This window comes from Equus caballus, chromosome 10 (genome assembly GCF_041296265.1).
Source record: "Equus caballus isolate H_3958 breed thoroughbred chromosome 10, TB-T2T, whole genome shotgun sequence".
NCBI lineage: Eukaryota > Metazoa > Chordata > Mammalia > Perissodactyla > Equidae > Equus > Equus caballus.
In genome coordinates, this window is record NC_091693.1 from 14,850,229 (window position 1) to 15,126,253 (window position 276,025).

Sequence of the window (276,025 nt, forward strand, 5' to 3'; positions counted from 1 at the left end):
AAATTCCCTGGAAGCCACTTCAGCTGGAGGGAGAGGGACTTGCAACAAAGAGGGGAGGCACAGCAGCAATGGCTGCCCACCTCTTTCTCTGCACCTCTGTGACCAGAGGCAGCGATTAGTGATCAGAGCACAGATCCCCAATATTTTGGGGTACAGGGTCCTTATCACCCATGTTGGCTCCCACAAGATGCATGTAAGCTTCTCCAGGAACATACACACAGCTGTCTGCCATGTGGTAGCTACTTCTTAGCTGTGCTAAGAGCTGGAATTAACCACAATTTACTGTCCAAGCCTTCCCCTGGAAGTTTCAAGACTTCAACAGACTCCAGGGTTCCAAAATACTTATTTCAGACAGATTCTGCCAGTGCAATTGTTGTCGAGGTGGGGAGACAGATTCCTGGTGCTTCCTATTCTGCCATCTTCCTGTTGTTTGCCATATTTTTTAAGCTAAGTAGCTTGGATTGATAGTTCTAACTACTAAGTTAAAGGAAATTCATGGGACAAAGGAGCAAGTTAAATGACACCATGGGGATACAGTCAGCAAAATCCAGATGTGTCTTTACCAAAATTATTTTTAGAAAAAAAAAAGAGGGGAAGCCATAGTTTAAGAGAGACTTAAACACACAAAGTCAAGTGCAATGTGTGGCCCTCACTTGGATCCTGACTTGAAAAACCAGGGAAAATATTTTTATGAGACAAGCAAGGTTGTCTATTTAATTGGTTGGCTATTTAATCATATTAGGTATTTTAAATTCTATTAGATATGAGAACTGAGACTATGCATTTCAACAAGACTTAACTGTTCCATGAAATTCTTGCCTAGGAGAATGTCTGTAAAACAGTAAAGAATGCATTTGCTCCAGGAAATTACTGCAAACCAATTTATCTAGGCAAAGAGCTTGTTCACCTGGGCAAATAGCTCACCTATCAGACAATAGTTTTCTTACCAAGACTTACTTCAAGACCCCCATGTTATTGTGTTCACCAATGCCAAACTATTGTGTCATAATCCTTGCCCAATCCTAGCCAGTTACCTTCTTTGAAGAACCCACCTCAAATAGCCTTACTTAATTTTCCCCTTTGTGGCATTACTGAGACCCTGGTGGTCTTAGTAAGAAAGTCAATTGTTAACAGGTATAATAATAGTTTTGTGGCATGTTTATTTAAAAAGAGGGGGGGCCCGGCCCCGTGGCCAAGTGGTTAAGTTCGCCCACTCTGCTTCAGTGGCCCAGGGTTTCACTGATTCGGATCCTGGGCACGGACATGGCACCATTCATCAGGCCATGCCACATAGTGCAACCAGAGGCACTATCACAACTAGGATATACAACTATGCACTGAGGGGCTGTGAGAAGAAGAAGAGAAAAAAAGAAAAAGAAGATTGTCAACAGATGTCAGCTCAGGTGCCAATCTTTAATAAATAAATAAATAAAAAGAGGGAGCTTATCTTTTTGAAGAAAAATACTAAAGGATTTACAAATTAAATGAACTAAAGTCTGAGATTTGCTTCAATATAAAGTTGATGCAAATAATCCATAATCAATCTGTAAATCAAAACCGGGGTGAGTTTATTATGAGCCAGGTCTGAGGACTATAGCCCGGGGCCAAGGGCATCAAAGAAGTGGGGTGTACAGGGTGGTTGTAAACCATCTTGGAACAAAGAGCATGCATCACATATGATGGGGCCTTCCCTTTTACTACTGTCATGAGGTGCTTAGCTCGCACAGCAGGTAGGCAGTCAGCAGGTCAGTGGTCATGAGGTGAGCACAGCAGGTCGGTAATTAATCCTTAGTTTCCAGCAAGAGATGCTTATCCTTAAAGAAAGGCTGATGTGGCCAGCCCTGTGGCTGAGTGGTTAAGTTCATACACTCCACTTCTGCAGCCCAGGGTTTGCGGGTTTGCATCCTGGGCACAGACCTTCCTGAATGCAGACCTACACACTGCTCATCAAGCCATGCTGTGGGGTCATCCTACCTAGAAGAACTAGAATAACCCACAACTAGGATATACAACTATGTACTGAGACTTTGGGGAGGAAAAAAAAAGAAAGAAATGCCAATATTGGGGAGAAGCTACATCCCTATCTTTAAGGGCATCATTCTTGTCTTTGGGACGTTGTAAATGTTTAAAGCAGATGTACAATGCATGCTCAACAGGCCACGTCAGGCCCTTTTGGAAAAACAAGGTCAGGCCCAATTAGTTTTACACCAAATGGCTTCCTCATATACTCTGATATATCCTATTGCTTTTCATTTATTTATCAATAATATGGGATGGAGAGTGGGTGGGGGCTTAGAAGAAATGAAATCGACCACAGGGTGATAATTCTTGAAGTTCGTTGGGAGCTACATCGGGTTTCTTATACTATTTTTGTCTATTTATGTATGCATTTGAAATAGTCTGTAATCAAAGAGGTTTTTTAAGTGTGTTACTCAGACTACAGTAGTGACGTTATGCTTGATCTTCCTCTCTTCCTTTCCTACCCTAAATCCAATCTATTAGCATATCCCACCTTCAAAATTCTTCCAGAATCTGACCATTTCTCATTACCTCCACTGCTACTTCCCCAGTCCAAGCCACCGCCCTTTCCCACCTTGATTATTGCAGAAGCCAATGGTCTCTATGCATCAACCTTTGCCCTCCCTCAGCATCACTCTATTCTCAAAACAGCAGCCAGAGTGATCCTTTTTAAAAATAAGTCTAAACCCTCTTCTCGAAATCCTGCAATGCCTCTCCATCTCAGTGAGAGTCAAAGTCACAGTTCTTATGGTGGCCTCCAAGGTCCTACACTCTCTGTACCAACCCTTGATCTCTCTGACCTCATCTCCTAAGACATATCCCTTGGGTAACTCTACTCCAGCCCCACTGGCCTCCTTCCTATTCCACCAATGCACCAGGGACTCTCCCACCTCAGAACTTTTGCACCTGCTGTTTCTTCTGTTCTGGGGAGCACTCTCACCTCCTTCAGTGTCCCCTTCTCAATGAGACCTTCTCTGACCACCGTATTTATTTATTTTTTTTATTTTTTGTTTTTATAGCAGTAACATTGGATTATAGCACTATATAACTTTCAGATGTACGTCATAATATATTTCAAATTCTGTGTATATTACATCATGTTCACCATCCAAAGACTAACTACAACCCATCACCACACATGTGTGCCTAATCACCCCTTTCATCCTCCTCCCTCCCGCATTCCCCTCTGGTGACCACCAATCCGATCTCTGTTGCTATGCATTTATTTGTTGTTGTTTTTATCTTCTGCTTATGAGTGAGATCAGATGGTATTTAACTTTCTCCCTCTGACTTAACTCACTTAGCATAATCCCCTCAAGGTCCATCCAAGTTGTCACAAATGGCTGAATTTCATCATTTCTTATGGCTGAGTAGTATTCCATCGTGTATATATACCACATCTTCTTTATCCATTCTTCCCTTGATGGGTACCTAAGTTGCTTCCAAGTCTTGGCTATTGTGAATAAGGGTACAATGAACTTAGGGGTGCATGTATCTTTATGCATTTGTGTTTTCAAGTTCTTTGGATAAATACTCAGCAGTGGAGTAGCTGTATCATATGGTAGATCTATTCTTAATTTTCAGAGGAAACTCCATACTGTTTTCCATAGTGGCTGCACCAGTTTACATTCCCACCAGCAGTGTACGAGGGTTCCCTTCTCCCCACATCCTCTCCAACAATGGTTGTTTCCTCTCTTGTTAATTATAGCCATTCTGAGTGGAGTGAGGTGATATCTCATTGTAGTTTTGATTTGCATTTCCCTGATAGTTAAAGATGTTGAACATGTTTTCATGTACCTGTTGCCCATCCATATATCTTCTTTGGAGAAATATCTGTTCAGATCTTTTGCCCATCTTTTAATTGGGTTGTTGGTTTTTTTGTTATGAAACGTATGAGTTCTTTGTATATTTTGGATATTAATCCCTTATCCAATATATGGTTTGCAAATATCTCCTCACAATTGTTAGGTTGTCTTTTTGTTTTGTTAATGGTTTCCTTTGCTGTGCAGAAGCTTTTTAGTTTGAGGTAGTCCCATTTGTTTATTTTTTCTTTTGTTTCCCTTGCCTGGTCAGACGTGGTACTTGAAAATATGCTGCTAAGACCGATGTCAAGGAGCGTGCTGCCTATGTTTTCTTCTAGAAGTTCCATGGTATCAGGTCTTACCATCAAGTCTTTAATCCATTTTGAGTTGATATTTGTGTATGGTGTAAGATAATGGTCTACTGTCATTCCTTTGCATGTGGCTGTCCAGTTTTCCCAACACCATTTATTGAAGAGACTTTCCTTTCTCCATCGTATGCTCTTGGCTCCCTCGTCAAAAATTAGCTGTCCATATATGTGTGGGCTTATTTCTGGGCTCTCAATTCTGTTCCATTGATCTGTGTGTCTATTTTTGTGCCAGTACCACGCTGTTTCAGTTACTATGGCTTCATAGCATATTTTTAAATCAGGGAGTGTGATACCTCCAGCTTTGTTCTTTTTCTTCAGGATTCCTTTGGCAATTCAGAGTCTTTTGTTGTTCCATATAAATTTTAGGATTCTTTGTTCTATTTCTGTGAAAAATGTTGTTGGAACTTTGATCAGGATTGCATTGAATCTATAGATTGCTTTAGGAAGTATGGACATTTTAACTGTGTTAATTCTTCCAATCCAAGAGCATGGAATATCTTTCCATTTCTTTGTGTCTTCTTCAATTTGTTTCAACATTTTATAGTTTTCAGTATGCAGATCTTTCACCTCTTTGGTTAACTTTATTCCTATGTATTTTATTCTTTTTGTTGCAATTTTAAATGGGATTGTATTGTTAATTTCTCTTTCTGCTACTTCACTTTTAGTGTATAGAAATGCAACTGATTTTTGTATGTTGATTTTGTATCCTGCAACTTGACTGTATTCATTTATTGTTTCTAAAAGTTTTTTAGTGGATTATTTAGGTTTTCTATGTATAAAATCATGTCGTCTGCAAATAGCGACAGTTTCACTTCTTCTTTTCCAGTTTGGATCTCTTATTCTTTTTCTTGCTTGATTGCTCTGGCTGGGACTTCCAATACTATGTTAAATAAGAGTGGTGAAAATGGGCCTCCTTATCTGGTTCCTGTTCTTGGAGGGATAGCTTTCAGTTTTTCTCTATTGAGAATGATATTAGCTGTGGGTTTGTCATATATGGTCTTTATTATGTTGAGGTATTTTCCTTCTATACTCATTTTATTTAGAGTTTTTATCATAAATGGATGTTGAATCTTGTCAAACGCTTTCTCTGCATCTGTTGAGATGATCATGTGATTTTTATTCCTCATTTTGTTAATGTGGTGTATCACATTGATTGATTTGAGGATGTTGAACCATTCCTGCACCCCTGGAATAAAACCCACTTGATCATGATGTATGATCTGTTTAATGTATTGTTGTATTTGATTTGCTGGTATTTTGATGAGGGTTTTTGCATCGATGTTCATCAGTGATATTGGCTGTAATTTTCTTTTTTGTGTGTTGTCCTTGTCTGGTTTTGGTATGAGGATAATATTGGCTTTGTAGAATGAGTTAGGAAACCTCCCCTCCTCTTCAATTCTTTGGAACAGTTTGAGGATGATCACCCCATTTAAAACTGCAACCATCTCCCCAGCCCAAGCTCTCCCTCTCCCTGACCTTTTTTCTCCCCTTTGTACTTATTGCCATCACATACCATACTTGTTTTTAGTATTTATTGTCTCCCCACTTAGAAAACAAGCTCCACTGGAGCAGGGATTTCTGTCTGTCCTGTTCCCTGCCGTAGCCTCAGTGATTAGAACAGTGCCTGGAACAAAAAAGATGCTCAGTAAGTATTTATTCAATGACTGGTCACTAGTGTCTTCCATACGCTCTCCTCTGCCACTGCGCTATTCCTCCAGGGTTCATATTCAGGTGTTAGGTCCAGATGGGATAATTAGGAGAGAAAGTCTTGATTTTTTTTTTAATTCTCCTAAGGGAAAAGAGGTAGGACCCTAGCACAGCAGTCTACAAGTGGTCTGTGGAAATGGTGCCCTCTGAACCAGAATTCTGTGACGTGTGCCTCTGGGGTGGTGCCCCTCTCCCCCCAGTGGACCCAGGCCTTTAGACAATGGCATCACCCATAAATGATCTAATGTGCTGGGAGGCTGGAAAAGATGTTTGATTTCCCTCCCTAGGAAGCCATGAAATGCAAACTAAAACAACAATAAGTTATCTTGGCAGTTTTACAAACAAAGGAGAGAAATAGAAATGAGCAAACTGTTCAAGGTAGACTTTTTTTTTTATTGAGTTATTGATAGGTTACAATCTTGTGAAATTTCAATTGTACATTAATGTTTGTCAGTCATGTTGTAGGTGCACCACTTCACCCTTTGTGCCCACCCCCCACCCCACCTTTCCCCTGGTATCCACTAAACTGTTCTTAGTCCATAATTTTAAATTCCTCACATGAGTGGAGTTATACACAGATTATCCTTCTCTCACTGGCTTATTTCACTTAACATAATTCTCTCAAGGTCCATCCATGTTATTGCAAATGGAATGATTTTGTTCTGTTTTGCAGCTGAGTAGTATTCCATTGTATATATGTACCACATCTTCTTTATCCATTCGTCTGTTGCTGGACACTTAGGTTGCTTCCATGTCTTGGCTATTGTAAACAGTGCTGCAATAAACATTGGGGTGCATAGGACTTTTGGGATTGCTGACTTCAAGCTCTTTGGATAAATACCCAGTAGTGGGATGGCTGGATCGTATGGTAGTTCTATTTTTAATTTTTTTGAGGAATCTTGTTCAAGGTAGACTTTTAATGCAGTGCTTGCTTTGCTGGGCACATCTCAAGACAAATGACTCAGATTTCTGACTTCTGAAATACCAGAAGAATTACATCACAGAATCAAAACTACCAGTATGCACTTTGGAAAAAATGTTTGGCAGTACCTACTATAAGACTACCAATATGGACGTCCCATGACCCAGCAATTCCACATGGGGGTGTACATCCAAGAAAAATGATGGCATCTACCCATGGACAAGAATGCTCACGGGAGCTCCATTCATAACAACTAAAAACTGGAAACAGCCCAAATGTCCATCAACAACAGACTTGGGTAAATAAATGTGGGATATTCATAAAACAAAATGCTTCACAGCCATTTAAAAAAAAATAACAATACTGCTACATGCCACAACATGGTTGAATCTCATGACATAACATTCAATAAAAGAAGCCAGAGACAAAAGAATACATAATTGTACCATTCCTTTCATATAAATATTAGAAACAGGCAACTGTAACTCATGGTGAGAGAAATCAGAAAGCTGTTGCCTCTGGGTAGTACTGACTGGAAGGGGCACGAGGGAACCTTCTGGAAATACTAGAATGTTCTATATCTTGACCTAGGTGGTGGTGACATATATGTATATTCATTGAGCTGTACACTTCAGTTTTGTGCTCTAAGTTATACCCCAATAAAAAGTTAAATTCTTAAAAATTTTAAATAAATTCAGATTAAATGACTAGTATGGCAGTACTTTCAAGACATAAAATACCCGAATGCAGGACTACCCCAGGGGAGTGTACACCTGGAGAGCTGGGCCCAGGTGCTCAGATTCCTTCTCTCACCACAAGGTGGCTCTCTCCCCTCTCTCAAGTCTCTTTCCCAGTCCTCTGGGAAAACTCAGGCAAGACGCTGGAGGAGGAGAGCCCTGTGCTCCTGAAAGGAAGAGCTTGGGTCTGGGGTGAGAATGCTGTGTAAATGACACCGCCCTCATTACAGAAGAGCATAGCCCTTGCAAGGCAAAGGCTTGAAACCCAGCCCCACCATTTCCCAGCTGTGTGACTTTGGGAAGGTTCCTTAACTTCTCTGTGCATCAGTATCATTTGTACATTGGAAATAATAATAGTACATACCTTGAGGGGTGGTTGGTGGGGGTGGTACTGTTGTTGCTGTTAGTGTGAAATGAGTTAATCCTCATGAAACTCTTAAAACATCACCTGGCACAGAAGAACTCAATGTCATTACCTGAATTAATATCAAGAGATGAAATCTCAGTAACCAAAAGGGGGAGACGCGGCCTCCCACTTCTTCAAGGGCCAACTGGGTATTGGGAGGCTGGCTGAGCTAAAGATAAGAGATCCCTTTCTGGCTTCCATGTTCTTTGCCAGAACTTGATGGCCTGCTCACAGTGGCCACAGCCAGTGCTGGTCCACATCTGTGGACCAGTCTTTCTGTAGCTTTCAAAGTGTGTATCTCAATGCAGGAGATAGAATAATGACCCCGCCCCCCAGAGATTTCCACATCCTAATACCCAGGACCTGTGAATATGTTCCCTTCCGTGGCAAAAAGGACCTTAGAGGTGTCATTAAGGATCTTGAGATGCGGCGATTATCCTAGATTATCAGGAAAGGTCCAATGTAATCACCTGGGTCCTTATAAGAGAGAGGCGGGAGGAAAGGAGTCAGAGAAGGAGAAGTGACAACAGAAGCAGAAGTCAGAGTGATGTGACTAGGAGCCGAGGAAAGCGGGCAGCCTCTGGAAGCTGGAAAAGGCAAGGAGCGGATACTCTCCTAGAACCTTCAATAAGAAACAGAGCCTTTGATTTTAGCCCTGTAAGACCTAGTTAAGATTTCTGACCTCCAGAACTATGAGATAACAAACTGTGCTGTTTTAAGCCACTAAATTTGTGGTGCCTTTTACAGGCACAATTGGAAACTAATACACTCCACTTCAGGCAACGTCTGGGCAACTTGGCGATGTTCACAGTTGTACATCTTACTTTTCTTTCTTTATTTAAACAGGAAATGCAATCTCATGGTTCAAAATTCAGTAAGTATGTACAACCACATTGAAAACCTGTCTGTCAGAATTTAGCTGAACACGCGCACGCCCTCGGACCCTGCACTTGCATTCCTGCCTCGATGCTCAACAGAAACGCACAGGAATGTCTGCAAAGGACCTCTAAGGATTGCTCCTAGCGGCGCTATTTGTAATTGCCAAAAATTGGAAGCGATGCAAATGCCTGTCAACAGTAGAGAGGATAAATAAATGTGCTCATCATTTCACGCACAGCCACCTTGGGCCCGGAATCCTTCCATTTCTCAGTGCTCACAGCAGGAAGAGCGAGCGTCAACGGACCTGGAAGAGTCACACACACACACACACACACACACACAAATAGTGACGGGATTTTCACACACTGAGGTATACAGGGCAACTATTCGAGTTCAAAACTGATTTGGCTTGAACTGGAAAGCCTGACTTATGGCCTATCAAACATACATTCTACATCTGCTTATCCATTAAAGAATACACTGTCTTTTTTTTTTTTTTTTTTAAGATTTTATTTTTTCCTTTTTCTCCCCAAAGCCCCCCGGTACATAGTTGTATATTCTTCGTTGTGGGTCCTTCTAGTTCTGGCATGTGGGATGCTGCCTCAGCGTGGTTTGATGAGCAGTGCCATGTCCGCACCCAGGATTCGAACCAACGAAACACTGGGCCGCCTGCAGCGGAGCGCGCGAACTTAACCACTCAGCCACGGGGCCAGCCCCAAGAATACACTGTCTTAAGATAAGAATGCAGACTTCCCCTCCTACGCCCTGTCAGCAACGCCTCCACATTCGTCCCTGTCCCGACATCAGGGTCATGTTGACCTGCTAATTTGCAACTGAATACCTCTTTGAAATTTTGATGGAAATTTATCCTGGGTGTGTTTAACGTATGTTCTTTGTTCTAAAAAGATATGACTGTACTGAAACCCACACTTCTCCAGAAAGCCTTCTAAGGCCTTCCCAGGTTATAATCCTCGCTCTGGCTCATAATAAACTCACCCCAATTTTGATTTATAGGTTGGTTATGGATTATTTGTGTGGACAATAGTTATAATTTCAATGTCAGTATCTATAGAGTGCTGACCAGCGCAGCAGGATTGAAGGACTCTCCACGTGTCAACTCATTTCATCCTCACAACAACACAAGGAGGTCAGTGCTTTTATTACCCCCATTTTACAGACGGGGACACTGAGGTACAGAAAGTCTAAATAAGAAGCAAAAGCGTGCTTGCTCGTGCAGAAGGAGGATTTGAACCCCAGCAGTCTGGTTCTACTGTGAGAGCGGGAGGTGCAGAAAGCCGGGAGTGGGATGCAGCCTGGGAGTGGCTGGGAAATGTGCAACCCTCAGGACCAGCTGCAAGAGGCCAGCTGCCTCAGTGCCCTGTCTGGAAGCACTATCTCTTTTTTTTTTTTTTTTTTCTTTTTGCTAAGGAAGATTAGCCCTGAGCTAATATCCGTGCCCATCCACCTCTATTTTATATTTGGGACACCACCTCAGCATGGCTTGATAAGTGGTGTGTAGGTTCACGCCTGGACCCGAACCTGCAAACCCCAGTGCCAGCGAAGCTGAGCACATGAACTTAACCGCTGTGCCACCAGGGCGGCCCCTGGAAGCACTTTCTAATCCTCGGGCTGTCCCTACACATGGGCAGCCTTCTCAGGAGCTTGGTGGGCACAGGTTGGGGGTGTAAGGGTGTGGGGCTGATAACGCCCCTTCCAGCTCCAAGGTGGGTGATAGAACATTGATTCCTGGTGTGCGGACCTGAAATTGGCCACCCCAAGATATGTCTCTTTGGCATCAGGATTATTTGAGGCTGATTGCTTTTGATAAACTGGGACAGGGAAGGAGGCTCCGAGGAATGGAACTTGCCCTTTGTTAGGACACATTTACATTTATAAGGTAAATCTCTATCTGTTAAGGTGCCTCCCTCTCTGTACCAGGAAGAAGAAAGGACATGACCTTCTCTCTAGAAACTCTTAAGCAATACCAAAGGCAAGGACTTAAATCTGCATTTTATTGTGCTACTCTGGTAACCTCCTGTAACTGACTTCCCTCCCCCTCCCAACGTTGGCATTTCTTTAAGGATTAAGCATCTTTCCTTAGGGAAGGAACTGATTGCTGTGCTCACCTGTGGCCGCCCAGCTCCAGACAATCGACTTGCCTCCTGCTACGCCCTCTGAGACAGCAGACCCACTACCTGCTGTGTCCATCAAGTGCTGTGCCGACAGGGCAATCTTGTGACTATTGTGGGAGGGACATTTCAATCACATGTGAAACACCCCGTTTGGGGGTATATAACCGCTCTGTGCACCCCACTTCTTCAGTGCCCTTTCTTCCTTCGGGAAGAAAGGCCCCGGGCCATGGTTCCTCATAAAGCTTTGTTTAATTTTCTCTTGCTATTCTGTCTCATGTGAATTTAATTTGTTCTCCAGCCAGACAAACCCACATTTGGGAAGAGGAAACGTCTTCCTCCCCTACACTGGTCTGATGGTCAGTGCCGGCAAAGCCTGCAGGGCCGCAGTGATGGGCGTGGGGGGAGACAGGAGTAACCTCAATATTGCAAAAGCCCACCACTGGATCCAGGTTCTTTATTCTCAACCAGAATCTCTCTGAATGGCCAGGAGATACTGGTTGTCTCTGACGGTGCAAAATAACCAATAACCATTCTACAGATTAGAGAAATAAGCTGAGTTTTACTTGCGCCAGAGTGAGACTGATAACCCAGGAAGGCCTTAGAAAGCGCCCCAGGGGCCGGCCCCATGGCCGAGTGGTTAAGTTCGTGTGCTCTGCTGCAGCAGCCCAGGGTTTTGCTGGTTCGAGTCCTAGGCGTGAACATGCCACCGCTCATCAGGCCATGCTGAGGCGGCATCCCACACGCCACAACTAGAAGGACCCACAACTAAAAAAAACACACACACACACACAACTATGTACCGGGGGGCTTTGGGGAGAAAAAGGAAAAATAAAATCTTTAAAAAAAACAAAAAAGAAAAGGAAAGAAAGCATCCCAGAGAAGCATGGTTTTCAGTCCAGCCTTATGTTTTTCTAGAACAAAGAGCATACATTCAACACACCCAGGGCGCCGGCCTGGTGGTGCAGGGTTAAGTTCGCACCTTCCATTTTGGCAACCCAGGGTTCACCAGTTCGGATCCTGGGCTCGGGCCTACGCACTGCTTGGCAAGCCATGCTGTGGTAGGCGTCCCACGCATAAAGTAGAGGAAGATGGGCACGGATGTTAGCTCAGGGCCAGTCTTCCTGAGCAAAAAGAGGAGGATTGGTGGCAGATGTTAGCTCAGGGCTAATCCTCCTCCTCAAAAAAAATTTAAAAACCCAGGATACATTTTCAAAGTTTTAAAGAGGTATTTAGTTGCAAATTAGCAAGTCAACATGACCCTGAGGTCGGGAAAGGGACTGATGTGGAGGCGTTGCCAAAAGGGTGTTACCAATAGGGCGTAGGAGGGGAAGTCTGCATTCTTATCTTAAGAGAGTGCATTCTTTAATGGATAAGCAGATGTACAATGTATGTTTGACAGGCCATAAGTCAGCCTTCTTTAGTTCAAGCCAAATATGTTTTGAACCCGAATAGTTACCCCATCTCTCTCCATATGTGGAGCTCTCTTGGCATCTCCCTCTGCTTGGAAGCCAAGGACAAAAATAACTGAGTTCTGATGGGTAAAACACAGGGAAATTAACTAACACTCCAAATGCACGACACAGGGCAATAAATCTTCCAAATGTGGAAGACTGGGTTTGGGTTTGCCAGATTAACTGTAAAAACATGACTGCTGTGACAGAAGTGAGCCTCTCAAAGCCTGTGAGCCCTGAGGATAGGGAGGTTCCAGGAGACCAGAAACCAGGAAAACCCCACACCCACAGTTACTGTAAGAATGACAGCTACAGACAGACCAGTCCCTCCATCCTACATCCTGTGGTGCTGGAGAGATGGGAGCATGCCTGGATCCCTGCCTCAGGCCCCTGCACCAGGACAGCTGTCTCGAATCTGCCGGTGACAGCCCAGCCTCACTTCACCCAGGGGAATCCTAGAATCATCTGGGTCTGATTATTTTTACAAGCAGCAAAAGGCCTGGGAAACTGGCTTGTTCAAACCCCTCAATTTCCCTCATTTGTAAAATGGAAATCATCATTGTTCTGGTTTTAGAGAGCTGTCGTGATGATTAAGTGACTTCCATGTGTCACGTGCATGGAACCAGCCTGGATTGCAGGTTTGTGAGGCCCGAAGCTTAGGCAAGAACTACAAGGAAAGATCTCTGTGTGTGTGTGTGTGTGTGTGTGTGTGTGTGTGTCTGAGGAAGATTGGCCCTGAGCTAACATCTGTTGCCAATCTTCCTCTTTTTGCTTGAGGAAGATTGTTGCTGAGCTAACATCTGTGCCAATCTTCCTCTATGTTACGAGGAATGCCACGACAGCATGGCTTGATGAGCAGCGCTAGGTTCACACCTGGGATCCGAACCTGTGAAGCCTGGGCCCCCGAAGTGGAGCCTGTGAACTTAACCACTACGCCACCAGGCAGGTCCCATAAAGTTTTTCTTTTTTTTTTTTGTGAGGAAGATCAGCCCTGAGCTAACATCTGCTGCCAATCCTCCTCTTTTTGCTAAGGAAGACTGGTCCTGAGCTAACATCCGTGCCCATCTTCCTCTACTTTCTAGGTGGGACGCCTGCCACAGCATGGCTTGCCAAGCAGTGCCATGACCGCACCCGGGATCGGAACCGGGGAATCCCAGGGTGACGAGGTGGAAAGTGTGCACTTAACTGCTGTGCCACCAGGCCAGCCCCCTCAGTAAAGATTTTGAAGGGAACTCAAAATGATGCGGGGTCGGTGAGCCGAGAAGTCGAAAGAAAGATTTCTTAGACTCTCAAGATCTGGCAGTAGTGCTCTTTTATTTAGAGGATAGTGTGGAATAGCATGGGGACAGGGCCCATGGGCAGGCAGAGCAGCTGCTGCTGCCCCCGCTGGCATGGGGACAGGACCCATGGGCAGGCAGAGCTGGTGCGTGGGGACAGGACCCACGGGCGGTCAGAGCTCCTGCTGCTGCCCCGAGTTGAGGGTTAGGGCTAATTTTATAAGGCATGGGTACGTGACTTATTTTTACTGGAGAAAAGAAAAGATGATGTAAAAAGTCATTAAATGATTTCAGTGCAGATGGGGTCTGGTTATTGTGCGGTCATATAACTTTAGATATGAATCTAGCCATATAGATCGGCATGCAGGTGAGGATGCCCCGGGCTTCTCTCCCTGGGGCAGTCCTAATTCATACCATAAAAAAAGTCCACTGGGTCATATAGTTTGTCATGTAGGCCAGGTCACCTTGGGCTTCTCTAGCTGGGGCAGCCTTAATCCACATCAAAAAGATCTTGGGAGGCACAGAATCCTCATCTGCACCTTTATTGACAAAGCAATGCTCAATTGACTTAAAGGCAAAAATTAAGAAAAACATAGATCGATCGACGTATCATTGAAAGACAGGTCGATAGATCTAAATTAATCTATCTAGATTAAAAACCCCAAAAGAGCTAATGCAGTGGCTATGATCAAATACTGTCAGCATTCACTAATCAACCGGCAAATGGAGATGCTTCCCAAGCTCCCTGCCAGCCTCCTCTAGACAGCCACACCCAAACAAGAAATGCAGACACAGCGGCTTCTTTGCTGAGCTGCTCTCTACCACTTTGTTCCCTTCCCAGCACAAACGCCGTCCACCCTGAGCCTAAGAGCTTCCTTCCAGGAAGTGACACATGGGAGCTCCCTGGGGTCCTCTCCCAAATGACCTCTCCTGTCAGCCAGCAGAGCCCAAGAACTTTGAGCTGGTGGGGACCATGGTAGACTGTACATCTGGCCCCGATTCTTCGTCCCTCCGTGTATCCGTCCGTGATCTTTCCCATGTAACTTCATAGTTACACGACTCTGGTTTGGCCGTGTGACTTGCTTTCACCAACAGAATGAGGTGGAAGTGACAGAGTGCCAGTTTCAAGCTGTCGACGGAAGTAAAGAGTCTGGGTAAAGGTTAATTAAATGAGTCTATTTGATAATCAAGGGGAGGAATTGGAATCCTGGGAAACAGACCATCAGAGCAGCCTGATGGAACCGCTCCAGGGTGCGTGAGTGCAGGCGCAGCTCATCTCTCTTTCACAAAACAGTGCACGTGCAGGGAAGAGCAAAAAAACTTACAACTAGATTTCACATATGTCCAAAAAGGGAGAGAGTACATCTGGGCTTTTCTCTAGATTATACTTGATGGTAACATAAACAAGAATTCCTTGGTGATACATCAAACAAGTTCAGAGCTGCTGACGTCATCTATGTGTGGAGGGAGGCGAGGACCAGGGTTGTTACTTATTCCCTTAATCTCCAAGAAATGCAGCTGTGGGTGTAGGAGCTCGGGACCCCTTTATCTCTTCCTGTTGCTGATTTCTCTAGTTGGTGTCTTCGGTCACAAGGTGTAGAGTTGCAGCATCATTTTGACACAGGCTGCAGATGGGCAGCAAGGCTGCTTCACAGCACATCGCGGATGTTATTGTACTGACTCAAAGCCGACGCAATTTGCTTGCTAGACTTGCCTATCAGACCAGGGAGAGGGGTCCCAAAATCTGTCCACAAAAGCCTAGGTTTTAATTGAGAGGCCTTGCAACATTTCCACCTGTATGTTCCACCTCCGTGAGAACAAGCCCGGGCTAGCCTATTGGAATATGATGGACACGTGGAGCAAACCAAGCCTCCCGGCCATCCCAGCCAACAGCAGGCTAGATCAGCCGACCGCGGATCCCCAGACATCTGAGTAAGCACAGCAGAGCCCAGGAGAGCCAGCCCAGCCCAGCCCAGCCCAGCCCAAACGGCCCACCACGAGCTCATGAGATAAATCAGTGCTTTGAGTGCTGGCTTGTCACACAGCATTACAGGAGCAAAAGCTAAGTGATACCAGAAACCTACAGATCCCTGGTCAGAAATTAAGCTGGAATGCTCGGTGTTGAATCCCATCTCTGTCATTTGCCAGCTGAGTGACTTAACCTTCCTGTGGCTTAACTCCCCCATCTGTAAAATGGGATCAGAGTAGTTCTAACCCCAAAAGGACTGTTTCATCATTCAGGAGGCTAATGTTTCTGGAGCTCTTCTGCTGCATGTAAGGAGTGGCTCTCAGGGAGCAGACAGTCAAGTGTGAGCAGATGCATAAAAAAACAAATAGATCTACAGCAAAACGTCAGGTAGAGAGAACGGCTATGAAGAGAAGTAAAGCGGAGTAAATGGATGGAGGACCAGGGATGCAGGAGAGAGATGCTGCTTCTGATAAGGCAGCCAGGGAAGCCCACTCAGAAGAGATGAACTTCCAACAGACCTGGGAATGAAGAGGGAGAGAAGTCATCCAAAGACGGAGAGGAAGAGCTCTCCCAGCAGAGGTGACAGCCAGTGCAAAGGCCCAGAGGCAGACATGAGGTTGGTGTGTATGAAGAGTGGAAAGAAGGCGGACTGAAGAAGACAGGGAGGAGAGTGGCAGGAGGTGATGGCTGAGAGGTGGCCAGTGATGGGATCAAGAAGAGCAAGGAGTTGTGTTTTTTCATTGTGACAATTAAATGAGTCAATACGTGGAAAGAGCCCTGGACAGTGCCTAAATCACAGTGAGTGTTCAGTAAGTGTCAGCTTCCACTTTACTGTCACAAAATCCAGCGTCTCCCTATTCCAGGGTCCTAAGAGGAAATGCCTCGTGGGATGGTTGCCCCTCCTGGAACTAAGCAGAAACAGATTCACTGGGGGAATCTTGACAAGAGGAACTTTCACTTTTGACTTGACCTGAGTCAGTATCATTTTAATTTCTACAGCAAAATTGAGTCCATGTGTTATTTGCACAATAAAGAAATAATAGCATGAAACAACCCAAGTGCCCATCACTGGATGAATGGATAAACAAAATGTGGTATATCTATACAGTGGAATATTAGGCAGCCATAAAAAGGAATACAGTGCCAATCCATGCCACAACATGGATGAACCTTGAAAATATTATCCTACATGAAAGAAGCAAGTCACACAAGGTCACATAGTGTATGAAATATCCAGAATAGACAAATCCATCAAGACAGAAAGCAGATCGGTGGTTGTCAGGGGGTAGGGGAGCGGGGAATGGAGGGTGCCTGTTTAACAGATACAGAGTTTCCTTTCTAAGTGATGAAAATGTTCTGGAACTAGGTAGAGGTGGTAACTGCAAAACATCGTGAATGTACCAAATGCTACTGAGCTGTAGACTTTACAACAGTTAATTTTATTTTATGTGAATTTTATTTCAATTTTTTAAAAAACACAAAAATAATTGGAAATAAAGTATTCTGGGAAGAATCGCTCCCATCCTTTGTAAACTGGCAGGAAGTCTAAAATCTCACCGGGTCCCTAAAACAGTCACTTCGAGATTCATGTTAATTCCTCCCAGAAACCATTTACAGGCAGAGAAAAAGCCAGGTGGACCTCAACCCACCTCTCAGGGGCTGGGTGCTCCCAGGCCCCACGTGGTGCAGGAGGGAAAACGCCCTCCCTGCTCCACAGTCCCCTCAATGAGGGCAATGGCACATAGGTGGTTCAAATCCGTGTCTGCTCCGGAGCCAGATGGCCTAAGTGTGTACTGAAGCTCTGCTCCAAGCTGTGCCTCCTCAGGAAAGTGACTTCCCCTCTCAGAACCTCCGTTTTCCCATCTTAGAATGACCTCACGATAAGACCCTCTACTTCATAGAACGGATGTGAGGATTAAATGAGATGATTCATGGAAGGAAGAACGCCGTAAATTCGTTCCACAAACATTCCCAGAGCGCCTACTGTGTGCCAGGCATGTTCTAGGCTCAGGGGATACAACAGACGCAAACCTCCACCCTCAAGGATCTTACATTTAGTCGGGTGGGAGGAGGGGCAGGTAAGAGTCAAAGCGAAGATAAATAGATAATGTGTTAGTTGTAGAAACGCGTTAAAAACAAATTAAGGAGGGAAGGATAAGAGCGTCAAGGGGTATGTTGTGCGGGAAGTGAGGGGGAGGTCTAAACAGGCCCCAGGAAGACCTCACGGAGACCTCTGACCCATGGCCTCAATGAAGTGAGGACGCCATGAATGGAGCTAACGTTTCTAAATTGCTTAGAACTGTTCTTGGCACAAAGTAAGCCGTACAGACGTGCTGGTGACGCTGTTGTGGATAACGGCGCAGGCGGGCCCTCCAGGCAGAGGGAACAGCCAGTGCAAAGGCTCTGAGGAGGGAACCGGCCTTTGTGGTTGAGGATCACGAGGAGGCGCGCAGGGCTGGAGGGGAGCAGGCAAGCGGGCCAGGAGGGGAGGCCACGCAGGCAGCAGGGGCCGGACCTGGAGGGCCTTGGGGACCCCGTAAGAGTGAGGGCCTTTCCCATAAGGGAGAAGGAAAGCCACTGGCGTGTTTCAAGAGTCCGCTGTTATTACTAGTAATAGTCTGGGTGCGCTCGTGCCCCTCTCTCCTTTCCTTCCAGGGCCAGAGTCCTTCTGCCCCCCAGGGCTGTGTCCTGCCCACTCCACTTCCTCCTCGCCACATCGTGCCGTATTTCTTAACCTTTGATCAGATATTTCAGTATAATGCACATGCATTTCCAAAAATGGTAGTTTTCAGATATGGGGAATTGCATGCCTGAGAATTGACTTTCTTCTGAATTTTGATACCTGTTAGATTAAAACATGAGACTTCCATACAAATATGCTCTCAAACAAGTTATCCCAGTACATAGGAATGCCTGAAAGTCCATGATAACGCCACTGGGGGAACAAAAGAAAAGAAAAAGCACTGGCTGAGAAGAAAGATGAAATTCTTAGAAAAAGGTAATTTAAACAGGAAATTTAAACAGGAGGGAAATGGGGAAGGGCTGGAGCCAGTCTGCCCAGAATTCAAAGCCTGACTTTGCAACTCCCCATCTGAGGGGCCATGAGTGAGCTCCTCCATCCCTGGAAGGAGGCCGCCAAGGGGATCTGAGAAGGACAGAAGGCCTGTGTCCCAATACAGACAGAGACATTTGCATAATGTTTTTTCCAGAATTGGGTATTTCTGTCGTACCATCCCCACCTCAAATACCCAGAATATAGGAAATAGCCATATTTAACGATGACTTATTTTTTAAACTAATAATAATATAAAGATGGAAGACTCCCAACTTTATTCCCTTCTATCTCCAAACCCATCTCCAAACCCACATCCCTCCTCGACCTCATTCCCAGAAGCTATTCCTGCACTGACCTCGCCCTGGCAATCATCTCGAATTTCATTCATTCCTTCTATTAGGGGCTTTCCAGGACTCTGGACGCTGAGGGCACAACGGCGGACAAAACAGAGTCAGACCCTGCCCCAGAACATCCCCTAATACGTACACAGGAGGCGCTCAATAAGATCTTTTAGAATGAATACAAATGGTCTCTTTTTGTGTTAAGTCCGTACTGGCAGAATTAAAAATGGGCAACCCTGTGTCTGACCCTCCAATTTCGCCTTTGGAATTGGCTGGTTCACAAGCTGTAAACTGGGTTACTGAGCACCCACCCAGGGCCAAGGTTCTTTCCTAAATGGGCCCGACCCATTTCCGCAGCCTCCCCGCCCGACTGCCTCCCACACAAAGCTGCACCCTCTTCCCAGAACAAGGCGGGGTCTCTCAGGCCTTTGCACGTGCTGCTTGTTCTTTAAGGCCGGGCTCCAGCGTCACCTCCTCCGAGAAGACATCCTGGGACCCAGGCAGAGTCCACTTGTCCTGGTCCCGGCGGCAGGATTTCTGTGAACGTTGCACCTGCAGAGCCCGGACGGGGGCCGATGCTAACTCAGCGGACAGTGCTCCTCCCGGCCGCCAGGGGGCGCCTCCAAAAACGCCGACCTGACCGCTTACAACCCCCGCAGGGGAGGGGCTCCCGGTTGCTCTAAGGTTAACAGTGAAGACGCCTCTGGGTTCAAATCCTGGGTGGGCCACTTACTCATCCTGAAACTCTGAGCTAGTGACATCACCTCTCCAGGCCTGTGTTTCTGGGTAGGGTCGTCAGGTGGATTAAACAATTTCTATAAAGCGCTTGGAACAGTGTCAGATACTTAGGACATTCAGTACGCAGGGTCTCAGCAGGAAACAGCACATTCAAACTGAGTGATGGGGGAGAGTATAATAAAGAGACTGTTTACAAGGGTGGAGGCAGAAAGTAGGGAGACCACAAAGGGTGGTGGTTCTCTCCAGGGCTAGAAAGATGGGAGTGAATTCACTCCCCCAGGACTGAAAGGCAGCCACAGAACCCAGATGTGTGTGAAGAGGAACTCCTCTCTTTTTTTTTTTTAATTACTGTATTTTTTTTTTTTTTTTTTTTTTTTGGTGAGTAAGATTGGCCCTGAGCTAACATCTGTGCCAGTCTTCCTCTATCTTGTATGTGGGACACTGCCACAGCATGGCTTGAGGAGTGATGTGTAGATTCACAACCAGGATCCAAACCCTCGAACCCCTGCCACTGAAGCACAGCCCGGGAACTTAACCACTACGCCACCAGGCCGGCCCCTGAAGAGGGCCTCCTGAAAAGAGCTGTGGCCTTGGGTGGAAAGACACAGGCAGCCCAGGCAACCCCCACATCAAGAAGGGAGCTGGAGAAATAAATTCCCTTCCCTCCAATTTCTTGCCAAGTGTCCCCATTGGCCAAAGGGAACAGGAAGCCAGAGGTTAAGAAAGCCCATAGTAGTCCATACTGATCAGCCTCCCAAGGGCTGATCATATTCCCAAGAGTATGGCTGGAAATGTCTCCACCTTTCCAGATCAGAAGACATAAGAAAAAATATCCAGCATAGTATTGTTATTATTATCGATAGTATTATCTTATCATTAAATTCCTCATCACGGCCTAAGAGGTCCTTCAAGGTCCGGCCCCCGTCTTTCCACTTCATTACTCCTACCAACCCTACTCCTCTCTGAAACCCAGAGATCGACTGGGAAACGGTGCCATGGAACCTTCTGGAGTGATGGTAAGGCTCTGATTTGTTATAGATTTGGCTGGCACAGGGCTCCACACTTATCATAACTCTCTAACAGTGCACTGAAGATGCGTGCATTTCAGCTGAAGATGCGTGCATTTCGGTGTATGTAAACTTTACCTGAAAAGTAAAGACCAAATAAATAAGAATGAACTGTAAATAAATATTGAACTCTTGTTAATTTTGCACATGCAATAGCATTAAGAGGGAAGTGTATTGGTGACGGCAACTTCGAAATGCATCAGGAAAACAACAGGCAGCGATGGATGGACAGAGGGATGGAAAGATGGGTGGATGTGTGATAAAGCAAGTAGAATAGAATGTTCGTTGTGGAATCCAAGGGACGGGCACGTGAGTGTTCACTGTCAAATTATTTCAACTTTTCTCTATGTTTGAAACTTTCCATTAAAAATGTTTGGGAAGGGTCGGCCTGGTGGCACCACGGTTAAGTGCGCACGTTCCGTTTTGGCGGCCCGGGGTTCGCTGGTTCAGATCTCAGGTGTGGACATGGCACCACTTGGCAAGCCATGCTGTGGTAGGCGTCCCACATAGAAAGTAGAGGAAGATGGGCACGGATGTTAGCTCAGGGCCAGTCTTCCTCAGCAAAGAGAGGAGGATTGGCAGCAGTTAGCTCAGGGCTAATCTTCCTCAAAAAAAAAAAATTAATTAAATAAAATAAAAAATAAAAAAATAAAAATGTTTGGGAAAATGTAAAATAAAACTTGGTGAGGGTGTTGAGTCAGCAAAGAAATTTGGACTGAATTGGTCAGAGGAGCCAAGAAAAAAAGAATTTTCCTGGGACTTTCCATAGAAACCACAGCCATTTCCCTCCAGCATTCAGGAATGAATTATGCTGACAACAATCATGTCTCTGCTGTGGAGGAAGCCTATCAGTAGAAAAAATGCAGAGACAGCACCACCACTCCTCAGAATCCTGGGAGGAAGAGATCTGTTTAACATCTGAACTCATTTATTATGCAGTCAACAAACTTTTTTTTTTTTTAAGATTGGCCCTGAGCTAACATCTGTTGCCAATCCTTGTTTTTGTCTTCTTCTTTACTCCAAAGCCTCACTACATAGTTGTATATCCTAGTTGCAGGTCCTTCTAGTTCTTCTATGTGGGACACCACCTCAGCATGGCTTGATGAGTGGTGCTAGGTCCATGCCCAGGATCTGAGCTGGCGAAACTCCGGGCCACCAAAGCAGAGGGCATGAACTTAACCACTCAGCCACGGGGCCGGCCCCTCAACAAACATTAATTGAAACCCGTCTCTGTGCCTGGTCCTGAGCTGGGCAGTGCTGAAAACACAGCCGGGCCCTGCCCTCTGAGGACTCAGGGACCAATGACAGACAAACTTGTTCCCCAGACAGAGATATTCCAGGGTGTCCGAGCAATTCTGGGAGAAGCCCAGGGCTGTGGGAGGCCCAAAGGAGGCACCGGATCCAGACTGGAGATCAGGGAGGACTTCCTGCTGGAGAGGGTATCAGAGCTGAGCCTGGAAGAAGGAGTTGGTGTCAGCCGGTAGAGAGAGAGGGCAGGACAAGGGAAAAGCATTCCAGGCAGAAGGAACAGCATGTGGAAAGGCCAGGAAGAGAGCAGAAGAGTATGATGCTTACAGTAAGCTGAAAGTTCAGCACAACTGGAATACGAATGTAAACGAAGGGTGAGGAGAGGCTGAATATGAGTGTGAAGCCATCAGCATGATGCCGAAGGGCAGGGGTGGCCTCGTAAGCCACAGTAAAGCCACTGTTGCACCTCATCCCAACAGTGCTGGGGAGTCATGAAAGGGTTCTGGGCAGCAGCAGGACTTGGCCAGATTTGCAAACGATTCCAAACACAGAGCAAGTGAAGGGGGTGGGAACGCGTCGGTCAGGATAGGCTAAGCTACGCTGCAGTGACAACCAACTCCAGAATTCAGTGGCTCAGAACAAGGAAGGTTTATTCCTGACTCATGTGACCATGGTCATGGATCTACAAGGACTCTGTTCCACGTCATTTTCACTCTACGACCTTGGCTGACAAAAGCTCCACCATTTGGAAAGCTGGTGGTCAAGTCAACAAGTGCACGGAGAGTCACACACATCAGCTCAAACGCTTCCACCTGGAAGCGCCACTCACTTCTGCTCACTTCTTGGACCACAGCAAGTCACATGGCCGTGTGGTTCTTCAAGGCATGGGAAAGGGTGATCCTTCCATAAGCCCCAAGGTAGAAGGGAACTGGCTCTTGGTGTCCAGGAGCAATGGCCACCACAAGACATGCGCATGGAAGCTGCGAGAACAACACAGAGCAGACAAGAGTTGAGCCCGAACTCAGGCATTAAACAATTTTTATTTGTCAATTGTCAATTGCACCTCAATAAAGCTGGAAATAAGACAATCAAGTGGCTGTTGGAACAAAAATAGGCTCTTGTGGGCGGCTTGTATTAGCAGCTAAAATTCGTGTGCCCAGAACTTTCCTTAACCAGCACCATTGAATAGAAATATAACACGAGGCACATATGTTATTTTAACGTTTCTGGTAACCACATTAGAAATCACAAAAAGAAGCAGGTGAGATTAATCATATTTTAACCCAACATAAGCAAAATACTATCATTTTAGGATGCGATCGATACAAAAATGATTAATGAAGTATTTTACATTCTTTTCTTTTTCACACTAAGTCTTCAAAATGCAGCGTGTGTTTTACATTCACAGCACATCTCTCTTCAGACCAGCCACATGTCAAGGGCTCAGTAGTCCCGGGTGGCCAGTGGCTGCCATATCGGACAGAGCAGATATGGACATATTAGCTAATTAATATGTCTTCACAACAACCCTATGAAGTAGGTACCAGCATTGCTTCCATTTTATCGATGAGGAAACTGAGGCATGGAAAGACGAAGGGACTTACCAAAAGTCGCAGACTGGAGGAGGCGTGGGGCTTTGGACCCAAGCAATGGCGCCCCTGGCAAGTAGGACTGAGATGGACTCCTCCACTGGCCACATGTTAGGCCACCCCCACTCTCAGCAGACGTCTGTCAGAGAGAGAATGATGATGATTCTTGAGAATCCTGAAGGAGAAACCCTCAGTGGGACCGAAGCAAGAGGGTGTGGGTGGGAATGAAGAGATGAGGGGAAGGATTGCCGAGGAGTTAGGAAAATCCCCTCGTGCCTCTGGCTGCAGATGTGGCTGCAAAAGCTACTGACACTTTTTATGGTCGGGTGAAACAGGAGATTGGAGAGTTCCTGGTGAAGTCCCAGCCCAGGAGGGATGGGGAAGGATGAGCTCTCTGTAAGGGCCTCTCTGGCGTGCCAGCTCCAGAATGAGAACTCCAGTCTCTCGTTTAATGACGCTCCCTTTCCAGATGGGGAAACTGAGGCTCAGAGAAGACACGTGACTTGCCCAAGATCACACAGGAAGGATGGAAAGTTCTCCTTCCATCCCCATCCCATGGCCACCCAATTCCCTTTCCAGAGGCAAGGGTATTTATTGCCTTGTGGGTGTTTCCTGAAATATGTTGGGCATATACAAGCATTCACACATAGATTTATTTTTTTCTACACGATGGGGGCACACTGTTCTCCTAGTTTTTTGCCATCACAAACACTACTGAAATGAACATAATTTGGGCAGATCTCGCATCGGCCACATGAGTCCGTGCCCGTAGGATCAATCCCCAGGAGGAAAAGCGCCAAGTCGAAAGGGACGTGCATCTGTCATTTTGAAAAACATTGTGCTCCAGACTCCCCGCTCTACCCCTGGTGGACCGCCCACTTCTCCAAAGGGCTTCTTGTTCTCTCTGTGCTGTTGGAATGTTCTCTGGTGAGAAAGTATTCATCTACGACTTACGTAATTAAAATTAAATAAGCCCTTCGTTAAAGATGCACACCTGGAAGGAGAGAAACCAGCAAGGCCAGTTCAGGCAGAGCCTCCCTTCCTGGCCCCCGTCACACGTGGTCCCCAACAAGCCCCGCGTGATGTTGAAATCGTTCCTCAAGCACAAACATGGACCTCAAAGACCAAAGGGTGGAAACGGCACAGGCACGAGGCAACGGCGTTTCTTCCTCTGCTGCTTTTCCCGTGACTAGATTTTCCTTCTTTTCACATTCTTCCTCCTTCCCCTCCTCGCTCTTCTTTCTCTAACCTCGGTTCTGGTGAGCACCAAACTGAAAACATTTTTAAGTTGTGTCCAGTTCAATAAAAGAACACAAATTAGGCAGAATCTGGCATTTTTAACAAGAAAGATATGAGGACAGGGAAGCAGCGCTAGGAGCTTAGAAGCAGAAAGTGGGAGAGCAAAACAAGAATCTATAACACACCGAGCTCTTCCTGTCCCTCCCTTCCTGAACACGCGCAGGTAGGTGTCTGGAGGCAGGGTTGGAAGGGGTGGCGCAGGGCCCAGGTGTCAGAGTCCAAGTGGGGTGGGCAGGGCATCCACCCCAGGGGCCAGGGGTGGGTCGTGGCAGCCATCAGAGATCAGTTACTTTCAGGAGGATGGAGTAAATAAGTTAATATATTGAGAACACTGGCAGCCAGATTCTCACCGATGGAGAAATGAGCTCCAATGGTGCAAAGGGAGAAAACGAGAATGAATCTTGTAGTGTGGGGTTGGAATTGGGGATATCAGGGTAAACTCATGGCTTTCAATATATATAGAGAGATGTATAAATGAATACAGATGTAAATATGTGTGTATTTATAAATACACATATACTCCCTACCGCTGTCCACTGAGAGAGCCTGGGTGCAGCAGGAGCCCACAGCAATGACCACACGTGGGCGCCGAATCTCGGTTTCTAAATGTCATTCTCCAGTGAAATATACCAGGGCTTCTTGGAGAAAAGGCTAATTGCAGGACTGGGACAAGGAGAGTACAAGGTGAGCCTGGTACATCTACGCCAGGAAGCAAAGAAATGCTCAGGGACCAGCACAGTAGCACAGTGGTTAGGTTCGCACACTGTGTTTTGGCGGCCTAGGGTTCACGGGTTCGAATCCCAGGCATGGACCTTCACACCACTCATCAAGCCATGCTGTGGCAGGTTCCACATACAAAAATAGAGGAAGATTGGTACAGATGTTGGCTCAGGGATAATCTTCCTCACCAAAAAAAAAAAAAAAATGAAAGAAAGAAATGCTCAAGGAATGACAGGGACAGGCCAAAAGGACACAGAAGCCAGCTCGAAGGGGCTCCCACAGGCCAAATTGGGGACAAGTTGAACATCAAAATAAACAATGATTGTATCAGATTGTAATCCGTCGACGCTATGAGTCTATTCGGACATGATAAAATAAATGAGTAAATTGAAAGTTTGATGAGGAATGGGTATTTACATAGCGCCAAAATATCTCCCCAGAAAACAGATTAATTACAATGAGGAAAAGAGTAACTTTACAGCAGAGAAGCCTGGAAGACACAACCGCACTGAAGTGATCAGAGTTACATCCTGATGGACGTGAGACGATCCGAACACACTTGCGTGACACTCCTGCCGAAGACGCATAACCCGAATCTGATCACGAGAAGGAATCAGATGAATGAAATTAATGGACACCCTACCCCCCAAAAACCGGCCTGTAATGCTCACGATGTTCATTGAGGTCAAGGGAAGAATGAAGACTCTTCCTAGATGGAAGGCAGCTGAAGAGACAGGACCACAGAACGCAGTGCAGGAGTCGAGATTGGAACCTTCGCTATCACGGCCGCTATGGGGAGAACGGGCGGAAACTGAATGGAGTCTGAGGATCAGACGGTAGTAAGTCATCAACGCTCATACATTTTATTTTTGAGGTAGTACTTTGGTTATGTAGGAGAAGGTCCTTGTTCGTAAGAAACATACACTAAACATCTGTAGGTGACGGGGTATAATATTGGCAACTCACTATCTCCTGGTTTAAGAAAAATAATTTCTTGGTACTGTACTTGCAACTTTTCTGTAATTTTGAGGTCTTTCCAAATAAAAAAAAATATGAAAGCAGTGCTTTTAAAACTTGTTTGAGTACATGGGGAGTAAGAAATATATTTGACATCAAGGCCAGGATGCAACATATTTTTGAAACTCAAAAGCGTCAAAAAACAAAACATATCCTGGCTTAAAAAGATAATATCAGGGGCTGGCCCCGTGACTTAGTGGTTAAGTTTGGCAAGCTCCACTTCAGCAGCCCGGTTTCACAGGTTCGGATCCCAGGTGCAGACTTACATCACTTGTCAGCCGTGCTGTGGCAGTGACCCACATATAAAATAAAAGAAGATTGGCACAGATGTTAGCTCAGGGCCAATCTTCTTCAAGCAAAAAAAGAGGAAGATTGGCAACAGATGTTAGCTCAGGGCCAATCTTCTTCAAGCAAAATAAAAGATAATATCAAATATGGTTTTATAAATTATTAATATAACCCAGAGAAATAAATCTCAAGAGCAACAGTGAAGAAACAACCCCCAAAAACACTGGTAGAGACTGACTGAATTGATTCCATGACCTACAATTTTTGTCTGGTCTTTTCACAAGAACATCCTAATAAGAGCAAACGCATATACAGGTTGTATGATGCCTCGGGCTCTGTTCTAAGTACTTTTCAGATATTGCTTAATCTTCACACCAATCTTTTGAGGAAGGTAATTAATTCCCATCTTAAAGTTGATGAAACTGAGGCCAAGAAGTTTAAGTAATTTGCCCAAGGTCACACAGCTAGGAAATGGTGGAGTCAGCTTAGAATTTTAGGCTGACTTCACAACACCCTAGCAAAGAGATTTTATTGTCCCTCATCTGACAGATTGGAGGACCAAGGCTCAGAGAAACCAAATGGCCAGGCCATGGCCATGCTGATTTTGAAAAGCAGAGACTAGCCCCCAAGAATAGTCTTGCATAGTCATGGAGAAATGTCAATGCTTAGCTCCCACATCAGGAACCACTATTTGTTCATCAAACTCAATTACGAGAAGACACCTCTCCGGTTTCACCCACACTGAGATTCTCCATCTAGGGTGTCGCTGTCCAAAAGAGTAGCCACTAGCCACACGTGGCTGTTTAAATTTAAGTCAATTCAAATTAAATAAAATTGAAATTTCAGTGTCTCACCATCTCCACTTCCAACATGTGCTCGTGGCTACCACAGTGCACAGCACAGGCTACAGGACGTTTCCATCGTCACAGGAAGTTCTATCGGACAGGGTGGAATTGAGAAATCGCTTTGCAAGGGCTCGACAATTATTCTTTCTAAAGGGCAGCTGGGGTATCTGGATATTCTTTGATTAAATGACAAATGGAAGAGTACATTCTATATATAGCTTTGTTAAAAACCACATTTAACTGTGTTTTCATTCAAGTGGCATTATCAGAATTTTCATACAAACCAACATCAGGAAAAAAAAGCCTATTCACCCACAAACTTTAACTTGGGTTTCAATCCATGGTCTTGATACCTGATGGTACCTGTGAATGCTCACCTTGTAGATTTCTCATCCATTGGCTTGACACAGATCTTACCTCTGAATTTGGGACTCCGTGTCACTCAATGTATGTATCGCCCCGAAGAATTACAAGTGGAGAAAACAGAAAAAAATTTTCTGCAAATAACAGCAACTATCAATTCCTGAATGCTCTACCCAGCTAGGGCTGTTACAGACCTAATCTTCCTCACGCTCAGGCTACCCACGAAAGCAGGTGTGACTACGCCCATTTTACAAATGGGACACAGTGGCTCACAGAAGTGAAGTCACCTGCCCACAACCACGCAGGTAATAAATATAAAATATGAACTTGGATCTGTCCACCCCAAAGACACATCCGGCTTCTTCCTGTGAATGCATTTACCTAATCTAAAGCAAGCCGAGAGAGACACTGGTTCCAGCATGAAAATAATTCTGACTCGGCCCGCTGGAAAGTTCGTCACGATGTTTGTCAAAGCAATCAGGATTACAGGAGACTGACAACTGAATGTATGCTAATGATAGACAGGCAGAGATAGGGTGGAGCCCAGGAAAGAATAACAGATCTATGAGGGCAGATGAAAGGTTTTCTTAAAAAAATGAAAGATAAGAGTAGTGGGGGAGGAAATATCCAGCTGGCTAAACTTTTCCCCCATCTGTTGCCGGCATATTCTCTAAGCAGGCCCCAGAGCTCTCCATCACCCCCACTGCCATGTGGGTTGAAATCATATCTCTTCTCTGTCTTACCCACTAGTGCTGTGATCATGGAAATTTCTATATCAGCACCGTCCATACCGTGGCCCCATGTGGCCATTTAAACAATGGCCATAAGTGGCTATTTCATCACTTGGAAATGTGACTGAGGAACTGAACTTGAAATTTTATTTAATTTTACCGAATTTAAACTGAAATGTCTATAGCCTCATGGGGCTATCGGCCACCATATGGAACAGTGCGGCATGAAACGGTGAGCGGCAGAAGGATCGGGCAGTGCCTTCCCCACGCCCACCTAACATGTAAACCAGTTGTTCTGCGTTTCTAGGGTCAGTTCCCTGGGTCCAATCCCAGCTCTGGGAAACCTTGAGGAAGTGATTCAATTGCGTCTGTACCTCAGTATGTGCATCTCTAAAATGGAGCATCCTAAGTGGGCCTCGCAAAATGTTGGAAGTCATTAACTCTAAGAGGATGTGCATTGTAGGACCTTTCCAGCTCGTCTGTAGGTATGAAATTTTCTTAATAAAAGTTGGAGGGGCCGGCCCCCTGGCCGAGTGGTTAAGTTCTCGCACTCTGCTTCTGTGACCCAGGGTTTCACCAGTTCGAACCCTGGGCGCGGACATGGCACCGCTCATCAAGCCACACTGAGGCGGCATCCCACATGCCACAACTAGAAGGACCCACAACTAAAAGTACACAACTGTGTACCGAGGGGCTTTGGGAGAAAAAGGAAAAATAAAATCTTTAAAAAAAAAGTTGGAAAACAAAATGCTAATACTACTTTCCAAGACTGCTCTGAGTTTTCGATGGTGCATGGAAGGAGCTTACCATAGAGCCTGGCACACAGAAACAATGGGTGCTTTAAAATACTGAACAAGCGTTTACCTGGCAAGTATCTACTCTTTACAGGGTATCAGAGGCATAAAAATAAAATAAAGAACAATACCTAGTGAGTACTTCCTACATGCCAGCTACTGTCCTGTTTTATATATATTAACTCATTTTAATCCCCACAACCACTCTAAGAGGTAGGTATGTTATTATTTACTTTTAGTATGGTATTATTATTGTCTCTGTTATTTTTTCTTTTTTTTTTTTTTTGAGGAAGATTAGCCCTGAGGTAACATGGGCTGTCAATCCTCCTCTTTTTGCTGAGGAAGACTGGCCCTGAGCTAACATCCATGCCCATCTTCCTCTACTTTATATGTGGGACGCCACCACAGCATGGCTTGATAAGCAGTGCGTAGGTCCACACCTGGGATCCGAACTGGTGAACCCCGGGCCTGGCGAAGCAGAACGTGCAAACATAACCACTGCACCGCCGAAACGGCCCTGACTGTTATTTTTTCTTTTTTAAACTTTTGACATAATTTCAGACTTATAGAAAAGTTGTGAAAGTGACACCAAGAATTCCTATAACCCCTTTAGTCAGGTTCCCCAAAGTTAATGGTTTACCACATTTATTATATCATTTCTTCTGTCCCCAGATAAATATTTTTTCCTGAACAGTTTGACTGTAAGTGGCAGACATGTGTCCCCTTTACCTCTAAATATACATCAGTGTGTATTTCTTAAAAACAAGGACCTTCTCTTACATAATCATAGTACATTTATATTCTAAATCAACAAATTGACATCAAACATAAATTATCTCATTTGTGGACTTTCTTGAGATTTTGTCAGTTGCTTCAGTAACGTCTTTGTAGCAAAGAAAGATCCTGGCTCACACCCTGCATTCACTTTTCTAGTCTCTTCAATCTCCTTTTACCTGGAACGGGGCCTCCGTCATTTGTCTTTCATGACATGGATATTTTTGAAAAGCAGAAGTCAGCTATTTCGTAGAATGTCCCTCAGTTTGGGCTTATCGGATGTTTCCACATTAGATTTAGGTTGTGTGCATTTTATGCAAAACCGCGGAAGTCATGCTGTGTCCTTCCTCCGTGCACCCTACCAGGAGACCCGTGATGCCTGTCTGTCCCATTTCTAGCGATGCGAACTTTGATCACTTGGTTAAAGTGGTGGCTGCCAGGTTTTTCCTATTTATGTCACCATTTCCTCCTGTGTAACTAATAAGCATCTTGTGGGGAGAGAATTTGTGCCCATGTAAATATTCTCCTCCTCCTCAAACCTGAACCCACTAGTTTTAACATCTACAGTATGTGCGTTTTTTCTGACGCCAACAAGCAGTTAGCTCAGTTCGGACACTATTTGACGCTATCTCCTGGGCAGATCCCACAGGGGAAGGGCTCAGTCCCACAAGACTGCCCCTCCCCACCCCCACCTCGGTCACATCAGACGCCAATCACAAGTCAAGGTTGTCACCTGTGCTTCTCACCATCTGGCTATAGATTGGAGGTTCCAACAACCCCTTCCCTGGGTTCCGCTCATTTGCTGGAGCGGCTCACAGAACCCACAGAAACAGTTTACTTACTAGATTACTGGTTTACCATAAAAAGACGTAACTCAGGAGCAGCCAGATGGAAGAGAGGCATAGGGCAAAGGATGGGGAGGGGGCTTGGAGTGTCCACGCGCTCTTGAGCCACCACTCTCCCAGCGTCTCCCCGAGCTCACCCACCCCACAGCTCTCTGAACGGATCCTTTTGTGTTTTGTTTTTTTTTTTTTTAAGATTTTATTTTTTCCTTTTTCTCCCCAAAGCCCCCCAGTACATAGTTGTATATTCTTCGCTGTGGGTCCTTCTAGTTGTGGTATGTGGGACGCCGCCTCAGCGTGGCTTGATGAGCAGTGCCATGTCCGTGCCCAGGATTCGAACCAACGAAACACTGGGCCGCCTGCAGCGGAGTGCACAGACCCAACCACTCGGCCACGGGGCCAGCCCCTCCTTTTGTGTTTTTATGGCGGCTTCATGGCATAGGCATGCTTGATTAAATCATTGGCCATTGGGCACTGATTCAACATCCAGCCTCTCTCCCCATCCCAGGAGCTCAGAGGGGTGGGGCTGAAGGCTCCAACCCTCTAAACATTTGGTTGCTTCCCCTGGCAACCAGCGCCCATCCGTAGGGGCCTTCCAAAAGCCACCTCATTAACATCAATTCAAGTGTGGTTGAAAGGGGTTTGTTAGGAATATCAGGACACCTTTATCACTCTTAGCACTTAGGGAATTCCAGGGGTTTGAAGAGCTTCGGTGCCAGAAACCGGAAGAAAGACCAAATATATATTTCTTACAATAAATCACAATATCACAGCATCTATTATTGATTTTTTAGCCTGAATCAATTATTATGAGGGCTGCCAGATGATGTTCTGATTCTGTCATTCCTTCTACATTCTTTAGTTGACTTTTGGCTATAACAAAGGGCTTTCCCTTCTTTATTTGCTGACTTATTTATTATCAGTATGTAACCACGGATTCTTGTTTATTCCATGGGTTATACTCCTCTACTATCATCATTTAATTTCAGATGCTCAACTCGTCCCAGATTTGGTCACAGGGAGCCTCTTTAAGATGTCTTCCTGTGTCCTTTTGACACACCCCCATCATTCTTTGAATATTTCCTTACTTTCTAGATCATCTCTGTTTTAAAGATGAAGAAAGTGAGGCACAAAGAAGTTGAACAGGGGCCAGCTTCATGGTGGAGTGGTTAAAGTTCCTCATGCTCCATTTCTGTGGCCCGGGGTCCCAGGTTCGGATCCCGGGTGCAGACCTACTCCACTCATCAGCCAAGCTGTGGAGCATCCCACATACAAAGTAAAGGAGGATTGGCACAGATGTTAACTCAGGACTAATCTTCCTCAAGCGAAAAAAAACAATGAGGAAGATTGGCAACGGATGTTAGCTCAGGGTAAGTCTTCCTCACAAAAAAAACAAAAAAAAGAGGGCCAGCCCAGTGGCATAGTGGTTAAGTTTGTGTGCTCCAGCTGGGGTTCACTGGTTCGGATCCCAGACACAGACCTACAACAGTGCTCCTCAAGTCATGCTGTGGTGGCGTCCCACATACAAAATAGAACAAGACTGGCACAGATGTTAGCTCAGGGCCAATCTTCCTCACCAAAAAAAAGGAAAAGAAGAAGTTCAAGAACTTTCCCAAGTTACACTGATGGTAGCTGGCAGGACCAAGATTGGAACGCAGGCAGTGTGATTCAGAATCCAAGCTCTTAACCACACGACCATATCACCTCTTTACAGGGGCAAGAACTACGACTCCTTGTTCATGACCATATCCCCACCACTCAGCATGACGTGTGACCCATGGTGTATGTTAAATAAAAACATGTTGAGGGGCTGGCCCCAGGGCGGAGAGGTTTCATTCATGCGCTCTGCTTTGGCGGCCTGGGGTTTCACAGGTTCGAATCCTGGGGGCAGACATGACACCGTTCATCAAGCCATGCTGAGGCGGCATCCCACATGTCACAACTAGAAGGACCCACAACTAAAAATATACAATTATGTACCAGGGTGTTTGGGGAGAAAAAGGAAAAACAAAATCTTCCAAAAAAAAAAAGAAACACGTGTTGAATGAGTGAATGAATGAACTGTCACATCCCCCAGGTCCTAATTTTCCTCCTTTCCAACCTTAAATTCCACTCTTCATCATTCTAACGGGTCTTTTGCATACTCTCTCAAGTCCCTGGCTTTGCCCTATTTGCAAGGCCATCTGGAAACATCCAACCTCAGACCCACTCAATGCCTGTACCCACGTAAGTGACGGAAGCCGGAGAAAAATCACACAGTCCTGATGAAAGGCTTCAATTCATGATTCCCACCCTCCAATGCGCCTTTAACTCCGCCTAGAAATCAGCCTAGACTTTCATGGTCCACTCACGTGCCTACTCACCTATTTCATAGCCTCTTAACTCTCCACAAAGCTCCTCCCATTATCCCTCTGGATATCGCACAAGTGAGACCCCACTCAACACAGCTAGTCTTCAGGGAAATGCTTTCAGACGACGAGCGGATACCACAACCCACCTACCAGAATGGGGAAAATTTAAAAGGCCCACTGACAACACCGTATGTTGATGAGAATGCGGAACAACTGGAATTCTTATTTATATTAAGACTGTAAAATAGCATAACCGATTTTGAAGAGGACCTGCTAGTTTCTTATTAAACTAAGTGCACACCAATCCCTTGACACAGCAATCCTACTCCTGAGTATTTACGCAAGTGAAATGAAAGCATATGTTCATAAAAATCAGTGTACGAGAATATCCATAGCAGCTTTAGTCATAATATCCCGGAAGAGGAAAGAGCGCCGGGGTCCCTCAGTGGAAGAACGAGTAAACAAAGTGTGACACACCACGTCAGCTGAGTGAAAGAAGCCTTACACAAAAGAATATAGACAGTGAATTTCCATTTATACAAAGTTCTAAAGCTTTAGATATTGAACACGTGAAATGTGGTTAGTGCAAAATGAAATGTAAAATACACATAAGACTCCAAAACCTTAGTATAAAAAAATCCAAAATATCTCATTAATAATGCTCTTGCATTGATTACATATTTAAACAATAATATTTGCATATATGGGGTTAAAATATATTATTAAAATTAATTGCAACTTTTTCATTTTTGAACGCGGATCCTAGGAAATTTTAAATTACATTTGTGTCTTACAATATATTTCTTTGAGCAACGCTGACCTCAAACTTAGAAATAAGACAAAAGCGGAACCACGTGTACTTCCAATACGTCACTGGAGCATTGTCTTAGAGACCCATTCAGGGATGCTCTGATTCTTGGCAGGAATGCAGCTTTGTTTGTCTTACTATTTATTATTGAGTAGGGCTCAGATTCTACGATTTAGATATTAACTTGTAGAAGATTGATAAGTTGCAAATGATTTTTGTCTGGTAAAGATGCAAAGGATTTCTGGTGGAAATGATTTCTGTGCAGAAGAAAATACAACCCCAGACATTCAGATTTGATTGTCCTGGAGGACAAGAACTAATTTGTTGTTGTTTTTAATTCAATTTGGGGTTGCGTTTTTTTTTTTTTTTTTTTGGTGAGGAAGATTGGCCCTGAGCTAATGTCCGTGCCAATCTTCCTCTCTTTGGTATGTGGGGCACTGCCACAGCATGGCCTGAGGATGAGTGGTGTGTAGGTCTGAGCCCAGCATCAAATCAGCGAACCCTGGGCTGTCGAAGTGGAGCGTGTGAACTCAACCAGTATGCCACGGTGTTGGCCCAAAGAACTAGTTTTGAATCTCTCTTTGCAATCTGATTTCAGCACTCTTTCTTTCACTGACTAAATATACTTCCACCTTGCCTAAATGCTTGTGAGTCAACTTTACCATCTTGCTGATTCCCTATATTCTGAGCTCTTCCTATATGCCAGACACTGTACCTGACCCACATTATCAAGTTCAAGACTCATGAGTCCTAAAGGTAGGAACTATTATTATCCCCATTTAAGAGATGAGGAAACTGAGGCTTAGAGAGAATTCCCCAGCTCAACTTCAGCCTGAGTGGAACAGTAGTAGGGGTACCCGGCACAGAGTGGAAACAGAGCTGGGACTGAAATGGGTTATCTGACATAAGTCTGGCCCCTGAACCTCTATTCTACAGTGTTTGTTATGAGAAGAACTGTGTCCCACTAAAAAGATATGTTGACGTCCTAACCCCCAGGACCTGTGAATGTGACCTTATTTGGAAATAGGTTCTTTGCAGTTAAGATGAGGTCATTAGCGTGGCCAGTACCTAATATGACCGGGGTCCTTATAAGGAGGGGAAATTTGGACACAGACAGACAGGGGAAGTGCACTGCAACAGAGGAGACAGAGAGTGGAGTAATGTGCCCACAGGACAAGGAATGCCTGGGCCCACCAGAAGCTGGACAAAGCAAGGCAGGACCCTCCCCAGAGGCTCAAAGGGTGTTTGCCCCTACCAACACCTTTTTTTTTTTTTTGAGGAAGATTAGCCCTGAGCTAACTGCTGCCAATCCTCCTCTTTTTGCTGAGGAAGACTGGCCCTGAGCTAACATCCATGCCCATCTTCCTCTACTTTATATGTGGGACGCCTACCACAGTATGGCTTGCCAAGCGGTGCCATGTCTGCACCCAGGATCTGAACTGGTGAACCCCGGGCCGCCGAAGCGGAACATGCACACTTAACCGCTGCACCACCGGGCCGGCCCGCTACCAACACCTTGAAGTCGGTCTTCTAGCCTCCAGAACTGAGACAATAAATGTCTGTTGTTTTACCACCAGTCTGTGGACTTCGTTACAGCAGCCCTAGGAAAATAATACGGTCTCTGAAATGGACAGTGCTGGGTGGTCGCATAGTTGTGCAGGTGAGCAAGGTGTCACCCTCAATACGGGACCCACACCTGGAGGGCCTCTTCCCTGTGTCCCTCATCTGTGTGTACAAAATGCCCTACCCCACCTCTCACAGCACGCTGCCAGGACAGACTGTGTCTCGGCCTCCCTCACCACACCGGGGGCTTCGAGAGGTGAAAGCCTTTGTCCCGGGCAGAAAGGATTACCCGGTGACCTTCCAGCACACCCTTCTGGGTTGTCTCCACCTTTCGTTGTCTTAAAAAACTATGACACTAAACTGATAGGAACGCAGAAGATTCCTGCCTGGTGGAACACGGCTGATCATTTCCCTCTGGATAGTGACCAGTTTCACCTCCACTTATAAATTGATCTTACCCTTCCTGATCGCCTGTATGCATGTGTTCTCCAACTTCTCCTTTGAACTGGTTGTAACGTTTTACTGGTTTCCTTACTCCGGAACGAGCTAAATAAAATCATTGACGTGTTCATTTTATATCTGTGTGAAAGCCATGATTTTACCTTTTAAAAATACTACCCTTGGGCCAGCCCCAGAGGCCTAGTGGTTAAGTTCAGTGCGCTCTGCTTGGATGGCCCAGGTTTGGTTCCCAGGTGTGGACCTACACTGCTCTGTTAGTGGCTGTGCTGTGCTGGTGGCCCACATCCTTAAAAACAGAGGAAGATTGGCACAGATGTTGTTAGCTCAGGGCAAATCTTCCTCAGCAAAAAAAAGAAAAATATATCCATATATATTCCTTCAACATCTGCTTCAGCTTCACAACTGTGGCATCACCACTGACTTCAGGCCTCAGCAGGATGTGAGGTCTGAATCTGATGAACCCAAGTGCAGTTGCGGGTGAGGAGCTGGGGCAAGGGACAGATCGCGGGCCATCTGTGTTTTCATTAGCTTTGCCCAAAAGAGAGGGAAACTTGCTTTATCCTCCTGACAACTTGGAGAAAGGCACCCACGGGAGGCAGGCTCACACCCTCCCAGGGAAACTGGGAGACAGAAGTGCCATCTTTACGTTTCAAAGAGATGGTTCCCAGGTCCTTGAGAAAGACATTTCCCTGCTTGTAAAGGTGACAAGAGGCTTTTAAAGAGATTTACATCTATCTCAAAGGGGCAGAGAAGGAATTCGATGAGGACAAGTTTCCTAAAGTAAATGCTCTAAGAAAAGGGAGGTCTGGGGCCCCTGTGGTTAGGTCATCTGGATTCTGGAAGGGCTGGGGTGAGAGGAAGGTCACGGATTTGAGGCAGGAAGAAGCCTGTCTAAAATTTAGTCAAGCTGAGGGGAAAGTTATGACCAGTTTGGTCATGCTCCGTAAAGCCCAGCTAGCTGCCTGGGTACAAAAATGGGCTCCACTGTTTATTAGCTGGGTGACCCGGGGCAAGTTTCTCAACCTCTCTGGGCCTGATTTCTTCATCTTATAAAATGCAGATGATAAATACTTACCTCATAGGATCCAAGTACAGCACTTACCTAGGACATAGTAAATGTACTACTTGCTGTGGCTTAGGTTACCTTATCATTCTGAGCCTCAGTTTCCCCAATCATCCCACCCGAGAATATATATGGAAAATTAAATGACATCATGGATGTAAACACCCTAAGTACCAGCTGGGCATCTGGTAAGACTCTTTGATGACTAACATTCCTGTAACTATAGTTACTACGACTGATGTTTCCCCTTGTACGGTGGCTCATTCTCTTATTAATTCTCTATTTTGTTACTCTAATCATTATTTATTATTGTTTTGTTATTATTACATCTTATTACTCCCTATTAATAGTGATGTTGGGGGGCCGGCCCGGTGGTACAGCAGTTGAGTTTGCACATTCTGCTTCGGCGGCCCGGGGTTCACCAGTTCAGATCCCGGGTGCAGACATGGCACCACTTGGCAAGCCATGCTGTGGTAGGCGTCCCACGTATAAAGTAGAGAAAGATGGGCATGGGTGTTAGCTCAGGGCCAGTCTTCCTCAGCAAAAAAGAGGAGGATTGGCAGCAAATGTTAGCTCAGGGCTGATCTTCCTCAAAAAAAAAAAAAAAATAGTGATATTGGCACTATTACTATTACTATCTTACTGTTCCCCACACGTGGTCCCCTTCCATCAGGCAGTCCTGAAGCCTGCCAGCCTCTCTCATTCCCAAGCCAGGCTTTTCCTCCCTGGGGCCCCCAGGCCTTCATCTGATTGGAGGAGATGGAGTTGGGGCTCAGGCCCCAAGTCCCCAACACGAAGCAAAGACTGACAGTAGCACCCTCGAACCCTCTGGACAAGTGGGATGCAACTGAATGATTCTTAAGAAACCAGGTAGTTGGCAAGGTGGGTGGGGCCCGGGTACCATGTAGAAACCCATTAAACAGAGCTCCCCTCTGGTCCCAAGCATTGCTGGAAGTCTCATTCACCCCTGTGACACTGCTTAATGGTTTCACCCGGTCTCCCCCTCACCAGTGGGCTCACCCACAAGCTGGCTAAAACCCCAGGAGATGAAGGAGTTCCAACACTGACTCTCTCCAGCGCTGTGACTCTGGATTGGAGCTTCTCCATCTGTTAAAGGTCTTCGCATTCCTGCCCTAGCTCAGCTTCAGGAGGTTGTTATAAGAAATGAGGCAGAAATGACTCCTTTGAAACACTATACAAAGTAATTAAACTTTTATTGAGGCCTTTACGTGCCAGAAACGGGCCACACAGAGGCACAAGGCACGGTCCCTGCCCAGGAGGAGCTCACAGTCTAGTAAGGAAGACAGACAGTCGCTGAAACGATTCCCACAAGGACGGGGGCAGGGGCAGCAGCCATCAGAGGGGGACCCATGATCCCGCCCCGCCTCCCCCTCAGTGCAGGTTGGCCAAGAGAAAGCAAACAGGAAGCTTATCATGTCCCTCCCACCTTCCCTGTGACAGCTCTGACTGCTCTCTGTCCTAGGCACCACGAGGCGAGCAGGGAGAGACAAAGATGAGGGGGAAACACGGGCTGCCCTCAAGAAGCTAGAATACCCTGGCAGGATATATACAACGGTACCTTTATTTCCCAAAGCCGCAAACCAGTGCAGCAGAAGCTGGGGCCACGGCGGGAGATTGGAAGAACAGGGGCTGGGCCAGCCCAGTCCAGTCCAGTGGTGGGAAAGGGAAGGAATGGGAAGAGAGGAGGTTTCCAGGTGGAGAAGCTCAGAGCAGGGTGCCAGCAGCCACAGCCAACAGAAGAGCCGCCAACCCCGCCAAGGGAGTGGCAGAGCCATTATCATGGGCCCCACCTTCTGTGGGGTACTGCTGCTTGTTACTACGGTCCTGGTGGCCAGCAGCACCTCCAGGCAAGCTAGATTCCTCCTCCTCCTCGGAGGTCTCAGGTTCTCCTTCCCGTGGAGGAGTCTGGCTGGCTCGGGCTGACGTGGGTTTGGCGGTAGAGGTGGTGGTGGTGGTAGTGGTGGTGGTGGTTGGGGCTGGGGTGGAAGTGGTGACAGAGGTGGTTGGAGCCCGAGTGGTGGTCTTAGGAGCGGGCAGCAGGACAAGCGGCGGGAACTCAGGGGAGAAGTAGGTCTTATTGCGGAGGTCCGAGTTACAGCGGGAACCCTGGCAGCAGGAGCCGCTGAGCGTGAACCCTGGGCCTGTCACCCCATCCCGGGTACAGAACTCATCCTGGACGCAGCCCCGGACAGGCAAGGATACGGTCACATTAGCTGCAGGAGGGAGACACAGGTAGGTCCACGGTTGGAGGGAGGAGGGTAAGCGTAGGCAGAGTAAAACGTAGGGGCAAGACAAGAGCAAGAACCCCCAAAACAGGGGACAGAAGGGCTCTGTATTCATTAAGCCAAAAGTCTCAATTCAGTCTCCACTTTGAGAAACACTGTCCCACTGTCTTTGGGGGTAAATGTGGACCACATTTCCCATAGTACTTTGTAAGGAAGTGTGTGTAGGCTGAACTACAAGTCCCACAATGCCTTGGAAGAAAAGTCTGGACAGGAATCAACACCTCTCCCGTAACCAGAGAGCAGAACAAACCTCTCCTACATCCCTCCTGTCATTTTCCCCCTCCCTCTCGCTCACAACCCACCCCCATTAAAATTAGTCTTAGAGTCAGAACTACATCTCCCAGAATACACCTGGCAGAAGATGGAGTTTGAAGAACTTCATCTCCCATGGTTCCCTGAGGCAGAGGCCAGAAGGATGAACTACAGCTCTCCCAAGCGCTTAGGTGGGGACTCTAACCCCTCGAGTTTTAAGGAGTCAGAACTAGATCGCCTGCAATGCCTGGACAGACGCTTGGAGGCTGAAATACATTTCTCATAGCACATCCTCCCATTCTGCACCTGGCAGGGCTCTATAAAAATGTATTTCCCCAAAAAACTCCAGGACAAAAGCATCCGTATCCCCACGCTATAGTGGGGATAGGACAGCACTTCTCATGATGCTCTAGGCCAAGACAAGAACTGAGGCCTACAGTTCCCAGAAGGCGTTGGAGCTGGGGGACCCCTTTGGGTAAAGGGCTGCCTACCGCTCATGAGGCCTCAGAAAGGCCACCACAACTCCTGCAGGCCCCGTGCTCCCGGGCTCGCTCACCTGCCGTCAAGGTGACGTTGCCGTCGAAACAGCCCTTGTAGACGCGGTCGCTGGCATTGTAGCAGCTCACGACGGGCGGCGCCTTACCCTGGCAGGCCTGGCGGCTCAGCCCCACGCAGCTGTAGCACTCGGCGCCATTGGGCTCGTATGCGCTCTCATTGCCTGCGAGGGGAGCGGGGAGGAGGGAGGCGGTCGAGGGGGTCTGGGAAGCAAAGCTTGCACCGGGTCCCTCCAGTCGGGGTCTCTGCCCCTCGACGGACTCTCAGCCCAGCCCCTAGCCCCGCCCACTAGGTTGCCCCGCCCACCAGCCATAACCCCGCCCCCGCGTCCAACCACACGGCGCCAACAGCAAAGAAGCCCCGCCCACTGTCTCTTGGCCCCGCCCCCGCCCGGCCGAGTTCTCCCGCCTCCAGCCGCTCGGCCCGATGTGACTCCGCCCCTGAGCCTCGGGCCGCGCCCCCACCGACCTGCTGGGTTGAGCGCCCGCGAGGTGAGGTTGAGCTTGGCGTTGCAACGGTCCTGGGCGCACTGCTGCAGCTGGATGAAGGCCAGAAGCCCGTGAAGGTCCAGCCCGCGGTCATTCTTGCCGGGGAGTCCCGAACCGCAGCCCCGCACTGCCACCGAGAATTGCCCGTGAACTGCGGAGAGGGGAGGGGGCGGGGTCAGAGGAGGCGCGGCCTCGAATAGACCAGTACCGGAGGATGGACAGGCCAGGGTCGGACAGGGCGGGGCCTCAGAAAGAGCAGATCGGAGGGGAAATGACAGATGGAGGGGCGGGACCTCAAAAAGCTGAGTCCCAGGGGCTTGCAGGCTGACAGAAGCGGGACAGAATCGAGGAGGGCCGTAAAGGGGCGGAACCTGTATCTGCAGAAAGCAACATCGAAAGGAGCTGAGACCGATCCAAAAAAAAAGGCACAGGATCAGAGAGGAGTGGGGGCCTCAGATAGGGGCGGGGATCCACAGAGGGCGGGTCAGAAGGGCGGAGCCTCAGCCCGCGGAACCTAGGAGAAGACCTCTAGAGGGATCTCCATTACCAAGGGCCCGCCTGGAATAGGGGAGGCTGGGCTGGGGAGGAAAGGGTTCTAGAAGGGACAGAATTGGGTAGGGCGGTGTCAGTGTGGAGCGGAAATGGACATGGTGTGCCCAGAGCCGGGCTCTTCCAGCTCACCCCACCCGTTTCACAACTCTCAGCCCCTCGGCCCTCTGATCCCCGATGGCGTGGTGGTGGTGAAGGGACCAGGCCAGGCTGAAAGGGAGTCCAAGGGCTGCATTGAAGGGTGTGGCCGTGGTCAGAGGGAGGAGCGGGACTACAAGGAGGCGGGGCCTGGCTGGAGGAGCTTCGAGGGGTACGCATGGACCAGGGGGCCCCACTCACTGGTCTCCACCGCCCCCACCGCCTCTGTGCAGACGTCCACGCCGGCCGGGCACTTCACCGTCTTCATCTTGTGCGGTGAGCATCCGTCATCTGCTTTCTGCACGCAGCTGTAGCACTCCAGGGCCTGCGCTCCTGGGGGTGCAGGGCCGAGTAGAAATGAGCGATCCCTGCTGAGGCCTCCTCCCCGCAAGGAGACAGAGTCCTTCCTACGACCTCCGTCCCCGGAACGAGGCAACCCTATTGCACACTCCTTTTCCAGGACAGGAGTAAGGAAGACCTTTCCACAAATCGGGGGCCATGGGATACACTGTGTCCCTTTCCTTCAAGCCCCCTATGTCTGCAGTGAGAGCATCCTTCCCGCATCCCCTTATGCCCGGTGAGGAGTCCCTGCCGTGGAGCCCGGGGGAATTGCTGCCATGACTAGGGGGGATACCTGCCCACAGTTCTCCGATCAGGATGGCAGAACTTTTCCCACAGTCAAGTCGGCTCAGTGAGGGATCTCTTCCCACAGCCCCGCTCTGCTAGGGATGGAAGAATTTCCCCACAGCCCCCCTGGGCAGGAATCCTTTCCACAGTCCCCTCTGCCTAGGATGGGCACTCTTCCTATAGCCCCCTCTGCTCAGGATGGAAGAACTTTTCCCCAGTCCCCTGTGCCCATGATGGAGATCCTTCCCCCAGCCCGCTCTGTAGGGGGAGGGGGGACCCTCCTCCCTAGAGCCCCCACTCTGCCCCCTCTGCCCTCTCCTGGCAGCAGACCAACCTTCTTGAAGTAGCAGCGGCAGTAGCAGCCAGCCCAGAGTCCAGATCACAGCCCGGGCGCCTGCTTTCTCGGCGGAGTCCATGGCTCAGTCCTGCTCCCTCGGCGTCCCCCCTGGTTGTGCCACCTCCCAACCCGGGCCCTCTTACCTGAGCCCAGGATGAGTAACCTGCCCCCAGGCACCCCTGGCCTTGCCCAACCAGGCCAAATCAGCGTCCGCCGTGGGGCGGGGCACCCACCCCTGGGTGCGTCACTCACAGCTGCCAGGGAGGGAAAGGGCGGGAGTCAGGGTTCCCCAGTGGCTCCCAGGAGAAAGTCTGTGTGTTTGGGAGGTAGAGGGGAGAATACTGAGGCTCACAGAGAGGGTCTACTCAACACTCAGCACTCAGTAAATATTTAATGAGCACCTACCATGTGCTGGGCTGTGGTCTGGGTGATAGAGATTAAGACAGAACCAGTGCCTGACCACACAGAGCTCATAGTCTGATGGGGGAGACAGATGTTAATCAAATAACCATACAGACTGTTTTTTACAAGGAGGACAGTGAAGAAGTGTGGGGAGCTACAAGGAGGTGTGGGGTCCAGAAGTGGCACTGATCAGTGAAGCTTCCCCAAGGATGTAAAGGGAGTTGTGATCTCAAAGACCTAGAGGTGGGAAGTAACGTGGACCATTCAAACTCAGAGGGGAGAGCAGTGTGCCTGGAGCTCAGAGGGCAAGGGGAGAAGGGTAGAAACTGAGGCAGAAGAACCAGGCAGGGGCTGGACAATTCAGGGTATTACAAGCCCTGAGGGGAGATGTGAATTAATTCTGAAAAAAGTAGAAAACCTTTGAGAGGCTCTAAATCAGCTGGGGGACATGATCAGATTTGCTTTTAAAAACAATCAATCTGGGAAATAAGGCAAATATCCATCAAGAAGTGAATGGAGAAAGAAGGAGTGGTTCAGGAGTCCTGTGGAATACTACACAGCCATGAAAACGCACCAACTGCTGGTGACGGCAGCAACGTGGAGGAATGCCCCAAACTTTGTGTTGAGCTCAAGAAGCTTTAGACAAATAAAACATACTGCACGGCTTCCTTTATATGAAGTTCTAGAACAAACTAATCAGTGGTGATAGATAGCAGAACAGGGGTTCCTCTGGGGAGGGCAATGCAATACAATACATCGTATACTACAGTACATTCTAATTGTAGTTACACGTGTGTGCCGATAATGTAAAGAATCGCTGAGCTGTAAACATAATGCACTTCACTCAGTGTACATTATACTTCAAAAAAGAAAGGAAAAATGTCACTCTGTGTAAAAAAGGAAAAGACTCTAGAAGAAGCGAGAGAGAAGGCCAGGAGACACTGAGGGGCTGGACAGTCTTCCAGGTAAGAAAGAAAAAAGCAGCCCCTGACGGCTGACACCACAGCGAGGCCGTGGTGTTCTGTTTCACGGAGACAATGTCACAGAACGCCAGCATCAGATGGGGCCACACTGTAACCGGGATGGGGCGGGACACAATCAGGACCCTGTATTTCCATGTGTGAACACACAAACAAGAACACTTTACAAACCACAAATGACTGAGCATCCCCACGTCCCGGTTCATATAAGCAACTGCTTACATTACATTACATTACATTATATTATTTGTGTTATGTATTATATTATTATATGTTACAGCTCAGACCTTGCTTTGTTTCTCCTGGCTCATAGATAAGATTTCTCTCTGGCAGGAAAAATAGCGGCTGTGTTCATAAAGACATTATCTGCTCCCAGACCCCGTTGGGCACCCCCATTCGCCACAGTGACTAGCACCTCAGTCACTAGGTGAGGTCACTTGGCATCAGGCTGAGGCTCAGAGAGAGAAAGTGAATGACTCCTTGTGAGGTCATCCAGCAGTAGCCCCTGCCTCCCAGGTTGGAGTCCCAGCCCCACTTAGGGTTTGCTGGGTGACCCTGCGTAAGTGTCTTCACCTCTCTGAGTCTCTGAGGTGTCCGTTTTATAATCAAGGAAGGAGCGTCTTTCATGCTGGAGTGAGGCAGTGGGCAAAGTATCAAGGCTAGAAGCAGACAGACTGAAATTTTCATCCTGCCTCTGCCATCCTCTTGCTGGGTGACTTCAAACAACTTGATCTCCCTCTCTGAACTTCAGCCGCCTCCTTTGCCAAATGGGTCTGAAAACCCCTATCTCCTGAGGGACGGAGGGAGGCAGGGTGACAATACTATTATTATTCTGTGCTCGGGAGCAGGAGGCCCCGGGGGCCCCAGCTGCGTGGGAGAGTTTCAGGGAGGAACCCCAACTGGCCAGACCGGAAGAACTAGCATCTCGGGAGGGAGTGGGACCCAGGGTGGGGAGTCTCCTCCTGCTCAGGCCTGCCCGGATTCTGGGCGCTGACCCTGGCCTGGCCCAGGACCAGAGAGCGGAGGGAGGTTTGAATGCGGGCCCTGTACTCAGGCCAGCTCCATGACTCTTCCCAGATCCTCTCTGCAGAGGTCGCTGCAAAGAGATTTAGAATCTGGTTCTGCAGACAGATGAACAGAGGGGTCCGGGCAGAGGCGGTCCCCGGCCCTGGAGGTCATGCCAGGGCCTCAGACAAGCTTGGGGCCATATCCACTGTGGGTTTCCTGTCCCCCGGGGCAGAGCAGGCTCTGAGCCCAGTGATGCTCCCAGCCGGTCTCAGACCCACTCCCTCCGGGATGCACTGTCTGGGATGCGTCAGAGAAGGGGTGGGGGCAGGGGCAGGGCTGGCTACATAATTTGCAGGGCTCAGTGCAAAATGAGAATATGGGAACCTGGTTCAAAAGGCAGGAAAGAGTGCCGTGGAAGGTACTAAATGGAAAGAAAACACTCTTTTCCTTTCTCCCGCCATCTCTCTCAGCCCCTCACCGGGTTTAACGTCACATTCCCTTGGGCACAGGGACACTCAAGGTGTGAGCACAGACCCTCACAGGAGTCTAGAGACCCTGCCCACAACTAAAGCAGCCTCGTTGCTGGGTTTCCCTTCCATCAGCTGGGCACAGCCATGCCCCACCTGGAGATGCCATAAGGCACAAGCGCCTGACACCGAACTTCCCGTGGGCACCCAGGCTCTGCCGGGCTGGAGGGTGGCAGTGGTCACAGGGCACGGGCAAAGAGGGGAAGGCAGACAGAAGCTATCCCGGGGAGGTGGGAGGTGGCAGGCGGTGGGACCTTGTGTGAGCCGAGGCCCCAAGGCCCCAGCTCATGTCCCGTCAGACTTCACTTACAAAACACAGACGCAAATACAAAGTAAGAATTTCCAGACAGCAACCCCAGAGCACCAGACCCAAGAGGGCTCTTCTGAGCGGGAAGACCTGTCGACTACACTGGGCACACACCCGTGATGCCCGTGAAGCTGACCCCAGTCAGGGCCTAGTTTGCAAGGGGCTGGGGGCTGAATTGATCCAAGAATCCAGATGTCTCACGCCTGGAGGTGGAGGCCAAGGGACACTTGGGGCCCCTGAGGGCCTGGGGATTGGGGTGTTTGCAAGGCCAGGACTCAGGAGCACCACATCTGGATCCTCAAGGAATCCTGGGACAGGACATCCAGGTCCTGAGGAGACGGGGACCAGAGGGACTGAACGCCGAGTTCCAGAGAGGACTGAAGGGGGAAAGCCCTGTCTCCACAGTGACAGCCGGGAGTGGGCGGGGCTGTTGTGTGGAGTCCCAGAATAGGCACCTGACGCAGATTAGGGATCAAGGAGAGCTTCTCAAAGGAGGGGACACCTTGGGTGAGACCTTGAGGATGCAGAGTTCTGTCTGCCTCGTTCACCACTCTCCCCACTCCTCTGCTTCTTTTTCTCATCAATTTACTCAACCATCGGATGCACCCTCAATACCCACTTTGCACTAGGCCCTCTGCTGTGGGCCAGGGATCAGACAGTGATGGAAACAGCCCCGATCCCTGCCTCCTGGGGCTCCCATCCAGCAGGGAGATACACTCATCAGCAGTGATGGCCCAGAGTAGTCAAGGCCATGATGGGGGCAGCACAGGCAGAGTGATCAGGGCAGGGATGGGAAGCCCTGAGCAAGCATCTGACTCCGCCACGAGAATCAGGGAGGGCTTCCTGGAGAAGGAAACATCTGAGCTATGACCTAAATGATGAGTAGGAGTTGGGTGGAGTGGGGAAAGGAAGAGTATGTACGAAGACTGAGGGGTGAAAGGGAAGCTTTTTTTCCATGGAATGAAATGTGCCCTACGGTGCTGAGGACACGGCAGTGACCAGGACAGGCCTGGCTCCTCCCTCATGGAGCTCCCAGTCCATAAGGACACAGATCCATCACCAGTGATGACCCAGGGTGTTCAGGGCTAGGACAGGGGAGCTCTAAGGGGGTGGAGGTGCCTGACCCAGCAAGGAGAGTCAGGAAGGGCTTCCTGAAGGAGGCGACATCGCAACTAAGACCTGAAGAATCAGGAGCCAGCTGGTTAGGGTAAGGCCACAGGGAGTACATGTGCCAAGACCTGGAAGGCAGGAGCCTAGGAGTTCCCAGAAATTGCCAATAGCCAGGTCAAGTCAAAAAGGGTGGAAACCCACAAACTAAAAAAACAAAATTGCCCAAGACTAAGGGCGCATGCGTCCCCATCTCCCTCCCCCAGCCTTGACCTTAGAGTCAAAGGCCTCCATTCCTAAGAGGGGAGAACAGGCTGTGGGACGCTTGGCTCTGAGGTCCCCATAACTCAGATTCCTGCCTGGCCCCAGACGCCTGGGCTGGAAACCACAGCAGCAACCACTGTTTTTCCTCCATGTTTAATTCGGTATCACAGGAGCACCAATAAATAGTTCCTTCCCGCCCCGTCAATCCTCCTCCCGGCCCAGGGCACGGCCCCAGGTGCTGGCTTCCCGTCACGGGAAGGCGCCTGCAGCCCTGAACGCCGCGGCTCAGGCCAGCCCGGCCGCAGCGCCCGCACAATTCCCGGGAGAGTTCCAAAGGGGCGGGGCCTCGCCGGGACGTCCCCCCAGGGGGCGGGGCCGCTCAGGGGGCGTGGTTCTCGTCGGCTGCGGTCACGATGACGTCCATCCAGATGCGCATGGCCTCGGGGCTCGGCGCCACCATGTAGAAAAGGCGTTCGTAGGTTTTGACGCAGAACGTCAGGCGAGGGTTGGGGCTCTGGAACAAGTAGCGGAGTGGAGGTGGTTAAGACAACACGTGGGTTCGAATCCCAGCCTTGCTAATTACAGGCTGTGTGGCGTTGGATAAGTTACTTAGACTCTCTGAATCTGTTTCCTCATCTGTCTTCCTAAATAATGCCACCTATCTCATTGGGTTATGAGGATTACATGAACTAACACAAGACCGGGCTTAGAATTTTAGGAGCAACAGGAAGTTAAAAGGAGGCGCCAGGTCCTCTTGTCCCAGCCTACCTTCTCCTATATTAGAAATATGAGCATTCAAATTTCCCCTCCCCAAAATCTAGGTCCCCCTAGCGGAAAGCTGGTGTCTACAGTCCATTTATTGAGAACCTATTTGCCAATCCCAAATTAAGTAAATCCCTTACATCCATTATCTGTTCTTAACCTTCTCAACTCTGAGGAAATGGGTTGAAGTGGCCCATTCTGCAGGTGAGAAAACTGAGGCCGGCAAAGGGAAGTCATTTTCCTGAGGTCCCACAGCTGGGATTCCAACTTACTCTCTAAAAAGCCATAGTTGGCTGCTCTCCTTCTAAACACTGAGCCAGCTGCCAACATTTAAATTCCTGGCACCCCACTTTTATAAAGTTTCCAATTCCTGAGCTCTCTAGGGAAAAGCGTATGATGTGACACCATGGGGCACATTCCCACTTGGCAGCTGTGGGCAGAAGCCGAGAAGGGATCGCCTCCTTTAGATGCTCCTGGGCCGCCAGGGTCCTCGCCCTGCTCTCTCCAGGCATTTATCCCCAGCGTGGCATCTGAGTTTGCCAAATTTTTGCTCTAAACATTTTGCTCCAAGAACAGTAACCGTGGCTGAGAGCCAGAGACTGAGCTCTTCATCTTTGGTCACTGCAGTGAAATGACCTGTTGGTCCCCCGTGCTGGATGGAGAACCCTGAGACTGGGGGCTGTGGGTGGCCTTTCCCGGGGACAAACCGCAGCTTGACGGCAGGGGCTCAGACCAGGAGGGCAGGGCGGCCCCCAGCAGGGCTTCACCTTGAAGGCGCAGCGTAAGTGGTCATAATAGACCTCCTCGATGGCTTGGAAGTAGATGACGCCTTTCAGCTTGGTCTCTTCCTTGTCTGACAGAGGGAGAGAGAAGGAAACAGAGTCAGTGAGAGGGGTCTGTCTGTGTGTCAGGGCGGGGGTCACTGGGCCCAGGCCCCGAGACTGGTGTTGGGGTGAGGAACATGGTGACGGAGTCTGAAGGCCCCAAAAGTACTGCGGTTGCAGGGTGAGTGAATGTTGATGGCACATGGGAGACGGGTGTGGAGACTGGACAAGACTGGGGAAGGAGGTCCGGGGACCTGGGATCCTCGGTCCTGGAGTTCCTTGGTCCCAGAGAAGGCAAGGGACTCAAGGAGAGGGTCAGAATAGGAGGAGGGGCCTGGACTTCTGGGTGTTGGGAGGGAGGATGGGGCTGGCGATGCAGCTGCAGACCCTCCTGAGGGCACCCAGGTACCCTCCTGGGTATCTTAGGAAGATGGGGTCTGCGAGCCAGAATTGTACAACACATCTGTTACCCAGGACGGCTGGGTCGATCAAGGAGGAAGGGGCTGGGCATCTGGACTCTTGGGTCCTGGGAGAAGAGGGGGCTGGGGATCCAGACCCGTGGGCCTAAGGGGGAGGAGGGGCGGGACTCCTAGGTGTCCGGGGGGAAAGCCTCCGAGCGGACTCCTCCCGGGTCCTGGGGCCCACGGCGGCCGGCCGGGCTCACCTGCGTAGTAGGCCAGGCGGCGGGCCTGGCGGTCAAAGCAGAACCAGCGCTTCCTCCAGGTCTTGATGCGGCCGCCCATCTTGACAAGGGGTCCGCGGCAGCAGCCCCCCGACACCCCCACGTGCGGGCAGTTTTCCGGGTTGTGGCCCCATCGTTCCAAGTGCTGCCGGAGATCCAAGACCCTGGGGCCTGGAGGGTGGGGTGGGGTCGTGGGTGGGGCCTGGGGGGTGGGGGGAGAGAAGGGGGCAGCTGACCGCCTAGGGTCAGGAGGGGGTCCTGCCTCCTGGAGTCCCGGGGGGAGCCAGCAGGGCTCCTGCGCAAGGTCTGCCACAGCCTTTAAGCAGTAATATTAACAAGGGCGGTCACGATAATGACTCTGGCAGCTACATTTATGGGTTATGACACACTGCCCAGGGCCTTCCCAGCATCAACTCCGTGACTCCCCACGGCCACCCTTAGCACAGGGCTATTAGGAGCTTCATAAATAACCCACCTGAGGTCACAGAGAGCTTCTAGGTGGCAGAGCTGGGATGTGAACCCAGGTCTTCCTGACCCTAGAGCTCACCCTGAAACGCCAGAAGCATGTCAGAAAAGTGAGGGACCCATGGGCCACAGTCCCCAAAGTGGGACCCTCATATACGGCCTCTGTAAAACAGGGACCATATTTGGTCAAGCAACCAAAACATGAGAGCACTGTTTCCATTATTATTATTGTTGTTGATGTTATTGTTCTTGTGATGAAATTAGTGATTATTCCCTGTGCTGAGCACTTTATAGGTATAATCCCTCTGCCCCCCAAACTCTCTTGGGGGGGTAAGTACTTATTAGCCCCATTTTACAGATGTGGAAACCAAGACTCAGAGAGGTTAAGTCACTAGGCCCAAGTCACACAGCCAGAGCTGACCGAGCCAGGACTCAGCGGGCAGAGCCGGTCATCTCAGGTGGCCACAAAGGGAAGAAGAATTAACGCAGTGAAAGGTCTACTGTTCCGACGCCCAGCCTCATCGTCCCTGTGCTTCCCACAGGACCCCTGCAAAGAGGGGTGTGATGGCCGTGGTCACACTGAGGCTCAGGGCGCGACACCTCAGGCTTCAGCACACAGACAGACCCCCCTGGGGATTGTGGGAAAATGCAGACTGGGATTCAGTCACTCGGCGGTGGGGGTGAGGCTCTGCACACCTATCGAGCTCCCAGGGATGTGGATGCTGCCGGTCCACGGACCACACTCTGGGTTCAACTGAGAAAACCGACGCAAGGCCAGAGCAAGCAGGGAGGAGAAAGAGATGAGGCTCCTTGGATGGAGGTGGGGAGAACGAGGAGGAGGGGAATCAGGAAAAGCCGGGGGGATGCACAGGAGGGGAAGGGGCGGTGAAAAAGGCCCCCAGTGGGGCCTGGAATCTTCTATAGGTCACCTCGCCAAATCCATACAGTAACACTATCACCACGTGTATGGAGGCTGCCACCATGTGTCCGGCATGGTGCCAAGCAATCACTTCATTTCCTCTCCAAAACAACCCACGACTGTCCCCAGTTGACAGAGGGGGGAAACTGAGGCTTCTAGAAGGAAGTGACTCACCAAGGTCACCCAGGGAGGATGTGGCAGAGTGGGGCTCCGATCTAGGAGAGCACAGATGAGCTTGGGACCCTCAGCTCTACCACTGCCCACCTGTGTCACATCCACAGAAGCCCTGCCCCTCTCGGGGCCTCAGTTTCCCTGTGCTGAAACCTGGGCTTCTCACAGCGCCCTCCTCACGGGGCCATTTTAGGGCTGGGCTCACTGCTGCCCGGCTCGCCACCCTGGGATTCCCAGAGAAATGCCTGCTCCCATGCACGAGAAGGCAGCTCGGGGTGTGAGCGGGGGTGGCGGGACAATGCAGACAGCGGGGGGCTGTTTAATAAATGATGATGCCAGCAAGCAGGAGAGCTTCATTTTTAATGAGGCAGAGCTTATGCCCGACAATGGGAAGGCTCCACCACCCTTCCTGCTGTATTGCACGGCCCGGCTCTTATCAGCACCTGGCCTGCTAGGTGTTTCACTTATTGATGCTGCTTTTTGTCTCTCTGCTCTGGAAACATCAGCTTCCCTGAGCGCAGGGACTGTCACTTGGGTCCCTGCTGCCCCCCCAGGACCTCCCCCACAGCAGGCCCTCCATAAATACTGGTTGAGATGAATAAGGAAAGGACACACGGTGGAGAAACAAAAAACAGGTTGAGAACAACGTGCCCGTTAACGGGGAAATGAATTCACAAAGCATGGTTTGATCAGGGTATGTGGAAAAGCATAAAAAAGATTCAAAGGCCCCTCAACAGAAAACACCAGTGCCCGAGGTGTGGTGGGGACACCTTCTTTTCTCTACGCTGTCATGTTCTTATGACAAACATATTCGTGCTATTCGCCTGGGTAAAAATAAAACTTTAATAAGGAACCGGCAGCTAAATGTAGAATGTGAGAAACTCGACATGATAAATGACTCGATTTTTTTCCACAAATAAGTGGCATTATTTTAAACAAGTGGAGGGGGAGGAAGACTCTTAAAGATTAGAGATTTAAGAGACATTTTAATCAAATGCATTATGGGTGCCTTGTTTGGATCCAGATTCAAATAACCAGCTATAAAAAGACATTTCGGAGGGGCCAGGCCTGTGGCATAGTGGTTAAGTTGGGCGCACTCTGCTTCAGTGGCCCAGGTTCGCAGGTCTAGATCCCAGGCATGGATCTACACCACTCATCAGCCATGCTGTGGCTGCGACCCACATATAAAGTGGAGGAAGACTGGCACAGATGTTAACTCAGGGCTAATCTTCTTCAAGCAAAAAAAGAGGAAGATTGGCAAGAGATGTTAGCTGGGGCTAATCTTCCTCAGCAAAAAAAAAAAAGAGAGAGAGACATTTTGGAGATAATTAGGGAAATGTGAATATGGACCATGTGTTAGGATAATACAGAATTATTAATAATCTCATAAACTTATCTATTGGATGAAATGATAGAACATCTGGAGTTTGCTGTAGAATATTCTACTGCAGAGTGGCAAGTAGGCGAGGAATCAGTAAGTCAAAGTTGGCAAGTAAAACAAGATTCAATCCTGACCATCACTGAAGCTGCCCGGGGTCCATGGGGGTTGATTAATCCGTTCTCTCTACCTTTGCCTATGCTTGAACATCTCTATAATAAAAAGGGTTTTATAGAAGAAACCAAAATAAATAAATACAACACAATTTTAAGTGACTTTTTTTAAAAGTCCCCAGCCTGTAGTTGCCTTCACTCTACAGTAACTGCTGACATCGTCACCCACTTACAGAAGAGGAAACTGAGGCAGAGAGAAGTAGAGCCTGTTACCCGAGGACAGACATGACCATAATGGGAACAGAAACTAGGTCTTTTGAGTTCCCCTTCCCTTGCCAAGCCCAGAACACTTTCCTGTGTCATTGGAGGAGAGAAAAGGGTGAGATGAGAAAGGACAGAGGCCAGGGGGCGAAACAGTGCAGAGACAGGTAGGGGTGAGGGCAGGGGGGCACTGACCATGATGGCAGGTATAGCAGGGCCTGAGGAACCTTCTGTGCTCTTTCTCATCCCCTCCTGTGGGTCAGGATGAAGGAGTCAATGAGGATGCTAACCAGTAAGAAGTGGGGAAAAATGTACTGGGTTCCTGAGTCTGAGGGAGGAGGGGCTGGGGGCCTGGACCCTTGGGTCTGAGGGAGGAGGGGCTGGGGGCCTGGACTCCTGGTCTGAGGGAGGAGGGGCTGGGGGCCTGGACCCTTGGGTCTGAGGGAGGAGGGGCTGGGGGCCTGGACCCCTGGGTCAGAGGGAGGAGGGGCTGGGGGCCTGGACCCCTGGGTCTGAGGGAGGAGGGGCTGGGGGCCTGGACCCCTGGGTCTGAGGGAGGAGGGGCTGGGGGCCTGGACCCCTGGGTCTGAGGGAGGAGGGGCTGGGGGCCTGGACCCCTGGGTCTGAGGGAGGAGGGGCTGGGGGCCTGGACCCCTGGGTCTGAGGGAGGAGGGGCTGGGGGCCTGGACCCCTGGGTCTGAGGGAGGAGTGGCTGGGGGCCTGGACCCCTGGGTCTGAGGGAGGAGGGGCTGGGGGCCTGGACCCCTGGGTCTGAGGGAGGAGGGGCTGGGGGCCTGGACCCCTGGGTCTGAGGGAGGAGGGGCTGGGGGCCTGGACCCCTGGGTCTGAGGGAGGAGGGGCTGGGGGCCTGGACCCCTGGGTCTGAGGGAGGAGTGGCTGGGGGCCTGGACCCCTGGGTCTGAGGGAGGAGGGGCTGGGGGCCTGGACCCCTGGGTCTGAGGGAGGAGGGGCTGGGGGCCTGGACCCCTGGGTCTGAGGGAGGAGGGGCTGGGGGCCGGGACTCCTGGGTCTGAGGGAGGAGGGGCTGGGGGATAGACCCCTGGGTCTGAGGGAGGAGGGGCTGGGGGCCTGGACCCCTGGGTCAGAGGGAGGAGGGACTGGGGGCCTGGACTCCTGGGTCTGAGGGAGGAGGGGCTGGGGGCCTGGACCCCTGGGTCTGAGGGAGGAGGGGCTGGGGGATGGACTCCTGGGTCTGAGGGAGGAGGGGCTGGGGGCCTGGGCTCCTGGGTCTGAGGGAGGAAGGGGCTGGATCTCCAGACCCTAAGGAGGAGGGTGGGGTCTCACCCTGGCCTTGAGCAGCCGCTCCCTCTCCGCCATGGCCTGCTGCAGGAGCCGCTCCATGCGGGCGATGTCTGGGTGGACGGCCCCACAGCTGGAGGAGGGAACAGAGACCACGGCAGTCACAGCCGGCCCGGCCTCTTCCCCCCATCCCCCTACTTTCCCTGTGACGTCTCACCTATTCCCGGGGCCGCAGTTCAGCAGCTGATAGAGGGGGTGTCTCCGGGAGTCTGCGGCTGCTGGCGGGAGGGCCGAGGCCTCCAGGGGTCCTGGAGGAGAAAGGATGGGCCCAGGAGGCTGGGATTCTCCCTAGTCCAAACCCCTCCACCTCTCCCCACAACAGGCGTCTAGGTTCCTCCATCCTGCGCTGCAGGAAGGGTGGTGACGGGGGAGGAGGGTGGGCAGTGGGAGGGGTTCTCACCAGTACAATGGAAGGACAGAGGTCGGGGGGATCCCCTCTGGCTCGCCCTGTCTCCCCTCTTCCGGGGCAGGCTTCCAGTCCTCTGGAGGCCGATGGAGCCCTGAAAACACACAAGGCCCGTGCACACAGGATAGGATGCTCAGTGTCAACTGTGAGTCGGAGGTCTGCCAAGTAACACCACCGTCTAACTGGCGCCGATCAAAAAGCTACTGTAAACGTGATGCTGAGTGAAAGGAGCCATCACAAAGGACCACACAGTGTCCCGTCAGAGTGGGCAAGTCCACAGAGCAGGAACTTAAGTGCTCGCCAGGGGCTGGGGCCAGAGAGGGATGAGGGGTGACAGCTAAAGGGTGCAGGGTTTCTTCTGGGGGTGATGAGTATGCTCCAAAATTGACGGAGATGGGCTGCACAACTCTGTGCATACACTAAAACCCACCGAACTGTGCACTTTCAATGGGCGAATTGTGTGGTATGTGAATTACATCTTGATAGTGAACTGAAGGTATGTGAATTACATCTCGATAAAACTGTGAAAAAACCAACCAAACAACCCGCGTTGGTAGGGATGTGGGAAACCCAGATGCTTTCCCACACACTGCGGGGTCGGCGGGGGGGGTTCAATGGGAACAACCTAAATGGAGGCCAACTTGGCTTTTTTTTTTCCATGACAAATACATCAACTTTTGAGCCCTGATTCCACTTCTAGGACTGGATCCTATGGATACACTCATACGTGTGCAAAATAGCCTGAGTTCAAGGTCATCTCCCGCAAAGCCGCGAGACCACCTAAGTGCTCATCAGCATGGGGCGGTAAATAAACCAAGGATTGTCCGCACCCAGAGAACTCCGCAGCATATAAAAAGGAGAAGGACGCTCTTTTCTTTATATCCAGATAGAAACTAATCTCAAGATGAAAGCAAGCACAGAACAGTGTAAAGAATATACATAATGCACAAAAAGAGGGGGAAGGATACACAGGACCGACTGTGTCACCGCAGAAGATCCCCAGGAAGACATGCAAAATGGGGAACCCTGGCCGCCCCGGGAAACAGCGGCGGGAGAGTCGTTTCTCTGAATGTACCCCGGTGCACTTTGAACCTTGAATGAGGGGAATGTTAGCTTTTAAAAAAAAATAAATCTGATGCCTAAACTCAACCTGTGTTCTTGCACCAGAAAAATTTTTTTTGTTTTTCTAGAAAAAACATTAGTGGGACAACTGACAAAACATAATAAGATCTGTGGATGTTAACAGTATGGTCTCGATGTTAGTTTCCTGAATTTGATCCCCGGGCTGTGGTTATGTAAAAGAACAGCCTTGACCTTGGGTAATAAATGTAGAAGTATTTAGGGGTAAAGGGGAGTCATGCTCCAGAAAAGAATCATAAATTGAGTGTGTGTGTGTGTGCGCGCGCACAGAGAGAGAAAGAATAATAAAGCAAATGTCACATGTGGTAAAATGCTAATTACAGAATCTGGGTGACAGGTACACAGGAATTCTTTCTACTATTTCTGTGATTTTTCATGTCTTAAATTATTTCAAAATTAAAAAATTACCAAAAACTGAAAATAAACTTATTTGAGAGAAATAAATAAAGATATAAAAACTGAAATCATTTTTTTAAAGAAAAAACAGCAACAGCTCTGCATGGATAATAAAGAATAATGAAAATAATAACTTGTAGGATTTGAGTACCAAGAAGGATACTCATGGCTATAGATCATAACTCATCAAACATATTTAATCCGTGAGTTCATAACAGTAAAGGAAAAATCAAGTTGGCTACCTTGAGAGGATGCAAGAGAACCAACTCTTAAAATTTTTAAAAATTTTTTTTGCTGAGGAAGACTGGCCCTGAGCTAACATCCGTGCCCATCTTCCTCTACTTTATATGTGGGACTCCTGCCACAGCATGGCTTGCCAAGTGGTGCATAGGTCCACAGCCAGGATCCGAACAGGCAAATCCCAGGCCGCCAAAGCGGATCGTGCAAACTTAACCACTATGCCACCAGGCCAGCACCCAACCAACTCTTAATTTTGAAGACAGGTGAATAAAGTGAAACCATCCAGCATTCTTCCTGCCTTTCCTACAAAAACCATACCCCTGGGTAACCAAATATTAAAGGAAGACAAGTCTGTCTCTCTTTTTTCTTTTTTTTGAGGAAGATTAGCCCTGAGCTAACAGCTGCCGCCAATTCTCCTCTTTTTGCTGAGGAAGACTGGCCCTGAGCTAACATCCGTGCCCATCTTCCTCTACTTTATATGTGGGACGCCTACCACAGCATGGCTTGCCAAGTGGTGCCATATCCGCACACAGGATCTGGGCTGGCGAACAGTGGGCCGCCGAAGCGGAACGTGAGCAGTAAAGAGAGCAAGGGGACAGTGCCCCCCACGGTCGCAGTCAGCAAACCATGCCTGGGAAACTCTACAGAACAGCCATTTGGTTTCTTCACCAAATAAATCGCAAGGGGACAAAAAAAGAAATGGAGGGGGGATCTATGGATTAAAGGAAACTTAAAAGAGAGATCCACCAAAAAGTATGACAAAACTATAGTGTTTAGCGATAGACACCTAATGGACAGAACTTTAAAGAAATGTAAGACAGATACTACTAGAAATGTGGTTATTCTAAGGAGGCAGCTGAGGGTTGTCATTGAGGGGGCAAGCAGTGGCCTTCTGGAGTGGCTGCCACTTGTATCCCCTGACACAGGTGGCAGTTACTGAGTGTTCTTATATAATAATTAAGCTGTGTGTGTGTTTGATGTGATTTTCTATATGTGTGTTATTTTTCATAATAAGGTTTGGTATTTTTTTGGTGAGGAAGATTGGTCCTGAGCTAACATCTGTGCCAATCTTCCTCTATTTTGTATGTGGGACCCTGCCACAGCATAGCCTGATGAGTGGTGTGTAGGTCCACACCCGGGATCTGAACCCTCGAACTCCAGGCCACCAAAGTGGAGCATGTGAACTTAACCACTATGCCACCGGGCGACACCCTATAATAAAGTTTTTAAAAACAGTAACAGCTGGGGCTGGCCCGGTGGTACCGCGGTTAAGTGAGCACATTCTGCTTTGGCGGCCCGGGGTTTGCCGGTTTGGATCCTGGGTGTGGACGTGGCACTGCGTGGCAAGCCATGCTGTGGTAGGCATCCCATATAAAGTAGAAGAAGATGGGCACGGATGTTAGCTCAGGGCCAGTCTTCCTCAGAAAAAAAGAGGAGGATTGGCAGATGTTAGCTCAGGGCTGATCTTCCTCGGAAAAAAACAAAAAACAAACAAAATAAAAACAGTAACAGCCAATATGTATCAAGTGCTCCTTATGTGCCCAACAGCGTACCTGGAACTCTGCAGAGCCACCTAAGCTTCTAAAAGCCCTGGGAGTCAGGATGGTTCGAGCCCCTTGACAGAGAGGAAGGCCAGTCCTGAGTTCCTCTGCACTCTCTCCTTCCTTCAACCCATATTCCCAGCACTTTCTGGCTGAGAGAACTCAGAATCTTGGCACTGAGGAAACAGGTGAGTAAGATGGACCCAGGCCTTGTCTGCATGCCATTGACGCTGTAGGAACTGAACAAGCCATCACACAGAATGTGTCATCAGAAATGCTGTGAGTGAAAAGAATAGGGTGTTATAAAAGAGGACCTTCCAGACGCTGACCCTAAGGCCCAAAGGATAAGAGTTGACCAGAGAAGACTGAGAGGAAGTGTTCCAGGTGGGAGGATCAGCAAGTGCAAAGGTCCTGAGGCAGGAACAAGGATGGGATATTGGCAGGTCAGCACTCCTGCAGCTGCACAGAGTGAGTATGGGGAGAGTGGTGAGAGGTGGGCAGGGGCCAGATCATGTAGAGACTTGTGGGCCATGGTGAGGAGGCTCGGGGGCCCGCTGAAGGCTTTTGGTGGGGAGGACTGAGGACGAGGGATGAAGACGGAGACATCAGGGAGGAGGTGGGTATAAGATCACAAGAACCAGAGTTGAGGGTGGGAGTGGGTGGAAGAAGGATAATACATATAATAATACTAGTCATTATAATTATAATCAGAGTAACAGCAGCCCACCGACTGTGTGTCAGGCACCCACTAAGCACTTTAAAGCATTAACCAATGCATGCTGTTATTATTCCCATTTTGCAGCTAAGTAAAGTGAGGCACAGAGACGTGTCTAGGTTCAGCCAGCTAGGCTGTGGCAGAACAGGTATTTGATCCCAAGCAGTCAGTACTCTTCGCCATCCCGTGATGCGGGAAGTCAGGGGTGAAATTGAGAAGGGGTGAATAGGCCTCAGAGGAGAGAGAGGAGGGGCAAGGAGGAGTAACGGGTTCATTCATGCACTCATGCATCCGCTTGTTCATGCTGCTCTGGCTGAGTCAATAATACTCCCTGGTTCTCACATGCTTTGAGGTCCCCAGTGCTCCCTCTGGAGGAGTGCTAAGCAGGGTGCCCAGTCGGATTCTGACGGGTTCCTGGGGACCCTCATCTCCCGAAAGGCACAGCCTGGGGAGGCAGGCAGACTTGGCTCCTGCCTAGCTCTGACCCTTACTGCATGTGACTTTGCGATCATTGCCCTTCTCAGGCTGGATTCCCCTCAGTGAAGGGAGGACCGTCCCGCTGCCCTGCGCACCTGGTGCCAGGGGGAGAGGAGATCCACGTCGGTGGGGACAGGGGCCCCCGGGCCTTAGAAGACCCGTGTCCACAGGAGCCAATAACTCAGGCAATGACTCCACAGGAATGGACACGGCTGCCCACCAAGGATTTACAGATCTGTGATTGACTTATAAGGGTCACCTTCACTGTAGGTCATGTTGCCTGGCAACACAGCTGGCGCCCCACCTTATCAGGCTTCCGCGGAACCAGCTAGAAAGTTACAGATCTGCTAACCATTTACTCAAACAATAACAGGACCCACTTCTGCAGGTTCTTCTGAGTGAAAAATGGAATGATAGATTATTTATACACACACATACATATTATACATATAATCTCAGGAACATATATATATTAGGTTGAACCATCTCAAAATGTCAATATTTGACTGTTTCTCACCTTTAAAGAATAGCAATTCCATATGGTTCGAAATGACAAAATGGGCTTCGAGCAGACCCTAGCCTACTTTAAGCTCTCAAAAATGATTATTTTATTATTATATATTATTATAATAATACATAATAATATAATAGTATATATTATAATAATAAATAATATATTATTATATTAATATATTAAATAAATATATATTTATATTTATATATTATACTTACATAATATATAAATATATTATAAATAAATATATAAATAAAATAATATAATTATAATATAATATAATAATATATTAAATAATAAATAATATATTGCATATGATACAATATAATCGACAACTATATGTTATAACAGACAATATAATTAATTAGACAATAATTAATGTTACTGTTCTTGAGTGTACAAAGCCACACATGCACACACAGGGGTATTCGTGACAGCACTGCTTAAACTGTAAAAGCCTCAAGTCACAATCACCATGCGCAGAGGAGGGCGGGCTCAATGCCCTACGTAGAACCGTGTGCCACGTGGACGCCCAGAGTGGGGAGACCATAGGCTCTGAACACAGAGTCCCGGGTTCAAATCCCGGCTCTGCCACATAAATAATTCGTAAATGTATTAATTAAGTAACGTCACCTCTTCCTCAGTTTCTTTCCCTATAAAATGGAGATAAGAACCTAGCTGGGAGAGTTGCTGCAGAGACGGAATGAGTGAATCCGTATGAAGCATTTAAGCAGCGCCGGGCACACTACCAGGACTCAGCGGATATTAGCTGTCATTATTACTGTTATTGTTTATATTGTTATTATTACAGAGTCATTAAAAATGATGAAGCAGGGCTGACCCTGTGGTCAAGTGCTTAAGTTCTCTTGCTCTGCTTCGGCAGCCCAGGGTTTCAAGGGTTCGGATCCTGGGTGTGGACCTAGTGCCGCCCATCAGGCCACGCTGAGGCAGCGTCCCACGTGCCACAACTAGAAGGACCTACAACTAGAATATACAACTATGTACCGGGCGGCTTTGAGGAGAAAAAAAAAAAGAAGATTGGCAACAGATGTTAGCTCAGGGCCAATCTTTAAAAAACAAATGACGAAGCAGCTCTCAATATATCAATAGAAAACAGTCTCCTTAAGAGAGTGTTAAGTTAGAAAATAAAAGCAACTAGTTAATATACACATTTTTGAAAAAGACATTTACAGGCTGTCACAAAAGCCACCAATCTAAGCGCTCCCCCCAAACCCACACAACTGAAACAAAATCTTCTTCCTCTGATCGTCCCTCCCACCTCATGCAGGGCCTCTGACACTGTCTACTCTGTTGCATTTTAAGAAGTTAGTAACGACCCATTCATGGAATGTTTTCACCCATTAATAAGGTGGGGCACCCGGTTTCAAGACGATTTGGAAGGCAGGACCCTGGGGAGGAGCTGTGGGGGAGCTGGGGGTGGGGGGTAGAATTTCTTATCAATCCGCCCCGTTGGGTCGCTTTTAAAATTCCCTCTTGGGAGCATAAGTTCCCACTTTGCCAGGGGAGGAGTGGGGTGTGAGTCAGAAGAAAGAAAAATAACAATAAAGCTGGAGGCTGATAAAAATAAAAATCCCCTTTGATCATCTTTCCCTGTCCCCCATGCCCCATGCAGAGGAAGCCACAGTGGAAGTTCTGCAGACGCAGTGACCAGACGGACAGGTGGGGAAACAGAGGCAGTGGGGGGGCACCTGCAGGGAGCTGTGAACCGAGAGGAGGCAGGAAGAGGCGGCGGTGGCAGTGTGGGTGGTGGGGTCCTGGAGCACCAGCAACCGGCGGTCTGTCTTCTGGGTGAACAGGAGCTGCGTGAGGGGTGGAGGCTAATGGGAGCTGGAAGGATCTCATGGGACCCACCAGTTCCCGGATGCTCGGGCCCATGCCTCTAAGGCCAGCTCATTTCTCAGATGGAAAAACGAAGGCTCAAGGTCACAAGAGCTGGAACATGGTCTTAGTGAGCCGGGCTGTGGGCAGACTGCTGGCTCCCTGAGGAGGAGGGGCTGCGCCAGGATTCCTGGTCCCAAGGGTAAAAGGGATTAGGGGCTGGGAATCTTGGATCTCAGGGGAGGAGGGGCTGGAGGATGGACTCCTGGGTCTGAGGGAGGAGGGGCTGGGGGATGGACTCCTGGGTCTGAGGGAGGAGGGGCTGGGGGATGGACTCCTGGGTCTGAGGGAGGAGGGGCTGGGGAATGGACTCCTGGGTCTGAGGGAGGAGGGGCTGGGGGATGGACCCTGGGTCTGAGGGAGGAGGGTCTCAGGGCCTGGACTCCAGGGTCTGAGGGACGAGGGTCTCAGGGCCTGGACTCCAGGGTCTGAGGGACGAGGGTCTCAGGGCCTGGACTCCAGGGTCTGAGGGAGGAGGGGCTGGGGGCCTGGACTCTTGGGTCTGAGGGAGGAGGGGCTGGGGCCTGGGACCCCTGGGTCTGAGGGAGGAGAGACTGAGGGCTTGGACTCCTGGTCTGAGGGACGAGGGTCTCAGGGCTGGACTCCTTGTCTGAGGGAGGAGGCACTGACAGGCACACGAAATCCCCGTACCTTAGTGAGGGCCTGGTTGGGCTCAGAGAAGTCCCCGCCCGGGATTCCCTGAAGGTGATTCAGCTCGAGCAGTCGGCTCCGTTCCTAGGGGAGGGCAAGACATCGCCGGTGACCACACCTCAGAGTCAGGACAGCCATCCCAGCATCTTTCCCTGATGCCAGGAGACACTTGGGGACAGGAAGGGATGGGATGCCGCAGGCAGCAGTGAGGACAGGCGGCCAGGTCTCACACAGGCAGCTTACCTGCGTCAGGGCCTGAAGGGCCTCCTCCTTCTTCCGGCTCAGCCCCCGGCTCTCAGCAGCCATCTGCTCCCCCAGCGACTTGAGCTGCTCCTCCAAGACCTGGATCCGGCGCTGCAGGGCACCCCCAGAGCCCCGGTTACTCAGGGTCCCAGGGTCCCGGGGTCCCCGGGTGGCTCCCACAGAACCAGGTCCTCCTTGAGAGCCTGGGGTGTGCTCCACCCCAGAACAGAGACTCTGGGATCTGGGTGCCTGGGAAGGGGTGGGGGACTCAGAGTCAAGCTCCCTGGTAGCTTCTTCCCTCTTAGGACCTAGATGAGACCTGGGGTGGGCTGGAGGGGATGGAAGATCAGACACACAGACAGAGACCGAGGGAGACAGAGACCCAGAGAGAGTCGTCGAGAACAGAGAGTGAGAGAAAGGGACAGACGGAGAGACAAACCAGAACAGATACAGAAAACAAGGACCAAGACAGACACCAAGAGACAGAGAAAGGAGACAAGAAAGAAACAGAACAGAGACAGACAGAAGCTGTGTGCGACAGAGGAAGGGGAAAGAGAGAGAGACAGGAAAAGATCCAGAAACAGGTGGGGAAAGGAGACCCATATCAGAACGGTCTAATCCAAAACTCTGTGTTAAATACAGTCAGATGTGTCGGCTTTTCCAGCAGGACTTGTCAGACCCTCGAATGTGAAGCTCCCAGAAGGACTTGTGGGAATGTCCTTTGGGACGAGGGTTGAGAGACACAGAGTGTAGTGGAGAAGACTGAGCAGGTTCAGATCCCAGCTCTGTCCTTCCCAAACAAGGTGACCTTGGACAAGATCATTTGAGCACCTTGACCTTCAGTTTCTTCATTTACAAAAGGGAAAAAATACGACTTGCCTCGTAGGATGGTTGTAAGGATTCAATGAGCAAATACTCATGAAACCTTTAAGACCATGCCTGGCACACGGTCATTGCTCGATAAATGTCAGCGGTGTTGTTACTGCTCCGAAGAACATGACACAGGTAGGAAATGAGGACAGAGACAGGGTCACATACAGAGTGGAGGAGACAGAGGGGAACAGCGAGGGAGGCAGGGCCAGGCCTGCCTGACTCACCCTGTGCTGCGCCACACTGGCCTGAAGTTCCCGGGCCTCAGGGTCCAGCGCCCGGGTCCCAGGGCTGTCCCGGTCCTCCTCCTCCCGCCGGCTCTCCCGCTCCAGTTGCTGGAACTCCAGGTCCTCGTAGGCACGCTGGGCCACATCCAGCTGCTCCCTCATCTGTGGGTGGGAACCCCAAAGGGCTGGAGGCCTGGAGTCAGGGGTCCTGAGGGGTAGGGGGCTCGGGGCCTGAACTCTTAGGTGGGGGAGGAGGGGACTGAGGGCCTGGGCGTCTGGGTCCTGGGAGAGGAGTGGCCTGGACAGCAGGTCCCTGAGCGAGTCCGGGGGGCCCTCACCTCATGCACCCCCTGCATAAGCCGCTCCCGCTGGTCCTCTGGCTGTGACTCGAGCTGTCCCTGGGCCTCCTGGAGTTTCCGGCGCAGACCCTCCACACGAGCCCGCTCCTGGCTCAGCCGCCTCTGCTCCTGAAAGGACAGCCAGCCTCTGAGCACAGAAAGGGAAATAGAGGCCCCAAGGGCCAGGGCAGCCGGCTCACAGACCTCTGCCTGGGGTGTTGGCTCCAGGAGGGCAGGGACCCCGTCTGTCTCAGTCACTCTTGTACAGGCCTGTCCCAGAGTAGGCGCCAAGTAAACGGTTATTTAAGAAATGAATGAAAGAATGAATGCAAAACGTATCCATGCTGGGTGATTGAGACTGGGGCCCAGAGCAGGGTCGCTCCAGGTGGGGACACAGCCAGTTACAGCCTGGGACAATCAGCACAGTGAAACACAGAGACTACAGGAACCCTGAAGGGGGAGCAGTTTCTACTGGGGTAATCCAAGGCTTCCTGGATGGGAGGATTTGAAGGTGAGCCTCAAAAATCAGGGAGCATTCAGACCTGGGGACAAAGAGGGAGCTGGAAGGGCATTTTGGACTGAGGGAACAGCATGTCACAAATGCACCATGAAGTTGAAAAGTACAGGAAGTTTAGAGGGCAAACTCGGGTCAGAGAAGAAGATGTGGTGGAGGGAAGACATGGGGAGCTGGTGGGAGACAGCAGTGGAAAGGTGGGTACCACACAGCTCACATCGGGTTTCGTCAACCAGGCGGAGGAGCCCCTATCCTGGGGCAATGGGGAGCCAAGGAAGGATTGAAAGGCTAGAGTAGGATCTGGGTGTGGAACGATTCCTCTGGGAGATGGATTCAAGGGGGTGAGACCAGCTCTTTCATGAGTCCTCCAAACAATGAGGATGAGACCTAAACCGGGTCTGGGCAGCGAGGATGCAAAGGAGACGGACCAGAGAGAGAGGTTCAGGGAGCAGAGAGACAGGACATGTTGACTGACAGGCTTGGGGTCAGTGAGAGGGAGGTGTGAGGAGAAGGGCCAGGACGGCGGCCTGGTGACCAAAGGGACAGTGAGATAGAGACAATGTGGAAAAGGGAGTTGCTGAGGTCAGTTTTCTATCCAAAATACAATGATAAGGTGAATGATAAGGGGTCAGATGGAAGAGGGGCTGTGAGATGGACTCCTGGGTCTGAAGGAGGAGAGGCTGGGGGCCTGGACTCCTGGGTCTGAGGGAGGAGGGGCTGGGGGCCTGGACTCCTGCGTCTGAGGGAGGAGGGGCTGGGGGCCTGGACCCCTGGGTCTGAGGGAGGAGGGGCTGGGGGCCTGGACCCCTGGGTCTGAGGGAGGAGAGACTGGGGGCCTGGACTCCTGGGTCTGAGGGAGGAGGGGCTGGGACCTGGACCCCTGGGTCCTTGGGGAGGAAGGAGCATCTAGGACCCAGTATCCTAGGAAGCAGCACACACAGGAGGGAATTTCAGGAGGGAATCAGGGCTGGGAGAAATATAGGTTCTCTGAGCGTCAGTGAAGACCCAGACCCAGCCACAGGAAATTGCCATGTATATGATAAAGGCAAAGAAAAAGACTGATAGAATTACAGCACCCATTTTCCAACCTATAACGATAACCAATCTAAGCAATGACCACCGAGAGATCTTAAAGCTTTAGGTAAACGATTCTTATGAAGGGATCAGAGCGAGCTCGCTGAGGTCTGGACAGCCAGAGAGGATTTCCCCCGACTCGGCGTGCGGGAAGTACTAACGCGCATCTGACTCTGATCCAGCCTCGACATGCAACCAACACCTGCTCGCACAAGAGGAACACAGTAAAGGACATCACAGGCACACAGACAGCCCCTCCTTGACTGAGAAACAGAAGACTTGGTTTCTCCAACAAATCGTATGGGGAGCAAACCATACAGTGAGCAGGAACCATCAAGGTGAAACAAGACATACGAGACATTTCAACCAATTACAACACACTCACCTTTTGGGGGCCTGATTCAAACAGCCAGTGGCTAACTGGCCTTTTTGAGACAATCTAGGAAACCTGAAAACCGACTGGAAATGAGACGACATGAAGAACTTAATTTTTAAGGGGTGATGACGATATCGTGATAATCTTTCTAAAAAGGAGTTCTTATCTATAAGATAAGAACTAAAGGATTTACAGGCAAGATGATGTCTGGGACTGGCTTTTAAAATTAGGGACCTAGGCACAGGGAATCAAATTGAGGGATATGAAACAAGAACAGAAGATTAATCACAGCTGAAGCTGGTGAGCACCCCACACCGCAGCCCCCTGACTATTCTATTTTCGTTGGTTTGACGTTTTTCACAACATGACATTTAAAGAGCAAAGAGAGATTGACAAAGGAAGAGGCCCCAGTGAGTCAGGCCCCAGAATCATGGTGGGGAGAGAGGGGGAAAACAAGGAGAGGCATCTACCACACACACCCCTCCCCCCCCACCCAAGTATCCATATTTGGGGAATGGGGTCACCCCATGGGCCCAGGTCCCAGGAGCACCACCAGGAAAATCCATCCGACAAGGAAGGAAACTGATGATGAAGACCACGCCGGCCAAACGGACCTGTTCCCGCTGCTCCTGGGCGCCCTGCTCCGTGTCCACCCGCTGCCCGAGCAGGTCCCGGAGCTTGTCCTCCTCCCGCCGAGCGGCCACTCGCTCCCCAGCCAGCTCGCCCCGCAGCAGGGCCACTTCCACCTCCATCTGCGGAGAGAATGCGAGGGCTGGTGCCCAGAGGCCTGGGTCCAAGGACGGAGGGGGCTGGGGGCTGAGACTCCTGGGTCTGAGGGCGTCCTGGGAGCCTGGCCTTGCAGGTGCCCAGGAGTTGGGCCAGACTTCCCCAAGGTCCGCAGCCTCACCTCGATCCTCAGCTCCTTCCTCTGGCGCTGTAGCTCCTTCACTCTTTGCTCCATCAGGGCCACGCGAGTCAGTGCCTCCAGCTGCTGCGCTCGAAGCCGCCGCGCCGCCCCTCGCACCCCTTCCCAAGACTGGGAGGATGAGGGGGGCGTGGCCGGGAGCTGCACGGGAGGTGGAGCCTCCGCCTGAGGTTGAAGAGGGCGTGGTCAAGTGGAGAGGCCTCGCCCCCCGGAGTCACCAAGTAGGTCTGTTCCCCACCACACATGACCCTCAGGGGGTCTGAGTCGGCCTGACTCAACCACCGCGCTCTTATACTCAGTTGGGGGAGGGTGCAGGTCCGGGGCCACCCGGCCCCAGGAGCAGGCCCAGGGGCTCGCCGTCCAGGGAAGCATAAGAAACCCACTCAAGGAAGGCTTTTTTCTCCATCCAGGTCCCCTTCTCTGGGCGTCCCGTCCTCCTAGGCCCTGGACCTCTCGCTCTCTCTCCCGAATCTCTCTGAGTCTTTCCTCCTGTTTCCCTGGACTTGGTCCCTCCAGCCCAGTATCTGTCTTCTGTCTCTGCATCGCTAGGTCTCTCTCCCCCTCGGAGTATCGCCCTCTCTCAAGGTCTCTCTGTCTCTGTTTCTGTCTCTCTGAGCATCTCTGCCCTTTGTTTCTGCGTTTCTGTTTGCGTCGCTATTCCCATCTCTCTGAGTCCCCGTCTCTCGATCTCTCTCTCTCTGGTCTGTCTGTGTCTCTGTCTCTTTTGGGTCTCTTTGGGTCTTTGTCTCTCAGTCTCCCTGTCTCCGGGTCTCTGTCTATCAGGGGGTATAGCTGTCTCTCGATGTCTCTGAGTCTCTCTGGCTCCGTCTCTGACTCTCAGGAGTCTCCATATCTCTGAGGCTCTCTCTCTGTCTCCGGGTCTCTGTCTGTCTGGTCTCTCTATACCTGTCTCTCTGTGTCTGTCATCCGCTTGGGTCTGTGTGTCTTTCTGGGTCCCCCCGTGGCCCTCGCCCTCCAGGTCCCTCACCGCGTCGCGGCTGCTCTCCGTGCTGCTGCCTTCTCCCACTTCTTCCTCTTCCTCCGCCTGCTGCTCGGCTCCTCGGCCGCTCGGACGCTCCGCCGGGGCCTCGGGCGCCTCCTGCTCGCGGGGGTCCTCGGGGTGCTCCCGGGACTGGGCAGCCCCTTGGGGCCGGACCTCCGCGTCGCATTCCGGGACCGACGGCGGCTGGGTCCCCTTTTCGGGGCTGCTCGGCGTCCCCATGGCCGCTCGGTGCTCCTGCGGAGTGGGCGGGGCCCGAGGCTCCGGGGGCGTGGCCTGGCGGCGAGGGGCGGGGCCCGAGGCCAGAGCGCGCACCCGACGGCTCTGCTCCAGGAGGCGGGGCCTAAGGGTTCAAAGGCTGGAGCTGAGCATCCCGGGGGCGTGACCTGGAGTTCCCAGGGGCGGGGTTCGGGGGGGGCGGGGCGCTCCTAGGGCGCCACGCCCCCGGAGGCGGGACCGGAATTTGAGTCCCGGGTCCTAGCCCGCCCCCTACCGGCCTCTTCCTGCTATCCAGGTGTTCAGCCCTGTACGCTCCCGGCAGCCCCGCGCAACCCTTGGACCACCTTGGAGCGACCCCGTCTCCTTCTCCCTCGGGGACTCAGGAGTCCCAGCTCCCGCCCCCTCCTCCCCGGGGCCAGGTAATCTTGGCTCCGACCCCAATGTAAGGGAGCAGCGCCCATGCCATCTCACCCAGGGGTCCGGGAATCGGGGCTCCTAGTCTCCCCGTCTCTGGACCAACCAGGGGTCTGAGTCCTCTGCTCCTCCCGGGAGCGAGATTCCTGAACTCCCGCCTCCTCCTCTCCCGCAGACCCAGGCGGCCGAATCTCCGGCCCCCGCCGCCCCGGCAGCCCCGGCCCCCTCACCTGCTCCGGCGCGCTCCTCTGCGCTCTGGGCGCCGCAGTGTCTGCCTACGAGACAGGTGGCTGGGGAAGAGGGAGGAGAGACAGGCTGCTCGGTCCCCCTCCCCAGCAGCCCGGAAGTGGAGGGGGGGACAACAGGTCCAACAGCTCCCAAGGGAGGAGGGAGCGACCAGCTTGCCCCACCCGTGGCGGCCGCGGCCGGCCGTGGCAGGCGGCCCCACCAGCCCCACCCTCGGGAAACCCAGCATCACGACCCCCCTCTGCCTCCAGCTTCGCAATTCCTGCCCCCTGGAGGGCCAGGCGTTCTGATCACCTATGTATCAGCGCCTCCCTAATGCCCAGACCCTGGGAATCCTGAAAGGAAGAGGGGAACAGAAATAGGGGCCTCTCCCCTCTAATAAGCCCTTTAGAAGGGCCCCGACCGGTTTGGGGAGCTGGGCAAGGGGAGGGGGTGCCCTGAGCTGAGTCAGAGACCCGCCCAGAGACAGGGGGAAGTGTGGCCCCCCCACTTTGCTATGGGGTGAAGGGCAGAGGTTAAAGGTCTCAGCCAGACCCTTTCCTCCTCTCTGGGCAAAAACAGGAAAATAACTAGCATGTGAGAAGGGACTATTGGATGTTAGGAGCTGTGCTAAACACTTTATACACGTTAATTTAATTTTGTCCTCACAGCGCACGAGAAAGGGATTTCCATCTCCATTTTATAGTTGGGGAAACTGAAGCTGATGGGGGAAAGTGTGCCCAAAGTCTACACGTTGTTAATAATGTTAACTCCAGATTTGTTCTCTGGAAAATCCATGTTCTTAATCATTAGGCATTCCGTCACGCCAAGCCAGGAAGTGCCTGGAAGATCATCCCAAATGACAGTAACAATAATAATTAACACGGATGGGAAGTGCGCCCTGCAGGGAGTGTGCCAAACAACTCATACGTATGGACTCTCTGATCGCCCCAACACCCTGTGATTAGTGTTATTACTGGCATTTTACAGATGAGAAAACTGAGGCCTGGAGAAGGGAAGTACCTCATCCTGGGTCTCGCAGGGGCAAGTGGCTCAAAGTCAAGATGGAGTTCTAACCCAAGGAGCTGAGAAGCCCTGCGCCAGATAGCTGTTGGCTTCTGATCTTATGAGTCAGAAAATCTCCTCCTTCCGGGCTCCCTGGACCTTCACCCTGCCCCACTCCCTGGCCTCTGCAGGGACCCAAACTAACCACCTCAGCCCAGAAACCCAACTGGTTCCCCCAGGAAACGGAGAGAAGGCAGATTCAGAGCAAAACGAAAAAAGATTTTTATTTAAGAAGTTCGAGGGGCTGGTGAGGGAGGGGAAGAGGAGAGAGACTGCCGTGATGACACCTCTCCCCACCCCTCTCCTAGTGCATTCTTAACGGATCTGAGCACCTGACAGAGACCTGGTCACGAAGGGGCTGTCTGGATCCCACAGCGCAAGTTCGCTGGGACAGCAAAGTCTGAAAGGGAGAAGCCAAGGGTGAAGCTAAGGGGCCAGGCAGAGCCTCCAGGCTGGGGACCCAGAAATCTTAAGAGCCCTTCTCTTTGGGGAAACTAGAATTCTGACCCTGAGGCCCCTCCTCCCTCAGACTCAGGGGTCCAGGCCCCAGCCCCTCCTCCCTCAGACCTTGACTCCAGGCCCCAGCCCCTCCTCCCTCAAACCTTGACTCCAGGACCCAGCCCCTCCTTCCTTAGACCCAGGAGTCCAAGCGTCAGCCCCTCCTCCCTCAGACCCAGGAGTCCAGGCCCCCGGCCCCTCCTCCCTCAGACCCAGGAGTCCAGGTCCCAGCCCCTCCTCCCTCAGACCCAGGAGTCCAGGCCCCCAACTGCTCACCTATTTGCTGAGGCTTGGGCAAGTTCAGGTTGTCCATGACCTTGACAAACTCTTCACAGCTGAGGGTAAGCCTAGGGTTCAGAGTCCGCTCCTCCTCCACAGTGGACACTGTGAGCCCTAGTGGCCAAGGGAGGGGGAGCAATGTTGACTGGTCCAGTGTCTCAGGCCTCCCAGAACTACATTTCCCAGGAAGCCTCAGGATGCCTCTCCTGACTGGGACTCACAGGCTCTTCCCAATATGTTCCTGAGACCTCTTTCCCTCCTCAACAGGCACTATGGGAAATGTAGTTTCCCACAGTTCCCTACGATCTTTAGTGAAGTCCCAGGAAAACTCATGCCCTCTGCAATTCTAGGAGTCGTAGTGTCTACAGCCACACTCAGTACACCTAAAAGCACTTGATCTGTTTGGCCAGAGCACTCTGGGAATGGTAGTCTCCACGCCCCATGAGGATTATAGCAGTTGGGTGCTCGTTCTAAAACAGTTAAGCCCCACTCCTCCTCCAGGAAGCCCTCACCGTGGTAATCATGAGCAGGGTAGATCAGACAGTCTCCTGGAAGTGTGAAGATCTTTTCGTGAACCGAGTGGTACAAGGTCTTAGCACAGCCTGGGGACGGAAAGCTCAGAGGTCAGTGTGGATCAAGGGGAGGAGAGAAGCCCCCTAACCCCTTCCCTCAGGAAAAGGGTGGGAGGATACACTCACTGTTGGCTAAAGCCTCTCCCTCATTTCCTGCCAGTACCCCACTGTCTAGGTAGAGAAGGAGAGGGAAGGGCATTCTGGGCAGGTGGAACAGCAAATACAAAGAACTGGGAACGGTGAGAAATTCAGCATGGCTGTAAATAAGGTTGGAAAGAGACCCTGAAGCACCAAGGAGCTGTGCCCTCACTCTGGGCAGGGAAGCAGGACTAGAAGGTGAGAAACTGAAGACACGAGGCCAAGGAGGAGAATGGAGCCATGGTGCCGACCAGAAGCTCTGAGTCCTGAGCTGGAGCAGGGGCAAACCTCTCTGGAATGTTCTTCAACCTTTCACTTCAGCCTAAATCCTTCCATTTCATGACTGTGTTACGGAATGGATAAAGGGAGGTTAGGAGCCGCAGAGAGAAAAAGACAGAGACCAAGATGGAGAGAGAATGAGACACGGAAGAGGAAGCCAGAGGCAGCCTGGGGATCTGGTTACCCACGGGGCTCATTGTGGTTCCATCCTTCCTCTCTCATCCAGCCTCACTCTCCTCCCGCAAGGCAACTACGTCCTTCCCATCTAGTGCCAACCCCACATTCACACACACACACTCAAAGGGCAGCTACGCCCTGAGATTCTGAAACCAAACTTCCTTCCCACAGCGAAATTCTGGAATCTAACCGCCCCCAGCAGCTAAACCCCACATGTAACACTGCCCACATGCAATTAAACCGCTGAATCTAGCAACTTCCTAGAAGCTAAACTCCTGAATCCTCCACATCCTCCCCCTGCCACACCTCCAGCAGCTAACCCCCTTACGGGCTTTTAAAATAGGTCCACGAGGGGCTGACCCCGTGGCCGAGTGGTTAAGTTCGCGCGCTCCACTGCAGGCGGCCCAGTGTTTCGTTGGTTTGAATCCTGGGCGTGGACGTGGCACTGCTCATCAGACCACGCTGAGGCAGCGTCCCACATGCCACAACTAAAAGGACCCACAACGAAGAATATACAACTATGTACTGGGGGGCTTTGGGGAGAAAAAGGAAAAATAAAATCTTAAATAAATAAATTAATTAATTAATTAAATTAAATAAAATAGGTCCACGAACTCTGTGACACTGTTCTCTTCAAAATGTGACTCTTTATTCCCCTCACTCACACTTAGTGGTCTGGACTAAGTGACTTGCATCTAATAAATAGGATATTACAGAAATGACGGAGTTTAACTTCTGAGACTAGGTCATTTCAAAAAATGTTAGCGCTCTGTCAGTCGGTCTCTCTCTCTCTCTCTCTGATCATTCCTTCTAGGAGGATCCAGCTGCCATGTCATGAAGACACTCGAGCAGCCCCATGGAGAGGTCCACGGGATGAGGAACTGAGGCTCCTGCCAGCAACCAGTGCCAGCTTGCTGGCCATGCGAGGGGGCCGCCTTGGAAGCAGACCCTGTAGCCCCGGTCAAGCTTTCAGATGACTGCAGCCCAGGCCAGCAGCTTGAGAGATCCTGAGCAATCTCATGAGAGACCCTGAGCAAGAACCAGCCGGCTAAGCTGCTCCCAGAATCCTGACTCTCAGAAACTGTGTGATATAACAAACACTAATCATAGTTTTTTTGTTTTTTTTTTTGAGGAAGATTAGCCCTGAGCTAACATCTGCCGCCAATCCTCCTCTTTTTGCTGAGGAAGACTGGTCCTGAGCTAACATCTATGCCCATCTTCCTCTACTTTATATGTGGGGCGCCTACCACAGCATGGCATGCCAAGTGGTGCCATATCCGCACCCAGGATCTGAACCGGCGAACCCCGGGCCGCCAAAGCGGAATGTGCGCACTTAACCGCTGCGCCACCGGGCCGGCCCCTAATCATTGTTTTAAGTCACTATGTTCTGGGGTAATTTGTTTCACACTAATAGATAATTAACACACCCCTGAACCTAACTGTCCCCTAACCCCTCAATCTAACTGTCCCTCATCAGCTCACCCCTGAATGAACTCTCCTCCAACTCCAGCAGGTAAACTTCTTCAATCTACTCCTGACCCCCTAAAAGTCTAACACGCATTCATTAATTCTTGCAACTGCTACCTAAGACCCTGGCACGCACATAAGTATACTAAGATCTGGAGCTTGACCTTGCTGGAAGTCCGTCCGCCCACACCCCCGGATGAGCAGGGCATCTCCAGTGAAGGCCATGCTGTGGTCATTCAGGACGAAGGTGACACAGCCTGGGGTGTGGCCGGGGCTGGCCCGGGTCTCCAAGGCCTGGCAGAGAGAGAGAGACAGACAGTCACCAACAAAACAATGGCTCTGCCCTCATGGTGCAATTGTCCCCAGAAGAGCCCACCCCAGGGTCACATCTAGATTATCTTTTTTTCTTTTTTTTAAACGTTCCTATTTTTTTTTTTTTAAGATTTTATTTTTTTCCTTTTTCTCCCCAAAGCCCCCGGGTACATAGTTGTATATTCTTCATTGTGGGTCCCTCTAGTTGTGGCATGTGGGACGCTGCCTCAGCGTGGTTTGATGAGCAGTGCCATGTCCGCACCCAGGACTCGAACCAACGATACACTGGGCCGCCTGCAGTGAAGCGCGTGAACTTAACCACTTGGCCACGGGGCCAGCCCCTTCATATTTTTTTTTTAAGATTTTATTTTTTTCCTTAGATTATCTTTTTTTTTTTTTTTTAAAGATTTTATTTTTTCCTTTTTCTCCCCAAAGCCCCACCCGGTACATAGTTGTATATTCTTCGTTGTGGGTCCTTCTAGTTGTGGTATGTGGGACGCCGCCTCAGCGTGGTTTGATAAGCAGTGTCATGTCCGCGCCCAGGATTCGAACCAACGAAACACTGGGCCGCCTGCAGCGAAGCGCGCGAACTTAACCACTTGGCCACGGGGCCAGCCCCTAGATTATCTTTTTTTGATTAAAAAATTAAGTTAGATTCCCAGAATGAAACCTCCCACCAAACTCCCAATGAATTAAAAACTTAAAGCAAGAAAATAAAATCATAAAACTGTGACGACAACAAAAATACAAATGAATATGTGATCTCTGGTTAGAGAAGAATGTTCAAATGCGATCCCAAAAGTCATACACTGTTAAGTAAAAGGTCAGTGGTTTGACTTTAAATAAATTTGAAGTTTCTGAATGGCAACAACATCATGAACAAAATTGAAAGGGAACTAAAAGGGCCAATGCCCGTGGCCTAGTGGTTAAGTTCAGTGCACTCTGCTTCAGCGGCCCAGGTTTGCAGGTTCAGATCCTGGGCGCGGACCTACATCACTCGTCAGCCATGCTGTGGCGGCGACCCACATATAAAATAGAGGAAGATTGGCACAGATGTAAGCTCAGGGATAATCTTCCACAGCAAAAAAAAAAGTATTATAAACTGTGAATAGCCATAATATATAAACAGCTCCTAAGCATCAATAAGAATCCTCAAAAGAAAAATGGGCAAAAGGAAAAAATAAGCAATTCATGGAAGAGCAAATACACAGTCAAAAAACGTGAAAAGATATTTAAGCTCCCTTAAAAAGAAAGAAGAAAGAGACTTAAATTTAAAAACCCTTATTTTTTACCCACCAGATTGGCAACTGTCAGAACTGTTTAGGATGTTTGAAGCAAGCCCCTACATTTCCTGGGATGTGGGTGCAGCTCAGCATTGCCATTTTAGAGCAGCTTAGCACTGTCTATCAACATCTCAAATGTGCACACTGTCTGACCCCTCAAAGCCACTTCTAAGACTCTGCCATTATGAATCCCGGACGCACTGCGCAAAGCTGCCCACCCGGGGATTCCTTGTTATCAAAAGCCCCACACCCAGTTCCGGGAAGCAATTGTCAGAAGACATTATTACCCTAATGATCTAACAACCACCTACAAGATTAGTTCCCACTCACACATGACTCCTCCCTTCTTCATAGAGGCCCCTCCCACTAATCAGCATCCTTGTCCAGGTCAGTCATCTGCTGATTACTGAAGGACACCATTTGCAGACCCTGTTCCCACACCCATTATCCATTCTGCTCTTCCCCGCCTACGGGTCTCCAGTTTGGTTTGGGGCATCAGAGTGCTCAGCCAAGCACTTCCCCAGCCTCCCTGGCACCTTGGGTGGTCTCTGACACAGTTCTCTGGCCAATGAGATGTCAGTCAGTCTCCTGAGGATTTCTGGGAAAACTTTTCCTGATAAAAAGGACTGGCACCTCCTCTTTCCACTTTATGTGGTTCTGAGCACAAGGTGTGATGGCTGCAGCTGTAGCAGCCACTTTGCAACCATGAAGGAAAAGCCAAGAAAATCCCACAAATGAGAGTGCTGCTGAATCAAAAAGAGTAACTGCCATCTTCCAAATTTCTTGTTATAGGGGGAAATTAAACTCCTATTTATTTAAGCTAGTGTATGAGGTTTTCCAGTTACTTCCAGCCAAACACCCTCCTAGTTCATATACAATAGCATATCTGTACAATGCAAAACAAGTGCAAAGCAAAATCAGAAATCTCGCAAAATCATGTGGGAAAAATCACACCCCTCAAAAATTAGCATCACCTTTTGGTGGTAGGAGGGGTGATCTTTCACTTTTTATTTTGTATACTCTGATTTTTTCTCTCTTTTTTGGAGGAAGATTAGCCCTGAGCTAACATCTGTGCCCATCTTCCTCTATTTTACATGTGGGACGCCTGCCACAGCATAGCTTGATAAGCAAAGTGCAGATCCGTGCCCAGGATCTGGACCCACGAACCCCAGGCCACTGAAGCAGAGCACCCAAACTTAACCGCTAAGCCACCAGGCCAGCCCCATGATTTTTTTTTAAACAAAAGCACCAATGTCTTTTGAACTGAAAATATGGACGAATATTCAGGAGTAATGCTCAAAATATTTAACTGCAGTTATAACGTGGGTAGCAGCCAACCAGCAGGACACCAGCTGTAAACAACAGGTGCAGTTAGACAGAGTACACATGTGGTACCTACATGTAGGATACAGCTAAGTATACATATACGACATACATGTGTGTATGTCTATAAACTGCACAAAATTTTCATATCAGTTGAACAAAATCCTGCTTGCCACATGGATCGAGATTTCCTAGGCCCTTGGTGACGGAGCCTGTGTCGCAAGTGGCTTTGCTGACCATCAGCCTCCCTGTTTATCTGACCTTTCCCTTCTCTGGAATATCTAGAATCCATCCCCCCTCTCTCCACCCCCACAACCCTGCCCATCTCAGGCCTCATCCTCTCGTGCTTGGACCAACCACTGGCCTCCTTCCTGGCCTGCCAGCCTCCAATCCATCCCCCCATGACCCCGAGGGGGTGTCCTACTGCCCAGATCCAAACCTGCCCTGCTCTGCTCAAAACTCTTCCTTTGCTCCCATTGTCCCCAGGGCAGAGTTCTCGCTCCTCGGCCTGATTTTTGAAACACTCCAGCTCTGGTGCCCACCCACCTTTCCAGCCCGATGTCCTATAACATCCTCCTTTCCCCAACACGCCCAGCTACTATGAACCCCGGGGTTGTTTCCAGAAAGCACTGGGCTTTTCCACACCTCTTTGCCCACGCAGTTCCCTCTGCCAGGGACGCCATTCCTGCTTCTCCCATCAATCAGGTCTACTCGTTCTCGAAGAGCCCTAACCTGACTGATCCCTTCTCCTGTGCCAGGTGCTCTTCCAAGTGCTTGACATGACTGACCTCACTCAGCCCACACACCTCCTTATGAGGTACGTGCCATTCCTGTCCCCATTCGACACATGAGGAAACTGAGGCACAGAATGAGAAGGAGAATGAACAAACTATAAACCATACATGACAATATAGATGAATCTCACAGCCATAAGGATGAGCAAAAAAAGTGGGCTATGCGCAAGAGTGGAGTGGCGTGGAATGGAACAGAACGGAAAGGAAAGGAATGCAGTGAGATATCTCAGAGCTCCTGAGACACAGTAAGGGTGAATGGTATTTCATGAAGCTGAGGTTTCAGTCCTGAATCCAGATGTAAAATACTGACCTCTTGGCGAGGGCGCATGGTTCAGAACAGTCTCTGGAGCCAGATGACAGGGATTTAAATTTGGCTCTGCTATTACTCGCTATGTGACTTTAGACAAGTTACTTCACCTCTCTGGGTTTCTCTGCTGATTTGTACGATGAGGATAATAATTGTGCCCACCTCATAGGACTATTATAAAGATTAAACTATTTCATGTATGTAACAGCACTTTAAAAAATGCCCCTGGGGCCAGCCCAGTGGCCTAGTAGTTGAGTTCACATGCTCCACTTGGGTCGCCCAGGTTCACTGGTTCAGATCCTGAGTGTGGACCTACACCACTCATCAGCCATGCTGTGGCGGTGACCCACATACAAAATAGAGGAAGACTGGCACAGATGTTAGCTCAAGGTGAATCTTCCTCAGCAAAAAAAATAAAATAAAATAAAGCCCAGGGCACAATAATTGCTATGTAAGAAAAATAATAGGAATGTTTTAAAATTCAAAAAACACTGATCTAGTGGAACTACAAGGCCTCCTGGGTTCAAATCCTGGTTCAGCCACTTTCTCAGTATAATTTTTGGGCAGGTCACTTTCCCTCTTCTGCACTTCCTTCTCTGTGAAAGGAGAAAAATAATTCTGATCTCACTATGCGGTTATGAAGGTTGAATGAGATCTACCTGTCAGTGAGGACATAGCGGAGGCCGAAGGGTCAGATCAGCCATAGATGGATTTTGTTTGGACTCCTCCGTAGTTATTATAAATCTGAATTTGTTGACTACCCTTAAAAAGTGGAAGATTTCTCAAATTACATATATTTGCAGCTTCTATTTTAAAAAAAGGAGGAGGAGGAGGAGGCCTGGCAGTAGACAGACTACATTCCTAAACATGAATAATCAACTTGAATTGCACAGTGGGTGTCCGCCATAAATGGGGCACCCACCCTAACATTTACCACAGACTCCACCACTCCCTGCTGCCTGGCAGCGATATTTGTTTCTGAAAATCCTGTGAGATAAATGCTGAGAAAATGCAATGACAGAGCTTAGCACACTGCCTGGTGAGAAGCAATCACTCTATGTTTGTTAACTATTGTTAAATTATTATTCTCATTAACCAACACAAAAATATCTACAATCTACTTCAGTTGAGAGCAAAGAGAAGTTTTAGATCAAGTTAAATGACAACATGAGGAAACAGACACATCCAGAATGTGGACGTTCTACAAGACAACAGGCTGGTGGCTTCAAAAGTCAATGTCATGGGGCTGAAAGGGTACAAAGCTGCTCTATTTCGAGAGACTAAACAGACAGAACAGCAAAGGCCATGTGTGAACCTCAACTGCATCCCAGTTCCCAAAAGCAGCTGTGAAAATGATTCCTGGGCAACTGGAGAAATTTGAACATGGGCTGGATTTAAGAATTATTGTGTACTTTGTTAGGTGTGACAAAGATTTTGTAAAGGAATGGGGCTCAAAGTGTAGTTGAGGGAACCCTGGGAGTCTGCAAGATCGAAACTACTTTCATAATAGTATGAAGAGGCCTTTTGCCCTTTCTCTTGCTCATTCTCCCATGACAGTGCAGTGGAGTTTTCCAGAAGCCCCATGACTTGTGATGACATCATTGCTCTGACAGGTGATGGAATGTGTACTAGTGTGTTCTTGTGTTTTTAAAAAGTCTCAGTTTTAAGTATTTTTTTGCATATCTGAATAGTTATAGTTTGGTTTTTTTTTTTAAGATTGGCACCTGAGCTAACATCTGTTGCCAAGCTTTTTTTTTTTTTTCCCTTCTTCTCCCAGAAGTCCCCCAGTACATAGCTGTGTATTCTAGTTCTTCTAGGTGGGACCCCGCCTCAGCATGGCCTGACAAGCGATGCCAGATCCGTGCCCAGGATCCGAACCAGCGAACCCAGGCCATGAAAGCTGAGCCCCGGAACTTCACCACTCAGCCATGGGCCGGCCCAGTTTTTTTTGTTTTTTGTTTTTTTTTTACTGAGATACAACTGACATATAACTAATACAGTAAATATTGATAGATAGCACCCACATAAACAAAAGCTTCTTGGGGCCCTCCATAATTTTTTTAAGACCAAAAAGTTTGAGTTTGAGAACCGCTGATACAGGAGAACATCTTTATTCTCAGAAGTCTTTAGAAGTGAAATATCCTCAATTTAGCTTTTGAGGGCTGAGGGAGGAAAAAAAGTGAGAAAGAAATAGGCAAATGTAAAAATGTCAGCAGCTCGTGCACATCAGGTGAAGGGCATGAGGATGTTAATGGCACTATTAATTCGATTTATTATAGATTTGAAAATATTAAAAATAAAAGGGGGCAGGGAACCTAACATCCTGACTTCAGGCAGCCTGAACCGTTCCTGAAACTTGTTGAGTGATCTTTCCAACATACTCACTCTCCCCTTCCACGACGCATCAAATACCAGAGACAGCTGCACAGCTGTTACTCCGTTTCCTGCGGCAGCGAAATTAGCGTCCGGAAACTAATCCATCAGCTAAATGCAACACACAGGCGATCAGCGCATGCGCGCAGCTCACTCGCCTTGCGGTTCCCACGGCCCACACTGCCCCCTGCTGGCAGGTAAGCTCTCAGCTCCTCTTCCCTTTGGTCCCCAAGTTTATGGTTTCGTTTCCTTATTCAAAAGTCCTTAATCCTGATATAACCATCCACAGTTTCTATACCTTTTAAAGTCGAAAACCTATAATGTCGCTTTCCATTGTAGCTAAATATTCTGAACCTCCACAAGCTACACTTTCTTCCTTTCTTTTGTGGAAAAAAAAAAAAAACAAAATTAAAATTATTTGCTCTGTTTAGGGGACAGTGTACCGATATCTATAACCTGAAGCATCAAAAAATAAGATGGAGTGATGGATGGATAGAGGTGTATGCTGCAGAGTTTTCTTTCAACTTTTCTGTATGCTTGAAAATTTTCACAACATGTTGGGGGAGAAAAGACATTCCACAGTTCAAATATTCAATTCCACATAGGAGGAAGCACTGAATACCTCACATGGCCACCTGAGGATCACCTGTGAGCTTTTAAAAGCTACGGATTCCCTGTGTCTGCCCTGAACAGTTAAATCTGAATCGCTAAAGTGTGTGGGGGAGGGGAGCGATCAATATCTTGAACAGCACCTCTCTCGACCAACATATTTAAGAGAAGGCTTTCTGCCGCCCATCCCAGGAGCTAAAATGTTCAAGTCTCAAACAGTGCTTATTAAAACAGAAAATTCCTTCTGCAAGGAAACCGTCCAAATTTGGCCCACTGTGAACGTACAACGTACAACTAGTTCAAAAACTCTTTCGGCAGTTTCTACCGAAGTTAAACCTATGTCAACTCAATGATTCAGCAAGTCCACGTCTTGGAAACGAGGGTAATGTCCACCAAGAGATTCGTACACGAATCTTCATAGCAGCATCATTCATAATTGCCAAAAACTGGAATCGGTTTTCAAAAAGATAATGGATACATTGTCACAAATTCACACAATGACATGCTCTCCATCCCAGCTTGGTAAACTATGGCCAGTGCCCCCGATTTGGCCTGCCGCCTGCTTTTGTAAGGCCTGAGAGCTAAGAATGGTTTTTACACTTTTTCACAGTTTTTCAAAAAATCAAAATAAGAATGCTATTTCAAGATACGTGAAAATTATTGAAATTAAAACTTCAGTGGCCATAAATGAAGTTTTATCGGAGCCCAGCCATGCTTATTCATTTGTGCATTGTATACAGCTGCTTTCACACCGACTGGAGAATTGAGTAGCTACGCAGAGCCCATATGGCCTGCAAAACAGAAAATATTTACTATCTGGTCCTTTGCAAAAAAAGTTTGCCAACCCCTGCGAAGTAGCAATGGAAGGAAAGAACTGTAAATATATACAATGTTATATAGAGCGAAAGAAGCCAGACACAAAGAGTACACATTGTATGCTTCTTGTTTACAAGTTCCAGAACAGGCAGAACCAACCTATGATCAAATGAGTCAGAAGAATGGTCCCGTAGCAGGGGCATCAATGGCCGGGAAGAGGAACAAGGAAGGCTTCTGGGGTGATGGGCATGTTCTGGATCCGGATCTGGGCGGTGGAGACTCAAGTGGACACATGTAAAAATCTACCGAGCTGCTTCTGTACAATATGTGCACTTTGTACCATATAATATGCATGTTACAATTCAGTTTTTAAAAGTGGGAAGATGAAAATGAGAGAAAGAAAAAAAACGTGCCCATCTCCAAAGGTGTATAGAGAACTCAAAAGAAAACTAAACAAAACACTGAGTAATCATAGAGACAGACAGTAACAAGCATTGGCAAGAAGGTGGAAGAAGTGGAACCCTCGTACACTGCTGGGGGGAACGTAAAATGGTGCAGCCACTCTGGAGAACGGTTTGCCAGTTCCTCAAAATGTTAAACAGAGAGTTATCATATGATCCAGCCATTCCATCCTAGATATACACCCAAGAGAAATGAAAACATACACCCACAGAGAAACTTAGACATGACATTCACAGCAGCATTATTGCTAATAGCCAAAAAGTGGAAACAACTCAAATGTCTATCAACTGATGAATGAATAAATAAAATGTAGTACATCCATATAATGGAATATTCTTCAGCAATAAAAAGAAATGAAACATTAATCCATGCTACCACAGAGATGAACCTTGAAAACCTTATGGTCGGTGACAGAAGCCAGTCACAAAAGACCACACACTGTATGATTCCATTTCTATGACATGTCCAGAATAGGAAAATCTACAGATACAGAAAGTAGATTAGTGGTTGCCTAAGGCTGTAGGGTGACAGGGGAGTGGGAGGGCTGGGGTGACGACTAAGGGGTAAGGGATTTCTTTTTGGACTGATGAAAATATTCTGAAATTAATTGTGGTGATGGATGCACAACTCTGTAGATATGCTAAGTCACTGAATTGTACACTTTAAACAAGTGAATTGGATGGTTTGTGAATGGTACCAATAAAGCTGTTTAAAAAAACAAACAGGGAAGCTAAATATGCCACAGCTAAACCCTTCAACATGCATTCACTGAAAACATCACTCATTCACTTTAACTAAGGGCTCATCCTGACACAAAACTCCAAGTATTTCTAGTTCTTCTAAAGCTTCTCAACCCAAGAAATGCTTGTCAGCAGTGACGATTATGTACAGTGTACATGAATGTACAATGCCTTTTTTTACCTGTTTCCAGAAAAAGGCTTAAAATAAAGAGGCTGGAACTATTGTAGCTAAACCCTCTGATCCCACACACAGCCGTCGTTTCCGCTAAACGCTCTGACTCACAGAAACTGTTCCCATTTAGCAAAACTCTAAGCTGGAGGCCGAGTCCTCACCGGTCACCTGACATTCTGTCCCCAAAGTGAGCCAAACTCTCTGCATCTTTAGCAACTCTGATCAGAATAAAACCCTGCCAGCTGTTTCCTGTCCCTCTGAGGGCACCTCCTCCTGGCACCCTCCCCACCACTGCCTCCCCACCACTCCATATTGCCCTGGGTTGAAATTCTGGCCAGAAACCTACTGATTTGCCTTTGGCAAACAAAGGAGAGGAAGTAGGAACCTTCAGACCAGACTGTGTGAGGCAATAGCGGGGTTGGGACTAGGGTGAGGTAACAGGAGCCTAGGGCACAACATTTAAGGTGGTGCCCCCTCAAAGATGCTGGCCTCGCCCTTACCCGACCCTGAGAGTGAGTGCCTCCTTAAATGGTGTACCATAGGTGCTGGCTGGCCTCACCCTAGTCCTGGCCCCAGGCAACAGATGCTCCATCCTGCACACTGGCTCTCAGAAGACAGGGCTGGGTCTCCCGGTCAGCCCTGGCCGGGGAATTCCAGCCCCCAGTCAACTTTGCCCGAGATGCCAGGCCAATGGAGCTGCCCCAAAGCAGTAGGAAACTCCATAAATGCTGTTGACTTAAGGGGCTCGGCCAGACACACCTACCCTGAGCCCCAGTGCCCCACCTGGGTTTATAGCACCCTCCTCCCAGAGATAGAAACTCAGGAATCAGGAACACAGCTCTGAGGCCCCTCTTACCCCAGGACTCAGGAGCCCAGGCCCCCAGCCCCCTCTTCCCTTAAAGTCCAAGAACTCCAGGCCACCACCCTCTCAGGGACCCAGCATCCAACTCACAAAGCGCCCGAAGTGGATGGAGTCTCCATCCTCAATGTGCAAGTCAGCCTGGGCCCCACTAAGGCGGGAGATGACAGACTGGCAGCCGGGGAGTAGGGACCGGAGCACCCCCGAGCCCGTAATGTGGTCCGCGTGGCAGTGGGTATTCACTGGGAGAGAGAGGAGGGCCAAGTCCAGGAGGGCACAGAGAGGACGCAGGATGCCCAGCCCCCACCCCCCTGCCCCACCTCCCTCAGGCCCAGGAGTTCGCCCCCAGACAGACCAGCATACAGCAGCCGCAGCCCCAGTTCCTTGACCAGCTTGGCGTCCCGAGCAGCTGTCTCCAGAACCGGGTCGATCAGAATGGCCTCTCGGGACTCTCTGTCCCCCAGGAGGTACGTGTAGGTGCAGCTCTTGGGCTCAAACATCTGGGAAGGGGGTGGGGGACGAGTGAGTGTCACTGGGGACCCAGGAGTCCAGGCCTCCATTCTATTCTCTTTCTGAGATCCAGAAGCAGAAACCCCAACCCTTTCTTTTCCCCCGGAGTCAGGAGTCTGAGGCCCCAGCCCCTTACTCCGTCTGAATCAATGAGTCTCAACTTTCAAACACCCCCAAATCAGAGTCCCCAGCACCCTCTTCTGTAAAGGACCCAGGAGCCAGGCCCCAAGCCTAGCAGCTCCCAGATCTCTCCCTTCCAGGGACCCAAGAGTCCATCTCCAAGCTCCTTTCTGCAAAGACCCAGGCGTCGAGGCCCCGGGATGCCTCCCGCATTAAGGACCCAGGAGTTCCGCCGCCGTCGCCGCCCGGGGCCCAGCAATCCCGCTCCCCGGTCCGGCCACGGCGCACCTGCCGGAGGAGGAGCGGGGCTCCAGAGCCGCTGTGCTGGCTGAGCTGCCGCCCGGCGACCGTCAGCAGCCGCCCGGCCATCGCGCCCGCGTCCGGGTCCCGACTGAGCGGAAGCCCAGCGCCCGCCGCGGCCGGTGCAGCGGGCCGACCGGGGAGGGGCGGGGCCCGCCTTAAAGGGGCCGCAAGCGCCCAGAGCCGACGGCGGGGCCGGCTGAGCGGGGCTGGGGCGGTGGGAAGACTTCAGACACCGACAAGTCAGCGAGGAACAGGGAGACCCTCAAAGGGTGAGGGAGAGACGCTGGGAGAAGCACAGACAGGCAGACAAGTAGAAACCCCACAAGGGGCCCCAATACACCCCGGTGCCCTTTTATAGGAAAAGCAAGTGGTCGGATTCTCCTTGTTAAAGAGAAAACAACGTTTGGTTCAATGTCACTAGTCTTGAGGGACTGTTGGGGGGTACCGGGCTCCCAGAACAACATTTGATCTCATTAAAGTTTACCCAAAGATGGCTAAGTGTTTTATCAGAAATCTTTTTCTTCCCAGGAAGAAATCTTTTTTTTTTAAGATTTTTTAATTTTTTTCCTTTTTCTCCCCAAAGCCCCCCAGTACATAGTGTATATTCTTCGTTGTGGGTCCTTCTAGTTGTGGCATGTGGGACACTGCCTCAGTGTGGTTTGATGAGCAGTGCCATGTCCGCGCCCACGATTCGAACCAACGAAACACTGGGCCGCCTGCAGCGGAGCGCGCGAACTTAACCACTCGGCCACGGAGCCAGCCCCAAGAAATCATTTTTTAAAACCAATTTTGGGGGCCAGCCCGGTGGCGCAGTGGTTAAGTGCGCATGTTCCGCTTCGGTGGCCCGGGGTTCCCCAATTAGGATCCCGGGTGCGGACATGGCACCGCTTGGCACGCCATGCTGTGGTAGGCATCCCACGTATAAAGTAGAGGAAGATGGGCAGGGATGTTAGCTCAGGGCCAGTCTTCCTTGACAAAAAGATGAGAATTGGCAGCAGATGTTAGCTCAGGGCTAATCTTCCTCAAAAAAAAAAAAAAAAAAAAAAAACACCTAATTTTGCATTGTATCTTGCAAAATCAGGTTGGCGCGATTGTTTGGCGTCTGTTGGAACTGAACCTCTGAAAACGGCTTCAGTTAATTTGCACAGAGGACCTAGAGTTGAGAAACTTGTCTAAAGTCATAGACTGTCAGAAAGCTGGCTCTCTGGAATCACACCAGAAATGAGAATAGGACACCCACTCTTGTCAATCAGTCACTTCGTCACCGAGAAGCAGCCTTGATGTCCACCCCAGGTGCAGGGCTTCTCAGGAGGGGCTGCCAGCTACAACATCCCACATTTATCTCAAGTCTGGAGCTTCCAGGGAACGGCCCTGCATGGCATTCTTGGACCAGGCCCTACAGGAGTCCCTTTCCGTGAGGCCTACTTTACCTTTAACCAATCAAACGCTGTTTCATTTAAATTTTATGTAAATACCACCTTTCCTAAAAATCCTATAATGACTCTTCTCTCCCCCTGTGTTTGGGGAGACAGTCCATGCTCCCTCTGCGGTCCCCCCTCCTTAGCCACCGCAAGTCCGTAAAACCCAACTTTGCCAGACTCCTAGTGTATTTCTGGCACTCTCTATCAGGGGAGAGACTCCGAGAGCCACTCAGGGACGAGGGAGATGCTCAGAGACTGGAAAGAGACACTCAGAGATACCAAAGAGAAAGACCTGGAGAGACTTTCAGAGACACGTGGGGAGATGTTGAGGCGAAATGAGATGTTGTGATGAGAAAACAACAATTTTGAGTTGCTGTCTAAGCATTTTACAGCGTGGCCCTGCTCACATCCAGAGTCTGGACAGTGAGATAAGGACCTGAGCTTGGAATTCCACCACCAGTTCCCGCTTTGCTTTTTTCCCAGGGCACCTTTTCAAGTAACCACTGAGAGTTGAGCCTGTGAAAAGTTAGTGACCTCCACCCCAACCACCTTATAAGAAATGGGTGCTTGCTACCCTGCTCTCTGTCTCCTGCCGCTTATGACCTGGGGCACTGGACCGCCCTTCCCCACCCCGGCTCCCTGTGCTCCGGCTCCCATGTTTCCGGTATCTGAAAGTAACAAATCTCATGACTCTACTTCCGTCGTGTGCGTGTACTGAAACTGTGCCTTCAATCAAAACGACCCCAGGTTTTCACTTCCCCAAGGTGGGAGCTCACATGCTGAGGGAGCTGCCTGCCGACCCCATGTGGGCCGCCTGTGCCTCCTCACTCAGCAGGTCATAATCTGCCGTAGGGCCTGGGCCTTGTTTGCTCAGCAGAAACCCCCAGGCCCATTGCAACCATGTGTCCTTCTGGCTCCCTGCTGGGCAGGCAGAGCAGCTAGTGGGATTTGCAATGATCCAGGCCTGGCCAGCCTGAATCCTCCCTTATCCCCCGTGAAGAACATCGCGTCTTACAGGGACACAGAGCCCCTCCATGTGAGCTACTGTTCCTGGGAACCCTGGTGGTACCAAGGACAGCCCTTTGGCCAGCATGCAGCCTTTGTTCCTCTGCCTACTTAAGCAAGCTTCTCTTATGGGGTGGTAGCGGGTGCACACTTCCGTCCAGCCAGCCACCACCGGACACTCTCCCTGTAAGTCAGTTCCAATAAAGCTATATGTCGCATTCGCAGTCTCCGCGTCGTTTCTTCAGTCTCTCGGTATGATACCCTGCCGCCCTAGCCCAGCTGGGCTTGCAGCCTTATATCTGCATATTCTTAATTTAATACACCAGCTACGGGCCCCCGATACAGATGTCCATCAAAGAAATCTGGTCACAAAGACACACTGGGAGATTCTCGAAGATTATGAAAGATGGGAAGAGATGTTGAGACGTGAGAGCAAGAGAGATGCGCAGAAAGGGGGAGAGACTCTCTCAAACCTGGGAGACACCCAGAGAGGAGAGAAATGGGCGGACAGAAAAGCTCCGAGTCAAGGAGAGAATCTGTCACCTACACCTCACGCAGAGGTCTCCTGCCTGCTTGGCCCACGCTGGGCAAAGTTGGCGACCCAAAGGTGGATCCTCAGTCTGGTTGGTGGGGGACAATGGGGCGGACATCAGGGCTGAAAGGAGGGGAGGTGCAGGGAATGCCAGGAGCCCAGGGGAGGGAGGAACCAGGACAACGGGGACCCTCAGGCACTGTTTACTCTGAGGGTCCCCCAAATCAGACGTCTTCCCGCTGGGACCCATTCCCATTGTTTTTGCAGGATCGCTAGACCGGTTACCTGGAACGTTCTCTGGGGTTTTTATAGCGTCAGCTGTGAGATGTCCTCAGAGATAGAAACCTTAGCATCATCTTTCCCGGCTGTGTGACCTCAGGCTCAAAACTTACCCTCTTCTGGGCTTTGGTTTCTTACCTGTAAAATGATGTTGAGAACAGTTCTATCCTCAATATGAAGATCCAGTGAGTTCACACATGTGACGAGTTTGGGCGACCACCTGGCACAGAACAAGCTGTCAATGGGAGCTGGCTACCGTTATTTCATCACCATCCCGGACTCCTTCCTCCTCTCACCACCTCCTCCCAAATCATCACTGGGCCCTGATGAGCTGACCTCTCCCATCCGGCCACTTTTCCAACAGACAACTTCCCCAAGGTGGGAGGCAACAGGCAGCAAAGCATAAATGCAAATTACGTGGATTCCAGGGCCAGGCTGCAGGGGTTCAAATCCAGGCCCTGCTACTTCCTGGCTGTGTGACCTTGGATAAGTGACCTCCTCACTCTGTGCCTCGTTTTCCTCTTCTATACAACAGGAATAATAGTAACGCCAACTCTTAAAAGCTTGCTGTCAGGATTAAATGCGTGGATACATATAAAGCACTCAGGACAGCTTCTGGTATATAATAAGTGCCAAATAAAAGGTGGTACTTAGTATTATAATATATAACAGCAGCCTCATTGGGCTTCTGGCTTCCACTCTGCCTCCGTACAATCCACTTTCCATGTAGCAACCAGAGTGACCCTTTTAAAAGGTCCATAGAAAAGAGACTGAAGAGTCACAGCAAACAAAAGCAACGTGTGGTTCTTGTGTAGATCCTGATTCAAACAGACCCAGAGTAATAAAAAGAAACTTATAGGATGTGATGTCTGGCATACAGCTTCAAAATCCTTTGGGAGGAGTGGGTGGGGGGAGGGAACAACACTGGCCACGACTGGGTAATTGTTTTGTCTTTTTTTCCAAAGATTTTATTTTTCCTTTTTCTCCCAAAGGCCCCCGGTACATAGTTGTGTATTTTTAGTTGTGGGTCCTTCTAGTGTGGCATGTGGGATGCCACCTCAGTGTGGCTTGATGAGTGGTGCCATGTCCGTGCCCAGGATTTGAACCGGTGAAACCCTGGGCCGCCAAAACCAAGCACGCAAACTTAACCACTTGGCCACGGGGCCGGCCCCTGGGTAATTATTGATGCTGGCCAATTCTACCATTAATGCAGAGAACGATTCTTTATTCTCTCGACTTTTCTGTATGTTTGAAATAAAATACAACATTGCGCTTGGAAAAGAAAAAAAAGATGTACATGGACCATTGGGGAAATTTGAACACTGATGAGATGTGTGATAACATGAAGAAATGAGTCTAAATTTGGAAACGTGTCATAATGATAGGTGGTTGTGTTCAAAAGAGAGAAAGAGAAACCTTATTTTTTTAGAGACACAGACTGAAGTGTTTCTGGATGAAATATCTGGAATTTGCTTCAAAATAATTCAAGGAGGGGTGTTGGGGGATGATGAAGCAAGATTGGCCATGTTGCACCCGGGTAATGGGTCTACAGGGGTTAGTTATAATCTTCCCCCTCCCTCTCCTTTAGTGTATGTTTGAATTTTCCCATAACCTAAGAAATAGTAAACAAAAAAGAAAAAAAAAAAAAAGACTACATGAAAACTTATCACTTCACATCACTTCCTGTGTGTGAAACCTTCCCTGGGTTTCCCACTCAGCATCAGCCTCTTTCCAACTCCCTGACCTCAAGTTCTGCATTCTTCCCATCCTTCTATCCTCCCATCACTGGGGCTTCTGGCTGTTAATTTTTCCAAGCATTTATTTCACACAAATTTATTGAACACCTTATTCTGTGCTAAGCTCTGTTCTGGATGCTGGGGACAGAGGGATGAAGAAGATAGACAAGTGGTCCATCTTAACAGAGGATGCATTCTAGAAGACACGTGTACAGGGTTAAGTGCATACAAGAGGGATGAGACGACAGTCATGGAGGGAAGGGGGCTCCATGAGCTCGGGTGGGCAGGGGAGGCCTCCTGCAGTGGTAATATTTGAGGGCGGAATCAGGAAAACAAATTGATGGAGGAAGGACCTTGGGGACAGAGGGAAAAGCTAGTGCAAAGGCCCTGAGGTAGGATTGACCACAGCATGTACAAGAACTGGAAGGAAGGTCAGGGAATCTCGAACACGGCATGACACAAGAGGAGAGATCCCTAAACACAGCATGCTCCTTCCCACCTTGAAGTCTGTGCATTTGCCGTTCCTGGGGCAACCGTGACCCCATGAAGGCCCAGTTGAATACACAATAAAAACAAAAACCAACACTGATAACATTTATTAAGCACTGTAGGCACTGCTCTAAACACTTTCCATTGATTATTGAATTTAATCCTAACAACCTTCCATTTTATAGATGAGGACACTGAGGCCCAGAAAGGTGAAGTGACTTGCCCAAGGTCACAGAGCTAGAAAATGGCAGAGCCAAGATTCCAAACCGGTTACCCAGACAGTCTGGCTCCAAAGCCTAAAAGAACCCCGCCACATAACTCCTACGACTCCCAGGGCTTGCCAGACCTGGCAGGTTATCAGGGTGAACGCCACCCATGCTGCGGATTTTTATGGGCACTGTAGGAGGGCAACCTCCTTGAGAGTTTCCAGGGTGTAATCTGAAACGGCCTCTCCCCCTTCCACAGAGGGCAGGGAGAGACCCAAGAAAGAGGCAGACAACTCCAGATGGGTAGGTGGCCGGTTTAATAAGTGAGGGAACTTACTTACGAGGTTCATCTTGGGCAGCCACAAGATGCGTAATTCTCCGCACCTGCATGCCAGAATCTTAAAAGTTTATATGGAGGCCTTACCTGGGTTCAGTCACGTACCCAGTCCAGATTGGGTCATCACCACGTTACTATTTAAAGGCTGAATTCTTGGAGCAGCTACTGGGAACCAGGAAGGCAAGTGGAATGCACAGTCCAAGGACAGGGGAGGGATGAGGAGCCTCCAATGGCCCCAGTCCAGCTCGCGGGTCAAGTGGCAGTCACGTCATCCTGATGACATCCTCCAACACTCCAGCTCTTACAATCTCACACCCCCCATCTTCCACAACGGGCCCTGAGCCATCAGCAAAGGACTTCACTAGCATAGATGTGGCTCCTTTGGAGAGTACCTGGCCGCACTGGGGACAGATGCCACAGCAACAGTCCAGGCACATGCAAGAGATAACACAGATTAAGACAATGATTCCCAAAGTGAGTGACAACTTTTTCCACCAAGATCCCCGGGATCCGAACCATTGATTTATTAAAGTCCCTCAGGCCGGGGGTCAGATCACTCAGGGCATTCACTTGTGACTTCATGTGATTTAATAAAGATTGTTACTGGCCCTGATCTCGCTTCCCCTACATTAAACCCAGCATATATGGGGTTAAAACCAAAAGCACCCATCCTCTTTCCCTCTTGAGTTACATTCATATGTTAATATCAGTTTCTTTAACCTTTGTATCCCTGAGCTTCACAACCAAATAGAAGTTACAGCTTGTTAAAGCCCAGGTGGCCTCTCCCAGAGCTCACACTAAAGTTTTGGTTAATTATAGGCCCTTGAAGTTTATTGCAGGGAAACTGATGTCCAGAGACTATCAAGAAACAGAAGCTTCCTAGGTCCCAACTCCTTGACTTTCTGGTGCCAGAATCCACCATCCAACACAGAGGGAGACAACCAAGAATGCTCACCTGCAGATTCCCTTATCTTGCCATCCCCCTTCCTACCAGCAGCCTCACAAGGCCAAACGCAGGCTGGTGGGAAGGTGTCAACCAGCAAGGTCACATGCTCCCCCTCCCCTACCTAAAACCCCAAATGAAAACTCCTACCTTTTTCCCCTTCCAGGAGGTGGATTTGAGTTGGAGCTCCCATCTCCTCATCTGGCCACCTTTCAATAGTAATAAAAGCCCCTTTCCTTGCCATAAGCCTGGCGATCCAGTTTTGCCTTTTTTGGCCCCTTTTGTGTGGCGGATAAAAGGACCCTCGTTTGTGTTTGGTAACAAGATGACACATTAGCAGACTCATCGGGTACAAATGTATAACATTCTGTTTGGATAATGGCGCAGGTGCCTCCTTGCAAGGCAGTAATAATGTCCAAGGCCATCCTATTTTGGAGGACAGCTTTTCTCACTAGAGACTTTTCAGTGTTCAGTAAGGACAGGCTTTGTAGGCTGTCATTTAAGGCTTGCTGGGTGAATTTAGTAAGGGCTATAACGTCCTCCAGGCCAAGGGAAGGAACAAAGATGGTGGCCAAATCATGCCCACCTGGCCTTGAGGAGAGGGAGGTTGGCAGCCTTAGGAACTTGACCTAGCTGTGCAAAATATACATGCCAGCCAGGGGAGGCAGCCCTGTCAGGCGTGAGAAGATGAACTGGGGGTAGGATATGCCAGACCAGGACCCCTGCCATCCCCCTCTCTCAATGCTGCATGTCCCATTCCAGGTAGAATGTGTTTCCATGGGCCTGGCTTGCAGTAGAACAAGGGGATCTGTAGTTTCCCCTCACCCAGGCATGCCAAGTAACTCACTCATCCTGGTGGGATGTCCCATTACAAATTCCAGTAGATAATGCCTCTCCCAGGCATGATGGGGCTTGGTGTTCTCCTCAGCATAGCACGTGGATCCACGGTGAGAGTTGGGGCAATGGCCATTTCCTGTGATTTCCAAACCTTACCCCGTTGGATGTCTCAGCAGGGGTCCCCAGTCTGGCATACGGGGCAACATATGGTCAATCATTCAAATGTATTAACCTAATGTATCAGTAATTTATTCTGTTTTCATATTCCATTTTTCCTTTCTAGCAACTGTGCTGCTTGCAGGTTATAGGGGAGATGGAACCTCCATCAATGTCATGTTCTTTTGCCCAGTCTTGCACATCATGACCTGTGAAGTGTGGCCATTGATCACTAGTTGATGAGAGCATCTGTACATGGTACTCAGTTTCTCTAATTCTCCAATGGAGGCAGCCTGGTTTGCACAACGACAAGGGAAATCTTGGGTTAAACCAGACTCGGGGTCCTCACAAACTAAGGCCTATTTAGAACCCTCACTCACAGGGAGGAGCCACCAGAATCAATCCGCCAATCCCTCACCACTTGGGAACTCCAGTGGATGGCCCTAGATTCCTTTGGCAGTTGCCTTGGGCATTGTTGAGAACACACAGGACATGCTGTGACTTCATTAACCAAGCCACTGTATTTCAAGGGCAATCTGGCATCTTTGGCAATATGCCGTTCCACCCAGGGAACTGTGGTGGCTGCTCTTTCTGTGCGCCCAAACCGCTCCATCCACTGAAGGGTTGGTTGCTAGGGCTTATATCTGGGTTAGGGCATCAGCTTCCTGATTGACAGGTGGTGTCAGCGCCATGTGAGCCAGGACACAGAAGACCGTGAGGGTTGCCTCAGGCTCTTGTAGGTGAACCCACATGTCCCTCCACGCATCCTGAGCCCACAAGGCCTTACTCACAATCGTCCACCCCTTGGCTTCCCATTGTCCATGCCATAGGGTTAATCCCTTTAGAAGAGCCCACTGTCAGTGCAAAGAGTTAACAGCCAGGGCTCCTGAGTGATCACCTGCGAGACAGTTGAGTTCAGTCCACTGGCTGCTGCCGTTTGTTCCTGTTTCCATCCAGATGGTGTCAGTGTTGGGCTGAATACCGACCGCAGTCCTTGTGGGCAGGTAGCCTGGACTGGAGCCATCTGTATACCAGGCGTCAGTGGGAATTTCCCCTGCTCCCTCTCTACAGGCCTCAGGGGCTGCTACAGGAACAGAGGCGGGGGGTCACTTGAAGTATCTACATACTTTACAGGGCCTAGGAGCACTGCATTTCCAGAGACGGTGGGCCAATGGACAGGGTGCTCCCCTGCTATAAACAGGCATGCCACTTCGTCAACGTAGGGGTTTGAGCCCTGGCAGAGGTGGGTCAATGAAACATCTTCTCAACCCCCCCTTGATAGGGAGGGAAGTTCTTACCATGAAATGCTGTTCCTTCCCGAGAGGCTCTAGCTGGAGGAGCGATCGCTAGGATCTGTTTCTCTGTAGCAGGGGTATGTTGGGTTTCTGTCCCCTTCTAGAGCAGGCACCAAAATCCTAGGACGCTGTCTCCTTCTCTTGTCTCTGCCACAGTGCCCGACCCAATCTTCGGGAGTCGCAGCCACTTCTAACTCAAATGGTAGCCCTGCTGGGGAGATGCCCAGAGCTTTAATCTGCTTCACTAGCATCTTTGTCTTCGGGGGCTGCTCTGATCCCCAGTCCCACACGTGCCCGCTCCTTACCAGGCAGTATAAGGGACGGAGGCACTGTGCCGGGGGGGGAATGAAAGTCCCCCAAGCCGCCCACATCCCTACAAAGGCTTGTCCCTCTTTCACCTTCTTAGCGGTTGCATAGGTTTGCCCCTTCTCAATCACAGCTTCTGGGAACAACGCGCATCTCACCTGACCAAACAACTCCCAAAAACTTTACAGAGGTGCCTGGGCCTTGAGTTTTCTGTGGGTTCACCCACCGCTCATCCTCTCCCTCGCCGATGTTCCAGCAAGGCCTGCAGTGCCCTGCAGCACAGGCCGGGCTTCACGTGTTAACATTATATCATCAACGCAATGGGCCCATTTCACTGATGTGGGGAAGGAGAACAGGGACGGGTCTCAGGCTACCATCCCACGACATACGGTGGGGCTGTGCAGGGAGCCTTGGGGAAGCACTTGGAAGGTCCATTGTTGCTCCTCCTGCGTGAAGGCAAACTGAACTCGTGACTCAGCAGCCAGGGGTATACTGAAAAAAAGCATTTGCTAAGTCCAGCATGGCATGGTATACTCCTAGGACCGTGGCCAAGACATCTAAGATGGCGGCAATGTTGGGCACAGCCGCATGGATGGGAGGCATTACCTTGTTCAATTCTCTGTAGTCCACGGTCATCTGCCCTGAGCCATCTGGCTTTTCTACCGGCCATACCTGGCTGCTGAAAACACTATGAGCAGGGTGTTCAATACCCACTCGGTGTGGCTCTTGGGTAGTTTCTCCTCTCCTCCTATGCCCCCCTGGGCAGTTTATATGAGTGACAGTTACCACTCTTCATGGGGGCGGTAGGCTTACTGGTTCCCCGTGGCGTTTCCCCTCAGCACTGATTCGATTACTCTAACTGGGAGGCAGAAACCACCAATAGAGGTTTGCTGAGTTGGACCTTGTAGGTCAGCAATGCCCAATATGTTCTCTGGTATTAGAGAGATAAAAACCTCATTTACTAGGAGGGGGTAGAGGGAATGACGACATCCAACTTGCAGGGTCCAAAGGACCTGCCTGACTATCACCGTTTGCCCCCCATAGCCATTGATGGTGGGGGGGCAGGGCAGGAAACTTTTGAGGGTTACCATATATTCGAGAACGTTCAGCTCCACTATCCACCAGAGCTGTCAGCTTGTATTTCTAGAGGACCAGTGAATAGTGAGCTCAGCATGAGGCCGTCGATCGCCCCCAGTGGCCCTCACCTGGAGGCCATCTTGGCCTGCATCCTACACCTGGGCCACGGGAGGCACCCACCCCAAATAGGACTCTATCCCTGTAGGCCTCTGCTGGAGCAGGCGGGGCCTCAGGGATGGCAGGGGCAGGTGGACCAGGTCTGAACTGTTGTTCAGGTTTTACGGCTTGCCTCAGGCCAACCAGCACGGTGTTGGGTTGCTGGTCTGTCTGTTCATGTGGGGTCCTGGCAGCACGAGGTCAAACCACATTTGCCTCCGGGTTACTTTCACGGGACCATTTCTAGCAACTGGGATAGCTCCTTGGCTTTTTGAGCTCCCTGTCCCGGGTCTTTCCCACAGCCTGTACCCATTTCCGGGATTCGTCAGTTTCCACCAGATCAGCAATGGACTGCCCAACATCATAAACGTCTTGTCCCACAACTGGGCTCGCATGGGTATCAGCGTCCCATACCAGCTGCGGGGGACAGACTGGAGTGTCTTGGCTTTCATTCCTGTAGTGAATGTGGCCCCAGCAGAGCCTTCAAAGACAGGGTCATGGATGGCCTGTCTCATTCCCAACTCCCTAAGAACTTGTACCTCTTCTATAGATTTCCAGTATCCCACATGCCCAAGGAGATCCCCTTCCTTGGGCCATGCCTCCCTGCAGGCTAGAATAATCCGGACTGTAAGAGAGTGAGTCCCTTGAACCCCTGAGGCCATGCAGGTGCTACCAGAGGGCAGGTGTGTGGTGATGTTGCTCATTTTCTCTGTCTCCAGACCTGTCAGGGAGATGCCGTCTCCCCTCCTATCCCAGAGCGGCCCTAACCACGCCTGGACACTTGCCGGGCCTTTTGCTGGATCTGGGCAGCTACATCTCAAAGCTCTGAGTGAGCATACTCTCTCATCATGAGTGTCTCCTCAATTAGGGGCTGCCTTTGTATGAGGGGCCCGACAGCACAGGACCTTTCGTCTGTTTCCTCATCAATCACCACAACATCCTCTTCTTCAATGTCATCGCTTTCCCAGGGGTTCCAGCTCTTAGTGTCCCAATCAGGCCTCATCGCAGCGCTCGGACCTCACTCTGTGGCATGTCGTGCCCTCCTACCCTGTCTGCCAGCCCCAAAGCTAGTAGACTGGTGGACCAACCGTGTGTTCTTCTCTAACTTCAGCTCTTCTTCCAACTCTCTGACTCCAACTTCAGCCTCTAGTTGGGCATTGGTGGCCAGCCAAACTGCCCGCAGCAGAGTTTAGCCCACTGCAGCAGTGTGCTACGCGCAATTCCTCAAACAAGCACATTAGACCAGCTGGCATTCTTGGGGCATCCCCATACTCACACAGCGATCCACAAGCATCTAACATACAGGCCACCCCTCCCCACTTAGAGCTCAAAAGCCGGCTTGGGAGTCCCACCGAGGATGCTTCTTTTCCAACATCCATTTCTTTGGTCTCCTGGCCGGCTCACCAATTTTTGGTTCGAAACCTCCTCAGGGAGCTTCTCTGGGTGTAATCTGAAATTGATCCCCCTACTTGGAGGGCAGGGAGAGACCCAAGAAAGAGGCAGACCACTCCAGATTGGTGGGTGGCAGGTTTAATAAGCAAGGGAACTGACCTGAAGCTCACCTTGGGCAGCTGCAAGACGCAGAGATCTCCACACCCACCCGCCAAGTCTTAAAAGTGTATATAGAGGCCTTAACTGGGTTCAGTCCAGGACCCAGTCCAGACAGACATCACCACATCGCTATCTCAAGACTGTATCCTTGGGGCTGCTTCTGGGAGCAGGGAAGGCAAGCAGAATGCACAGTCCAAGGACAGGGGATGGGTGAGGAACCTCCAATTGCCCGGGTCCAGCTCAAGGGTCAACCTGCAGTCACTTCCTCTTGACGACCTCCTCCTACGGGTACCTCATGGTCATTCTGTGCTGGGTGGGAAAGTGAACCGTCACTGCCCAGGGAAAGGTGCCAAGCATGCCACCCAGGGCTTGGCACCAGGAGCTCCAGCCCTCCGGGGGTGGGGGTGGGGGAACAAGGGCCTGGTCCCCTCAGGACTCCCCCTCCTGCCAGGGCCTTCGCATTGGGGTAGGAGAGGCTGAGAATCTTGAATCACCCAATAGCGAAGGGTGCTGGGGCGCTATGCAAATAACGGGCCTTTTGTTGGGCGACAGCTGGCTCTAGCCCTGCGTCCCGCCTCGGCCCTCTCTCGAAGAAATGGCCAGACTTTTTTGCAAACGCCTTGAGGGGTGAAATGGGCAGCTGGCTCTTGAAACTGACTTCGGAGCCGCAACTCAGGCCGCCAGTGGAATTCTCTAAAAGAAGCGGGACATAGAAAAGGGAAGGTGCATATGCCGGGCACTGTCTCGATGATCTCTAAGCGAAGTTTCCCCGTGTTAGGGCCTGCACGTGCTTGACTCCAGTCAGCCACCGTAGGCCCCACGAGCCGCTGAACATTTTTCCCCCGTTCTTCGGCCCATAGCTTGGCGCTTGCTCACCACCTTCCCTGCCTTGCGCACTCACCCCCTCCTTCCATTCCTTCTCCCCTGCAGCAGCCTCCGCTGGCTGCGACAGCGCATGCGTACTGACGCCCCCGCGGGCCCGGCGTGGGAGGAGGGGATGGAAATAAGGCTGGGCCTGGCAGCTCGCGCGCGCTCCCGCCCCTCCCCTCCCACCGCTGGGCGCGCGCCGGGCGGTGCAGCTCCGCCAGGTCCGAGGGCAGCGCCGCAGCTGCAGTGGCCGCCGCGGGAGGGGCTCGGAGCCCCGCCCCCGGGGAGGGGCCGCCCGCAGGTGAGCGAGGCAGGGGTCCGGGCCCAGACCCGTGGGTCTTCGAGAAGTGGACTGGGGACAGCACGCCAGGACCTGCTGAAGAGGGGTTGATTGGGGTCCTGATGCATAGGTTCCGGAGGGGCTGCCCTGGTGTCTGGGCCTTGGGAGGGTGCATTGAGGCCTGGACCCTTGGGACCCCGAGGGAGAAGTCCATTAGAGGTCTCTGATTCGCAACACACGCCACGTTCCTTCTGTCTTCCTCCAGGTCTCCCGTCTAGCCCTCACGGCCCCAGCCTCATGCCGGGGATGAAACTTAGCGACAAGAAGGAAGCAGTTGACGCGGCGTCAGTGGACTGAGACCAACCCAAGAGCCGGGTAAAGCTACCTTTCCGTGTGAAATCCCGCCCACTGAGCTCACAGGCCCCTCCTCCGGGACAGCGTTGGACAAGGCCCGCCCACTCCGCTCGAAGGCCCCGCCCCTGGGCCTGAGTTGCTAAGCAACCGATTTTGGGTCCTATTTGTATACGTCCGCCCACTCCTGTCCTGGGTTCCCCGGCCGCGTGGTTCTGGTGGGGGAGGTTCCGCCAGCTCGGCGCTCAGAACGGCCGCTGAGCTTAAGTTGTAGAGGCCCCGCCAAGTCAGCTAGAAGGATCCAAGTCTGGGTCTAAATTGCAAAAGGAGCTGCTTCTTGGTCAGATTTGTATAAGCCCCGCCCATGGTGCTCTAAGCTCCGCCTTCTCTCAAGCCCGCCCTCGCCTTAGGACGCCAGGCTTAAGTAGACCCCGCTCCGAATCAGACTGACCCCTGATTTTAGGTACTCCAGCCCCAGCCCCATCAGGCTGATAATCACCGGCGGCGTGGCCCCCTTCCCCGTCCTAGGCCCTCCTTCTAGGTTCCTGGGCCAGCAAGATGCTGGAGCGAGATGCAGAGTCCGCGGCCGGGGACACCGATCCTCGTCCCGCTGGTAAGGAACCAGTGACCAAGAGAGGAGGTAAGAGCGGCGCCACCTGTGGGTGGGTAGGGGGCATTCTCCAGGAATTGGGGCTAAAAGAATCACATTTTGAGGGGATCTCAGGGTGAAAGTTTGAAGGCTCTGGGTGATGACCTTTTGGGGTCCCCAAAACACGGCGTTCTGGGAAACCCACTTGGTTATCTTTGGGGATTCTCAGTGATCATTTATAGGGCTCAGAAAATTACAGGAGGGACGAGGGGACGACATGCGGGATTTTAGGGTGATTACTTGGGAAGATGCTAGAAGCAGACACCTTAGTGGCTTTGGGGTTCCAGTTAGGTAACCCTTTGGAGCCCTTTAGGATGATGCATGGGGGGAGTGGGGAGTAGGAACATGTCACTTGGGGAATCTCAGTATGACCCTTGAGGTGTCCACGTACACTCGAATATATCAAGCTTGCGGGCGGGGGCTGGCCTAGACTCAGGGCGTTGCTTCCTGGAGCCCACCAGCTCTCCTGTCCCCTAGCTCCCCACCAGGGCCCGCCGCAGACGCCCAGCCAGTCGGTTCCAGGGCCCGCTCTGTCCGCGGGGGCGCCTTCCCGACCCCGCCGGCGGCCCCCGCCCCAGCGCCCGCACCGCTGCCCCGACTGTGACAAGGCCTTCTCGTACCCGTCCAAGCTGGCCACGCACCGGCTGGCACACGGCGGCGCCCGCCCGCACCCGTGCCCCGACTGCCCCAAGGCCTTCTCCTACCCCTCCAAGCTGGCGGCCCACCGCCTCACGCACAGCGGCGCACGCCCGCACCCGTGTCCGCACTGCCCGAAGGCCTTCGGCCACCGCTCCAAGCTGGCGGCCCACCTCTGGACCCACGCGCCCGCCCGCCCCTACCCGTGCCCCGACTGCCCCAAGTCCTTCTGCTACCCCTCCAAGCTGGCGGCCCACCGCCACACGCACCATGCCACCGACGCCCGCCCCTACCCTTGCCCGCACTGCCCCAAGGCTTTTTCATTCCCTTCCAAACTGGCTGCCCATCGCCTCTGTCACGACCCCCCCACCGCGCCGGGCAGCCAGCCCGCGGCCCGGCATCACTGCTCCAGCTGCGGCCAGGCGTTTGGCCAAAAACGCCTCCTGCTCCTTCATCAACGCAGCCACCCCGCGGCTGAGAGCCAGGGGGAGCCAGAGTGAGCCCTCCCCTGGGCTCCCTGGCCCCCGCTGCCGCCAGCCCCGTCAATACAGAGGCGGTGTTTCTAAGCCAGGCTGTATGGGCTTGCTGCTCCCAGACGGCTGGCTGGCAGGGAGGTTGGCCCCTCATCCTGGGCTCAAGCTTAGAAGCTGGAGGAACTCTTTGCTCACCTGCTTGGGGGAGGGGAAGGCATCACCCAGAGAGAGTTAGCACTGGGCCCCAAACCATGAACCTGAAGGTATGGTTTGGGAGCCCTGGCTCTGGTTTTCCCTTCTTATGGCAAAGGTAAAAAGACGGCCCCTACAGCGGGCTCGTGAGGAGGGTGGGGAACAGGCCCTCTCCACATTGTTGTGAGCTTAAATGAGCGCCTCCACTCTGGCCATTTGCCTGTATCTATAAAAAATTGAAAATGCACACACGCTCATGACAGCTCTTCCACTTCCAAGAATTGATCCTGTAGATAAACTCGAGTACATGAAACAGGCACGAGAGGCAGGATGTTCACTGCAGCGGGATGGTTGGGGCCAATGATGGGAACCAACCAGGTGCCCATAGATAGGGGAGTGGCTGATGAATCAGAACACAGCCACAGAATGGAGTATGTAGCTGGAGGGAAAAAAGGCAGCTCTGTATGTACTCATGGAAAGATTCACGAGATATACTAAAGGATAAAAGCAAGAACAAATGTGGTACTACCGATAGTATGAAAACATTGTAAAGCCCAAGCTTTGGAGGCGGTCCTGACCCACTACTTAGGAACAGAGGGGCTTGGAGAAGCTGTCACTTCTCTGGCCCCAGAGGCCTTATCTATAAAATGGGAGTGTTGAAGGCCTCCATTAGGGCACAAGCCCCCTCTCGGGCAAAGTCAGCTCCCCTCTTGGAGCCTGTTTCTCCTGCTATGAAATAAGGATGGTCGAGCTAACAGTGGACTGCTCATCATTCTCCAGACATGAATTAAGCACCTACTGTGTGCTGGGCCCTGCACAGGGCATCAGGAACGCAGCAGTGAACAAGACAGACCTGGTCTAGGGAAGGAAGTGGACACGAATCAAGTGGAGGCAAAAAAATAAGTAAGGAAGTCAAGTCTGTTTTGAAGAATAAGGGGAGCCTTGCCCCCCGCCCCCCACCAGACACCAAGAATTATTACAAAGCTGTAGTGATGACACCTGTGGTTTTGACTTGGGGACAGGCCAGTGGAAGAGATCTGAGAGCTCAGAAACAGACCTGTGCTTATAGGAGGTCCTGACATGTGACAGTCCCCATGTGTAGATCAGAGATTGGCAAACAACTTCTGTAAAGGGCCAGACAGTATATATTTTTACGTTTTGCAGGCCACACTGTGTCTGCTACAACTACCCAACTCTGCCATTGTAGCACGAAAGCAGCCGTACACATTGATACATAAATGAATGAGTGTGGCGGTGTTCCAATAAAACTTTATTTACAAAAACAGTAGGTGGCCTGGATTTTGCCTCTGGGCTATAGTCTGCCGACCCCTGCTGTAGACGAGTGGGGAATGGATAGGCTGATCTGTGAGTGAGCTGAGAGATATGGAAAAAATTAAATGGGACCCTGTGGTAGGCAGAATAATGGTCCCCCACAGATATCCACATCCTAACCCCCAGAACCTGTATGTTAGCTTCCACATGGCAGAAAGAACTTTGTAGATGTGATTAAGGGTCTTATCTTGAGAGGAGATTGTTCTGATTGTTCGAGTGGGCCCAATGTCATCACAAGGGTCTTCATACTGGGAAGAGGAAAGTGAAAGAGTCAGAGGAGATGTGACAATGGAAGCAGAGATTGGAGTGCTGCAGGGCCAAGAGTCAAGGAAGGGCAGTCTCTCGAGATTAGAAAAGGCTAGGAAATGGATTCTCCTCTGGAGCCCCCAAAAGAAACACAGCCCTGCTAATAACACCATGATTTTAGCCCACAAAGATTGATTTTGGACTGCTGACCTCCAGAACAAAAGAAAATAAAGTCGTATTGTTTAAAGCCACTAAGCTTGTGGTAATTTGTCATAGCAGCAATAGGAAACTAATACAGACCCCTACCTCACATCATACACAAAAACAAATTTCTGATGATTTAAGATCTAAATTTGAGAAGCAAAACTCTAAAACATTTAGATGGAAATAAAGGAGAATATCTTAGTCATCTCAGAGGTAGAGAAAGTATCCTTAAGATACAAAAAGTGCAAATTGTAGAGGAAAAGACTGGTAAATCTGACCATAAACTAATCAAGTTACAACTATGACAGACACGCAGTATTGTAAGAGTGTATACCTGGCACATCCTGTTATATGGAGGTTAGGGAAGACCTTTTTGAGGAGGTGATGTTTGAGCTGAGATCTGAAAGGTGTGGAAGATGGACTGAGAGGTGCTTTGTGGAAGTACCCAGGGTAAGGGGGGGAAGCCAGCAGGCAGATGGAAATTAGCAGGCTGCTGGACTGCAGGCTGCTCAGAAAGGCCTTGGGGAGGGCCGGGGGAGGGTAAGGATTCCAGTCTCTCCTCCAAACCCAGCAGTATGGCTGGTATCCATGTTTATATATAGAGCTGTCCTGGAAACTTTCTTCCAAAGCAACCACACCACGGTCAAAGTTTCAAGGGCACGAACTCATTCGAGAGGTGTTGATCCGGTCCAACCTTACCATGTGCAAATGGGGAAACTGAGGCCAGGAGCGATGGGATTTGCCCGCAACCAAACAGTGGGACAGTGCTGAGTCAGGGTGGATCCCGAGGCCCTGCTGCTCCTTGCACATGCCTCAGGGCCTTTGCACTTGCTTCTGCTCTACTGGAATGGTTCCCCCAGATGCTCCCTTACTTCTCCCGGGTCTCTGCAGAGGGGTAAGGCCTGTGAGAGGCCTTCCCCGATGACCCAACTGAACTACCCCGCCCTGCCCCCTCACTCTGCTCACCGTGTGACACTGCCCTGCTCTATCTGTCTCACGGCATTGAGCACTGCCCAGCGCTGCAGGACACACTCACCGTCTCTCCCCCAGCAGAAGGTCAGCCCCATCAGAGTGGTGACTCACATCTCACATGTGGTGGGTGGCCTCTCAAAGATGTCCACATCCTAATCCCTGGAACCTATGGATAGGTTACGTGGCAAAGGAGAAGTGAGGTAACATCAGGAATTCAGGTGGCTAATTGGCTGACCTTAAAACGGGGAGATGACCTCAGATTATGCAGGTGGGCTCAGTGTAACCACCAGGACCTTTAACCGTGGGAGAATGAGACAAAAGGCTCAGTGTCAGAGTGACACAGTGTGAGGAAGACCCGACTGACCACTGCTGCCTTTGAACGTGGAAGGGGAATGGAATGTGGATTGTGGAAAAGACAAGAAAGCACACTGTCCCCTAGAGCCCCCGGAAGGAACACAGCCCAGCCGACACCTTGATTTTTGGCCCAGGAGGCCCATTTCAGACTTCTACCCTCCAGACCTGGAAGATCATAAATTTCTGTTGTTTTGAGACACTAAGTTTGGGGTAAGCTGTAACCCAGCTCTGCCCGTGCCCTTTGCCTTGCTCAAAGCCCTTTCTGACCCCCGCCCCCAGGATAACGTCTAGGCTTCTCGGCCTGGCATTCACAGCCCTCCAGGACAGCCCTGTCCTTTGTTTTTCTACAGTGATGGCAATGTTCCCTCTGTGCTGTCTAGTACAGCAGCCACTGAGCACTTGAAATGTGGCCAGTGTGACTGAGGAAGTGAGTTCTTTATTTCACTATAGTGAAATTTGAATAGCCACCTGTCCAGTGGCTCCTGCATTGGACAGCACAACTGCAAGGGCTATGTCCACCTTTCCAGCCACCTCGGCCCTAAAGCCTCTTCATCAAAGGTGGCAATGCTCTCTCAACTGCCCCAGGCACTGGGTTGGCCCCAGCTCCCGGCCTTTGCCCACGCCATGGCCCTGCCTTGAACACCATCCTGCTTCTGCCCTGATTCTCCAACACCCAGCTCAGTTCCCACTGGAAGTGTGGTGGAGCCTTGAAGGGGGTACAGCATTTGGGTGGGTTGATTCAAATGCCCCTTCCCCCCAGTGAACCTCCCAAGTGAGGTGATGTCAAACCACGCTGGCAGCAGTTATACAGGCCTTCTGAAACGCTCAGAGGAAGGGAGATGTCCCTGGCCTGGGGGGCTGAGACTTCAGGAGAGGCACACTTCCTGAGCATCCCAGCCTCTAGCCCAGGACCCACGGGGACAGCCACGTGCACGAATGGGCTGAGGGTCAGAACCAGCCAAGGCGGGGCGCTGAGTGTCAGATGCCCAGTTCCCTGCCACCTGCCACCATAGGGCTGAGGGGCCAGGGAGAGGTAGCAAAGAGCTCCTTCCCGACCAGACGCCTGAGAGGGGGCCCCTCATTCTCTCCAGGACCCCAGGACAGGAGTCTTAAGGCAGCCCAGAGACCTGGCGCTCAGAGGGGAAGCAAAAACCAAACATAAGACAGAAAACCATGGGCCTTCTGGAGGTTCTGGGAGAGTCCCAAGTGAGAGGGACAGCAGCTCCAAACCAAGTCACCTTTATTAAACGCATCCTGTGTGTGTGTGTGCATGTGTGCACGCACATGTGCGCAAACACATACTTCAGGCCTGGGGCACCACCCCATAGAGCTGGTGGGGAAGTAACTTCTGCTTCTCGTTGCAGCTGTAGATCCAGCGGGGGCGGACGAACACCAGGGAGGGGTTGTCCATCAAGGCCTGCAGCGTGGGGTGGGGTGCATATGGGAACCCGTTGAGTGAGGGGCGTTGGAGGGGAGGCATGGGGGTTTGGGTCCCCCTTTCCCTGCCCCTCTGGGACTCACCTCCTCAAAGCTGGGGTCCCAATCCTGTGCCGTGATCACAAACTGGACTCGGTCGCTCATATAGTCCTCAAGCTCCCTGGTGGGAAAAGAAAAGAGGCAGAGAATTGGCGTCCCCTCTTCTAGCATCCTGCTCCCCAGTGATTCTCAAAGGCTGTCCTCTCCAACCCCACTGTGTCCCCCAAGGCTGCCTGTGGACCCCCATCCTCCCACGTGCCAGTCTTGCCCAGCCACAACACCGATAGCTCCCTCATCCCTAATCCTTCAGGTGGGGAGCCTCACTTTGAGCAGGGAAAACTGAGGCGAAGCCGTGCATCCGTGGCTGCCCTGTGCCCATCCTGCAGGGTAGGCCCCTGCTCCATCCTCCCATTGCCTTCCTTCCCACAGCCTCCCACCCCCTCCCCTGGACTCAGCATCCCCTCCCCACCGCTGCCCACCCCTGGAGACTGACCCATTGAAGGCAGTGACATAGCGTCTGAGCTTCCGCCGCTCATCCCCAGGGAACTCCCCATACAGGAAGAAGTGCTTGCCCTGGAAGAAGTCTGCAGGGGAAACGGTGCAAGAGCCAAGTGTGAGACCCCTGGAGTTCCGGACACCAGCTGGAGCCACAGAACCCTTGGAGGCAAGACAGGAGGGCCAGTGCAGTGGCTGCACAGGGGCGTTCACACACACCCAGCGGGGTGACAGCGGTGGTTCTCGGCCAGGCCCACCAGAGCCTTCTGGGAGATTTTTCCCCCCTTTCTTTGCTTTAATGGTAAAAGACACAATTACTATTATTGCAACATATTTCTTACACAAATCTGCAAATTTTTTCTTAAATCACAGGTGGGCTGGAGCCCCTTCATTAGCTGGGCCTGGGGTAGGAACTTCAGAGCCTGCCCCTTCTTCCCGGGCTGGCTCAGGCCTTCTCAACCAGTGCTTTCTCTGGCTTTCTTCCTTCTCTCTCTTTTGACATGACTTTCCAGGCCATCAATTTGCTGATTGCCACTTATGGGGCTTTGGAGGATCAAGGGACTTCACTGCCCATCACCCATGAGGAACCAGGGGAAAATGGCTTCTTCCAGTGGCCGCTGAATCTGGCCTCCACTCAGACCCCGTGACTGCCTCCATCTGCGACCAGCAGTGGCTCTGACTCCGGCCACCATCCCATGCCCCCTGCATCCATGTCTGGGATGACAAACAACAATGCCACCACCACCTAGGTCCCAACAGAGATCACTGCCCAGTCACCTGTGTGCCCGGGCCCCACCCCACACCCACAAAACTGAACCTGGGGGTGGGCTCTGAGCATCTGCAGATTCTAAAAGCCCCCCAGGTGATCTGAGGCCTAGGGAGGGCGAAGCCCTGATGCAGGGCCAGTGAGGCAGGGCCATTCACAGTGGAGTGGAAAGGCAAGCTGGCACTGGACTGTGACAGGGGCAGTCACAGCAGGAAATCAGGAAGGGGACAGAGAGGAAAGTCATAAGAGGATGCCAAAGGGAAGGGAATAGGCCTAAGAGAGCAAAGAGGTGGCAAAGGCAGGTAGTGGGGTTCCGGGGCATCAGGGGACACAAGTCACAGGGGACAGCAGAGATCCCAAGGCTGCTGGGCTTAAGTTACAGCCAAGAACTGAGGGACAAATCCCTCTTCCAGAGGGAGGGAGGGATTTCCTACCTGGGAGTTCAGGAATGGGCAGGTCAGGAGACTCTGAGGGACCCTCGTTGTCTGTGTTCTCATCCGTGGATACTGCATATGGGTCCTCACCGTTCTCCCCCTGGCCAGGCGGCTGCTTTTGATCCCGCTGCTCAGCCACCCTGGAGGAGCCAAAAGGGGTTGGGGAAGAGCATGCAGACCAGATCCCCCTCCACCCAAGGCCAGGGCCACCCTGACCCCCAACCCCCACCCTACCTTCTCAGCTCATCCTCAGTATCCCCAGAATCATCCGCCCCATTGTCCTGGCCTGCGAGTGGAAGTTTAGTCAACGGGAGGGGCCGCCTTGTCTCCTGGGAAAACTGGTAAACCCCCCTCCCAGTCTCACACCCTAGCACAGAAGGAGGCATCCCAACCCCCAGCCTCAACTGCCCTCCAGATCCAGTTACAGAGCCTCTGCCTCCTCCTCCCCCACGTCCAGTGTCTGGGATCCAGCCCCTCCTCGCTCAGACTCAGGAGTCTAGGGCCCCAGCCCCTCCTCCCTCAGACCCAGGGGTCCAGGCCCCGAGCCCCTCTTCCCTCAGAGCCAAGAGTCCATTCTCCAGCCCCTCCTCCCTCAGACCCAGGAGTCCCGGCCCCCAGCCCCTCCTCCCACAGACCCAGGAGTCCAGGCCCCCAGCCCCTCCTCCCTCAGACCCAGGGATCCAGGCCCCCAGACCCTCCTCCCTCAGACCCAGGGGTCCAGGCCCCCAGCCCCTCCTCCCTCAGACCCAGGGGTCCGGGCCCCCACACCCTTCTCCCTCAGACCCAGGGGTCCGGGCCTCCAGCCACTCCTCCCTCAGACCCAGAGGTCTGGGCCCCCAGCCCCTCCTCCCTCAGACCCAGGGGTCCCGGCCTCCAGCCCCTCCTCCCTCAGACCCAGGGGTCTAGGCCCCCAGCCCCACCTCCCTCAGACTCAGGAGTCCAGGCCCCAGCCCCTCCTCCCACAGATCCAGGGATCTGGGCCCCCAGCCCCTCCTCCCTCAGACCCAGGAGTCCGGGCCTCCAGCCCCATCTCCCTCAGACCCAGGGGTCTAGGCCCCCAGCCCCTCCTCCCTCCGGCGCTGACCTGACTGCTCCCCATCAGTGTCGGTATCTTCCTGGGGCCCCCGTGAGGCTGGTTTGGTTTCTTCTGGGGCTGCAGGTCTCTTGGGTGAGCTGGGTCCTGCTGCCTGCGGGGGCTTGGTTTTGGTCTGGGGGCGCTGGGGAGGGAGGGTGGGTCAGTAAGAAGGGAAGGAACAGCGTGGGTGTGAGTGTGTTTGGGGTGTGTGCCCGAAGCAGGCAGGAGTGGAGGGTTTGGGGTACCACAACAGACCCACGTCCTCCTCCCACTACACCCTCCCACCCCCAGGCAGGGGGCATCAGACCTTTCGAGGAAGCTTGGGGGCTTCATCCCCGCTGCTGCCGCTGTGAGAGGCCTCCTCGTCCTCGCTGCTGGAGCCGGGCCCTGCCATGAGGTACCTAGGGGAGGAATCGGCCTCAGACAAAGAGCATATCGTGGCCTGTGGGGGAGGTAGGGAGGGTGCTCAGGAAGCAAGAGCCACTAGCATTTACTAAATATTCAGGGTCACGATCGTGGCCGCTCTCCCAGCCTGCCCCTCCTCCCAGCTCCGGAAGGGCCCCAGTGACCCTCAGCCACCCCAGCCACCCACACCAGGGACCTGAGACTCCCTGCCTTCCCCTCCCTCTTGGGGAAGAAATGCCCCATTGCAGAAAGGAAAAAAAATCAAATAATTTTCCCCTTTCAGAATTAAAGTCACTTTTTCATTAGGGGAATGTGTACCAATTAAGGGAAAATTCTCAAAAGCAAATACATTTGTAAAGATGTTGACACTATATTCATGGTTCCTTAAGCCGCTGACACTCCGGGAAAAGAATTCTCCTGGTTCCAATAATAACAGCAGCAGCTAACACTTACATGTGACTTCCTATGAGCCAGGCACTGTTCTGAACACGTACAACAAACGGAGTCACTGAGTCCTGGGGTAGGTACTATTTTCAGCCCCATTTTACAGATGAGGAGACTAAGGCCCAGAGAGATTAATCAACTGGCCCCTAATCACAGGGCAGCAGCATGCGGCAGAAGCAAATGAACAAGTTGGCTCCCCTCTCATGGTGCGCACGTTAAGACCCTTCTGAGCATTGGAGGGTTGTTTCAAAGCTGTTGAAACGCTCTTCAGGGAAGTCACACTTGCTGTAAAATGGTGGCTCATGGGAAACTCAGAGGATGTAAGTGGAGCCGCTGATTGAGGAATCAATGGTAGGTTTACTAAGCTTGTTCTTGAAAATGCTTTGAATTAAAAGATTTTCAAAGTCTCAATTTGGGATTCTTGTGAGGAGAGCCATCCCCCGGCGTCGTCCTTCTATCGTCAATTTTTAAAAATATAAAGTGCTTTCTGAATTTTTTTTTTTGTCGAAACCCAGTGGCAAATCCAACACTGTTTGTCTAGTTGCCTTTTCTTCCTTGCACACTTTCACCTCCCAGGCAGACAGTGATCCGAACCCAGTTCCTCTGTCCTTAAAGAAATCCCCATCCTATCCCTCCTTCCACACCCGAGGCCCCAGCCCCCTCTGGGGTCCCCACTTGAAGCCTCTCCTTGACCCTCCACCCCTCACAGCAGAGCCTGGCTCTGCTCCCCTCAAACCTTCTGTGGCTTCCCACTGCTCACAGAGGAAACCCCCTGGAGCCAGATGAGTTTCAGAATTTTGAATTTTTCAGACTTGACAGAGGCAAGTGGCAGGCGTATAGATTGTTACATAACACCCCTGAGTGGAGTATAAGGGAGTGCCCCGTAAATCCAATCCATTAATATTTCTGTAATAAATATGCTGATGCACTTAATGGGATAAATAAAGTCCATAAACAGCCCCACATCAGTTCAGGATGATCGTCCAGCCAAATGAGTTTGTGGTAAACCTAGAAAAGCACTTTTGTTTCCAGAGATGTCTGGATTCCCATATGACAGATGAGGTGTCTCTGGAGCTGGATGGAGCCCAGTTCTCAGCTGACCCCACCCGCCTCCCTGACTCCACCTCTCCCCAACGCAGACTGTCTCTGAAATATGCCAGGCGCAGGCCCAGTTCTGAACACACTCAGGTCTTGTCTTCTTTCACAGTTCAAGTCTCCCCTCCAATCCATAGGCCTTGGATCTGACCCTGCCCTCAGCTCAAAAGCCTTCCGTGGCTCCTGCTGCCCCCAGCTTCGTTTTCCTGCCACTTCCCGCTCCCACTGCAAGCTGAGCCCCACCTGCCACTCCTCGGGGCACACACCAGGCTGAGCCAACCTCAGCTCCTCCACCCAGCATGCTTTCTGCCTCTCTTCGGCTTGGAAAACCTCCTGTCCTGGAAGACGGCCCACCCCCTGTGGTCTCCACTTGGGCCTTCCTCCATACTGTTTTATAACAAGTCTGGTCCCCTCATCAAAGTCAGAGGGCTTCAAGGGCAGGACCTGACATCCGGGGGCCCAGCATCGTGCAGCCCAGCCTGGGACCAAGCAGGAGCTTCAGGGGCTTGCTTTGAATGAATCTAAACAGGCCCCAACACTCCATTCTCCCGCCTGAACCTCTGCGCATGCTGTTTGAACAGCCTGCAAAGTTCTTTTCCTCCTCCACTGAGCAGACTTCCCAGAGCCCCCGGAAGGGCCCCCCTCCTCTCAGAAGTCAGCTGACTCTGGGCTGGGCTGCAGTGTCCTCTACCGGCAGGCCCCAGTCTGATTTCTCTCCAGATTCCGGCACTGCCCAGCATGGGGATAAGGGGCAGGTTTGGTGTGTGTATGTGTGTGCGTGTGTACACATGTCTACCACACGCGTGCAGTGAGGCCTCACCTCCGGGAGGGCAGCCGTCGACGCATGCGGTAACAGTCCAGCACCCATTCCTTCCGCACGATGCGGCCTCCGAGGCCTAGGACCTGGCTGTACTTGGGGGTGTTGGCAAAGGCACAGCTATGGGGGAGCAGAATGGAGGGTGTCGGTCAGCTGTGATCTAAGGGGTGAAGGGGAAAGAGGAAGACAAGGGAGACAGAGCGAGGGAGAAAGAGACATGAGTGAGAGATAAAGAGACAGATACGGGACAAAGAAACAAGACACAGGGAGACTAAGGGAAAGATAGAAGAATCAGAGAGAAAAAGAGGCAGAGGATAAGAGAGCTGAAGAGACAAGGAGAGAGAGAGAAAGCAAGATGGAGGAGACGGAGGAGAAGCAGTGGGGAGCACGGGAGGAGGGCCCAGGCCTACATGAGGTGGGTGCTGTCTGGGGTCCAGTCCGGCCGATACTTGGCCCCCAGCTCTAGGGCCTTGTCCCGGAGCTCCGAGCGGAAGGGGTTCTGGAAGCCACTCAGCACCACCACCACACCCTGAAGGATCTTCCCCAGCTCCTGTGGGCCAGCTCGGGGTCCCCTGGGCTCGCTGCCTTCTCCTCGGGAATTCCCTGGCACTGCCCCCCGTGCTGCAGCAGGGACTGGGGCGGTGGCTGGGGATCGAGTGGGAGCTGGCACTGGAGAAGCCAAAGAGTAGATTCAGTCAGCACTACTGCAACAAAACCCCAGCCCCTCCTCCCTCAAACCCAGGGGTCCATCCCCCAGCCCCTCCTCCCTCAGACCCAGGGGTCCATCCCCCAGCCCCTCCTCCCTCAGACCTTGAGCCCAGGCCCCAGCCCCTCCTCCCTCAGACCCAGGGGTCCATCCCCCAGCCCCTCCTCCCTCAGACCCAGGGGTCCATCCCCCAGCCCCTCCTCCCTCAGACCCAGGAGTCCATCCCCCAGCCCCTCCTCCCTCAGACCTTGAGCCCAGACCCCAGCCCCTCCTCCCTCAGACCTTGAGCCCAGACCCCAGCCCCTCCTCCCTCAGACCCAGGAGTCCATCCCCCAGCCCCTCCTCCCTCAGACCTTGAGTCCAGGCCCCCAGCAACTCCTCCCCTAGGACACAGAGCACAGGACCCTATCGGAACAAGGAATCCAGTTTGCTCACATTTGGGTCTCTTGAGGGCGGGTGGTGAGGGCTGGGCTGATGGTTTGCTGGGGGTCTTTTTTTCTTCTTGGTTCAAATCCAACTTCCTCTTCCCTTTGGGGGACTCCTGAGGCTGGGCAGAGGGATAAGTTGAGCCTTCTAGCCTCTCTCCTCCTCCTCCACCCCACCAGGGTCTGATGATCTCACCTTGGAGGTGCTGCCTACTGCCCTGGAGACTGGAGACACTGAGGAGGCGGCACTGGAGGCCTGTAGTGTAGCAGCTGCATAACTGGGTCCTGCTGGGTCACTGGCTGTGGCTACAGAGGAACAAAGTAGATCCAGGATGAGAGAGATAGGCCCTCAGACCCATCAGCTCCTATCCATGGGACAGAGTGTTGTTCCCAAAACCCTGCAGTGACCCTGGAGTCCGAGCCCCCAGCCCCTCCTCCCTCAGACCCTGGAGTCCGGGCCCCCAGCCCCTCCTCCCTCAGACCCAGGAGTCCCGGCCCCCAGCCCCTCCTCCCTCAGACCCTGGAGTCCGGGCCCCCAGCCCCTCCTCCCTCAGACCCTGGAGTCCAGGCCCTTAGCCCCTCCTCCCTCAGACCCAGGAGTCCGGGCCCCCAGCCCCTCCTCCCTCAGACCCTGGAGTCCAGGCCCTTAGCCCCTCCTCCCTCTGACCCAGGAGTCTAGGCCCCAGCCCTATACTCACTCAGGACTCAATGTTCCGCACTCACCTGTGGAAGTCTTATTGTTCCGGCTGAAGAAGAGGGCCCCAGGTCTCAGGGAGGTGGCGCCCTCATCCTCCTCCTTCACGCGGAACTGGCCAAGCTTGGTCACCTTCTAAGGTCCCGCAAGGTCAGTGCAGTGGTCAGGGGTGAAGAGGTAGGGAGAAGGCTCTGGGGGTGGCAGGTGGAGCTTACCTGGGGTGAGGGCTCTGCCTCATCTTTGTCTGGGGGACTGTGAAACCGTACGAAACTCAGGCCATAGGGAGAGTCCTGGGAAAGGAGGGCTGGGAGTCAGGGAGTCTGGCCAAGGACAAAGGCCTGCTCCCCAAGCCCCTTTCACTTAGGGAAACCCCTTTCTGGCTCTTTCCCTCTTATGGACACACATGTCTACGGAGGTGTCCAGATGACAGTGACGACTCTACTAACATCAAGCTGTTATTGAGCCCTAACTCTGGCTCGGGCTCGGCACTAAGCCCTTCCTGTGCATTAGCTCCTCCAGTCTCACAGCAACAGGCAAAGGCTGCTGGGTGTCCAAGCGAATCCATCCCGCGTGCTCCAATTCCTGCCTGTGGAATGGCGGGGGGCGGGGACGCCATGTGCCTCTTTTGGAACACAGAAATGCTCCAGGTTCTTTCCCCCTCCAATAGCTGGATGCAGAGCCATGAGATGGAAGCCAGGGTCCCTGGATGACCGGCTGAACACTCCCAGGGCAGTTCCATGGGTAAGAAGTATACTTCTATCGTGTGTTGTCATGACATACTCAGTGTCACTGTTACCATAGCTTAGCATCCCTAACTTACGCCAACCCTATAAGGATCTGTAAACTGAGGCCAGAAAGGTTAAGTCACCAGCCCAAGGTCACACAGCTGAGAAGTGGTACAGCCAGGTTTTGAACCCAGTCACCTGACTCCAGATCTCGTGATGTTAATTCCCAGGCCCACTCTACCAGACCCCCTAACAAGTCAGCTGCCCCTCCTCCACTTCCCCTGGGAGGTCCTGCAGTTCACCCTCCCTGTACTCCCTCCAGGAAACAACGCCTCCCATTATGGGGGGATCTCAAACCCACTTCGGGGACGGCAGGACCCAGCTTCCTCACAGTCCCATGGGGAGACCAGCTTCCCCATCCTCCCAGCCCTCTGCAACTCAACACTGGCCCCTCAGCTCTCTCCTTGCCCAGGACCAAGGACCCCACGCCCCTAGCCCGCACCCTAGGTACCTTGCTGTAGGGCTGGCTGCAAACAATTTTGACGCGGTCCCAGCGCTTCTCGGCCGCTGCCCGGACCAACTTGTCAGGCCCGAAAATGCGAACGCGGTTGGGGTTTGAGCCACTGCGGCTCTCGGAAGGGGACATGAAAGATGAGGTGACCAGAAGGACCTGGGAGAAGGCACAGTGAATGAGAACCGGGGCTGGCTGGTTTAAATGACACCTCCTAGGGGCTAGGAAGGGGGCAGGGGGGCCTGAGTGAGGGCCAGGTAGTCGCCAGATCCAGCTCGCGCTGCGATGTGCCTCAAGGTCTCTAGACTCTTCTCTTGTTTCTGGGCCTCTGGCCAGTCCTCCCCTGACACAGGCCCCAGAGGGAGCCCTCTACTTCCAGATCTGATCGATCCTTTCTCAATTCTTCCAAAGAGTCTCCCTTATCTGGCCAAATGGTAGGCTACAGGGCCTCAGGAACCCTCCCAGCAGAGAATATTCACAACGACAGGCGCAATGGTCCAACACCTTTGGGAAAAGCACGGCTGAGTCAGCAGAAAGGCCAGGGGCATTATCGGAGGTCATCGGAGGTCGGAACTGAGAGCACAGGATCCAAAGAGGCAGGGAGCTGCACCAGCGGCTGACTGAGTGTCTGTCGGCTAAAGCGCCCCCTCGGATGCTCAGCTCTGGGTTGCCGGGCAGGGACGCTTCAGCTTCTCCTTGTCAGGCTCTGCCAACAGGGGGCGCGGGAGAGGCTGCAAGGCTGGAAGAGGGAGGGCTCTGCTCCTCCTCCCCCTGCTCCTCCTCCCCGACCCGTGAGCAGCACCACCGGGCGCCTGTGCTCCTGCAGAGGCTCCTTCTCCCGGTGGCAGATGAATCCTGTTTGGAGCCTCCCAACTCGCAGAACCGGCCTCACTGCACCTCCTTCCGGGCCACCAGCGCCAGCCGCCGAGGGCCCCCTCCTCAGGATCTGAGTTTCAGCTCTCTGGACCCCACCTCCAAGCTTCCAAACAGCTGAGTTTCAATAATTCCAACCCCTTCCTTTTGTTCCCCCACCCCCGGGGTGGTAGCTGCTCCCTGCAGTTCCTTCTTCATCGTGCCTTAGTCTCCTGGCCCCCTCAGTTCAGTACAGTCGCCCCGCGTCCGTGGGCTCGGCATCCGCAGATTCAACCATGCCCGGATCAGAAGGCCTATGATGGGTGCGTCTGCACTGAACACGTAGACTTTTTTTTTCTTGTCGTTATTCCCTAAACAATATGGCATAACAACTTACATAGCATTTACACTGCATGAGTTATTATAAGTAATCTAGAGATGATTTAATGTATACAGGAGAATGTGTATAGCTTATTTGCAAATACTATGCCCACTTTATATAAGGGACTTGAGTATCCACGGGGGTCCTAGAACCAATCCTTGGCAGATACGCAGGGGCAGCTGTACCTAGTTACTAATTCTTTATGTTAAATTCTCTCCATTAAAATAACTGGTGTGGTGTCAGTCTCCTGGTGGGACCCTGGCTGATACAGTGTGTGGCAATGATATTGGTGTTTGCCCTGGTGGCACAGAGCTTGATTTTAAAGGACCCTAGGTGGTGGTGGCAGGGGAAACAGAAGACAAAGCCTGGGCTCCAAGCAAGAAAGAAGAGCATCTCAGAGACTATCACCAAATCATGCAGAGCTGGGCCCCCTCCATGGGCAACACCCTCCATGGGTAAAATGGGAAAATGTGCCTTGTGGAGAGTCACGAGGAGGCCCGAGCTCTGGACGACAGCAGAGAAAAGATGAAAAATTCTCTCTGGAGAATTCCTAAGGATTTGGAGCAAAAATTCATACTAGCTAACTGCATAGAAAAACTCAAGCGGAACATCTTAAATGGTCCCACGTACACAGTATCACCTGACATCAGGGCGAATCTTCTCTGGAGGAATGTACTTCAAAGCAAGTCCTCAAAGATCCCCCAGAGACACAGTCCCAAAGGACAGACGTTAACAATTAGAAATACACACACACACCCCATGAGGCAGGAGGAAACAGCCATGACTCGGGGTCAGCAGAAACCACAAACTGCAGACTCAGACCCACAGAGGCTGCATAATATTGAAATTATTGAACATACAATATAAAAGTAAGTATGTTTAATAGTTTAAAGAGATAAATGAAGATACTGACAGTATGATGGAACAAATGACAATCAAAACTGACCAGGCCATTTTGAAAAACAGTGGAATAGCTGTACATCCAACACTAAGGGATGAATCATGATTGTCTAAAAACTCAATTCCCTCTGCCAATGGCCAGTCCAAGGATGTGCACGTGAGCTGGTTCTGGCCAATGTGATTTTAAGAGGAAGACTGCTAGGGCTTCTGAAAAGGATTTTCCTTCCTCATTAAAGAGAAACACAGGATGGAAGAGAGCCACTGAATTTCTGCCATTCCATTTCTTCCAATTCCTGCACTGGATGCTACTAAGTGATGGATGGAGCAGCAGCAATCATCCTGTAACCACGAGGGCAAGTCCAAAAGAATCAAGCGATGCCAACCAACCACACTGACTTTGTTAGGCTGCCAGATCCACTCTGGGTCTGCCTAATGCCAGACTTCCCTCCCAAAGAAACAATAAATATTCTTATGCAGTAAGCCAATTTTAGTTGGGTATATCTCTTACTTAGTCTCCTTTCTAACAGACATGCTGTGAAATTTGTGAAATTAGAAAACAAAAGCCTTTTGCTGAGAAAACCAGAACATAACTACATGTCTCTTTGTGCTCAGCTCTGATTATGAAAAAGAAACGACAAAGAAAATTATACAGAAGGGAAGCCATTTCCCTGGCCTTGACTATACTTGTTTATAAAAGGCCTGATTGAGCTGACAAGGGAGCTGACAGGGGAGGTGAATTTATCACCTAGTGACTAAAATGAAGGGGCAACACAAACTCTGGCGGGCAGCTGCTCCCTATATAAGAGGTAGATTTCCTCTGAATACACTCTCCTCCCATTCATCAGAAAAAGAAAATAACTCTAGGTATCAGTCTGTCTTATTACCTAACACTGTCTTTACGGTCCCAGGATTAAGCCTTTATTCTCTAGGCCGTGTTAACCTCGAAAGCTTACGTATCTCCTTTGTAGAATTTGGAGGGGAGAAACAAGAACGTGTTGATTTTGTATAAAATGGTATTAGTTATCCCAATATGTGCCTTACGCTTGATTTGTATAGGTGACATCAACGTCGACCAGCCCTGCTCCATCCTTTTTCCTTTTCTTTCTTGGCTCTTCCAGCCCTATCTAGTTTCTGGGTGGAAGTCAAACATTATAAGCCCCAAAGTCTTTAATTCAGTCTTGGCTGGAAATTGTAACAAAAACCCGAGGCTCCAGCAGAAGTTTAATTAAAAACCTTGAACAAACGGGAGACTAACGGCATAGGCATTTTCAGACTTGGTAAAGACAAAGCCCTGAGCAGGTCGTTCCATCTTGCTAGATAGATAAAGGGGTGAATAATAAACCGGATATAATAAAATGTTAGCTAAGAACGCACTTATTCTGCTTTCATCTCTATAAAGTAGAATTTTGATCTGCTTGCTAAGAACAGCAAACTTTTTTTTTTATAGTCCAAAGACTACTGACTTTGTTAAAGCAATTAAAGAAAGAGGCCATTAGAGTGAGTGACTCTAGTGCCTTGGTGACCTATGTAAACAAACCAAAATCTAAGCCAGAGTCAGGGCACTCGAATCCAAGAAAATGAAATGCAAGAACAATTCATCATATACAACCAACTGAAGTTCCCGAATCTGAGAAAACGCAATGCAAGAACAACTATCATAATAGCCAAACAGAACCAGCCCTGATGGCCTAGTGGTTAAAGTTCGGTGCTCACTGCTTCAGCGACCTGGGTTCCCCTGGGTGGAGAACCGCACCATCCATCTGTCAACTGCCATGATGTGGCAGCGGCTCACACAGAAGAACTAGAACGACTTACAACTAGAATACACAACCATGCACTGGGGCCTTGGGGAGGAAAAAAAAGGGGAAGATTGGCAACAGATGTTAGCTCAGGGCCAATCTTTCCCTGCAAAAAAATAAAAATTAAAAAAATAGATGAATAACTAGATTTTCCCAAATAAGGTAACCACTTAAGCTACAGCCAATTAAATAATTGCTTTGCTTTGCTTCCGTGTCTTCTCCATAAAAACCTCTGCTCTGGCATGCCCACAGGGCATCCCTAACCATTTTCAGCTTGGGCTGCCTGAGTTGAATCATTTGCTCAAGTAAACTCTTTAAAATTTAACGTGCCTCAGTTTACCTTTTTACCACTTATATAACCTTGAGACTAAGAATGTTGAAGGCAAACCTCATTTGTTAAAATGTACCTTGTAGAGCAGAAAAAGCACTTGATAAAACTCAACACAGATTCATGGAGAAAAGCTCTCAACAAAGCAGGTTTAGAAAAGAACATCCTCAACTGACAAAGGACACCTATAAACAAACCTCCAGCTGACATCACATTCAATGGTGAAAGGCTCACCACTTTCCCCTAAGATCAGGAACCAGAGAAGGATGCTTGCCCTCACACTTCTGTTCCACATGGTACTAGACATACCAGTCAGTGTGATAAGATGAGAAAAAGGAAACAAGGCATAAAGATTAGAAAGAAAGAAAACTGTCCTTATGCACAGACAATATGATTGTCTATGTAGAAAATCCCCAGAGAGCTACACAAATCCCAAGGGACTCTCCTACGAGAATTAATAAGTAAATTTAACAAGGTCACAAGATACGAGATCAATATACAAAAATCAACCGTACCTTTATTATGCTACCAACAACTGGAAAAGGAAATTTAAAAAAAATCATTTCGATAGCATCAATAATTTAGGCAAGAATCAATAATGGATGCTATAACTAGTGAGAACAAGTTTGAGGAGTAACAAGATATTTACATAGTCTCCAAGTATTTCCCCACATGATACTTGTGAATTACAAAAGGCAAAACAGTACTTTCAGAGCAGAGAACCCTGGCCCACACCACCTAACAAAATGATCCAGGCTAACACCAGTGATGAAGCAAGTCAGAGGCATGTGCCTCATGATCTGATGCACCAAGAACACAACATCGCTTCTGCAGTATTCTGGCCAAAGGTGTATAACATAAATTAATCATGAGGAACCGTCAGACATTTTGTACCATGAGTGACATTTTACGAAATCACTGACTGCTACTCTTCCAAAATGACAACAGCATGAAATACCAAGAAAGTCGCAAGAACTGTACCCACTGAAAGGAAACCAAGGAGATGCGGCAAATCAATGCAATGCATGATTCTGAATTTTCTTTTGCTATAAAGAACATTATTGGGACAACGAAGGAAATCTGAATAAGCTCTGAGATCAGAAGACAGAGTACCATGTCAATGTTAATTTCCTAATTTTGATAATTGTACTGGGGTTAGGTAAGAAAATGTCTCCGTTTTTTGGAAATATCCAGTGGAGTCAGTAGGGATGAAGGGACATCATGTATGCAACTTACCTCCAGTTCATTAAAAAATATGTACATATATGTTACCATTCGGGGAATGTGAGTGAAGAGTATATGGGAATCCTTTGTACTATTTATGCAACTTTTCTGTAGGTCTGAAATAAAGTTATTGACAAGCTGGTTTTGTAATTTATATGGAAATAAATGCAAAGGATCTAGAATAGCCAAGAGAATCTTGACAACCAAAGTCGGAAGTTCAACACAATCTATCAATATTTATTATCAATATTTAAAAAAAATTCTTTTAAGATTTTGGATTTTTTAGGAAGATTAGCCCTGAGCTAACATCTGTTGCCAATCTTTCTCTTTTTTTTTTCTTTTCTCCACAAAGCCCCAGTACATAGTTGTATATTCTAGTTGTAGGTCCTTCCGGTTGTGCTACGTGGGACACCGCCTCAGCATGGCCTGACGAGCGCTGCTAGGTCAGCACCCAGGATCCGAATTGGCAAACCCCAACTGAAGTGGAGCTCGCGAACTTAACCACTCAGCCACGGGGCCGGCCCATACTATCAATGTTCATTACTAAGACAGTGTGGTATTGGCATAAAGATAAACATGCATATCAGTGGAATGAAATAGAGAGTACAAAAATAAACCTCCATATATGTGGTCAATTAATTTTCAACAAAAGAACCAAACAATTCAATGGGAAAAGAAAAGTCTTTAAAAAAAAAGTATTTTCAAAGAACATAAAAAACAAAAGGGAAAAAAATGAACTTCATCTGCTACTTCACATAATATGCAAAAATTCATTTGTGATGGATCAGAGATCTAAAGGTAAAAGTTAAAAATATAAAGCTTCTAGAAGAAGACACAGGAGATGGTGGTAGACAGAATAACGGCCCTCCAAAGACGTCTACATCTTGATCCCTAGAACCTGTGAATACGGCAAAAGGGACTTTGAGATTAAGTTAAGGATGTTAAATTGGGAGATTACCCTGCATTATCCAGGTGGGCCTAGTGTAATCACGAGGGTCTTTATAAGAAAGAGAGAGGCGGGAGAGTCAGAGTCAGAGGAAAGACGGTGGAAGCAGATGTTAGAGTAATGTGATGGCTGGCTTTGAAGATGGAGGAAGGGCCACAAGCCTAGACCCACAGGTGGCCTCTAGAAGCTGGGGTAGGTAAGGAAATGGATTCTCCCCCGGAGCCTCAGGAAGGAACCCAGCCCTGCTGACACCATGATTTTAGGCCAGAGACTGATTTTGGACTCCTGACCTCCAGAACTGTAAGACAGTAAATCTGTATTGTTTTTAGCAGGAATTTGCATCTGCAGTAATTTGTTACAACAGCAATAAGAAACTAATACAGGGACTACCATCATTACTTTGGGACAGGCAAATATTTCTTATAGGACACAAAAGGCACTAAGTATTTGTGAAAAAACCTTGATAGATTGGACTTCGTCAGCTTCTGCTCATCAAGAGTCCTGCCCAGTGGCATAGTGGTTAAGTTCCTGTGCTTCGCTTCAGCAGCCCGGGTTCACGGGTTGGGATCCCCGGCGTGAACCTAAACACTACTCATCAAGCCATGCTGTGGCAGCATCCCACATACAGAAAATAGAGAGGAACATTGGTACAGATGTTGGCTCAGCAACAATCTTCCTCAAGCAAAAAGAGGAAGATTAGCAACAGATGTTAGCTCAGGGCCAATCTTCATCACCAAAAAACCAAAACAAAACAAAAAACAAACAAACAAGCCAAAAAGAGCACTGTTTAAGATAATCAAAAGGCAAGTCATAGACTGGGGGAAAAATATGCAACAAACATATCTGGGGAAAAAAACCCTGAAAAAAATACATGTTCATGCCCATGACAAAAAGACAAACAACCCAATAAAAAATAAGCAAAAGACTCGAACAGACACTTCATAAAATAAGATAAATGAATGGCCAATAAGTACATGAAAGGTTACATGACGTTCTAACCTTTACTTGTCAAGAATATGCAAATTAAAGCCATAATAAAATACCACTATGTGCCATTTCAACGGCTGGGGTTTAAAATATTAAAAAGACTGGCAACACCAAGTAAAGGTAATGATATGGAGCCCTAGAACTCTCATATACTGCTGAAGGGAATATGAAATGGTCCAACCACTTTGGAAAACTGTCAATTTCCAATAAGGTTAAAACATATGTCTACCCCAAGACCTCGAAATTCCACTCTTAGATATTTACCCCAAAGAGATCTCCATAAGAAGCTTGTACAAGAATGTTCACAGCAGCTTTATTCGTAATAGTCAAAAAGTGGCAACAGCCCAGATGGCCATCAACAAGAGAACAGATCAACAAACTGGTCTGTGCTTACAGTGGAGCACGACTCAGCACAAAGGGGAACAGCCCCTGACGTATTCACTGCATGGAATCTCAAAGTGAAAGATGCCAGCCACAAAAAAGAGCACAGACTGTAAAACTCCATTGATATGAAATTCTAGGACCAGCCAAACTAGTCTGTGGGGACAGAGGAGAGATGTTGCCTGAGCTGGGGGAGGGAGGAGTGACCGCAAAGGGTCAGGAGGGAACCGTCAGGGAAGCTGGAGTGCTCCATGTCTGCATCTGGGGACAGGGACACAGGTGGATACATTTGTCAAAACTCTGACCTGTGCATTGTTTTGAATGTAAAACATTGGCTCAGTTAAAAACAACTTCTCATCGCAAGAAAAAAACACATCTTGCCGGGGCTGGCAGTGGCCACGTGGTTAAGTTCACGCGCTCTGCTTTGGCGGCCCAGGGTTTCATCGGTTCGGATTCTGGGCATGGACATGGCACCACTCGTCAAGCCACGCTGGGGTGGCGTCCCACATGCCACAACTAGAAGGGCCCACAACTAAAAATATACAACTAGGTACCAGGGGGGCTTTGGGGAGAAAAAGGAAAAAAAACACACCTTGCAGAAACTGGTTTGATCACTTAAAATTGTAAACTCTCTTTGTCACAGTAGGTTTATTTTCTACCCAAAAACATTTCACTGATTAACCAGCTGGATAACTATGATCTTACCAGTCCAGCTCTAACGAATTCAGCCAGTAAAAAAGCACGATGCCGACTTTTTTTAATATTCATAGTAGAGCAAAAGGCATTCCCTCTTGTAAACGTTTGTTGCAAACAGTGACTAACAGAGGCATTCCAAACTGACGTGTGACTCATCCCCGACCCATCCTCGACCCGGCCTGACACCCAGGAGGCCCCGGGGGCGCCTGGGGCCTGGATCAACGTGGAGCCTATCTCGGATCAGCATGGGGCCCATCTCAGGGCCCGGCTTACCTCGTAGTCTTGCTCCCCGGCCCCTCCGGCCGAGCTGCCCACCAGCACCTCCACGAAGGCCGAGCCATCATTCCCGATGTCCAGGCTGTGTATCTGCTCCTCCTTCTCCAGCTGCGGGAGAGAGGAAGGCCACTGTCAGGGCCTGCTCTGCCCCTGGGTTCGCTGTGGGACCTCAGGGGTGGGAGGACCCCCATCGGGGCCGCCATATCTCCTTGTAAGGTCAACTCTGTGACAGTGGGGGCCGGGCCTGAGTGGTACCGCTGTGTCCCCTGCACACAGCACAAGGTGTGGCACAGAGTTGCAGCTCGAAAAGCATTCCCTGAATGAATGCATAAAACCCCTCCAGACTCTGCCGGACCAGCTTGGACCGGCTTATGACGTGCCGCCGTGGAGCACTCCTTGGGAGCACTTGCCAGAGTCATGACTTTATTCAAATAATCATACAGACAGATGGCACACCTGTCCTCCCTCCCCATCACAAGGACTCCATGGAAGCTCCCTGAGGGTAGGGGCCTGGTGTGGTTTTGCTCACCATCGACTCCTGGGTTTGAATTCCAGCTCTGCCACACACTAGCTATATGGCCTTGCCAGCTAACCTCGTGGGGCCTCAGTTTCCTCATCTGTAAAATGGGGACGATCACCAGATCTGATTACCCACATGAATACTGTGGCCACAGGGCCCGGCATGTGGCAGGCACTCTACTGCTGTCAGTCAGGGGCACTGTTAGTCAATGCTCGATAACTACTCGTGGAAAGAAGGAAAGAGCCACCTGCAGGTGGCCTCCCCCCAGGACCTGCCATTCCCTTCTGACACTTAGGGCACAGAAAGCCGTGCAGGGGCAGAAGGCAGTTAGGAACAGCTGAGGCAAGTCTCCCACTTCCCCTGTTGGGGCTTTTATTCAGATCCTAGAATGACAAGTTATTACAACCCTCCAAGGTACCCAGTCCACCACCGACGCTGCCCTGGCCCTGGGACCACATAATGTCCCCATTACGTGCCTGCTCACCTCCCAGTCAGGAGGCCGCGAGACACGGCCTGCACACTGCTACAAACAGGAGCACCCCCAGGTGGGAGGAAGGAGCCTGGGCTTGGGGTGAGGCAAGGCTAGGCTCAGATCCAGCCCTGCCACTTCCAAACTGTGCAACCCTGGGTAAGGTACAACCTCTCTGAGCGGCAGCCTCCTCAGTGTGAAAAGGGAGGGTTGTCATCATAAGCCTCCTTCTGCAGGGGGCTGACACAACGGTAACAACCACAGCAACAACTGCAGCTTGCATCAAAGTGCTCACGATGTGCCAGACGAGTCACATGTGCGTCGGAGTCGTCTCTCCTCGCAACAGCTCTGCAAGGCAGGGCTATTATTATCTCCATTTCATACATGAACGCACGGAGGCAGGAAGCGGTTATGCAATGTCCCCGGGTCACACAGCTGGTGAGCACGGAGCTGGGATGGGAGCCCAGGCAGGCTGCCAGAGCCCAGGTGTGCTGCAGAAAGAGGCGGTGCTGAGGGGAGGCTCTTCTCAAGGCTGTGCTGAGCTGGCCTCCTGGGGACTCCCCTGCCTCCACCACTGCTCCCAGCTCTGAGCCCTGGGCTGGTGTGTGGTGGTGCCCAGTGTGACCTCTCAGCCTCCTGCCACACTGATCGCTCCCCTCCAGCCATGCTGGCCTTCCTTCTTTCCCAAGAATAAGCCAGCTCCTTCCCACTTCAGGGCCTTTGCACCTGCCATCCCCCTACCTAGATCAGTCTTCCCCCAAACCTTCACAGGGCTGCTCCTTCGATCACTCAGGTCTGTGCTCAGTTGTCACCTCTTCAGACCAACCACAGTAGCCTCCCTCACCTCCTCCCAGGTGCTACTCTTGGTCCCTAACCCTGCTTTATTTTCCTTCATTGTCACCACTGGATATTATACAGTTACAGGTTTTATTTGTCTTTGTCTAGCGTCTGTCTCCCCCACTAGACTTCCAAGCGCCATGAGCGCAGGGACAACATTTGGGTCATTCCCTACTGTAGCCCCAACGCCAAGAACAGTGTCCAGTCCTCCCAGGGCTGCTTGCTTACTGCTGTGTGATCCTGGAGCAAATGGTTTCAATTCACTCCTTGGGCCTCAGTTTCCTAACCTGTAAAATGGCGTAAGTAACAACTTCTACCTCATCGAGTTGGGAAGATTCAAATGGGGAATGCACACAAAGGCCCTGGAACAGAGCCCGCCACAGAGCAATGCGCCCCAAGTGGCAGCTGATACTATTATCCCAGAAGGCCTTCAATACTCTCCGCAGTGATGGACACAGATGGACGGGAAGCCCCAGTAACCGTTTGACAAAGGAACAAACGCCCCCTGGGTTGTAACTCTGGCTCTGTGCTCCCTGACCAGTGGCGTTGGCGAGTCACTCGTCTCAGTGTCCCCATCCATCACAAAGGGCTAACATTTTCGGATTCTTTGTGCCAGGCACTTGATGCCCTAGTTTCCTACTGCTGCTGTAACAAACACCACAAGCTCAGCGGCTAAAAACAACACACCTTACAGATCCGGAGGTCAGGAGGCTGACATTTGGTCTCACTGGGCTAAAATCAAGGTGTCGACTGGGCTGCGTTCCTTCTGGAGGTTCTAGGGGAGAAGCTGTTTCCTTGCCTTGTTTCCAGCTTCTAGAGGCCACCTGCATTCCTTGGCTCATGGCCCCTTCCTCCCTCTTCAAAGCCAGCAATGACATCACACGACCTCTGCTTCCATCGTCACATCTCCTCCTCCGACTCTGACTCCTGCCTCCTTCTTTCCCTTACAAGGACCTTTGAGATTACATTGGGCCCACCTGGGTCAGCCAGCATAACCTCACTGTCTCAAGACCCTTCATCACATCCACAAAGTCCCTTTTGCCATGTAAGGGACCATATTCACAAGTTCTGAGCACTAAGATGTGGACATTTTTTAGGGGCCATTATTCTGTCTACCACACTTGGCTAAGCTCTTCCTGGGCCAGACGTCACTGAACCCTCACAACCACCTTAGGAGGGTCTGTTACCCTCCTGGTTTTACAGATGAGGAAACTGAGGCTCAGACAGGTTAATAAACAGCTCACACATCATACAAAGCAAATGACTGGCAGAGAAATTTGGACCAATTGCCTGACTATAGACTAAAACCCTTTCTCAACTCCCCTATTTCAGTCCTTGAGGTATAAATTCAACATCTTTACCTCTCCCACAATATAAGCACAAGGCCCCAGCTTTGCCTTGTATATACAGTAGCCCCCGCGGGGGGTACATCCCAAGACCCTCAGTGGATGTCTGACACCATGGATAGTACCAAACCCTATATATGTTTTCCTTTATATCCATACAAAGGATAAAAAGTTTAATTTATAAATTAGGCACAGTAAGATATTAACAACAATAACTAATAATAAAATAGAACAATCACAACAATATACTGCAATAAAAACTACCGTAGATCTTAGCAACTCAGCACACAATTTTTTTCTTTCCTTATTAAGTTGAGAACTTTCGTCTTTTCACTTAAAGGAAGCACTTCATGGCTTCTCTTTGGCATATCTGAGTTGCCAGCATCACTACTCCCATGCTTTGGGGCCATTATTGAGTAAAACAAGGGTGACTTGAACACAAGCACTGCGATACCATGACAGCCGATCTGATACCCAAGACGGCCACTAAGTGACTGATGGGCGAAGAGCATATACAGTGTGGATACACTGGACAAAGGAACGATTCACATCCAGGATGGGATGGAGTGGACAGCGCAAGATTTCATCACGCTACTCAGAACAGCGTGAAATTTAAAACTTACGAATGGTTTATTTCCAGAATTTTCCATTTAACATTTTCAGACTGCAGTTGGCCATGGGTAACTGAAACCGAGGAAAGTGAAACCTCGGGTAAGGGAGGACAACTGTAGTATCCATATCTTAAATGACTGATTCGTAGTGCCTATATAACTACTTCTACTTTAAACACATATATATGTTCCCTTGTATCTCTTCTCTTGGATAAATAAAAAATTTCTGATAAAAACATTTATACATGGAAACAACCCAAATGTCCACCAACTTATGAATGGATACACACTGTATGGTATACACACCCATATGACGGAACAGTATTCAGCTGTAAAAAGGAATGAAGTACTGATGCATGGTATAGCACGGAGGCACCTCAAAAACATCACGCTAACCTTTAAGCTAGACACAAAAGTCCAGACATTGTATGATCCTATTTATATGAAATGTCCAGAACAGGCAAATCCACAGACAAAAAGTAGACGAGTAGTTGCCAGGGGCGACCTGGGAAGAGAGGAATAAGGAGGGACTGCTTAATGGTTATGGGGTGTCTTTTTGGGGTAATGAAAATGTTCTGAATTGAATAGTGCTGATGATCACAGAACATTATCAATATACTAAAAACCACTGAACTGTACCCTTTAAATGGTTAATACGGTGAATTTTATCTCAAAAAAGAAGTGAGTGTTCTGTAAACGTCAGCTGTGAAGAGAAGGGCTTAGGCACAAGATGACTGTCATCTGTGGCCCGGGTCTGTGTGCACCTTTCTCAGGAAGACACGGTTCATGACAGCGAAACAAACGGGACTCGGAAGGCTAGCAAAGTTCCTGGGAGACATCTTGTTACAAAATTGTTCCACATCCACGAAAGGCAGTATGACACACCGTTTCAAAGAATAAGGAAGAACTTTATGCAATGACAGTGGATCAGTAAGATATATTGTTATTTGAAAAGAAGCAAAGGGAGGAATAGTGTATATACTATGTACTTTAAAAGGAGTGGTGAGGGGGATGGATATGCTTATATGTGTACAGAGTGACCCGGGAGGGCCACCCGAGAAACCACTAACAGTGCCTGACTCAGGAGAGAAGAACTGGGTAGCAGGAGTCGGAGGAGGGAGCAGGAGAGGATGGGGGCAGGTGGAAGGGGATATTCTTTGTGCCTTTCGAATTTTGCACCCTATGCATGTAATACCCATTCAAAAAGTAAAGTCAATAAAACAATGTTTTTTTCCCACAATGGAATACTATAGAAATAGAATGAACCAACAACACGAATGAAACTAACATGATGTTGAGTGACAGCAGCCAGACACAAAAGCATATTCTGCATGATTCCATTTACATAAAATTCAAAACCAGGCAAAACGAATCTATGCTGTTAAAAATCAGGATCGTGGTTACCCTTGTGGGGGTAGTGCCAGGGGGCGCCAGGAGGCTGGGCATGTTCCGTTACTTGATCTGGGTGTGGGGTCCATAGGTTACAGCTAGTGAGGATTCACTGAACCGTGCTCTTTGCTGTACACACGTCACACGTCAAAAGAAGGTAAAAACAAATTTAAAACACCACGATGGCAGACTGAGTGATTAGAAAACCACCGAAAAATAAAAACAAAACATTTGTCACCGTGCTGTTGAACGTTTCTTCTAAAGAACACACCTCCAGTGGGGCACCAGAGTTACACCTGGACCACGTCCCAGCCCTCCCCTCCGGCCCAGGAGCGGTTGGCAAAGAGGCTGGAACTCCCCTCCTGGGAGCAGGTGACAAGTTGGCGACAGAGCCTCCTGTGGCTAGCACAAACAAAAAAGGTGTGTGGGGCTGTCACAAGTAGAGGGCTGAACCCTATGTAGTAACATCCGGATGTGGTGTAATATTGTTTGCAGGAGAAAATACAGGGTAGCAGGAAAACCCACAGATTAGTCTACATGTCTTGGGGTCTGGAAATTCCTGCCTTATCACTTGCTTGAAAAGAACCAAAATTAGCATTCGGTGAGTCTGGAGTCACCCTGCATATTGGCCAGCGCCAAATGCAACGATGTTTTCCAAAGGGTCTCTAACGTCAGATAAATTAACAATGGCTGCGATGCTGTCTGCTCTTGCACTTGCCCCCTGCAGTTTCTTCTCAGCACAGAAGCCAGAGGATTCCACAAGAACCTGTCAGAGTCTGTTCCTCTTCTGCTCAGCGCCCTTCCGTGGCTCCCATCTGGTCCAGAGTAAAAGCCTAAGTCTTTACAATGGTTTTCAGGCCCTAAGTGTGTTGGGGGCCCTCCACCGCCACCCCATTATGTCACCTCCTACCTCTCTCCCCCTGGCTGACTCCACGCCACCCACACTGGCCTCCCTGCTGTTCCTCCAGCACGCCAGGCACCAGCTCGTCCTGGAGTCTGTGTTTCTGCCCCAGGTATCTGCATAGCTCACTCTGCAAAAATGTCACTTTGAGGAGGCCTTCTTAGATCCCTATTTAAATAAAAACCTCTTGTCACTGCCTGCTCCCCCAGCTGAGGCATTCCCCATTCCTCTTGCCTGTTTAATTTTCCTCCACAGCACTCATCATCTGACGTATGTTACTTACCGATTTGTCAGTCTTTCCCTACTACACAAAAGCTCCACAGCACGGACATATTTTTGTCCGTCTGTCCACTGCTATATCACCCCAGTGCCCAAAACAGTGCTTGGCCGATAGAAGGCACCTCATAAATAATTATTCAATGAATGAATCTATCCACTCCTGAGTCTACAGGTCCTGTCCCTGTGCTGACAATTTCCACGCCTCTGTCTCCAGCTTCACGTCTGAGCCCTCACTGCCTCCTGGATGCTGCCCCTTGGATGTCCAAAAGTCACGTCAAACCCGGACACCCCAACCTAATGTGTCAGCTGCAATGTCTCCCTCAGGCTCCCAGGCCAGAGCATGCTGTGTCTTGTTCCCGGCCTCTCTGGCTCCCTCTCTCCATGTGCTGTCTCTTCTGCCTCTGATGTCTCTGTTCCCACTGCAGCGGGGGTACAGAATGGAATGTGATTTTCCTGAGGTTACCCGATCATAAGAGAGCCCAGCAGAATCATCACTCGGTAATAAAAACATGAATCCCTCCCTTTACACAAACACTCACATGTTGACAGAGCACTTGTGCAGGCATTATGTCACCAGATTTTCACAACAGCCCTGGGCTTAGACCTCCTTATTCCCAATGGACAGATAGGAAAACAGGTTCAGAGAAATCAAACAATTTGCCTGAGGTCACAGAGTGAGTAAGAGGGAGAGCTGGGGACTTGAATCCAGGTCCCAAGACTAAATCGTCAGCAACCTTATATCCTCAGTTTGCAAAATTGGCTCTAGGCAAGTTGCATAACCTCTCTGGGCCTCAGTTTCCTCATCTGTAAAATGGGGATAATAACAGACTGTGGGTCACGGGGTTTTTATGAGGATTCAATGAGTGAATCCACGTGAGGTGTTTAGAATGGTGACTGGCAGTTGTGACGCTGAATAAATGTTAGTTCTCCTTACTATTGCCACGTTAGGGACCTAGGAGATGTTTAAAGTCCTAAAATCATTCAGAAAATCTTGTAGGTCTGAGTATTTTTCTTCGGAAGTGAATCCTCAGCTTCTCTCTAATTCTCAAAGGCTCTGTGACTCAAAACTTTTTCAGAACCACAGGGCAACAGAGAGACCAAGACGATGTTCAGCACACGCATGTAAGCCTGCCCCCCCAACGTCCCTCCCCAAACAGCCCTACGTTCAGAAATAAGGAATACGGCCAAAATCAAGAAAGCCAATGTATGAACACAAAGCAGTGTGACAGAGTGGTTAAGAGCACCAACAATGGGTTCAGGTCTCAGCACCGACATTTATTAATGGCAATAACTTGTGAAGAGTGAGATCACGCAGGCAGGACACCCAGGCCGGCACCTGGCAAAGAGCAGATGCTTAAAACACACTTAGCTCTCTTTTCCCACCGGTTGCTTATCCCTGACAAGAACAGCCTGTCTGGAATTCTGTACCCATCCCCGGTCAAACCACCCTTTCCTCTTTGCTTCCCTCCACCTTCACAGGGCTGTGGGGCAGATTTAGTGAGACCATGGACAAAAGCACTCAGAAAGAGCCTGGCCAGCATGCCAGAAATGGTAGCTTAGACTGGCCACGCCACTTCTCCCCTCCCGATGCTTGTTTCCCCGTCTTTAAAATGAGGTTGACTGGCTCAGACAATCTTCCGAGACACCCTCCAGCCCAGAGCTCAATGACTTTAGAAGGCAGGATAGATGGCAATGATTCACCCTTTCCAGCGGAGGAAACGAGGCCCAGAAAGTAGAAGCAACCTGGGGCCACACACTGGTTCCTATGGTCACCCTTGGCCCAGGCCTTGGATCACCTTTCTCCTCTGCTAAGGGGCACAGTGATCAGACTCCCAGTTTCCGGGTAAGGAAGCTGAGGCTCACAAGGGAAAGTGCCTCAACTCACTGCCAGTTGGCTCAAGAGCTGGGTCTGGGCCCTGGGTCCCCAGACTCCTATTAAGAAGATGGAGAGTGGGGAACAGGATCACCTGGAGCACCACAGAGATGGTCTTCTCGCCGGCCTTGGCTGCCCGCCATTTCCGGTAAGTGTCCGCCTTGAGCAGGTTTTCTGCACAGTGAGTCTGGAGACAAGAGTGGGAACGGGAAAGTTAGGGTACAGAGATGAGGGCTAGGGCCCCAGCCCTCAGATTATTCCTCGGAGTCCTCCCAAGTCCCCTGAGACCCCCCCCCCAACATTTAAGTTTCCCCGTTAATGCCCCCCCCGCCCCCCCCCCCCCCCCCCCCGCCTTGAGTCTCCTACAGCATCTTGCCCTGGAAGGTCGCCTATGGGCTCTCCAAGGAAGCTCCCCTATTCCTCCTTTTCTCTCCGGAAGTCCCACAGACGCCCAGATCTCCCTCTACTCCATATCTCCCCCAGAATTCCCTAGAGCCCCCTGGAAATTCCCCCGTGACCCTTCTCAGACTTCCATGAAGTTCCCTTTTACGCTCCAAAACTTCTTATAGAGCGCCCCCGCAAGAATTCCCTTACGTCATCCAACCTCCCCCACGCCAGTCCCTCACCGAGTCCTGGCTACTGCAGGACACCACATGGCGGAGGCGGATCTCCGGCATGTCAACGTCGTGGGCTCCGCCAGGACCGAAGGATGAAGTAGGGTCGGGGTTTGGGGGGCGGGGAGCCGCTGCTCCCTGCGCGGGCTTAAGTGCGCAAGCGCGCGAGGCTTGGGCCTTTCAAACCGCGGCGCGCCCGCGCTCGCGTCGACACCGCGCAGGCCCAGTCGCGCCTCTCCGGAGCAAGGCGCCGAGTCCCCTAGCAACCGGCGTTTCCTCTAGCCCCGCCTCTCATTGGCCCCGCCACTCTCTAGCCCCGCTCCCGGTGACGTAAACACCCTGCTTTCTGGGCGCCTAGCAACAGGAGCGGCCCCCCACGATTGGGCCCTAGAAAAAATTCGCCATTCTCATTGGACGACGTAGTCACCGCCCAAACCGAAGCCTAGAAAGCAAGAGGACAGCAAACCTGAGTCTTTTCTCTGGGATCCTGGAACCTATGGCAATAGGACCCCCTCCACCGGTTCCTGCGGCTACACTCTTCCCCGCTACCCCACAACCTCACTCACACGAAAAAACCCTCTGATCTCTCTCAGGGTTATGCCTGAGGCCAAGAGAGAGTGGGTCAAAGACCTAAATAAAACACAAAGCATGCTCCCAAACCAGACACACACACCCAGTCTAGAGTGCTTCCACCCATGCCTCAGTTTCCCAATGTGACCTGTGGGCATCTGTCTCCTACTACGTCCCGCTCCTGCCCGTTGACAGGCACCCCTCTGTTCGGTCTCCGTGAGACCCAGGGATGCAGCCCCAGGCGGGGTCCCGCACAAACACAGAAGAGAGAGTATGAAGCCAAGAACCCGGAGAAGGAAAGGGAGACGAGGCTCTGGGCCCCCGCAGAACGAGCCTGGACGTGCTGGGCGCTCCCAGGTAGGGCCCCACCCACGCTGGGCGCTTTCTTGGGAAGAGACAAGGGACGGGATCTCAGTCCTTGCAGCTGCTCTACACCTATAAGGAATCAAGTTACCTGACTCTGACCTTGGGCGTCAGGCCAGGAAAAAAAGGAGGGGCGGTGAGAATGTGAGAAAACTGGAAAGTGACTTTCTGGGTCCTGATGGAAGAGAGGGCTGGAGGCCCAGACTCCTGGGGTCCCTATGGAAGAGGGGTTGAGCACAAGAGGCCTACGTCCCTTTCAGATTCTGGTTCCACTTCCCAAACCCAGAGCCGCAGAGGCCTGCCCTGAGATCTTACCTCAGCTGTTTCTCACCCCAGGGTGAAGGTGGGTCCAGACCCGCCCCTCCTTAGCTTCCTATAAGGGCTGGGACCCAGGACAACAGGTTCTCACACCATGAAGCCCTCTACCTTCCTCCTGGCCTCCGCGCTGCTCTGCACCCTGCTGGGTCTCGGTAAGTGACTGGGGGCCTGGACTCCTGGACCCTCAGGAAAGAGAGGACTAGGAGAGAGCATTCAGCAAGGTCCTCAAGGGGAAAAGAGGAGGTGTCGTGGGAATTCAGATTCATGGCGAAGGCAGAGGCTCAAGGAAGAGAAAGCCTGGGGCCCCAGGAGAGGACTAGCTCAAAAGGACTAGCCCCATCACTTGATGGGGTCCCTGAGAAAGGAGGGGACTCAGGGCCTCTGAATTCTCTGTCCTCCATGCAGGGTCTCGAAATAAGACATCTGAATTCTAGAAAATCCTAAGAGAGCGTGACTCGAAAGGGAAATCTTAAAAAAAAAACAAAAAACGGAGATGAGGAGAGATTTCCTTTCTCCTTGGACTTTGGGGAGTTCAGGCCCCCGCAGACGCTCCTCCCTTAGAAGCAGGAATTCGAGCAAGCCCCACTTTCCCCAGGACCCAGGTGTCTGGGCCCCCAGTTGCCTCCTCTCTCAGGACCAAGGAGTACATGCCCTCAGCCCTCCTGGTCCTCGCTCTCCCGTCTTGATCTGGGATGCGCACCCCAGCCTCAGGTACCCCTGCCTGAGCTCCTACTGTCTACGAGAGCTGTGTGCGGTATCTACAAGGCGGAGGGTCCCACGTCCAAGAACCAGCTGGACATGAAGCTTCACAAAAGTCCACGGAAACTTCGCCAGGACCACTCCCTGTCCCTGAGCTTTCTCAGAGGACCCTAGCGTCCAAAGTTCCCAGCCTTGTAATTAGGTAAACAGGCTCCCTGGCGGAGTCGCTTCCCGCCCCTGGAAGCAGCTTTGCTGGCATCACCACCGCGTCCCTGTCAGAGCTCGGGACAGTTTCCTGGACAGCGGTCAATGCCCGCCCATGAACAGTCAGGGAGACACCCGTCCCTCTTCCGTCAGGACCCAAAAGCCCGGCCCCCCTGCCCCCATCTCCCTCTGGACTCTGCAGTCAATGTTGTGGTCCCCAGACCACACTACCCATGCGTTCAGCCCCGCCCTCTTCACTGCAGGGTGCCCGCTAAGCTGTGAGATGTGCAGGGGCTCCGGGCCCACGTGCAGCGGAAAAATCAAGACTTGCGAGGCGGGCAAGGATGCCTGCGTGATCGTCGTGGGGGAGTCCAGCACAAGTAGGTCCTCGCGGCATGGCGCCAGACCCTCGCGCCCTCAGGGTGGAAGATACCACCACGCGGAGCCGGGGGCGGGGGGGGGGGGGGGTGCGTCACGGTCCCGTGGTGGGCGGGCAGAGTAGAGAGAAAGACTACCTGGAGGAGGATGGAGGGAAGTGAATTTAATGGGAAGACAGATACCATTGTTGTCAGGGATTTCAGAAAACGAGACCCTCCGAAAGAGAAGATGGGAGGGCAGATATGGAGACTTTCTTAGGCGGGAGGGGTGAGGGAAGGACACGGGGGAACAGAGAAATAGAGGGGAAGAATCTAATAGGCATAGAGGAAGGGGAGCGGGGCAGAGGGGAGGAAGAGACTGAGGTAGGCTGGGAGGAATGTGATCAGGTTGACCACTCTGGGCGGGCAGGAGGAATCCACCACAGGTGGAAGTGTGGGTAGTGCGGGCTGGAAGGAACCATTCCTGACAGGAGGAGGAGAGATGATATTGGGGTAGGGGGAGACACGTAGAAGGGAGCACAGCAGACAGGAGAGGGAAGATAATCCCGAAGTATGGAGAAGTATGGAGCAAGTCATCGCAAAGAGTAGAGACGGGGCAGGGGGAGGCCGGTGAGTAAAATGGGAGAAGAGGGGCATAACTTAAATGGAAGAGATCATCCCAGACCCGAGAAAGGATGACGGGGAAGGGGAGCAATGGAAGAGACCACGGGGTGGGAGGTGTTCATTCGAAGCTGAAGGAGACCATTAGTCACAGGAGGAGAGATGATGGGGCATGGCGCCGGGAAGAAGGCTGTGACAGGAGATGAAGGGAAACCTTGAGTGTAAGGAGAAAACATCCCGACAGGAGAGGGTGTGTAAGGAAGGTGGGATAGAAGATTGCACGCAGCCCTGCTCACCTAGCAAGCTTTGGCAGGTAGGGGAAGCACCTGAAAAGCTTGAAGAGACCACCCAGACATAGAGAAGGGAGATACGGACCCTGGGCCCAGGAGGAGAGGAAGGTGGGAAAAGACCACCCTTCAGTGGGGTGAAGAGGAGGACACTCTTAGACTGGGTTGGAAGAGACCACCACAGTGAGGTGGAGACTGGAAGAGACCCTTCAGGCAAGACCTAGAAGTAGCCTAGGAGGGTAGCAAGAGACCATCGGTGGGAGGTCTAGGGAGTGACCATGGGGAAATCTGGAAGAGACCACTTTAGACAGAGAGGGTTATGGGTGTTGCAGGGTGGGGGGTGAGGGTGGCATCCCAGAGTTTGTTGGAAGGGACTTCCAAGATGCTGGGACGACAAAAGTCGGGAAGGCTGGAAGAGACCATTTCACACAGGCATGGGGGCAGCCATAGGAAGCCTGAAAAAGACCGCGGGGCACTGGACCCTTCGAGGATGGCAGTGGGGTGCGGTGGGGCGGGGCGGAAGGGACCACGACAGGCAGGCGCGTGGGTTTGGCCATGGGGAGCTGCAAGAGACCATCAAAGGCTTACTGGGGGCTATGGCAACAGCGAGGGTGGGGGGAGGGGAAGGTATCGAAGAATCCACTCCAGACCGTACCCCAGGGAGATAAGGGAGCGTGGTTGAGGGGTTGGAAGAGACCACCCTAGACAGTCGCAGGGTGGGGGAGGTATAGGGTTGGGAGAGACCCTGAGGCCAGGGTGGAAGCCAGGGTGGGGCCAGCCAGCGCCACCGAGCCCTTCCCTCCTGTCCCCCATCCTGCAGAGGGCCGCCACTCAGTGAACACCTACAAGGGCTGCATGAAGTTCAGCGACTGCTATTCAGGCTTCGTATCAACCACCATGGGCTCCCAGGACTACATGGTGTCCTACACGTACTGCTGCCAGAGCGAAGGCTGCAACCAAGGTTCCGTGCCCCGTAAGTGCCAGCTCAGCCCGGCATGGGGAGTCCCTTCCAGCCCGCCCCAAGAGCCCACTGTGTGTGCTGTCACCTGCCACTGACCCATGCTGTAACACTGGGCAAGCATTTTGCTCACTCTGAGCCTCAGTTTCCTCGCCTGTGAAATGCAGTGTCCATTAGCAACCGCTGTTCCCCAGGCTGTTGCGAGCTTGGGGAAGGGTCTAAAGGACCCTGTCACCTTACACTGCCCCTTCATCCTCAGCACCCCAGAACAATCGTACTGAGAACGGCCTCCAGTGCCCCGCCTGCGTCGTACCCTTCCAGGAGACATGCCCGGGGACCCAGGCAGCCCGCTGCGTTGGCCAGGAAACCCACTGCGTCTACTTTGCTGGCAACGTGCAGGCTGGTGAGGGACACCTAGATCTCTGGAGGAGAGGACTGGGGCCCCAGCACTGGAGGCTAATACTTCCAGGTTCTAGAGGGGATGGTGGCTCCTGGGAACTGGGCGAGGGGGTGGCAGGGGCCAAGGCTCCTGGGTCATAGGAGGGAGGGGTTGGAAGCCCTGACTCCAGCCTGAACCCCCCTCTTAGGTATCATCAATACCAAATTTGCCACTCGGGGCTGTGCTACAGAGAGTGCCTGCTACGCCAAGGAGGGGGCCGAGGTGCCCTCAGCCTCCTATCTCTACTTCCTCCGCCGAGCAGACTGCCTTCCAGCACCCCAGCCCCCTGGCAGGGCTGAGTGAAGAAGTGAGGAAAATGTGGCTTGAGGTCCCCATTAGTCCTCGGCCGACAGCTCCCCATGTGCCTATAAATTAAACAGGTTAATAAAGCAAGCCTGAGTCCTTGTGAGGGGATGCATTCTGGGGAAGTAGGATGTAGAAAGCAGAGGTCTCAACCCTTGGCAACCCCTTCTTTGCAAGGAAGAGAGGGAAGACCCAACCTTTTACTGAAGGATTACTCTCAGCTGGGCCCCTGTGCTCTGTTTTCCATGCTGTACCTCATTTCAGAATCACAACTCTATGTAGTTGACATTATTATCCCCATTTTACAGATGAACAAACTGAGGCACAGATGGTGGTGTTCGCTTGTCTTGGGTCAAACTGCTAGGGAGGGTCAGACTCCTGAGTCCACGATCACCTCTCCTAACAACCTCTCCCTCTTTTTCCCTCTGTTTTCACATCTGCAAAATGTGGATATTAAGTTATAATCTCAGAGGGTTGTTTTAAGAGTCAAATGAAAGAAAAACAAAAAAGCAATTAGTGCAGTTCTAGAGACAATATGTCTGAGTAAATAATAATCATCATAATAGCTGCCACTTACTGGGTGGCCATTAGTTGGCAGGTGCTAAACATCATCACCAATCAAGACAGACTAGATTATGCTACGGTAACAAAGCCCCTAATCTCAGTGGTTTAAAATGACAAAGTTGCATTAGTCAGCTAATGCTGCAGTAACACTGTGTAACAAACCATCCCCAAACTGAGACTTGTAACAACAAGCATTTTTCCTTCTAGGGGTTTGTGGGTGGGTCTGCTTCTGGCTGTTTATTGGCTGGTTTGGCTCCAGTTTGGGAAGAGGATTCCAGTTCTCCTCCATGGGATTCCACAATCTTCTGCGATCAGTGGCTCCTGGCTAATGTTCTTCTCATGAGAGATCACAGGAGCACAGAGGCCAACTGTATTTAAGGTCCCTGATGAAGTCAGGTGTGCTAACATTCCATAACAGACAGAGCAGCCACACTTGAACGCTGCCAATTTTTGTGCACAGGGAAGTCTCACATAGGTGATTAAACGCTGCTACCCAGAAGTGACTTGACACAACTCATTGGATGGGACCACTCACACGGCCCCACCAAAGCATACGGGGCCCAGGACATGCAATCCTGCCCTGACATGGACATGTTTCATAAACAGCACAAATGGCCACCATGACCTCCGAGGGGCTGTTTTTCATTTTATCTTCACAACAACTCCATGTGATCAGCACTATTATTATCACAGGTTTTCAGAAGAATCGGAGGCTCAGAGAAGGGATGTCACATTGGAGTTGCACAGTGAAAAAGTGGCAGAGATTGAGATTTGAGATTTATTGGGTCGTGTTGAGGGGGAGAAAGATACCACATCACAGAGAGAGGGAACACGCCTGTCTTAGTTATCATTTAGCTCAGGATTCTACGGGTTGGCAATTTGGTCTGGGATTAGCTGGGTAGTTCTCCTGGTCCCTGCTGGGTTCAGCTCTCTGTCCATTAGGCAGCTCTGTTTCAGAGGGTTGGCTGGCTGTGGGTTGGGGCGTCACGGCCAACTGGGCCACATCTCTTATTACTCAGCAGGTTAGCCAGGACTTCTTGACATGGCAGTGGTGGCAGGGACCCCAAGGGCAGCTAGAGAGGAAGCCCCAAGGCACGGGCACTTTCCAAGCCTCTGCATCATGTTTGTTCTTGTCCCAGTGGCCCAGCAAATCACATGGCCAAGTCTGGAGTTAGGATGAGAAGGCACTATCCAAGGACGTGGCTACAGAGAAGCTGAACAAATTGGTGGCATCAATGGGCCAGGCTGGTTCCAGAGCTAAGATGCTTTACCATCACAAGCCCGCAAGGTCTAAACAGTCCCTGGTCCATGCCCCCTCCCAGGGTGGAAAAACTCAGAGTCCCTCAATTCCAGCCCAAGGAGTCTTTCCTGTATAGACCCCCATCATCCTTCCTCTCCCACAACCCAAGAGTCCCCACCCTTGGCCGCTCCTCCCTCAGACCCAGGAGTCCAGGCTTCCAGCTCCAGTCGAATCCCAAGTATCTTTTTTTCCTTTCAAATCCCCAAAGAACAAACACACAATGGGATTTCTACTCATTTTTATTCACTCCTCCAGGAAGCACCACAGGCCAACCACACCCTTGATTTGCCCTTCATGGTTCCCCACTCCAGTGGACACAAGTCCCTCCATCGTTACCCAGAAGTGTACGAAACTCAGCTAAGGTGATGAGACTGTCTCATCTACTTGAGTTTTTTGTGTCTATTCTGCTTCTAGCGATGGCAATGCTAAGATTCATCATACGCTTCTTTGAATTCTTGCCTTCGAGGGTCTTCCAGCCTTGAGGTGCCACATATTCACACCCTGACGGCAGACAGCGGTCAGTGCACAAGGGAGTCTTAGTCTTTTCTGCTTGGATGCTCCCAGAGACAGATGCCTCACTGGCAACTTTATGCTTCCACAAAGCCTAAAATTCAATCCCACTGAAAGTCACGATTTAAAAGGCAACCACCCCAAAAAGTAGACGTGACACCCAAGAGTGCTGGCCTATAACTACATAAACACAATCAGCACTCCCCAATGGACAGAGCCATGCAAACAAAAGTGGGTCTTGCTTTCTCAGATACCACCTCTGGCACGATCGCCATTGGCGTGAGGGCAGAGACGTCACGCAGGACCAAACCAGAGATGGCGTCAAAGTAGCAGAAATAGAGGAGGGCACTCTGTGAGCAAAGGCATGCAGGTGAGACAGAAGGTGCCCAGACTAGAGTCGCCTGGGTGCTGCCAGGGGCTGAGGGCATGGGGGCAAGGGCAAGGAGGCTAACCTTTGAGCTCCCAGTGCACCAGCCTTCTCAGGAGGGGTTCCAGCATGCTGACGTGTGAGGGGGAATGCATGTATATTTGCACACACACCATGTTCTCACAATTACCCTGTGAGGTAGATGCCATCTGCGGAGTGCCTCACCCAAGGTCACTCCCAAGGTCAGTAGAAGGACTGTGTGAGGCTAGAGCTGTGCTAATAGGATTTCCTGTGACAATGGAAATGTTCTAGGTCTGTGCTGTCCAGTGCTATAGCCACTCACCACTTTTGGCTCCTGAGCCCTTGAAATGTGGCTAGTGCAACTGGGAAAGTGCATTTTACATTTTACTTTTAATTAGCTTAAAAATTGATACTCATCTCAGTTATCGGAAAACTATTCAATATAATTGGGACAACTTGGGTATATGAATCTCCTTCTCCAAATATGAATTTTAGGAAATCTAAATAGAGGTCAAGTATTTCTGATGAAAATTTACCATCTGAATTGCGATGGGCTGTAAGTATAAAATACACACCAGATTTCAAAGACTTAGCATCAAAGAATGCAACATATCTCATTAACACTTCTCTACATTGATGACATGTTCAAATGATAATATTTCGGATATATTGGGTTAAGTAAAACATATGATAATTCGTTTCACCTGTTTCCTTTTACTTTTTTAATGTGGCTACAAGAAAATTTAAAATCACATATGTGGCTTGCATTCTGTTTCGACTGGACAGTGCCGCTCGGTGGCTCTCCCGCTCTGGCACGCTTGATGGGAAGGCCTGAAGGCTAGATTGAGGAGAGGGGAGACGGTGCTGTACTGAGTATCACAGATCCAGATGAACAACATTACCCTAAGGCTGCAAGAGCTCGGGGGCCAATGCTGGAGCCATTCGGTACAGAGCAATGGGCCTCTCGCCTTTGATGGGACAAATTGGGCCACTGGTGGGAATTCAAGCTGGAGACGGGGGTACCATCCCTCAAGCGTCTGCCCCTCAGATTGGTGACCCTGGTCTTCAGCTGTTGGAGGAAAGAGGATCTTGGATACACGTGTGGTTCTCATCCAGCCCTTTCATTTCACAGATGGGAAAATAAGGCACTGGTCCAAGTCACCCAGAGTGACAGTGGCAAAGCTGTGCTTGCTTCCCAGGTCCCCTGACCTCAGACAAGGGCTTTCTCTCCCATGAGAGGTTTGTTTCTCCCCATCTCGCTTCTTTCCCCTGTCTGGTGGCAAGAGGCTGGCAATCTACATTTCAGACCTGGTTCTGCCATTGACAAATGAATTAAAATACTATTTAATAAGCACCTGTTGTGCTTATTAAGCACTTATCAAGCACTATTCTAGGTGCTGGGGGTACAGCAGGGAACAAGACAGGCAAGGGATAATAACTGATAAACAAATAAATAAATAAATAAGGTGATTTTCTATAGTAATAATTGCTATCAGGAAAATTAACCGACTGAGATGAATGATGGGGTGTGTGAGCTACTTCAGTAAAAGCGGTGGGGAAGACCTCTCTGAGGGGACAGTTGAGCTGAGACCTAACTGACAGGACAGAGCCAGGCATTCTAGGCAAAAAGAACAGCAAGTGCAAAGGCCCTGAGGCAGGACCCAAGATGGCACAGTCAAGCATCAGAAGGAAGATCTGTCAAGCTGGTTGGAGGATGAGGTGGGGCAGAGAATGAGAACAGGCAGAGGCCAGACCACACAGGGCCTTGCTGTGTGCTGCTGGATCTAGAGCCCGCCCTCTCCTGGCTTTGCTCTCCGCATCTATCATAAAAGAGATTCTACTGGATGGCCCCTCAGGTCCCCGCTTTCTGTTTTTGACATTGAAGAATTCTGTGACCTGTGGCTTCTCCTCTGCATGTAGCTGGCAGCCTACAACATTCCAAGCACTGTGGTTTCTGTCTTTGCCTCACTCATGGCACATTCCCACGGTCTGGAACACTGCCCTGATGTTCTGTGGGTGCTGGGTACTCCAAGGCGGGGCCTCTTAGGGATACCTGAGGTAGCCAACACAGAAACGTCTGAATTAGGGCAGCAATATGGCTGCTCTTCCAGAAAGGCAGGTGTGCCAAATACCAAGGCCAGAAAGGGTTAAGGTTTAATGATAGAAGAAACCAAGACCAAAAAAAGATAGAAACCCCTAAAGGAGAGAGTGACAGAGGAACAGAATCCCCAGAGAGCCGGTGAATTGCTCAGCACCTACAAAATGGGGTAGTCATATCCCCTCCGGGGCAAACTCAGAGAGAGGCAGTTGCCAGGATCCACATCCCTTAGGGGTGTGTGGGAGATTCCTCCGAGGTATGGCTTCCTCCCCTTCCATACCCAGGCCTCATTCCTGGTCTCTGGCTTTCCTCAGAGCCCACCACACCCCTCTTGCCTCCTCCCCTCATTTTTGTGGGACCATCCTCCCCACAACAGCTGGGAAAGGAGTCTGGGTCACCAGGCACCCCCCAAGAAGCAAATATTAGACCAAGAGGGACCAATTGGTCTCCAGCTCTGTTCCCTCCTCTAGATGTAGCCCTCCCACCACCTAGGAATTAGGAACCAAGGTCCACAGCCCTCCTGAGAGCCAGGAGTCTGAGACCCCAGAGACCACCCCTCCCCCCAGTGACGATTCAAAGCCCCCTGCCTCTTGAGGAACTGGCCATTTGAGGTACAGGCCATTTTCCCCAGGAAACCTAGACTCTATATCCCTTTGTGACTCAGAAGCCCAAGAGTCCCAGCTCCCTAGGGTACTCAGACCCCGTTCTCCACACTGGGATCCCCAGTGTGATGGAGACACCCCTTCATCAGGAATCAGAGCTGCCACTCCCTCTCCCCATGCAAGACTAGACCTCCAATAGCCCCAGTTTCTACTCCCTTGGAGACGAAGATATCCCCCTTCTAGGAGTCCACCCCTCAACTCCCTCAGGATACAAGTCTGGGCATCATGCTCCGTGGTCCCCAGACTCTATTCCCCTTCAGGACCCAGGAATCCGGGTAACTGAAAGTCACACATCCCAACCAGTAGTCAGAGCCCTCTTCCCCCTCGAGCATCCAGAACTCCGCGTGGTGGCCCCCCGCTGTTATCTCAGAGGCCCAGACGTCCCATGCCAGAGTCTGGACCCTCAGCCCCCCTCCCTCTAACCAGGACTTGGAGCCCCCGGCGCCCCCAGAAGCCCCGGCTTTCGTCCCACTCCTCAGTGCGCGGGCGCATGGGGCGCCAGCACGGCCTCGGCGTCGGCCAGCATCTCGTCGAGTGCCTGCAGCAGGACGCCGTGCGCCGCGCGGTAGCCCAGGCCGCCGGTGGCCGCTGCGCCGCCCGCGGGCCACAGGAAGGAGAGCGCGCCCAGCGCCGCGCCCCCAGCCGTGCCCTCGCCCGCCCAGGCGCCCAGCCTCGCCTCCACTTCGGCGCGCGTCACCGGCCCGGGGAAGCGCGTGCGCGCGGCCAGCTCCCCGGGTGCCAGGCCCAGCGCGCGCTCGCGTCGTGCCAGCGCCGCCGGTTCGAGCCCCAGCGCCCGCCGCCACTCCGCCAGCTGACCCCGCAGCAGCGCCACGTCGCACGCCCAGCCTAGCCCCGGGATGGGCGCCGCCGCCGCCGCCAGGCTAGCCAGCAGCGCCGGCCGCCACGCCCCGGCCCGCAGCGCCGCCGCCTTGGTTCGGGCCGCGCCGGGAGACGCGGGCGGCAGCGCTAGCAGCAGCGCCCCCGCCTGCGCCGGAGGCAGCGCGCGCCGCAGCCACGCGCAGAGCCCGGGGAGGCCGCCCGGGCGCAGCGGGAACACCGGCGGCGGCGCTTCCTCCAGCACCTCCCACGTCTCGTCCTCTGGGCTCAAGGCGGCCGCCCGCTCCGAGTCCCCACCGCCCGATTTCTTCACGCCGACGCCAACCTCCTGCGAACTCTCGCGGCCTGCTTTCTCTGACCCTTCCCCGTTGCCTGCTTTCTGCGATCCAGGGCCAAGTTTCTCTCCTCCCTCACTACTTGCATTCTCCAACCCCCCTCCGCCTGCGTTCTCTAAGCTCTGGCCGCTGGGCTTCTCCGCCTGTTCCTCCTCTTCCAGAGACTCTGGATCCTCGCCCTCGCCGTCTGTTCGCACGCAGACCAGCGGCGCATCTGGTAGCACCAAGGGCCGGACCTGGGCCCAGTCCTTCTCCGTGGGGGCCCCAGAGGTGACAAGGATGAGGGCGTCGTAGTGGGTTGGGTGGGGGGCGGCCACAGTGCCCGCAGAGCCCAGAGGAACGGTCCAGAACACCACATTGGGGCGCTCTGGGGCCGGGTAAGGCGTGGGCTCCGCGGGAGCCGTAGCAGGCACCGCACCTGGGTCGCCGGCATCCAAACCGAGGAGCATGTCCAGCACCAGGCCCACGTCAGCTGTGCCGGCCACCGCCAGGTCCAGCCGTGCACTGCCCAGTCGCTCCAGGCCCGCGCGAACCCACGACAGCACGGCCTCCAGGCCACCCGTCTCGAAGGCCTCGCGCACAGCCTCCAGCTCTGCTGCGCCCAGCACCTCGAAGCCATCCTGAGCCGGTGGCAGGAGCCTGCGGGGACAGGGAGGGATGGGGTCAAGGGCAGAAGAGGGGCTGGACTGGGTTACGACGACAAGGGCAGAGCTTTCCGAAAAATCCCCGAGGAAGGCCGGAGCAGGAAAGGGAGGAGGCAGAGTGACGGCACAGCAAACAGAAACCAGGACTTAAAGCAGGGATTGTGGGGGAGGGGAGTTGATAAAAATGGGAACCCTGCTCAGACTTCTCTCGGATACAGCCTTTGGGGCGGGGCTTTTCCGAGGGACCTGCAGGGTTAAGAAAAGGCTGGGCTGAGCGGGGCAAAACTCGCAGGGGGTGGGGCTGGGAGCAAAGACACAATCGCGACTGTACCGTGGACTAACCGAAAGTCGACATGGGAGAGGTCACGAAGGGCGCTCCTTCCTGAGACTAGGGCGAGGAGGGGAGCAAGGGCCGGTGAGGGGAGAAGCCTCATCTACTAGTCCTTACCAAGGGGCTACGGCTAAGGAGAAAAGATGAGCAGTGGACCTGGAGGGGAGGCTGCCTCTCTCTGAGCCTCATTTTTGACATCTACAAAACGAGGCAGCTCCGGGTCGGGGGAGACAATTCAGGAGGTAGTCAGCAAGTGGGCACAGAAGTGAGAAGGGGTTAGAGAAAGGAGGTGGAGGAGGGCGCCCAGAAATAACAAAGCTCACTGAGAGCACGGTTGATTGAGAACCAAGCTGATGGAAGGAGGGACGGAGAAGACTCGAAAGCCTTCGGGTAAAATTTTCACGGGGATCACAAGCTTGTGTGATGACACTGAGCCTTCCTTCAAGCTTTCGCCTCGGGGCAGTATTTGGGCAATAGGTCCCCGCCTCCCTTCGAATTCTGGCTAGGGAGGGGCGCGGGAGGGGCGCTTGTGACCTCGCAGAAGGCAGGAACTGGATGACGGCTTGGGATCTTCAGCAGACCCTTGGCTGAGGCTGGGCTTAGATGACAGAAAAGGGTCAAACTTGTGGGTGGAACCTCTCTGACCTCAAAACCTGCCCAGAGGGGCAGGAGCGACCTGGATGAGGGAGCAGGGCCTCAGGCAGATATCTGGATAAGGCTGGCCCCAAACTCACTGGGGGAGGGGTCTCGCGGATCTCAAAGAGCCCGTTAGGGGTGTGAGGTCTAGACTAAAGGCCCAGGCCTCCCCAACCCACCCAGAGAATCTGCGCTCACCTCTGCAGCGCCTCCGCCTGGCTCCGCAGCGCCGCCCGCAGGCGCTCGAGCTCCTCGCAGCCGTCTCTGCTGCCGCAGTCCGCCGGCAGCACGAAGAGAGCCGCGGCTCCCAACCCCGCGCTGGCCAGCAGGGCCGCGGTCTGATCCCGGGCCTGGGCTTCATTCTGGGAGTCCCCCGGACGGAGGTTCCGCACAGCCAGCAGCGGGGTCCCTCGGGCCAGGGCGGCCCGCGCTGCCTCGGCCAGCGCGGGGGCCAGGGGCTCCCCATTCCCCTCGGGGCCGGGCAGCACCAGTACCAGCACGTCGGCCTCGGCCGCCCAGGGCCCCGGCGCTGCAGGTGGGCAGCTCAGCTCGCCCAGGAAGAGGCCTGGGCCCGCAGCTCGCAGGCTGGGGATCCCGGAGTCCGGCCGTCCGTCGGGGATTTCGACCATCTCCACATCTTTGTCGCACAGCGCTGCGATCAGAGGGGACTTTCCCGAGCCCGGAGGCCCCAGGAACAAGGCGGTCACGTCACCCCGCGGCGGAGGCATGGCTGAAAAGCAAGGGGTGGGGAAGCCTCGGGTCAGCGAGCCCCCAGCCTTCATCTTTTCTAGTCGCCTCAGCCTTCAGTCTTCCACCCTGTTCCCTTCTTCCATTCTCGGGCGTCACTCCCAGGGACCTACAAATCTGGCGCCCAGACCCTATTCCCCAGGGACCCAGGATCCTGTCTGCTCGCTTTCTGGATGTGTTTCTCTTTCTGCTCCGAAAACTGAGAAATTCGGCCTCCAGCCCCCTCCTGCCTCAGGGGCACAGATGTTTTCACCCTCCCTCCTCCCTCCCAAATCACTAACCGAGCCAACAGGCGGCACACCGGAGAGCGCGGCGACGGCGGCCGGTCAGCCGCTGAGAAGCCCCGCCCCTGGGGTCCGGCGGACGGAGGCCGAAGAGGGCAGAGCGCGGGGATTTGGGGATGTCCAGGCACGTTCCGGGGACTCTAACTTGACGTCACTCCTCTTAGGAAGGGGTGTGTTCTGGGAGCGTGAACTCGGGGACACAGCCCTTCGCGGCGCCTGCGCAGAACGGCCGAAGCGTGCTCGCTCTCCAGCTCCGACTGCCGCAGAGCCTAAAACAATGAGGGAGCCAAAGCGCCTGCGCGCCAGGAGCGCCGAGCCACACCTGCGCGAGAAGCTTAGGTCTGTACGGCACGGGTGGCTTGCAACGTCATCATAACGCGTCCCAGTACAGAGAAGGACCCCTCCCGTTATTTTTGAGGACCGGGCTGGCCCGACTGCCTCATTGCCGCATGGCAATCCAGGATCTCGGTTCCGAGAAGCTCATCAGGCGAAAGGGCGTGAAAACCACCTGGACTTTGAGACTCGGTGGGCCCTACCTGGCTTCCCTCCGGGTGGTGGCGCTGTGACGAGCGACTGACAGGCGCCACGAAAGGCACCCGTGTGCTGTCTGGAGAAAAAGCAGAGGCCTGGGCTACGCGCCTCGGGAGGAGGGAGCCGAGGGCAGTGCTTGGGGCAGCGGGACACAGCGGCTGAGAGCGCGCGTGGGAGGCGGGGGGTTGTGGGTGGGACAGGAGTTACGGGATGTCAGGGAAGGATGTCTCCCGGGTGGGGGCGGGCTAAAGCGTGGGTAACACTACCTGCCTCAAAACACGTGGGAGAGACGGGAATGAGGCTGGTGTCAAAGATCAAGGGTCCCGCGCTCTGAGTGCTGGGAGTTAGTTTGATGTAGGTCATAGGTCTCACAGAGGTGACAAGGCTCTAAGGGGAGTCACAAACCTGGGGAGTCGAATCTTTAGGGAGGGTTGAAGCTTCTCTGGAGGGAGCTCCATCAGGTTAGAGTTCAAGGAGATGGTATCTCGTGGGGGTCCAAGGCTGGCAAGGAGAACCTCTGTGTCAAAGGTCATAGGATTAGCGGGCCCTCTATGGCTGGTGACAGTCGAGCGACTTCCGTTGATTTACTATTCTATCATGCATTCTCCTCTCTTGACCAGAGGGGTACCAGTCACCATGGAGGACCCGCACTCTGAAGAGCTCATGGAGCAGCAGGATTCGTCCAAGGAGAGGAGTCCTGGCAGTCCAAGAGGCGACATCTGTGAGTACTGCTGGCCAGAGGAGGGTGGGGTGCAGAAGCTGATGTGAAGATTTCGATAGCATTTCAACGTCCAAGGCGTCGCAGGGACTTGCCTGTTGGGGAGCTGCCCTACCAGGAGGTGCCACTCCCCACCGTCACCCTCATTATGCTCAGATGTACCCACTCTGTCCACGTAAGCATGAGTGGGATGCATTTCAGAGGGACAGAGTGGCATCCGGAGAGGCTTCGGGAGATATGGCTGGGAAAGGGCAGAGACCGTGAGAGGAGCCCTGAGGTTCCAGTCCCAACTCTGCCCCAGACTTTCCAGTGTGACTTGGGCCTCAGTTTCCCTATCTGTCAAAAGGGGTTGCTATTGCTCATCTCACAGGGCTGTTAAGGGGATTATCAGCAAAAAAAGGGGAAAGCTTGATGTTAATGAAGGTCGCTAGTTTGACCTATAATAATAGCAACAGCTTCTACTGAATGCTTATTATGTGCTAGACGCCTTCTAAGAGCTTAACATTCATTATCCCATTCAGTCCTCCTAACAGACCCTGTGAAATAGGTTATCACTTTCAGAAGAGGGAACTGTGGCAAACAGAAGTTAAGTATTTGTAACAATTGGAGCCAGTGTCAACGCCCTCCAGCCAGAGACCACCAGGAACACACCCGCAGTTGAACAAGTTGGGTTTATTGCTCATTGCACTGAGGAAGAACACACACGATGGGGTACTGTGGGGCATCTCAGTAACAGAGGGTTAGGAAGGACTTAGAGGACTTGGGCTTTTGGTAGGTGATTTGGGGCGGGGTCAAGGAAGAGGGATTTTGCTCTGGATTGGCTGCTGCCAGGAAGCAGCGGTAGTTGCATGGTTGGTATCTTAATCTCTTAGAAGGAGGGCAGAACCAAGCAAAGTGCAAACTGTGGTAAAGCAGCAGCAGGCACTCCTATTAGCCAGGATGGGGGGCGTTTGGACAACATTCACAGTTGTGTCTGTGTTCAGACGTGATTATGGCATGGTCCTGTTGTCTTGATTCATCTCAGTCATGGCGTGGCCTGCTCCGATGATGTTCCGTGAAACTGTTTATGTTCAACAGGAGAACACAGAGGCCAGCTCCCGGCTGTCCTGCTGCTTTTCTTTCTCCATAGTAATAATTGCAAACCATTGTGTAGCACTGTTTTAAGCACTTTATATATATAAGAAAATTCATTCATTTACTCCTTCCTACAACCCTATGAGGTAGATACTGAGATGGTTATTACCCCATTTTCCAGATGAGGAAACTGTTGGACTTGCCCAGGAAGTAGGAGAGCTGGACTCCTCAATTCCAGGCAGCCTGGGCCCAGGGGCTGTGCTCTAATCACAGGACTCTGTCGGAAGGGCAGACTCCCTGGGTTCCAGTCTGGACTCCAACATTTTCATTTCCTGGCATCATCACTGTGGGCAAGTTGCCTAACCTTGTTGAGCCTCAGTCTGCTCATCCATAAAAAGGTCCAATAGGAGTCTGCCTGTACTGCTTGCTGTCCAGCCCTGGCATAGAACCTGGCACGTAGTGAGCACTGAATGTTCATTGTTGGCATGATTCCGGGGCTTGGGAGAGGTTCCTGGAGACTCCTGCTGGCCTCCCCCGACCTCTCCCCACGTCCCTCAGGCCACCTGGGGGCCCCACAGTGCACCCGCTGCCTCATCACCTTCGCCGATTCCAAGTTCCAGGAGCGTCACATGAAGCGGGAGCACCCAGCGGACTTCGTGGCCCAGAAGCTGCAGGGGGCCCTCTTCGTCTGCTTCACCTGTGCCCGCTCCTTCCCCTCCTCCAAGGCCCTGATCACCCACCAGCGCAGCCATGGTCCAGCCACCAGGCCCTCCCCACCGGCTGCGCCGACGACTAGCCAGCCCACCTTCCCTTGTCCTGACTGTGGCAAGACCTTTGGGCTGGCCGCTTCCCTGAGGCGGCACCGCCAGGCGCACGAGGCCAGCACCCCTCCTGGCCCCTTCGCCTGCACTGAGTGTGGCCAGGACTTTGCCCAGGAAGCTGGGCTGCATCAACACTACATCCGGCATGCCCGGGGGGAGCTCTGAGTGCAGCTTCAGCACTCCCCAGGGCAGTGGGGGCTCTGTGGCTGGTAGGACCCTCCTCTGATATGGGCTGGGAGCCTTGGAGGGATTTGCTCCCCTCCCTGGAAAGGCAAAGGGCTCCTGAGAAATAGGACCCACGAGATGCTTATTTAGAGCTTCAGTCTTTGGAGGACACAAAGGCTTTCAGGGAAACAGTGTAATCAGACAATAGTGAGATCTTTTGTTTAAAAAAAGAATGAGCAAGATAGGGAAAATTGTTATTTGTATGTCCCTCATTCCCAATTAAATATTTTGAAATCACAACTAGCTACAGATTGTGTAATCACCTTTATTTCTTCCCAGATGGATGCCATGGGCTATAGGAGCAAATTGCCCTGGATTGGTGCCTGAATGGGGACAGGGAAGGTGAGGTGTTGCTGGCCTGTAATGCCCGCAGATGGGTTCCAGATGTGGAGCAACTTGGGCCTTTGGGGATGGGGCTGCAAAGTTGGGAGCTGTCCTCTGAGTCATGTGGGGGTTGCAATTCCAGTTCTTGTCCCCCCGCCCCCACCCGCCAGCCTTTCCCACTCAAGGAGGGGCCGTGGCAGTGGATGGGTTTGCCGCCACTGCTCCCCGCCCCAGATAATTTATTGCCCATTTAGATAAGTTTATGTACCGTTCTGGCCATGGGATATTTTTTATATGCGTAGGAAAGATGGCATGAATAAACTAACAGAAATAGTATCTGAAAACAGAACAGGTCTATATTAAAATGTCTAAACAAGGAACTCTGGCTTTTGAGCAGGACTTCCCAGAGAACATAAGAAGGGCACGGGGAGGGGGAGCTCAGGGCAGAGCTGGCCTGGCCCTGTGGGGAAACTGGTTTGGAATCAAACAGAGATACCTTCTGTTTCCTGTTGTATGTGGCCAACACTGGAAGATTTCCCATTCAGATCCTATTTTCAGCTCTTGAAAGGCCCAGGTGGGCCAGTTTTACTCCCTTGCATTACCTGCCCTAAGCCTAGAGACAGTGGTTGATGCCCTGCATACAGTAACCATAGACTCTATTTGAACTGAGGGATTTTTTAAAATTTATTTTTATTAAAAAAAATTTTTTTTAGGGGCCGGCCTGGTGGCGCAGTGGTTAAGTTTGCACGTTCTGCTTTGGAGGCCCGGGATTCGCTGGTTCAGATCCCAGGTGTGGACATGGCACCACTTGTGAAGCCATGCTGTGGCAGCCATCCCACATATAAAGTAGAGGAAGATGGGCACGGATGTTAGCTCAGGGTCAGGCTTCCTCAGCAAAAAGAGGAGGATTGGTGGCAGATGTTAGCTCAGGGCTAATCTTCCTCAAAAAAAAAAAAAAATTTTTTTTAAAAGATTGGCACCTGAGCTAACATCTGTTGCCAATCTTCTTTATTTCTTCTTCTCCCCAAAGACCCCCACTACATAGTTGTATATTCTAGTTGTAGGTCCTTCTGGTTGTGCTATGTGGGATGCCACCTCAGCATGGCTTGATGAGCAGTGCCACATCCACACCCAGAATCTGAACCGGTGAAACCCTGGGCCGCGGAAGCAGAGCACGCGAACTTAACCACTCAGCCACGGGGCTGGCCCCTGAGGGGTGTTTTTAAAGCCCACAGGTGAGATGGATGTGGCAGAGACTGATAGCTGTTTCCCTTTTTTTAGCTAGGCACATGGTGGCTACAACGACTACATTTCCCAGAGCCCCTTGCAGCTAGATGTGGCCATGAGACTGAGTTCCGGCCAAATTCCTGGGTAGAGTCCTCAAGCTTCAGAAAGGGACATGCCTTTCCTCCACCTTCCTGCCTGGAATGTGGACACGGTATCTAGCCATTTGGACCATGACAGCAACACGTGTGATGGCAGAGCAATAAGAGCAGGAGCCTGGGTCCCTGGTGGACATGATGGAGCAAAGCCATCAATCATATCAGCCCCAGAACATCCACTTCCACACTGTCTTGTAAGAGAGAAATAAACCTCTGTCTCATTTAAGCCACCATAGTTTTGGGTCTCCGTCACATGCAGCGGAACTTACAGCCTAAGGCAAAGGTCAGCACACTAGGGCCGTATCCAGCCTGTCTCCTGGTTTTGCAAATAGTTTTACTGCAACACAGTCACGCTTGTTCATTTATGTATTGTCTGTGGCTGCGCACAGAACAGCAGACTTGAGTAGTTCCAACAGAGACCGTATGGCCCACAAAGCCTAAAATAGTTCCCATCTGGCCCTTTACGGTAAAAGTTTGCCGACCCCTCGTCTAACTTTAGACATACAACCTACTCTCAGCCTGGAAGCAGGGATTCCCGCCTGGAAATACCACCTCTAGCAGGAGTCTAGCAGGAGTAGTGTGTGTGTGGGAGGGGGGTGGGCGGGGTGTAGGATTTGGGGCAGGGATCTAACCTGGATCTCTTTGCTGGGGTGATTTATGGGGAAACTGGTTTGGAAGAGGTTGGCCAACAAGTTTTTCCAAGATACCAGCTTCACCAAAGCCACATATTTCCTCTGGCACCTGGTGAAAGCCCAGAAGTTTCTGAGCCAGATGTTTCACACCACTCCCGCAGGGGCCCCATCAAACCCAAACCTAAGGATCTAATCCCACATCCTCCCCCAAGGTACACAGCAGCCCGCCCGAGTACAGCTGTGGCTTCCTGTTCTCTCTGCACTCTCCAGATTTCACAGATTCCCAAGACTTTAAATAGCATCACTGGTGACTTCCAAATCTTTATCTTCAGCCCAAACCCCAGACCTCCCCACGAGACACAGCCACTTGGATGATGAATGGGAATCTCAAACTTAAAATGGGTCACCGTGACTCCTGCAGCCCCCTACCCCACCACAACCACCATTGCCTTGGTAAACTGTGCAGTCTACTTCTAAATTCCTGAGCAGACTACTTCTCACCCCAGCCCTCCTGTCCTAACTGTTCCCCCTGCTACCACCACTGCCCCTCTCCAGTCTCTACTACAGACCACCCCCTGTGTGGATGTAAATCAGCTTACATCCCTCCTCCTTTAACACCCTCCACTGGCATCCCATAAATAAGGTCCAAAGACCTTATCCAGGCCCGCAAGACTCCACAGTGACTGGGTCCCAGCCCACTAAGAACCTCAACTCCCTCCCTGCTCTGTCTTCTTCACAACACTCCCGCCACACAGGCCAGGCTGGCTTCTGCCTCAGGGCCTTTGTACTCACTGTTCCCTCTGCCTGGAGTACTCTTACCCAGAACTTTGCAAGGCTGTCTCAACACGTGCCACCTCCTCCGAGAGGCCTTCCTCGACCTGCTTGGCGAACGTAGCACCTCCAACCTTTACCCTGACTGAATTTCTTCCTAGCACTCTTCAACACGTGGAATTACCCAACTTTTGTTTATATCATTATCCGTGTCCTTACGCTGGAATGCAAGCTCCCGAGGGCGTGTCCCGTCTCCCTCACTGCTTCATCCCCAGCACCTGGGACAGCGCTTACCATGAGGCTCAAAAAATACCCTTAGTGTCTGTCAGCCTCCAGCCCTTCCACACTGCTCTGTGACGCTGGCCTTTCCACATTATGCTTCCCCGACCCCCTTGAGAGCTGGCTTCCTTAAGTTCTGCCCATGAGAGGTGTGGGCAGAGGGCAGGCAGGAAGACTCACCTTGCTTTGGGCTCCGGCTAGCAGCCCTCCAGCAGCAGCTCGGGCTCTAGTACTGCTCTGTTCTCCCAGCAGAAGGCACCAGGTCCCTCTTGAGGTCTGGGCACCAGCTGTGTGGCACCCTGTCACTGGTCCCTGCTCCAGCCGCGTGCAGCCTGCCCTCCGAGCTCCTACGGGTTCTGGTAATCTTTTTGTATCCCAGTCCTGGAGGTGGGAGCTTCTTGTACACACTGATTTCTCGGTTACCTCTCTTCCACCTTTGAGCTTTCAGCCTTCTAACAGCGGTGTGACCAATTCCCTGTACAAAATCCTCTCTGTGGGATTCCCAGCTTGGCTTCCACATCCTGATGGGGCCCTAAGGAACCGAATGGGCCCACTGGGAGCAGAGCAGGTCTCCTGGTTCCCGGTCGCTCGTGATCCTTGGGAGTTTTTGCTGATGAAAGGCTAATTCTCTCCATCTGTGCTGAGAAAGCCCTGTCTTAGGGCAGAAGGGGGCTCAGGCATGCTGCCCCAGGAAATCAAATCCATCCATGTTGTCTCAATGACCTTCTGCTTTGACAATTCTGAGATTCAGTGAGGGTAAGCTAGAGTGGTTTTGAAAGTCTCAGTTCAAGGTGGGGGATAAATGGCAGGTTCTGAGATTCTGAGCTTCTAGGATGAAAAGTGTGGGTTTTCAAAGATGCTCTGGTCTAAGATACTGTAACAGGTATCAAAATGCAAATACTCTTTGGGGCCACGTAGGTACCATAAATCAGTGAAGCAAGCAGGGTGTGTGGGGTCCAGATCCAAGACGGTGGGGACTGGGCACGTGGGACAGAATGGCCCATTAACAGGATGGCCCTGCACAGCAAACTACCGCCCCATGGGATTGTGGGTTCAGCAATCGAGATCTCACAATTTTTTAAGAGAAGCCAGAAATCTCCATTTTTATGTGAAATCTGTCCATTTTTAAAGGCTGGTAACCAACATGGTTAAAACACCTCAGTAACACTGTGGAGACCAAATACACTCCTCCAAGTCAGATGGTGGCTGTGGACCACAGACTCCTATTTCTGGTGGGTGGCTCAGTGGCTAAGAATGTGCACCCTGCATCCACTTGTCTGGAATCAAACCTGGGCTCTGCTTCTGTGTGACCTCTAGTGGATAATTCAACCTCTCTGTGCCCCAGTGGTAGCAGTTCTAAAGTGGCCATGATAATAGCTCCTGTGCCTCTAAGGATTATGATGAGGACAACTCAGAGGAAAAGCCAAAGCCAGTATAATGGCCTATGTGACCTGGCCCTCCCACCTGTCTTCCCCTTGCCTTCCTCAGCAACAGCCTTGTGGCCCCGTGTGCTCTTTCACAAACATCCTAAGCAGACTCCCGCCTCAGGGCCTTTGCACTTGCTGTTCCCACAGACAGCCACATGGCTCACTCCTTTCCCTGCTCTAGATCTCGGCTCTGATGTCACCTTCTCAGTGAAGCCTTCCTGACCACCCTATTTGTAACTGCTTCACACATACACACACACAAGCTTCCCCACCCACCTTCCGTCTTCCTCCCCAGCACTTATTACCTCCTAACATTCTACACATTTGACGTAAATATCTAATTACGGATCTGTCTGTCTCCCCATTACAATGTGACCTCCACAAAGGCAGGGAGTCTTGTTCACTGTGTTTACTGCTCTATTCCCAGCTCCCAGAACAGGGCCTTCCTCTCGAAGGTGCTCAGTAAATCGTTGTTGAATGAATGAGTAAATAAATAACAGTCCCTACCTCATAAGGATCCGATGCGACTGTCCATATAAAGTGCTTGGCCCAGGGCCTGGTCCACTGCGAGCGCTGACTTAATGATGCCATTACGGTAACTCGGGTTCTATTCTCGAAGATTCTTAGTTGCCAAGCTTCTATGAGTTAACACACGTAAAGCGCCTTAGAACAGGGCTTGGCACACGGTAAATACCCAATAAATGGTAACTAGCATTATAATTAGGCTTCTATTTTCAAAGGAGCTTCAGTGCCAAACTTCTGTGAGTTAGTATTTCCCATGTCAGAATGAGAGCCAAAGTTTCGGCAAGGCTGTAACGAGCTAGCCCTCTGCTCCCCTCTGACCTCATCCCTCCAGCCCTGCCCTCCCTCCCTCTCTCTGCTCCAGCCACTCTGGCCTTCCTGACAGGCAGGCAGGCTCCTGCCTCCTCCCACCTAGAACGTTCTTCCCACCGATGTGCATGGCTCCCTCCCTCCCTCCTTCAGGTCTTGGCTTAGTGCTGTCACCTCCTCAGGGAGGAGCACACTATGTAAAACTGCAAACCCCATTCCAGAACTGTTCACAGCCTTTACCCCATGCAGCATCTGCTACACGTTACTGGTTTACTGTCCGTCCCCACCAGTGGCCCCTTCCCACCCCCATGGAAGCTCCCTGAGGACAAGGATTTTATTTTATCCACTGGTGTCTTTGCAACGCTTAGCACCCAGCAGGTCCTCAAAAGCTATCTGTTAACTGAATTAATGGATCCCAGTCCCTACCTCACAGTTATTCTGAGGACCTGATGATCTCATGCAAATAAAATGCAGCACGCTGTAAGTACTGGGAAGATGGCAGCTGTAATTATAATTAAGATTCTATTTTTGTAAGTTCCTAGATGCACAGCTTCTATGAGTCAATATATAAAGCTCTTGGACTGGCACTTGGCACCCAGGAGGTGGCCCAGGAAGCATAGCTGTGACTATAATTAAAGTCCTCTTTGTGAAGGTTCTTGGATGACGAGGGAGAGGCAGAGAGCACTAGCTGTCCTCCACAAACTCTTTTCTGCTTTCTGGGCACTTGGCTGACCACCTTTCCCAGACTCCCTTGCAGGGAGCCGTGGCCGTGTGACTAAACTCTCGTTAAGGAAGGTAAATGGAAGCAGTTCCGTGCCACCTCTGATCAGGGCTGGTGAGGGAACATGTGTACCTCTCCAGGCTCCCTTTCCTCTTCCGTCAGCAGGACCCAGGCCAAGGCCACTGAGCCACGACCACGTGGATGACCACAGGCTTAAGGGATGGCCTGCGCCCCAGATCACCATATGAGAGGGGCTACCCGCCAAGCTGAGACACCCACCCTGGACTATTACGTGAGTGAGAAACGAAACTCTGTCATCTTTGAGCCCGTGCATGATGGGGTCTATGAGCAAATACGTGGAAACCACGCTGAACTCAAGCACTTAATGCTAATTATCTCAGCAACAGCCATCCTAAGGCTCCCCCAAGGAGCCCAGGTGGATGGTGGGATAAACGCCCAGGCGCATGCCTCACCCGCTCCAGTGTACACACATACGGACACCAAACACACACTGGACCGACACACACAGAATTCGGCTTTTATTCTGGCCTCCACACAGCTACTGCTAAGACGACACAGATCGGCGGTACCCCTTCCCCCCCCCCCCCCGGAACGCCGACCACCCCGATTTCCTCAGCCCCCTCCTCCCTCCGCCCCCCACCAAGCTGCCTGCGTGGGGCTCTGCCTACACCTCCCCCCGGGCATGCAGCATGAAGTGCCCATGCAGCTCCCCGAGGCTGGCGAAGGAATCCTCGCACTCCGTGCAGTGGTAGGTGCCCTCCTCCTCCTCCTCTTCCTCCTCCTCCTCCTCCCTCCCGGCTGGTCGGCCCTCCCCAGCCCGAGGCGGCTCCTCCTCTTCCTCCCCGAGGGCCCTGCCTTCAGGGGCTGGCGCTTCCTGGGGGGCTGTAGCGGGGCAGCAGAGGCGGCAAGGTGGGGCGCCTGGCGGGGCCTCCCCAAGGGGCGAGCGGCCACAGAGCTGGCAGGGCTGGGCTGGGGGGCCCGGGGGCTGGGCTGCACGGGGGGCCCGGCGGGACGGACCGCCCCGGCCCCCGCCCAGGCGCTGCTTCACCTTGTAGCCAGGATCATATTCAGGGTCATCAGTGGTCTCCTCTTCCTCCTCCTCCTCATCTTCTTCCTCTTCGGAGTCCGGCTCTGAGAGAGTGTATTCTGAGTCAGAGGAATGCTCGGGGCCTGGAGCCGGGGAGGGAAAGAGAGTGACATCAGAGGACAGAGGGCGGTGCCCTCCCAGTATGGAGGCCACACTATGGAGAGGGTCGCCTGGGCACGCCCTGCCCTTCCCCACAGACGCATCCCCGTCGCATGGAATAGGTGCCTGGCACACAGTAGGTGCCCAGAATCCAGGTGTCAAGGAAACAAATGTCTTGCAAGACCTGCCTCTTAGGGGTTTAATGAGGACCAAGTAGGAGCAGGAATAATAAAAACAACAGAAGCATCACTGCTGTTCTTATATATTAACTCACCTAATCCTTACAACAACACTTTGAGGGAGGTACTATTATGCCTAAGTGACAAATGGGGAAACTGAGGCATAGAGAGATTAGGCAGCTCAATCGTTTCCAGTTACACGGCTCTAACAGGGAAAGCTCAAAGTGGGTGATGGCCTATGCTAGATCACTGTGGGGAGATGGACAAACATTTCAACATGTGAACAGGTATGTCAGCAAATTAAAACACATACATATATATGCACTTTGACAGATGTGGGTTTTTTTTTTTTGGAGGAAGATTAGCCCTGAGCTAACATCCGCTGCCAATCCTCTTTTTTTTTTTTTTTTTTGCCTAGGAAGAGTGGCCCTGAGCTAACATCCACACCCACCTTCCTCTACTTTATATGTGGGACGCTTGCCACAGCATGGCCTGCTAAGTGGTGCTCAGGTTCACGCCCAGGATCCGAACTGGCGAACCCCAGCCCCTGAATGGAGCGTGCAAACTTAACCACTACACCACCAGCCGGCCCCATTACATGTGGTTTTATATATACATGTAAATATCTAGTTAAGTGAGTTAAAATACTTATTTATAAATATAAATATATTACTGTGATTTCATGGGTATGAACAACATGCCTAGGAGAATTTTGGGTTACAAAAAGGAAAAAAAATTGAAGTTGATGTACAGGAAAAGAGTGACAGCAGCAGTGGGTATGGGGTGCGTACAGGGGCACTGGTTGGCGATGGGGGAGTCTCCATGACAGTGGCAGAGTGGGAAACACCAGCTTCTTCAGGCAAGGTGGCAGAAGCCTGCCAAAGCACCTCCTAGGACCGTGACGGCCTTGTCCTGCGTCCATCCTGCCCCCGTCCTCAGTTTCCCTGGGCAGCCCAGAGGGATCCCGTTAAAACTGGGCCAGCCACGCCAGGCTCCTCACTGCCCCTCAACACCCCAGCCACGCACCCACCTCAGGGCCTTCGCCACCCTTTCTGCAGGCAGGAGGGCTCGCTCCCTGCCCTCTGCCACGTCTCTGCTCAAGTGTCACCTTCTCAGTGACACCCTAGGCACCCCATCTCACGAGCAGTCCCTCCCTAGCACTCCGTATGCCCCTAACTGCTTCAGTTTCCCTTCAATTTATCATATACAACATCTCCTTGTGTGTTTCCTGCCCGTCCCTGAAAGCAGGGACTCTGGCTCATGGCTGCGTCCCTAGCATCTAGAACAATTTCTGAGTCTGGTGTTCAATCTGACTAACCTCTTCTAAGGCTTTCGGCCATGCTGTTCCCTCTGCTGAGACCCTTTCGCCCTCGATTTTCCCATCATCCTTGAGGACCCAACAGGAGGCCTCCCTCCGGGGTGAGGCCATCCCAGATCTCCTCAGCCCAGGGAGCCAGTCACTTCCTTTTGCCCTCCGCCTGTCGCAGCCTGAAGCCGTCAGGGCTGTGCCCGTCCATAGTCTTTTCCCACCAGACCAGGGGCAGGCCTGGTGTGACTCATTGCTGGGTCCCCGGCATCACCCAGCCCAGAAGAAGAGACTAGAAATGTTTGCTGAATGTCTCTTACTTGTTCCTGTCTCTGTCTTGCTTTCTCTCTGCCATTTAATAAATGTTTCCTGAGGCCTTGGCGTGGGCTGGTCCCTCTGCCAGAAACACTGTTCCCCACTCTTTCCACCTAATGACCTCCTACTCATCCTTCAGGACCCAGCACAGGCTCTTTCCTCTATGAAGTCACCCCTGGTCCCCCTGGCCCGGCACCTCCCCTTGTGGCAGTCCTAGAGGCTGTAGCCATCTGTGCCCCAGTATGTCTCTCCCATCAGACTGGGACCCCCTCAAGGACTGGTCTGACTCATCTTGGGGTCCCCAACACTACCCAGCACAGGACATATGGGTCGAATGAACAAGGGTGGCCCCAAGGCCCTCATCTCCCTCCTCCAGGCCCTTGCCTCTGCTCTTCTCCCACCTGGGGCACCTTTTCCTTCTCTACTAGCAAACTCCTGCTCCCCTTTAAGGCCCACGTCACCACCTCTGTGAGGTCCTCCCTGACTCCCCAGGTGGTTGGTATCTCTCTCCTCTGGGCTTCCCCTGCCCCTGCCCCCTACACATCCTGACCAGCTGGGCAGTCACTGTCAGGGTCTGGAGACTCCTGGAAGGCAGGCCCTAAGTCTGACCCATCTCTGTGTTCCCAGAGACGCTGAGTATGAGTCAGCCTCAGGAAACCTTTGCTGAATGGCTGCAAAACACAGAGGAAATATCTCTGGCCGTGGGCTGGAGCCCCATCCCTCTTTATCCTCCAACCTTTGACTTCACGCACCCACCCTCCAGGGTCTTCAATGCCCACTATGACTTCACGCAGTTGGCCTGTGAAAGGCAGTAAGGTCGTTGTCCACAGCGACCAGGTCTTTCATGCACACCATGACTTCTAGGAGCACAAGCCCTCTTGTGCCCACCATGCCTTCTCCACCTACAAGATCCTCCAAGCCCAGCATGTCTCCGGAGTCCACTGGACCCTCCATGCCCACAGCGTCTCCCAAGCCTCCCGCCTCCTTGAAGACCACCAAATCAGCAGTGCCCCACAGCTCCTCAGTGCCCACCAAGCCACTGACAGCCCCCAACTTGCTCATGAGCCCGAGCAGTTCCAAGTCTACCAAAGGGACAGGTACAAAGCCAACCCCTTCTAACCAGCCCAGCAGCAGGTCCCAAGCCCGCAGCAGAGCAAGAACATCCAGCAAGGCCAGCACCGACACCAGGGCCAGCACCGACACCAGAGCCAGCACCGACACCAGGGCCAGCACCGACACCAGGGCCAGCACCGACACCAGAGCTAGCACTGACACCAGGGCCAGCACCGACACCAGAGCCAGCAAATCTAGCAAGGCCAATAGGGTAAGACACCACCAGCGGAGGGGAACACACAGCCGTGGCAGAACTCCTGGCAGAAGGGGAAGCCGTGGCTCCAAGAGGTCACCCAGCAGGGCCAGCACTCCCAGGAGGATGAGAACTCATGGTGCCAGACCAGGTATGCCCAGCGGGATGAGAACTCCTACTTCCCAGCAAAAACAGAGTCGGGGGAAGAGTAACAGCCAGTCTAGAAGCAACAACCAGGAAAGGAGTGAGAGCCAGCCTAGAAATATGAGCAGAGAGAGGAATCACAGCCCACCAGGAGCCTCAGGTATGGAGAAGAGTTCCAGGCTGGCTGTAGCCACCAGTAGAACAAAGAGTTACAGCTCCACTAGAACTCCCTTCAAGGAGAAACGCTCCAGCCAGTCTCCATCCTCATCGAGGAGAGTGAAGAGTTACAGTCAGATGATCACCCCTAGCAGGGAACGGAGTTCCAGCCCACCTGAAGTGTCTAGCAGAGTCAAGAGTGACAACCAGAGTAGTGCCCCCTGCAAGACCCGAAGTCACAGTCAGTCCAGCATCCCCAGCAGGACCCGAAATCACAGCCGGTCTAGTGCCCCCACCAGGACCCGAAGTCACAGCCGGTCTAGCGCCCCCACCAGGACCCGAAGTCACAGCCGGTCTAGCGCCCCCACCAGGACCCGAAGTCACAGCCGGTCTAGCGCCCCCACCAGGACCCGAAGTCACAGCCGGTCTAGCGCCTCCACCAGGACCCGAAGTCACAGCCGGTCTAGCGCCCCCACCAGGACCCGAAGTCACAGCCGGTCTAGTGCCCCCACCAGGACCCGAAGTCACAGCTGGTCTAGTACCTCCAGCAGGACCCACAGTCACAGCTGGTCTAGCACCCCTACCAGGACCCGAAGTCACAGCCGGTCTAGAACGCCCAGCAGGACCCGAAGTCACAGCCGGTCTAGAACACCTCAAAGGGCAAGAAGTTGCAGTCAGAAGAGGGCTCATAGCAGGATGAGAAGTCACAGTTGGAAGAGAAATCATAGTAGGGCAAGAAGTCTTACCCGGAAGGGAAGTCCTAGCCAGATGAGAAAACATAGCCAGTCTAGAAACTGCAGCAAAGGGAAAAATTATAACCAATCTAGAACCCCCAGAAGAGACCAAGGTCACAGCCAGTCAAGGGGCCCCAGCAAGGAGAGAGATCAGAGCCCATCTAGAACTCCCAGCAGGGAGAAAGACTGTAGTCAATCTGGAACCTCCAGCAAGGAAAGAGATCACAGCCGATCTAGAACTCCCAGAAAAGAGAGAGATCACAGCCGATCTAGAACCTCCAGCAAGGAAAGAGATCATAGCCAATCTAGAACTCCCAGAAGAGAGCACTATCACAACCAATCTAGAACCTCCAGCAAGGAAAGAGATCACAACCGATATAGAACTCCCAGAAAAGAGAGAGATCACAACCGATCTAGAACCTCCAGCAAGGAAAGAGATCACAGCCAATCTAGAACTCCCAGAAAAGAGAGAGATCACAGCAGATCTACAACCTCCAGCAAGGAAAGAGATCATAGCCAATCTAGAACTCCCAGAAGAGAGCGCTATCACATCGAATCTAGAATCTCCAGCAAGGAAAGAGATCACAACCGATCTAGAAACTCCAGCAAGGAAAGCAAGAACAGCCAACCTACAACTCCCAGAAAAGAGGGGTCCCACAGCCAATCTAGAATCTCCAGAAAAGAGAGGCATCACAGACAACCTAGAATCTCTAGCAAGAGAGACCACAGCCGATCTAGAACTCCCAGCAAGGAGAGCAATCCCAGCCAATCTACAACCCCCAGAAGTTTCAACCGGAAGGGATCCCCTAGCAGGGCAGAGAGTCCCGATCAGAATAAAATACCCAGCGAGACAAGAAGCCACTCCCCATCAAGATTTCTTAGTGGAGCCCCAATCCCAGGCCAGGATGATATTCAAGCCAACACCACCACCTCTAAGGCTGCCTCACCTGGAGAGAGGTCCTCATCATCTTCTTCCAAGCTGGCGTAGCCCCCAGTCTCAGCTGGCTCACGGGTCTCTGTCATGGCCAGGGGAGGGGACAGGAGACAGGAGCAGAGCAGCAGCTGGGCAGCGTCCCTCCCTGGCCAGCTCTCCACAGCCACAAGTTCTCTAATGCAGGATGTTGGCAGGTAGAGAGGGATGCTGCAAAGGGGAATGAAAGGCCTGTGGTGACTCAATAAATTTCTACATAGCATCTGCCTCCCCAGGCCCAGCTGTGTGCTCAGTATTGGAGACAAGGCAAAGAAGGCCCCAGCTCTGTCCCTGACTGCCTACAGGGCCTTGGCTGCAGGCCCCGCCCCTCTGTAGGCCTTAATTTCCCCATCTGGGCAACAAAGCTGTCTGTGGTTCTTATTCACTGGAGTGAAGAAGGGTAACATTCCAAACATTTAACAGCGGGTCCTAGCATGGGTTCAGTCAGAACCAGAGCGGAACATGGTCCTAGGCCAGACATTAACCCTTCACTTGCTGGACTGTAGGAAAGTCTGGGGCTGGGGGTAGGGATTACCTTGTGTACCAGTTATATACCAATCAATCTAGAAGAATTTCAATATTTAAATGACTGGTAATGCCTGCACTAGTTTGTGAATGTCAGCCCTAGTTCTGTATCAATTTATACCTTGGCAAGATGCTGTCTAGGTTTCAATCCTAAATTGAGCCTGTCTCCTTCTCAGTTACAAGGAGAGCTTCCAGGGCTTAACTCATGTACTCCTCATAACCATGCTGAGACAGATTCTTATCTCCTTAGTACAGATGAGGAAACTGAGGCACAAAGACGATTAACAAGTAGCCCAAGTTCACACCAACTGGTAGCTAGGTAGGTGAACTGGGATTTGAAGCCGTGTCATAAGAAAGCTACTTTTCTTAAAAAGATCCCTTGGCTGAAAAGATTTTTTTTTAAAGATTGGCCCTGAGCTAACAACTGTTGCCAGTCTTCTTTTTTTTTCCTTCCTCTCAAAGCCCCCCAGTACATAGTTGTATATTCTAGTTGTGAGTGCCTCTGGTTGTGCTCTGTGGGACACTGCCTCAGCATGGCCTGATGAGCGGTGCCATGTCTGTGCCCAGGATCCGAACAGGCAAAACCCTAGGCCGCTGAAGAGGAGCGCACAAACTTAACCACGCGGCCACGGGGCCGGCCTCTGAAAAGATTTTTTGAAGATTCAGTAGGCTCATTCATATAAACTGCTGGTATGTATTGGGTACTCCATTAACAGTGGCTGTTACTCCCCCCACCCCCAACCCTCTATAAATGCCATTCCAGACTTCTCACCTCTCCCCGCGCACACCAGGGATTTTCACATTTGTGGGTCTTAGCAAATCCTGCTGTTGCTTTCTAGAATGTCCTCCTTTCCTCTTGTCTGCCTAGAGAACTCCTACTCACCCTCCAAAGCCCACCTCAAGCACGAGAACCTCTGTATTTCTTCCCAACCCCAATACCACCTCTGCCTCTTCCAAGAAGCCTTCTCTGACTCCTCTCCTTCCTTTCCCTCTCCACCAATAGCTCCCTACACACACACACACACACACACACAAACACACACACAGAGCGCTTCTTTTGTCTCCCACTGCACTCCCGGACAGTAAAGAGCCAGGCAAGGCAAGTCAGTGAAGGGGCTGGCAGCCTGAGCTGCACCTCTTATACATCAAGGCCTGTGCTGGGCACTGGGCATACAATGGTGGAAAGTACACCATCCCTTCAAAGCTTGGAGGTCAAGTTTAATGCTGGGGACTAAAGAGAAAAAGATTAGGACCGAAGCCTGGAGGAGGCCGGGGCATGGGAGGGCTGGCATCGAGGGTGGGGAGCTTTCTAAAGACACCTGGATCTGGGCTTTCTGGAGAGAGAAGATTCCTAATTGGCAGAAGAGAGTTCTCAAAATATCCTATTGCCTGTTCGGCCCCATTTGATTTGGAAATCCTACTTCACACTTGAATAAGCTTGCCAGATTTAGTAAATAAAAACAGACAACGCCCAGTTAAATTGGACATTTCTTAAAGATTGTTTATCTGAAATTCAACTTAACCGGGCATTCTATGTTTTAACTGGCAACCCTACACCACGGGCAATCAGAACTTCCCATGAGATTACAAGGAGACATGGCTCACCAATCCAGCCCACCCTTCCCCAAACCCCCAACACACAAGGGCCCTTGCAGCGTATTCCAGATGTCAGGTGGAGACAATTCATTGGTGCACAACTCCCATTCCTACAACGACTATGGCAGCCAGACTGGCTCCCACGATCTTACAGGGGCATAAACGGGGCTCCCTCACTACCATAAGGAAAACACAGTGCCCAAGACTCCACAATGTCCTAAGCCTATAGCGACCAACACCCAGGATGCCCTGCGCGAACATAATAGGCACTCATTTCGACAATGCTAGAGCGAGGAGGCCAAAGCAAAACCTTATATGGAACAATAAGGACCAGTCCCCACAATGCTCTGCGACAATTCTTCCCAGGATGCCTCGGGCCTATAATGACCACCTTCCAGGATGCTCAGCGGAAGGTGTGTGACAAAAGGGACCGGCTCCCCACAAGGAGCAGAGACAATCCTTCCCCCAGGCATCAGGCTCATAACGACTAGCAGACCGACTCCCACAATGCTTTAGGGCGCGGCGTCCTGTCTTCCCAGGATGCCCAGGGCTGCACGGTGCCGCGCGGGGGAAGAAAAGGGAGCCTGGGTCTCGCCCTCAGGCCATCACGGCCCAAGCCCGAGGCCCGCTCCTCGGTGGCGGGAACCGTCACTCCCGTCATGCAGCGGTGCCGTAGCGCCCGCTTCCCAGCATGCCCCGCGCGCCTCCATCCCGGACACTCACCGGCGCCCACGGGCCCCGCTCCGGCTCGGCGGCGGCGGCTGCACGCCCGGGCTCTGCGCCTGCGCTGCAAGCGGGGTAGGAGGGAGAGCGAGGGGCGTGCAGAGCCTAGGGCGCTTGCGCGGAGAGATGGACCATTCCTGTCGCACAGTGGGAAGAGGGGCTCTCCGAGTCGGGCTGTCGACGAGGCCCCGCGCAGGGGGTTCCCGGCTGTGCCCCTCGCCGTCCCGGTTGACTTGGTACGGTCCGCAGCCCGACGGACCCAGCCACTGCAAGCCTGGCGCGTGCGTGAGCCAGCAGGAACGCGCTTTATAGAAAACGGCATGCGCTGGGGGTGGGGGGCGCCAGCTCGGCCACTGTCCTGGACCTGACGCCTGCTCATTTGCATAATCTTAGCGCGGGACAATAGGAGGCCTGGGGTGCTGAAAGGGCTGATTTGCATATTCCCGGGAGAGGCCGCACTTCGGAGCGCAGTGATTAGCATATGTGGGGTGGGGGGCGCCTGAGCCAGGCGCGTGCGCACGGAGACTGCGGACTAGCGCGAAGCGAGGAGCCTTGTCTCAGTCAGGATCGGTTTGCATCCCCAGAGCGGGCACGAGGGCTAGGACCATTACTAAGCCTCCATCCCCCGAACCAGGATAAATATTTACTGCTCTCCTATGTGTCAGGCCCTGTGCTAGTGGGAATTATGGTTTCCTCAGTGAACAAGACCTACACAGCCCCTCTCCTCATGTCGCCCCAGTCAAAGGAAGGAGATCCACACGTAATCAGAACCACAAGCCAGAGTGGTCAGACTTGGGATGAGTGGAGCAAAGGAAGCTATGGGAGCCAGAGGAGGCGCCTGCCCCAGCCTGGAAAGGCTTCCTGGAGATGATCTTTAAGCCAAGGATGAATAGAAGCCAACTAGAAAGGGAGTCTTTTTGGCAGAAGGAACAGCAAGGGCAAAGGCCTAGAGGCAAAAAAAAAAAAAAGTGCGAGGTTTGATTGAGGAAGTGAAAGCAGTGTGGTATGCCTGGAATAGAGGGGAGAGGCTCCTACAGGTGATGTTAAGAGCTCAGACTTCATGCTGAGAGTATAGAAAGCTATTGCAGCATCCCAGGCTTCCTGGAAGTGATTTACCTTCCAGCTTAAAACTTGCTAATGATATCCCATTATACTTAGAAAAACCTCAAACTCTTTACCATGGCCCAGGGGCTCTCCACAGGGTCTGGCCCAGCTGATCTCTGCCTCACCCACCTCTCCTCTAGACCTCCTGTCTAGCTCCACTTCCCCTCAAACACGCCAATCTCTTTACCATCTCAGGCCCTGCCCATGCTATTCCTTTTGCCTGTAAATGCTTGTTCCTCTGATCTTCCTTGTGCGCTCATTCATATCTTGGCACAGATGTCAGTCTGACAGGCTTTCGGGATCTTCCTAAGATAGCACCTCCAGATTTGCTTTAGGGAAGTGAGCGAGGTTGTGGATAAAGCAGGATTGGGCATGAGTTGATAGTTGTTGAAGCTGGGGTGAAGGGTGCATGGGGCTTCATCATCCTCTTCTGTCTACACTATGTTTCAAGTTTTCCATAGTAAATTAAAAGAAAATGGTACCCTACAGCCCCTTACTCTGCATTTTACCTTAATAGTAGTTATGGCAATCTGAAGTTAAGCTTTTTGGCTTCCTTGCTGTAGTCTGTTTTCCTCATGAAAGCTTTGTGAGGGTAAGCATGGAGTCACCCTTTTTCACTTTGGGGCCTCAGTGCCTAACAGGATCAAGTTCCAGATTAGCACTCAACTGTCTGGAACGCCTAACATTTGCCTGTTCTGTTTACCATGGCATCACCTTTGAGCAGCACCTGGCACAAGGTAAGAGGTCAATGTATTTTATTTTATTTTATTTTTTGAGGAAGATTAGCCCTGAGCTAATATCAGCTGCCAATCCTTCTCTTTTTGCTGAGGAAGACTAGCCCTGAGCTGACATCTGTGCCCATCTTCCTCTACTTTATATGTGGGACGCCTGCCACAGCATAGTTTGGCAAGCGGTGCCATGTCCGCACCCAGGATCCCAACCCGAGAACCCCGGGCTGCTGAAGCGGAACGTGTGAACTTAACCATTGTGCCACCTGGCCGGCCCCGAGGTCAATGTATTTTTGAATCGAAAGTTAGAATCACTCATCTAAAATTTAGATGAATGAATGAGGAGGCTGGAATGCTGGGCTAAGGAGCTCTGACTTGATCTAGAGGTGATGGGGGCTAGGGAAAGGCTTTGAGCAGGGCGGGGACGGGTTTGGCAGGATGAGCTGTGAGTAACTGAAAGCTTCTCTGGAGAGTGCAGTCAGGGGTGCGGCTAAGCCAGGGGAAGGGTCAAGGTCATTGGTTGGGGATAGGGTAGCTCGGAGTCTATTGAAGAGACAAAACTCGTGACTTTTGGCCAGGAAACACCCCGGTTTCTTAGAAGGGTGGAGGTATCCTTGGAGAGGTAAGTACCCTCTCCTGGCCTAGACTGTCCACCAGCAACCATCCCACTCCTCTCCCTCCCCCCTCCCTTAGGGCCGTCCCCCTCCCAACACAGTGCAGCTCTGGGCAGAGGGACAGACACACAGCCACCCCAAACACTTGTTCTCTCCTCAGTTTAATGGTGGTTAGTGGGATTGCCAAACCCCCTCCCCGTTCCCCTCCCGGCCCCGTACAAAATGTGTTTGCTTTTTTTTTTAAACAAGAAAAAGGGGCAAAAGCTAGGAATGGGGGGGGCACAATCTGATATTTTCATACAGATTTTTGATTTTTTTTTAATATATTATATATAAAACCATAGAGACCAACCCACCCACCCAAACTCCTTTCCCCCTCCCCGGGGGGCCTGGAGGAGAGATGGGGAAGGCCCCCCCAGGAGTGGGTGGACAGAGACAAAAATGGGTGGGACTGATGTAGGGGGAGGGGGAGAAGGGAAGGGGAGCCCAGGAACTGGGGGGGGGGGAGGGGAATTGGAGAAAAGGGTCGGGGCTGTCTCCCTCACCGCTCCCATCAAAGTTATGACACAAAGACACAGAATCCCTGTTTCCACGCCCTCCCCCCACCCTTACCCCCACCGTGCAAACATGGCTTTGCAAAGAGGTGCCCAGAGCTCTGTGGAACTCCTACAATGGCTGGCATGGGGTCTGGGACCCCCAAAGAAATCTGCATTCCCCTTCCCTGCCCACCCTGCCCTTCCCAGAATCTGATCCCCTCCCACAAGACCTGGTTCTGCAGCCTAGGGGCCCTGGCCTTCCCCCAGTTATTTTCCCCCAACCCAATCCCTACCACCCTCCCTGGACTTGGGGGGTCTGGACCTTTGGGCCCTACCCCCTGGGGGACCCAGACCTCTGGGCCCTTGCTTCTGGCCCTTGCAGAGCCTCAGGCTTCTGACACCCCCATCCCTGCCCAAGTGTCTGAGGTGTTAGTGGTGGGGGAAGCCCACCATCCCAGACTCTGGTAAATGTCTTTGCAGCTGGCAGTGGGGTGGACCCCAGCCCAGGCCCACGCCTAGGGTGGAGGTGGGGTCAGATGAAGAATTCTTCTTTCCTCTTGTGTCCGTCACTGCCATTGAGAAAGGCTTCTCTTGCTTCTCCCTGCTCATCCAGGCCACTGGCCTCATGGGTCAGATAGGAGCCTGAGAGATGACACATCCCCAGGCGACATGTATGTGGACCCAGAAGTTGGAGAGAGATATAGGAGGAGAGGGAGACAGACGAGACATACCAGACGAAGGAAGAGGGAGAAACGGAACAGACCGGGAGAAGGAATCAAGTCCAGGGAAGGGCAGAACAGGGGCAGAGAAAGACGTAAAGCAGAATTAGGAAGACTCCTAAAGTTCATGCAAAGATCAACCCCTATCCGTTCTCTTGGTGGAATCCCCTTGCTCCGCTCCCGACGAATCCAGCAATTAGGAAGGTAAATTGTTTTATTCAAACCCGTGGCCTTAATTCAACTTGAACTTTTCACCCCTTTTACAGTCCTGGGCCGAAAGACCCGCCCATTTGGAAATCTTGGCTTTAGGTCCCGCTGGGTTTCAAATCCTGGATCTAGGCTCCGCCCCCTTGTTATCCCGGCTCTACGCCCGCCCTCAATCGAATCCAGGCTCTAGGCCCCGCCCCCTTCCGAATCTCACGACCAACCACACCCCTCGCTAAATTTGGACCCTCAGATCCCGCCCCACTCACCCTTCTGCCGTACCGAGCACCAGACCATGCCCACCAGCACACAGATGATCAGAAACACCAGTAGCGCCAGGATGCCGCCCACGATGGCGTAGGGCACCGACGTCTGAGCCTCTACCACCGCACCGGGGTCTGCCAGAGGGACAGGGCGCAAGACCAGGTCATCAGAGGACGGTCCCAGCCTGGCCATCGCCGCCAACCTCTTAAACCACTGCGCACACCCCATCTAACCGCTCCCTTTTATGTGCCACGCCCCTCGAAAATCACTGACACCTCGTGGTCCCTTCTCTTGGCACCACTCTCCTGATGCTTCACTTTCTAAAGGAATGCGTGTTGGTTTGTACACGGCCCGACCTGGCCCCTGAATCATTTTGCTAATGTGCACCCTGCCTCCTTTTCCCACCCTCCAGAGAAGAGAAAAAGCACACCTCTTTTCTTTTCACTGTTTCTTGGCCACGGAACCTCAAGTCCAAGTCCCTTCCCATCTCGTCTGAAATGCTCCAGGCATTTAAAATGCTGGGCTAGGGCCCAACCACTTCCAAAATTCCTGCCCCACCGTCATAAGAGCTAAACACATCACACTTATTTTGTGCTAGGGGCCATTCCAACTGCTTTATATATTTAGCTCATATAATCTTCACGACAACCCTATGAGGTAGGTGCTATGTTTGTTTCCACTTTACGGATGAGGAAACTAAGACGTAAACTAAGTTACCCGCAATAGAATGCTGCAGAACCGAATCTGAACTATAAGAACTCTGTTGACTGTTGACCCCCAATCATTCTTTGCACAGGCCCCGCCCTCAAAGGCCCGGCAGGCCTGGGACCATCCAATCCAGCCCGCCCATTCGCGAGGCCCCGCCCCCTGGAGGCCCCGCCCCTGCCTTACGCCCCGCCCCCAGGCCCGCCGCAGCCTCCCTCACCATAGACCACGAGCACATAGAGCGCCCTCGCGTGGCCGTGCTTGTTCGACGTCTCGCAGGTGTAGGTGCCATTATCCGCTGAGACCAGGCCGGGCAGCGTCAGCGTTTCCCCGACCGCCTCGGCCCGCTCCGGCAAAGACTCATTCCCGCGATTCCAGCGGATCTGGTTTGGCCTGGGCGGGGGTAAAGTATAATGAGAGTTAGAGACGCAGGTGTCAGCGCCCAATTCTGACTTCTCAAGAAATCTAGACATGCAGCATCTCCAAATAAGAGAATCCCTGCTAACCCTTTCCTGCCTAGAAGACCAACAGTCCTGGGCTCAGATTCCATCCATCATCAGGATATCAGGAATCCTAGACCCCGCCCCCCCCAGCCCCTTCCACCCTCAGAATGCAGGAGTCTGGACCTCACAGCCTCCTTCCTCGGGATCTAGGAGTCAGAGCCCCCAGATCCCTCCTCTCTCAGGACTCGGGCCCCAGCCCTCTCTTTCCTGAGACACAGGTGTCCAGATCGCCAGTCCTGTTCTCTTCGGGCCCCAGAGCTCACCTGGGGTTCCCCGTTACAGCACACGTCAGCACCAGCGTGTCTCCCTCCCTCACCACAGCTTGGGAGGCATGGATCCGGGCCGTGGGGGAGTCTGTGGGCAAACGTGAGATGGGAGAGTGGTTGTCCGGGTCATCACGCCGGGCTGGAGCCTTCCCGGGGGTAGGCGGCTGGCGTTGGGACCCTCCTCCCTCGGGTCCCGGCCCGCCGGGCACTTACACTGCACGTCGAGCACGTACTGCGTCTGCTTGCTGTGGCCGGAGGGCAGCGCCTGGTTCTGCGCCTCGCAGATGACGATACCGCCGTCGTCCTTGCGGTCCACGCGAAACCGCACTGTGCTCGCCACGCTCCAGACCTTGCCATTTTCCTGGCCGCTGCTCACTCCTGCCACGCCCCGCCGGGATACTGTCAGGCTCCGCCCACCGAGGAGTGCCCACTCCCCCGCAGCCAATCCCAAAGCAAGCTATTTGCAAAGCCCCGCCCCTTGCCCTCCAAACCACGCCCCTCTCCGAACCCAGCCCACCACCGCACCTGCCTCTTCCCAAAGCCCCTCCCCCTCTCACTCCCACGCCCTCTCGTCTATCAATCCGTTCAATAGCTGCATTTGGAGCGGCTAGGGTCTGCCGGAACCTGTGCGCTCTTCTCCAAGCCCCGCCCACATACAAATCAGCCCCGCCCAAGCCCCGCCCCCGGAACACCACCTCCTCTCGGGCCCCGCCCCCTCCGGCACCTCCCCCATCCACCCCACCGCAACCTCAGTAGCACCTTTCAGCTCCTTGCGGTCCCGGTACCAGCGCAGGGTGGCAGCCGGGCGGGACCGCGGCACGAGGCAGCTGAGCTCCACCTCGCCGCCCTCCACCGCCTGCTCCCGGACCTCCACCACCGGATTCTCGGGGGCCACTGCCGCAGGGAGAAAGGGGGTAAGGGAGGTGTCAGGGGAGGCACCGAGATGCGCTCAAAGCCACCAGGCTGCGGGATCCCAGGGACCAAAGGGAACAAGGGTCCCAGGTGACAGGGTCAAGTAAGGGGTCAGAGGTCATGAAGACAGGCCATATTTACTGGGGCCAGATGTCCAGGAAGCTAAAAACTGCCAGGGTCAGGTCTCAGGATAAGGGATAAGCAGAGGAGAAAGGAGGAGGGGCTGGGTCCGAGGAGGGGGAGGTTGTTACCCAGTACAGTGAGCGTGGCAATCTGGTGGTGGGTATCCTCCGTGTAGAGCTGGCAGAAATAGCCCCCCTCGTCCTCCAGGCGGGCATCTGAGAGCCGGATCCGCACCCGGCGCGGGGAGAACTCCTCAAGCTGGAAACGCTCGTCCTTCAGGGCTAGAGAGAGTGAATCGGAAGGAGTGAACTTGGGGAATCCTGGCTTCAGGGGTCCCACCCTTCCTCCAGGAGCTTAGAGTCCAGTCCTCCGCCTTTTTTCTCCAGTCATATCTGTGTGTCTACGGCGCCCACCTAGTTACTCCCTTGGAGACTCATAATGAATCAGGCCCTCACGCCCACAGGACTAGGAGTCCAGGCCCCAAACGCTTCCTCCCTTGGACCCAGGAGTCCAGACCCCCAGCCCTTCCTCCCTCAGACCCAGGGGTCCCAGCTCCCAGCCCCTCCTCCCTCAGACCCAGGGGTCCAGACTCTCAGCTCCATCCTCTTTCAGGACACAGGAGTCATGCCCCAGCCCTCTCCTCCCTCAAGACTCAGAATCCGGATGCCAGTACTCACCTCGGGTGCCGTTGAAGAAGAGGGTCTGCCGGGCTGGGTTCTGAATGACAACTATGGACCCATCGTACTGGTGCAGACGGCAGGTTATCTCGGCCACCCCACCCTCGGCCACTGTCACATTCTCCGTTTGTACTTCCTGTCCTGCCCCTGCACCAGTAGACAGAAGAAGGAGACTCACTGAGGGCTGCAATTCAATCTTTTCTCTCTCCCTCTGTGCCTCTCCCACCCAAACCTCCCATCCCCCTCCTTCCCCTCTCATTCAGCTCATGATACCCAACAGTTCCTGCGGGCTGGAGCCTGGGAGACGAAGGGAACCTGTTCCCTGCTCCTGAGGAGCTGCAGTCAAGATCCAGCAGTGTGCGCTCTAATGCGGGCAGCACAGGGCACACTGGGAGCCCAGAGGAAAGGGAGACTAAGACTACCTAGGGAGATGGGTGATCAGAGAAGGTTCTGGAAGAAAGGTCCACTGGATCCAGATCTCAGAGTGAGCAGAAGTTCACCAGGTGTGGAAAACTGCTCTCTGTCTGCCAAGCCCCATCTTTCACACCTGGCACCTGTTGCAGCTTCTCTGCAGAGATCGCCACAGTAGCCTTCCCATCCCTGTCCATGCCCTTTGTAAGCTGACTTCCCTGCTCCTCCCATCAAGGAGGCACTCTGACCTGAGAATCTGGGCAGGCCTTGGGACTTCCTTTGGACCAACAGAATTTGATAGAAGTGATATTGTGAGTTCTGGAGCCCAGGCCTTAAGAAGCCTCGTGGCTCCTGCTGCCCTGAGACTGTCAGGTACAGATGTCAGGACTAGCTTCCTTGAGGATGAGAGACCACGGAGGGAAGCCCCGCCAACAGTCAGCCCCCACTGCCAACAGCCATGTGAGTGAGGCTGTCCTGGACCCTCCAGCCCCCACCGCCAGTCACATGGGTGAGGCCATCCTGGACCCTCCAGCCCCCGTTACACCACCAGGTAACTGCAGCCACTTGAGTGACCCCAGCTGAGACCAAGAGATCCAGTCCAAACTGCTGCCCCCAGAGCCACGAGCAAATGACTCGACTGTTGTTTGAAGCCACTACGTTTTGGAGGGTCTGTGACACCACTAAAGTTAACTGGTTCAACACATGAATAGATCCATTTCCTAGGTTCCCTTGTACTGCGGTGGGGCCACGTGACTGCTTTCTGCCCAAGGGGATGTAGGTGGAAGAGAGAAACACCTCTTCCAGCCTGGCTCATCTCACTCACAATCAAGCTGGCTGGAGAGAGAGGAATTTAAAGGGCCTAAAGGAGGACAGGACCACAAGCTGGAAGGAACCCGGGGCCTGCACAGGACTGTGACATGAGCAAGAAATAACAGTTTTTGGTTAAGCCATGGAGGTTTCAGCGCTGTTGTTAACAGCAGTTACCCTACCCTGATTAATCCATCAGAGGAACAAGATAGGGGATTACTGAGGGGGTGTTTCCAGCAGAGGGAACACAAAGCTCAGAGCTGAGACTGATTAGCATCAGCATCACCATCATCACTGTCGCAGGCATCTTCAAAATAACAATAACCACAGCAGCTACGGTTAATTAGACACTGGCTGTGCCAGGCTCTGTGCTAAGGGCATCACCTATATATTTTCCATTTAATCATCACCCTACTAGAATAAGGTAGCACTATTAACAATCCCCAGGTTTCTTCCAGTTCCCATTTTACAGATGAGAGAATCGGTCCAGAGAGAGGAAATGACTTGCCCAAGGTCACAGCCCGAGAGTGGCCAAGTCGGGCTCGGCACCGAGATCTCTCCGATTCCACGGCCTGCATCCACATCCACTCCTGGCTGTCTGGGGGAAAAGCATCCAGCCTTGGGGAGGGGGTGTGGGACGTGCTAGCGAAGGGCCTCAAGGTAAGTTTTCAGGGGCTGGGCGCCCCGAGATGAGTCAGATGAGGCCCCTGTCGTGGAAGGCCTTCAAGATTTATGGGGGAGGTAGGGGCCGGCTCCGTGGCTGAGTGGTTAAGTTCAAGCTCTCCACTGCACCGGCCCAGGGTTTGCATCCTGGGCGTGGACATGGCACCGCTCCTCAGGCCACGTTGAGGCGGTGTCCCACATCCCACAACTAGGGGGACCTGCAACTAAGATATACAACTGTGTACAGGGGGGGTTTGGGGAGATAAAGCAGAAAAAAAAAAAAAAAAACAGATTGGCAAGAGATGTTAGTCCAGGTGCCAATCCTTAAAGAAAAAAGAATGGCAACAGTTGTTAGCCCAGGTGCCAATCCTTAAAAAAAAAAAAAAGATTTATGGGGAGGTAGACATAAACACTGTAATATCCCATCAAAGGCGTTATGTTTCCTGTAAGAGGGATAGGTGACCTGATTTGGGGGCTGAAGAGTGGAAAAGATTAATTCTGGGGGATGGAGGCAGACAGCTATCTTCCTACCCTGCATCCATTCTTCCCTTTCTCCTTAGTAAAAGAACCCTGATTGTATGTTGTGGTTTCCCCGTGTCCCGCATAAAGAGATATTTCCCAGATTTCCTTGCAGCTAAGTGAGGCCATGTAATAAAGTTTTGTCCAATTGGATATAAGAAAAAGTGTCATGTGGTAATTTCGGGAGGACTTCCTAAAGAAAGAGGACAAGTCTTTTTTTCCCACCAGGTCACCTTTATGCTGCCTGGAACTTGGATGTGATGCCTGGAGTTCTTGCAGCCATATTGGACCATGAGGACGGTGGCAGTAGGGATGGTGGAACAAAGAGCTGGAAGGTGCCTGAGTCTCTGGTGATGATGTAGAGCTCCCATAAAAACCCTGGATGCCTACTTCTGGACTTCTTTTATGTTTGAATATAGTGCTTTGTGTATTTAAGTCACTATTCAGGGGTTATCTAGCACCTCTTGGAATATCAAGCTTAAAATGTCCAATCCTTGCCCCAAATATTTTCCTCCCTATGTTTTCTCAATCTCAGTAAATCTCACAACCATCCACCTAGTTGCTCAGGCCAAAAACCTAGAAATGATCCAAGTTCTCACCCTTTCCTTCCCCTCTAACATCCATTCCATCAATAAGATGTATCCATTCTACCTCCAAAACAGATCCCAAATCTCATCACCTTTGTGCACCTCTTCTACCATCACCCTAGTCCAACGACACCATCTCTGCCTGGACCTTCAAGAACTGCTCAAGGGTCTCCCTGCTTCTGTGCTTGCCTCCCCTGGGCCATTCTCCACACAGCAGCCAGACGGAGTTTTCAAAAAGGTAAATCAGCTCAAGTTACCTCTCTGCTTAAAACCCTCCAAAGGCTGCCTGATACACTGAGAACAAAATCTAGACTCCTAGTCAAGGCGCTATGTGGCCGGGCCCCTCTCTGAGCACGGTTCCAACTGCTACTCAGTTCACTCCAGGCTCAGGGCCTTGATGTCCCTCAGCCGTACTGTGCTTGATCCCACCTCAGGGCCTTTGCACTTGCTCTTCCCTCTGCTTGGAACATTCTTCCCCCTCAATCATCTCTGGGCTGCCTTCTGTTCTCATTCAGGTCTCTACTCATATCAACACATCCTCAGACTTTCTCTCGCTCCTCGTCCCTTCACCTTCAGACTTTCTATGTCATCACCGTTGTTTTATTTCCTCTGTGGAAACTTCTCTGACATTATTTTATTAATTTGCTTCCTTGTTTATTGTCTGTTTGCCCCCATCCCTAGTATATACACCCCGTGAAGATGAGGATGTAAGCCATTGGGTTTCCTGCCGCACCCTGAGTGCCTAGAAGTGTGTCCGGCACTTGACAAATGTCTGGGGAGACTGATGAATGAACTGTGTGTGTCAGGCAGGATTTCGTTACAGCCTCACAACGACTTTGTGACATCATTATTCTCATCTTAAACATCTGGGTTGATCCCAGCTGGACCACTTGCCTGCTGTGTGACCTTGGGCAAGTGGCTTAATCTTTCTGAACCTCAGATGCCCCGTCTGTAAAATGAGGATGCCAGTGCCTGCCTCGTGGGGATCAGCCCAGTGCCAGAAGCTCAGGGAGCCCTCTCTGCAGAGCTTCTGTCATTTCAACATCAGGAAACATGCCCATGCACATGGAAACTGGCCTACCTGCACATCTGGCGCTTTTAAAAAACATCTTGAAGCTTATCCATGGATCCTGGACCTCAGGGCTAGCCCAATGCTAGCCCCCCATTTTACAGATGTGGAGAATGAGGCTCAGGAGTCCCAGGCAAGTCAGTGGCAGAAACTCAACATCTCCTGGGAGCCATCAGGACCTCTGGATCTGCTCCCCCACATTTATCCCCTGCTCTCTGCTTGAGGGTGCACGTGGGGTGAGGGTGGGGGGGCTTTTGTCTTATTCCCTCCCCCTCCTGAGGAGTCAGTAACCAACAGTGTGTGTGCCTTGAATATTAATGTCTCAGGAGCTTTTGTTTCGGGGTTGGGGGGTGGTGAGGCGGGACTTCCTGGTCAGAGAGGGGCTGAGCTTTGGGACTGGGGCACTGGCCCTTTAAACTGTGTTGACAGCCTGGAGTCGTCATGGGGATGGTGCCTGGAAAAAGGGACTGGGGAGGGTTTGGGAAGGAGCTGCTGAGCAGGTGATGTGTAGAGACCCAGAATCCAGTACTCTCCTCCCTCAGACCCAGGAATCCGGCCCCCAACTGCCTCCTCTCCCCTGGGAGTCCAGGCTCCTAGCTGGCGCCCTCCTTCCCCAGGACCCAGGAGGCTGGGTTCTCAGCATCCTCCTCCCTCAGACCCCAAAGTCCCGAGCCCCCAGCCTTCTCCCGCCTCAAACTCAGGAGTCTGGGCCTCCAGCCCCCTCCTCCTTCAGGACCCAGGAGCCAGGGGCCCAGAGTACACAGCTGCTGGATGTTTCCACGGAGACTAAGGGGGGTGGGGGAGCACTTCCTGGGTCCTGAGTCAGCGAATACCCAAGGGAGTCTCAAGGTCACGGTTCCGGGAAGGTCACAGCCGCCCCATTTGCATCCACTCCCCAGGGGGCTTGTGGCATCATGCCTCCTTCCCCACTTCCTCCCCTAAGGACGTGGTACATCCCTGCGCCCTGATCAAACCCCCCCTCTGCCCCCCATCAATGGCGGAGTCCGAACATCCTCGCACAAAGCATCAATTCTTCCCCAGCTCAGCCTTGTGAAGGAGCCTGTATTCGCAGGACCTAGGCGTCAGGGTCCCAGCCCCTCCTCCCTCGGAAACCTGGAGTGGGACCCCAGCCCCTTCCTCTCTCAAGACTCAGAAGCCTGTACCCCCAACCCTCCCTCCCTCAAGATCTAGGAGTACAGATCCCAAGCTAGCTTCTCCCTCAGGATCCAGGAGTCTAGGACCCCAGCCCCCTGCTCCCTCTGACACACGTCCAGGACCCCTAGTACTCTCCTATCTCAGATTCAGGAGTCTAGGACCCCAGCCCCTCCTCCTTCAGACCCAGGAGTGCAGGTCCCCAGCCCCTCCTCCCTCAGACACAGGGGTCAGTGTAGGCCCCCAGCCCCTCCTCCCTCACACCCAGGAGTCCAGGCCCCCAGCCCCTCCTCCCTCACACCCAGGAGTCCAGGCCCCCAGCCCCTCCTCCCTCAGACCCAGGAGTCCAGGCCCCCAGCCCCTCCTCCCTCACACCCAGGAGTCCAGGCCCCCAGCCCCTCCTCCCTCAGACCCAGGTGTCCAGGCCACCAGCCCCTCCTCCCTCGGACCCAGGAGTCCAGGCCCCCAGCCCCTCCTCCCTCAGACCCAGGAGTCCAGGCCCCCAGCCCCTCCTCCCTCACACCCAGGAGTCCAGGCCCCCAGCCCCTCCTCCCTCACACCCAGGAGTCCAGGCCCCCAGCCCCTCCTCCCTCAGACCCAGGAGTCCAGGCCCCCAGCCCCTCCTCCCTCACACCCAGGGGTCCAGGCCCCCAGCCCCTCCTCCCTCGGACCCAGGAGTCCAGGCCCCCAGCCCCTCCTCCCTCGGACCCAGGAGTCCAGGCCCCAGCCCCTCCTCCCTCGGACCCAGGAGTCCAGGCCCCCAGCCCCTCCTCCCTCAGACCCAGGTGTCCAGGCCCCCAGCCCCTCCTCCCTCACACCCAGGAGTCCAGGTCCTTGGCCCTCTTCTCTCCTGCAAACTTTTGACTCCAGGTCCACACTCCTCAACCCCCAGAACCACAGTCCTGCCCTCCCCCAGCCCTCTGTCCCCCTCTCTCTGGGGACCCAAGCATCAGGTGGGGGCGTAGGGGTGAGTCAGCAGCCTCACACACAAAGTCCCCGCTGTGGCCCCCGCGTTCCTGGGATATTCGGAACTCCCTGGATTCTGGGCCTCAGGCCCAGCCAGGGGGTGGGGGAGTCCTCAGAAGGTTCCCCCTGGGTGTGGGGTCAGGGAAGGAATTCCTGCTCCGGGAAGGGTACGGGCCTGCACTGAGTGCACGCTGTCCTACCCTCCACCCTCAGGGCCCTGTTCACCCGGTCCCAGAGGAGCCCAGGCTCTGCCACTGTCCCCTTGCCCCAGTGGGTGCCCGTGGAGGAGCCTTGCAACCTGGTTCCCGAGGACCTACGGATCTGGCGTCTGCACAGGCAGGAACCAGTGGGTGCTTGGGTCCTGGTGCCACAGGCCATTGGGCGCTGGTGAGTCTGACTGTCTCCAAGCACCCCCAACCCCACCCAGAGAGAGAAAGCTGCCTTTGTGTTCCCCAAGACGGGGACAGGCCAGGCTCGCACGACATTAACCCACCCCAGGCCCCAGCCCTGCTGCGTCTAAGGTCTTGGAATCCATGGCGGAACCTGACCTCCGCTCTGGGGACTCAAGCCCCCGGCTCCTGGGTGGGTGGGGGTCAGTGAGAGAAACCTCCTAAGACCTGTACCCTGGGGTGACTCACACTGCGGGGGAAGGTCCCCTATTCTCAGAGTAGCCGGGCAGAACTTCAGCAGGAGAAAGTGAGTCACTTGGGAGGGAAACATTATTCGGGATCCACACCTCCCCCTCCGCCAGGCCCCCCAACTCTTAACAGCCTCTCTCTCTTTTCTTCGGATCTGGATATCTGTTTCCTCGGCTCCTTTCTGTTCCATCCAATTCCTGGCCTGCGGGTCTTGGTTTCTGCCTGTGTGCGTCTCTGGGCAGGCAACCCATCTCTCTCTCTTTCTCACTCCCTCTCGCCTGCCCATCCTGGACCCTTCTTTCTTTCTTTTCATAAACCTCCTCATCTTCTTCTGGTATTCTTGGCAGATGAGTGAGCCAGGAAAGAGAGAACACGTTTTTGAAAGGGCACAAAGGGACCCCATCGTCCATCCCCACTCCTGCTGGCTGGGCCAGGTGAGAGAGAATGGGGGTGACTAAGAGGGAAAGGTGGGGACCATGGAGACCCCTAAAATCTGGTGGCCAAGGCCATTCGGAAATGTCCAAAGAAGAGGAAAGTAGGCAGGGCCCTCTGAGGCCATGTACTCCGGCTTCCTACCCCATGCCTTAGAGAAGGAGAAAGCAAGGCACAGAGAGGGATAGTGGCTGACAGAAAATTACACCGGAGAGGCCTGGTCCCTCGTTCCCAGTGCAGAGTGCTTCCCATGACACCTAGCTCTCTCCCAACTTATAAAGCCCCACGCCATTTAATTCCAGGGAAGTTTACAGAAGGGATTAGGGTACCAGGAAGCAGTGACTTTAAAACCAAACAAGCGACACGCCTGCCGAGCTACCTCCCAGAAAGGATGGAGAAAAGATTCTTGAACTGGGCAGGTGGCCGTCTTAGACTATATTCTGATTCTGAGACTCCAAAGTCCTACAAATCTACGCTGTCAAGATTCTAGATGTCAGAGGTGTCAAGATTCAGGATCTCCAGGAGGTCAAGGTTTCAGAATTTTAAAGATGTCAAGAGGCTAGAAGGCTAACGCCATCGAGGTTCTAGAATTTTAAAGGGGTCAAGAGTCTAAAGACTTTGGGATTCTAGAATCTGAAAGATGTCAACATTCTAAAATACCCTCAGGCTCTTTATTTACTGAATTCCCTGGTTCTAGGGTTCCATGAGCCTGGTTTTTAGGGCCTAAAAAATAAAGAAGGAAAAATAAAATTGAATGGAAATGTGGCTAAAGTTCTAAAGTGCTCATCTGGGAAATTGTGCCACGTCTGCCGCAAAGAAAAGAAGTCATGATGAAAGTTCTGAGGCGATGGCAGAAGACGATAGAAGAGAGCAAGGTGGAGGGTGGGGGGTCAGCTTTGCCCCTCGCCTTGTCCCAAGGAGACAGGGGCTCTGCCTCCAGCCGTGGGGTGGGGAAGGTGTGACTGCACCCCGCTTGCCAGAAAGCCCTTCAGAGTTCCCAGCTGGAGTTCTTTTTCTTTCAGGTCACTGAGTTCAACATCCTCATCTACAGAAAGGGAAACAGAAGCCCAGGGAGAGGGTGCTTGCCATTGGCTGCTGTGGTAAACGGCAAGAGCCAGGATTTAAAGCCGGGCAGGCCCCCAGCCCGGTGCCATCTGGTTACACGGCTCCCCCAAATCTACAGAATGCCCGGCCCTCCCACTTCTGCCCAGCCACCTCCCAATCATCCGTTTCTCCCAAGAGTGGCTTTCCCCACCAGGGACGGGGTGACCTGGGGCAGGTTTCAGGCACACACAGTGTGAGAGTGTGTGTGTGTGGCTGACATTTCCTGACCTTGTCCCCAGTCTCAGGGTCACCCTATCTTGGAGGTCTCCAGCTTTTTGCAGTGTGGGAGCAGCGTGTGTGGACGGCTCCCTGGCTGTTCTGGAGGGGGCTTCCGTGTCAGTCATGGCCTGGGCGTGGGAATGGGTGAGGAGGGGCTGCACTGGGCAGGCATTTGCTGAATCCACGTGTGTGCCCACACGCTGAGGTTCCGCACACACTTCCCCGCACACATACACCAATCCATTTCCCTCCAGGGCCCTTTAGGATGCCCTGCCTGACTCGATTCCTCGCCAGGGGCGCAGAGGGATAGAGAGATGGAAGAAGGAAGGATGGGGATGGGGGATCCCGGGATGGAGGCGGTAAGGGGGGGCAGACAGACAGGGGACAGGGAGACAGTGGGACGGGGGGCGGGGGATGAGGGAGACAGGTGACAGAGGGGGCTAGAGAAACAGGCGTGACAGAAAGACAGGGGACAGAGAGACAAGGGGATGAGACAGATGGGGAACAGAGAAGCAAGGGTGACAGCGAGACAGAGGGGGAACCGGGGCAGAGAGGGAGGGCGCAATATAGAGGGACAGAGAAGGGGGAACAGAGAGGACGATGGAGGGACAGAGTGACCCAGTAAAAAGGGACAGAGGCCAAGGGACAGAGGTGGGGGACAAAGACAGGATAGAGAGGTGGGGGACAGGGAGGCACGGAGAAAGGGGGACAGACAGAGGGAGGGACAGGACTTCGAGACTGAGGGACAGAGGACAAGGGTAGGGGGACAAGGAGAGACACTGAGGGACTCAGAGGCAGGCGGACAGAGGGACGCAGAGAGCGGACAGAAGGACAGCAGGACCGGCCTGGAGAAGGCGGGCTCGGGAGGGGGGTGGTCTCCGGCCCTTTGTCCCCGCCGGGATCCGGCCTGCGCGGGGTGGGGGGGCTGCGGCACGGCGGCCGGGGCCCGCGCCCCCTCCCCCTCGCGGCTCCCGGCGCCGGCCCGCGCTGCGCTTTGTCCCGGGGAGGGGGCCCGGCCCGGCCCCGCGCGCATTGTTCGGCCTCTGCGGCCCCGCGGCGGCCGGGCTGTCACCGCGGCGCGCCCCCCGCCCCGGCCCGGCCGGCCGGCCCCGGCCCCCGACCCTACCTGGCCCCGCCGCGGCCGCCCACAGCAGCAGCAGCGGCCACTGGAAGCGCCGGGCCCGGCCCATGGTGCCGCCGCCGCCGCCGCCGCCGCCGCTTGCTCCCGGCCCGGCACCTGCACCGCCCGCGCCGCCAGCCCCGCCCCCGGCCCCGCCCCTTGCCCGCCCGAGGGGCGGGGCGCTGAGGTGGGGCGGGGCCTGGAGGCGGGGCCGGCGCTGGGAGGCGGGGCCGGGGGCCCAGAGGGGCCCGAGATTAGGCGGGCGAGGGCTGCGGGGGGAGAGGCGGGGGAGGCGGGGGCTGTGGGCGAGCGTGCTGGGTGACGGCAGAGGTTGTGGGTGCCGTGCAAAGAAGTGAGAGTGTGCAGGTGTGTGTGAAGGCAAGAACACTGTGAAAGCGTGAGTGTGAGAGTGAGTGTGTGGTGTGAGAGGGGAGTGTGTGAGGGTGTTGATGGAAGGCTATGAAGAGGTGCGGGTGTCGCGGGAGGGTAAGGGTGTGAGGGACAGGTAACTGTCAGGGGGTGGGTGTGTGTGCGGGTGTGTGCAGGGGAGAGTGTTGGGTAAGGGTGTGAGCATGGAGGGAGGGGGGTGTCCCGTGGGAAAGGTGAGTGTGAGGGTGAGAGTGTCACGTGAGCTGCCGTGAGCTGAGCCACCTTGAGAGGGAGGGCAGCAGCCGCGTGTCTGGGCAGGTCCAGGCTCTCCAGGGCAGGGCAGGGCAGGGCTGAGATGGGGTCAGGTCCCACCCTCCCTCCTGGCCTGACCTGGAAACGCTGGGTTTCTGCATCATTCCGTGGGAGAGAGGGGCTCCTGTGGACGCCTCCCGGGCCCTGTGGTCCAGCTTCCCCACCTCACCCCCCTACTCTTCCTGCCTCGGTCTCTCTTTGTGTCCCTGTCTCTCTATGTGCTGTTCCCACTTCCCTCCCATCGCTGGTGCTGACTCACCCTTCAAGACTTGGGTCCCTTCTCCCTCCTGGGGAGTGGGTCTCCCTGAGCCCCCTTCTGTGGGACCTTGTAGCCTGGTGCAGGGTTATCACCTTTGGGACGCAGGAAGAGTAGTACCATGGAAGGTAGGAGACCTCAACCTCTCCCATGACTGTGACAATCAGGTAAACTGAGGTATGCCAACTATGAAAATCCTTGCTCTTTATCTCCATCACCACCAAAAAATTCTACATCCAGGTCCACCAAGGGACTTTAGTCTATCATCCCAACACCTTGTCTGTCCTCATGCCCAGTTCCCAACATCCTCTCTGTCCTCAGTATCAAATCTTCCATCAACCTCTGTATTCCCAGGACCACTACTCCCAGGATCCTCTCTGTCCTCGGGACCCAGACTCTTATCAACTCCTCTATCCCCAGCTCCATGGCTCCTAGCATCCTCTCTGTCTTCAGGACCGAAGCTCCCATCAACTTCTGTGTCGCCAGCACCACAGCTCTGAGTGACTCCTTTCCTTTTCAATTCTCAGTTTATCCTTCTGTAAACTGAGGAAAGAGGTGGTCAGGCTGGGTAACCTCTAATCCTTCCAGGGCTCACAGTCTGTGTGTTAGGATAGGTGGGAGAGAGGTGTCCAATCTGCATTTGAGACACTGGGTTAGGGGCTAGCTAATGGTGGTCTTTCTCCCAGGAACCTATAAATCCCCTTGCTCATGGCTCTAACCAATTTCTCCTGCTCCAGCTGCAGGACACCCTGGGAGATGTTGGTTGGATTCTTATCTGCCTTCTTTGGGTCCCACCATTTCTTCCACCTTGGGACATCACAAGAGAGGTGGTCCCATCCACATCCTACTCCAGAGTACCTTATCCATTAGGGGTTTCATGCAAGTGACAGCAAATCTCACTCAGTTGCCTTAAGAGAATTGTTTCATATTTAAAAAGTCTTGGGCATGGCTGGCTTTGGGATAGTCTGTCTATCTCTCTTGTCCTAAGGATAGATGGCTTCCCTCATGTTGCAAAACGGCTGGCAAATTCCCTTGGGGCCACACTTTTCCTTCACATTTGGAGAGGAGCAGAGAGAAAGACAGAAAGAGCCAGATTGAGGAAAACTGAGAGGAGGAAAGAGAAGAGAGGGACTTTAACAAGCTCCCTCAGCTGAGTGGGGAAATATTTTTCCCCAGAAGCCCCCCAAAAACCTTCCGTTGTGTCTTATTGGTCCAGAGGAGGCCAGCTGCCTATCACTGAACCAATATCAATGGCCAGGGCATGAGATTATGTTGTTTAAATTAGATTTGGACCACAGGCTCCCACCATCCCCGAGTCAGAGGAGAAATCAGCTTTCTGAAACAGACATGATATTGGGGAGACAGCTGCTGTGCCTGCTGTGTGGGGAGGGGTGGGGTGGGGGGAGGGAGTGGGCTGCACATCAAGAGTTGACCATTCTTGACTTTTTGGTCTTGGGATGGTGAGGACTTTGCTAGTTGTTTTCTCAGTATCATTCTGTGAGATAATAGAAATACATATTTGGTCTCTGTCCCCGGTTCCTGACACAGGGCTCCTGAAACCCTTGTAATTTCCTGGGTGATAGGAGTGTCTTTTGTTCTAATGAGGTGACTCTGGGTGGGTTCCTGGATGACTCCTGGAGGAGAGCTGGTCACCAGAAAGACCAAGCCATGATTAGAAGCTTGACCTTTTCAGCCCCACCCCCCGTTCTCTTGAGAAGGGAGAAGGGCTGGCCGTGGAGTTAATGATACATCGTGCCTGCGTGAGGAAGCCTTCATAAAATCACAGTGGTACCGGGTTCAGGAGCTTCTGGGTTGTGAGCGTGTACAGGTGCTGGGAGAGTGATGTACCCAGAGAGGGTGTGGAAGCTCCGGCCCCTGCCCGCATACCTTGCCCTATGCATCCCTCCCATCTGGATGTTCACCCGATCCTTTGTCATATCCTTTTATAATAAACCAATAAACGTACATTCCTGTCTTCCTGAGTTCTGTGAGCCACTCTAGCAAATTAATTGAACTTGCAGAGGGGGTCACGGGAACCCCTGATTTACAGCTGATCAGGCAGAAGCACAGGTGACAACCTGAACTTGGTGACTGTCATCTGAAGTGGGGAGTGGTCTTGTGGGACTGAACCCTTCACCTGTGGAATTTGACGCTTTCTCCAGGTAGATAGGGGCAGAATTGAGTTAAATTGTAGAACACCCAGTTGGTGTCACAGAGAATTGCTTGGTGTGGGAAACCCCTCTACACACACATTTGGTGACCAGAAGTGTTGTGAGTGTGGTAGTAGTGTGAAAGGTAAGGAGACACACAGGAGAAAAATATAGTATGGAAGAACTAGGTTTTTCCCTGTACAGGAGGAAGATTGGGTATTTTTTTTTCTAACACACATTTCCTCTCCCTTTGTTCCTGCCTAAGAGAACCCTGATTTTGTTCAGGCATCCACCTTTCTTTAATATTCAGATGATGTGCAGGAAGCCCAGCAGTGGGGTCTGAGTATACTTTGCCAAATAATGTGGTTCCATGGCCCCTTCCAGTAACTGCTGTAGGCATGGGTGTATGAAACAAGTCTGGTGAATAAAAAGTAAGTGCAAGTCAGTCTGGAAGTTTTGGGATAAGCTTTCTTTGTTTTAAAAAAGAGACCCAAGAAGAGATGGCCCTTTGTTATGGCCTGTGAATGTGGGTGTGATGCCTGGAACTGCAGCGGCCATCTTGAGGCCATGAGGTGGACAAGCCTGAATGGATCCTTTAGGACATAGTGGAAACATTGAATTAGTCAACTCAGGAACTGCCCTAACTCATGATCTCTCGTTCTGTGAGATAATCAATTTCCTCTTTGTTTCAACCATTTCGAGTTGGGTATTCCCTTGCTTACAGCCCTGGCCACCATATTGCCTGTGATTTGCATAGACTACATGGAGGCAGCCCTGCTTGCAGATTAAAGCACTCTAAGTGATAGTTTTCTTTTTCAGTTGCTCCCCCGTCCTCGTGGGAGGATCTCTTTCACACAGGTTATTTTCCCACCTCTGGCTGAGTGGGCTGCATACCGCAAGAACTGCAGGAGCAATGGATGCCTGTTTACAACCTGAACAACTGTATGTGGCGGCTTTGATGTGAACTTCCCTGGCTGTAGCAGAGGGGGCCATAGGCAGAGCCCTGACCCAATCTGGACCCCGTCAGAATCTGTCCGTTAAAATTTTAGAACAAGGGGACACAAGTAATTCTTGGTGAAGAGGATCAAGGCTGCCCCAAGGAGAGAAGCCCAAGGTGACCTGCCCTACATACCGATCTATATCATCCTCCGGGCAGCAGAGGACGTCCTGACCTGATCGGATCTGATTCTTATCTATAGCTATAGGACCACCCAATAACCAGACCCCACCTACGTTGATACCATTTTAATGACTTTTTAACATAATCTTTCCTCTGTCTTTTAAAGAGATAACTCACATACCTGTGCCTTAAATTTAGCCCTACCCTCAACCCATTGCAGCTCTTCACTGCCCCTGGGTCCTGTCCCCACGCCTGCAGCTTTTCACTGCCCACAGGTCCTGTCCCCAAGCCTGCAGCTCTTCACTGCCCATAGGCCCTGTCCCCATGCCTGCAGCTCTTACTGCTCGTGTGTCCTGTCCCCACGCCTGTGGCTCTTACTGCCCATGGGTCCTGTCTCCATGCCTGCAGCTCTTACTGCCCGTGTGTCCTGTCCCCATGCCTGTGGCTCTTACTGCCTGTGGGTCCTGTCCCCATGCTACTCCATGCTATTCTCTGAATAAAAGAGCACTACTGCGAGACCTTGAGAGTCCAAGAAATCTTTCTTTCTTTCCTTGGCTTGCTGAGCCTGCATCACTTGGTGCTTGACATTTCGAGGGCAGATTTGGTTACTCTGTGTGAAGCAGAAGAAGGTAGTCTGTGGAGAGACAGAGAGATAAAGTGGAAGACCACGAGGGAAACCATGCACTCAGAGACAGACAGACAGCCAGATTTTGCAAAAGGGAGACAACCTTGATTTCATACAGCTTTTCGATTCTGTTTCTTGTCCCTGGTGAGGCCCGGAGACCTAGCTCCTGCTTGGATCCTAAACTTCCAATAATGTTGTCATTTTTGCTTGAGTCAGCTGAAACAGATTTTATTTCTTGCAACCAAGATCCCTGAACAAAAACTTGAGAGCCATTAAGGATGAGGTCCTGATCACAAGCTCTGGTGAAGAACATTATGAGAAATTTATCCCTAGCTTCAATTTCTTTTCTTTTCTTTTCTTTTGAAATCATACATTGTGTACTCTTTATCTATTTATTTATTTTGAGGAAGATTAGCCCTGAGCTAACATCTGCTGCCAATCCTCCTGTTTTTGCTGAGGAAGACTGGCCCTGAGCTAACATCCATGCCCATCTTCCTCTACTTTATATGTGGGACGTCTGCCACAGTATGGCTTGCCAAGTGGTGTCATGTCCGCACCTGGGATCCAAACCGGTGAACCCCAGGCCATTGAAGCGGAATGTGCGAACTTAACCGCTGTGCCACCGGGCTGGCTACTTCCTAGCCTCAATTTCTGCTGTAGGGCATCATGGGACATGTATTTCTATCCTCTGATCCCCACTGTAGGGCATCATGAGAGATGTAATCCTAGCCTCCCACCTCTGCCATAGAGTCTCCTGGGAGATGCAGTCCTAGCCTCAATTCCTGCTGTGAGGCATCATGGGAATTTATTCCCAGCCTCCAATCTCTGCTGTAGGGAATCATGGGTAAGGTGAAGCCATCCTTAATTTTAGTCAGAGGGCATCTCAGAAAACATCACCTTAGTTTCATCTCTGCTGTCGGGCATCGCGGCAGAGATAGTCCTAGCCCAGTTTTGGTTGTAAGATGTAGTCTTTTTTTCCTCCCCTCCCTCCTTTCTTGCTTCAACACCTGCCTTGCCCCAGGACTATTCGAGGTCCTAAGAATACAGTAGTGAGCAAATAAAAGACCTTGCCCTTGATGGAGGTTAGAGTGGCGAGAGTTAGCAAAAAAAAGACTGTTCCCGTTAACCACTGCAGCGTAACAAAATGCCCCCAAACTCAGTGATGTGAAAACACAGCCATTGCATCTTATGATTCTGTGGGTCAGGAATTTGAGCAAGACACAACGGGATCAGTGCGTATCTACTCCACAATGGACGGGGGCCGGAATGGGCTGGCTTGAACAGCTGGAGATGGATGCGATGGTTCATCCAGGGCGATATATCTGAAACCTTGGTTCTGACTGTTGGCTGGTGGTGTGGGTAAATCGTGTCCCCTCAAAATATACGGTGAAGTCCTAACCCCCAGGATCTCTGAATGTGGGCTTATTGGGAAATAGGGTCTTTGCTGATGTGAGTAAGCTGAGGTCATACTGGATTAGGGTGGGCCCCCATAGCCAATGGCTGTGTCCTTCTAAGGAGAGAAAGAGGTTCAGAGATGCATAGCCACAGTCACAGAGAAGAAGGCCACGTGGCGACAGAGGCAGAGATGAGAGTGATGCAGCCTTTTTTTTTTTTCTTTTTGAGGAAGATTAGCCCTGAGCTAACTACTGCCAATCCTCCTCTTTTTGCTGAGGAAGACTGGCCCTGAACTAACATCCATGGCCATCTTCCTCTACTTTACACATGGGACGCCTACCACAGCATGGCTTTTGCCAAGCGGTGCCATGTCCACACCCGGGATCCGAACCGGCCAACCCTGGGCCGCTGAGAAGTGGAACGTGCGAACTTAACCACTCTGCCACCGGGTCGGCCCCTGATTCAGCCTTAAGCCAAGGAGCACCAAGGATTGTCAGCAACCCCTAGAAACCAGGAAGGATTCCTCCCCAGAGACATTTCGGACTTGTAGCATCCAGGGCTCTGAGAGAATACATTTTTATTGGGGAAGGCCCCTAGTTGGTATGTTTGTAGTAATTTATTACGTCAGCCCTACGAAACGAAAACAGCTGGCTTGTCTAGTTCTCCTGCGCATGACATCTGCTGGGGTGGCAATGTCCAGAGCAGGTCCCACTTGTCCGGCACCTGGGCTGAGACGGCTGGAACGTCTGGGGCTCTCTCTTCATATGGCATCCGTTCCTGAGTAGCTTCGGGGACCTCAGAGCATGGCAGTCTCAGTACAGGAGGACTTTTCCATGGCAGCTGGCGTCCTCAGGGCCAGACAGTTGCCAAAAGCCTGTTCCAAAAGAACATGGCACAGCGTAACTTCCACCACGTTCTATTGGTCAGAGAAGTCACAGAGCCACTCATGTTCAAGAGGTGGGGACACACCCCACCTCTTTAAGCTACCACCATGACAGTTGGTGATATGTGACTTGAGGAGGTCCTAAAAAAGAAACCCTGTCCCTCACCTGCCCCCAAATACCATGGAAGATGTCCCATCTTTTTCTTCATTAGCCGTAGGGCTTCATGGAGAGTGAAATTTTGTCTCTATGGGTTTCCCTCAGCGAACCATGAGAAACTTCAATGTTGAGCTCCAAGCGTGCCAATGAAACCGTAGTTCTGTCTTTTCCCCCATCAGTCTGAGGGCATCCTAGAGAATACAGCCCAGCCTTTATCTCCTGCCCCAGAGCATCAGGGGAAATGTAGTCCTGTCCTTATTCCTCACTGCAGTGCATGAAGGGAGTTCTGGCCATCACGTTATCTCCTATTCATCTCCCTGTCTCAGAATCCCTCAGGAAATGTAGACATGCCTTCCTAGAACAACAAAGTGGTCTTGACATTTGGAGTTTGGGAGAAGAGACTGGAAGGTTCGTGCTTGGGTGAGAAAGTTGGAAGGTTGTATTTGGAGCCCAGAAATAGACGTGGAGGCAGCTTAGGGTGAAAGCCCATGTGGGACTGCTCCCAAGGCTGGGACCTTGAATGCCTGGCTCCTACAATGTGACCCCTAATTCCAGAAGCCCGTGGAAAGGTGCCCCCATTCACCATCCCAAAGACAGACACTATGGAGAAGAGCAGATCTGGCCTTGTTCAGTGGTACAAAAATCTTTATTCAAGTATAAAATATTAAATAAAACAAATATTCAAATATTAATTAATAATAACAACAGCGGCAATAACATTAATAAAAAGAGCTCTCTCGCTGGCCTGCAGCCTTTCTCCAACTTTTCTCCCCTGTTTCTCACAACTCTGCGAGATAGGTGTTTTGACAGCTGGAAAAACTGAGGCCCAGAGAGGGCAGCACACTGGCCTGAAGTCACACAGCAAGTCTGCAGGGCTGGGAGCTGAGGGAAGGGCAAAGGGGGCCCTTGGATCCAGCCAAGGCAGGGGGAGTGTGGAGTTCAGGTCCAGAGGAGAGTGCCTCCCCAGAGTCTGGCAGTCATAAGCAGGGTGACGGTGAGGCTGAAGTAGGCAGGGCCAGGCCGAGGGGCACCCCCCATGTGGGACTTGAATGCGTAGTTAGAGCCATTTCCGGGATGGCACGAGACGTTGACATGGGTCAGGCTGAAGGCCTCAGCCACGGGGAGGCGGTGGCACCATGAGGGAGTTGCACAGCCTCTTGCTGTGTAGCTTGAGTTCCCCCGGCCTGCGGAGAGAGAAAACTGGATGAGACTCCCGGCTCTTGGCCCTGGGCCTGGAGTTCTCACTGGGTGACACGCCCCCTTGTGGTGGGTGCCACTTGGAGCAAGTAGTAGTTCTAAGCGTGGTCCAGGGATCCCTGGAGGTCCCTCAGACCTTCCAGGGGATCTGTGAGGTCAAAATTAATCTCATAATAATGCTAAAATATCATTTGGCCTTTTAGCTTTCATAAGTGTACAATGGGGTTTTCCAGAAACCCCAGGACCAAGTTATGTTGCATCACACTGGATGCAGAAGCCTACATGAGGATCCAGCTGTCTTTTATTAAACCAGACATTAAAGAGATTTGCAGAGTTGTAGAACAATGCCCATCTTCTCATTAAATTTTTTCATTTTGGAAAATGTCATTTTTTTCCCGTAAAAATATCTTCACACGTCACAAGTTTTTAATTGTTATTTTTAAATGGATTAATAACACATCTTCAAATTTTTTTCAGCTTTAATTTCTAATGCAGTAAATATCTATAGATACAACTGACATAGACAGCAACTTTTAAGAGCATGAAGGAATTCTGAGACCAGAAATTTTGAGAACCCACGGGAATAGAGAGACTTCCCCAGGATGTCACAGAATAGAAACCAGTGATGCCCATAGGAAGTCCCACCCACTTATTGGAAGTCCCAAAAATATCCATTTCCTAGTGAACAAGTCCTAATTCCTTAGGACACTTTGCACCCTCATGAAGGAAGTCCAGCTTAGCTGGCAGTCAACCTCTTGCAAACCCCAGCCGCCCATAAGCACCTCTCCCAGCCTCCTGAAGGGCCTCACCTTTAGTGCCTGTGGCTTCCAGACATCGGTTCATGGGGCCTCGGCAGGCGATGAGGGAAGTGTCTTCAGAGGAACACCCGTGAGTGCTGTTCCCCTCACAGCTGTAACACTGGAGGCCGTTCAGCGGCAGGTTTTGCAGCTCCAGCACTTGGGAGAAGACAAGAAACCGGGGAAATTAGCACGAAGGGGGGGCGGGGAGGGGATGGGGGGGTGTCCTCTTTCCTAGCATTACCTCCAGGACTCCCAACTCTCAGCCTGAGATGTCATGGAGCCACCTTGTGGTCAGGCATTGGAACGGCACTCTCTTTTTGGGGGTTCTGTGGGGCCTGGGAGAGAAACGCCAGCTTCTGGCTCCCCATGAGCCCCCAGCCGACCAGGCACTGGGTAAGCAGCTGTGTAAGACGAAACAGGCCCTACCCTCACAGAACTTACCATTTAAAGCTAGGCTGTGCGATCTGGTAGCCAGTAAGCCACATGTGGTTGTTGACGTTTATGTTGAAATTAATCAATATTAAATAAAATTCAAAATTCAGTTCACGTTTCAAGGGCTCAATAGCCATATGTGGCAGTGGCTACCATATTGAACAGGACAGACATGGAACATTTCCATCAGTGTGGAAAGTTCTGTTGGGCAGTACTGGTTTATAGAGACAGAATAACACATAGGATCTAGATTCTATTGGAGGGGAGGGACAGGGAAAGTGTCCTTGAGGACGATACTTTAATGCTGAGCCCTAAGGAATGAGAAGTAGCCAGCCAGGTGAACTTTTAGGGGACACGTGTTCCTGGTGAAGGGTACTGCTGTTGAGGCTGGATGGTTGGAGGCAGTTGTAGAAAGAAACTGAATGAAGAAACTAAGGCAGACGGGTGCTGGATTACACAGGGCATAGTAGGGCCTTTGGATTTTATTCTAAGAGCATGCGGAAGTTGTCAAAGTGCCTAAGGAACGAGAGTGACATGACCTGATTTACATTTTTAAGAAATGGCTCTCGCTGCTGCAGTGAACGTTGGCCTTAGGGTGACAGGAGGTGAAGCAGGGGGACCCTCCAGAGGGTGATCCTGCAACAATCTAGGCGAGAGGTCATGGTGGCTCGGACCAGCGCGGGGGCAGAGGAGGCGGGAGCAGTGGAAGGATTCAAGAGGATGTAGGAAGCATAAAGCATGGGTCTTGGTGAAGGTTTTGTGGAAACTGGTAAGAGAAACCTAAATAACCGGAGTGGGGAAGGTCTTCAGGGCGAGCTCCCACGCCCTATCACACGTGTCAGTTACACCAACCGGGAAGAGACGGTCAGCTGCATCTTCCTCCAGAAGTAAAACTTTACCATTGAAGGAAGATTTCTCTCCCCACCCAGCAACAGCCCAGCCAATGAGAAGTGCCGCAGCTCAGTCAATGAGAAACGCCACAGCTCAGCCAATGAGAAGCGCTGCAGCTCAGCCAATGAGAAGCGCTGCAGCTCAGCCAATGAGAAGCACTGCAGCTCAGCCAATGAGAAACGCCACAGCTCAGCCAATGAGCAGCGCTGCAGCTCAGCCAATGAGAAACGCCACAGCTCAGCCAATGAGAAGTGCTGCAGCTCAGCCAATGAGAAGCGCTGCAGCTCAGCCAATGAGAAGCTGTTGCTGCCCTGAACTGTTACTTTCCCCCAATGGACTTTCCTTTAGGACAGCCCCTCCCTACTCCCCCTTTTTCTCTATAAAAGCCGCTCCCCTCCTTCATCTGCTGGATTTGCCTAGGCTTTGCCCTCCACACACATCCTGAGTTGTAATTCTTTTGGCTACTCCCAAATAAACTCATTTTGATGCTTTTCAAGTTAATAGTTTCATAACCTCATTGAAGTCTCACAAAATCCTTCTTTGAGGAAGGGCTTGATCTGTCCCTTTTTCAGAGGAAGAAACAGAGACCTAGAGAGGAGGGGTTTGCCTGTGAGCCAGTGCACCTCCCCGCCCTGATCGCGGGCCTCACGCTGGGTCCCCTGCCCCTTACCTGGGCCCTCATTGCATCTGGTGGTGTTGCAGCACCGCAGGAAGTGGAAGGTGTGGTTGTTGTGGAAGCCGGTGGGGCCTGGGCAGCCAGGAAGGGTGCCGCAGCCGCGGGTGTAGCGCTCATCGCCCGGACCCTCTGTGGCGGGCAGAGGAGAGAGGTCAGATTGTTGATGAGAGGCTGAGACTGGGGTTTGCCCACCACGGCAGTCACCTGACCATTCTCTGCTTCATTATAAGACCCTCATTTTATTTAGGGCAGCCATATATCTAGCCAAAGGATATTTCACATTTTGCAGCCTCCGTAGGGATAGTCGTGTGACTAAATTCTAGCCAATGTGATATGAGTAGAAAGGTTTTATGGGACTTCCAGAAAGGAGAACCCTTACAAAAGGGGAGGTGCCCCTTTTTTTTGCCTCATCTTTTCCCCTTCCTCTTTCCCAGAACTTGGACATGAGCCCTGGAGCTCTGGCAGCCATCTTGGACTATGAGGCAATCTTGAGAATGATAGAAATGAGACGGCATCTGGGTTTCTAGTGACTGTGGAACTGTCCTAGTGACCCTGGACTTCCTATCACTGAACTTTTTCTGTGTGTGAGAACTAACTTTCTACCTTGCTTAAATCACTGCTATTTTGAGGTCATTGTTAAGTGCAACCTTGGGGAGAAGCAAAGGAGGGAGGAGGAATTCCTGGCAGGTTGGGGCTCACCTTCCAGGTTCTGGTGGGTGACCACCTCCACGCACTGTTCTCCAGGGTTGCGGCATTGCAGGCTCTTGTCCCAGCCTCTCTCACAGCTCAGGTCTGATGAGGCGCAGGAAGAACATTCGAGGTATCGGCTTCGGGGAAATACGGAAGCCCGGCCTGTTTGGGGAGGGGCAAGAGGGCGAGACTCCTTGGGGAGAGTCCTGGAGATCCAGCTCCCTTGAGGACTCAACATCAATTCCTCCTTCTGCCAGCCTTCAGCCAACCATCAAGCCCTGGCCATTCTGGATCTTTCTGGAATCCATCTTTGCCTTTCCAGCTCCATGACCAAGTCCAGCTTAGATCTCCTTTAATACCAGCTTCCTCCCTGGCCTTCTAGTTTACATTCTTGTCCCACCGCTCCCCCCCCCCCCCACCAGTGCATCCCCATAGGGCCATAGAAGGATGTTTCCCATACTCAAATCTGACCCTGCTTCTCCTCTGCTCAAAACCCCAGCATGGCTCCCCACTGCCCTTAGAATAAACCCCAAGATCCTCAGCATGGCATTCAAGGCCCATCAAAGACTGGGTCCTGGTCACCTCTCCTGCCTCATCTCCCTCCACCAGCCCCTCAGACTCTCCTCCGCACAACTTCCCACAGTCCCCGAAGATACATGCTGACTGGCGTCTGGGCCTTTTCGTGTGCTGTTGCCTTTGCCTAGAGCATTTTCCCTCGCACCCACTTTCCCTATCTCCTACTCATTCTTCAGGCATCATCTTCTCCAATTTCACCTCCTCCAAGAAGCCCCTCCAGACCTCCCAGGCTGGATCAGGTACCCCTTCTGGGCTCCCCAATCCCTCTGCCACTCACTCTGGGTTGTCCCCAGGCCTCTGAAGTGGAACATGCACACTTTACCACTGCACCACCAGGCCGGCCCCTGTTTCTGATTTCTATTAAGCACATCTGTTGAGTTCTTAATTTCAGTCATCGTACTACATTTCCTGTTTGACTCATTTTAAAAATGGATTCCAGATCTCTGCTAACATTTTTCCTTTCCTCTACTTTCTTGAATATATTAATCATAGCTGTTTTAAAGTTCCCTGTCTAATTACCCAAGTATCTGAATCATTATGAGTTTGTTTCTATTGTTGGATTTTTCTCTTGGCTTCCAGTCAATCGGTCTTTTTAATTTTCTTCAGGATACCTTGTAAATTTTGATTAGATGCCAGACATTATAGATGAAAATTTGTAAAGCCTCTAAATGATGTTATTTCTTCCAAAGAGGTTTAAGTTTTCTTCCTGAAGGTCAGATGTAGGGATTTTTAGGGCTAGTCTATTTCAGTTCTGCCCTTCCTCCTAGGGTGTGGTCTTAGCGGAAAGCTTGAGGGGGTCCAGACTTCTCTCCAACTTGGCAACTTCAGCCTCCCCAGCATCATATGCCGGCTGGAATCCTTGCTCAATTCTGTAGCTTCCCAGATACTATTTTCTGCTGAGCTTCTTGGCGTCTCACCCTACGCATGTACAGCTTGCCAATGACTTGAAGGAAATCTGTAGATTTGGGGACTCCCTTTTCTGTGGTTCCATGCATTCCAGGATCTCACCTCTCATTTTCCAGACACTCTGGCAGCCCCAGACGCCAACCTCTCTCTTCCCAGTCTAGCGATGATCTCTTTCTATTTTGGCTCTATTTCCTTTTCGCAACAGTGAACTGGAAAGTGCACTCGAGAAAAAAGCCAGCTTGTCTGTGGGACTCCACTCTTGTGCTTCCCTTATTTCGAAGACTGTAGCACTCAAGTTCCTCTCTTCATTTGTTCCTCTCCAGTAACTTCAAATGATTGTTTACAATTTGTCCAGCTTTTATAGCGGCCATTGGCAGGGGGGCTAGTCTGATACAAGCGACTCCACCGTGGCAAGAACTGCAAATCCACCTCCCACATCTAACCCATCACTAAGTCCTGCTCATCGACGTGCTAACCAGCTCTCAAATCCATCCACTTCTCTCCATCTGCAGGCTGACACTCTGGTCCAACCACCATCTTCTTCATCTGGACAACCTCACCCACCTCCGAGTTGGTCTCCCTTCCTCCACTCTCGCTTCCATCCAATCTCTCTTCCACTCTGAAGTTACAATAATTTGCTAAAAATACAAATCCGATCGTGACACTCTCTGCTTAAAACCCTTTCATGACTTCCCACTGTTCCCTGGATAAAGTCTATACTCCTCACCCCAGCCCAGAAGACCCTGAGTAATACGATCCTACCAATTGCACCAGCTCCTCTTGCCCCACTTTTCCCTTCCTCCAGCCATACTACTTTCATTCACCCCTGGGCCTTTGTATCTGTTGCTCCCTCTGTCTGGAAAACCCTTTCCACTGTCTTTTTAAGTCTGACTCCTACTCATCCCTCAAGATCCAGCTTAGCTGCCACTTCCTGTGGGAAACCTTCCCAGACCTGATTCAAGTTTCCCCTCTAGGGTCTCACAGCCCCACTCTTCACTCTCCCAGCCCTGATCACTCTGGCCTCTGTTTCCTCCATCTCGGCCCTGACCATTCTAGACTGGGCCTCCCCATTACAGCTCGGACCCCCCTGGTCTCTGTTTCCCCTCTCATGGTCCTGACCCTCTACCTGTGCTCCCCCATCCTGGCTCTGACTGATCTGGGCAATGACGGTCTGGTGATGGGTCTGTCACCTCCCCGCTGGACTCCACGGGGGCAGGGTCCAAGGCTGTCCTGGTCACTGCCGTGTCCCAGTATCACGTAAGTACAGGATGTGGTTTAACCAACTATTCTAGTCACCACAAGCAGGGTAAGATGGCATAGAAATGGGGCTGATATAGGCATATGAGTTATTAAATAACTGAATTGACTCCCTGGTGGACCTCTGACCCCTCCCAACTCTCCCTATAGAACCCTCACGTCCCCAAGATCCGTCCGCTAAAGAGGTAACGCCAGGCCCAGCAGGGGCCTCCAGAGGTCTGTTCTGATTGATCAATGCCTTCAGCACTGATCGATAGTGTTAAATATTTTGAATTTTATCTCTTATTGGAAGCATTACTTAGACTCAGTTATTAGTGCTTTCCTTAAGCACATCTAACGGAGAAAGGAAGCCAGCATCCTCTCTCTTGTCACTTCTTTGAAAATAAGCATCTGATTCAGTTCCCGCCAACAGATGAATGAGGTCAGGATGGATGACGATCAGGCAGAATCAGGAGGGGTGAAGAACCAGAAAAACCCAGTGCGAACGCAGGTGCTCTGCTTCCTGACGTCATCGTGACTAGACCAGCCTGAACCAGTTTCCTTCCTCACCAGAAAGAGGAATCTCTGCCCGATCATGCAACATGGGTCCATTCCTTCCCCACCCTTCATCTCTGGGGGGAACTCAGGGAATAGGAGTCTTTCTAAGTCTTTTTCTTAAAATGACCAGATCCTAAAGCCGTGAAACTCAACCAAAGGGCTTATGGAAGTGTCTTCACATTCTTTTTCACTGCCCAACTCAAGAACCGTCTCTTCTAGAACTTCCCAAGCCCACTGCAGCCTGTCTGGTCCCCTCCTCTTTTGTCTTCCCTTAAGAACTTTGAGTCTCTGGTGTCTCTGATCTTTGTATCTTGGTCCCTTACCACCTATTGCCTGAACCACCTCCTACCCCATGGGAAAAATGAGATGGCAAAGCATCAGCGAGATTCCTCCTCTAGCTCTCAAGCAGGCGTATGCGAGTGTAGCTTCTCAAGGGCAGGCATTGCATCTTATACATAACAACCATACAACTTATACATAACAACCAATATAAAAACAAACACACGTACGGGATGGAATAGGGTTAGGGATGGGGATGAACTTGTAGTTCGGGGCGGGACTGGGGACAGTTTGAGATAAGATGGGGTTGATTTGGGCGTGGTTTATAGATGTGTTCCGAATGAGGATGGGTTTGAGTTGGAGGGTGTTGGGGGTAAATGAAGTTGGGGATAGGATTGGAGGTGAGGCTGAGTTGGGGCTGGGGATGAGGAAGGGGCGGGGCTGGAGATGTGTTTGGGATAAGAAAGGGTTTGAGTTGGGGTAGGTCCCGGGATAAGGTATGGAGTTGGGGTTGGCACGGCATAGGACTGGGGATAAAACTGGGATGATGATGATGATGAGGGTGAGTTGAGGATGGTCTGGGGTTGGGCATGGCGAGGGCTGCCCTACTCACCACGGTGGGGCTTGTTGCACAAGTCTGAGCCACACACGGTCTCTGTGAGGGTGATGACCTGCATGCCTATTCGATAGCTCATGGTCCTGTTGGTCTTCTCGGGGTGGGTACAGCCTCTCTCCACCACCTCCAGCTCCTCGCCTCCTGTGAGGAATGGTTCTTGGTCACTCCAGAGGCTCCCCTGGGCCCAACCAGCCTCTAACATTCTTGATCTTAAGCTCACCCACTCCCAGGCTGATCCCTGCCTTCCCTCTTGTTTGGGTCCAACTATCTTTTCTAAAATTATCCTCCCTTCCCCCATCTGCCCTCACAAGGAGCCTACTCTCTCTTAGTGACAACACCATCACTGGGACCTTCTGGATCCATGTACCCCCTCCCTCCCGGATTAGTGATTTTAGCAGGAAGATGACTCTGATAGAAATTTTTAAAGGAAAATTCTTCAAGTTTACCAAAAAGTATAATAGAATGATATAACAAATACTGTGTATTCATCACCCAACTTTATAAAATATTAGCATTTAGCTATATTTGTTTCAGATGTTTTTCTAAACTAAATTGAAAAGATACAGTTAAAAACCTCCTGCTCACCGCCCCTCCCCCGCCCCACCTAATCTTACTCCCCTTATACAACGTCCAAAGGTAAACACTGGTGTAGGTAATTCCCACACTATGTATGCATAACAATATACACCATTGTTTATTTGTATATTTATTGTATATTGTATATTTATTAGTGATCGTATATTGTTATACACTATTTATTTTAAAAGATATCATTCTCCGCAACCTGCTTTTTTTCTCTCAACCTTATGTTTTTGAGATGTATCCACGTTAATGCCTGCAACTCTAGCTCCTTCATTTAAACTGCTGTGGAACATTCCATCCCGATTACACCATAATGTTTCTCCTCTGCTGAAGACTGACTTTAGGTTGTTTCCAATTTGCCATATCACAAATATTACCGCTAAGAACATTCTTATACATGTGTTCCCGGGCACATGTGACCAAAGTCCTTTGGGGTTTCTGTATTCCTAGGAGTTGAACTGCTGTCTGCAGGGTATGCTAATCTTTTTTTTTTTGAGGAAGATTAGCCCTGAGCTAACATCTGCTGCCAACCCTCCTCTTTTTGCCAAGGAAGACTGGCCCTGAGCTAACATCCATGCCCATCTTCCTCTACTTTATACATGGGACGCCTACCACAGCATGGCTTTTGCCAAGCGGTGCCATGTCTGCAGCCAGGATCCAACCGGTGAACCCCGGCCGCCAAGAAGTGGAACGTGCAAACTTAACTGCTGCGCCACCGGCCTGGCCCCATGGGTATGCTAATCTTTATCCGCACTAGATATTGCCGAATCACTCTGTCCGTTGGGTGCACCAATTTGCCCCCTAAAAGCAGGGTCTGCAGCTCCACATTCTCATTGACCCCAGGATAGTCAGATTTTTAAGCGCTTGTCCATCTGGTGGCCTCGAACCAGGGTCTCCTGGTCTTTTTCACTTGGATTTCCCTGATTACTGGTGAGATAAGGTTCCTTGGTCGCTCCATTTTCCTGTCGCGCTGGAGCTGGGGAGCTCACCTTCCCATATGCGCAGGACGGTGGTCCTGCAGAGGTTCTGGCGGAGGGCACACTCTTCCACCTGGCATTTCCCGGTCTTCTCACACTGCATGCACCGCAGGCCCCAGGAGGCTGGGGGGAGAGGGAGGAGAGAAGAGGAGAGGTGGTTATCGCTCCGTGCCAGGATCCCCCTCTGGCCCCCTCATGTTCCAATACTAGGACCAAGTCTCCAGGCCCCGTGCCCTCAGGTTCGTGCTCCACGTTCTGCCAGCCCCCGGGCTCCACGCTGGTCTATCTCTAGCCCCACGTTCTATCTCCGCCCACCAGTCCTTTCCTGAAGTCTTGCCCTCGCTCGTCTTGCCTTCAATTCTGTCCGCGCCGCGCCTATCCTGAAAGTCCTAGCCCACCCCCTCTGTCGATCCCACCTTGGTCCGGAAACCCACACCGCCCGCCCGCGGTCTATTCCTCCTGCAAGCTCTCCTTTATCCTCCCTGACTCCAGTGGATCTTTACGTTCTGCCCCGGACCCCAGTGCCCCCCAATTAACTATCTCCCACAGGTTCTACCCCCTCCGCAGCATCTCCCCAGCGTCCTCTCCCCGCGCATCAGTCCATTCGAAGTTCTAAGCCCGCCCTCCAGTGGGCGGGTGCTGTAACCCGGACTGCCGCAGACCCTCCCCGATGTCCTAGCCCCTCCCACCAACTCTTCCTAGAGGCTCTAGCCCCGCCTGCCACATCTTTCCCGAGGTTCTAGCCCCGCCCACTAGCCCTCCCTGAGGTTCTCTCCCCGCCCACCTCGCCGCTCTAGCCCCGCCCACCAGCCCCTCCTCGCCGCTCTAGCCCCGCCCACCAGCTCCTCCCCGAGGCCATTGCTCCACCCACTGGCCCCGCCCATGGCCTGGCCCCGCCCCCAGGCTCCCTGGCAGTCCCTGCCCCGCCGCGAGTTCATAGTCCTGCAGGGCCATTACTCACCCCGGCCTCCAGCGGTCCGCAGAGCTTTCCGGGTTATTCATTGCCGAACCACCTCCCAACCCCAGCCCCCGCTCTCGCCCCACCCTGACTCAGTTCCTTCTCAGTTTCCTCTCGTTTCCCTACCCTTTCCCTACATTCTCCGGAAAAAGGAGGTGAGAGGGTTACGGCTAGTGGGTAGTGAAAGGGAAGGGTCCTCTGGGGACGAGGCCTGGGTCCCCAGCCCCTGGCTCTGCCATGCTTGGCCTGATTCTCTTTCCAACTTGTGTAAAATGAGGCGCTGTCCTCCTGTCTTTCAAGCGGGAGAAGGGGGAATCCGACAGACTGGAGGGACGCCCTCGCGGGGTCAGAATCCCACTTCTTCAAGGACTGGCTGTGTGACCTCGGACCAGTTACTTAGCTTCTCTGTGCCTCAGTTTCCTTCTCTGTGAAAGGGGGTTAAAATAGTCCTGCCCACCCAGTTTGAAATTGCAAGAAGGAGCTTAGAAAAGCGCTGGGAATAAAGAGCGCACTCTCTAAAGGGGAACTGTTGTCAAATGCCTTCGCTCAGCTAATATTTCCTGAGCACCTACCGTGTGCCAGCTGCTGTGCCGCGTGGGGCTGGAGAGACCAGGAGGATTACTATCGGAGCCGGGGAGCTGGGGACCGAGCCTTCCTCCTGCACCTCATCAGCCTCTGAGCCCCCCTCCGCTGCCCTCCCCGTTTCCCGGTCAGCAGACCTGCTTCCCGGCGCAGGTCCGGGCGCCCAACCCTTACCTGGAATGTAGGTCTGAACCAGCAGAAGCAGCAGCAGCAGCAGCAGCGGCGGCGGCAGCGGGCGGCCCATGTCTGCAGCGCTCCTGTCCGAGGCCTCCCTGACCCTCTCAGGCTGGCCCGGGGAAGGAGACAGTTTTGTGGCCCCGGGGGCTCCTCCCAGAGGGTTTGCGAAAGAGCGAGTCACCCTCAGACGCGTGGGCGCCTCCCCCGCCTCCCCCACGTCACCTCCCTGCTCCAAAACTTCCTTTACCTGGGCGTGGCCAGCCGGGAGGAGGGGGCTCGCTCCGCTCTGACTCAACGTGGCTGTGGTCACAGCTCTTGTCCCCAGACTGCTGGGGTCCCAACTCCAGTTTTCTCTCTTCCTGCTCTGGGACCCCAGCCCTCCGATGAAAACTCCTCCCAATGGGAAATTCGTGGCTGATTGTTAGAGAATGTTAGGGTTATTGTTAGTTTTGTTCGGAGGGATAAGGGGATTGTGGTTAGGTGGGAAAGTGTCTATCATCCAGAGATGCACGCTGAAATATTTGGGGGTGAAATCATTTAGGATCTCTAACTTGCCTTAAAACGCACCAGCCAAAAAGCTGTTATGACGATGGTTTTGTGGTTCTGTGGAAAAAATCATTATTTTTTACAGATGCTCAGTGAAATATTTAGAAGAGAATGTCCCTGATGTCTGCATTTACTTGAAAATGCTTTAGGAAAAAAGAAAGGCAAAAGAGCAAAGTATTTGTATTAATTATATCAAGATAGCTTAGATATATGCCATTCTGTTTTCTTTTCTATGTGTTTGTAAAGGTTCCTAATAAGTTTTTTTAAAAAAGTCAAATCAAATGCAAAAGATAAGATACTCTCTCCATTTCAGGATACTTCTCACCAATCAGAGCAAATGCTGGTGACAGGCCCGAGACAGTCGCTGGCCCACAGGGAGGGCTCAACAAATTCCCTCAACATTTACAGAAGACCTAACTTGTCTCGGGCACTGGTCCAGGAGCTGGGGACACACAGGAAAGTAAAGAAAGTCCCTGACCTTGTGACAGTGGGGAGTAAATATGTTTTATCCAATAAATTGCTGTCGGGCAGTGATAAGTAAAATGGAGAAAAACAAACCTGGCAGGAGGTACGAGGGTCCAGGCAAGGCGTGGTCGGTTTTAGGTGAGGAGATCCAGGAAGGCTTCCCTGAGCGGGCAGCTTCTGAGAAGGGGCTGAATGTGGGGAGGGAAGAAGTTGGGTAGATGGTCTGGGAAGAGTTTCAGGAAGAGGAAACAGCCAGTGCAAAGGCCCTGGGGTGGGAACTTACCTGAAGAGATCTAGGAACAGCAGAGAGGCCAGTGTGACTGGAACAGAATTGGGAAGGGAGAGAGTAGTAGGCAATGAGTAAGTGGCAGCTGCCTCTACCGTTATAATAATGATTACACTGTTATTATTCTTGTTAATTCATTGACACCTTAGGCTGGTAATTTTAAAATAAGGTAAGAAAGGTCCCAAAGAAATTCACTCTCCTAAGAGGCAGTATAGCCTAGTGATTAAGAGTGTGGGGACTGGCACCTGACTGTGAGGGTTAGAATTCCAGTGACACACCAGCTGTGTGGCTTTGGACAGGTGACTTAACCTTCCTGTGCCTCACGTTCCTTGTCTGGAAAGCAGAGCTACCAAGTGCCTCCCTCCCACAGCTGGTGTGCTAAGAATACAGAAGAATGCACCCAAGGGGCTTGCCACAGTGCCTGGCTCATAGTTAAGTGCTCAATAAAAAACGGTAACTGCCATCGTCATTGTTGTCGCGCCCAACTCTAGACTCTGGCCCTGGTTTCGTGGGGTGGGGAGGGAGGCTGGGACATGTCATGAGTCTGAGGTCAGCGGTTGTCATGCTGTCGACTAGGTCACTCTGGGCCAACACGTAGCCTCCTTTCAAGCCTCAGTTTCCTCAGGCGAAAACGGGGCCCTTCTCGGGGTTGGAAGGAGCCATTAATGCATCTGAGATGGGGAAATAAACAGTTCAGCCACTTGTTTCTGAGTGACCCTGGGCAGGTGGCTTCACTCCGATGGTCCTTCCTTTTCCCAGCTGTGAGGGGGTCTGGGTCTGTGGGGGATGGGAGGCATCTCTCAGGGAAAGGAAAGCTCCGGTTTGGGGGTCACTCGGAGCTGTATTGTCTGCGGCTGCCACTTCCTGGCAAGATGACCTCACTCTGGGCCACAGTTTCAAAACCTCTTTTATTTAAAGAAGGAGCCCACTCGTTCCCACCTCAGACTGCTCTGGTCTCTATAAATCTCTGTCCCTGTCTTTTTCTTTCTTTCTTTCTTTTTTCCTTTGGTGAGGAAGATTGGTGCTGAGCTAACATCTGTGCCCACCTTCCTCTGTTTTGTATGTGGGATGCCGCCACAGCATGGCTTGATGAACCATGTGTAGGTCCGTGCCCAGGATCCGAACCCACAAACCCCAGGCCGCTGAAGCGAAGCACACAGACTCAACCACTACGCCACTGGGCTGACCTCCCTGTCTTTTCCTATCTTTCTGTTTTGTCCTTTTTCTTTGTCCTTGTCTCTTTGTCTCTCTCCATCCCTGCCTCTCACGCTCTCTGTACCTCTCTCTCTTTCTATGTCTCTCCTTCTTTTTTCCTATCTCTTTCTCTCTCTCTATCTCTGCTTCTCTCTTTTCTCTCTGTCTCTGACTTGTTCTCTCTGTCTCTCCCTCATGTGACACATACCTGTGAGGTCCAGTTACGAGTCACGGGGGCGGGGCAGGCAGGGGGCTGGGCCAGTGCACAACCCCAGAAATGCGGCAGGAATGTCAGCTCCTTCCTCCCCTGTGACTCACCTGGGCCTCGCCCGGCTGCTGCCTGCCTGCTGAGTCCTGGCTGAGGCCACAGGTTTCAGGGGCTTCCCCGGGCTGACGAGAGGAGAGTTTTGTGCAGAGACAGAGTGGGAGAGAGATTGAGAGAGACAGAGACACAGAGAGGGAGAGACAGACAAGGAAGGAGAGACATACAGAGAGATAGAATTTCAGATGGGGTGGGGAGGGGAGGAGAGTGAGGGGAGAGGAGAGACCACAGACAGACTGACTCGGGAAATCAGAGAGGGAGAGAGAGAGAGACTGACAAAACAGCATCCGAGAGATGAGGACAGAGACGGTGAGAAACAGAGGGCAGAGAGACAGCGAGAGATGGACAGAGGGAGTTAGAGAGAATGGTACCCAACTGCCTTCAAAGAGAGAAAAGTAGAGACACAGAGGATCACATGCCGTGTGTGCGTGTGAGTGTGCACGTGCGGGTGTGAGCGCACAGCTGGGACCTCCTCAGCCTCTTGCCACCTGCCTGAAGCAGTGACGGCCTCTGGCCTGGGCTGATGGTGAGGGCAGGCTGTGGCCTTTTCCTCCCCTCCCCCAGGGGCCCTAACAGCCAGCGCCAATGTGGCCTTCCCATCCTGGATGCAGGGACATCCCCTCTCAGGGCCTCGGCTTTCCCTCTGCCAAAAAGGGGCAAAGAAGAGGAATCAGCCCTGGGAGTGAAAGAGCTGCTAAGTCCCTGAAGTCCACATCCCCCTTCCCCCAATTTCCAGGCTGAGAAACTAAGGCCCAGAGGGGACACTTCAAATGCTGAGTGCTCGTGCTAGGCAGGGTGCCATTCTGAGCGCTTTGTCTGTATAATTTGTGGATCCTCACAGTATCCTGTTTACAGCCGAGGCAACCGAGCCATAGAGAGGAGTGGTTGGCTGAATAACAGCCCCAAAGACATCCAGGTCCTATGCCCAGGAAGCTGTGACTGTCACCTTACGTGAAAAAGGGTCTTTGCAGACTTGATTAAGTCATGGATCATATGATGGGGAGAATTATCCTGCTGCTCCAGGTGGGCCCTAAATGTAATCGCAAGCGTCCTTATCAGAGGCAGGCAGGTGGACATCTGACAATAGACGGAAGCGGAGAGAGAGAATGCTCTGCTGCCGGCTTTGAAGATGGAGGAAGGAGCCGGAACAAAGGTGGGCGAAGAGTGTGGCTCCAGCTGGTGCCGAGGCAAGGAGACCACTGCGCCCCTCCAGTCTCCCGGGGAGCCCTGCCCTGCTCACACCTCCATGTGGGCCCCTTATGACTCTTTTCAGATTTATGACCGCCAGTGCTGTCAGAGAACAAGTTTCTGTTGCTTCAAGTCACTACGTTTGTGATAATTTGTTACAGCCACAAAAGGAAATTAATCAAGAGGATAAGTCACTCGCCTATGACAACTTGTGAGTAGAGTCAGGATTTGGACTCTAGCAGTCCGGCTCTCCCTCCCCGTTCATAACCACCCAGCTGAGGGTTGCTTCCCTGGGGGCACAGGACCAGGAGCTGGAAGCCCCCAGCCTCTTTCCATCCCGTCCTCCGCCACTTCCCTTGGGCATGCCTCTCTCTAGCCTCACGGGGTTAGGTGTGACCTGGGGAGAAGAGGGAATCCAGAGAAGAAAAAATGTGCTGAGTTTGTGCAAAGAAGACAGGTTTCCCCGTCTCTAGCACTTTGTAGCTCAAGTTTCACCACGTAGCTCTAATAGCAGAAATAATAATAATCATCATTGCAATCCAAGGGCTGGTGATGTTGATATATAAAGAGCTCCCATTAGGGGTTGAATTGTGTCCCCCTACCCTTTTCTCCATAAAAAAGAAAGAAAGAAAGAGATATATTGAAGTCCCAACTCCCAAGACTCAGAACGTGACCTTATTTGGAAATAAGGTTGTTGCCGATGATGTAATCAGTTAAGATGAGGTCACAGGGAGCAGGGTGGGCTCCTAACCCAACGTGACTGGTGTCTGTATAAGACGCCTTTGTGAGACAGAGACACAGGGAGAAGGCCATGTGTTGACAAACGCAGAGATTGGAGTTACGCAAAGCCAAAATGCTAAAGATGGCCAGCAAACCACCAGCAGCTGGCAAGGAACAAGAAAGATTCCCCTCCAGGGTTCAGAGAGGACGCAGTCCTGCTGACACCTTGATTTTGGACTTCCAGCCTCCAGATTGCCCGACAATACGCTTCTGTCGTTTTAACCCACCCCGTTTGTGGTCCTTTGTTGCTGCAGCCAAAGGAAACGAATTTGGCTTCTATGAATCAATAGAAAAAATTAGCAGAGGACAGAGGAGAAACACAAATGGCTCTTAGAAAAATGACAGTAAAATACTGTTTGCCTCAGTTAGCTTTTGCTGTTTTATGCCACCCCAAAACTTAGTGGCTTAAAATAACAAACATTATGCCTCCGGATTCTGTGGGTTGGCTGGGCCCAGCTGGTGGAGGCTGGCTTGGCTGGCCTGGCTCTTCTTGGATGGCGTCATGCAAAGGTCCTCAGCTGGGTTGGCTGGGATGCCCGGAGCCTCTCTCCGAACGGCTTCCCATCGGACATGAGGCAAGCCTGTTCACACGGTGGCAAAAGGGTTTCCAGCAGCCGGAAATGTAGAGTAGAAGCTCCGAGTTCCCCTGAGGCCAGGGCTCAGGATGCAGGCGACATCGCTTCCACCCCATTCTATTGGTCAAAGCGAGTTCCAAGCCGGGCTCAGAAATGAGGAGAGGCAAATAGACACCATCTCTCTCTCTCTTTTTTTTCCTTTTTCCTTCTTCTCCCCAAAACCCCTGAGTACGTAGCTGGATATTTTAGTTGTGGGTCCTTCTAGTTGCGGCATGTGGGATGCTGCCTCAACGTGGCCTGACGAGCGATGCTATGTTGGCGCCCAGGATCCGAACCGGCGAAACCCTGGGCTGCCGAAGAGGAGCATGAGAATCCAACCACTTGGCCACGGGGCCGGCCCCAAGACACCACCTCTTGATGGAAGGAATTGCACAGACTTCGTGGTTATTTGCGTTCTACCACACCCTTCACTGGCAGGTCGGCAAAAATAAAACAATTTGATGATACAAGGAGTTGGCAAGTCTGCAGAGAAACAGACACTCCTCTTCATGCTGCTGTGAGTGTAAATTGGTCCAACCTCGTGGAGGATCATTTTGCAACTGCTCTCAAAATTGGGAACACAGAAAAACCTTTTGGCATTGCAAAACGACTCACCACTTCGGGGAACTTGATGCGAGTATGAAATGATGGGGGCGCAGAGTTGTTGGTTGCACCACGGTTTGTAAGACCAAGTGGTGGGAAAATACCTAACTGGACAAGAGGTACATTTATCCAACGGAAAAGAGAAAGAGGAAACTATGTGATTCAGGTTGCATTATTTACTGTCAAATGGAAACATCTAGGGGCAAAACAGTTTATAGCGGTATGCTGCTGTTTGTGCGTCAAAGAGGGGTGCATGCGCCCATATTTACTTGTACCTTCATTAAATAACTCCTCAGATGTCCTCTCGCCTCCAGGTTTCAAATTAAGGGCAGGGGGACGTCCCTTCCCGCCTCCCTGCCCTTCACACTCTTTGACCCAAAATGACTCATGTTTGTTACCCAGCCCAGGTTACCAGCTAACCTTTGAGGACACCAGCTGCTTCTCGTCAGGAAGCACCGGGAGCCACTCCCCTCTTCCCGACTCCAGACTCCAGACTGGGGGACCGGCTCTCCCTTCTTCCCACGTCTCCTGGACCAAGCGGCTCTGCATCCACCCAGGAAGGAGGTGGGCCTTTTCCCCAACCTCTCCCTGCCACAGCTCCCCGTCAGGAAAACCTGCCCCCTTTCTCCCTTAGGAGCTCACTCCTTGATTGATGTACATGCTGACTGAGGGCCCCGCCCGGGAGTCCTGGAAGCCCCACAGGCCTGCGGACTGAACTTAGACTGGTCCTTTCTCTTGCTCGGGATCTCTCCTCTGAGCCCAGGGGAGAGGCCAACCCAGTCTTGCCAGGCACGCTGCCAAATGATGCTTGAGGATTGACAGACCACCCTCTCAGCACGCTGTGGGCCTCAGCTCACTCAACCCTCACCGCAGTCCCTGGGTGTACATCCTCCTAGTTTCTCTGTTTGACAAATGAGGAAATTGAGGCTCAGATGGGGGAAATGCCTTCCCAGCTTGAAGTGGCAGGACTGGAACTTGAACCCAGGCTGTCTGGCTCTGAAGTGCTCATCCTCCTCGGATGGGCGTGTGGTTTCCCTGAAGCCTGACCATCACTAGTATGAATTCCCCTCTCCCCTAAGGTAGCCGCCATTTATCGAGCGCTGCCCTGCGTTATGTCAATTTAGTGGATGAACACACTGGGGCCCAAAACAGGGGGAGGGACATCCCAGGAGCTACACCTCAAAGGAGAGGCAGGTGGGGAGTTAATGTGCGTGAAGTGATGACCGGGCATCGGGGCTGGAAGGCCCCTCATGGAGTGGCTGAGATTGACCTTGTTCCCATTGAACAGGTGTGCAAATCAAGGCAGCCCAGTCAGAGGCAGGGGCAGGAGAGCAATGCCGGCCTCATCCGGGGGGGGCTGTCCTCCCCTCCCCCCTTGGTGAAGCCCAGGGGTCAGGTCAGAGAGGCCTGGGTTCAGATCCTGGTTGTGCCACGTCCTCACTTCGTGGCTTTGGACAAGGGTCTCAGCAGCTCTGACTCAGGCCTCATGTCAGCTGCCCCAGCTGCTCACATATGGAGATACTTCTGGATTTGGTTGGTAAAAATCTGCTGACCTGAGTTCCTGCCAGGGCATCTCTGGGGCCTCCCAGACACCCACATGTCCTAGCGTCTAAAGGGAAACTCCAGGTCAGTGGAGGCTACCAGGCAGCTGCTCTAACCGTGGGGCAGAGTTTCCAGGCCTCCGCTGACTGATTCTCCCGTGTTTTGAATAGCCCATATGGGGTTAATGATAATGGCTTGCAGGGCGCTGTAAGGGTTCAGGGAGTTGACATCTCCGTGGACTGACCAGGCAACCTGTTAATAATAGGAGTAATAATAATAACAACGCGTCCATCCCTCCTTTGGCTTCCCTGAGTAGCCTCGGCCTCCTCCCATATGCCTCTCAGGACTCAGTTTCCCCATCTCCATGTTCCCAAAGTCCACTCCCCGGCAGGTGTCCCAGTGGCCAGGACGGCGAGCGGGATGCTATCTCCCCAGCCTATTTGCTTTCCCTCCTCCCGGGCTGTCACCCTCACAAGGCCCTTGAGTGAAAAGCCAGGGCACCTATGTCCTGCTTCCTCCTCTCCAGCCGGGATCGTGCTCCGACTCCTCCCTGCTCTAGTGCTCCTGGGAGCGCTGGTGGCCCCAGCAGGTCGGTGCACGGGGGGGTGGTCCCTCTGAGCGAGAGGATCAGCCCATCTTCATATGGGTGGTGGGAATCTGGCTTCAGAATCTGAGCCCAGCTCTTTCCACCTCAGCTTTCTGTCTGGCAGAGACTGCTGAAGGGAGTGTTTGAGAGCACAGTTCTGGAGCCAGGCTGCCTGGGTTCAAATCCCGGTGCTGCCACTTCTGAGCTGTGTGACCTTGGGTAAGCCACTTAACCTCTCTGTGCCTCAGTTTCCACATCTGTGAAATGAGGATGATAATGACCCTGCCTCAGAGGGCTGTTGGGGGCATTCATTGAATTAATATGTTTGAGGAGCTTTTTAAGAGCTTAGAACAGTATCAGACCAGAAGTAGACCAGTCTGAAGGGGAGGGGCGGGGCTCTTATTCATAGCCAGGAGAGTTATTATTATTCCTTTACCTTACCTGCCTATCTCCCCTTTGGTTCTAATTCTGCCACCTGTGACCCAGGTTGGGAACTAAGTGGCCTAGAACCTTGCCAGGGTCTCACTGTGTGACCTCGGGTGAGCCTCTAAGACCATCAGTCTCCTCGTCCATAAGAGGAAGGTATGAGACAAGGTCAGCACTTTTCAAACTGTGCTTCTCAGAGCCTTGAGGTTTCTTGCAAGAACCTGAGGGGCGTCTCCGGAGTCCAAGAATACCGGCGGGACCGACGGAGTCTGCTCAGCCCAGCCTAAGGAGGAAGTTCCACTTTCATCTGTTCAGTTCTGGGCTCAAGAGGGAGCCGTTTGGAGGAAGAGTTCGGTGGCGAGAACTGGTGGAGTAGATGGAGGCGGCCAGCACGGCCAGCCTGGAGATGCCGAGGCCGCCCCCGAACCTCTGCCCACGCTGCCGTGCCCACCGGACGTCATTCGCACTCCTCCAGGAAAGTGGTCCTCGATCTTCTCCCAACAGCCCTCCCACCTCCAGCCCTGAGTCCAGTTCTTGAATTCTGTGTGTGTGTGTGTGTGTGTGACAGCTCCACACTCAGGGCTACTGGCCATCCTTCCAGACAACTCAGATTTCCCTAAATTGTGCACCTCAACCAAATAAAACAGCCAGGTCCAAGCTGAGAGGTGGCATGCTATTCAGTATATAAAAGCCAGTTATGATGATAATTACATAAAGAAACTGTGTGTCAAGAAAGATCGGAGGGACCAGCTCGGAATACTTAGAGTAATTGTCTTTTGTGGGCCATCCTTGGCAGCGCTGCCCAATACAAATATAATGTGAGCCGTATATGGAGTGAAAGCTTTTCTAGCAGCCACATGAAAAAGTACAGAGATGGGTGAAATTAATTTTAATCATATATATTCTTTAAGGGAACATATCTAAAATATTATTTCAACATGTATATAATCAGTATAAAATTATGAATGAGATATTTTACTTTCTTTTTTCAAACTAGGCCTCTGAAATCTGGGGCGTATTTTACACCCACAGCACATCTTGAAGGGAACCAGCCATGTTTCAAGTGCTCGATAGGCACACGGAGACCGTGGCCACTTCAGTCCACTTTTCTGTATCTGCCAATGTTTCAGTATAAACACACATTCATGGTTTGGGTTTGTTTTTTTTTTTTTGCTTGAGGAAGATTCGCCCTGAGCTAACATCTGTGCCAACCTGCCTCTATTTTGTATGTGGGTCACTGCCATAGCATAGCCACTGATGAGTGGTGTAGGTCAGTGCCCAGGAACCGAGTGGAGCATGCCAAACTTAACCACCAGGCCACAGGGCAGGCCCCATGGTTTAGTATTTTTTTTGAGGAAGATTAGCCTTGAGCTAACATCTGCTGGCAAACCTCATATTTTTGCTGAGGAAGACTGGCCCTGAGCTAACATCCGTGCCCATCTTCCTCTACTTTATATGTGGGACGCCTGCCACAGCATGGCTTGCCGAGCGGTGCCATGTCCACACCCGGGATCTGAACTGGCAACGTGTGCACTTAACCGCTGCGCAACTGGGCCAGCCCAATGGCTTAGTTTTGACTCAGAAAAGTTTGCTTAAACAGCTTCCTCTGAAATGTCTCAGATCTCTGAGAAAGCTCTGAAAATTAATCAGATGGTGAAGAACCCGGAACCCACGGTCCAGCTCTTTGGCAGAATGCCACAATATCTTAAATCCTGAAATAACAGGATCACCTTTTAATCACTTTTGGAATTTGAGGTCTTTAAGGGAGGGCTTTTGTCTGTGTGGTCAGGGCTGTGTCTCCAGAACGAGGCCTGGCACACAGTAGGTGCTCAAAAAATGTTTGTGGAATGAATATAAGAACCCTTAGGCTCCAGCCCAAAGGTTTGTTTAGGACAAATGAACAGGGTGAGGCCAGCGCCCCCTTTGGCTCGGTTCGCTGCTCCTCAGAATAAGTCTTCAGGGCCGGGAAGGAGGTGACTGGGACCAGGTGGTCTCACTTTGGAGGATAATGCTCTGGATTGTGGTGGGTGGAAGCAGCAAGAACAGAGGACTGATGAGGGAAGGATGGCTGAGAGGGGGCATTTCTCAGCCTCCATCCCACCAATGACACCCACTCCCACCAGAGGCAGGGCCCGAAGCCCAGCCCAATGGGGTGAAGTGTCACTACTGTTCTTGGGACAAGTCGGCCCCACGTGACTCCCTTTTGGTCACCGGGAACCAGACTGTGTGTCTCACCCTCAACTGGACATGGAGTGCAGGTAAGGTTTCCTCCAAGACGTCATTTGCATGGTGGGCCTCCCTCCCACCTGCACATAGAAGTTTTGAGGTTCACTTGCATGTGTGTTCTGGTTATCTACTGCTATTTAACAAATCACTGGCAAACACAGTGGCTTAAAGCAACAACAATCATTTCATCAACTCTTACAGTCTCTGTGGGTTGGGAATTTGGAAGAGCTCAGCTGGACAGTTCTGGGTCTCATGGGGTTACAGTCAGAGGGCGCCTGGAGCTGAAACTGCAGGGCCAAGAGCGACTAGGAGCTTTCTCGGCATCTCACCAATGCAGACTCTGGGCCTTTCCATGTGTTCTCTCCACGTCGGTTAGACTGGACTTCCAGACAGCATGGCCACCTTGGAGCTCTTTCAATGGAGGCTGAAGACTTCTGTATGGAAGAGTGTAGCAAACAAGGCAGAGCTGGGGCTGGCTGGGCATCTCTCTATCTCTCTTCATGTAATCTCAGGGCCTCTCCCTGTGGTTTCTCTACGTCAGTTAGATTGGACTTCCTCACGTCATGGCTGCCAGCATCTTTCCACGGCGGCTGAAGACTTCAAGAACGCATATCCCAACAAAGTGTCAGCTGCATGGTCTTTTACGACTTAACCTTGGAAGTCACATCATGTCATTTCTACCATGCGTTCGTAGTTGAAATGATCACAGAAGTATATCTGGTTTCAAGGAGGGGAGGCATAGACCCTCATCGCTTGGTGTGTCGAAGAATTTGCGGATATTTTAAAAAATCACCATTATGTGTTTGCAAATGGTTGGAGCAGAGGCTTTTTGAGCAAAACGCTTAGAAGAGAACCATACCAACCAGAGGATAGACTTACTACGAAGCCAACAGAGTGCCAGAGAGGAGTGGTCTGGGCTTCTGCTCCTGGCAGTCAGGTGGACAGATCATCTGAAGGGTCTTCCTGCTAGAAACAGTGGCATGCTGGGAAGGTGAGGAGTGGTGGGAGTCGTCCATCCTGGTGGGGAGGCGTCTTTTATCACTGCCATTTTTCAGAAATGCTGGAATATGGTGATAATAAAAAGCAGATTGACTTTTAGTTGATCTTATTATTGTTTTTAAATGTTCTACAGGCAATATACCCCTTAGGAGCCTGCTTCCAGGATGGACTGCTCCCACCACCTCCCTTTGGTATGCCACTGTTTACAGATGAACTAGATGCTGTACAAATATATTTTCCATGCTTTTTGGGGTGTACAGGAAGTTAGGGGAATTTCCAAGGGTCCCCAAACAAAATAAAAACGGGAGCAGAATGTTCCTTACAGCATTATTCACGATCGCCAAGGCTTGGAAGTAACCTAGGTGCCCATCAAGGGACAAATGGATAAAGAAGGTGTGGTATTTATACACAACGGAATACTTCTCAGCCATAAGAAATGATGAAATCTGGCCATTTGTGACAACATGGATTGAGGGGATTATGCTAAGTGAAATAAGTCAGAGGGACAAAGTCAAATACCATATGATCTCACTCATAAGTAGAAGATAAAAACAAACACAAACAAACACATAGCAACAGAGACTGGATTGGTGGTTACCAGAGGGGAAGGGGGGAGGGAGGAGGGCGAAAGGCGTAATTAGGCACATGTGTGTGGTGATGGATTGTAATTAGTCTTTGGGTGGTGAACATGATGTCAGCTACACAGAGTTCGAAACAGATTATGGTGTCCATCTGAAAGTTATATAAAGTTACAATCCAATGTTACTGCTACAAAAATTAAAATTAAAAAAAAGAACGCAGAAAATAGGAAAAAATAAAAATTTTAAAATTATAAAATAAAAACGTGAGCAGAAATCAGAAGGAGGGCAGTGAACAAACATGGAAGGCACAGTGGCCCTGAGAGTGAATGCTGATAACAGCCTGCTTTGGATGATGAGATCTTGTGTCTGCAGAGCTGGGGTGGCTGGGGAGCTGACTCAGATTCCCACATAAGCCAGGGGCCTTGAGAGGAGGCTGAACTGATCTCAGGTTGGTAGCACCTCCTGGCTCTCAGTATAAGCAAAAGCAAATCCTCTCCAGGGAAAAGCCCCCAGGACTCCCACAGATTAACATCAATCAAACATGAGCTCACAATCCGAGCCCATGAAACGCACAAGGAAACAAGACATCGAGGTGGTAAGGCTCAGGCTCTGAGTGCCCCCTGCAGAGTCCCCCTGTTTCTGCAGGAGGCCCCCAAATCCTCAAGGGCTGTGCTATGCCAGAGGTCTGCCAGCTGCAAGCGAACACCACTCTGGGCCCGGAAGCATCTGGATTTCATCTCACTACCAGACCTGAATGCAACTACGTGGTTCCTCCCACCCAGTCAGGTGCTTTCTGAGACCCTCCCCTCTCTTCCCTCCCTGGACCCCACATGCCCTTCCCAATCCTATGTGTTCCCAGGATATCCTCTCTCCCACCATCATGCTCCCAGGGAGTGCAATTACCCATATGCACACACACACACCCTGACACGCCTGGAAGCAGAAAACCCCTGGAAGCACACATCCACACATCCACATTTATATCCTAGCACCCAACATCCACCTACAGAGGAACATGAATTTCTTTTCTTTTCTTTTTTTAAAGATTGGCACCTGAGCTAACAACTGTTACCAATCTATTCTTTTTTTCCCTGCTTTATCTCCCCAAATCCCCCCGGTACATAGTTGTATATTTTAGTTGCAGGTCCTCCTAGTTGTGGCATGTGGGACGCCGCCTCAATGAGGCCTGACGAGCGGTGCCATGTCCGCGCCCAGGATCTGAACCCGCGAAACCCTGGGCCGCCATAGCGGAGCAGCGAACTTAACCAGTTGGCCACGGGGCCGGCCCCGAGCACGCATTTCTAAATACGAACATCCTGTTGTGTAAGTGAGACTAGAGATCCAAACTCGGTTTAAATAAGAAATGTGATGGTCTTTTTCTTTCTTTTCTTCACTTCCTTGCTTGTGAAAGAAGACAGGTTTGCTAACAGTCTTCTGGCCTAACAGAGAACATTAGCGATGATTTTTGTCCTCCAGAAGAGAGAGATGCTAACGGAAATCGTGTTTACTGGGCCAACAGCTTTTTAAGTGAGACAACTAAACAGAATGACGGACGTTTCAGAGATGAGAAAGGCAGTTTTCAAACCTGGATGGAGCAGCCTTCCCTCAGCTCGGGGGACAACATAGAAGACACTTTTATTAGAAACCACACGGCGAGGACAGTCCTGTGATGTGAAGAGGGTGTGTTTGCTGAGCCTGCAGGCGAAGTGGGAACAGTCTTACGTTCACTTCCTCCAATTGCCAGCTGCTAGGAGTTTTACTTTTCAAAACCAAGCAGTGGATTAAATTAATGATCACAATGAAGAAAAAAAGGGGGACTGGGATCTCAACATTTAAAATACGGAAAGGAAAAATAGGGCAAATAGGATTACTAATAACTGGAATACGGGACATGGAATTTTTGTGTGTACAATCCCTGTGAACTTACAACATATCTGTGCAGGACACCTTGGTTGTCAGATCCATAGAACAAATGGGAATGAGAAAGAGACAGGTAGAAACAAACACACAAAAGCACAAAATAGACACAGACATGCCGGAACACTTTACTAACAGCCACGAGCGTTTCATCTGTACGCTGATGTATATATGCAAGCCCACCACTCCTTGCTGGAAACACAGACACACCCAGACATAGAAACACACAGAGACCCACAGAACCAGCCTTAGACACATATGCACAAACATGCACTCTGTTCTCACAGAGATGTACAGACACCTGCCCACAGAGGTGCACACAAACAGCCCCACCCTTCCGCAGACAGTCCCAGAATGCAGAGTTCAACACAGGCATGCACAACTATGCATGCACACAGACAAACAGGTCTGCGTGCTTGGACACACAATGCATCATCGCAGAAGTGCACATATGTAACACATTTGCACAGCCACAGGCACATACCAACGTGCCCAGAAATGTACACACACACCCACACACACACACACAGGTAGAGGTTGGCCTCCAGCCAGCTCATCTTCCTCTCTCCTCAAGTCCCCAAGCAACTGCGACCCACACCAAGGCAGAGGTCACCAGCTGTTTCACCTGCTCAGACATCTACCATTATGACCCCCTCCCCCGCCAGGTAGATAGGGACCCCTGCCTTCAGCCAGCGGGCATCAGAGGTGAGTTTCCCCAGAGACAGGATTGGGAAGGTGAGGCAGGAACGGTGCCTGCGACAGACCAAAGCCTCTCCTTGCCCTCCCCATGTCTGCAGCCTCCACTCCAGCCACATAACGTTTTCCTGGCCCCGGAGGACAGGGGCTGCTTGCAGTGCAGGATGGGAGTTTAAAATCTGATGTCACTTTTGTTATAGTTATTTATTGTTGAATAACAAGCCACCTCAGGACGTAGTGGCCTAACCAGTCACATAAGGACAAATACAATGTGATTCCACTTAGAGAGAACCTAGAGTAGTGAAATTCATGGAAAAACAAAGTAGAGGGTGGTCCCCAAGGGCTCATGGGAGGGAGAAATAGGGAGTCATTGTCTGACGGGTATAGAGTTTTAGTTTTGCAGAATGAAAAAGTTCCAGAGATCTGTTCACAGCAATGCGGAGATAGTTGACACTACTGAACCGTGCACTTAAAAATGGCTAAGAGGGTAAATTTTATATTATGTGTTTTTTACCGCCATTAAAAAGAACCTTCCGGGGGCTGGCCCTGTGGCTGAGTGGTTAAGTTCACGCACTCTGCTTTGGTGGCTCGGGGTTTGCTGGTTCGAATCCTGGGTGTGGACCTAGCACCGTTCATCAAACCATGCTGAGGGGGCAGCCCACATGGCAGAACTAGAATGACCTTCAACTAGGATACATAACTATGTACTGGGGCTTTTGGGGAGGAAAAAAAAAAAGAGGAGGATTGGCAACAGATGTTATCTCAGGGCCAACCTTCCTCACACACACACACACACACACACACACACACACACACACAAAAGATAAAGACTTAAAAATAACCTACAATTGTGGTGAGGTATTTTTCGTTGGTAAAATAAGACTCTTCACTTTCATAGCACCCATTGAGTCCTCAATAAACTGGTTATGTTTATACAGTATTCGTGCCTAAATATATCACATCGTATCCTATTATATTATATTATATGTGGCTCTGAGGAAGTATAGGGACTAGTTGAGAAAATTGTGCACTAGACCGGTTGGAGGAGTGTGGCAAATAGAGTAGCCTCCGGGTGTCAGTTTTTATGAATATGGAACACAAGTAAAAGGACATCTGTAACATACATGTAAGGTACAAACAATGAAAGGACAGCCTGGCCAGGCCCCAGGCCCCAGCTCAAGGGTCAGAAGATTCCTGGAGAGTTTTCCCCGAAGGACATGGATTCCAGGACTGCCACCCCCGGCCCCGCCCCCGCCCCCCCCCCCCCCCCCCGAGATTGGCTGTTCCTCGTGTTTCCTTTTCTATGCGACAACATCTCTTCTTTTACGAGACCTCAGCGAGCCTGGCAGATCCCAAAGCTCTGAGCTGGCCAAACAGGCGGCCCCGCGGGTCTGGAGGCCGCTTCTGGAAAGTTGCTCGGTTTTAGGGCCGGGGAGGCGGGGCTGGTGCCAGTGCCGACGTGCGCATGCGCCGGAGCGCGTTGCAGGGTGACACCGGCCCGCGCGCGGCCTCGCGTCCCCGTCCCCACCCGTCTCCGGAGGCGGCCGGGACGCAGCGTGCGCGGCTGCGACTTCGGCCACCTGTGCGGTGTCCCGGCGGGGACGAAAGGCTCCCCGCGCCGCCCCCCCAGCCTCCCGCTAGTGCGCACGATGCACGGCAGCCGCAGGCAGCGCGCCACCGGGGGCTCCAAGTGCCACTCGGGCGGGACGCCGGGGCTCCGCCTCGCGCTGCTCTCTCTTGAGCTGTCCCGTCTCGACCACCCTCGCCCGGGGGACCCCCGGCTTGTTCCGCGCGTCGCTAGGTGGCGCCCTGGTCCCTCTACGAGGGACGGGGGGCCTGGAAGCGTCTGATGAGAGAGTCAGGAACCAGGAGGGAGCTTCCCCCCTCAGACTAGGGCTTCCCCGAGGCCGGCCTCTGTCCTCACCCTGGGGCCCCGAGGCTGTCCCTCCCTCCTCAGATAGGCTGTGTGTCTTCCTTCCTCAGAGACGCCTCCACAGTTCCACATTCTCCTTCAGTTTGGGGGCCTCAAAGACTAAGCCTCCTTCCTCAAACTAGGGGTCCCCCACTCCAGGCTGCCTCCTCAGAGTAGGGCGGCGTCTTCTTCCCAACGTTGGGAAGCAAATCCTCTTTTGCCTGTCTCCCTCTTTAGGGTCGAGCAGAGTCCCGTGCGGCCAACGTGGGGCTTGAGGACAAAATTCACCCCCTTCCCAGGCATCTAGAGTGGCCCTGCTGATGAGGATTTTTAGGCTGGTTACTTTTAAAACTACAGATAAGAAGCAGGTTCCGAGGAGTGGAATTTGCTTGCCCTTTGATCAGAGACAGTTGCATTTGTGAAGGAAATCTCCATGCCTCCCTCTCTGAAGTGGGGATGGCCTTATCTCTGGAAACTCTTGATGGGGAAGGCAAGAACTTAAGTTGTTTACTGTCTGGCAACCTCATGTAACTGACCCCCCACCCCAAAATCCTCCTTTGTCTTTAGTTGAAGATAATATTTGAGTGGTGACTTCTGCCATTTACTCAATCCGGTTTGATTCTTATCTAAAAGTTGTGGGACCGGGGGCTGGCCCCGTGGCCGAGTGGTTAAGTTCGCGCGCTCCGCTGCAGGCGGCCCAGTGTTTCGTTGGTTCGAAACCTGGGTGTGGACATGGCACTGCTCATCAGACCACGCTGAGGCAGCGTCCCACATGCCACAACTAGAAGGACCCACAACGAAATATACAACTATGTACCGGGGGGCTTTGGGGAGAAAAAAGGAGAAAAATAAAATCTTTAAAAAAAAAAAAAAAAAAAAAAAAAAAAAAAAAGTTGTGGGACCGCCCAATGGCCGGACCCTATCTGCACTGGTACCATTTTAACTTTTTTTCCTTTGTCTCGTAAAGAGATGACTCACATACCCATGCCTTAAATTTAGCCCTAACCCTCAACTCGGGGCAGCAGCAGGAGCTCTGACTGCCCGTGGGTCCTTTCCCCACACACCAGCTCTGCCTGCCCGTGGGTCCTGTCCCCATGCCAGCGGGGGCAGCAGAAGCGGTGGCAGCAGAAGCTCTGACTGCCCATGGGTCCTGTCCCCATGCTATTCTATACTATTCTCTAAATAAAAGAGCACTACTGCCAGATCTTGAGAGTCTAAGAAATCTTTCTTTTGATTCCTCGGCTCACTGACCCCGCATCACTGCCACCCCCTCCACAGGCCCTCTGCAATCTGGGCTCACTGTCCCGGCTGTCACCAAATCGGAATGAATGGCATCCCACAGTGCCGAGTGGTTTGGGTTTCCTTCTTCTGATGCTGCAGCCTCAAAGAGGGCCCCGATATGGTCTACTCTCTCCTCTGGGGCCAAGGGAAGCCAGGGCTCTCTTGGGCTGGTGATTCTGGGACCTGAGGGCACCTGCAGATGACAACGTCTGGGAGCCAGGGTGGGCGTAAGATCAAACGCTCAGTCTGAGGTGAGCGTCATTTTAGGGCAAGCATTGGACCCATAGGATTGAGCAGAGAGGTAAAAATGGGGAACTCACGGGAGGCAGAATGCCAGGAAGCATTTGCCTTCAGCCGAAAGTAATAGGAAGTCCAACTAAAAGAACTGAAACAATTCACTCAGCACTCATTCAACAAATGTCCATCCCATCCCATGCCTCGAGCACAGTTCTAGACTGTAGGATGCAGAGTAGAGAAAATTCCCTGTTCTCAGGAGGGTTATGTTTTAGTGGGGGAGGAAGATCATAAACATCACGTATAACATGCCAGCTAGTGGCAAGTGCTCTGGGGAGAATGCAGTGCAGGGAAGAGGAACGGGGCGTACTGTGGAAGGGGTGCACTTTTATATAGGGTGGGTTCAAAGTCCTCAGTAGGGTGACACCTGAGTAAAGACCTGAAGGGAGCAAGGGAGAGGGCCGTGCAGGTATCTGGGGTGGAGGGGAGGGAGCGTTCCAGGCATTGAGAGCTGCAAACACAAGGGCCCTGAGCTGGAGGCCAGTAAAGAGCAGCTAATATTATACAACTAAACAGAAGGAATGGGAGCAGGGGATACCCAGGGCTCATGGACCTAACTTGCTGCCCTGCCATCCTCAGCATGTTGGTGTTTGCATGATGATGGCCAGAGCTCCAGCATCGTACCCTCCTACAACCACATTCAAAGCTGGAAGAAGTGGCCTCCCATCCTTGTCTTCCCAGAAACCCCACCCCCTAGCAGACTTCCCTCATGTCCCACTGAACAGAATTGAGCTGGCCAGTCCCTGGCAAGGGGATGGATTATCCCGATTGACTTTGCCAAATCAAGATTCAGTCCCCGGGGTTGAGAGATGCCCCAACCTCTCACAAAGTACATGGTTGCCCCAAATTCTGGTCAAAATGGGATTCTGTTAGCAAAGAAGAAGGGGAAATAGATCCATAGGGATGAGTCAGGAAAAGAAGAGGCACCCCAGGTGTTTCAACAGAAGGAGTTTCATACAGGGGATTGCTTCCACTGTGTTGGAACAGCTGGGAGAGCAGAGGAGGGAAGGAGGGGAGCTGGAGGGCAGAGAGGAGAGTGTGGTACAGTTACTGGGACTGTGTAACAAATCACCCCAACATCCAGTGGCACAAAACAATTCAGGAGTAGGAATTTGGGCATGGCGGTCTGTGCTCCATGATGTCCGGTGCATGGGCTGGAGCCACCTGAAGGCTCATATGCTTGCAAGTCTGACAGGTGATGCAGGGTGACGGCTGAGACCTTTCCTGGGGCCACAGCTGGACACTCATAGGGAGCTTCTCTGCATGACTTGGACCACCTCACGACACATGGTTTTGGCTTATGGTTGGCAGAATTCTAAAATGGCTCTTGAAGATTTCCACCCTGGTCCCTGGGACCATGAATGCCATGAGACACGATATCCGTGATGATATGTTATACAGCAAAAGGGATTTGGCAGATGTAATTAAGGGTACTGGTTAGGTGACTTTGAGATCATCAAAAGGGAGATTATCTGGGTGAGCTTGATCTACTCACATAAGTGAAACTGGTAAAGAGTTAACCATTGATGATCAAGTAGATAGGAACTAAAGTTCTTTTTCCTTTTTGCAATTATTGATTATAGCTTTTTGCTGTTTAATCCAGCCATTGGTAATTGTGCTGTTTAGGCAATATGCTATTGACCCCCACTAGGTTCCTATAGGAACAGCTCCCTGGAGCCTGGGTCACCATGGCAATGGGTGTTTGAGCTGTTTTTCAGGAATTAGAACCCCTCGTCCACTTCAGGCTGGTTGAGACCACCAACCCATCAACTGGGCCCTCGCAGATGTCTGATAAATGACCTTTTGATATCAAGAGGGTAAAAACTCAAATCGTGCTAACACCGCCATTTTGTGAACATGCGTCGTACGAAGAGGCACGATTTGACTATGCTTGCACAGATCATCAATTACCTCACCTCCCATCATCCATCTCCACATTTCAGACCACCTTGCCCCATACCCCATAAATACCCCTGAGTCCCCATTTTCGAGGAGGTGGACTTGAGATTCATTCTCCCATTTCCTCACTTGGCTGCCTTGTAATTAAACCCTCTCTCTGCTGCAATCTCGTCGTCTCTGTGTTTGGCTTTCCAGACAACAGGCAAAAACGAACCTGTGTTTGGTAAGATAAGCCCTTGAAGAGCAGAGAGCTTTCTCTGGCTGGTAGCAAGAGAAGTCAGATTTGAAGCATGAAAAGGATAGGATGTGACATTGCTGGCTTGAAGTTGGAGGGGGCCATGTAGAAATCCTCTAGGGGCCAAGAGTGGCCCCCAGCCCCGCAAATGCAAGGAACTGGATTCTGCTAAGAACCTGAGTGGACCTGGAAGAGGGGCCCGAGCCCCAGAGAAGAGCCCGGCCCAAGACCTTGAGTTCAGCCTTCGAGATCCTAAGCAGAGAACCTAGCCGAGCCCATCTGGACTGTTTTGACCCCCAGAACTGTGTGATAATAGATGAGCGCTATTTTAAGCCAATAACTGTGGTGATTTTGTTACTCAGTGATCGATGCTCTTGGGTGAGTGTCCTATGCCGAGAGAGAAGCCCTACTGCGCGTTAGGACCTGGCCTCCGGAGTCAGGCAGCATCACTTCTGCCATGCTGTCTTCACCCCGGTTCAAGGAAGGGGAGCTGGGCTCCACCCTTGATGGGGAGTGAGAGGGACGAGGCTCTGAAAGAGCACTTAGGACCAGAAATATTGCTGTGGCCGGTTTTGGAAAAACACAACCTGCCTAGGGAGTACCTGGGGATTAGCAACTGCAGGAAGCAGCTACCATCCCCAGGGAGAACCAAAGGGAGGAGGCAGTGTTTGTACAACCTAAGAGTCTCCTTGCTGCTGTGCTGTGGTGCGGCTGTGCTGGAACCACGGATGGGCGGCTGCGTGGCCAGGGCTGGGGCCACGGAGGAGGCATCACAGCCTGTTCCACAGATGCTACCAGAAGCAGGGGTCGGGGAGCACCTTTTACCTCCCGACCCAGAGTACTTCCTCTTTGCAGAAGTCAGGTGGCAAGGGAGCCTGGGAAATGTAGTTTTCAAACTCCCGGCCCCGTATCACAGCAGGGAAGCATGGATCTGGAGCTGAGGGACCACAGGGAAGTAATGATGACATTGGGCCGGTCCCTTTCTCTCTCTCAGCTCCAGTTTCCTCATTTGTAAAATGGGAGTAGTAGTTGTTCCTGAAAAAGTGAACGTGTGTGGCTAGAGTCCTTAGTAGGTAATGAGCTTTCAATAAATGGCAGTTGTTAGAACGCCACTGTCTTAGCTCGGCCGCCGTAACAAAATGCCATAGACTGGGGGCCTTAAGTGACAGACATTCGTTTTCTCACAGCTGGAGGCTGGAAGTCTGAGATCAGGGCGCCAGTGTGGTGCGGACGCTCTTCCTGGCCTGTGTGTGGCAGAGAGCTCACTTCCCATGATGGGGGGGCCCCGTGATTATGTCTCAGAGGCCCCACTTCCAAGTACCATCACTTTGGGGGGGTTAGGGCTTCAGCCTATGAACTTTGGGGGAGACAGAAACGTTCAGTCCCTAAGAGTGCTGACAGGAGGGAGGGAGAGGGGTAGTATTTCCGGCTGGCGCTTTGTGGAGCATTTCGCATCATTTATTTCGTGCTCTATGAGGTAGGCATTATAAGCCCTCATTTTGCAGGTGATGGATGGAGACCTCTGAGTCTCCAAGTCAAGGTCACACATCAAGCAGCTGGACTCCTCTATGGCTCCTGAATCGTGATTCACGTGGATCTAAGGGTCGTCAGGCCCAGTGTTGAAAGGATGGGGACGTCCTTGCAGGGACTCTGAAATGTGGGCAGGAGCAACATGAATCAGTTCTGGGCAGAAGCTTTAAGAGTCTTCTCTCTCTCAGCCATGATGGCTGCAAGGTTCCAGACAGAGTCCATCAGCCTGACCCTGATGGACGTGCGATGTGAGCGAGAAATAAACTCTGTTGTCAGGAGCCACCAAGATGTTGAGGCTGTTTGTTCCTGTGGCATCACCTGGCCTGTCCTGACTGGTGCAAAGCTCGCAAAGGGATTTGAAGGCAGAGTTGTGGGTAGAACCATGTTCTCAAACTGCTGGCCTGGATGGGGCGGTGGTTAAGATCTCTGCACTCAGACAGCCCTGGGTTTGCAGGTGGATTCCCAAGTCGTCTGCTGTGTGGCTTTGGGCAGGTCTCACAAGCCCTCTGAGCCTGCTTCCCCATTTGTAATAGGGAGATATTAATAGTTTGACTTCCCATCATTGTAAAGTCTTTAAAGCATAAGGCTCGGCTCATCCTAAGCTTTCAACAGAGGGAAGTGGTCACCTTGTGGGCTGGTTAGTCCTCATGACAGCTCCCTTCCTGGGAGGGAGGATTGACGACAATAAAGCCCGCTGAGAGTTTAGCATGACCTGTCCCCATCCCTGCCCACCAGCAAAAGGCCCTAGAATGTCCTGGACCTGCAGGGGAGACCTCCCTTCACCCAGTTTGCTGCGGCCTTCTTCTGAAGTCTCCATAGAAAACTCCTATCAGAAGTGCCTGGTTCAGGGCCGCCCGGGTGGCGCAGTGGTTAAGTGCGCACGTTCCGCTTCAGCGGCCCCGGGGATCGCTGGTTGGGATCCCAGGTTCGGACATGGCACCTCTTGGCAAAAGCCATTGCTGTGGTAGGCATCCCACGTATAAAGTAGAGGAAGACGGGCACGGATGTTAGCTCAGGACCAGTCTTCCTCAACAAAAAGAGGAGGACTGGCGGCAGATGTTAGCTCAGGGCTAATCTTCCTAAAGAAAAAAAAAAAGTGCCTGGTTCCATATGCAGACAGGAGTCACACCCACAGAGAGACTCCGGCACAGTGGTTACGAGTATGGATTCTAGCATCAGTCTGTCTGGACTCAAAGGCCACCATGACCAGTTACTAGCTTTGTGACCTTGAGTGAGGACCCTGACCTCAGCCTTCCCATTTGTGAAATGGGGCAATAATGGTGGCTACTCTTAGGGGCGATGTGAGGGTTGAAAGAGTCGATAGGTGCACAGTAAGCAGAACAGCGCACATGGGAAGAGGTCAGTACAAGCAAATAAGAGCTTGAACTGTTATTATCGGGGAGGGGGAGCGCCCTTTGGGTCACGCAGTCAACTCCAAAAGCCCCTTTCTCTCTGCCGCCCAGCACGGCCTCCTGTCTGGATTGCCTGCCCTAGGGAGGGAGTGCCGGAACCTGCAGCGGCATTGGAGGAGGCGAGGAAGGAAGGAGCTGTTTCTGCGAAATTGGAGGCCCCGGGGATGCGAGGAGGATATGACCCGTCTCAGCTGAGCCGCAGGTGCTGACGAAATGCTTAGGGGTGGAAACAGTCATTTACTGACTGTGACCCTGGAGGATGTTGCGGGAGTGGGGAGAAAGGGACTTTAGGGGTGGGTGGAGCTAACCTGAGCAGAAAATTAAATTTTATGGTACATTTCTAATTTTCCGTGAGGGCATAAATGCGAGTATATTACTCAAGTTTTGAAAATTTATTATAAATTATTTAAAACACACAAAAACAGGGGCCGGCCCGGTGGCACAGCGGTTAAGTGTGCACATTCCGCTTCTGTGGCCCGGGGTTCGCCGGTTCGGATCCCGGGTGCAGACATGGTACCGCTTGGCACGCCATGCTGTGCTAGGCGTCCCACGTATAAAGTAGAGGAAGATGGGCATGGATGTTAGCTCAGGGCCAGTCTTCCTCAGCAAAAAGAGGAGGATTGGCAGCAGTTAGCTCAGGGCTAATCTTCCTCCAAAAAAAAAAAACCACAAAAACAAATAAAAAATAAGCAGTGTCTCTCACCACTCAGCTGAAAGAAAAGAAGCATCCAAACAGTTGAAATCTCAGCAGCCACGTGCCTTCCCTCTCTCCTCCCCCGAGATTACTTCTACCCTGAACGGGATATTGGTAATTTTGCTACACGCACAGGCTCTGAATTTTTTGAGTCAAGTCTTTTCCCTTTTCTTTCCTTTTTCTTTTTTATTGAGGTCACATTCGTTTATAACATTATATAAATTTCAGGTGTGCATCATCATATTTCAACTTCTGGATAGACTACATTGCGTTCACCATCTAAAGTCTACCTGCCATCCGTCACCATACACATGTCCCACTTTACCCCATTCAGCCTCCCCCCACCCTCTTCCCCTCTGGTAATCACCAACCTGTTCTCTGTTCTCTATGTGTTTGTTTGTTATCATTATTATTATTTTATCTTCCATATGCGTGAAATCATACGGTGTTTGTCTTTCTCTTCCTGGCTTATTTCGCTTAGCATAACACCCTCAAGGTCCATCCATGTTGTCACAAATGGCAAGATTTCATCTTTTTATGGCTGAGTAGTATTCCATTGTGTATATGTACCGCATCTTCTTCATCCATTCGTCCCTTGATGGGCACTTGGGTTGCTTCCAAGTCTTGGCTATTGTGAATAACACTGCGATGAACACAGGGGTGCATGTGTCTTTTCAAGTTAGTGTTTTCTTGTTCTTTGGAAAAATACCCAGAAGTGAAATAGCTGAATCAGATGGTAGCTCTATTCTCAACTTTTTGAGGAATCTCTATACTGTTTTCCATGGTGTCTGCACCAGTTTGCACTCCCACCAGCAGCGTAAGAGGGCTCCCTTTTCTCCACACCCTCTCCAACGTTTGTTATTTCTTGTCTTGTTGAATAACAGCCATTTCGATGGGCACGAAGTGATATCTCATTGTAGTTTTGATTTTCATTTCCCTAAATTAGTGACGTTGGACGTCTTTTCATGTGTCTGTTGGCCATCTGTATATCTTCTTTGGAGAAATGTCTGTTCAGATCCTCTTCCCATTTTCAAATCAGGTTGTTTGCTTTTTTGTTGTTGAGTGATGTGAGTTCTTTCTATATTTTGGTTATTAACCCCTTATCGGATACGTAATTTGAAATTATCTTCTCCCAATCAGTGGGTTGCTTTTTTGTTTTGTTGATGGTTTCTTTGGCTGTGCAGAAGATTTTTAGTTTGATGTAGTCCCATTTGTTTGTTTTTTCTTTTTTTTCCCTTGCCCGAGGAGACATGATATCCAAAAAGATGCTGCTAAGACCGATGTCAAAAGGCGTGCTGTGTATGTTTTCTTCTAGGAGTTTTATGGCTTCAGGTCTTACAGTCAAGTCTTTAATCCATTTTGAGTTAATTTTTGTGCATGGTGTGAGATAATGGTCTACTTTCATTCTTTTGCATGTGGCTGTCCAGTTTTCCTAACACCATTTATTCAAGAGACTGTCCTTTCTCCACTGTCCGTTCTTGGCTCCTTTGTTGAGTATTAGCTGTCTGTAACCCTTTGCCTTTTCTTTCTTTTTTTTTTTTTTTTACGATTTTTTTTATTTTTTCCTTTTTCTCCCCAAAGCCCCCCGGTACATAGTTGTGTATTCTTCGTTGTGGGTTCCTCTAGTTGTGGCATGTGGGACGCTGCCTCAGCGTGGTCTGACGAGCAGTGCCATGTCCGCGCCCAGGATTCGAACCGACGAAACACTGGGCCGCCTACAGCGGAGCGCGCGAACTTAACCACTCGGCCACGGGGCCAGCCCCAACCCTTTGCCTTTTCTGCTTGGCTCTCTCTTCCCACTCTTTTCTCGCCGTGGACTCTCCCCATGCCCCCCAACCCCCGGAATTTCATATTAACCACTTTGGATATCTCTTCCTGTTATTGTCCAAACTCAGATAATCCTATACAGACATTTGATACTTATACATATGTATGTATACATATCAATACATATGTAGATATACACATATCTATATGTGTCATATGTATATCATATAGACATATCCATGTCATGTCTATATCATATAGGTATATAGGGTTTTTTTAATCTTCTAAAAATATGATATCAGCCACAGCTCTTTGTGTCTTGCTCTTCTCGTTTGACAGTGCCTCATGGAAATCCTCCAAGTCATATGACTCACACCTTTTGAAGTGTCACCCCTGGCATGGATGTACCCACATTTATTCAGCCGTGATCCTACTGAGGGAATTCACGCTGTTTCTTTCTCCCCCTCCCACTGTGAGCCATTCAGCCGTAAACATCCTGAGGATGGGGGGGGGGGGGTGTTGCTTATATTTCTACGTGCCTTGAAAAATTTCTAGTAAATGTTAAAAGCTTGGATGATATATCCCTTTAATGCATTTAAGGAAAATTCTAAAAGATATAATGAAATGGAATCGAAAGTTACAGTTAAAAATTAAAAGTAAGAGATAGTGAATTGGGGGCCCAGAGAGCAGCTTCCCTCACCTCCCCCGGTGTCATCTTCACCCAGGCGAGGCCCCCTCGACACCCCTCTCCCCTGCAACTCCAGGGAGCAGTCAGTTCAATCACCTCAGTACTTAAATGTCCAGAGGATGATTCTCAGGAGGTGGGGATGCGGGCTGAAGGGAATGTGTGCAGTTGTCATTTTTTTTTTTCTTTGAGGAAGATCAGCCCTGAGCTAACTGCTGCCAATCCTCCTCTTTTTGCTGAGGAAGACTGGCCCTGAGCTAACATCCGTGCCCATCTTCCTCTACTTTATACATGGGACGCCTACCACAGCATGGCTTGCCAAGTGGTGCCATGTCCGCACCCGGGATCCAAACCGGCGAACCCCAGGCCACAGAGAAGCGGAACGTGCAAACTTAACCGCTACGCCACCGGGCCAGCCCCGAATGTGTGCATTTAATTCATTGATACATGATGCCAGATTGGCCTCAAGTGTTTCTTCTTGACTGCAGCCTTCTTGTGGGGAGCACCTGTTTCTCTCCACAGGCTGAACCTGACTTCCCAGCCTCCTCTTCTGCTTACTTCTTTCAAGAAACAGCCCTGGCCTATCTCCCTGACCCTTTGCAGGCAAAAATTTGGGGTTCTTCCCAGTGCTGTGTTGAGCCTGTTGGAGTCCCATGCAAAAGGTCCTATCAACATGCTTCTATGGGGGCCTTTTTTGGGGTCTTTTTTGGTGAGGAAGATTGGCCCTGAGCTAACATCCATTGCCAATCTTCCTCTGTTTTTTGTATGTGGGATGCCACCACAGCATGGCTTGATGAGCAGTGCTAGGTCCATACCAGGGATCCAAACCCATGAATCCTGGGCTGCCAAAGCGGAGCAGGTGAAGTTAACCACTACGCCACTGGGCTGGCCCTCTTTTTTTTAATGCCTATTTTTTTTCCAGAACACTAAATCAGTTGAAAAAAATATTGACAAATTATAAAAAGTGTATATTAAAACTCACATTATTTTGAGTTAAAATATTTTATTTATGGGGCTGGCCCCGTGGCCAAGTGGTTAAGTTTGCGCGCTCCGCTGCAGGCGGCCCAGTGTTTCGTTGGTTCGAATCCTGGGCGCGGACATGGCACTGCTCATCAAACCACGCTGAGGCAGCGTCCCACATGCCACAACTAGAAGGACCCACAACGAAGAATATACAACTATGTACCGGGGGGCTTTGGGGAGAAAAAGGAAAAAAATAAAATCTTTAAAAAAAAATATTTTATTTATACCAAAACAGAATTTATTATAATTTTATTTCAGTATGTTAATTAAAAATTCTTTAACATCATTATTTGGTCAGGAGAAACTGTCAGGCAGGAAAATACATTTCTCAATTGAGAATGCCATAAGCTAAGAATCAGATTCTGAAACCATTATCGACGAGTTTGTTTCTGTCAAAGCCTGGATGCACCAACATGGCTTGGCAGGATACTGGTCTTTATTTGAAATTTTGATATTTTGTTCATCAAAATCTCATGGATTTTTTTGCATGAACTTTGATTTTCCAAAAAGAATTGCATTAAAATGTCATTTATCTTGGTAACTCAGTCTTTTGGCACTCCCTTACATATTTTTTTTTTTTTTTTGAGGAAGATCAGCCCTGAGCTAACATCTGCCGCCAATCCTCCTCTTTTTGCTGAGGAAGACTGGCCCTGAGCTAACATCTGTGCCCATCTTCCTCTACTTTATATGTGGGACGCCTGCCACAGCATGGTGTGCCAAGCGGTGCCATGTCCCCACCCGGGATCCGAACCGGTGAACCGCGGGCTGCTGAAGCGGAACGTGCGCACTTAACCGCTGTGCCACCGGGCCGGCTTCTACACCCCCTTATATTTTACACCCAAGGCCAGGGCCTCACTTGTTGGTTCCAGTCCTCGCCCTAGTTCTGAACAAGTTGTGTCACTGAGGGTAGAAGGACACCTACCTCATCCCTGGTCCCCTCCCAGGACACCCCTAAAAGGTCCTCCATTCCCTCCCAGGTAAAGGTGTAAATCCTCACTGTGGTCCATCATGAGATCTGGGCCTGGGTCACCTCTCAGACCTCATCTCCTAGAAGTCCCTCCCTTAGCACTCTGCTCCAGCCACACTGGCCACCATGATTCTCCCCAGAGACACCAGGCTCAGTTCTGCCTCAGGCCCTTTGCACTGCCATGCCGTCTGCCTGGAATGCTCTTCCCGCTGATGTCCACATGGCTTGTTTCCATAATTCTGTTAAAAATAAACCCAAAGCAGCCAATCATTTTAACTGCAAAATGAGTTTATTAGGGGAAAACCAAAGAATTTCAATTCAGGACCTGCATGCTATGGCAAAAGCCATAGGCACGTCCAACAATCAAAAGAGAGAACCTTATTTCATAGGGAGAAAGGAGGAAATTGGGAAGGGATGTTTTGAATGAAAGTCCATTGGAGAAAAGCAAGAGTTCAAGGTGGTGATGGCTTCTCATTGGCTGAGTTCCTGGGGTAGTCGATTTCTCTTTGGGATGCAACGTACATTTCTTCTTGGGGTCTGTAGAAGATGATTCTTCCTAGTGACAACTTCTTTCCGTTGGGGTCTGTAATTGACTCTTTCCTGTAATTGACCTCCCGTGGTGCTTCATGAGAGCTCCCCCTTCCAGTCTCCCCACTCCACTTTAAACGCGGTTTCCCTGGATTAATTTTCACGCTTCATTCAGATCTCTGCTGGAATAGAATGTCACTTTCTCAGACAGGCCTTCCGGACCACTCTATCAAAAACAGCACACTCCCTCCCCCGAATCACTTGGCTGCCTAGTGGCCTAAAATAACGATTTGTTATTTCTCACAAGTCTCTGGGTTGGCTGGGCTCAGCTGGATGGCTCTTCTACTCCCATGTGGTATTGGCTGCCTTCAGCTGGAGCTCAGCTGGGGCAGGAATGTCCTAGATGGCTTCAGGCTCACCTCCACGTGGCCTCTGTTTCTCCAGCAGGGTGGCACGACCTCTATGGCAGCTCAGGGCTCTGAGGAGGAGAAAGCAGAAGCTGCCCTCGGAAGGCCTGGGCTTGGAAGGCCCAGAATGTCACTTCTGCTGCAGTCTGTTGATCAAAGCAAGTCACGAGGCCAGCCCAGAAGCAAGGGGAGAGGATGATTGAAGAGGGGCATGTGCCTCCAGAGATGGGAGAAATTGTTGGTGGCCACGGTTACAGGCAGTTCATTGACCCCCTCACCCATCTCTCACCCTTGCTGCCTTCTTTTTCCTCATCACTGTTTGACACTATCTTATTTTTGTTTATTATCTTTATCTTTCAAAAAATATAAGCTCCATGAGGGCCGTCTGTGTCTACTCTCCACGTGTCAGTGCCTAGAACCGTGCCGAGCACACAGGAGGCAGCCTATGTCTTTGAATGAATGAATGAAACCCTAGGGACTAATTTCAGGTTTCCCCGGGATTCTGGCGAATGGAGAGAAGGTGAAGCCACAGTGTGTAGATATTCCGAGGGAAGCGCTTGAGGATTTTTAAGAGACATGGAGAGAAAGGACAGGGAGGAAAGGGGGATTAGGAGTGGGCAGGAGAACTGGGGGGCAGAAGACGAGGCAGAGGACTGGGAGATTCATGAGGGCAGGATCGGGGACTGTCTTGGTCCCGACTCTATCTCCAGCCTCAACCAGCACAGGGCCTGGCACACAGCAGGTGGTCAGCAAGTGTGTGCTAAGTGGAGGAACCTTCTCTGACTCCCCTGCCGCCTCCCCTGCCTGCCACCGGGTCAGGCGCCCTCTTGGTCCACCCACCCCTCTGGGCAACTCCAACCCTACCTTACCCTCTGTGGGTCCTCACTGTCTGGGGACACGGCTGGGGCTGTCTTGGTCATTGCTGGGTCCCGAACATCATCCAACAGACCCTTGGCACACAGGGTGCATATCTGCGTGAACTTCCTCCCTGGATAAAAGGGCTGGCTCTGTCATTGCTGCGTTCCCAGCCTGGTGGACACAGAGAGGACACTGAGGAAACACCTTCACTGATTCTAAGATGCATCTTCCCCTCCACATTTTAGCAATTCTAAATCAGGAAGAGTCACACTTGATGGCACCTTACAATTGCTGTCAGCCAGGCAGCCATTGTGACGTAGCTGTCACTGCCTGGATGTGATAATGGAGCTGCTTTTAATAGCATCATTGGCGCCGCTGATGGCACGGAGGACACGTGGTGTGGCAAAGCGTGCACGTCCACTCCTCGGAGGCAGAAGTGACTCCACAGAGTCAGGCCGTGTGGTTTTGGGAACAGCTTAGTCGATTTATTTCCCTTGTATCTTCCTAGTTCGATGCACACATGAGTGACATATGGTAAAAATGTGTATTTTCTAAGTCAGTCTACAAGCAGCTCTTTCAATAAGTGTACAATAAAAATTGTAAGTGATAAGGAAATATTGTGTCGTAGTTTTATTGGCAGCTTTTTTTCCCCTGTTCGTGGGACAGAAAAGGATGCGTCTGACAACCAGTGCGCCTTAGCCTTGACTCTACAGGGAACCCGTGGAAGGAAGGGTGAATAAACGTGCTCGCCTCATTTGTCTCTGTCTTCGTCTCTATTCCAGTCTCAGCTCCTGGGTTTTATGTCTGTCGTGGGATGACAGGTGGGTGAACCGAGGTCTCGTCTGGGTTAAGTGAGCTATTCCATCTGAGGGCCCTCACACAGCGCCTGTGACATTGTAGATGCTCAGGAAGTGAACGCTGGGCCTGTGTGTGTGATCCTGCCAGTGTCCCCCCGCCTATGAGGTCTATCAGAGCAGGAAGAAGTGTGAGTCACATCTCTGGACCGGCACGGGGACTGGCCTAGGGTCAGGGCTAAACAAATGTTTGTGGAATGACTAAATAACCGACTGAATTATCGGGCCAATGAAAGTCCTCTCTTAATTCGGGGTCTTGGCACAGGCTGGTCCCTTGGCCTGGGACGCGAGACTCCCTAGCAGGCCACTGACTCACTCCTGCTTGTCCTTCAGATCTCAGCTCAGGGGCGCCCTCCTTCAGGAAGGCCTCTCCGACCCCCAGCCTGGGTCAAGTGGCCCCTTTGTGCTCCCACAGCCTCCTGGGGTCCCCCGTCTCAGTCCTGCCTGCTCTGGTCACCACTGTCTGGGGATGGATCTGACTCCCTCATTGGACTCGGAGTCCTGCGAGGGCAGAACCCCGGGGCTGTCCTGGTCGTTGCTGTGTTCCCAGCAGTCAGCTCAAGACGGGGCCTGGAGAGGTGCCGAGTATGCAATGAGTGAAGAGGGCAGCGGAGGCTTGGCAGACAGGCAAGGGTGCAGCCTCTCTCTGGCTGGTGCTGAGGAGCTGGGAGAAGTGCCCCTGGAGCGTGGCAGCCTCATCGGACACATTTGCGCAGGTCTTGGCCCCCATCACCCCAGGCTGCAACCGTCTCTCTTTCCTCTGACCCGGAGCCCCCGAGGGCAGAGCCTGGGCCAATGTCCTTCTGTGGCCCGGGCTCTGGCTGGACTCATGGGTCAGGAGCCGGAGCAAAATTGAGAAGGGTCAGGAGTGGATGCGGTGGGTTTCGGTGATGCGGTCTGTCTGTGTTGTCTGCGTGTAATTGTGTCTCTCCTGGTCTGCAATCTGCATCCCTGAGCCGGTGTTGTTTGCGAGGCCCGTGTCTGTACGTTTGTTTGTTTGTTTTTCTGTAGCGACCCTGTATTTCCCTCTTGGGCCAGGTGTGCGTCTGTGGATTTGGGAGAGGAGTCTTGGTCTGAGTGTTTGGTGTCTGGGGGTGTCTGGGAATATTCTGTAATCTTGGTCTTTGTGCGTTGTGTCAGCAATGAGGATGTGAATGAGTCTGTGCGGCTGCCGGTCTGTGTCTCTCTCTTGCCCGTGGTTTAAGGATTCTGGACTGTGGTCAGCAGACCACTCCCTCCCTGACTCTCGGTGTGGCCTGCGCTAGTCTATTCCCTTTCTGGCCTCCACCTCCTCCTCAGTTGTTTCTGGAGGCCCCCTTCCAGAACCACCTTGAGAGCATCAGGAAAACCCTTTGAGTACCAGGGGCCTCTGGCTCCATCCAGGAAGTGGGGGTGGGGGAGGCTGGGCAACCGGCCTGGGCAGAGAGGAGGCCAGCAGGGGAGGCAGGGTGGGGACAATTCCAAAGGACTAGCGGGTCGAGGGGAGGCTTGGAAGCTGCAGAGACGGAGGCTGGAGTTGGGGGGAACCGGGGTGTCCCTCAGTGGGCTGGGGTCCTGGGTGTCTTGGTCTCTAGACCTTCAGCTCCTTCCCAGCCTGTGTCCTGGTCCCCGCCCCTGGATCCCTGTCTCTCAGGCTCTGCATCTCTTCATTGTTTCTCTTGCTGGTGCCTCTGCCGTCTTTCTCTCGGACTGGGTTTCTCGTCCACTCCCTCTTCCTGCCTCTTCCTGTGCTTTCTTGGGGAGTCTCTTTCCCCATCCCAACTCTCCCTCTTTTCTCATTCACATCTCTGCCAGCTTCCATCCCCCTCTGTCACACTCATGCCGTTTTAAGTGGTTGTGGGGGAGCAGAGGAGGGAGAGAGCAGAACGGAGAGAGACGGGACAGAAGAGTTGGCACCTGAGCTGGGGTCGGAAGGACGGGCTGGGGGTGGGCAGGCGAGGACGCTGCCGGGGCCGGGCAGGGTGGCACTGGCGGTGACCACGTTGGTGGTTTCACACCTGGCCTCTCTGGGGGGTCTCCTCTCCTCCCAGCCGGTGCTGGCTGAGCTGAACCGCCACCCACAGAGCACGTGCAATGCATTGTGAGGCGGGCAGGCGAGTAGATGGGGCAGAGAAGGGCACTCCAATGGTATGTTTGGGAAACTGAGGCCACCGGAGGGAGGAGAAATAGAGGGTGGGTTGTGAGCAGGGCCAGGCCCTCAGACGCCAGGCTGCCGACCTGGGACTTTGTCCTGGGGACAATGGAGACCACGGACGGGTTTTGAACAGGCCTTGGTGTTAGAAAGACGGCTCTGGGTCCCTGGTGGGGGACGGAGGGCCCCGTGTGACGGAGTGGTGGTGGAGTGGTGGCCCCCGGAGCAGCTGAAGGGTGGGGTCCCTGCCCCACGTGGGACCCCGCCCCCTGACGTCACTGTCCCATTATTGCACCAGGGCTGGCTGACCAATAAGCTGCTGCTTGTTATTATAATGGGTCCTAGCAACGGGGGTACGCCCTTGGGCTAACAGGGGAGGAGCCCCCACCAGTGGGGAAAGTGTGAGGGGAGAGGGAGAGCCTGCAGGCAGGTGAGTTACCTGAGGGCAGCGCTCTGCAGCTGGGCACCGCTGAGGGGCGGAGGTGGGGGGGGGGCAGGGGGGACGGGGGGCGGGGGGAGCTTCCAGGCCCACTCCCAGCTCCCCTGCCCGAATTCCACCCCAGGGCCACTCACCTGTTTGCCCCTTGCTGCTGGGACCCGGCCCAGGCTCCCACTCCCCTCCCCCCGGGCCACACCCTGAGATGGGTTGGGGGACAGGGCGCATGAGGCACTGGGTATAGCACGGGGACACCCCCACCCGGGATGGGGCTCAGAGCTGGTGGAACGACATCAGAACAGATTTCTGTGGAGGGGCAGGGGGCGAGGACAGGGGCCGCCAAGGAGACAGGGAGGCACAGACAGGTGCCTGAAGGGAGTCAGCTCTTCAGAGGGCGAAGGAGCCCAGGGACCTGGGTTTGAGTCCTGGCTGTGCCTCTGAGCGGGGGCGTCACTGATCTAGCCTGAGCCTCAGTCCCTCTCCGACCTGTGGGGACAGGCCCCGACGTGAGCGTCTCTCCCAGGGTTCTCTGGAGAGTCTTAGTCCGGGAGGAAGTGTATTTTAGAGGCAAGGGACGAGAAGAGAGTGTGATGGGAAGAGCGAGGGCCAGGGAGGCTCCGAGGCGAGGAGAGTGGGATCTGAGGCGAGACCTTGGGGACAGGCTCCAGGAGGCGGGAGGGGACCTGGCCAGCCACGGCAGGACTGGGTGTAGAATGAGAAGCACTCCCAGTGTCCGGGCACTCCCCGGTCAGCGGGACCCAAGAATGTCTTCAAAGTTGGCCTAGGGACAGACAGGGGATCACATTTGTCACAGCAGCCCTGCTTGGTGGCAGGGTTGTCGTCCACGCAGATGAGGCAGCTGAGGCTCAGAAAGGGCAAGGACTTGCTCAAAGTCACACAGCTAGGAATATTAAGAATGATGGTGATGATGCTGATAACACAGACCACCTGCTCTGTGCCAGGCACTATTTAAGAGCTTTCTGTGGCTTAACTCACTTAATTCTCAAAAGCCCAGGAGGTGGTCTGCTATTATTATAGCTATTACCCCCCGTCTTACAGATGAGGAAAGTGAGGCAGAGAGTGAAGCAACCTGCCCCAGGTCACTCGGCGAGTGGCGAGTGGTGAGCGTGTGGCGGGGCCAGGATCTGACCCCAGGGCTGGGCCCTGTCACCATCACTCACTTCCCGCTGCTCCCAGTAACCACAGCAGCAGGAGTGCAGCCACTCGCTCTGCTCGGGCCCAGGAGCTGGGCCTACGCCCTTTCCTTTGTAGGCCCAATATAAGACGAAAACGCGGGGCCCCTGGTTCAAAGATTACTAAGAATTTCAGTCCGTGTCAGCAGATCAGCATTTAGCCAAGAGCTGGGCCTTCTGTGCGTGGTCACAAGCTGCCCACGAACCCAGCCCCATTTCTAGGTTATCCCGAAGACTCCTCAGCACCTCAGGAAGCAGGTCAGTCATTATGCCCGTTACCCAGAGAAGCAAACAGGCTCAGAGAGGTGCCTCATTTTCCTCCAGGTCACACAGCAAGTTAGTGGCAGAGAGAGGATGTGAACCTGGGCCTATAAGACTCCAAAGCCGCCAACTTGTGTCAAAAACATACCCCAGGTTTTTGAGAAGGAGAGGGCTGTGGGTTTCCAGAGGGACTTCCCTTACATCCTTGGTGTGTCTCTCTCCCTGCCCCGTGCCAAGGCCCAGGAGGCGTGGACGGCTCCCTTCTCCCCTGCAGACGCAGAGGATCACGCGGCCGGTGACTCTCCCCATCCCCCGCGCCCTCTGAACCGCTGGTCACCATGGCTACTTCGAAGTTGCCAGCTGTGCCCAGGGAGGAGGAGACCACCATCCTCATGGCCAAGGAAGAGCTGGAGGCCCTGCGCACGGCCTTCGAGTCGGGCGACATCCCCCAGGCTGCCTCTCGCCTCCGGGAGCTGCTGGCCTCCTCGGAGAGCACCCGCCTGGAGGTGGGCGTCACGGGCGAGTCGGGCGCCGGCAAGTCGTCCCTCATCAACGCCCTCCGGGGCCTGGGGGCCGAGGACCCTGGCGCGGCTCTCACGGGCGTCGTGGAGACCACAATGCACCCCTCGCCCTACCCGCACCCGCAGTTCCCCGATGTGACGCTGTGGGACCTGCCGGGGGCCGGCTCCCCGGGCTGCCCGGCAGACAAGTACCTGAAGCAGGTGGACTTCGGCCGCTACGACTTCTTCCTGCTGGTGTCCCCGCGCCGCTGCGGGGCCGTGGAGACCCGCCTGGCCTCCGAAATCCTGCGCCAGGGCAAGAAGTTCTACTTCGTGCGCACCAAGGTGGACGAGGACCTGGCGGCCACCCGCACCCAGCGGCCCTCGGGCTTCAGCGAGGCCGCCGTCCTGCAGGAGATCCGCGAGCACTGTGCCGAGCGGCTGCGGGTGGCCGGGGTGACCGACCCCCGCATCTTCCTCGTGTCCAACCTCTCACCCGTCCGCTACGACTTCCCTCTGCTCGTGTCCACCTGGGAGCACGACCTGCCCGCGCACCGGCGCCACGCCGGCCTGCTGTCGCTGCCCGACATCTCATTGGAGGCCCTGCAGAAGAAGAAAGACATGCTCCAGGAGCAGGTGCTCAAGACGGCCCTGGTGTCGGGCGTCATCCAGGCCCTGCCCGTGCCCGGGCTGGCGGCCGCCTACGACGACGCCCTGCTCATCCGCTCGCTGCGCGGCTACCACCGCAGCTTCGGCCTGGACGACGACTCGCTGGCCAAGCTGGCCGAGCAGGTGGGCAAGCAGGCCGGCGACCTGCGCTCGGTCATCCGCTCGCCGCTGGCCAGCGAGCTCTCCCCTGAGACCGTCCTGCGGCTCTACTCACGCTCGTCCGACGGCGCCATGAGGGTGGCCCGCGCCTTTGAGAAGGGCATCCCCGTGTTTGGGACGCTGGTGGCCGGCGGCATCAGCTTCGGCACCGTCTACACCATGCTCCAGGGCTGCCTCAACGAGATGGCCGAGGACGCCCAGCGGGTCCGCATCAAGGCCCTGGAGGAGGACGAGCCGCAGTCGGAGGTCAGCTTGGAGGCGGCGGGTGACAATGGAGTGGAAAAGCGGGCGTCCGGGGAAGGAGTCAGCGAGGAAGCCCCGCTCTCGGCCCGCAGGAAGCTCGGCCTCCTCCTCAAGTACATTCTCGAGAGCTGGAAGAAGCGTGACTTGTCGGAAGAGAAGTAAAGTGCAGCCCCCACCCCCTGCCTCACCCACAAACCAAGCCTTAACAAAACCACCCAAACAAAAACGGCTGATGTGGTGACGATGAGAGCTGTTGTGTGCGGAGGGGCGTGCTCTGAGGGAGGCAGGTGGGCCCAGGTCGGACAGGGACAGACTGAACTGGGGAGGGACTGATCTTGGGGGCAGAGGTTCAAGGGGATGGATGGTGGCCTGAGCGCTCCTGGGTGGTGTCTCTCTCCCTGGTCTCCAAGTGACCACGGGGGATTTGTAGGGTGATGGGACAACCCAGCCGAGATCCAAGACAGGAGCCAAGTGTCAACCTAGGTGGGGGTCTGAGTGGGGCTTGGGGCATGCTAAGGTACTTCTTTTAGTTGCAATGTCATGTCGTCCCAAAGGCCTCCTCTGGAGTGGGGTGGGGCGGCCAATTGGTGCCCAGGATGGGCACAATGGTGCTTAGCAACTGAGTTAAACAGAGCGGGGGAGCCTGGGCATCCTGGGCCGGTCCTGCAGCCAAGGAGTGATGGTGGGGTGGGCGGCAGGGAGAGGGGAGGACGGATGGCAGCGGGGCTGGCCTCCGCGCGGAGCCTGGGAAGACAGAATGAGAGCAGAGGCGGTGGGAGGGCGGCGGCGGTCTCCCTGAGCATCACAGGAGAGGGGAGGCAGAGGGCGCAGCTCGGCCACCAAGCACAGTCGCTTCAGAAAGGCGGCAGGTGGGTCTGAGCGTGGATGGGCGTGGCAGTAAGCTTGCTGGTGCGTCCATGATGGGAAGGATCTCGCTAAGTCTCGTGATTCCCATGCTGTGGGCTAAGGTTGGGAGGAGTTGCCGAGACGGGGTGACCTGTGCGTCTCTGCATGGGTGTGTGGGTGTGAACATTGGGATGGTGCTGACAGGCCGCGGGTCTCAGAGTGAGGGTGACTGTGCTAGGATCTCTGAAAGCTGAAGGAAGCTGCGAGCGACAGTTTGTGCAACACACTGGGGGAGGGCATGGGCGTCTGGCCCAGGCGTCCCTGTGAACCAAACTGCTCAGTGCTTCCTGTCGCTCTGCACTCGGCTGGCCGGTGGAGATGCAAGAGCGAAGCTGACACTGCTCAAGCAGAAACTCTCACGCTCGGTCAAGATCACACACATTTACAAAAGGGAAGAACTACCAGACTGGGGGGTCTGGGCGGGAAGGCTGCTGCCGCGGCTTCTGTGGCTGGCACGAGGGTCAGAGGAAGGTTGGATTTAAGTGCAGGGAAGGGCGAGTTTCTAAGAATTTACAAAAAGGATCTCGTGATGGTTCCAGCCTCATTGTGAGGCCTCAGGTGACCCCCAACCCTGGGAAACGTTCCAGACTAAGAGGGTCCGCCTTTACCTGGAGGATTAAACGGGGTGCCGGTGCTCCTGGCTGAAGAGCTCTGTGCTTTGCAGGAGGACTCCTCTCTTTCCGGACCCGCATCGGCTCTGCCAGGACTACTGGGGTTCACATGGACTCTTCTGCAGCAAAAGGGGTGGCGGGGATCATGGTAGGGAAATCTCAGGTCCTCAGATGCACAGGACAGATGGTCCCTTCCAAACCCATTCACAGGGGACACAGCCCACACCCCCACCCCTGTGGAGCCGTAGTCATCATCCTAAATGCAGGACTCACCAGCCCCGAGGGGCTGGGATGGAAAGCTCACGCGAGACTAGCTCGTGGGCCTAAAGTGGAGATGGAATGGCTTTCTTTTGTCTCCTCTCTCCAACTGGTGGCCTTGTCCCATCCCTTCTGCCTCCATCTCTCCCTTCACTGTCCGCCATCGTGACCCCCTCGACCCCTCTTTCAGCTCAGGCCTCGCTCTCTTCACCCAGTTCCTGCCCCAGCCCCTTGCCCCATCTCCCAGGCTCCAGTCTCATTCCCTGTAAGGCCACAGAGGGCTCTTTCTAAGCCGACCTCTCCCTTCCCTGCTCAAACCCCTTCCATGGTACCCACAGATGAAGATCAAGCTCAGCCTGACGATTCCAGCCCTTCCCAAGCCAGCCTCTGCCTAAACCTCATTGACAGTAAGACCCTGAATCTTTGCAAAACAGCAGAGCTGGGGGCTCTGAGGAGTCCTCTCTCCATTTCATAGGTGAGGAATCTGACACCGCCACCCCTTGCACGGGGGCGGAGGGTGGGGGGCGGCCAGCCCGGTGGCGCAGCAGTTAAGTTTGCACATTCCGCTTCAGCGGCCCGGGGTTCACTGGTTCGGATCCCGGGTGCAGACATGGCACCGCTTGGCAAGCCATGCTGTGGTAGGCGTCCCACATATAAAGTAGAGGAAGATGGGCATGAATGTTAGCTCAGGGCCAGTCTTCCTCAGCAAAAAGAGGATCATTGGCAGTAGATGTTAGCTCAGGGCTAATCTTCCTCCAAAAAAAAAAAAAGACTGCACAGGGACACGACTAGCCTGGTGTCAAACTGCAAGTCCCCAGCATGACTGGGACTAGATGCAGCCATGCAACCCCAGGATGTCTGCGCTGGCCGCCCCTGTCCATGATACCAGGGAGGACTCTGAGGCCCAGAGGCGGGACAGGGCTGGCGTAGGTGCGCACTGCAGTTCCCGAGCAGATGCAGGAGCTCAGAGGCCAGGCAGCGAGGGTGGGCAATGCTTCCACAAATGCCCCAGGCCCACGGCTCTGTCTTCCTGGTGCTAGAACTGTGGTATCCGTTGGGGTCTTCGCACACCGTGAGAGGGTGCTCAATTGTGCAAGGAGTGGGTGGTTTACACGGCAGAAGGGTCCGCGGGAGCTGGCTCACGTCCTGGCTCTGGTGCAGGCTGTAAGACATTCAGCAAGTGACCTTTACCTCCCTGAGCCTCAGTTTCCTCTTCTGCAAAATGGGGACTAAAGGTTAGGAGAGTGGCTGGCCCGGGGTAAACCTTAAATAACCATTACTCTCAGCGATGGTGAGGGTTCCAGCTCCTAAGCACTGCTTTGAATTGCTGACCACAGTGCCTGGTGCGTGGTGCATGCCCAAAAGAGTTATTCAAGAATTTGAGTGGGCTGGGCCGGGGGCTGAGCGGTTGGGTTTGTGCGCTCTGCTTGGGCGGTCCAGGGTTTTGCCGGTTTGGATCCTGGGCGTGGACATGGCACCGCTCATCAGGCCATGCTGAGGCGGCGTCCCACACGCCACAACTAGAAGGACCCACAACTAAAAATATACAACTACACACTGGGAGGCTTTAGGGAGAAGGAAAAAAAAAGATTGGCAACAGATGTTAGCTCAAGTGCCAATCAAGAAAAACAACTTGAATTCTAGGATCAGAAAACCTCAGTCCCATTTCCAACAGCCCACGCACTAGCTGGGGGCCTTGGGCAAGTGACTTACCCTCTCGGTGCCAAATGTGGAGACAAAAAATATCCTTTTCTGGGCTGTTACGGGGATTTTATGAGATATTCCAGTGATGAATAAAATAAAGTTCACTAAAATAAAGCATTTGGCGCCAGGCCTGGCATATGGTTACCCTCCTCTGCTGAGGGATGTGGAGAAGAGAGGGCAGCTCAGTTTGAAATACTCCCTTACCTGTCCTGTCAATGGTCATCAGGTCCTGGAGATGGAGAACCAGGGCCAGGCAGCCCATGGCAGGCAGTCTTCCAACGCAGCCTCAGCCAGGCCAGGGTATCGGAGCTGCTCAGGGACACTGGGGCTCTCAAGGAGGCCTTTGAGGCGGGGAGCCTGCCAGCAGTAGCCGCCACGTTGCAGGCCACACTTCATTTGCTGGAGAATGTCAGGCCGGACATTGGCATTCCCGGGGGGACAGGTTCAGGCAAGGTGACCTTTGTCAACGCCATCTGGGGGCTGGGAGATGAGGACCCGAACTCAGCCTGCAAGGGCATGGTGGGGATGACCGTGGACCCCACGCCATACCCGCACCCCAAGTACCCCAACGTCATCATCTGGGACCTGCCGGGCATAGGCACACCCACCTTCCAGGCTGACATACCTCCAGTGGGCGCTGCTGGACCATTACGACTTCATCATCATCATGGTGACGTCAGAGCGCTTCACGGCCAACCAAGCCCGGCTGACCTGCGAGATCCTGCAATGAGGCAAGCGCCCCTACTTCATCCGCTCCAAGGTGGATGTGGACGTTGCTGCCTGGAGCACCGCCACCCAGTGCCTTCTTTGGGGAGAGTGCGCTCAGCCAGATCTGGGACAACTGTGGGCAGCACCCAGTGGGTGAGGCGCAGGCTCTGGGGGGGGTGGGTGGGTGGACCCTTGAGGGATTGCCCACCCCTTCCCCTTCATCTTCTAGTTGAGGCCTGGAGTGGGAAGAGGGGTCGCCCAAAGTCACACTGCACGACTGAACTAGGCCCCACAGTGACAGAGGTTTACAGCTGCCATTTCCTGAGAGCTGGCACTTCTCAGTGACAGAGACTAGCCACTTGCATTAAGGAAAAAAGGCTGTGTATTAGCTGGTGCATTGGCACCCGTCGCTGACAGCAGCCAACATTTACTAAGGGCTCACCGCAGGCCAGGCACCATTTCCAGGAACTCAGTTCACCACTCAAGGAGGTGGGTACAATGATCGCCTTATTTCCCAGGTGAGAAAATGGAAGCCCAGAGAGGTTTGGTAACTTGTCCACGGCCACACTGGTGGTAGGTAGCAGGCTGGGATGCGAACTCAGGCAGCCTGGCTCCAGGGCCACACTCTTAAGCTACATGCTGTGCCGACTCCTGGCCAGGGCTTGAGCCCAGGCAGCTGTCAGGACACCTTGGCCTGCTCCGGGCTGAAAGGCGCTCTTGTCTCCTGCAGTGGAGGGCCTGAGGGATCCCCGGGTCTTCCTGCTCTGCGTGATTGATTTGAGCAAGGATGACTTCCACCTGCTGCAGGAGTCGGTGGTGAAGGAACTAGAGAGCCATAAGCGGCACGCCTTCCTGGTGGCCCCGCCCAGCACCTCAAAGCCCGTACTAGCGAAGGAGGCCTCACCACTGGGGCACATCTGGCTGGTGGCCACGGTGGCCTGTGGTGTCAACTTGAGTCCCATGTTGGGCGCCCAGGATATGGGGTGTGACCTACACATGCTCATCCACTCCCTGGAAGGCTGCCGCCACAGCTTCGGCCTGGACGACTGCCCGGTCAAGCAGGCTGAGCGGACGGGCCGGCCCCTGCACAAGATCTGGGAGGCGGTGCAGGGCCAGGAGCCCAAGGTCAGCCAGGCACTGGTGGTGAAGCTGCTGGGCCAGGCCCCCGGGGATGCCTCTGCTTTCACCCGCAAGCACCTCAATGTGCCCGTCCTGGGCACCCTGGCTGCCTGCGGCACCTCCTTCACCACTATCTACTGGATGCTCAGCCTGTCCCTGGACGCGGCAGTCAAGGATGCCCAAGACATGCTGACTCAGGCCTTTTTCAACAACTCGGACCACAAGCTCCCAGAGAAACCCCATCATAATCCCAGCCCTGAGCCTAGGCCAGCTGGAGGTGGCAGTGAAGAGCTGGGAGGATCCAGGCTCTACCTGTCCCCAGGCCAGGTGGTTTCTGGGGATGGGAAGAAAGAAACTCAAGCGCCAGCTGTCCTGGACTGAGCCCATGTGCTGTCCTGTGCCTCACGCCCTGGGTCTCATGCCCTCTCTGGCCATTGCCCCATCCTCCCTACTCTGGCGGACCCCCACGTCAACCAGCAGTCCCCTGGAAAGCAGGGGAAGGCGACAGGACACGGGACAGACAAGTTTTGACAAGGTGGGAAGAGCTCAGTTGTCTAGCTGGAGAGGGCAGTTCGGAGGGTGGCTGTGCAGGCCAGGGTGGTGGGACACAGGACTCGGAAACCTTTCCCTAAGAGGGCAGTGGAGGCCACAGCTCCGAGGGGCCTTGAGGATCATTAAGAGAGGAGCCTGCCTGAGGTCTGTCAGCGAGGACAGAGCAGAGCCCACCCCGGGTCTTGTACCTCCCAGACCTCAGCCCCCCTTCAGACATCTGTGCAGACTCCCCACTTCTGGCCAGACCTTCCCTTCACTGCCCGCCACCTCTTCCGGTGTGTATTTTTCTTGGAAGACCGTGGGATTCCCAAGAAATGGACCCCAGGACTCTCTGGGGACATCCAAGGGCAGGGGGAAGCAGGGAGACCAAAGTGGCATGGGGCTAGGTAGTGGACAGATGAGACGGCGGGTTGGACCAGAACTGACTGCTTTACCAAGGGTGGAGTGGCATGATGTGACAGTCAGGACTAATTTGAGATGGCTGAGGTGGCCAGACCAACTTGGAGACATACTTTGGCAAACACTAAACTAGGAGTATGGACCGTGTTTAACGGAGCAGATGAGGGCAGGTACTATATTGAACTGCACGGTGTCTTTAACCGAGGGTAGGTAGTGGACTGAAATGACAGGTAGGGAGCGTTTTTAAGCAAGAGTGGCTGAGGTTTAGAGAGGAACGCAGGCCCCACATTTCACTGACAGTAGGCATGCCGTTAAGCTAAGGTGTGAGTATGTGAACACGGATCGGACCTGCCTCAACCCTCGGAGGGGAAGCACTGTATTTGACTAGGCTCTCACTCGGCACGTGTCTGTTCTAACCAGGCACTGACTGGGGCACTGTACTTAACCAGGCTTTCCACCAAAGCACGCGCTGCCTTCAAGCGAGAGCAGACGACGCGAGGAGAGTCACTGCATCTGCCGGAAGGAGGGCACATATTCTCCCACCCATAACACACAGACGGATGCCTGACATCGCCCCGGGAAACAGAACACCCTTGCTGGGGGCTTCCTCCTCCCTGGCAGGGACTGCTCTTCATCTGCTCCCGACGACTCCGTCACCTACAGTGGATGTGTCCCGGCAGGAAGTTCATTCAGGCTCCAGGGGTGGCCCCTAAGAGCTGGGACCCAAATTTGCCCCGCTTCCCAGGACAGCATGCTGGGAGAGGGAGGAGGAGCACCAGACAGGCTTGCACGACTGCTTTTATTCGAACCATCAGATCTGCCCCCCGTGAGGAGCTCCCAAGACCCTGCCTCACCTGACAGGAAAGGGCTTGGCATCAGGGAAGAGGGACCTGTTGCTCTCGTCCCTGCAGAGGGAGGTAAAGATGGAGGCTGGCCTTCCTGGTGACCACTGTGGCTCCGCCCACCACCCGACCCTGTGGGGGACTGAGGATGGGCTTCCCCGTCCCAGGTTGGGGGTGGGACCTCAGTCACCCCGACCAACACTCTACTGAGGGTGGGGGGCCTGGCCCTGGACACATCTCCGGGCGAGGAAGTCGTGGTCCCTCGTCCATCAGGCCTGCTGCCACTCTCCACCCCACTAGCGGGGAGGACGTATGTGATCCTTCGCCATCCACTGGGGACCCAGGAGGGGTTCCCTGCATGACATCCCCCCTCGGCCTCAGGCCAGCAGGCGGCTGTACTCTGCCAGGGCAGAGGACTTTTTCACACCGTCCCAGATCCGGGCAGCGTAGTGGAACCTGTGAGAGAAGGCCAACAGTCAGGGCGGCCCTTGCTGGGAGCCCACCAGCCGCACACCGGCCCTGGCCAGGTGGAAAGACTAGGTCCCATGTACGACCTGAGGGTGGCTGGGCCTCTCAGAACCCAGTCTCCTCGACTGGATCCAGGGAAGATGCCAGCACCGATGGGAGGTGGCCCTGCTTCTCCCATCTCCCCCGCGGTAAGGGAAGCTGAAGGGCCTGCTGTTGGACTAAGACCTCGGGCCCCAGCTCCGAGTCCAGACTTCTTCCCACTCCACCTAGGGTTGGCCTCGGTGGGGCTGGGGCTTTCTCTACCTCCCTCCAGTCTTGTGAGCATCAGAAACATCTATCAGCTGTGGAACCTTTCACCTCCCACGTTCTCCCCTCCATGTCAAATCTTCCCCACCAGTCAAACCAGTGGTAAGAAATATACCCCACTGGCTAAATAGGAGAATTCAAAATCACGTGAAACAGCACGTTGCCTGACATGGAAGAGGCGCTTACAAGCTGGGAGCAACCATCAATGTTCCAGAAAAGGAAACTGACATCTGGCACCAAGGGGCTTAATGAGGTCACATAGAGCTCTAAGAAGCGCCTTCTGTGTGCACCAGGGCAGGGCATCTCACCTTGACCCCCTCTGCCAAGAACCCTTACCAGTTCTTCTCGGTGAGGATGGTGTGTGACAGCTGTGGCCGGGCCATGGACATCACCTGGCTCCGGAGCTTGCTCACCAAGGACTGGAAACTGGGGTGGCCACGGTACCCAGGGAGCAGGGAGAAGAGCGGGCTGGAACCGGGACCTGGAAAGTTGCGGTGGGGAGGATAAGGGGGGCAGCCTGCCAAGAGAGGGCCTTCCTCCTAGTCAACCAGCATCCTGGGCCTCCAGAAGCACCTCCAAGTTGGGCCCTGGCCCAGCTGTTCCTGTACTTCCACGACTCTGAAACATGCTCCTAAGAAAGGGTCCAGGCACTTCAGGGACAGGCCGGAGACTCCCCTCAGACCAGGGTGGGCTCCCAAGACCAGTCACCCCCTAACCAAGGTGGGCCCGTGTCTCCCTCCAGACCAAGGAAGCTCCTGGCTCCCTATGAACCAGATTCCCTGGATAGGGAGCCATACCCACTCGTGGGGGGGTCTCACTCTCCGCCTCGCTGTCCATGAAGGGCACCAGGAACAAGTTGACCTCAGAGTCCAGGAAGTCGGGCGGGAGCCCAGGGAAGACGTTGCACTGTAACATGGACAGAGTACCTGGGGGAGAGAACCCATCAGCCTGCGGGCACCATGCAGCGGGGCAGAGGAGGTATGTGTGTGACGGTCAAGTAGGGCCAGAGACCAGGCTGGATCGGGAGTCAGGAGGCCACTGGCCAGCTAGGGGGTGGTTTGGGGACCCTCACCCTTGTAGCGCAGGTGGGAGTGGGCCATGAGCTGGTCGATCATCAGGTGCATCTGCCGCAGCTTTCGGGGACAGAAGTCCTCTCGACGAGCTTTGTTCTGCAGGAAGACTGAGCGGGGGAGGAGGCATGGAGCCCGGTGAGGCGGCTTGCGCTCGGCCACGCGGACTCCCCCTTCTCACCCTAAGGACCTGCCCTAACCCCTGAGTTCAGATCACTTGTAAATATTCACGAAACTGTGCTTTTGCACCAGGCCCTGGGCTGGGGGATGCTGGGACCCAGAGATGAGTCACATCTGGTTTCTGCCCTCAAGGAGCCCCCAGTCTGATGGAAAAGACAAGAGAGGAAGATGGCTATGTGACCAGGAGTATGACAGGAAGAGGCACCACGGTCTTGGCGAGGCCAGAGGACGCTGGGAGACCCTCCCTGGGGTGCACAGATGAACTAGAGCTCTGCAGAGGAGCGGCGCGTCAGTAGGGCAGGGCGAGGACAGAGCAGGTGAAGGAATGGCACGTGCAAGGGCCACAGGAGGGCGCACAGGGTACACGGGGCCCGTGGGCTGTCTCACCACTCGTGGCCTGAGCCCCACGCTGGGAGATGCCAGGGAGCCAGAAATGGGCAGACTTGGGTCCTATCCCCAAGAGGCTCTCATTCTGATCAAGGAGACAGACCCAGACCCAGACTCGGGGTCATGCCCTCAGTGGCCAGGGTGGAATTGAGGCCAAGGGACCCTTAGAGGAAGCGGCAGCTAATCCTTTTTGACTCACCACCTCCTAATTCTCAAAAGTGCTCCTCCGAGCTCCCCACTTCCCTGGAGCACTCCTGGTTTTCACCCCTCATTCCTCCACCTCTCCCCACCCCCAGGGCCCCAGAAAGCCTCTCACCCAGGTGGGGGTAGTATTCAGTGCCTTCATCGGAGCCTGAGGAGCTGCTGGACTCGTGGCTGGGGGACGGGGTGGAGGGCTTCACCATCTCTGCTGTCTGGAGGAACCTTGGGGTTTGGGGTGAGAGGGTGGTGCTGAGGCACAGGCACCCCATATCCCACAGCCTGGGGGAGGGGCTCCCTTTGCAGATGTGACGAAAGCTACAGCCACACTTGGAAAAATGCCCCACACGCACCAGATTTCTCACACAGTTTTAGGGAATTCAGAGACAACCTTCTCAGACACCAATCTAGGGACCCGTGGCATTTTGTAATGAGTTTACGCTACTAAAAAAAAACCAACTTAATTTTTTAGAGCAGTTTTAAGTTCGTAGCAAAACTGAATGGAGATTTCCCGTAGACTCACCCCCGTCCCCCCCAACACACACAGCCTCCCCCACTATCAACATCCCCCACCGGAGCGGCACACTTGCTACAACCCATGATTAACATCAGGGTTCACTCTTGCTGTTTTCTACGGGTTTTGACAAAAATGACATGTAATCACCATATTGTATCACACTTAAGTTTCACTGGCTGAAAAATCCGCTATGCTCTACCCATTCAGCCCCCAACCCCTGATCTTTTTACTGCCTCCATAGTTTCGCCTTTGCCAGAATGCCATATAGCTGCAATCAGACTAGAGGGCAGCTTGGCGTCCTTCACTTGGCGACACGCGTGTAAGGTTCCTCCATGCCTGTTCACGGTTTGACAGCTCACTTCTGCTCAGCGCTGAACGACGCCCCACTGTCTGGATGCACAGTGTATTCATCCATTCACCTACTGAAGGCCGTCTCAGTTGCTCCCTCGTTTTGGCAATTATGAACAAAGCTGCTACAGGCATGCGTGTGCAGGTTTTTGCGTGGACGTAAGTTTTCAGTTTATGCTACTTTAAAATAATTTTCCCAAATAGGTAAAAGTAGATAAAATTAACCTGTTATCTGAGGTAAAGGGTACTAGGATCCGATAAAAGCTACGGACATTCTCCTCATGCAGACAGACACACAAACACGGTGTCCACAGTTTCAAGGGGTTCACCTGCTCTGAGAAGCCCAGCTGTAGACTCCGGCTTAAAAATAACGCTCTGCCACGTGCCAGCCTGAGCCCACACCCCCACTCAACGTGTGCAGTCTGTTTCCTCTGTTTCCTTCACATGTCTGTCTCCCCGGTGCCCCAGCAGCAAATGGTATAAACAAACGTTCAGTGTAGCTGCCAGGTGAATGAATGCCCGTGGACGGCGGTGGCAGGAGCGGAGGTTTCAGACTTAAGTCACTTAGATCTCGTCACCACAGCGGCTCCCCTAGCTAGTCGTCGTGGACTGCTGGCCAGCCCCACAGCTCGCCCCATCCCCAGGGTTACCAGCACGAACAGCAAGCACCCACCGATCAAGTGCTTACTATGTCCCAGGTACCACGCTGAAAGCATGGTCTCCACCTCAGCTAATCTGTATAAAACAGCCTGCCTCTGAGCAACTGTGGAAAAGGAGGCCACTCGCCTAGTGAGAGCTGCCTGCCTTCGGACACATCTGCTTCCTCCAGCTCAGCCCTCCCTCCCCATGAGCTCCCGTCCTTCTTTCTGCCCGAGGCTGCTGGCCTCCCCACAGCTATTTCCTGGGGCCCGAGGCCAAGAGGAACTCTTGTAGCCACAGGTTTGAGCCAGTGCTGTCTGGTGGCATTTCTGGAACCTCCAGCTGCTTCAGGCAGGACTCCTGCCAGATCCTGTCTCCCTCCCTTTTCCTGCCCGCCAGGGTACCAACGGGATGGTACACATGCCTGGAGGACATGGACGACAGGACTCGAAGGGGCAGACAAGCCATCTCCTCGTGCTATTCACTCAACAAATTTATATTAAATATCTACCTCGTACTAGGCACTGTGTGACGCGCTGGGGACTCCTCCCTCCTGGGGCTTACGTTCTAATGGGGAGACAGACCATACAGAGATCTACAGTTTCCTGTCGGGGAGTGACAGTGCAACGAAGGGAAACACAGCAGGGCAAGGAGGGGAGAGTAACAGGGATGCGACGTTAGTTGGTCAGGAAGGCCTGAGGTCGACCTGAAGGACACGAGGCGGGAGTCTGAGCTCCGCAGGAAGTGTTTCTGGCTGACGCATGAGGAGTGCAGAGGTCCCCAGCTGCACGAGGAGCAGCCATGAGGCCACCCCCACTTAATGGAGGGAGAGAGGGAAGCGGTAGCAGAGGAGGTCAGCAGGGTGACTGGGAGCACATTGCATAGGACCTCATAAGCCACGCGTGGGAAGGACTCAACTTTATTCTGGGTGATGTGTAGTCAGTGGAAGGTTCTAAGTGAGTGTACGTGTGCTGAGGGAGAGTTAGGTGGCGGTGACCCACGCCACCTTACATTTTAAGAGGGCCCCTGTGACTGCTGCGGAGCCTGTGAGATGTGGCCGAGTGGCTCAGGCGGGGGGCCGCCATCTCTGGCCTGGCCCCCTCCCCAGCTCCTCACCTGTACAGACTGAGGTCCGTGAACCAGTCCTGGACGACAATCACCACGTGGCAGACCGTGAAGAGGAAGGCTGCAATCTGGAGTGACTGAGGGCGGGCAGGAAGGGACGACAGAGCTGAAGGCCCCCCTGTGCAGACTGGGGCCCCTGATGCCAGGACTCAGCTAGGGGGGCAGCAGGGCAAGGGCCTGAGGGCCTTTAAGCACCTACTCTGTGCCCAGACTGTGCTGGCACTTCCCTTACAGGCCACGCCTAAATCGAGCAGGGGAGGAATGGTCACCACCATTGCACATGGGCGGATACCGAGGCTTGAAGGGGAAGGGGCGGCAGGTGACGTTTCCCAGGGGCAGAGCCAAGAGCCGAGCCAGATCAGACTCCCAGGGCTGTTCTCTTCCTGCGGCTCCCAGGGCACCCAGGGCTCTTACGAAGCAGAGACAAGGTCAACCCACACCCAGCTCCCCATGGCAGATCCTGCGGGGCAGGGTGCCCTCGGCCCCTCACCTGCATCTCCACGTAGGTGTGCGGCAGGTTGTACTCCGGAGGCAGCTTGCGGTCGTTGTTGATGAGGTGGTCCAAGATGGAGGGGCTCAGGATGGGCTGGGGCAAGGGAGAGAAGAGGGTGTCAGGGAGGGGCCTGGGGTCGGCATCCTGGGGCCACGGCTACCCATGTTCCACACGTTGAAGGCAAAGACATCGCCTCTCTCAGGACAAAATGAGGTGAGAAACACGGAGTTTCCAATGACTACAGTGCCAGGCAGCAGGAGGAGGGGAAGGAGAGTCTCAGAGCAGATCCCTTGGCCCCGGCTCTTCCACAATCTCACTGCTCCCCAGAGCCGCCAGCCCAAGGAGAACTCTGCTCGCGCTGACAAATTTCACACACACTTCAACGAGTCACGTCCCTTAAGACCCTTTCTGTTGTTTGTTGTTTCAAATGCTTTCAAAACTTTGCTAAGATAATTACTTAGGTCAAAAAGCAATGATTAGTGTGAAAACCGGTGAGGATTCAATCATCGCATCACTGGGTGTAAAAGAATCAGTGGTGAGCGCATCACTTTTCTTAAAGGAACATTCCATGTAAAGACAGGAGCTAAATGAGCCTGATAGTCTGTCAACTTCTTTTTTTTTTAATTTTTTTTTTTTTTTGAGGAAGATTAGCCCTGAGCTAACTGCTGCCAATCCTCCTCTTTTTGCTGAGGAAGACTGGCCCTGAGCTAACATCTGTGCCCATCTTCCTCTGCTTTATATGTGGGACGCCTGTCACAGCATGGCTTGCCAAGCAGTGCCATGTCCGCACCCGGGATCCGAACCGGCGAACACCAGGCTGCCGAACTGGAACATGTGAACTTAACTGCTGCACCACCGGGCCGGCCCCTGTTGACTTCTTACTGCGGTGAGTGGACTTCTTTAAGGAAGAGGCTTTCCCAACTGCTCACTTCCTAAAGCTCCAAGCACCGCCCTGATCTGTTCTGCCTTAACTTCCCTTCTGCCCTACGTGGGCCTCTGACCCAGCTCGACACCAGTTCAGCTGCTCTCTAGGTCCAGGTGGTCCTTGCACGGAGCCTGGCACACTGGTCTCATGGCACATTTGCAGGTTTTCCACTCTTCCTGTCACCAAAGCCCACAGCAACCAGAACGCTATTCCACTAACATTCAGGCCCTGACCAACAGAGCTGCAGGCAGGGGGTGGGGGCAGGACACAGGACACAGACTGTGATAAACCCCGTGGTGCATGCGCTGGCAGGTGTGCTCAGGCGCTAGTGGGCGCTCAGAAGAGGGGAAGGCTTCCCGGGGGAGGCAACACCCCAGCGGCATCTTCATTAAGGAGAAGGCCTCAGCCAGGCCTAAAGGCAAGGGAGGGAGTGTTCTAACGATGACAGTATGGACGGCTAAGAGTACTGAGCACTCCCTTCATGCTGGGTGCTGTCCTCAGGACTTGTGTTAACTCATGGAAACCTCATAAAAACCCCTACAAGGTGGGCAATATTATTTTTCCCACTTGAAAACTGACGAATGGAAAAGTTAAATAACTTGGCCAGGGTCCTACAGTCGAAGGTGGTTTTGGAAAAGGGAACAAGAAGAGGAAAGCCCGAAGTGGGGTGGGACCATGGTGAGGCCTCATGGTAGGTGTGGCAGGCTGGTGACCACACCAGAGGGGGAGACCAGGGAATCTGAAGGAGGTAAGCCACACAGCCTGAATGCCAGGTGAGGGAACGGGGACCTCACCTGAGAGCAAGGGAGAGCCAAGGAAAGCTGCTGAACGCGTGACAGGTCAGGTCTAACGACAGTCAAGGCCCTGAATGCTAGCCACGTGCCAGGTCCTGTGCCAAGCACTCTGCTGGAATGTTCCACTGAATCCTTGCAACAATCCTGAGGCTGAGTATAACTATCATCGCCATGTACAGACAAGACACTGAGGTTTAGGGGGAATTAAAACTTGCTTAAAGTCACCCAACTGGTAAGAATTAAAGGCAGGATCCAGACACGGACCAACTCCACGGCCCACACCTTTAACTGCTATGCTAGAAAATTCTTTAGGCTACTGTGTACACAATGGATTGTGGGAGGGGGCAAAATTGGACAAGAAGAGACTAAGGGCCAAGAAAAGACACAACTTGCCCGAGGGCACCTAGCGTGTCCATGGCTTGGCTGGAGCCACATGGCATGCAAGCAGGGTTCCGGCTTAAAGACTTTCGCGGAAAGAGCGACGAGGGAGTGCAGCGGGGTGGGGCAGGCGGGGGGGTGGGGCAGGCGGGGCTGGCACCTGTGTGTCCAGGAACACAATCCGCTCTTGGGTAATAAAGAAGTCGATGCCACTGGTCTGGTTGCCCCCTCGTTCCTTCATTTCGGCGCTCTGGGCCCGGAAAACATACGCCCTGTGGAGAGGAGCAGGCGGGCGCATTAGCGGTCCGCTTCTCAGCCTCTGACAGCCCAGGGCATGACCTGTGAAGTGAGCATGTGGGACGAGGTTCCCCGCCTGGCCACACGTCCTTCCGTCCATGTCTGGGGGGCTGTGTTTTACACCACATGACTCCACCCCTCCCCCAAGTAGACACGTTCACTCCTGGAACGAGGTCAACAGACTGAGGAGCTGAAGAGCAGGGGCTCTGCCAGCCTGCTGTCATCCAAACCCCAGCTCTGCCTCTTCCTGGCTGTGTGGCTTTGGGCAAGGTCCTTAATGTCTCTCTCCTCGGTTTCCTCATCTGTAAAATGGGGCTAAGGAGAGTCTCAAACCTCTCAGGGTTACTGTGAGGTTAATTCACTTGAAGCCCTCAGAAGCGCGCCTGACCTCCAGCGGTAAATCATCGTTCACTATGAGTCACCAAGTGCACCTCCATCCGGCCCTGGAGACACAGCACTGACACCCCCCGCCCCACAGGGGGAGGCTGTTTGGTGTCCTGGTGCCCAGCTCTTCCCCTGTGAGGTGTCTCCCCCATTTCTACCTGTGCTGGATGAGGGGGACACGAGAGCAAAGCAGGCAGAGCTGGGCCTTACCCTAAGCCACTGAGCTCCACTGGGTCACTCTGTGACTTGGACAAAGCCATCACCCCTTTGAATCTGTAAAATCAGGGTCATAGTACCTGCCTCTCAAAGGGCCACTCCCGCCTCCCTGAGATGCTCGTATGTCGCTGACACAGAGCAGGCAGCCTCCCACTAACAAACACTGGACCGCAGGCCTATGTGCCAGATCCCGGGATGCAGCAGGGAACCAGGAAGACAAAGCCGCTGCCCATGCAGCTTCTGGCCCAGCTCACAAACCAACAGCATCAGTCACTGCGGGCCTTAGGAAAAGAGGCGTGCAGGGCTCCAAGGGGGGAACTGAGTTGGTGGAGCTGGGAAGGGCTGCCCTAAGAGGCAAAAGATGACGCTGAGGGTGAGAGAGAAAAAGGAGCTAATTAAGCAACTTGATTTCCCGTACAGGGGAGGTGAGGGGGGTGGAGGAAGGAAGCAAGACCACGCCAGGCAGAAGGCAGGTATGAGGCGTGCATGAGGAATCCAGGACCAGTGCGGCAAGAGCAGAGAGAGCGACGGGCGCAGGGAGCACACAGAAGGTACATGGGCTGTTGTGGGGCAGTCAGGAATGGGGGCTCTGGCCCAGGAGCCTAGAAGGCCCTGCAGAGATTTAAGCAGGAGTGACAGGACTGGATTTTGGTTTTGAAAAGCTCCCCCTAGCGGCTGCGTGGTGAGGACTGTAGGGTGCACAGAGTGGGTAACAAGACTTGCAGGCCCAGGACTCCGGCCTCCCTGTGCCTCTCCGACCTGACTTCCTCCAGCTCCATGGCCTCCACACCACTCTGCTCACAGGCCAGGCAAGCTCCCACCACAGAGGCTCACACTTGCCATCCCCTCCGACTGGAATGCTCTTCCTCCGCGGAGTCTGCTTTCCCTCAGGTGTCCCCTTAGCGAGGGCTGCCCCGACTATCTGATTTAAAACTGTAAGCTAGCCCCAGCACCGCCTCCCTACAATCCCTTCCCACTCTATCTTCCAACATGCCAAACAACGTATTTACTTTGTTTACTGCCTCCTCCTTCAAAATGTGGGCCTCATGAGGACACAGATTTCTTGCAGTCTTGTTTATGCTGTTTCCCCAGCACCCAGGCAGTCCCTGGCACATAGTAAGCACCCAATTAATATTTGTTGCATTGAACTAAAGCAGGGGGACCAGTTAGGAAGCTCTTGGCATGGAAGTGGGAATGGAGCAGAAAAGCAGATGAAAAATAATCAGGAGGTAAAACTTCTGAGATTTGATGACCAGAGTTGGTACCAAAGTCCACCACACCACAGGCTGACACGGCTCAAAAAGACGAGCGAGGCCAGCAGGATTCTCTCTAGTTCAGGAAGCAGAGCTGAGGGGCACGGGGAAGTTTTGCTAGCTGGGGGTGGAAGCAGAGATGGAAACCACGCTATCCGAGAGAGCTGGAGCGGGTCCAGAGCGGACCCAGGCTGAGCCGAGGTCCTGAGTGAGGGGAGAGGGGGAGCCGGCCTGAGAGCCGCGACAACCTTGCAGCTTTGGGTCTAGCGAATATGTATTCTCACAAGAGTGGTTCTTAGCCCCAGGCCCCTCTGGGATCTGCTGGAACCACGGCCGCGCTCCCTAGGAGAAACGCCTGACTGCAGATGTGTATGATTCTGCACATGCTGTCGGGAGGTTCATGGACCCCTGGAGGCCCGTCCATGGAGTCCAGGGAAATATCACCTGCTTTATCAAAAACGAACCCCTATGTTTTTCAGACAACCCCAAGTAGCTACTACCCCTTCTGAGCCCCCATTTTGACCCTTCCTTCACTAGACTGTACACGTCCCCTACTCCCTAATCCCTGCCTTTCTCCCTTTCCTTCCCCGCCCTGAGTTTTGGGCCCTGGTCCTTCAGCTCCCTACTCCCCCAGATCTTCTCCCGTGACTTCATTGTTTATGTTCATGATCATATCCTATTCTTACTCAAGAATGCAGGACTCATAAAAAAGAGAATGCAGGCCTGTGGCTGGTGCAGAACCCACGCCCTGCGTCCAGGGCTCCTTCCCCACTCTATTTCCCAGGCACGTCAGCTGCATCCTGTGGGCATCTGCTCTGTGCCTTGTTAACTTTTGCCTTCCTGATCTCATCTCGTCCTCCAAAAACCCACTCTACAGGTGAAGAACTGAGATACTGGGAGGCGAAGTGACTTGCCCAAGGTCAACCAGCTGGGGAGCGGCAGGGCTGAGACTGAGGTGGGGCTTAGTGACTGCATCGTCCCAGTTCCCGGCGGGGCTCTGTACCACTGCCTGCGGCACGGCAGGAAGGAAAGGAGGGAGGCACAGGATTGCTGACCTCGGAGCCACACAAAGATCTAGTCCAGCCCCCGTCACCCTCACCTGACGAAGATGCTGAGGCCAAGGGAGGGGAAGCAATGTCCCAAAGTCCTTTGGTAACACTCCATGCAACACCCAGGCCCACCCTTCCCCTGCCCCAGGTGAGTGCCCACCTCCCTCCTGGCCTTCCACACCCCAAACGCCCCTACCTGATGTCCCCCTCACCTCTGGTCCTCCTCGGGAGTGTTGGCTGACAACAATGACATGACCATGGACTTGCCTGTCCCCTGGAGGCCCAGGACACCGACCACCAACACATCAGTCTGATCCAACAGGTACTGGGGGAAGACGTAGGAATGTGACCATCAGAAATCTGTCAGTTGCCGGAGTGAGACGGGGGGCCCCAGAGACCTCTGAGGCTCGTCCACCTGCCTTGTCAGACACGAAGAAAAACTTCTATGGCTTCTGTGTGTGTGTGGTGGTGGGGGTGGGGGTGGGCTATGTGGACTGTTCTGGACACAGAGAACATCATCTGTGAGAGCTCTAAAGTAGAAAAGAGCCTGACGTGGTCAAGAAGCTAAGAGGAAGTCCGTGGGCTGGAACACAGTTGGCCAAGGGAAGCCTGACCTTGGGGAAGAGAAGGTGAGAGGCACAGGAACGGAAGGACAGGTCATGGATCAGACTTGGTGAGCGAGGCTACTGGAGGGGACCGCTGGGAGGCCTTCTGCTTCAGGTGGGGAGGCGTGAGAACGGGCACCGTGCGTGGGAAGGGAGATCCGTCCACCCAGGCTCTGGTCTGTGGACTTTAGTTAGGAGTCCCGGAAATTCCTGAGACCTTTGCCTCCGGGCCGCCAGCTGTGCTGACTTTCACCACCAGGGGGCAAAAGAGACCCTCTTCAAGGAAAACGGATTCGCCTCAACTGAGGCTGTTGTGCCTTACACTCATCTGAAGAGCTTTAAAAAAAAAAAAAAAGGGCAGCTAATCCTAGACCTAACTACAGACATACTAGAGTATCCAGGGCTAGCCCTGTTCAAAGTGGGAGACACTGACCACCTGTGGCTATTTAATCAAAATGAAACAAAAGACACTCAGTTTCCTCAGTTGCACTGGCCACATACGGACGTATGTGGGTAAGGGCTCAAGGGCCACACACAGGGATAGTGGCGACCATACCAGATGGTGCAAACACAGAGCATTCTCGTCACTGCAGAGTTCCACCTGACAGTGCGGAAGGGGAGGGCCTGGATACCGGTTCTTTTTTTTTAAAGCTCCTAGTTGATATCCACGTGAGGGTGGACAGAGAGAGGTGGCAGGGACCAGGTAAAAATGGGCCCAGCACGCTGTCCTCCTAAGTCCAGGCAGCTAGAGAAGAGGAGGGAACACAGCTACACACCTAGGACAAGTGGAGCAGGGGCACGATGTGACAGGTCTGGGGGGAAGAGCAGCAGAGGAGCGGAAATGAAGACTGGGAGAGTGGACGTGGGTGTGACAGTCCAGAAATGCGAGGTCTGAACCAGAGCAAGGGCTGCTGGGATGGCGGGACCTCTGGGGAGTGACATTCAAACCAGTTAACACTGGTACCACACGGGTTCTGACCGATGAGGAGAGGTACTGGAGGGCCCAGGAGGCTGCCCCGCTGTGGGGCGGTGCAGGGGATCCCAGGCATCCGGGTGGGGGGCTAGGGGAGTACCTCCTGGCCAACCAGCAGCAAAGTATTTCAGTATCACCTGCCAGCACCGCTGAGCTAGCGTAAGGGACAGAAATCCAGCCCCGGCCAGGTGAGAACCTTCTGCTCCATCCCAGCTCACGGCTCCAGCTGCCTGAAAGCGTCTGGCCTGATGGTGCCCCCCTAGGATGCTGGGGGCAGCGGGTGGAGGAGGCGAGGGCGCTGGACCTCAAGCAGGGAGAGCCCCCCGTACCTCAATGGCACTGTCGCACCAGTTCATCTGGTCATCCACCAACTTGATGCTGTGCTTCATGCGCTCCGGGGGCAGCAGTTTGGCCTGGCCCACGACAGCTGGCGACAGGAGAGAGCAGGGGACAGGGGATGCGGTGAGGGTCTGCGGGTGAGGGGGCTCCAGCTCCCAGGCAGGCCGTGCCCGGCCCCAACTCACGATCCATGGCTGCCGGAGCGGCAGGGCCCATGCCCCGGTTCTGGATCTGGTACACAGGCTGTGTGGGTCTCTGCCCCTCCTTCTCCCCCTTGGGTGGCGCAGGGGCGGCGGGAGGTGGGGGGGCGGCGCCCTCGGGGGTTGAGGCAGTGGTGGTGGCCGCAGGCCCTTTGCCCTCCTCCCGGGGTTTCATGAGGACGATGGGCTTCTCCAGAGGGCTTGGGGCAGGCGGGGCCGCGGGCACTGTAGGAGGTGGTGGCTGCTTTGACTACGGGGATGAGAAGGGGCCAGTCAGTGGGACAGATCCTCACCTAACTGCTCCTGGCCTCCCCTCCCGAAGATTCCATCTTCCCTGCTCACCCGCTCTGCTGGAGGCTTGGAGAGGATGATGGGGGTTTTCTGCATGACCGACGTGCTTGTCTCTTCGCTGCCATCCTGTGGTGATGGAGGGCAGTTACTCAGGGATGGCTCCCCTACCTCTCCAGGCTGCTCCCGAAGGCCTTTATGTGCCTGGTACTATCTACATGCCTCCACATACTAATTCTCTCAATCCTACCAACAGCCCTGTGAGAGAGACACTATTATTAGCTCCATTCTACAAATGAAGAAACTGAGGCACAGAGAGGTTAAGTGGCTTGCCCAAGGTCACACAGCCAACAAGCAATGGAGCCCCCATTTGAACCCAGGCCTCCTGGCTCCAGAACCACGCTGTCAGCCACTCTGTCTGGCTGCCTCTGACGGACAAGCTCAGATGGAAGGAGCTGGGCTCTGGAGCCAGACAGATCCTGGTTTGAACCTGCCCCGCCTCTTGTGGTTGTATGAACCTGGGAAGGAAGCCCCCTCACTCAGGCCCGTTTCCTCACCTGGCGAAAGGGGCTCAGAACTCCTTCCTCGCAGGCCTATGATGAGGCTGAGAGGAGAAAGCCCTCAACTGGCCCTGTGGCTGACACCGCAGGTGCTCACCATGAGAGGGGCCGGAAGCACGTGCTGGCCTGACCCTCTCCGTCCCAGCCCTGCTCCTGCACCAGCCACACCTTGCCCTCCTCGTGCCTCTTTGGACTCATCCCGACTCTGCTTACAGAAGGGGAGAGACTGAGCTTGAGTTCTCTCCTTTTCTGGGTCCCTGAGTCACCTGGGGAGAGTCTCGGCCTCTCACCGGGTCTGCTCTTCACCCACACACTGAGGACACTTATTTAAGTCCTGCTCCCTTCACTGGCCTCTGGAGAAGAGGAAAGGAAAGGACGATGTGAAAGGGCTTTGCAAAGGCCAGCAGTGCGAGAACTGCAGGAGAGGCTGTGGGCTCCCAGGCCGTGGAGAAGCAGACGAGACCCGGGCCCGAGGCTGTGGGGCAGAGACGATGATGGCCAGGAGACAGACTCGGGAGGCACACTGGACAGCACTGGGGCCTGACGGCGTGGGGCGGGCTGGGGAGGTGTCTAGGATGGGGCCCAAGGGGCTGTTACTGATACAGGAAGGAAGACATATGGCCGGAAGACGCTGAGGTCAGCAGGGGACACAGAGGTCGTGAGGAGGCCACTGGCCATTTAGGAGGCGGCCAGAGCTCGGCAGCAAAGGCAGAAACAAAGACAAGAGATATGGGAGCTGCTTGTGCGGGATGGAAGCGGAAGGTGTAGGCAGACGGGAACGGTCCCCAGAGGATGTAATGTGCAAGGAAGAGAGACGGTCCTCACTGTGCCGTGACCCGAGAAGGAAGAGCCGGAACCAAGCGCACTGTGAACAAACTCTTCTCCACGCTTGCACTTAGGGCTCAGCAACGGGTCCCAAGGGCTCCGTTCCTCCCCGTACCGTCAGCTCTCAGAGGTGGGCAGGGCCCTAGACAAAGAACCCAGGGGCAGGTGCTGGCAGTAAGCCACCCAGGCACAGGAGGAGAGCAAGGCAGGGCCTGGGCCCACCCGAGGCTACCGACTCCCAGGCCAGGGCGCCCCCCACAGCAGGCAGATGCTGCAGCACTCGAGGCTTAGCTGGCCCCAAGCGTACTGACTGTGCCTCTGGGTCAGTCCGTCCCCCTCGGAGGCTCATTTTCCTCGTTAGTGCAAATTGGACCTATCCTGGGTCCGACTTCATGGGGCGGCTGTGAGGGTTCAGGGAGGTCCAGGGCCACAGAGGCCTCTGCGTGGTGCCAGCACACTATGGCTGCTCAACAAGCACAGACCGCTGCCGTCACCATCAGACACGAGCTCGTGGCCCCTCTCGCTCAAACTCTCCAACGCCAATTTCTTCCGGTGAAATTCGAACTTCTCTCTAAGCCCCACCAGGCGCTACGGGATCGGGCCGTCACCTCCTGACCTCATCTTCTATCACCCGCCCCCCTCCTCATGCACTGCAGCCGTGTGGCCTCCCGGCCACTCCCTGCACACACCAGCTGCTTTGCAGAGGCTGTGCTTTCAGGCAAGAATGCTCTTCACTCAGAGTCTGTCCCGGCTCGTTCCCTCACCTCCTTCGGGTCTCTGCTCAGAACCCGCCTCCTCAGAGAGGCCTTCTCTGGGCACTCCACCTAAGGCAGCCCCCTTTATCTCTACCCTCTTCCTCGAGGGCAGCCCGTTTTGTCCACCGACACATCCCCAGCACCTAGATTAGTGCCTGGCACGTGGCAGGGGCTCAGGAAACACTTGTGGAATGAGCGGATGTGTGAACGCTGCCGTTGGGCGCGGACGCTCACCCGTCTCTCTCTTTCCCACGGTGCGATGTAGTCCCTCTCCCGACCGCCAGGCCCAGAGAGGTTCTGGGGGCCGCCGGAGCCAGGCTCCTTCCACCGTCGCCGCCGCTCTATCCCGTAGAGCCCAGGCTGACTGTGCCCAGACTCAGACATGGTCACCTACAGAGAAAGAGGTCAATCCCAGGGTGAAGAGCGTCCCCCCGCTCAACGTGGCTCACTCTGGACTATAAGAAGGCCTTTCTTTCCAGAGAGCTCTGGAGCTGTGGCAGTGACTGCCAGCTGGCTCCCAATATCCATTCTTCACTTCTTTCAAAAAAATGAAACCCTCGGTTCTGAGCTGGGTACATGGCTATCCAGAGTACACTTCGCAGCCTAGTTTGCAGTTAGGTGTGGCCATGTGACTAAGTTTTTTCTGGCCAATGGTATGATACTAGACATGTGTTCTGGCAGTTTTCAGATATTTTCCTTCATAGTCACTGGCACGTGCCTTCTGCCCCTTCCTCCTGCTGGCTGGAAGGAATGTGGGTGTGGAGGCTGGACCTCAAGCAGCCATCTTGGACTATGAGGCAACTTAATGTAAGGAAGGCATGGTAGAACAAGATATAAGTTTTGGGAGTCCCCTATTAACCTCGAATTGCCTACCTCTGGACGCAGTCAGAAACAAATACACTCCTGTCTCTTACTATTCCCAACTATTAATCACTTTGTCCCAATATAAATATAACTCATATGGGCAGGGTCACATAAAAATGGGACATTCTGTTTCCCAAAATGCAGCAAGGCATTTCCTCACAAATCAATAACATGACCCTCAGTCTGACAACTTCTCTTTTGATTACCCATTACTGGCACAGGTGGGGATGAGGCTCCAGCATTCAGAGGCCTATTGAAAATAGGTGTCTGCCTACATTTCAGGGTCTGTTTACCTTTCATTCCTGATAGTCCGCACTCCAAGGTCCATCAGTGTTTAAATTAATCTAAGATGTTATAAAATGTATGGCTACCTATGTGACCCAGCCCCTGTTGTTTAACTATCTGTTTACAGGTCCCTAGTGGGCTTCCCCATGTCAACCTGCAAAAACAGAAACCAGTGTAAGAGGCCAAGCTTTTATTTGGGATCAAAGAATTGTAATTTGGGGAACACAGATTCAGGTAGAAACCCAAATAGCATCCCCCTAGGAAATAAAAGTCAGGGGCCTTTGAAGGGAAGTTGAACTACAAGGAATTTTAATCGGAGTTGGAGGCAGACAGCTAGTCTTGGCTAAACACTATTGACTCCATCTTCAGAAAGTCCACGGTTCTCAGTCTTTGCGATCAGGATGTCGGTTCTCCTGCCGACTTCTCAAACAATTGCTTGTAAAACAATTGCTGTTTGGGCCCAGTCCAAAGGTTCAGCCCGGCCCAAGGGTCAAGACAGCAGGGCGGTTTCTCTGGAAAGGTGGCTCTGACTCATTTAAAAATGGCTCTACTAAGTGAATTTTGACACCCCGCTGTTTACACATCACCTAGGGCAGGCTGAGTACTTAAGAGTCTGCTTGCAGGACGAGGAGGCCCTCAGCTGTAGCTCACAGGTCAAGGTGGCGAACCGCAGCCCGTGGACCAAATACGGTCTGCCTTCTGTTTTTTGTAAATAAAGTTTTATTGGAACACGGGCCCGACCATCAATTTACAAAGTGCCTCTGGCTGCCTTCCTGACTCAACAGCAGAGGTGAGCAGATGAGACAGCCCGAGTACAGCCTGCAGAGCCTAAAATAATTATTCTCTGGCCCTTTCCAGAAAAAGTCTGCCGATCCCTGCTTACCAATTCGTGCCTGTTAAATGATTTTACAAAATCCCCTCCACCCCCCACCCCAGTGTATAGCGACAGGAGCAGGTCCCTGCAAGAGACTCTTCCCCCAGAATGAGTGTCTGTTGACAGGAGGATGCAGGGGTGATTCTGCCAGCCAGGCAGGGGCCGCTCCAGCTCCTCACTGCGCCACCAGACCTGCCCCCAGCCACGACCTGGGCTGAAGCCCGCCTCCGGAGACAGAGGACAAGGCCTGTCTACGATGCTTACGGGAAATGATTCACTGAGCCCTTAAATGACTGTTTACAGCTCGGCTGGAGCCCCTTCAGACCCTGGGACTCTTCCCTCCTGTGCAATTAAGCGTCTGCCTGCACATTATTCTGGAGACCTCCCCAGCGCTTAAATGTCTGTTCTCCTGCCTCCAAGGGGCTTCTGCCCCACCCTAGTGTCTGTTTACACACCCACAGGGACCCCCTTCCCATGCAAATAAGCCTCCTTTTGTCCTTTATTCTGGGAACCTCCACAGTATTTGAGTCTACTTTACAGCCCCTGTGGGGAGCTCCCCAGAACTGAAAAAGAGTCCACCGGCACACAACCTGGGGACCCCCAATCTTGTTTCCAGGCTCCTTTGGGGCTTCCCTTAAAACTTACAAAGCCAGTCTATTTCGGACTCTCAGGGTCACCTCCCAGCCCTCAGTCCTTCAGCATCTCTTAATACACCCCTTTGGGGGCTCTCCTCGAATCTAAGCGTCTATCTGCCAATCACGGGGCGGGGGGAGACCCCCCCCAGTTCCCAACTCCGGATGGACGCCCACCCTCAGGAAGCACTCGCCCACCTCGGAGCTCAAGAGCCTGACACACACTTAAGGTCTCCAGCACTTACACGTATTTACACATCTCTACATCTACAGGCTCCCACACGGGGCCTCCCCCGGAGCTCGGGGGTCCGTCTACACATTCTTCAGGGCGTCTGATTACAGGCCTCCCGCGGGGCCCCTACAACGAGAACCTCTGTTTACACCGTCCTTTCCGGCCACTTCACAGCCCTCACTCTCAGGCCCTCCCACTTCTGAAGCTCCTAGGCACACGTGCTCCGCCTCCGCCCACCCGGGATTCATCGGGTCCCCACTCGGCGACGCCCACCAGCCCACCCGCCGGGCGGCCCCGGGACCGTTGAACGGCCGAGGAGGGGGCGGGCCCCTTACCTAAGGCGGCTGCTGATTGGTTCCCGGGCGCGCGCTCTCGGTGACGGGGCGGGGTGAGGGCGGAGAAGGTCCACCACAAGCCACCAGCCTGTAAATGGCGTGTGGGGGGCCTGGGAGCACGGGGTAGAGAGGGAGAGAGCGAGCACCGTCACTCCGGAACCGGTCTGGGCATCCCGGAAGGCCGGCCCGAAGGAGGAACGGGAGCGGGAGGTATCGCGGGGCCAAGCTGAGCTCAAAGCCCACGGGCTGCTGGCCCAGCGCATGCGCCGCGGGGTAGGCGCGCGAGAACGGAGCGTGAGCGTCGGGCCGCGCATGCGTGGATGGAGGCGGTTGGCCGCAGCACGCATGCGGGTTACGGAGGGAAGGCGCTGCTGCTCCGCCTCAGTGCGCGTGCGCGTCGTTGGGGCTAAGCGTGGGCGTGCCGAGAAGCGGGAGCGAGGGCCGCTCTGGAGATTTCAGGTTCGAGTCCCGCCTCGGCAGTGGTGATGGCAGGATGCGGTGGGGTGGGGCGGTAGGGCGGAATCCTAGTGTCCTGGGCTGAGTGAGTGCTGAGACCACAGGAATGAATCAGGCCTGGCGTTTGCGCTGGAAGAGATCCCAGCCTGTGGAGGGAGACGGCCAGGGGATCAAATCACATGGGCGAGGGCGCGGGTCCGGTTGGACCTTGAAGGGCGGCCGAGGGCACCCCAGGCGGAGGGTACCGAGGGAGAAAAGTTCAGACTGGCTTGGACCTAGAGTTCCCCCGGGATGGGAGTTGAGGCAGTGGAGGTCAGATCCCCAAGGGCCTCTAGAGTCGGGCTTCGTCCTGAAGGCATGGGAGACGCGGACTGGTGGGGACAGGACCACGTATTAAATCTCTCGGGGGTCACGGTGGAGGGGGAATCCAGTCAAGGGATTTAAACGCCTGCGGGCGAAGCCCTGTGCGCACCAAAGGGCAGGCGGAGGTCGCCGCCCGCTTATAGCGCATGCCCAGTCCAAAGGCTGGGCCGCTTAGCTGGGGCCAGTGGTCTCCAGTGGGAATGAGAGATTGTTCAAGAGAAGAGAGAAATAGAAATAGAATCATAGATATATAAGTGAATGAGGAGTTTACCACTTTTCGCTTGAAATCTTATTAAAAGTATTTTTTGAAATTATATTTGAACGGGGAGTACATGTACCTTCTGACAAAATTCAAGCAGCCAGTGGGGTACACCATAAAAGTAAGTCTCCTACTGTGGTTCCCATATTCCGTTCCTAAAGCACCGGTTCCCAGTTTCATTCTGGATCTACTGTCAGAGCAAAGCATTGTCGTTAACAGCCTGAGTCTGGGTTCCTGAATCAGGCCGCTGACCTTGGCCCAGTACCTTACCCCTCTCGGCCTCGATGTTCCCATTTGTAAAATGGAGATGCTGGCACCTTGTGATGTAACTGGCAGAGTTAAATGGGTGGAAGCACCTAGGACAGTGCCTGGTGCACAGTAGCGCTATATGTTGTCCTTATTTTGTGATTTACGATGATAACGGTAGTGGTTGGTTCAGAGCTGCCACCTCCCCTCCATGCCTCATCCCTGCTGCCGTTTTCTGGGCACCGGTGCCAGCTGGAGCCGTTTCTCCGCACTGCCACAGGCTGGGTGGAGAATCCTGTTGTTGATGGATTCTCTGGAAGTTTGGGGGTGTTCAGTGGAGATAACATGTGACAGGCCATCTTTGTATTATGTCTGTCAGTGTCCCTTTGTAGCATCTTCATCTCAGATCATATCTGTGTGGTGGGTTTTCTTTGAACCTGTGAACCCAGAGCGTGCCAAGCGGAGTGTGCTAAACTTAACCAATGCGCCACCGGGCCAGCCCCCGTCTCTGTTTTTCTTATCTGAATTTCTCAACCCCTGCTCACCCTCCATGCCACTTTCTCATCTGGGCAACCCTCAGAGGTGGAAACGACTTAAAAAGGGAAAAGGAGGGGCCTGGCATTGACCATGGGCTCCCTGACCCAGGGTCTGTTTTATATACATCACTGCAGCCACCCTTTCTCCCCATTTAACAGATGCAGAAAATGAGTGCAAGAGAAGAAGGGCCTTGCTGAAGGCCCCATAGCCAGGAAGCAGCAGGGCCTGGATTCAGACCCAGTCCTGTCTCACTCCAGGGCGAGCCCACGTTTTTTCCCTGGCACCGGGCAGCCTGCCTGGTGGTGAGTCAGTGGTGCGGTCAAGCACCCAGAGAGCCGCCTTTTCTCTTCTATTATTGGCATAGCCTGCCGTTGTGTGGATGTACCGTACTTCATTTAACCATTTCTTATTGATAAATGTTTTGGCTGTTGCTGAACTTCTGCTCTTACAAACATTTGCTGCCGTGAAATCCTTGTACATCTGATTGCATGTATGTGGTAGTACTCTCAGTTGAGCCAGAGTTGCTGGGTCAAAGAAAAAGTGCAGTGGGAACTTGGAGAGCCATTGCCGAATGATCTGTTCATCTCGATTCATTTCTCTGTTCATTTCATTCATTCTTTCATCTGTTGAATGAATAATGGGACTCTAGTCAACTGCCAGGCACAGCGGCAAGCTGGAGTGCCTGGAGTAATTTTCTGGACAGAGCACCTGCCCTCTGGGAGCAGATATTCTATTTGGGTAGATGACGTCAGGTAAAAGATGCTTGGAAGAAAAGGAAATCAGGATAAGGGGACTGAGAGTGACAGAGGTCACGGAGTGACAGGTGGTCAGAGAAGGCTGCTCTGAGGAGGTGACATTTGAGAAGAGGCATGAAAGAAGGTAAGGAAGTGAGTCATTTGGAGATGCTGAAGAACAGGAAGTGGAGAGACCCCGAGGTGGAGGTGAAGGTGGAGTGGGCCTGGCTCTTTAAGGACTGGCAAAGTGACCAGAGGGGCTGGAGAGAGCGAGGGGAAGGGAGGCAGGATTATTTAGGGATGGAGCTAGAGAGGGGCTAGCTTACCTAGGGTCTTGTAGGCCATGCCGAGGGCTTGGGAATTTACTGGAGTGTAACAGGAAGCCACTGGAGGGAGGGCCCTGAGCAAGGACCAGTGGGTTGTGATGTATGTTTCATAAAGATTTCTCCCATGAACACCAAAAGTTCCTAACAGCGTTGGCTGTGGAGGTGAGGGTCTCAGATCAGAACTGTGAGGAAGACTTTTTAAAGCCTTTTAGGTTTTTGAACCATGTGACTATTATAATCTATGCCCAAAAGAAGTTAAATGAAAGCAGTGCGGGTCGCTGTGAGGAGGATGGCCCGAGGGCCGGGCAGGAGTACAAGCAGGAGGTGAGGAAGCTGGTGTCCCTGCCTGGGCGGGAGATGGTAGTGACTCAGGGAGAGGGTTGTGGGAGAGGAAGCATGAGTCAGGGATGAAAAGTGATGCCTTTTACCAAGATGGGGAGGAGGAGCCTTGCTAGGAAAGGCTTTGAACTTCTTAACTTGGAGATGCACATTGGACATCAAGTAAGTGGTCCTAGTCGGGGGGAGAAGCCAGGGTTTGTAGACACAGAATTTTTACTGACTTTTAAAGACATACACAAAGGTTAACGTTATGATATAAAGAGCCTCCACATACCCATTACCCAGTATTGACAGTCATCTATATTTTACTTGTCCTGTTTCTTCTGTTTCCTCCTGCCACACATAAGCACACTTTGTCCTGGAGTTTCCTTCTTTCTTTTTTTTTTTTGTAAGCAAATCTCAGATGTTGTGTCATTTTATCAATCGCTATACAAGTATGCTAAATTTTGGAGCTGTTAACATATAGATGATATTTAAAGCCCTGAGTTTCACTGAAACCATCCAGGCTGAGGGGGTAGAGAAAGCAGAGTAGGCCGTGGGGCCTCCCACATTTGGCGATCCGTGAAATTACCAGCATTTTAGAGAGGGGCTGAGCGGGAGCAGGAACATCCAGGAGAGGAGATGACCTGGTACCAAGGGAACAAAGGGTTCCAGAGAGAAGGTTGACACCAAGTATGTTAATCTGAAAATAAGGTGATGGATTAGGGAGCAGAGGTAGGGGCAGTAGCTGGAGGAGGAGGTAGGGTCCACGGTGAAGAAAACAGCTTTTTTATCCCCCAGTCTAACTATGTTACAGAAACTTCTCAGTGTTGTAGTATAGATTTTGTAAGAAGAAGTTTATAGATTAGACTTATTTCTCTTTTTGATTATTATTATTTTTTTCCTGCTTTTTCTCCCCAAATCCCCCCAGTACATAGTTGCATATTTTAGTTGTGGGTCCTTCTAGTTGTGGCATGTGGGACACCGCCTCAGCATGGCCTGATGAACGGTCGGTGCCATGTCCCCGCCCAGGATCCGAACCCATGAAACCCTGGGCTGCTGAAGCAGAGCCCAAGAACTTAATCACTCGGCCACAGGGCTGGCCCCTACACTTATTTCTCTTTAATCTTTTTTTGGTGAAGGGTAACTTAAATGTGGAAAAATGCATGAAGGGCACAGATCTTAAGGCTACAGGTCACTAAATTTTTATAAATATACATACTTGTGTAACCACTAAGCAGGTCGTGATGGAGAACATTTCTAACACTCCAGAAATTTCCCTGTGCCTTTTCCCTGTCAGTTCCCCCACTCCAGAAGCAGCCATGGATCTGATTCCCGTCCTGCCCTTGGCCTTCACATAAGTGAAACCTCACAGCAGGCCTGTGTGTCTGGCTTCTTTAGCTCTGTCTTCCGTGTTGTTGCAGGTAACAGGAGTTGGTTCCTTAAGAACTTTCAAAGGCTTTCCTACTGGGTATTTTTCATGCTGGCTATTTTACAGTATCTAAAACAAAGGCTGGGTTTCAATTCCAGATGGTTTGCAGTTTGGTGAATACAGAGCCAACTTTAAGGATAATGGAGGATCGCAAGTTCTTCAAGTTCCAGGGGTTTCTTCTTTTGTTTTGTTTTTAAGCTTGTAAACGAGAGAAATTTATTTCTCGCCGTTCTGGAGGCTGGAAGTCTGCGAACAGGGTGCCATCATGGTCAGAGGAGCAGGGTGTTTCTGAGCTGGGACAAATGACAACACGTTTGTCTGCTGATGGGAGCGAAATCGGGAAAATGGACCAGGAGATGTGGAAGTCAGGCCCTCAAGGAGGCGAGGGGGGTGCAGACAGGGTAGAGTGGAGAGAGGCGGGTGGAATTGAATTGAAGCCGGGCCAGCTCGTCCTGGGAAAAGCAAGTTTGACTATGTGACATCTCCTCCAAATTGTAAAAAACCGCTCTCCTGGTTTTTATGCGTTGGCAGCTGTTCCGCATAGCATCAAAGCTCAAAGCAGGTCTTTGGACTGCCAGTTTCGTGTTGATGTCGATGATATGGCTTCCTTTATGGACCTTAATAAAGAGCTGAACAAACACAGGCGATGTTTGTTCTCAGTGGTTGGGGCAAGAGGGAGAGGAGAGCGGTGGGTAGTTAAGACAACGAATGTTTAGGAAGGAAGAGGAGCCCATGGCGGGAACAGCTGTGACGCTGTGATTTATAATAAATATATATTTGGTCTTTGTACCCCATTTCTGGCACAGAACTCCTAAAACCCTTGGAATTTCCTGTGATGAGAGCAATCAAGGCGTCTTTTGTTATGTTAATGAGGCGACTTGGAAAGCACCTCGGTCACCTAAGGTTGGGGGCTGGTTGCCAGGGGTCCCAACCAGGTACCTCAAGGGTTGGAATTTTCAGTCCCACCTGCCCCTCCACCTCTGGGGAGGGGAGAGGGTCTGGAGGTTGAATCGATCGCCTATAATAGCCACTGGTTTAATCAATCGTGACCATGTAATGAAGCCTCCGTAAAAAGCCCAAAGGGATGGAGGGCGTCCAGGTTGGTGAACTTGTGGAGATGCAAGGAGAGTGGCGGCTCAGAGAGCAGGGAAGCTCCACGCCCTTTCCATACCTTGCCCGATGCATCTCTTCCATCTGGCTGTTCTCAGGTACATCCTTTTATAATAAACTGGTACGTGAAATGTTTCTCAGTTCTGTGAGCCATTCTCGCAAATTAATGGAACCCAAGGAGGGGGTTGTTGGAACCTCCAGTCTATAGCCAGCCGGTCAGAAGCACAGGTGGCAACCTGGACTTGCCACTGGCGTCTGAAGTGGGGGCAGTCTTGTGGAACTGAGCCCTTAACCTGTGGGGTCTGATGCTATCTCCAGGTAGACGGTGACAGAATCCATGGAACTGTAGGACATCCTGCTGGTGTTGGAGAATTGCTTGGTGTCGGGGAAGGCGTCACAAGTCAGACTGGGTGCAGAACAGTCAGCAACCAGGGTTTCTTGGTACTTTGCTGCAAGCCTGTTTGCTGTAGACATCTTTGCCACAAGTGTTTTCGCTGCATAACCACTTGGCCCTATGGCAATTTTGCCGTAAAAGATAAAAATCACGAAAAATAAAAGAGGGCCATTCATTCCAAAGGACGCAACAAAACGTGAAAAAGATGAATAGCAAAATTAAAAGGACTTTATTGTGAAATACAAAAGATTTGAATAGGTTTAAAATATGTGTCTGGAGATTCACGGCAGTCCTGCCCAAAGAACCAGTTTTATTTTGTGTGTGTGGATTGCACCTCACTAAGCACCTTCCTTTGTTCCGTGGGACATGTGGGTTCAACTCTGCCCCCTCGAAGAAGAGGCCTCGGCCCTCTTCTCCTCCTCCAATATAGTGTGATTCAAAATAAGAAACAACTCTTGGGGCAAATCATCGACACGGTCAGCTCGATGAAGCCATCAGTAAGACACTGACTGGAAGAAATGCCAAGTATTTTAGACCGCTACCGTCACCACCATGTCTGCAGGTCACCGTGGAGACCACTCTGAGGGCTAGCCAAGATTTATAGCATATAAAAATGGGAGGAACTGTGAGAACTTCGTCAATGGAGAAGTGAAACCAAACTGGAAAAAAAAGACAAAACTGTCAACCAGTTATGTTCTTTTCTTTTATGGCGGTTGATTCGTCAATGGAGAAATAAAAGGAAAAAAAAAAAAACCCAAACCGTCAAGCAGTTATTTCTTTCTGTTTTATGGCAAAATTGCCTTACAGCCCATTAGTTAAGCTACGAGAATGGTTCCGGGGAAGACATGGCAGCCCAGACAGGGAGGGGAACTGGGGTGGGGCTGGAGCCTGAAGGGCCCACAGGTGAGGCTGTGGCTCGATGAACTCAATGGAGCAGTATTCTGCAGTGAAAAAGAGTGGGCAGCCGGGTGGACCTCACAGCCACTGCAGGGACCCTTCAAGGTTCAAAGTCAGGAGAACAGAATCAAGATAGAGGTCAGGATGGGGCTGGCCCCGTGGCCGAGTGGTTAAGTCTATGCGCTCCGCTGCAGGCGGCCCAGTGTTTCGTTGGTTCGAATCCTGGGCACAGACATGGCACTGCTCATCAGACCACGCTGAGGCAGCGTCCCACATGCTACAACTAGAAGGACCCACAACAAAGAATATAAAACTATGTACCGGGGGCTTTGGGGAGAAAAAGGAAAAAATAAAATCTTTAAAAAAAAAAAAAAAGATAGAGGTCAGGATGGTGTTTACTGGGGACAGAGGAGGGTACTGGCTGCGAGGGGCATGAGAGCTTTTAGGGGGCTCGTCTCGCTTGAGCCGAGTGGTGGCTGCTCAGGTGAGTACATTTGTGAAAATCCATTGAGACTGCATTTAAAATTTGTGTGCTTTATGTAAAACAGATCTCAATAAAAGGGAAAATGAGCTGGGCCTGGGAGCTAGACTTTGACACAAGGGTAGGTGGGAGCCATGGAGGGCTTTTGAGCACGGGAAGGGCCCAGTCAGGTCTGGGTGTCAGAAAGGTCCTCAGGGGCCATGTTTGGAGGGTGGGGGGGCGCGGTGCATGGAAGGGAAGAGGCCAGAGCTTGGCCCTGCCTCTGCTCCTGACTGGCTCTCTAACCCTGGTAAGCCACCACCCCTCTCTGGACCTCCTTGTCCCCACCCAGTCTCCTTGTGGGAGTGGAGGCAAAACAGAAATAGGAGAGGAAAGGAGCCAGAATTACTGTGACACTGAGTCCCTCTGGCTGAGACCCCTCTGGCTCATGTCTGTGGCTTCAGCCCCTGGGGCAGGGCCATCAGGAAGTACTGATCTGGGAAGGGGTGTCAGGACATGTGGCCCCCAGAGGAGAATGGGGCCAGCAGGCAGGGCAGACTGAGATCTTTCAGAACATCTCTCCCGTGTTCTCCTAGTTTCGTAGTCAAAAGCCCCTTGTCACCAATTCCTACCTTGTCTCAGCGGAAACCTACGTGGTGGAAGGTGAGGTGCTTCAGGCCACCCCGGGTATTCAGTGTGATCATTCGGGGCTAGTCACCGAGTCCCTGCGTGGGACACTGAAGACGTACCACTGGACAAAAGCGAAAATAGTGTCATGACCTCTGAGCATCTGAATGGGCCAGCTGGCTAAGTGCTGGCTCAAATCCCAGCTCCCCCACCTCTTTGCTGTGGCTTTGGCCAGGTTTCTTAATCTCTCTGTGCCTCAGTTTCCTCATCTGTGAAATGAAACCAACAGTACCCGCTTTGCGTCTTTTCACGGAGATTCTATGAGGTCATTTATATAAAGGGCTTCACGTGGTGCATGGTGCAGTAAATATTATCGTGATGGAAACCGGTTCATGGGGTTACGGGAGCTTCAGAGAGGGCTTCCTGGAGGAGGGGACATCTAAGCGAAGGCCTAAAGGAGGAGTGGGAAAGAGCTTGCCAGCTGAGGAGGGGTGGGACGAGGAGAGTGGTCCCTGAGGAGTGAGTTTCAGGGGAAGGCGCCCTGCAGGGGGAGGGAGCTGGAAATGCCTGCACAGGTCCCGTCCTGTTCCTGTCTCCTTCACCCCAGGTGGGTTGCATGCAGAGGAAGAGCAGTGTGTGGCAGTGGGTGGCACAGGCCCCAGATTAGCTCTCAGGGCTGAGGGGCGAGGCTGGCTGTGGATTTGGAGGGAAATCCAAAGATAGCTCAGCAGAGGAGGATGACTCCTCTGACAGCCTGGCTTCCCCGAAGATCTGGGGAAGCAGGATGAATCAGCCCCGGAGTGGAAGGAAGCCGCTGTGGGAAGCAAGAGCCAGGGTTCAAGGCCCAAGGCCACTCTGCCTATGACTCACATCTGGCCACGCAGAGCGGGAAGGCTCAGCAGTGGGCAGGCCAGGTGGGAATCGCGCCCTGCAGCTCAGGCTCCCAGCCTCCAGGCCTGGCTCCTTTTGGAACCTCAGCTTCTGCATTTGTCCCGTGGGATGGGGTGGGGCGGGGCAGTGGTCATGGGGATTTATGAAAAGGGAGCACAGAGCTGGGCATACGGTGGGACCTCTGGAGGCCCCCTCCCCTTTTCCTGTCTGAGTCCTAGCACGTAGGAAATGGGTATATGGGTTGGTTTGGGGTTCCTGTTAGTCTCCTGATGGGTGAACCGTCACCCTGGTTCTAGTGAGACGTGAGTAGAGGCGAAAGGGCAGCCAGGCACTGTCTGAAAGTCAATAGCAATAACAGAAATGATTAAGCTCGTATAGTTAGTTCTTACTAAATGCTGACCCTCTGTGCTACGCCCTGTTTTCATCTTCACAGCAGTTCCATGGGGAGGCGGCCCCATTTTACAGGTGAGGTAGAATGTTCAGAGAGGTCAAGCCCCTTGCCCTAAGCCACACAGCCTGCGGATGGCAGAGCCAGAATTTGGACCCCGATCTGCCTGAATTCAAAGCCCTCGTTCTCAGCTCCAGATTTGGAGTGAGGGGGCAGTCACAGAGGACTCCTTAGCCTACACAGCTGGGAGGGCACTTAGAGGAGGCCTCTGTTTTACAGATGGGGAAACTGAGCAAGGGCCTTCCACTGGATGCCTGCCCGTTTGGAGAGTGGATATGTTTAGAAAGAAACAGCAAAGCTCCTGGCTTTAACATTTATTACAAAGTTTAAGAGTGGAGACTGGTGAGCTGCGCGCCCCCGTCCACCTCCTACCCGCCAGATCTTCTCTGCAGCTCTGGAAAAATGGTGTCCTCCTTGCTCTCCCGCCAGGGGGCGCCGCCTCCTGCCTCATCCCAGCCTCAGGCCTGGCGCCTTCAGCTCTGCCATCCAGCCGTAACTGAGACACCCCAGGATCCTAGAGTCTGGGCCTCCAGTACCCTCCTTCTCTGGGACCCAGGAGTCCCAGCCCCCAGGCACCTCCCCTTCTAACTGACAGCTGGAGGTCGTCTATAGCAGCACACTGAGGGGGCTTTGGTCGAGGGTATGTGGGGTAGTGGTGACCATTTTCCCATTTGGGGCCCCAGGGAGGGGGCCACGGCTTCCCTCCTTCAGCCATGTCCCCACCAGCAGCCACAGCGAGTCAGCCTGCTCGAATGTGAGGCCCCTTCCGTCCTCACACTTGAGGTGCTTTGTTCGTGGGGCCGGGTCAGGAGTAGCAGGGAGGATGTCCTTGACCTCAATCTTGGGGAAAGAAAGTAGCCTGGTTCTTCCTCCATGGGTCCTGGGGAGACAGAGAGATGGATGGACAGGCAGGCCGGAAATCAGAGGGAGAGGGAGAGTGGGGACACCGGGGTGGAGACAGACAGACAAACCAGCAGACAGAGGAGGAAGGAAGTGGTAGGTGTATGGGCACTAAGAGACCGGGTGCAGACGGGCATTTGGACAGGGCTCAGGGACAGGCAGAGAGAGACGGAGGCCAAGCATAGAAGAGGTGGAGGGAGCAAGCTATGGAGGGTCAGCGAAGGGGAGAAGGAATGTCTCCTTTGCTGCCAGTCCAGCCCGAACTTGGAGGCCTTTCCCCTAGACAGCCAGAGCGGAAGAGGAAGCGTGGCCTTGTCTCCAGGCCCTACCCACCCCCTTAGCCACATAGGGTGCTGGCCACAGGCACCATTCCTCCAGGATGCTTGCCTGCCCAACTCCCAGCCCCCTCACCAGCTACGTGGCCTCCTGGCTGGGTTCTGGAAGCTGCCGCGGCCCCAGGGTGGTGCTAAGCAGATCCGTCAGGGTGTCCAGCTTCCCTGCCAGGGCGTCAATCCGCTTCTCCAGGGCCTGGTGGGAGCTGCTCACACCCAGCTGCAGGTCACACAGGATCATGTGCATCTGGGCAGAGAACGGGTCGCGGCATCAGGGGCCTGGGGGACACCCCTCCCTGTCCTGCACAGTCAGGCAATGGAACCAACACTTCCTAAGTCCTTACCGGCCCTCGAGGATTATCCTCGATAATAAGTTTTCATTTCTTGACCACCTGCCCCAGCCCAGCTACTTGGCCAAGTGCATTTCATGTATGATTTAAGCTCCTTAAAGCCGTGGGGAGTGAGAATGCTGTTCCCGTGTTCACAGCTGAGGAAACTGAGGCCTGGAGCCATTAATTGACATGCCCAAGGCAGTGCCAGAACAAGGTCTAGAACGTAGGTGCTCACGAAATTTCTGTGGCGTCGATGGATGCCTGGCTTCACAATCCACACAGCCCTTCGGCTGCCTTCTCAGACTGGGAGTCATGGCTTCATCCTTGGGGGGGGGGGGTGTGAGCTTTCTGTGGGGATCCTTCAGTTCTGCGTTTGTGGCTCCATAATCTTTGCAAACGATCACCTGCCAATTCTGGCAGATCCGGGCCACCACTGCCTCACCAAGACCTGCCGTGCAGTCTAGGGACCTGCATCGGTGACTGTGTTTACCATGGCATTGGCGCCAAGGGCCACTGTTTGAATTGTCTCGGACTAATGAGAAAAAGCAAAGGCCACCGGATAAGCAAAGGCGCTGTGAGTCAAGCCAAGGGGTCCTGACATCACCACCGGCGCACTGGCCGAGTCAGTGGTCTCGGCAGGAGGTGGGCAAGCTGAGTCACACCTGGGCCGGGCCAACCTGGGGCCCTGGCCTCCTGGCCCACTCTTTACAGTAGCAGCAGAGACTGATTTGTCTGAAACAATATCACCGTCTCCGTGTCAGGGTTTTTAATTTGTATTTTATTGGTTTTGCCATTTATGTTTGAACTTGGTTGGCAAATTTGCTTTGGTTTTATTGTTGTATGAAAGTCCTGGTTGGAAGGAATTTTATGTCTGTCCACACGTAATAAACTTGACAATAAAAATAATTTAAAACCAAACACTGGAGTTCTTTGTACAGTTTCTGTTTTTTTTTAAGTTTAAAAGGGATCTGCACCTTCTGTGAGCTTAAGAAACGATTGCATCATTCATTCACTCATTCATTTATTCAGCCACAAACCTGGAATGAATGCCTGTGTGTGCCAGGCCCCTGCCAGCGGCCCCAGCCCCCCTCTTTTTCCAGACTTCCCCCCGCCCCGGGATCCTGGTACCTTGGAGATGTCCACCATCGAGTTCACTTGTTCCCGGAGCTTTCGGTGTTTCATCCGCACCTGGCGGAACCTGTGGGAAGAAGTGGGGGTCAGTTCTCCTCCAAGTGTGTTCCCCAGAAGCTGTATGAGCTTTGGGGCAGGATAAGGGAAGGAGAGACCCATGGAGACACAGTAGAAAGAGGAAAAGTTGCCAGGGAGTTGAAGGGGTGGGGGGGCGGGCTGCAGCCACGAGGCCACCTCCCTGGTGGACATTGGGGTACCCAGGCGCACAGACACTGAGACATGCAAAATAAACGGTCACAGACACACTGAGTCACTGTGACGGCCAGGCACGCACGTGCGCACACGCAGTGTAGGGAGGAGGCGACGTGGGCACAGGTGCACGTGGTGTGTGCGCACACAGAGCGGCCCTCACCTGTTGATGGCGGCCAGCAGCCTGCACTGGTGCCTGC

The 276,025-nt window shown here is 52.3% G+C and overlaps 15 protein-coding genes, 4 long non-coding RNA genes and 1 other non-coding gene across 45 annotated transcripts in view; 7 read left to right on the top strand and 13 right to left on the bottom strand.

Moving 5' to 3' along the window:
• Positions 1–38,819: 38,819 nt before the first annotated feature.
• LYPD3 (LY6/PLAUR domain containing 3) lies at positions 38,820–43,239 on the bottom strand. Its single transcript, XM_001501799.5, has 5 exons — positions 42,874–43,239; positions 42,114–42,245; positions 41,206–41,376; positions 40,739–40,900; positions 38,820–39,858 (listed from the first exon to the last, which is right to left on the bottom strand). The coding sequence occupies exons 1-5, from the start codon at positions 42,953–42,955 to the stop codon at positions 39,350–39,352; spliced, it is 1,056 nt and encodes a 351-aa protein (XP_001501849.2). The 5' UTR covers positions 42,956–43,239; the 3' UTR covers positions 38,820–39,349.
• A 4,369-nt stretch (positions 43,240–47,608) lies between these two features.
• On the bottom strand, positions 47,609–69,168 carry PHLDB3 (pleckstrin homology like domain family B member 3). Of its 2 annotated transcripts, none has more exons than XR_002810704.2 (16): positions 68,776–69,107; positions 67,901–68,255; positions 66,895–67,077; positions 66,602–66,739; positions 64,024–64,152; positions 63,686–63,847; positions 62,589–62,699; positions 62,346–62,429; positions 61,505–61,615; positions 54,767–54,866; positions 54,524–54,614; positions 54,352–54,439; positions 53,242–53,298; positions 49,722–49,910; positions 49,001–49,086; positions 47,609–47,985 (listed from the first exon to the last, which is right to left on the bottom strand). XR_002810704.2 is itself a non-coding variant. In XM_023649805.2 (16 exons), the coding sequence occupies exons 1-16, from the start codon at positions 69,018–69,020 to the stop codon at positions 47,851–47,853; spliced, it is 2,295 nt and encodes a 764-aa protein (XP_023505573.2). In that variant the 5' UTR covers positions 69,021–69,168; the 3' UTR covers positions 47,609–47,850. The 2 variants fall into 2 exon arrangements, 1 of the variants encoding a protein (XP_023505573.2); XM_023649805.2 differs by having other exon boundaries at positions 49,722–49,941; positions 68,776–69,168.
• Positions 69,169–70,033: 865 nt separating this feature from the next.
• ETHE1 (ETHE1 persulfide dioxygenase) lies at positions 70,034–84,386 on the bottom strand. Of its 2 annotated transcripts, XM_001916893.6 has the most exons (7): positions 84,214–84,386; positions 83,651–83,795; positions 83,389–83,537; positions 73,410–73,539; positions 71,125–71,214; positions 70,610–70,726; positions 70,034–70,235 (listed from the first exon to the last, which is right to left on the bottom strand). In XM_001916893.6, the coding sequence occupies exons 1-7, from the start codon at positions 84,292–84,294 to the stop codon at positions 70,183–70,185; spliced, it is 765 nt and encodes a 254-aa protein (XP_001916928.2). In that variant the 5' UTR covers positions 84,295–84,386; the 3' UTR covers positions 70,034–70,182. The 2 variants fall into 2 exon arrangements, with proteins under 2 accessions (XP_001916928.2, XP_070080712.1); XM_070224611.1 differs by lacking the exon at positions 83,389–83,537 and having other exon boundaries at positions 84,214–84,373.
• Positions 84,387–97,515: 13,129 nt separating this feature from the next.
• On the top strand, positions 97,516–105,281 carry ZNF575 (zinc finger protein 575). Of its 7 annotated transcripts, XR_011421871.1 has the most exons (5): positions 97,539–97,722; positions 97,967–98,076; positions 98,581–98,692; positions 104,897–104,973; positions 105,145–105,262. XR_011421871.1 is itself a non-coding variant. In XM_005596312.4 (4 exons), exons 3-4 carry the CDS (start codon positions 98,611–98,613, stop codon positions 99,835–99,837), a joined length of 741 nt encoding a protein of 246 aa, XP_005596369.2. In that variant the 5' UTR covers positions 97,516–97,722; positions 97,967–98,076; positions 98,516–98,610; the 3' UTR covers positions 99,838–101,831. The 7 variants fall into 7 exon arrangements, 4 of the variants coding, with proteins under 4 accessions (XP_005596369.2, XP_005596367.2, XP_001499906.4 ...); XM_005596312.4 differs by lacking the exons at positions 104,897–104,973; positions 105,145–105,262 and adding an exon at positions 99,179–101,831 and having other exon boundaries at positions 97,516–97,722; positions 98,516–98,692; XM_005596310.4 differs by lacking the exons at positions 104,897–104,973; positions 105,145–105,262 and adding an exon at positions 99,179–101,831 and having other exon boundaries at positions 97,522–97,722.
• On the bottom strand, positions 101,255–102,938 carry LOC138915718 (uncharacterized). Its single transcript, XR_011421873.1, has 2 exons — positions 102,821–102,938; positions 101,255–101,582 (listed from the first exon to the last, which is right to left on the bottom strand). It is a non-coding gene; the product is annotated as an uncharacterized lncRNA (long non-coding RNA).
• Positions 104,291–130,935, bottom strand: XRCC1 (X-ray repair cross complementing 1). Of its 4 annotated transcripts, none has more exons than XM_070222985.1 (17): positions 130,801–130,935; positions 130,269–130,361; positions 121,947–122,057; positions 113,179–113,337; positions 112,158–112,232; positions 111,972–112,074; positions 111,445–111,554; positions 111,259–111,364; positions 110,528–110,786; positions 110,121–110,237; positions 107,664–107,757; positions 107,366–107,498; positions 106,516–106,567; positions 106,282–106,421; positions 105,080–105,170; positions 104,632–104,707; positions 104,291–104,527 (listed from the first exon to the last, which is right to left on the bottom strand). In XM_070222985.1, the coding sequence occupies exons 1-17, from the start codon at positions 130,849–130,851 to the stop codon at positions 104,414–104,416; spliced, it is 1,884 nt and encodes a 627-aa protein (XP_070079086.1). In that variant the 5' UTR covers positions 130,852–130,935; the 3' UTR covers positions 104,291–104,413. The 4 variants fall into 4 exon arrangements, with proteins under 4 accessions (XP_070079086.1, XP_070079085.1, XP_023505577.2 ...); XM_070222984.1 differs by having other exon boundaries at positions 111,259–111,370; XM_023649809.2 differs by having other exon boundaries at positions 111,972–112,077.
• Positions 112,606–118,804, top strand: LOC138915719 (uncharacterized). Its single transcript, XR_011421874.1, has 2 exons — positions 112,606–112,683; positions 113,590–118,804. It is a non-coding gene; the product is annotated as an uncharacterized lncRNA (long non-coding RNA).
• On the top strand, positions 130,791–135,996 carry PINLYP (phospholipase A2 inhibitor and LY6/PLAUR domain containing). Of its 4 annotated transcripts, none has more exons than XM_070222992.1 (6): positions 130,791–131,715; positions 132,058–132,191; positions 133,206–133,322; positions 135,027–135,179; positions 135,424–135,567; positions 135,752–135,996. In XM_070222992.1, exons 2-6 carry the CDS (start codon positions 132,134–132,136, stop codon positions 135,904–135,906), a joined length of 627 nt encoding a protein of 208 aa, XP_070079093.1. In that variant the 5' UTR covers positions 130,791–131,715; positions 132,058–132,133; the 3' UTR covers positions 135,907–135,996. The 4 variants fall into 4 exon arrangements, with proteins under 4 accessions (XP_070079093.1, XP_014583410.1, XP_014583453.1 ...); XM_014727924.3 differs by having other exon boundaries at positions 131,699–131,715; positions 135,424–135,633; XM_014727967.3 differs by lacking the exon at positions 130,791–131,715 and adding an exon at positions 131,747–131,865.
• A 1,995-nt stretch (positions 135,997–137,991) lies between these two features.
• Positions 137,992–145,374, bottom strand: IRGQ (immunity related GTPase Q). The gene is made up of 3 exons (XM_070222986.1): positions 145,240–145,374; positions 144,410–144,941; positions 137,992–143,239 (listed from the first exon to the last, which is right to left on the bottom strand). The coding sequence occupies exons 2-3, from the start codon at positions 144,937–144,939 to the stop codon at positions 141,904–141,906; spliced, it is 1,866 nt and encodes a 621-aa protein (XP_070079087.1). The 5' UTR covers positions 144,940–144,941; positions 145,240–145,374; the 3' UTR covers positions 137,992–141,903.
• MIR9092 (microRNA mir-9092) lies at positions 138,450–138,594 on the bottom strand. The gene has a single exon (NR_128115.1). It is a non-coding gene; the product is annotated as a microRNA mir-9092 (primary transcript).
• Positions 145,375–145,377: 3 nt separating the features above from the next.
• Positions 145,378–148,854, top strand: ZNF576 (zinc finger protein 576). Of its 5 annotated transcripts, none has more exons than XM_005596313.4 (3): positions 145,378–145,581; positions 146,394–146,494; positions 148,124–148,854. In XM_005596313.4, exons 1-3 carry the CDS (start codon positions 145,520–145,522, stop codon positions 148,549–148,551), a joined length of 591 nt encoding a protein of 196 aa, XP_005596370.1. In that variant the 5' UTR covers positions 145,378–145,519; the 3' UTR covers positions 148,552–148,854. The 5 variants fall into 5 exon arrangements, 4 of the variants coding, with proteins under 4 accessions (XP_005596370.1, XP_070079088.1, XP_005596371.1 ...); XM_070222987.1 differs by lacking the exon at positions 145,378–145,581 and adding an exon at positions 145,662–145,793; XM_005596314.4 differs by lacking the exon at positions 145,378–145,581 and adding an exon at positions 145,762–145,902.
• Positions 148,855–155,490: 6,636 nt separating this feature from the next.
• Positions 155,491–164,273, bottom strand: ZNF428 (zinc finger protein 428). The gene is made up of 3 exons (XM_023649813.2): positions 164,140–164,273; positions 161,273–161,466; positions 155,491–156,169 (listed from the first exon to the last, which is right to left on the bottom strand). Exons 2-3 carry the CDS (start codon positions 161,346–161,348, stop codon positions 155,664–155,666), a joined length of 582 nt encoding a protein of 193 aa, XP_023505581.1. The 5' UTR covers positions 161,349–161,466; positions 164,140–164,273; the 3' UTR covers positions 155,491–155,663.
• On the top strand, positions 163,966–175,862 carry LOC138915717 (uncharacterized). Of its 2 annotated transcripts, XM_070222990.1 has the most exons (5): positions 163,966–164,375; positions 165,875–165,980; positions 174,123–174,229; positions 174,557–174,719; positions 175,163–175,862. In XM_070222990.1, exons 1-5 carry the CDS (start codon positions 164,076–164,078, stop codon positions 175,225–175,227), a joined length of 741 nt encoding a protein of 246 aa, XP_070079091.1. In that variant the 5' UTR covers positions 163,966–164,075; the 3' UTR covers positions 175,228–175,862. The 2 variants fall into 2 exon arrangements, 1 of the variants encoding a protein (XP_070079091.1); XR_011421872.1 differs by lacking the exons at positions 163,966–164,375; positions 165,875–165,980 and adding an exon at positions 173,103–173,372.
• On the bottom strand, positions 166,730–181,343 carry CADM4 (cell adhesion molecule 4). 2 transcript variants are annotated; one of them, XM_023649814.2, is made up of 9 exons: positions 181,188–181,343; positions 171,495–171,641; positions 170,946–171,098; positions 170,542–170,676; positions 169,996–170,160; positions 169,780–169,870; positions 169,234–169,406; positions 168,314–168,442; positions 166,730–167,763 (listed from the first exon to the last, which is right to left on the bottom strand). In XM_023649814.2, exons 1-9 carry the CDS (start codon positions 181,249–181,251, stop codon positions 167,654–167,656), a joined length of 1,167 nt encoding a protein of 388 aa, XP_023505582.1. In that variant the 5' UTR covers positions 181,252–181,343; the 3' UTR covers positions 166,730–167,653. The 2 variants fall into 2 exon arrangements, with proteins under 2 accessions (XP_023505582.1, XP_005596372.1); XM_005596315.4 differs by lacking the exon at positions 181,188–181,343 and adding an exon at positions 175,563–175,700.
• Positions 181,344–189,075: 7,732 nt separating this feature from the next.
• PLAUR (plasminogen activator, urokinase receptor) lies at positions 189,076–200,787 on the bottom strand. The gene is given in 7 exon segments (NM_001163881.2): positions 189,076–189,632; positions 190,455–190,601; positions 192,439–192,573; positions 193,144–193,296; positions 197,303–197,446; positions 198,877–198,987; positions 200,579–200,787. Coding segments are annotated over 7 exon segments (1,005 nt in total). The 5' UTR covers positions 200,649–200,787; the 3' UTR covers positions 189,076–189,387.
• A 28,731-nt stretch (positions 200,788–229,518) lies between these two features.
• Positions 229,519–241,724, bottom strand: LOC111775208 (uncharacterized). 2 transcript variants are annotated; one of them, XR_011421876.1, is made up of 9 exons: positions 241,595–241,724; positions 241,174–241,449; positions 240,152–240,427; positions 239,005–239,126; positions 237,303–237,618; positions 236,633–237,022; positions 231,056–231,215; positions 230,199–230,332; positions 229,519–229,961 (listed from the first exon to the last, which is right to left on the bottom strand). It is a non-coding gene; the product is annotated as an uncharacterized lncRNA (long non-coding RNA). The 2 variants fall into 2 exon arrangements; XR_011421875.1 differs by having other exon boundaries at positions 229,519–229,958; positions 239,602–240,427.
• IRGC (immunity related GTPase cinema) lies at positions 234,017–237,716 on the top strand. Of its 2 annotated transcripts, XM_070222993.1 has the most exons (3): positions 234,028–234,070; positions 234,328–234,459; positions 236,157–237,716. In XM_070222993.1, exon 3 carries the CDS (start codon positions 236,258–236,260, stop codon positions 237,650–237,652), a length of 1,395 nt encoding a protein of 464 aa, XP_070079094.1. In that variant the 5' UTR covers positions 234,028–234,070; positions 234,328–234,459; positions 236,157–236,257; the 3' UTR covers positions 237,653–237,716. The 2 variants fall into 2 exon arrangements, with proteins under 2 accessions (XP_001501946.1, XP_070079094.1); XM_001501896.5 differs by having other exon boundaries at positions 234,017–234,459.
• A 2,808-nt stretch (positions 241,725–244,532) lies between the features above and the next one.
• Positions 244,533–263,709, bottom strand: SMG9 (SMG9 nonsense mediated mRNA decay factor). 3 transcript variants are annotated; one of them, XM_023649816.2, is made up of 15 exons: positions 263,062–263,385; positions 261,319–261,464; positions 260,396–260,551; positions 258,076–258,150; positions 257,719–257,983; positions 257,524–257,621; positions 255,829–255,941; positions 252,578–252,689; positions 250,318–250,413; positions 249,819–249,904; positions 247,317–247,423; positions 246,436–246,543; positions 246,161–246,289; positions 245,700–245,844; positions 244,533–245,045 (listed from the first exon to the last, which is right to left on the bottom strand). In XM_023649816.2, exons 3-15 carry the CDS (start codon positions 260,543–260,545, stop codon positions 244,967–244,969), a joined length of 1,563 nt encoding a protein of 520 aa, XP_023505584.1. In that variant the 5' UTR covers positions 260,546–260,551; positions 261,319–261,464; positions 263,062–263,385; the 3' UTR covers positions 244,533–244,966. The 3 variants fall into 3 exon arrangements, with proteins under 3 accessions (XP_023505584.1, XP_001500002.2, XP_005596373.1); XM_001499952.7 differs by lacking the exon at positions 261,319–261,464 and having other exon boundaries at positions 263,384–263,709; XM_005596316.4 differs by lacking the exon at positions 261,319–261,464 and having other exon boundaries at positions 263,062–263,390.
• On the top strand, positions 263,696–269,721 carry LOC138915720 (uncharacterized). The gene is made up of 2 exons (XR_011421877.1): positions 263,696–263,842; positions 269,483–269,721. It is a non-coding gene; the product is annotated as an uncharacterized lncRNA (long non-coding RNA).
• A 3,459-nt stretch (positions 269,722–273,180) lies between these two features.
• The window catches only part of KCNN4 (potassium calcium-activated channel subfamily N member 4), a 12,578-nt gene continuing 9,733 nt past the window's right edge, over positions 273,181–276,025 (bottom strand). For both annotated transcript variants that reach the window (XM_023649817.2, XM_023649818.2), the window contains exons 6-9: positions 275,989–276,025; positions 275,574–275,643; positions 274,193–274,360; positions 273,181–273,761 (exon numbers count right to left, since the gene is read on the bottom strand). The exon at positions 275,989–276,025 is cut by the window's right edge and continues 82 nt beyond it. In XM_023649817.2, the coding sequence (XP_023505585.1) occupies positions 274,196–274,360; positions 275,574–275,643; positions 275,989–276,025 (272 nt within the window). In that variant the 3' untranslated portion in view covers positions 273,181–273,761; positions 274,193–274,195. The remainder of the gene's footprint in view (positions 273,762–274,192; positions 274,361–275,573; positions 275,644–275,988) is intronic.

Excerpts from the sequence above, each read along its gene's own strand:
- LYPD3 (XM_001501799.5), bottom strand. The coding sequence starts at position 42,955 with ATGGACTCCGCCGAGAAAGCAGGCGCCCGGGCTGTGATCTGGACTCTG. Across the intron at positions 42,246-42,873 it reads GCCGCTGCTACTTCAAGAAG|GAGCGCAGGCCCTGGAGTGC; the intron begins GTTGGTCTGCTG and ends CTGCACCCCCAG. Across the intron at positions 41,377-42,113 it reads GGTGGGGGCGGTGGAGACCA|TTCACGGGCAATTCTCGGTG; the intron begins GTGAGTGGGGCC and ends CCCTCTCCGCAG.
- PHLDB3 (XM_023649805.2), bottom strand. The coding sequence starts at position 69,020 with ATGCTGGGTTTCCCGAGGGTGGGGCTGGTGGGGCCGCCTGCCACGGCC. Across the intron at positions 62,430-62,588 it reads CCCTTCAGGCCCTGACGCAG|GAACGGAGCCGACTGCTCGA; the intron begins GTAAGCTGCCTG and ends GCCCTCCCCTAG. Across the intron at positions 47,986-49,000 it reads ACTTACGCTGCGCCTTCAAG|AGCCCCAACCCTCGCCTGAC; the intron begins GTGAAGCCCTGC and ends TACTTGTTCCAG.
- ETHE1 (XM_001916893.6), bottom strand. The coding sequence starts at position 84,294 with ATGGCCGGGCGGCTGCTGACGGTCGCCGGGCGGCAGCTCAGCCAGCAC. Across the intron at positions 83,538-83,650 it reads GCTGCGGCTGCTGTATGCTG|TGAATACCCACTGCCACGCG; the intron begins GTCTGTCTGGGG and ends TCTCTCTCCCAG. Across the intron at positions 71,215-73,409 it reads GCGGACGGACTTCCAGCAAG|GCTGTGCTAAGACCTTGTAC; the intron begins GTCAAGCTCCAG and ends TTCCGTCCCCAG.
- ZNF575 (XM_005596312.4), top strand. The coding sequence starts at position 98,611 with ATGCTGGAGCGAGATGCAGAGTCCGCGGCCGGGGACACCGATCCTCGT. Across the intron at positions 98,693-99,178 it reads ACCAGTGACCAAGAGAGGAG|CTCCCCACCAGGGCCCGCCG; the intron begins GTAAGAGCGGCG and ends CCTGTCCCCTAG.
- XRCC1 (XM_001499867.6), bottom strand. The coding sequence starts at position 130,851 with ATGCCGGAGATCCGCCTCCGCCATGTGGTGTCCTGCAGTAGCCAGGAC. Across the intron at positions 112,233-113,178 it reads GCAGCCAGCCCTACAGCAAG|GACTCTCCCTATGGCCTGAG; the intron begins GTACCTAGGGTG and ends CTCCTTTCCCAG. Across the intron at positions 107,758-110,120 it reads CGACGGCTGCCCTCCCGGAG|GTACCTCATGGCAGGGCCCG; the intron begins GTGAGGCCTCAC and ends TTCCTCCCCTAG.
- PINLYP (XM_014727924.3), top strand. The coding sequence starts at position 132,134 with ATGAAGCCCTCTACCTTCCTCCTGGCCTCCGCGCTGCTCTGCACCCTG. Across the intron at positions 133,323-135,026 it reads CGTGGGGGAGTCCAGCACAA|AGGGCCGCCACTCAGTGAAC; the intron begins GTAGGTCCTCGC and ends CCCATCCTGCAG. Across the intron at positions 135,634-135,751 it reads CTGGAGGCTAATACTTCCAG|GTATCATCAATACCAAATTT; the intron begins GTTCTAGAGGGG and ends CCCCCCTCTTAG.
- IRGQ (XM_070222986.1), bottom strand. The coding sequence starts at position 144,939 with ATGCCTCCGCCGCGGGGTGACGTGACCGCCTTGTTCCTGGGGCCTCCG. Across the intron at positions 143,240-144,409 it reads CAGGCGGAGGCGCTGCAGAG|GCTCCTGCCACCGGCTCAGG; the intron begins GTGAGCGCAGAT and ends CTGTCCCCGCAG.
- ZNF576 (XM_001501856.5), top strand. The coding sequence starts at position 146,251 with ATGGTATCTCGTGGGGGTCCAAGGCTGGCAAGGAGAACCTCTGTGTCA. Across the intron at positions 146,495-148,123 it reads CAGTCCAAGAGGCGACATCT|GCCACCTGGGGGCCCCACAG; the intron begins GTGAGTACTGCT and ends CACGTCCCTCAG.
- ZNF428 (XM_023649813.2), bottom strand. The coding sequence starts at position 161,348 with ATGACAGAGACCCGTGAGCCAGCTGAGACTGGGGGCTACGCCAGCTTG. Across the intron at positions 156,170-161,272 it reads TGATGAGGACCTCTCTCCAG|GCCCCGAGCATTCCTCTGAC; the intron begins GTGAGGCAGCCT and ends CCCCGGCTCCAG.
- LOC138915717 (XM_070222990.1), top strand. The coding sequence starts at position 164,076 with ATGCAGCGGTGCCGTAGCGCCCGCTTCCCAGCATGCCCCGCGCGCCTC. Across the intron at positions 174,230-174,556 it reads GTGGAACAAAGAGCTGGAAG|ATCCCAAATCTCATCACCTT; the intron begins GTGCCTGAGTCT and ends CCTCCAAAACAG. Across the intron at positions 174,720-175,162 it reads CAGACGGAGTTTTCAAAAAG|TATATACACCCCGTGAAGAT; the intron begins GTAAATCAGCTC and ends CCCCATCCCTAG.
- CADM4 (XM_023649814.2), bottom strand. The coding sequence starts at position 181,251 with ATGGGCCGGGCCCGGCGCTTCCAGTGGCCGCTGCTGCTGCTGTGGGCG. Across the intron at positions 171,099-171,494 it reads CTTCTTCAACGGCACCCGAG|CCCTGAAGGACGAGCGTTTC; the intron begins GTGAGTACTGGC and ends CACTCTCTCTAG. Across the intron at positions 168,443-169,233 it reads CTATGTGCTCGTGGTCTATG|ACCCCGGTGCGGTGGTAGAG; the intron begins GTGAGGGAGGCT and ends TCCCTCTGGCAG.
- IRGC (XM_001501896.5), top strand. The coding sequence starts at position 236,258 with ATGGCTACTTCGAAGTTGCCAGCTGTGCCCAGGGAGGAGGAGACCACC.
- SMG9 (XM_001499952.7), bottom strand. The coding sequence starts at position 260,545 with ATGTCTGAGTCTGGGCACAGTCAGCCTGGGCTCTACGGGATAGAGCGG. Across the intron at positions 258,151-260,395 it reads CGTGGGAAAGAGAGAGACGG|GATGGCAGCGAAGAGACAAG; the intron begins GTGAGCGTCCGC and ends CCATCACCACAG. Across the intron at positions 250,414-252,577 it reads TTGTGTTCCTGGACACACAG|CCCATCCTGAGCCCCTCCAT; the intron begins GTGCCAGCCCCG and ends CCCTTGCCCCAG.